Source organism: Bufo gargarizans, chromosome 7 (genome assembly GCF_014858855.1).
Source record: "Bufo gargarizans isolate SCDJY-AF-19 chromosome 7, ASM1485885v1, whole genome shotgun sequence".
NCBI lineage: Eukaryota > Metazoa > Chordata > Amphibia > Anura > Bufonidae > Bufo > Bufo gargarizans.
Genome location: NC_058086.1, coordinates 49,936,861 through 50,225,218, shown reverse-complemented (window position 1 = coordinate 50,225,218; position 288,358 = coordinate 49,936,861). Strand labels below are relative to the sequence as shown.

The following is a 288,358-nucleotide window of genomic DNA, read 5'->3' as shown; positions in this document are numbered from 1 at the left end:
ACATTCTCCGCCAGCTGTGCTCGCAATGCCGAAACCTGGTCCGAATTACTGGCACAGCACTGGCAGTGAATGGCCGGAGGAAATGTCTCCGTTGACTGAGACACCAGCGCCACTTCCTTTGGCTTACAGATGCTAGCCTCAAACGTATGAACGAGTTTGGCTAGCATCTGAAGCCGTTTAGTGGCCTTGTTCAATACCATCCGTTTGTTCACACAAAGCTTGTCATAACTACAAGCCTGTGCCAACAAATCGGACCACAGCATTTCTGCTGACTTGTATGTGGTGGGGAGGATGGGATTGAATGTGCTGTGTCTGCTCAAGTGTTGCAGTGTGGGGAAGTCCATACTCACCGTTTGATAAGCGTCCATCTTCTCCTTGGGGCCGTACCTCTTTGTCCTAGCAGCTGCTTGGAAGAAGTCCATTTTCCCGGATCACTTCTTCCCGACCAGCCTGACTTTGTACGCTGCTCCCACGAAGATGGATCTCCTCCAGTGACATGTCCTCTTCTCCTTTGCAATCACTCGAGCGATGTAGTGACCGTGCAAAGCAAATAGCAAAATATTAATTCACAGATAGAACATAGATTCTCTGCTAAAGATTTTGATCTGCGTTTGGTGCTGTTAGGAAGAGTCGCGTTACCTGTCCGAATTATCAGGTCCTAGACGCTCAGACCGCTGACCACGTCTCACCTAGACGTTCAGACCGCTGACCAAGTCTCTCTTGCCTGACAATTCACAGGACAACCGACCTCTAGCCTCAAAACCAAACACAGATTTCAAAATCTAAGCAGTGGGCCTGGCTCGCCAATGTAAATGGGGAATATTAATCACCAATATTATGCGAATGTCGATAATTAATATTCCTAAATAGGAGGAGCCGTCTAGTGCTGACTCCGCCTATTTATGCCTTTATATAATAAATACACAATACTTTCGCTATGCTTTACACTAATCACTAATGCTAGCTGCATGCGCCTTACTAACTCGCTACCGCTAACAAGTACACGCTACACAAAGGGTACAAATATAACAGTATTTATTAAATACACTAAGCACGCAATACACTAACAATACACAGCACTACACATATACAATACTCAAACTACGCTACAAGTTCCCAATTCCACCCATAAACTAACTATACAATACACACATACAAGTATAACAACCCACCCGCCTAGCTCTATACTGTCCCTACGGGGTTACAAGATGGTTATACAGTTTGTTTGCAGAGCAGCTGCATGCTCAACAGAGCAGCAGAGCAGGGGTTAACCATGGGATGCAGGGGTTAACCAGCGGGGCTAACTGCAAAGGTTAACCAGGGATACAGCAAGGGTCCAGGGACATAGCAGGGCAGAGTAGGAGAAGGTGTTCAGAGTAGGAGAAGGCGGTTCAGGGGTTAATGGATAAGGGATATCAGGGGTTAACCAGGGGATGCAGGGGAATGCAGGGGAATGCAGGGGTTAACCAGGGGAATGCAGGGGTTAATCAGGGATGGGTCAGGATAGTGGTATGAGATCAGGGGTTACAAGGGGATAATAGGGGGGGGGGGGGTTAACCAGGGGAAGAACAGGGTATACAGGGGGAGATACTCAAGGTTTATGCTCGTTCTTCTAGGGTGATCCTCGCCAGCCAGGGGGCCGCTCTGTACAGAGCGCCGAACGCGCTCTCCTCTGGGGGGGGGGGGCGGCAGGGATCTTCTCCTGAGCGCAGGATGCACTCTCCCATCAGTTGGAGGGGGGGTCAGGTCGGGCGTCCAGTTAAGCGCAGGATGCCCTCCTATCAGGTGGGGGTCCGGTCCTCACTTCTGAGCGCAGGACGCGCTCTCCTCATGTGGGGGCCCAGACCCTAACTGCTGGAGTGCCGGGGCCGCCGGCATTTAACCCCATCATCCACGTGGGCCGGCGCAGTGATATGACGTCACTGCGCCGGCCCGCACATCGGGGGACGTGCTGCAGACAGGCGGGAGATCCTTTGATCTCCCGCCTGTAGCTCTCGGCATTCCGGACATCGCAATGGTAATTGCGATGCCGGAATGCACATAATAGAGGGAGCGGAGGTGTCTCCTCTCTCTCTATTATGTTTAATTATCTCCAGCAGGGCTGCAGCAGGGTGTTTGCGGGCATGCATGGATATACATGCATACGTCTCAACCCTTCCTCAACACCGAGTACATGTGTGCAGTATTGTAGGCTAGATGATGGGTTTCTGGGAAGATAGGTGTAGCAAAGCTAAATTGATCTGATGCCAGCAGATGTTTGACATAATAATTTGCATATATTTTACCCAGAAATCTAGAGGAACGTTGTCTACCCTACAATCGTCACGTATATATCAACTGGTCTCCATAATAGAAATAGTACCCACCCAGAGATTCCCTTAAGGCATTGCAACTAGAAAGTTGTTCTCATCTGCTTTTTTTTATGGTTAGGGGTTTTGCCCTGAAGGAACTAGTTGCAGACATGAGGCTGGCTTAGCTTTTTTTTATAGGTTTGCTATATAAGCATGTTTAAGAGGCAAGAAGGCATCTCTGACAAACTCTCTGTGTGAAAGTAATGCAGCGAGTTCTTGGACCCCAGACATTAATGTATCTCATGATGATCAGCAACTAGGCATCTGGGTTCATCACAGGAACTGCAGGAATAGTCATTCTCTAATATTCTGCTAATGATGGGTTAGCAGGGCAGTGGAGAGATGCGTGCTGCGTGCTGCGGTGCAGGAGGCTGTAGTTGAATGCACTAACCCAAAGGCATAAACTGAAGATTCTTGGTCCATTTCAGATTCTTGGCATTTCAGTCCCATTCTATTGCCTCACATAACTTGTGGACAGGAGTGGCGCCGATACAGGATAAGAGAAGCCATGTTTTTCTAATCCTAGAAAAACTCTTTAATGGAACCCCTCAGGTAAAAAAAAAAAAAGAGCTTGAAGGGACAGGGCATGAATGCTCTCTTTGAATTCCTTTGTCATGCTCCACCCCATTGGGCCCTGCATTGAGCATAACATGCAGCGTGTTAGTCTTTCCTGGAGTGTTCCTTTAATGCAGAATTTTACAGGGAAACTCAGTTATTTTTTATTTTACCTTTTATTTTACTTAATGAAAATTATTAGAATGTTATCCTTTTAATCAGGAAAATCTGTAATAAGTGATAATGTCTCCAGAACTTTCTATGTCCTCTCCTCCTTTATATGGGTCTCCTCAGTCTCTTCCTTGTGATATAATCTGTGCTCAGATCTGCCCTAGGACTCATCTGTTGTCACATAATAATGCGATAGCCTGGCACCGAGGTGTGGAGTTGTTTGCTGTTAGCCGCTGGCACTCTGCAGGTCTGCTGCCCGTATGCCCCATCCATCTGCTTCACTCCACCGTTCTGTGGCTGATTTACTGCTGATGTATAAGGGGGCACAACTGCCAACTTTACCGAGCACAAGAGATCTTCTGCTTTTCACCTCTTACAAATTAGCTGCAGAATTAAGATAAAGTGACTGGCGGGGGCATCAGAAGATAAAGTGATGGAGGGGCATCAGGAGATAAAGTGACGGCGGGGGCATCAGGAGATAAAGTGACGGCGGGGGCATCAGACGATAATGTGACAGCGGGAACACCAGAAGATAAAGTGACGGCGTGGGCACCAGAAGATAAAGTGACGGCGGGGGCACCAGAAGATAAAGTGACTGCAGGGGCATCAGAAGATAAAGTGACGGCAGGGGCATCAGAAGATAAAGTGACGGCAGGGGCATCAGAAGATAAAGTGAAGGGCGGGGCATCAGAAGATAAAGTGAAGGGCGGGGCATCAGAAGATAAAGTGAAGGGCGGGGCATCAGAAGATAAAGTGACGGCGGGGGCACAAGAAGATGAAGTGAAGGGCGGGGGCACAAGAAGATGAAGTGAAGGGCGGGGGCACAAGAAGATAAAGTGAAGGGCGGGGCACAAGAAGATAAAGTGACGGCAGGGGCATCAGAAGATAAAGTGACGGCAGGGGCATCAGAAGATAAAGTGACGGCAGGGTCATCAGAAGATAAAGTGACGGCAGGTGCATCAGAAGATAAAGTGAAGGGCGGGGCATCAGAAGATAAAGTGAAAGGCCGGGCATCAGAAGATAAAGTGACGACGGGGGCACAAGAAGATAAAGTGAAGGGCGAGGGCATCAGAAGATAAAGTGACGGCGGGGGCATCAGAAGATAAAGTGATGGTGGGGCATCTGTCACACACACACAGGGAGTGGGGGAAGTGACCACTGAGCTCAACCCGCACCCTTGTCCCTGCCTACTTGCCTCACAAGTCCTAGTGACAAGGGACAACTGGTCAACAAACCCTCAACTAGGATAAGTGCAGGGAAGACGGACAAAGCACACAACAGAGCAATCAAACGAACCGAGTCAATAACCAAGAGAGCAGCAAAGTACCAGAGGAGCAAGCAGAGCATCGTCAGGAGGAAGCCGAAGTCAGAACCAGGAGGGAACGCCAAGACCAAGGGATGAGACGGGCGGGACGTATAACACGAGCAGGAGAACAACAAACCAGGTAAGTATAATCGCAGGAAGGACCTCAATAACAGGCAATCTGTGGCAAGCAGATTGCCTGTTTAAATATGGCGCCAGTGGAGTCATGTGACGTGGCCAGCGCCACATGACTCCTGAGTTCCAATCCAGCCGAGCACCGAGTGAGCAGCTCGGCGCTCAGCCCTATTGCGGTTACCACAGGAACGGGCGATGCCGGACTTGCTGATGACGCGAGCGCGCCCCGGCCGTCCCCGCCTTCTGGAACCCCACACAGAGCGCACCGTGAAAGCATCAGAAGATAAAGTGATGTGTGGTGCTAAGGGTGAAAATGATTCTTCATATAGTAAACCTCTGATCACACCCATGGTAATGGACACCTCCTACACTGTAAAATCAGACCACCGTACAGTGCTCAAATAATACCACCATACAGTCCTTAAAGAGTAACTACACTTAAATAAGAACTCCCACAAATAATTTTATTCTCTGACCTGCTAGAAAGGTACATGAGGTAATCTGTAGTGAATGTAATTTTCATACCAGTGACTGTATTTGTGAGTAATCCCCTCTCTTCTGCTCCTCATCTGTGTCCTGTGACCAGCAATCAGACTCGCCATCCTGACACAGCATCTTATGTGTGGACAGGAAGTCAGCTTCTCTGTGTATTCCTATGGGAGCCGCATTCTCAATCTCATAGGAAGGAATAGAGAAGTAACTGACTTCCTGTTTCAGTTGGAGAGTTGGTCACATGACATCATTTTCTAACGGTCAGAGAATAAACTTCTACTTTACCAAAATATGTCTAATATGACATAGCGACATATCAAAAGTTTTGAATTCTAATGAAAGGGAAGAATAAAGGGGTAGGGGATACATTGTACCAAACTCAGAACCGGGTGAGTTACATTCAGCCTCTGAACGTCAAGGAGTTTGTTCCCACTGATCTTTGATAGCCCCTAGAAGGTCAGAGGAAGCTCCTAATTTAAGACGAGGTGTGTGCCATGTCATAAACTAGCACATCTCCGGCGGTCTGTGCGCCCAGACTTCCACTTTCCTGGAAATGTTAGTGAATTTTTGCCTTGCCCCAACACCTTAAATGTTGAGACCAGCATTAAAAGTTGAAAAACTGGATTTTACAACGCCAAAAGCTTGTGTATGGGGTGTTAGTAAATGACCCCCCCAATCAGGGGCAGATTGGGAACTAAAAGTGGCCCCAATTTTTTAGGTGGGTCCAAATTGACAGAAGGCGGGGTAACACAAGTAAATGGGACCAATACAAGTTGGCAGGGTCCGTAATACCACAGTGCAGCAGCGGTCCATTGTGGTGGCCATCAATAGCTGCCTCGTTCTGTCCTCCTCCTACAGTTGTCTCGAATTAAGATATGAAGCTTAGGAGGTGAGATGTGGGCCACAGCGCCAAGCCAGCCCTACCTGTAGCATGCTGCCTGAGCTCTAATAATGCCCCCTGTAGTGCCCCCAGTAGTGTGTACGTGGCCAGTGGCAGTGAGGAGATGTCTAGTGGCCCTGTAGGGCATCGGCCCACCTGGAAAATTCCCTTTAGGGTCTATGGCCTCTCCGCCCCTGCCCCCAGTGTCTATTATAAAGTTGTAGAGCTCTTCATTATATAGCGATTTTTACTTGAAATTGGACAGGTCCTTTAAGCAACCAGAAGATCGCGGTTGCGTGAGAGCGTCATTGGGGTGCGACTTCTTTCGCTGGAAACCAATTTTTGATCATCTGGGATCGGGAGCCGCGAGAAATCCCATGTTCAGCTTGCTACAATGTAACAGAACTCCTGTGTGGGGGTGGCGCGCCATCGTCACTGGCATCCCTAACCGCACTATACGTGCTGCCTACACGAAGTCTTTAACAGATTTCACCAGGAAGACGGGAGGTTTATCCACAAGCAACGTATATATTTGCATCCAATTAGCATCTCATTGGGGACTTCAGAAGAAATGTTTACATGGGCGGTATCATATTCCTACTGTGCCGCACTGATGCCAAAGCGCAGCAATCAAGACAAACATGGAGGGCCTCCCGGTGTAAATTATATAATATTACACTACTGTCATTGCAGGGCACATGCATAATACAGGCTGCTGCCCCTGTGCCTGCTTAGGGCCTCGCAGGGGATGGGGCGAGGTTTACTTTCCCATTAGCAGTAATTAGCGCAATTCTCCTTCGCCCAAAATATTTACATATAGTGAAATGTGAGCCTCTCCCTGGGCCCGGTGAGGAATATGAGGGTGCTGCTCCTGCCATAGCACAAAGGAAGGAGAGGCAACACAAACTCATAGAAATCTCTTTTCCTTCAAGATTCACCTGCCAGTCTACGAAATAAACCTCTTCTCGATCCAGTCCAACCACTTACATGGAAAGAGCACGGACGTCACATGATGAACATCAGGAGAACGTCCAGAGACATATGGACAATTCATTCTATAGCAGATTTATAAAAAGCATTGATATGTGGAGGATCAGTTTTTGTAATTGTCCCAGAGCTGAAAGCATCCATAAAATACAGGGGTTGTATTAACCCTTTCATGAGATTCCACAGTATATGGAACAAAAAATGTATAGATAAACTTCCAAATTGCATGACTAATCTGTACTGATCCTGAGTTACATCCTGTATTATACTCCAGAGCTGCACTCACTATTCTGCTGGTGCAGTCACTGTGTACATACATTACTTATCCTGTACTGATCCTGAGTTACATCCTGTATTATACTCCAGAGCTGCACTCACTATTCTGCTGGTGCAGTCACTGTGTACATACATTACTTATCCTGTACTGATCCTGAGTTACATCCTGTATTATACTCCAGAGCTGCACTCACTATTCTGCTGGTGCAGTCACTGTGTACATACATTACTTATCCTGTACTGATCCTGAGTTACATCCTGTATTATACTCCAGAGCTGCACTCACTATTCTGCTGGTGCAGTCACTGTGTACATACATTACTTATCCTGTACCGATCCTGAGTTACATCCTGTATTATACTCCAGAGCTGCACTCACTATTCTGCTGGTGCAGTCACTGTGTACATACATTACTTATCCTGTACTGATCCTGACTTACATCCTGCATTATACTCCAGAGCTGCACTCACTATTCTGCTGGTGCAGTCACTGTGTACATACATTACTTATCCTGTACTGATCCTGAGTTATATCCTGTATTATACTCCAGAGCTGCACTCACTATTCTGCTGGTGCAGTCACTGTGTACATACATTACTTATCCTGTACTGATCCTGAGTTACATCCTGTATTATACTCCAGAGCTGCACTCACTATTCTGCTGGTGCAGTCACTGTGTACATACATTACTTATCCTGTACCGATCCTGAGTTACATCCTGTATTATACTCCAGAGCTGCACTCACTATTCTGCTGGTGCAGTCACTGTGTACATACATTACTTATCCTGTACTGATCCTGAGTTACATCCTGTATTATACTCCAGAGCTGCACTCACTATTCTGCTGGTGCAGTCACTGTGTACATACATTACTTATCCTGCACTGATCCTGAGTTACATCCTGTATTATACTCCAGAGCTGCACTCACTATTCTGCTGGTGCAGTCACTGTGTACATACATTACTTATCCTGCACTGATCCTGAGTTACATCCTCTATTTTACTACAGAGCTGCACTCACTATTCTGCTCCACTGAGATGCTGTGGGGTGTTAGACTGTGGGTGGTGGTCCATGTCTGTAGACACGGTATTGCAGGGTGGTAGTAGGGTGGAGGGGGCCAGGTTTGAGGAACAATCCAGGGCCTATATGGGCAGTTGCTCGGCCCACTGACCCTGCAGCTGACGTCTCTCTGTCCGACACCTCAGTATTTTTTCTGAACTGTAAGAAAACGTTACAAATTCTGAAACAATGGATATTTTCTGACTTTCTCCGCCGTGGGGACATCAAGGTCCATCTTGAGGTCATCGGTGTGACTGCACTGGCCCCAGAGTAGGGACATAGATGGAAGTTGGGGGGGGGGGGGGGTTCTCTGTCTCGTTTGGTGTCTCTGCCTGAAGATGAATACGTTGTTCCCTGAGGAAACTTTCCAGCACAGACCGAACACTCAGCAGAAACGGCTCCACGACCTCACTGTGACTTTGGATTATTGTTGGAAGAAAAGGTGGAAAACTTCTATAAAAGGGAAAAAAAAGGAAAGATCCGGAATAAATTAGCCATAAATATCTGTTACCGCTGTCATCTCATTAGCATCTGTTTTATGTAGAGGAATTTCTGGCTGGAGCCAGAAGCTGCGTCTGAACAGTGATTAACGTCATCTGCACTAATAACGTCATGAATTACAGGAGGGACGTGCTGCGGATCACAGGCCTGACACCTACTATGGACACCATGTATCAGCACTGTGTGAGGACATCACCTCCTCTATACAGAGGGGAAGAGGAATGGCTGACAAACTCATGGTCCTGAAAAGTGGGCAAGCCAGGACACACAGAATATACACAGTGACTGCACCAGCAGAATAGTGAATGCAGCTCTGGAGTATAATACAGGATGTAACTCAGGACCAGTACAGGATAAGTAATGTATGTACACAGTGACTGCACCAGCAGAATAGTGAGTGCAGCTCTGGAGTATAATACAGGATGTAACTCGGGACAGGATAAGTAATGTATGTACACAGCGACTGCACCAGCAGAATAGTGAATGCAGCTCTGGAGTATAATACAGGATGTAACTCAGGACCAGTACAGGATAAGTAATGTATGTACACAGTGACTGCACCAGCAGAATAGTGAGTGCAGCTCTGGAGTATAATACAGGATGTAACTCCGGATCAGTACAGGATAAGTAATGTATGTACACAGTGACTGCACCAGCAGAATAGTGAGTGCAGCTCTGGAGTATAATACAGGATGTAACTCAGGATCAGTACAGGATAAGTAATGTATGTACACAGTGACTGCACCAGCAGAATAGTGAGTGCAGCTCTGGAGTATAATACAGGATGTAACTCAGGATCAGTACAGGATAAGTAATGTACTGTATGTACACAATGACTGCACCAGCAGAATAGTGAGTGCAGCTCTGGAGTATAATACAGGATGTAACTAAATGATTTTCCTATTTCATGACGTAAAGTCATAGTTTTATTAAAGACATGGAGGCGAGTATTGCTATCTCCTTCTTTACTTTCCACCAATAGCAGCAAAGAAGAAATTTACATAATCATAACAACAAAGGATCCTCCCCTCTCAGATCCTATATCAATCGGCTCCTCTTCAGAATCCTCCTCTTTCTTTGTATCCGACACCATCCATAACACCGTAACTGAAACTGGAACCGGAACTGGACCCGAGGAACTACCACCATTCAGGTCCACCAAACCGCAAAATCGAGCCACCCTGGCTAACGTCTGTAAACTCAGAACGACGTAGAACCATAGACCCCGTGGCAACTCAGCCAGAAAAACGGCACCGAATTCCGAATCGACCTTCAACCTGAAAAAGAGAAACAGACCACAGGCCCAGGTGAAACATACACGTCAAGACCCGTCACATCCGGAAATCCCAGTACTCAAACATACATGACAGGGATAGAATGACAGATCAACAATATACGATAATAATAACAAGCATTATAATAATAATATAAATAATAAGAGCATAAAAGATCTGATAACAGTAACACTAAAAGGTACAACCATAACAATAACAATATTAACAAAAAACGACCATCATCAGAAAAACAAGGAAAAAATCCACTACAATAAAAAACCGTGAGGAGACCCAAGGGCGGGAACAGGGCGGGCAATACTCGCCTCCGTGTCTTTAATAAAACTATGACTTTACGTCATGAAATAGGAAAATCATTTAGTTTTACAGCAAGACACGGAGGCTCATATTGCAAGTTCAAAGCCGATCTATAATAGAAGAAAACAAATGAGACGGGGGACGAAAATAAAATTCCCTAAACGCGGTAACATGAGACCAATCAGCCAACCGCAAAACGTCCTCCAATCGAAGAACGATGGGCTCTAGTCCTGGACGCATATTCTCTCAGACAAGCCACAGGACACAAAATCAGAGCAGAAGGAAAACTGGGATAGGAGACAGAATTGATGTAAGTCTTGGTGCGACGCGAAATGTTGAAAGTGACGCCTTTCCGGGGTAAAAGAACGTGCGCCAAAGTCGAGGGCCCGAACATCCGAGACCCGTCTGCAAGAAATAAGACAAAACAACGCCAACAATTTAGCGGACAACTGTCTCAAAGAGAGAGAGCCGAATTCTCCGGCCAAGAGGACAAAAAGGAAACACCAGAGAGACGTCCCAGGTAGTCGAAAAACGAGGCCGAGGAGGGCGCACCAACCGAGAACCCCTCAAAAGGCGAGAAACCGAAGGATGTTGACCCGCAGGGACGCCTTTATAACCCTGATGGGTAGAGGAAATAGCCGACCTGAAGAGGTTGATGGGCCGGTACGCCTTACCTGCCTCAAAAAGGGAGGTGAGGAACTGCAAAAGGTGAGCTACAGGTGCAGAAACGGGATCCAAGTCCCGTTCCAAGCCCCAGCTAGCCCAATTTCTCCAGGCTGCCCGATAAGACTTTCTGGTGCCGGGAGCCCATGCGTCGTCCAGTAACTGTCGAGACGCCTCCGAAATGCCATCGACAGCTCCAGGTGTCCTGAGATCCGGCACGCCAACAGCCAAAGGGAAACGCCGAGCAGGAGAAGATCCTGAAGGTTGCGAAGGAGGTCCACGAGAGACGGGAGAAAAACAGGTACCTCCACTAGGATCCCCAGCAACGTAGGATACCAGTCTTGAGACCCCCAGAACGGGACCACCAGTACCAAATCCGCCCGATGGCGACGAACCCGAAGGAGAGTCCGCGGGACCATTGCGAATGGGGAAAAAGCGTAAAGGCGGGAAGACGACCAGTCTTGGAGGAACGCGTCCACCGCCACTGCTTCCGGATCCAGACGCCAACTGTAAAACCGGGTGAGTTGCCGGTTGAGCCGAGAAACAAAGAGAACGATGGTCATCAGGCCCCACATGTCCGAAATTGCCGAGAACACCTCCGGATCCAACTGCCAATCGCTGCCATCCGACAGGTAGCGAGAGTTCCAATCCACGCGGACGTTGCTCAGACCCGGCAGGTATTCCGCCTGCACCATGATGTCCCTGGAGAGGCAAGACGACCAAAACTCCTTGGCTAACCGCGCCAAGGTTGCCGAGTGGGTACCTCCCAACCTGATGACGTAACGGACTGCCGAGACGATGTCCATCCGCAGCCTGATGCATGTATTGGCGATCCCACTGGAGAAACTCCTGACCGCGAAGGAACCGGCCAGGAGCTCCAAGGCGTTGATGTGGAGGAGAGACTCCTCCGCCGACAAAGATCCTCCCGTGGAGACTCCGTTGCAATGAGACCCCCATCCCTGGAGGCTCGCATCCGACTCGAAGGTCAACTCCGGAAGGAAGCCGAAGATCGCCCTGCCATTCCACACAGATTGGCGATCCACCAACGCAACTCCTCCCGGGCTTCCGAGTCCAAGACCACCACGTCCGCAAAGGAGGCACCGATCCGAAGATGCGCAATCTTCAGCCTCTAGAGAGCACGGTAGTGCAACGGCGCTGGAAACACGGCCTGAATTGAAGATGCTAGGAGTCCAATGATGCGGGCCAGGTGACGTAATGAAAGGTGAGGGACAAGACGAGCATGTCTCAACTCCTTGCGGATCGCACGTAACTTCGTCATTGGAAGGCTGAGGGATTCCGAGATCGAATCCACCCTAAAGCCCAGAAACTCCATCCTCTGCAATGGGATGAGGCATGATTTTTCCGCGTTGAGGAGGAAACCGAGGTCCGTCAGTAGGTCCGCCGTCCACTGCAGATGTTCCAGAAGACCCGCCCTGGATTCGTGCATCAGGAGGATGTCGTCCAGGTAAATGATGAGGCGAACACCCCGACTCCTCAACCATGACACGACCGGACGCAGCAGTTCGGTGAAGCACCAAGGAGCTGAAGACAACCCGAACGGGAGACAAGTGAACCTCCAGATCCCTCCTCCCCAAAAGAACCCTGGAACGAGGGTCCACCGGGACTGACAGGTAAGCATCTTTTAGATCCAGCTTTACCATCCAATCTCCTGGTGTCAAAAGATCTCGAAGGAGGTGAATCCCCTCCATTTTGAAATGACGGTAGTGCACCACCGTATACAGGGCTGCGAATCTACTAGTGCGCAATCCGGGCGCGACATTGGTATGGGCGGGGGGGGGGGGGAAGCATGCACGGAACCCCGTGAGCTCTATACAAAAAAACTGACTGTGGTCAGCACCCATGGGTCTGATGTGATGAGGCTCCAAACATGAGAAACAAGTTGGAGTCTGCCCCCTACACAAGGGGCCATAGAATCCCCAATCAGAGGAGAACTTACCGAAGGGTCTGCGAGAGGTCGGGTTGCCTCTGAAGGAGCGAGATCGTCACTGGCCTCCTCTGGACGAGAAGAAAGGAGATGGGTCGCGTTGATCCTGGAAGGGAGGTCGCTGACCAAAGGAACCTCTACCTGCGCCACGGGCCTGAAAGTCTGCATGGCCGGACAGGTAGCCCCTGACACTGCCGGCCCGATTAGAGACCCGTCCCTGAAATACCCTGCGCATGGATTATTGGGCCTTGTCTAGCACGGAGAAGGTGCCAACAAATTGCCCCATATCTTAATAAAGGAATCGCCGAACAGGAGACCCTGGGCGTCCTTACCCGCTTCTGTGAGCGCCAACTTTGACCACTTGGGATCAATTTTAAACAAAATGGCCTTACGCCTTTGATTGCCAAAGTGGTGTTGGCATTCCCGGAGATGCAGATCGCCCTTTGGGTCCAACCCCGCAACTCTTCAGGGCAATAGGGGAGCCCTCAGTCCTAGCTACCTCAGCTAGTTCGAAAATCTCGGCCAGCGGGCCGAAGATATCCAGCACGTTATCCTGGCAGCTGTGCAGGGCTGAGTCCAGGCCCTTTTAAGGGTTCCAACCAGTTTTGGCCAAAAACTGAGACATCTTGGGGTCCACCACAGGGGTGTCACACACCTTATTGGGGACTAGTGGCCTGGGGCACTTGGCCCTAAGTTTGTTCCGTGATTCACGGCTCAGGGGGCGACGCACCCAGTGCTCCAAATAGCTACCCACCTGTTCAGTGGGAAGCCACTCCGCCGATCTAGGGTGATGCAAAGTGTCGGGGTTGAACATAGGTTCACCCGCTGAGTCCAGCAGAATGTCTGACCGACACATGGCGGAGGAGGACGCAACGTCCTTGGCAGAGGAGGCCGCAGGAGCGGAAACTGAGGGGCCCTCAAATGGGGGAGAAATATCCTCCTCTGACACATAATCCACATCCGCAAAAGCCTCCTCGTCCGATGCTCTGTCTGAGTCAGACACATTAGGGGATTGTGCTCTAGCGCACTTCCATGTTCGCGCCCGTTCTGCCTGGCGTGATGAGGCCCTTTCACGTGAACTATGCACGTTACCTTGGGTGGCAGGATGCGCACCAGTCAAGATCTCCTGTGAAACAGGAGGCTCAATACAGGTAGGCTGCGGTGTGTTCTGGGTATCCTGCAGAGCTACTCTTGTAGGCTGCGCAGATAGCGCCTAGGTAATGCTCTGGGACAGTATAGTGGTCATGGAGCCATGGCTGCCATGACAGCATCAGACACAGAGCGCAGAAAATCCTGTGCCTGTGCACCCTCCCCAGGTGCCCTATGATCCTCAGGAGAAGAGGGGGGGCATTAGTGGGAGACTGGGCAGGGTGGGATATGATGAGGTAATCAGACCTGAAATTAACTGCCCGCAAATAAGGGGGACGTAACCAAGCAATGACTAGCCTAGTAACGCACAGCGCAAGGTACACAATACAGGGGGGGCGCAGCTAGAAGAACGAGGGCGGCAGGAGCAGCAAGCAGGGAACACTGAGTATGAACTGCCCACAAGAAATCGCGACCAAGAAAACAAAAATGGCCGCCGAGATCTCGCGGGACAATCGCGTCATCCAAGATGGCCGCCGAGATCTCGCGAGATCTCGCGGCCGGCCGGGGAGCAAGGCCCGAATCGCGGGCAGAGTGAAGCGAGGAAGACGGGGAGGGAGGACCTGCCTCCCGATGTAGAGACAAGCGGTCGGGAAGGGGAAACGCTGCGCAGAAACGGAGTGTGGTAAGGGGATGAAAATGAAACACAGGCCAAAATGGGGACAGTGAAAACTGAAGGGGAACGCTGCGCAGAAACGGAGTGTGGCAAGGGGATGAAAATGAAACACAGGCCAAAATGGGGACAGTGATAACTGAAGGCAAATACAGAACCTAAAGGGGGATAAAAAACAGTGGGGAAAAAACCCACCAGGAAGCGCTGCACATAAGGGTTAGTCACCCTAGATGAAGCAGCGCAGACAAACAATCCTACAAGAAACACAGCAATATAGCAACATGACAAGAGAAAATGCAGATGTACTTAGCTGGTGGAGCAGCAAAGAAAGAGGAGGATTCTGAAGAGGAGCCGATTGATATAGGATCTGAGAGGGGAGGATCCTTTGTTGTTATGATTATGTAAATTTCTTCTTTGCTGCTATTGGTGGAAAGTAAAGAAGGAGATAGCAATATGAGCCTCCGTGTCTTGCTGTAAAACTCGGGATCAGTACAGGATAAGTAATGTATGTACACAGTGACTGCACCAGCAGAATAGTGAGTGCAGCGATAGAATGTAATCCTGTATCAGTAGAGGATACGTAATGTGTATTGACAGTTATTTGTTGTGCGATTCTCTTGTGTAACCAATACGTTTAGAACAGCTGCAGTCACTATGTTGGTGCAGAGTTCGCTCTAATGCTCATACTGCAGAAATCGCTTCACAATCTAGAACTTCTCTTATGAAATAAATTAGCAGATAAACATTTTAATTGTAAATTTATTAGTAGTGATTGCGCTGTAACGAGGAACAATTTATGACCTAACAGCTGTGAGTGCGGAAGCTGCGACTCTGCCTCCCGTCCCACATCGCACTCTCTCAGACATATTTTACAGGTATTTCTGCTGCTGCCTCGGGTCGGCCTTAAAATATTATAGACGATGAATGAAGACGTTGTTTACAATGTATCCGGCGGATTCCTCCTCTGCCTGGATCTCACATTTCATCGCCATTGTTTTGTTTTGCTTTTGTTTATTTCATCTCATCTGTTCTGGGTGAGAATGTTATAGGTCGGTGAGATGTCATATGTGACTCACTAACAACTTGTACTGCTGCGCTTGGCACTTCTTCTCTGCTGCTGGAATATCAAGAAAGTTTCTCTTAAAGGGGTTGTCCCGGTTCAGAGCTGAACCCGGACATACCTCCATTTTCACCCAGGCAGCCCCCCTGACTTGAGCATCTCATGCTCCGATGCTCTCCTTTGCCCTGCGCTAAATAACGCAGGGCAAAGGCAATTTCAAGAGTTCCGGTGATGTACCGGGCTCTCCATGCGGCTGCCAGGAAGCCTTGTGACGTCACCGGCATTGATGGGCAGGCTTTACCACTGCCCTAGCCAGTAAAACAGCTAGGGCAGCGCTAATGCACGCCCATCTGAGCCGGTGATGTCACCGAACACACTGGGCAAGGGAGCGCATCGGAGCATGAGATACTCCGATGCCAACATCAGGGGGGCTGCCTGGGTGAAAATAAGGGTATGTCCGGGTTCAGCTCTGAACCGGGACAACCCATTTAACATTTCTATAAGGATTTGTTTTACAGCAGACACGGCAATGCAAGATTACTGTAACAGCTGTACATAGGGATAGACAAGGACAGTGAGCCCGCTTTCACTAGCTAATTGCAGTACAAGCCCTAGATAGCTAGACCCTAACAGGTTGACGGTCCTTACGCTATATAATGCAGAGACAGACTAATGAATACAGTCAAACACAATACCGAGTAGTATTTAAATGGGGCAGAATCAGTCAGGCTACACAGTATCAGACGAGGCAGTGAGTGGTGGTCAGAAGCACGAACAATCCAAATAAGCACAGGAGCAAGAACCAGGAACACAGCGAGTGAGTCAGAGTCTATAGCTGGCACTGGTGCATGGTCAGGAAGGCGTTTAAATAGAGTTAGTTCTGGATCAGAACCTGATAGATCCATGACTCGCGCTTTATTAGTTAGAAACAATAGCGCATAGGAATAGAGAAGCTGAGCAATCAGCCCGCTGCTAATCTCCCCCAGCACACGCTCGCTACGGGGAGGAACAGAGCATTGCATCCTGTTACTAAGGATGCGGTCAAGTCACCAGAGGGTGTGGTACTAAAACACATCTCTCCAGACGCGGCTGTGCCAAGGTTGAGGATCGTGCTGCTGGAGCCCGGACAGTTACGTTTGTTACAATTACAGGACGGACATTCATATTAACAATAGTCCATGTCATACAGGTCTGGAATATAACACATGATGTGACACATGCATGTACACAGTGACTGCACCAGCAGAATAGTGAGTGCAGCTCTGGAGTATGATACAGGATGTAACTCGGGATCAGTACAGAATAAATAATGTATGTACACAGTGACTCCACCAACAGAACAGTGAGTGCAGCTCTGGAGTATAATACAGGATGTAACTCAGGATCAGTACAGGATAAGTAATGTATGTACACAGTGACTGCACCAGCAGAATAGTGAGTGCAGCTCTGGAGTATAATACAGGATGTAACTCAGGATCAGTACAGGATAAGTAATGTATGTACACAGTGACTCCACCAACAGAACAGTGAGTGCAGCTCTGGAATATAATGCAGGATGTAACTCAGGATCAGTACAGGATAAGTAATGTATGTACACAGTGACTGCACCAGCAGAATAGTGAGTGCAGCTCTGGAGTATAATGCAGGATGTAACTCAGGATCAGTACAGGATAAGTAATGTATGTACACAGTGACTGCACCAGCAGAATAGTGAGTGCTGCTCTGGAGTATAATGCAGGATGTAACTCAGGATCAGTACAGGATAAGTAATGTATGTACACAGTGACTGCACCAGCAGAATAGTGAGTGCAGCTCTGGAGTATAATGCAGGATGTAACTCAGGATCATAATAAATAATGTAATGTATGTACTGTACATAGAGCAGTCTAATGACCTATATACAGTAAACAGCAGTCTAATGACCTGCATACAGTACACAGCAGTCTAATGACCTATATACAGTAAACAGCAGTCTAATGACCTGCATACAGTACACAGCATTCTAATGACCTGCATACAATACTCAGCAGTCTAATAGCCTGCATACAGTACACAGAGCATTCTAATGACCTGCATACAATACTCAGCAGTCTAATAGCCTGCATACAGTACACAGAGCATTCTAATGACCTGCAAACAATAACATTTACAAAGACAGGTGCACTCTGCGGTCTGACTAGACCCTCATCCTGATGTTAAAATTGAGTGTTTAGCCAATATATCCTACTGTGGAGGACATGTCTGAGCCCGAGCCCCGCGCCACGGTTTCTCAAGTAGCTCGGGACCTAACACTATACCTACCTCTGCCGTATGGGCAATACCAGGAGCTGCATGCTGGAGGTAACTAGGAGTTTGCTTTGAGTCACACCTTGCGCTCCTCTAATTTGCCCACTGGCTCCTGGTATTGCCCATACGCCACAGGTAGGTTTAGCACAATGGCGTCACGGATGAGTCCTGGTTTTCACTGTTCAGGGCAGATGGCAGACAGCGTGTGTGGCGTCGTGTGGGTGAGCGGTTAGCTGACGTCAGCGTTGTGGATGGAGTGGCCCATGGTGGCGGTGGGGTTATGGTATCGGCAGGCGTATGTTATGGACAACCAACACAGGTGCATTTTATTGATGGCATTTTGAATGCACAGATATACCGTGACAAGATCCTGAGGCCCATTGTTGTGCCATTCATCCACGACCATCACCTCATGTTGCAGCATGATAATACACGGCCCCATACTGCAAGGATCTGTACACAATTCCTGGAAACTGAAAACATCCTACTTCTTGCATGACCAGCATACTCACTGGACATGTCACGCATTGAGCTTGTCTGGGATGCTGTGGATTGGCGTATACGACAGCGTGTTCCAGTATCTGCCAATATTCTGCAACTTCGCACAGAAGAGGAGTGGACCAACATTCCACAGGCCACAATCAACAACCTGATCAACTCTATGCCATGGAGATGTCTTGCACTGCATGAGGCAAATGGTGGCCACACCAGATACTGACTGGTTTTCTGACCCCCCCCCCCCCCCCCCCCATTTCAGAGTGGACCTTTATTGTGGGCAGTCTAAGGCACACCTGAGCAATATTCATGCTGTCTAATCAGCACCTTGATATGCCACACCTGTGAGGTGGGATGGATTATCTTGACAAAGGGGAAGCGCTCACTAACACAGATTTGGACAGATTTGTGAACAATATTTGAGAGTAATGGGTCTTTTGTGTCTGTAGAAAATGTTTCAGATCTTTGAGTTCAGCTCATGGAAAATGGGAGCAAAACTGAAAGTGTTAAGTTTATATTTTTGTTCAGTGTATATAAAGGACGTATATATATGTATGTGTATATGTGTACGTATATATGTATGTATGTTCCGTGATCACTCAAAAACGGAACCATCGATTTCAGCGATACCTGGTATACACATCCCTTGCTACCTGGAAAGAAATCTTGTGGAGGTCTTAGCTCTCTATAACGTACTGTTACTGAGATATTCCCAAAAAATGACATGCATTAGCCATTACAAGCCTGTAAAGTCTTTCTCTTCATATCCTAGCTGCCATACGCACGGTCACATGTCCCTTATCAGCCAATAGAAGTTTGCAGGCCCTTAGTCTCCACATACACAGTTTTACTCCAAGTTTCCATAACAAACCGGCCATTTTTCTTCACTGCTGTAGGTCAGCTTTAGGCCAGGGCTACAGGACGACATGTGTCGCACAACAATATGTAGCACGACAGATAGGGCACAACTACACTGCTACATGTGTCGCACGACATGTGACATACTGCGACGAGAAAGTCGCAGAAAAATCCATCTTGGATGGATTTTTTGTGACTGTCGTGTCGCAGTGGCAGCATTCACATGTCGCAGTGCGACACCACAGCCTATCACTATAAAAATTGTTCAGACAAAATGTCGCGCGACACATGTCGTCTTGTAGCCCTAGCATTAAAGGGGCAGGTCGCTGTGGAGGTCACTGTTAAAGGGGCGGGGACAGTGGAGGTCACTGTTATAGGGGATACTGTCGACACACAGAAACAATAAATGAAATAGATTTAATATACTCGAGTGAAGCCGAGTCCTTCTGCTAGTATATACAGTTGCAAGAAAAAGTATGTGAACCCTTTGGAATTATATGGATTTCTGCACAAATTGGTCATAAAATGTGATCTGATCTTCATCTAAGTCACAACAATAGACAATCACAGTCTGCTTAAACTAATAACACACAAAGAATTAAATGTTACCATGTTTTTATTGAACACACCATGTAAACATTCACAGTGCAGGTGGAAAAAGTATGTGAACCCTTGGATTTAATAACTGGTTGAACCTCCTTTGGCAGCAATAACTTCAACCAAACGTTTCCTGCAGTTGCAGATCAGACGTGCACAACGGTCAGGAGTAATTCTTGGCCATTCCTCTTTACAGAACTGTTTCAGTTCAGCAATATTCTTGGATGTCTGGTGTGAATCGCTTTCTTGAGGTCCTGTCACAGCATCTCAGCAAAGCAGCCCCAAACCATGATGTCCCCACCACCATACTTCACAGTTGGGATGAGGTTTTGATGTTGTTATGCTGTGCCTCTTTTTCTCCACACATAGTGTTGTGTGTTTCTTTCAAAAAACTCAACTTTGGTTTCATTTGTCCACAGAATATTTTGCCAGTACTGCTGGGGAACATCCAGGTGCTCTTGTGCAAACTGTAAACGTGCAGCAGTGGCTTCCTCTGTGGTATCCTCCCATGAAATCCATTCTTGTTTAGTGTTTTATGTATCGTAGATTCGCTAGTAGGGATGTTAGCATATGCCAGAGACTTTTGTAAGTCTTTAGCTGACACTCTAGGATTCTTCTTCACCTCATTGAGCAGTCTGCGCTGTGCTCTTGCAGTCATCTTTACAGGACGGCCACTCCCAGGGAGAGTAGCAGCAGAGCTGAACTTTCTCCATTTATAGACAATTTGTCTTACCACGGACTGATGAACAGCAAGGCTTTTGGAGATACTTTTATAACCCTTTCCAGCTTTATGCAAGTCAACAATTCTTAATCGTAGGTCTTCTGAGAGCTCTTTTGTGCGAGGCATCATTGACACCAGGCAATGCTTCTTGTGAAAAGCAAACCCAGAACTGGTGTGTGTTTTTTATAGGGCAGGGCAGCTGTAACCAACACCTCCAATCTCATCTCATTGATTGGACTCCAGTTGGCTGACACCTCACTCCAATTAGCTCTTAGAGATGTCATTAGTCCAGGGGTTCACATACTTTTTCCACCTGCACTGTGAATGTTTACATGGTGCGTTCAATAAAAACATGGTAACATTTAATTCTTTGTGTGTCATTAGTTTAAGCAGACTGTGATTGTCTATTGTTGTGACTTAGATGAAGATCAGATCACATTTTATGACCAATTTGTGCAGAAATCCATATTATTCCAAAGGGTTCACATACTTTTTCTTGCTACTGTATGTAATATATGCTGTTAGCTTTTCTGCTCTTTTTACTAGGAGTCTGTAAACCGGCCTATGTATATATACAGCATAATATCAGTATAAATAAATATATATATTTTTCTCTTCCAGTCTATGTTGTGTGTATATATACATCCTAATTATTTGGATTAACCAAGCCTGAGGAAGTCGATGGGCCACCGTTAAAATGAGTAGCTCGTCCTTTTATTTGTTTTATTAATTTTATTAAAAATATTTTAACTAGTAGTCTCGGGTGCAGCGCGCTGTTCTTCACGTTTTTTCCTTGACCTCCCCTTCTTTCTGGCCTCCAGTGGATGTGTCCTGGGGGTAGGCGCAGCAGCGTGGTTCTGCTCTACCTCGAGAGGAACTTCACTTTACACTGGCTTTGTGCCTAGCCTTGCATAACATCCTCTGGTAAAGAGTTAACTATTGCAGGGGTGCTCAACGCATCATTAGTGATATTACACTAGGGGTCGGTTTTCTCTATACAATAAAGAGCAATCTAATGAATTTCATACAATAGTGAGAATTCTAGTAATCTCTATACAATAGAAAGAGAGCATTCTAGTGACCTCCGTACAATAGAGGGAGCATTTTAGTGACCTCTGTACATCTTTACAATACATAGAGCATTCTGGTGACCTCCGTAGAATAGAGAAAGCATTTTAGTGATCTCTATACAATAGAGAAAGCATTCTGATCACCTCTGTACAATAGAGAGAGCATTCTACTGACCTCTATACAATAGAGAGAGCATTTTAGTGACCTCTGTACAATAGAGAGAGCATTCTAGTACCTCTGTACAATACAGAGTGCATTATACTGACCTCTGTACAATAGACAGAGCATTCTACTGACCTCTGTACAATAGACAGAGCATTCTACTGACCTCTGTACAATAGAGAGAGCATTCTAGTGACCTCTGTACAATAGAGAGAGCATTTTAGTGACCTCTGTACAATAGAGAGAGCATTCTAGTGACCTATGTACAATATAGAGAGCATTCTAGTGGCCTCTGTACAATAGAGGGTGCATTCTAGTGACCTTTGTACAATAGAGAGAGCATTCTAGTGACCTCTGTACAATAGAGAGAGCATTCTAGTGACCTCTGTACAATAGAGAGAGCATTCTAGTGACCTCTGTACAATAGAGAGAGCATTCTACTGACCTCTGTACAAAAGAAAGAAGATTCTAGTAACTTCTGTACAATAGGGAGAGCATTCTAGTCACCTCTGTACAATAGAGAGAGCATTCTAGTGACCTCTGTACAAAAGAAAGAAGATTCTAGTAACTTCTGTACAATAGGGAGAGCATTCTAGTCACCTCTGTACAATAGAGAGAGCATTCTAGTGACCTCTGTACAAAAGAAAGAAGATTCTAGTAACTTCTGTACAATAGAGAGAGCATTCTAGTGACCTCTGTACAATAGAGAGAGCATTCTAGTGACCTCTGTACAATAGAGAGCATTCTAGTGACCTCTGTACAATAGAGAGAGCATTCTAGTGACCTCTGTACAATAGAGAGAGCATTCTAGTGGCCTCCGTACAATAGAGAGAGCATTCTAGTGGCCTCTGTACAATAGATAGAGCATTCTAGTGACCTCTGTACAATAGAGAGCATTCTAGTGACCTCTGTACAATAGAGAGAGCATTCTAGTGGCCTCTGTACAATAGGAGGAGCATTCTAGTGACCTCTGTACAATAGAGAGAGCATTCTACTGACCTCTATACAATAGAGAGAGCATTTTAGTGACCTCTGTACAATAGAGAGAGCATTCTAGTACCTCTGTACAATACAGAGTGCTTTCTACTGACCTCTGTACAATAGACAGAGCATTCTACTGACCTCTGTACAATAGAGAGAGTATTCTAGGGACCTCTGTACAATCGAGAGAGCATTTTAGTGACCTCTGTACAATCGAGAGAGCATTTTAGTGACCTCTGTACAATAGAGAGAGCATTCTAGTGACCTATGTACAATATAGAGAGCATTCTAGTGGCCTCTGTACAATAGAGAGTGCATTCTAGTGACCTCTGTGCAATAGAGCATTCTAGTGACCGATGTACAATAGAGAGAGCATTCTACTGACCTCTGTACAATAGAGAGAGCATTCTACTGACCTCTGTACAAAAGAAAGAAGATTCTAGTAACTTCTGTACAATAGAGAGCATTCTAGTGACCTCTGTACAATAGAGAGAGCATGCTAGTGACCTCTGTACAATAGAGAGCATTCTAGTGACCTCTGTACAATAGAGAGAGCATTCTAGTGACCTATGTATAATAGAGAGAGCATTCTAGTGGCCTCTGTACAATAGAGAGAGCATTCTAGTGGCCTCTGTACAATAGAGAGAGCATTCTAGTGGCCTCTGTACAATAGAGAGAGCATTCTAGTGGCCTCTGTACAATAGAGAGAGCATTCTAGTGGCCTCTGTACAATAGGGAGAGCATTCTAGTGACCTCTGTACAATAGAGAGCATTCTAGTGACCTCTGTACAATAGAGAGAGCATTCTACTGACCTCTATACAATAGAGAGAGCATTTTAGTGACCTCTGTACAATAGAGAGAGCATTCTAGTACCTCTGTACAATACAGAGTGCATCCTACTGACCTCTGTACAATAGACAGAGCATTCTACTGACCTCTGTACAATAAACAGAGCATTCTACTGACCTCTATACAAAAGAGAGAGCATTTTAGTGACCTCTGTACAATAGAGAGAGCATTCTAGTGACCTATGTACAATAGAGAGAGCATTCTAGTGGCCTCTGTACAATAGAGTGCATTCTAGTGACCTGTGCAATAGAGAGAGCATTCTAGTGACCGATGTACAATAGAGAGAGCATTCTAGTGACCTCTGTACAATAGAGAGCATTCTAGTGACCTCTGTACAAAAGAAAGAAGATTCTAGTAACTTCTGTACAATAATGAGAGCATTCTAGTGACCTATGTACAATAGAGAGAGCATTCTAGTGACCTCTGTACAATAGGGAGAGCATTCTAGTGACCTCTGTACAATAGAGAGAGCATTCTAGTGACCTATGTACAATAGAGAGCATTCTAGTGGCCTCTGTACAATAGAGAGCATTCTAGTGGCCTCTGTACAATAGAGAGAGCATTCTAGTGACCTATGTACAATAGAGAGCATTCTAGTGACCTCTGTACAATAGAGAGAGCATTCTAGTGACCTCTGTACAATAGAGAGCATTCTAGTGACATCTGTACAATAGAGAGAGCATTCTAGTGACCTATGTACAATAGAGAGCATTCTAGTGGCCTCTGTACAATAGAGAGCATTCTAGTGACCTCTGTACAATAGAGAGAGCATTCTAGTGACCTATGTACAATAGAGAGCATTCTAGTGACCTCTGTACAATAGAGAGAGCATTCTAGTGACCTCTGTACAATAGAGAGCATTCTAGTGACATCTGTACAATAGAGAGAGCATTCTAGTGACCTATGTACAATAGAGAGCATTCTAGTGACCTCTGTACAATAGAGAGAGCATTCTAGTGATTTCCCCGACCTGTATTCCATACAGAATGTTTTCTAGCAGCATTCAGCATTTAAGATTACATTATAGTATATAAACCAGTGAAGGTGGATGATTGATCTCCAGGGGCTGACAGATGCTGGATGCGATGTTCTGCAGCAGTCCTGATGAGTGATGAATATACAGGGTTCATGCCGTATATGACTGCTAAATGTCATTATTAATATTGTACCCATACAGGGCTGTATGTGTGTTCTCTACTATATACATCCCCCACAGCTCCACATAATTGCATGCATGGTATTCACACAGCACCGGGGAGGTGTAATGCACGTTTTTCCTGGAATGTAATTAAGTGAAGATTGATGAAATAGTTGTTTTGTTCTTCTTTCATTATAAATACTTCTGCATTCAAGGCGGACAGCTAAGACTTAGGGCTTGTTCACATGACCGTGCCGTGGTTTGCGGTCCGCAAATTGCGGATCCGCATAACACGGATGCCACCCGTGTGCCTTCCGCAATTTGCGGAACGGAACCGGAGGCCCATTATAGAAATGCTTATTTTTGTCCGCAAAATATTACACGCCTCATCATTTTTGCGGGGCTACGGAACGGAGCAACAGATGTAGACAGCACAAGGAGTGCTGTCCGCATCTTTTGCGGACCCATTGAAATGAATGGTCCTATATATGGACCGTATAAGGAACGCCAAAAAACGTTTGCATGAACGAGCCCTTACTGAAATCCTATCTCCCCCACAATAGAAATGTGCATCTACCTGACCCTGTAATGCAGGGACTGACAGTAGAAACAGCGCCACTCTCGTCCACAGGTTGGGTCTGGTATTGCAGCTGAGCATCACTGAACACTGCATTACCAGTAGAAGCATGTATCCACCCTTGAATATTATTTTTTACTTTCTATTTGGATATATTGATGAATGAGCGGATGTGTATATGTTGCTTTTATTTCTTGTAAGGATCTTAAAGGGAGTCTTTGTCCTAAAATCACCATTATAGAACACTAACATCAGGATCTCCATTACATTCCCCATATTAGAACGCTACCTTTCATATTGCTGTCCGTCGCAGATTTTCTAATTTTATTCAATATGTTAATTAGCTTCTGAAGGTGCCCAGGGGTTTCCTCTTTAATAAGGAATCAAAGCCCGAGTTCAACAAGTGTCTCCACTGCAGATACAGTGGTGCTAGGGCGCTATCAGGTGTGGTGGCTGACGTTGACTCTAGGTGGCGCTTTCAGTGGCAGTAAGCCCAACAAGCCTTCAAACTTACCCCAGCCTGACAAGTTGTCGCTGATCTAACTTTGTGGGAATTTAGGCCTTTCTAGACTTTAAGTACACCATGCTACTAATGGTAGGAACATGTCCCAGGCCCAATTTTCCTCCATGACTCCAGCCGACCACAGGCACTTCCCTGTATTGGCGATAAATGCCTGTTAATTTCCCCAAAATGCTAGTATTGTGGCACTACACCCACCACCATTTACCAATTACTTGACCAGCCACAGATACCTGCTCCTAAAATGGCGGCACTGTTGTAGCTGCCATACCACCAGCACCCCACTCAGTGCACGTCATACAGGGAGGATATAGAATTTGTTGCAACCACTTCATCACGGTCCTGTATAAGCAACTACAGCATCCATAGCAGCCTCCTCCATGGTTTCCCCTCTTTAGTGAATTGCAGCATGCCTCTGCCCCCGGTTCTTGTACCTCAGCTCAGTACTGCACACCATGTGGCCTCAGCTACAGTCTGCTCTGCTCCTGTAAAGCCAATCACTATATATTCTCTGCTCTATGGAGCCATCTAGTGGTAGAAGCTCAATACAACAATTAAATAAATTAAGAATTACATATATACTAGACTACAAACAAGTGCATTGCATGTATACATGTATGTATATGAGAATGTATACAAGAGGTTTACTGTCACATATGTCCACAGCAGAAAGACAATACTTAAAGAGGATGTAGTCCAGCCACATGCAAGTCACAAACAGATCTGTATTTATACCTGGGCCTGATTCCATTCTCATCATTATAATGTATGTACTGCACTTTAATTGCTTTATAATGTCAGCGATTGAAAGGTGTATGTGGGGAGTAGAGAGAGACAGACAGGAGGCCACAGAGGACCACAAGAGCGGTGAGGTCAGTGGTTCTGATATTTCTGGCTGCTGCCATTCTCCAGCTCTGTAACCCCTGTTCTGATGCTCCATCTATTCCCATATCCCTGTCCATGCTCAGCTCTGTCACTCATCCTGCAGTGTATGGGTGCGGGATTACACATGGCATCTGCTCATTCCATTGGAAATTGAACAGTGAAGGTCCCTGCAGTGCAAAGGACCACATTTACAGGAGCCTGTCATCAGTCTGCATAATGCAGGATAGCAATAATCACAAGCATACATAGCGGACAAAAGAAATATAAATAAATAAATATAAATATATATATATATATACCGTATAGCTAGAGTGTGTCTTATAGCACTAGAATAGTAATATGACCATACTAACGATTTATGTATTCTTGTATATTAGATGGTATTATAGTAGTTATATTCTTGTAGGTAGAAGCAGTATTATAGTAGTTATATTCTTGTACATAGAAGCAGTATTATAGTAGGTATATTCTTGTACATAGAAACAGTATTATAGTAGTTATATTCTTGTATATATGAGGCAGTATTATAGCAGTTATATTCTTGTACATAGGAGCAGTATTATAGTAGTTATATTCTTGTACATAGGAGCAGTATTATAGTAGTTATATTCTTGTACATAGGAGGCAGTATTATAGTAGTTATATTCTGGTACATAGGAGCAATATGAAGGAGCCAGTGGCGTACATAGAGAAGTAAGGGCCCCATAGCAAGGATCAAACCAGGCCCCCCACAGAAGACAGAAGGGTTTCTCCCTTAAGCCTTTTCAATGACCCTTGGGCCATTTTTCCACTGCCTCTTGCCCTGGGCCCCATAGCAGTCACATGGTTTGCTGCTATGGTAGTTATGCCCCTGGTAGGAGCAGTATTATAGTAGTTATATTCTTGTACATAGGAGGCAGTATTATAGTAGTTATATTCTTGTACATAGGAGCAGTATTATAGTAGTTATATTCTTGTACATAGGAGCAGTATTATAGTAGTTATATTCTTGTACATAGGAGCAGTATTATAGTAGTTATATTGTATATAGTATAAAACTTACACATAGGAAATAGCATTACAGTTATATTCTGGAATATTTTCGGTGTACTGCTCTGTGGAATATGTTGATGCTGGTTCAGAATATAGTGACCTTTTCCCACTTTCCTCATTACGTGGTTTTTCCCTCATTGTCATGTTTCGTTGGAGATGAGGAGATGAGAGGTTACTCTTGTCTCTAGTAGACAGAATAACAGAGCTGGTTGTGCAATGTTCTTGGCGGGGAGAGAGCTTCTTGTCTGTGCGTCATTACTGTAAATCTTACTTAAGTGCTGTGGAGAGAGCAGCAGAAGCATTAAACAGTCATTGTTTCATTGAGATGCAAATATAAAGGTCTGCTAATGAGACTGAATGGAGATGCGAGAAGTGAGCGGGCGAGAAAGTACAAGATACATTTTTATCAGTTAAACACTTATCCAGTTCAGGGTAAAGTGACAACTCAATACATAGGAGCAAGAAATCAATGTTACAGAAGACATGAGAGCCAATCGTGTGATACTGTACATTGAGCTGCTGTATCCAAGCCTGTTATGTGTCATACTGTCTACTAGGGTGCTGCATCTTTGTCTATCATATATGATGCTCACTGCATACAGATTATACAGCCACCACTAGAGGGAGCTCACTGCATACAGATTATACAGCCACCACTAGAGGGAGCTCACTACATACAGATTATACAGCCACCACTAGAGGGAGCTCACTACATACAGATCATACAGCCACCACTAGAGGGAGCTCACTACATACAGATTATACAGCCACCACTAGAGGGAGCTCACTACATACAGATTATACAGCCACCACTAGAGGGAGCTCACTACATACAGATTATACAGCCATTACTACATACAGATTATACAGCCACCACTAGGGGGCGCTCACTACATTAGAACTAATGCAAGCAGGCAGTTGATTTGTGAGGATCATTTCATTGTTTATTTTTCTGCAGCTTTACCTTGTATTTTTGTATCAGTTTTAGGATAAAATGTAAAAACAAAACAGATATAAATATATACATGATTTCTCCTGCAGGTGGTAGGACTGGATATAAATAGGGCACAAACAGGTGCATCTATGAATAATTTAACATGGCATACACTCAGCTGTGGCAGAGCTAAGCAAAATTGTGGTGTAACATAGGACTGCAAGCGACTACTACATTATCTGTACTTTGAGAGTTATCACAGTAATCTCTGTGGTGTTACATAGGACTGCAGGATAACCGCTGACTAGTTCAGCTCTGCCTGGTCATGTATTTCCAGGTGATGGTGGTCAGTTTGCTGTTTTCTTCTGATTTCTCTGGGACACTTTGATGCGCACAAGTCTCTGGACCGTGAGCTCTGGCAGATGCTCTGGATACGTTGCGGGCGGCAGAGGTTTCTAACTAGGACTGTAGACATTTCTGGTCTCGGTGGCAGCTGCTGTAATGCGACTCGGAGGTGAAGGTGCAGATGTGTAATCGGTTCAGGGGAGGACACTTATTTCTTATGTCTCACAGTTTTTGCTTCTTCTACTTCTTCACACTGAACATTAATTTCGTGACCTGCAAGACAGACTGTGAAGCATGATCTACTCCCCGCAGGAGCAGATGAATGTGAGGATGCCAATTACCTGCCCCAAGTATATTGAAGGAACTCCTGGCCCATAGACAACCGCAGGGGTTCGCACAACACATCAGACATTGTATTATGGAGCTGCTATTTAAGCATTTTCTTATTCTGTAAGGTTCTAACATCTACATATTCCTCTAATGAGACCAGGTTTTAATTTGAAGATTCTCACAAATCTGTATCGGGGCTCCCACCTACCATATAATATTGGTGGGGGTCGGGAGTTGGCCCCCACATGCACTAGGGCCAGGTGTGACTGCTACATCTGCCCTCCTTGTACGTACCCCTAGGTTGTGGCATTCATAGATTGTCACATTTTGGATAATTTAGATGTTTCAGCAAGTGGCGCTGCTTTAAAGGGGTTGTCTAGCCATTAATATTAATGACCTAACATCAATATCTCATCTGCGTGGGTCCGAAACCCCCGGCGATCTACTGTTTGAAGTGGACGTGGCGCTCCGTGCAAGTACCGCTTCCTCCTCATAACACTACAAGTTGTCTCAGTAGTGCAGTGTAATTACATAGTTACATAGTTGTTAAGATTGGAAAAAGACAAAAGTCCATCAAGTCCAAGCTGTAATCCTGCTATTTCGATCCCTGGATCAATGTCCATCTGCCTTTTTAAAAAGGGGTTGGGTCCGTAGAACACGATTTCTATACATTGTCAGAAGCCTCAATGTTATTTTTTAATTAAAAAGTAATCTAAACCCTTTTTGAAGCATCTCCTGTATTTGCTGACCGTCTCCTGCGGCTATTCCAGAGATTCACAGCCCTTACTGTAAAGAATGCTTCTTGCCGCTTATGACTGAATCTTTTTTTTTTTTCTCCAGTCCTAAGGAGTGGCGCCTTGTTTTTTGAGGGGGTTTAACACAGAATAGCTTCCCTTGATATTTTTTGTATGGTCTGCTTATATATTTGTACAGGTTAGGCTACTTTCACACTAGCGTTTTTCTTTTCCGGCACTGAGTTCCGTCACAGGGGCTCTATACCGGAAGAGAACTGATCAGTTTTATCCCCATGCATTCTGAATGGAGAGTAATCCGTTCAGGATGCATCAGGACGTCTTCAGTTCAGTCATTTTGACTGATCAGGCAAAAGAGAAAACGGTAGCATGCTACGGTTTTATCTCCGGGAAAAAAAAACGGAAGACTTGCCTGAATGCCGGATCCGGCATTTTTTTCCATAGGAATGTATTAGCACCGGATCCAGCATTCAGAATACCGGAATTCCAGATCCGTCCTTCCGGTCTGCGCATGCGCAGAAATAAAAAAATAAATACCTGATCCGTTTTGCCTGATGACACCGGAAAAACTGATCCGGTATTGCAATGCATTTTTCTGCCTGATCAGTCAGAAAAATGACATGTGTTTGCATACAGTTTGCCTGATCAGGGTTAGGGTTGCCTGAACTGCCTGCCGGAATCAAACAACGCAAGTGTGAAAGTACGCTAAATCATGTCCCTCCTTGGACGTCTTTTTTTCAAAGCTAAAAAAATTCAGTTCATTTAATCTTTGTTCATAACTAAGGCTCCTTTCACACCTGCGTTCAGGTGTCTGCTCGTGAGCTCCGTTTGAAGGGGCTCACAAGCAGCCCTGAACGCAGCCGTCTGGCCCTAATGCATTCTCGGTGGATCCACTGAGAATGCATCCGTCTGCCAGCGCTCAGCCTCCGCTCCGCTCAGTGAGCGGACACCTGAACGCTGCAAGCAGCGTTCGGGTGTCCGCCTGGCTGTGCGGAGGCGAGCGGATCCGTTCCGACTTATAATGGAAGTCAATGGGGACGGATCCGCTTGAAGATGACACCATATGGCTCAATCTTCAAGCGGATCCGTCCCCCATTGACTTTCAATGTAAAGTCTGAACGGATCCGCTCAGGCTACTTTCACACTTAGAAATTTTTCTAAGTTTTAATGCAGACGGATCCGTTCTGAACGGAGCCACCGCCTGCATTAATATGAGCGGATCCGTTCTGAACGGAGCCGCTCGAACGCTAGTGTGAAAGTAGCCTAAGATCTTCCAGGCCCTTTATGAGTTTGGTTGCTCTCCTCTTTATTTTTCCAGCTCCAGGGCATCCTTTTTATGGACTAGTACCCAGAACTGAACTGCGTATTCCAGATGAGGCCGCACCAACGCTTTGTATAGTGGCAATATTACATCCCTGTCTCGCGAGTCCATGCCTCTCTTAATACAAGACAAAATCCTGTTGGCCTTAGAGGCAGCTGACTGGCGTTGCACGCTGTTATTTAGTCTATGATCCACTAATACACCCAGATCCTTCTCAACAAGTGACTCTTGACTCTGTTACATTAACGCACAGCTATAATCAGTGACTCCAGCTCTGCTGCATGGTCTACTGGAGTCTGAGGTGGTCTGAAATCCACCGTCTTTCTCATACATCTGCTTTATACAGCATTCGTGCTCCATGAGGACACTGCTATGACTAGTAACTACAGCTGAGCTGCATGGTCTGTCTATGTGTGCCTAGGATTCTCTCATGCTGTACACTGCAGCTCTGCTTGTTCAGATTGACTGCTGTGTATAAGCACATGCTCAACATGACGTCAGTACATGGAGGGAGGATTTATTTTACAGAAGGAAACTATGCTCTGTTAGAAAAAGATGATCCGGGAGCCATCAATGAGATGATTGGAGTGATCGAGAAAATGATCAGGGGGTTCTCCTGAGGTAATTAGGGGATGATAAAGAAGATGATCATGAGGTGATAAGAGGTGATCAGGGAGTGATCAATAAAATGATTGAGGGTTCTACTAAGGTTATTTGGGGGTGATCAAGTAAATGGACAGAGAGTGATAAGGGGATGATCAAGAAGATGATCGGAGGGTGATCAGTGAGCAATCAAGAAGATGATCAGGGGGTGATAAATGGGTGATCAAGAAGATGATCGGGGGGGTGATAAATGGGTGATCAAGATGATCTGGGGGTGATAAATAAGTGATCAAGAAGATGAACGGGGGTGATAAGTGGGCGATCAAAAAGATCGGAGGTAATCAAGAGGATGATCAGGGGGTGATAAGTGGGCGATCAAGAAGATGATCATGGGGTGATAAGGGAGTGATCAATAAGATAATTGGAGTAATTGAGAAAATGATTGAGGGTTCTACTAAGGTTATTTGGGGGTGATCAAGAAATGAACAGAGAGTGATAAGAGGATGATAAAGAAGATGATCAAGGTATGATGGGGAGGATCAAGAAGGTGATCAGGGGGTGATCAAGAAGAGTTCAGAGGTTGATCTGGATCAGTGGTTATCAAGAAGATCATCAAGGAATGATCAGTAGATAACTGGGGAGAGGACAATGTGACCTTCACTGTGAGAATAAGACAGTCTGGGGGCTGCCCAAAGCTAAAATGGTTGTGATGCAAAGTTTTGTGGCTCCAGCGCTAAGCGTTCCCACTAGCCATTGTGATGCAGTTTGTTGCTGCAGTTTTTGAAGCCAATGCCAGGAGTGGATGGTAAAGGGAGAGGAAGTATAGAGAATAATAGTTTTTGGAATCCACTACCGGTTTTGGTTACAAAAACTGCATTAAAATGCCACGTGTGAAAGCGACCCTAACATGAGGCGCCGAGGTCAGCGAGGACCTGAGAGGCTGATCCGCAAAACAACTTCAACTCAATTAAGGATATTGATTAATCAATTAGAGAAAGCGATGCTCAACTTCTGAGGAGGAAGAAAATCACAGAGCAGCCGACAGACGACTGCGCGGCCACAGATATGATGATTAATGAAGTCAGTGCCCGATCTAAGGAGAGGGAACGGGGAAGGTTTTATTCGAGTGCTGAGGCAGAAAATTAAAGGGACATTGTGCTGAAATACTACTAAGGGTTGTTGAATTAGAAAAAACATGGCAGCTTTTTTTTTATTATAAAAAATAGCGCCACTCTTGTCCAGAGGTTGTATGTGGTATTGCAGGTCACCCCTATTCACTTTAATAGAACTGAGCTGCAATACCACAGATAACCTGTAATAGGTGTGGCGCTGTTTATTGTAGAAGGCAGCTGGAAGCTTATAACATGCCCCTGCCGGCCACGTGGCAATGCTGTGACTGCTTATGTAACAGTGGGGCGTGTGGGCCCCAGTGCCACTACTAACTGTAGCCGCGCCCGTGACTGGGATACAGTATATGACCACAGACTGACACCCGGTGCACCCCTCCCGTTAGGCGATACTGGTGTACGCGCAGTGCACGGGAGCCACATTGATACATGAGATGGTAATTGGGTCATATAGCCATCCACACTGATGTGGATCCACACGCCCTGTATAAAGTATAAAGAGGAGGGAAAACCAGTGAATGTCCAAGGTGGAGACAGAACGAAACTTTGACTTTCTAAATACGGAATAAAACTCTTGGTGGCTGAAAGGTCACGCCCTGGCCAGCGCATGCCGCGGTTAATGTGTAATGTGCGTTTATGAGTGTTAGCGGCCGGAGATTCACGGCCTCGCACTTCGCCATCCTCAAGTCCATGCATGACATTTTCAGAAGCTAATTAAATCTGCGTCCAGCGCTGAGCCGCGTTAATGGAGACACGCAGCCGGCTAATACTTCGGCTTCAGGAACAGTTTTACACGTCCCTGGGCAGCAGATGTTAGAATCCAAATAATTCAGCACCTCGGAGAGCGCGAGGCTGTACATTAACTGCATCCCGCCAATGCATCAGCGCTCACCGGAACATGGACGCCGCTGTGTGAGGCCGCACGAGGTCTGGATGGCGGACAGATTCCCGCTTAAAGGGCCCGCGAGTCAATATTAGGCCCCATAGAGAAGCAGAATATATCAGTGGCTTTGATACGGATGCCTAAAGCGCCAACCTGTTGTGAAACTACAACTCCCAGCATGCTCTGACAGCCTGCCTATCTAATCTCTAACACTGCATAATAGAGGTCTTCAACATGTGGCTTTCCAGCTGTTGTGAAACTACAACTCCCATCATGCCCTGACAGCTACAGAGCTACAGGTTGGAAGCCCCTGGAACAGATAATACATTCACTCACATTCGTCTCTGTCCCCTGTGAGCTTGCAATCTAAAATGCTAAATGTTCTATTGCTGCCTACCAAGATAAGCGGCACTGGGCGCATCGGCTAGCCGCTCATCACTGCCGCCTCCATTGATATGCATTGTCCCTTTTCTGTGCAGCAAGCAATATGGCCTCCATTACAGCAGGAAACAACAGGGACATCTCGGGTCTCACCTTGATGACTGGGGCTGGACAGAAGATGTCAGTGTAAGGCCTCATGCACACGAACGTATTTTGTTTCCGTGCCCGTTCCGTTTTTGTTTTTTTTGCGGATAGGATGCAGACCCATTCATTTCAATGGGTCCGCAAAAAATGCAGACAGCACATCGTGTGCTGTCCGCATCAGTATGTCCGTTCCATAGCCCTGCAAAAAAAATAGAACATGTTCTCATCTTGTCCGTTTTAGGCATTGTTACAATGGATCCGAAAAAAAAAAATGGATGGCGAACGGATGTCATTCTTTTTTTTTTTGCGGACCGCAAAACACATACGGTCGTGTGCATGTAACCTAAGGCTGTATTCACATGGAGCATTCATATCTATGCCATGATTGTCACAAAAATTGCTGCAAGGCCATTAATGAAAGGACTAATAAAGTCCAGACTGAGGTAAGTGCACTTCAGTGGTTACAGAATACACCGCCCTTCTCTTAAAGGACCGGCTCCACCTTAAATAAAGGCTATTCATTGCATATTGAAACTTTCTGCAGCTTTCTCACATACTTTTCATTATAAGATTTTTAAGATCTCTGCTTGCTGCAAGAGGATGGGAATATTCCTGTTTACATCTGTCCTGACCTAATATTTCTCACATCTGACGGACTGCTACAATGTATCCAGTCTATACATTGTATATACTAGATACATTGTAGCAGTCCGCCAGCTGTGATAATGTATCCAGTCTATACAATCCTCTGAGCTAAGGCCGCTTTCACATTAGCAGCAGCCTTCTCCGGCGGGTGAACAGCCTGCCGGATCCGTGCTGCCGCTAGTGCACGCGTTCCACCGGAGGTCCGCTCCGGCCCCGTTGACTATAATGGTGGTGGGGCGGAGTTCCGGCAGCAGCACGGCAAACATGCCGAGAGGCGGCCGGAATAAAACTACGAGATGCCGCAGATGAGACTCCGCCTTAATAAATTATACGTATCTCACTCCAGTGCACTGGGAATTAAGGCATCTGAGAACTCCAGTCTTGATAATTGCCCCCATTATCTTTTCCCACACTTTTTGTATAAAGTTATGTGCTATTGCACATTCGCTCCCCTCTGGTAAGCCTATAATCGGAGTATTGCTGCTTCTTCCTCTGTCCTCTTCATCAACCACTTCATCCCTCATCTCTTTCTTTACAATCCACCAGACCATGTTCCAGGTCCATCATCTTCATTTCTGTATCCCTGATTCTGTCCTTTCTTCTGTTCATGTTACAACAGATCACAGGAAGATCATTATATGCACCAAGTTTAGTGACAAAAACTTCACTAGAGGTGTTACATTTCTTGACCACCTCTGATATCTCACTTAAAATGTTCCCATCCTCCCCTTTACCATTGGAATCCCCCCTCTAATTCCAGCACTGCATATCTTGAACCAATAGACATAGGGTTGCCCCATATTGACTCCAATCTACCATCCAAATTCAATTATTTTTAAGCCAAACCGTTTTTTTCTCCTATGTTGATTTCTAAAATGTCTCTATCTTACTGACCATCTCTGCTTTCTGTCCTCCCATGTCCCGTGGTTAGGCTATAGCCTCCTATGTACAAGAATATAACTACTATAATACCGCCTCCTATGTACAGGAATATAACTACTATAATACTGCTCCTATGTACAAGACTATAACTACTATAATACTGCGTCCTAGGTACAAGAATATAACTACTATAATACTGCTCCTATGTACAAGAATATAACTACTATAATACTGCCTCCTTTGTACAAGAATATAACTACTATAATACTGCCTATGTAAAAGAATATAACTACTATAATACTGCTCCTATGTACAAGAATATAACTACTATAATACTGCTCCTATGTACAAGAATATAACTACTATAATACTGCTCCTATGTACAAGAATATAACTACTATAATACAGCTCCTATGTACAGGAATATAAATACTATAATACTGCCTCCTATGTACAAGAATATAACTGCTATAATACTGCTCTTATGCAGAAGAATATAACTATTATAATACTGCCTCCTATGTATAAAAATATAACTACTATAATACTGCCTTCTATGTACAAGAATATAACTACTATAATACCGCTCCTATGTACAAGGATATAACTACTATAATACTGCTCCTATGTACAAGAATATAACTACTATAATACTGCCTTCTATGTACAAGAATATATCTACTATAATACTGCTACTATGTACAAGAATATAACTACTATAATACTGCCTCCTATGTACAAGAATATAACTACTATAATACTGCTCCTATGTACAAGAATATAACTACTATAATACTGCCTCCTATGTACAAGAATATAACTACTATAATACTGCTCCTATGTACAAGAATATAACTACTATAATACTGCTCCTATGTACAGGAATATAACTGCTATAATACTGCTCCTATGTACAAGAATATAACTACTATAATACAGCTCCTATGTACAGGAATATAAATACTATAATACTGCCTCCTATGTACAAGAATATAACTACTATAATACTGCTCCTATGTACAAGAATATATCTACTATAATACTGCCTCCTATGTAAAAAATATAACTACTATAATACTGCCTTCTATGTACAAGAATATAACTACTATAATACTGCCTTCTATGTTCAAGAATATAACTACTATAATACTGCTCCTATGTACAAGGATATAACTACTATAATACTGCTCCTATGTACAAGAATATAACTACTATAATACTGCCTCCTATGTACAAGAATATAACTACTATAATACTGCCCCCTATGTACAATAATATAACTACTATAATACTGCTCCTATGTGCAGGAATATAACTACTATAATACTGCTCCTATGTACAGGAATATAACTACTATAACACTGCTCCTATGTACCAGGATATAACTACTATAATACTGCTCCTATGTACAAGAATATAACTACTATAATACTGCCTCCTATGTACAAGACTATAACTACTATAATACTGCTCCTATGTACAAGAATATAACTACTATAATGCTTCCTCCTATGTACAAGAATATAACTACTATAATACTGCTCCTATGTACAGGAATATAACTACTATAATACTGCTCCTATGTACAAGAATATAACTACTATAATACTGCTCCTATGTACAAGAATATAACTACTATAATACTGCTCCTATGTACAAGAATATAACTACTATAATACTGCTCCTATGTACAAGAATATAACTACTATAATACTGCTCCTATGTACAAGAATATAACTACTATAATACTGCTCCTATGTACTGGAATATAACTACTATAATACTGCTCCTATGTACAAGAATATAACTACTATAATACTGCTCCTATGTACAAGAATATAACTACCATAGGGGCGGAGCCTGGCTGCAGACCTGGCCGGACGTGTATAGGAGAGCTCTCCTCCTCACCACTCTGCAAACTGGTTAATTTTGCGGTCTAAATCGCTCAAGAATGGGAAAAGTGGGTAGATACATACCCAAAGAGAAAGCTGAAGCCAACAAACTAGAGAGAGGCGCCTCCGATATGGAGAAATACCTGAATAAGAAATCACCAGCTCCAGCGCCGGCAGGCCCCAAGATGGCGCCGCCGGGAAACTAGCGACTGGGGCAGAGAATCGGAAGATGAGGAAGAGGCCATAACCGAAGCATGCCCCGCTTCACAAAACGCTGCGCCGATTTCAAGAAAGTTTATACAACAGGCGCTGTCGGCGGCCCTCACTCCGGTAATACAGGAGCTACAAGAAATAAAGGCGGACCTGAAGCACATCGGCGGGAGAGTAGAAACGCTGGAAGACAACCAGGCGGCCATCACGACTTACATAAGAGCTGCGAGCGACAACACCATGGCTCTAGCGGCCTCCCTGGACACAGCATACTCCCTTATAGAAGACCAAGAAAATCGGAATAGGAGGAAGAACCTCCGCATCCGTGGTCTGCCTGAAAGCATCGCGCACGAGGGCCATCTTTTCCCTACTCCTGGGAAGCTCCGGCACAGCCGAAATCCAGATTGAGCGCATCCACAGGGCGCTTAGGCCGAAGCCAAAGGAGACAGAGAATCCCAGGGACGTTGTATGCGGCCTACTGAGGTATGTGGATACCGCTGCGCTAATGCAGGCTGCCAGAAACAGGAGAGAAATCCTGTATGAAGGTGCCAAAATCACCATATATCAAGACCTGGCGTCCTCTACCCTGAATAAAAGGAGGGCGCTGCGGCCCCTCACAGAGCATCTGCGCCACCACAAAGTGCCATATAAGTGGTTATTCCCCTTCGGCCTTACATTCGCTGTAGATGGGAAGCGCTGTACCATTCGCCTGCCACAAGATCTCCAGGCTGCCTGGGAGCTGTTACAGACGGATCCGCTAGACGTACCATCCTGGCTGCCATCTGCCGACATCGGATCACAGCTGCCAGAACTACCAGAGGCCCCAGGCTGGCTTAAAACTTCACATAAGAAGAAGAATCAGCACAGATCAAGAGACACTTGAAGTCCTAGAGACTGACCAGTAGCTCTACCTACTCCATAGGAGTGACTTTCCACAAATCCCACGGAGGGATAGGTTCCAGCTGGTTCTTTGCAATACCATGAGTCTGCAAGTATACCTGTCTGCCATGAGTTTTGCAAAAGTTCCCATTCTTGTTAGGTTCCGCAGGGTAGATTTCTTACCTTGCAATGCCGATTATATGCATTTGTACCTAGACCATTATTTGTAGGATGTTATTTTGCACCAGTCCTGCAGGTGGTGCAATGTGGATACCATTGTTCAATGTGGTTTCACCTTGTACCCCCCCCCCACCTACCAGGGCCACATTGGCACAAACCTGGTACATGTGCCTAATTGTGTGGCTGCTCACGCCCGCTTCACTGCAGCTAAGTGACCTGCTGCAGTGTTGCTGGCATGGGAGCCATTATACTGTTATATCTGTCATGTTGACGGAGTCTGTAGTTGTGCTGCTGTTTGTCCATTCCCTAGATACGGTCAATATGTATGGCTGGAGTTCACAGGCTCCAAAGATACCCAGTTCTTGCAGTGATGTCGTCAATTAAATGTACAACATACAATGTCAGGGGCTTTAACACCCCACAAAAGCGCTCTCAGGTCATCCGTCTGCTAAAAAAGAATAACACAGATATCTGCTTCTTTCAGGAGCTACATTTTAAAGAGACACATATTCCTAAAATTCCAAACCCATACTTCCAGCACTGGTATTTTAGCGCTTTTGAAAAAGCAAAGAGAGGGGTGGGTATTGCTATTTCTAAAAAAGTACCATTCACATTGACATCTAAGCTGACGGACCCTGAGGGCCGCTTCGTTTTCGTGAAGGGCCTCATTGGCACGCAAAAGGTTACACTTGCCAGTTTATATAGCCCTAACCGTGGTCAGAAAAGATGGTTGAGGACCACTCTGAGTAAATTGGAGTTGTTCGCGGAAGGGATCAGGATAGTTGGGGGCGACCTCAATGTCACTTTGAACCCCATCATTGATGCCTCTGACGGCTCCTCCCAATTGACCCAGGCTGTACTAGGAAGTATAAACAGATGCATTTCAGATATGAACCTGCTAGATGTCTGGCGACTGGCCCACCCGGATACTAGGGACTTCACTTTTTTCTCGGCACCGCATAAATCGCACAAACGATTAGATTACATATTATTGTCCAGTAACGCCGTGGATATGGTGGACTCGGCAGACATAGGTGTTGTTACCGTCTCTGACCACGCCCCAGTATCTGCTGCCCTCAGATTCTCCAGCCTTCCAGCCTCAGTCAGACAGTGGCGCTTAAACGAGACGTTGTTAGACAGGCGTGCTGACGCTCTAGCCCTAGAGCAAAAACTTAGGGACTTTTTTGTGACCAATGCAACACCGGGTATGCCCCAGACGACACTTTGGGAGACACATAAGGTAGTCATCCGGGGAGAATTAATAGCCTTAGGCAGTAGAGTCAAGAAAGAGAAACAAAAGATCCTACAAGATCTCTTAGCCCAGATAGCAGACAAAGAAGCGGTCCATAAAAGATCTAAAGCAATAGATGCTCAGACCGAACTGAACAGGCTGAGATCACAGCTAAAGGACCACTTAAACATTCAAAATGCTAAAGCCTACCAATACGCCCAATATAAGCATTATTCCCATGGGGACAAGGGATCTAAGTTAACATCTTCCCTCACGAAACAAAGGAGAGACTCCATGTTCATTCCCAACATCAAATCCAGAAATGGAAGTATGCTGCATAAAACAGCTGATATTGCAGAGGAATTCCAGGAATTCTATAAGCAACTCTATGGCTTATCAGACCCAGAACACCCAGACCCTTCACTGCAAGAGGCAACGGACTTGTTTCTGAGAGGCCTTAGTTTACCCCAGATAACCTCCCAGGAAAGTGATACCTTGCTAGAGCCAGTCACTGAATTAGAAGTGAAAACCATACTGTCTTCTATGCCCGCAGGTAAAAGCCCCGGTCCGGATTGATTCCCGGTGGGCTATTATAAGAAATTCCCTGATGTACTGATACCCCATCTGGTGACGTGGTGCAATGCACTCCTGAATGGGGAAACCTTGCATAAGCAGTCTTTGGAGGCCACAGTTACCATACTCCCAAAACCTGGGAAAGATCCCCTTCTCTGCGGTAGCTATAGGCCAATTTCGCTACTTAATGTAGACATAAAAATATGGGCCAAAATCCTAGCGACACGGCTGAGTTGTCTGCTCCCCAAACTCATCCACCCCGACCAATCTGGCTTTGTTCCAGGGAGGGAAGGGAATCACAATTCCTGTAGGTTGATTACTGCGATACAGTGGGCCAAAAAGAAAAACCTCCCCTTAGCGCTTCTTAGTGTAGATGCGGAGAAGGCCTTTGACCGGGTGAGCTGGGACTTTATGAGGAGGACAATGTCGCGGTTTGGAATCCCGACAAGATTTCAGGAGGCTGTCATGTCCCTTTATAAAGGTCCGAGTGCAAAAATTAGGATCAACGGTACTTTGTCTCCGTCCTTCCCTATATGTAACGGGACACGTCAGGGCTGCCCCCTATCCCCAGCCCTGTATATAATGGTCATGGAGACCCTTCTCCAGGCCATTAGGGAGCATGCGGATATTAGGGGGGTGTTAACAGGAAATAGCAGCGCAGAATATATCAATGTGGCTTATGCCGACGATTTACTGATCATGGTCTCCAACCCGGTCGAGGCCTTCCCGCATCTCTTGAAGCTATTGGAAGAATATGGTAGGCTATCAAACTACAAAATGAACTATTCCAAGTCAGAAGCACTAAATGTTAATGCCCCAGCGAGCTCCATAGCCACTTTGAGAGCCACTACGCCCTTCAAATGGCAATCCTTATGTGTCTCCTATCTGGGGGTCAAGATCCCCGCGTCCATGGACGACCTTTTCCGGCTCAATTATACTCCCCTGATAGCAGAGGTCCAAAAGCTGCTCCAATCGCTACGCCTCCCATACTCCTCCTGGATAGGAAGGAAAAATATCCTAAAAGCTTTTGTCCTTCCAAAAATTATGTACGTACTACAGATGTTGCCAATATTCCTGCCTAACTCGTACTTTACAAAGCTCCGTAGGCTTTTTGCGACTTACCTGTGGGGTGGAAAGAAGGCTAGGGCCCCTCACCAGAGGCTGGTACTGGGGCGTGGTCACGGAGGTATAGCACTGCCAGATGTCCAAACTTATTATAGGGCCATACACCTGAAGAGGTGGTTGCAGCTCCACTCCCCTGCCTACAACACATTGGGCACGGAATTGGAACTAGCGCAGCTTACCCAACAGCAGAAAGCAGCTTTATGGGGCCAATCAAATACGTCACTTCATTCCCATGTACTTCTAAAGGGCACCAGCCTGGTCATTAAGCAGCTCAACAAGGCCTACGGGCTCCTACAAAACCCTCCCGGGGCGATGCCAGCAGACCTTATACCATACACTATCCAACCCTCAGGTACCCAGGTCTCTCAGATTTGGCACAGAGTAAGAGGTTTCTCCACGGCCGAATTTATAGAGAAAGCAAGAGGCACCCTGTCGGAGCAACACCCACTCAGCCTGGTCTGGAAGGCAGCCAACTTTCTAGACCTAATATCCGTAAAAGCTGCTGGGAAACAGCTACTTGCACAGAAACCATGTGTAGTGAACTCAACATGGTTTGAAAAGTTAGTAAATCCCCCCTCTCCTCAACGCAAATTGATATCTAACATATATATGGCCTTGACCTCACCCCAACGCCGCATAACCCCACAATATGTTCATACCTGGGCCTCGGATCTTCAGACTACTTTCTCTGAGACGGACATTCTCCGCATGCATGCGCACTCGCATGGCTTCTCGCGTTGTGTGAAGATCCAAGAGCATTCGTATAAGGTCCTCACACAGTGGTACCTTACCCCCAAACAACTATTTCTTAGTGGCTTGAGTGACCATGACAGGTGCTGGAGGTGTGGGGAGGAAAGTGGCACTCTTCTACACATTTTCTGGTCCTGCCCTAAAATTAGAGGTTATTGGGACAATGTCTCCCGGATTATTAATGAAATGCTAAACATTAACCTGACACTAACCCCCCAACTGGTTCTTTTATGGCTCCCCACAAAGGACCTATCGCCGTCAAAGAACAAACTCCCTACTCACCTGATCCAGGCTGCACGTTTACTTATACCCCAAAAGTGGCTGAGTTCAGATCCCCCCACAATCTCCCAGTGGTTAAATAAACTGGACCATATACATCGTATGGAGGAACTGGCGGGATGGGAGCTTAGATCTCACGAGAAGCACAAGAAGTTATGGGCCCCCTGGGTTGCTTATAGGCAGGCGAATGGTACTTCAGCATCTTAGTGGTTGTCGACTGACCACAAACCTATACGAGCCCCGTAGTTGTGTCAGACACATTATTGGGAACAAAAGACGCCATATGTCTTCCTATCTTTGGATTCATCAAAATATATCTCAAAAGCCAGAGACCGTATCTGTCCAGTTCTAAGGACACCTTGTACCCCCTCCCTTCCCCTGCCCCCCCCCCAACCCTCCCCCTCACCCCCCCCCCCCCCCCCCCCTCACCCCCTACCGGTTCGTGTCTACTACGCCTACCTCAGGTTACACTTTGATTGTCAATTGCTGCTATTACTGAACTAGACATGGAATGTACATCCTGCATATGTCTTATGTATATTGTCTATGCCCTTGTCAACTGCAATTAAGACTGTATGTATTGACATTGGAATGATTCCTTATTGGATGTTGCTCCTTTTTCTTGATGCTTTTCAATAAAAAAACAATTGACAAAGAATATAACTACTATAATACTGCCTCCTATGTGAATGAATATAACTACTATAATGCTGCTCCTATGTACAAGAATATAACTACTATAATACTGCCTCCTATGTACAAGAATATAACTGCTATAATACTGCTCCTATGTACAAGAATATAACTACTATAATACTGCCTCCTATGTGAATGAATATAACTACTATAATGCTGCTCCTATGTACAAGAATATAACTACTATAATACTGCCTCCTATGTACAAGAATATAACTACTATAATACTGCCTCCTATGTACAGGAATATAACTACTATAATACTGCCTCCTATGTACAAGAATATAACTACTATAATACTGCCTCCTATGTACAAGAATATAACTACTATAATACTGCTCCTATGTACAAGAATATAACTACTATAATGCTGCTCCTATGTACAAGAATATAACTACTATAATACTGCCTTCTATGTATAATCCCCTCTTCTTGTATAGGGAGCGGTGACTCCTTCACCCTGTAGGGTTTCCCGCTCTCCGGTGTCTCCGTTGATGCTTTGTTCCTGCCATGCAGGACTATTATGTACTCAGTCTCATGATTTGATGTTTGGTATAGACAGTGTCGTTCAGAGGAACAGAAGGTAAGAGAACCGGGGAATGAGGCGATGAGGATGGATGAGGTGAGGAGCGCCGTCAGGCCGGGTGAGATCCATTAGGTTGTGGGTTCCTGCTGAGACCCTGATTAAACCGCAGTTACTTTGTGTAACTCAAGTCATAGAAGATGATTTTAATTGTTGTCTTTAAGCGATTACCAAAACTGTAGCGAGGAGGGGGGAGCGGGATCTGAAGAAGGTTTTAACCCTTTATTCTGTGCAGTGCATTTTATGATGCCTGAGGTTATCATGAGTCATAGGTAGCACAAAGAAAAACCTAGCGGAACGAATAAGGATATAATGAGCAGTAAGTGCACACTTGCCATTACCCTGCTGTACTAATGGGATTAAAAGCTGCCAGCAAGCAGTCCTAGTACATTCTCCTCCTGGTGCATCATATTGTACAGTGGTATAACATTGGATGGTGCAGGACCAGCTCCAGGTGGATTTTTCTAATTCTTTTAAGACAATAACTAAATACACCTCCCTTCATGTCTGGGTGTCAAAAATATGAAAGTCACTTATGTACTGACCTGATCACCGGACCCTCTGTGCTGTACAGTGGACTGCCTCGGCGGGGTGTTAGGTCCTTCCTCCTAGACCACAGGAATCCATTGAAAACTGCACAGCAAATAACAGCCTTATGTTAGTCTCCTTTTAGCTGGAAACTTGTCATTTATGTATTTGTGTACAATACAGTAGACTGGCCCTAGAGATGACACAGGCTCGTCTTAGGCCTCTTTCACACGGGCGCCATGTTTTTGGCCCGGACAAGATGCGGGTGCGTTGTGGAAAAATGCACAATTTTTCCATGCGAGTACAAAACATTGTAATGCATTTTGCACGCGCGTGAGAAAAATCGGCATGTTTGGTACCCAGACCCGAACCCGGACTTCTTCACAGAAGTTTGGGTTTGGTGTTGTGTAGATTTTATTATTTTCCCTTATAACATGGTTATAAGGGAAAATAATAGCATTTTTAATACAGAATGCATAGTACAATAGGGCTGGAGGGGTTAAAAAAATATAATAATAATTTAACTCCCCTTAATCCAGTTGCTCGCGCAGCCCGGCTTCTCTTTTGTCTTCATCTTTGCTGTGCACAGGAATAGGACCTTTGATGACGTCACTACGCTCATCACATGATCTTTTTTTACCATGGTGATGGATCGTGTGACGGACCATGTGATGTGCGTATTGACGTCACCACAGGTCCTTTTCCTGTATACAGCATAGATGAAGACAGAAGAGATGCCGGCTGCGCGAGCAAGTGGATTAAGGTGAGGTAATTTATTATTATTTTTTTAAATACATAAAGGGAATCAACAAGGTAAAAGAGGAGAGAAGATTTACAAGAAGAAAAACTGCTACAAGAGGACATCGTGTTAAATTAGAGGGGCAAAGGTTTAAAAGTAATATCAGGAAGTATCACTTTACTGAGAGAGTAGTGGATGCATGGAATAGCCTTCCTGCGGAAGTGGTAGCTGCAAATACAGTGAAGGAGTTTAAGCATGCATGGGATAGGCATAAGGCTATCCTTCATATAAGATAGGGCCAGGGGCTATCCATAGTATTCAGTATATGGGGCAGACTAGATGGGCCAAATGGTTCTTATCTGCCGACACATTCTATGTTTCTATGTAACCCCTCCAGCGCTATTGTACTATGCAGTCTGTATTCAGAATGCTATTATTTTCCCTTATAACCATGTTATAAGGGAAAATAATAATGATCGGGTCTCCATCCCGATTGTCTCCTAGCAACCGTGCGTGAAAATCGCACCGCATCCGCACTTGCTTGCGATTTTCACGCAGCCCCATTCACTTCTATGGGGCCTGCATTGCATGGAAAACGCACAAAGAGGAGCATGCTGCGATTTTCACGCAACGCACAAGTGATGAGTGAAAATCACTGCTCATGTGCACAGCCCCATAGAAATGAATGGGTCCGGATTCAGTATGGGTGCAATGTGTTCACCTCACGCATTGCATCCACGCGGAATTCTCCCCCTTGTGAAAGGGCCTTAGGGTCCTCCTGCTAGAGAAAACTGAATAGGCAATTATGCATCTTCCAGATATTCTCCTCTTATCTGGGTGACCACCCTATAAAGGTCTCTTGTAAAATGATCTGATCACAGGGACATCTATGTGCTGTACAGTAGACTGCCTCAGCAGGTTCTGCAGAAAGTTCGTCCCTCGTCGCGGCTTTTTATAGTTAGAAACGTTTTGCAGGAAACAAACCCTGTTAACACCTTGGGCCTGCAATCCGACTCGGAACCTTCTCAGAAGTTGAGCTTTACTGAACCAGCCTGACACCTCCAGCTCACTATAATGTGGTGCCATATCTGACAACCGCATATTCAGAGTCGGGACCGGGATGTGTGCTAAAAATAAGTGGCTTCCTAATCCCTGCATATAATAGGAAGCGCAGAGAACGCGCTCGGGAGTCCAGTAACTCTGCCTGTCACATCCCCTGTCACCGGCAGAGAGGTGACATCTGTCATGTCTCATTATTAGAAAACCTTGAGAATTTCTTGCCTGTAGCAGAACAGGATTTTATGTATAAAACCCAAAGTCATTGCACATGGCACGGGGCCTGCAATCAGTGACCCCAGCCAATGACCTAGCTTACCCCGGTAACCATAAAAGTTTACACCTCTGGAAAAGGATGCTTGGCTGAATGCAAAAAATTGGCAAAAATATTCACCCAAGCTAGAGAGCCCCACAGTACCCATCATACTGCCAGTCATAGCATCAGACCCCATACATTAGCTATAGTGCCTCCATAATATAAGCGACATTCCCATATAAAATTGCAAAACCCAGTATAACACCAGCACCGCCATCAGCAGGGATTGCTTAGGGACCCTCCATACAACCACAGTCTAGAACAGTGATGGTGAACCTTTTAGAGACAGAGTGCCCAAACTGCAACCCAAAACCCACTTATTTATCGCATAGTGTCAACATGGCGATTTACCCTGAATACTAATATAGTATATCTTTATCATTTAGCTATAATAGCCTGCCTGTGCCGTTCATAGTGCGCCCTATGCTGATGAAGGGCAAGAAAAGTCTAAGGCTACTTGGTACACCATAGTCTTTTTCTAGGGCGTCGGTGCCCACTGAGAGGGCTTTGGGTGCCACCTCTGGCACCCATGCCATAGGTTCGCCACCACTGGCCTAGAAGGCTCCTATGAGCACCCCCTTGTGGCAGGTCCCTTCTCATTTGCTTGCTTTGGTGCTGACCCTTACTGGTGTCTAAGGCGATGTCCACACACAGCAGCTTTCATCTGAATCTCGGCACCTGCTCCAGAAACAACCTCATTTAGATTTGAAGAACTGATTTCAGTTACAGAAGTATGAAGTACCCTGAAACTTTCTCAACCGTACAGTACTTTTCACCCGTCTTTAGGCTACATGGGCCTGTAATATGAAACTCCAGCAGAGGACATCAGATAACGATGGGCACGGGCAGACTCAGTCTGGTCTGGAAGTAGGCAGGGAGTGCTGCTCCATCGTGTGCACGTGTGTGCAGAGTGGTCACTAGAGCAGCCAGTGGAGAATCGGAGAGAGGTGTTATCCAGCAGCGGTGGCTGTGCTTGCACACTATAGGCAAAGGTGTTGGTCTATGCGCACTTCCAGCCTTTTCCTATAGTGTGTAAGCACGGCCACCGCTGCTGGATTACACGGTGGGAATAACCACGGATATGTGCTGTGTATAATGTGATGGAAAGGAGGCAATATGGAGAATCACAATACATTAGTAAGTGCCTTGTATTAACTTTCTCTACATGATAAATGACAATTGCTGAAGTGAGAGGATCCCTTTAACCCCTTTGTGCTACACTTAATAGGGTTAGGCATAAATGTCTTGGTGTGTGCATTGCGTGTTTCCTATGTGTGATTGGTGTGTGCTAAATCTGATCTATGTATCAGTGGTGTATGTACAGCATGTGACATATGCATCATTCGCAGCAGAGTTCAGCGCTGGCTATTTCCAGTGGTCCCAAAGAGAATAAATGGAGCAGCAGGGCGTATGTGTGGCCGCCCACACCATTAAAAATGGAGAATGGGACCCATTCCTGGGATCAGTGGGGGTCGCAGAATCGGACCCCACTAATCATATAGTTATGCCCTATGGTGTGGAGAGGATAACTTGAAAACCTGGACAACCCTTTTAAATCCTCCACCACCAGTATCTCTTTACATGGCAGCAGTGATGCCTGTAAATACGGAATATCATCACTGCCGCCATGTAAACCATATGTGTCAATACTGGCTAATAGGACGCACTGGGCAGAATTTTTTGGGCATAAGTCCAACCCCCTTGCAGGTCACCCTAACCTGCAGGTCACCCTAACCTTTAACAAAGCCCAAGCAAATGTGCTGGAGGAGCAACGTGAGCAAAGGACACAAACAGAAGGTCATAACTGAAGCAGAGGCATTAGGGTCACCTGAGGCAGGGTAATAGTGAGGATCCTGGAGCAGAGGTAACTGGAGAAGAGGAAATATTAGGGGTGCATTTAGAGTAGGGGCATCTGGATCTGGGGCATTTATGGGGGTGCACCTAAAGCAGAGGCATTAGGTTCGGCTGAGGCAGGGTAATAGTGGGGATCCTGGAGCAGAGGTATTAGGGGGCAACTGGAGAAGAGGCAATATTAGGGGTGCATTTAGAGTGGTGGCATCTGGGGCTGTGGCACTAATTGGGGTGCACCTAAAGAAGAGGCATTGGGGGGACCTAGGGCAGAGTCCCCCCAATGCCACTCTGAACTCTGCAGAGAGCAGCACACATACACAGATCTGAGTCTGCTATAAACAAATCCCCTATTTCCCCCTTACAGTCTCCTGCAGCTCAAGACTGTCACACACCTGAGAAATCAGCCCAGCACCACAGAGGAGTCCTTCTCTCCAGCAACCACAGTTTTCTGACAGCAGGGAGGGCAGGAGGATGGCCAGACATGTTCTCTCCTCCTTCACTGCCAGCAGCCGGTGAGTTTAGAAGATACTGCAGGCCCTCATGTACAATTTACACCAGTAGGAGGCTGCATCGCTGTGCGATACTGCCACCTAGTGGCTACAATAATTATATCTCCTGAGAAACGAGAGAAATAATTACTCCAACATCTTATCTCCGGGTGCAGGAGACTGGGGGCCTACAGAGGAATCCCCCGCCTTCCCGGTGGGCCAGTCTGAGCCTGCTAGCACTGGTATTACTCACCTCTCCCTGGTCTTCTTCTCTGGGTGTCTGTGCTGCACTAAGTCCTGGCAGTGCACATCTTCATGATAGGACATGGTGTGCATAGGAACGGACTACGACCAGATGCTGTGCGACTTCAGGTCACAGTGTAGTGCGTTCCTAGACACAGTGTTGCATGAAGAACTGAGGCACCTGCAGGAGTAGGAGAGGTGAGTATTTTTTTGGTTCAGTCTGAGGTTTGCATTAAGGGAACCGAGGTGGACCCTGTTTAAAAATTTGCTGTGGGGCCCAGTCTGTTCTAGCCACCATTGCCCATCTACCATATGTGATACAGTTACAGGATAAAACCTGAAAAAGTGCTTGGGAGGGGTGAATACTTTTACCATGTGCGGTATATTCACTGCTGTGCTGATTTATCCGGAGACGTGAATAAATAACGAGTGAGTGTAATTGTTTCCTCTGTGACCTCCACCCCGCGCCTCGTCTCTGCGTTTCTCCCGCAGATCTTCACCTTCTCTTTGCTGAAGGATTTTCAGATAATTAAGGTCGTTTTTTGGCATAGCTGTTCTGCGATTGACACTTCATTTCCTTTCCTTCTTCCACAATGAAATCTCCTTTTGCTATTTAAATCCCTCATGAATCTGAGCAGCATCGATGAACGATTCATAAAGACAAGGTCCCCATGGGATGAAAATATGAGCCCCCGCGGCGATGGCGAATCCGTAGACAAGTCAATAACCGCCTGTTTTTGCCACTTTATTACTATTGTTTCGGCTCTTTAATTTTCATCGGATATGAGAATTAGTTTCTTCCAAGGTTGAGCAAGGAGGTTCCTGCATAAGAGCAGTGCACGCCACCCGGGGCCGGTCCTGTCTCTGGCACCCCCTCTTCCCCCCCAATACTTGACCACATACCTCTTACAGCCAGGGACATCTCCTGTCATGTAGACCTTCTCTTTCCTCTTCTCCTCCGTTAGACCGCCATGACAAATTCTTTCAGCCGCATCTCGTCTCTACAGAGTTTGTAACACAGATCCTGGTGTCCCCACAGTGTCATCCTGCTGCCACCCCAATACTGTGAAAAATAGTGACCCCAGTAGACATAATTGGGGTCATTTACACTTCACTGTACTGCTGCATCCTGGCACAGGCGCGTGCAATGACGTCATCATGCATGCCTGCGCTGGGATTTCACTACCGCATAGGCCTCAGGCCGGAAGCCTATGGAGGTGATCGGCAGCGGGGAAGGGAACTATGCGCTCCCGTGCCCTGCCACAGTATGTGGGCACGTCAGCCCTCCAGCAATGAGCGCTTACAACTGAGCGCTCATTGCACCCCCCTGAGAGCCGGCACCCCCCCCCCCCGTGCCCCCCTAGGCATGCCACTGCATAAGAGGCAAAGCAAAGATGGCTGCCACTCATCCTGTGGATCTAATGTGCAGTCCTGAATTCAGTATTTGCAGTGACTAGGTTTGAGGTGGCCTCAACGCTACGCTGAGTCCCCCAGACACCGTTGAGGTGTCACCATGTGTTGCTGCTCTCTGGAAGGGATGGTAAGGTGCACCCCAATGGGAAATAAGTCCAGAGAGTCAGGGTCTGCAGTAAGTGCAGTCTGCTTCTTTACTGGAGGAATTCAGGTGCAAAACAATACAGGCGAGGCATAGGGCTGACTTCTCCAGACTCCTCCCTGGCAGAAGAAGGGTTTGATGTTGAGGAAAGGCCCAAGCTAGCTGCCCCTCTCTCTCTTCAGACGTTTGGTACCCTGGTCAAAAGCTGGTGATCAAGGGCCTTTGGTTCAGCGTCCTCATCTCAGCGTCTTCTTCTGGTCACTCAGTAGACTGGCAGAGTCTCCTCTCCAAGCACTGGTCCCTAACTGCAGAAGACTAGGGGCTCTGATTGTTCTCCTTATATACAGTTTCTAGCTAGACTGGAACCTTCTAGTGGGAGGGGTGGAGTGGAGAAAAGTCAGCACAAACAGATACAAAGTTACCACTCCTGTCTGTCATAGACTTACATTAGAGCTTCAGTGATACTCAATGGCAATGACACAGCAGTTTTTCCAGACAGAAACAAGTTTCCAGACATAACAACAGAACTAAACCAGACAGTCAAAAGGTCAGTCTGTCTGGTTTTGGTGGTAAACAAGTCTGGCTTTTTCCCTCCAAAACATGGTCTTCTTTAAACCCTATGGCAGCGGTGGAAAATTAGTTCTCATTCAAAGTCCCAAAAGTCTCTCAGTATTTATTAACCCTTTTCACAGAGCCTCACAAATACAGTGCAAATGAACAAGAAATATATCAAAACATACATATAAAATGCAGCTATCAAAGCAAGTTAACCTTTCAAGGGAAATAAGGTAAAAAGTTTATAACTTTGCATAGGGGAAATAGGCAAATGTCCAAACTTCAAAGTATCCCTGATCCAGGTCACTACACAGAAATGACCCAGTCCCTGGTGCTGAGGGTCTAGTCCAGGCATCCTCAAACTTCGGCCCTCCAGCTGTTGCAAAACTACAACTCCCAGCATGCCTGAACAGCCTACAGGTATCAGCCTACAGCAGGGCATTGTGGGAGTTGTAGTTTTACAACAGCTGGAGGGCCGCAGTTTGAGGATGCCTGCTCTAGTCATACGGCAGCACAGGCCGTGGTGTCAGTGGTTCCATTGTTTCTTTATATCTAACAGATCCACAATTCTGTGCTGAGGAATTTTCTCATGTATCTTTATAGAGGTCACAGCTCCATGTTACTAATACAGAGCCACAAATCCCCTGCAGAGACATATCGATACACTATATGGTAAAATTCTCTCTGCCTGCACACACCACTAGGGGGAGCTAAGGAGTTTGCTGAAAACAGATTTAAGGGTCTATTCACATGTTTAGTATTTGACATGGATTTCAGTGTTAAATTTGCATAAAATTACAGGGGGGTTGACTTTACCCAATCAGTGCTGCCAGTGTCAAGACTGTGCAGGGACACACCCACAAGGGGTAACACCCACATGGACCTTAATGATTCCTACTAGATGTTTATGAACTAAATGCTAACAGTCTGCAATAAAGGTCCAGCTGGGTGTTACCAGGTGGGGTGTGTGTCCCCGTACAGTTTAACTCTGGTAGCACTGAGTAGGTAGTGTAGACTGTGTAGGGATACAACCTCAGCTGGTAACACTCAGCTGAACCTTTACTGCAGACTGCTAGCAATTTGTTCATAAACATCTGGCAGAAATAACAGAGGAACAGCACAGAGTCATGAGGATACATACTGCCGAATTGTGGCAATGTATTCATAAAGTTCTAGTAGAAATAATAGAGGAAAAACCCAATATAGCGTAATAATAGCTGAGGAATGCAATTATTTACTACCACAGACAGTTCAGGAGAGGCCTCGGGTCCCCTTTAAGTCCCGGCACTCAGTGGTCACCGGCTGGTGACTGAATGGCGTCCCAGTACCTAGGTCTGATGGTTTACTGCCCACTCACTGGCTTGGTCCTTGGTGTCCAGGGACTTAGTCATGTGACCTGCTTGTGGCTGGTATCGCTCCGTTATAGTCTAGTCCCCGCAATAATAAGAGCATGCATCTCTGTCCACAGGATGATGTATCATCACTGACTCAATCCGAGCGTCTTCTCCTGAATTCATCTATTACGTCTTCTCAATTAAACCACAATAGACAATTACCGCGCCGGCGTCTGTCTCAGAAGAGATGGCGAAGAGTTAGCAAAAATGTGCTTAATATTAACCAAATGGTAGATGTTACGTTAATCAGGCACCAGCGTAATGTTCACCGCCATTCTCAATATTCTGCATTTAAGAGTAGCCATGAACGGTGTAATTTCCCACCCAGGATTGCTATTATTAGAGGATCGCGGCCGCCGCCGCCATCTGTGTCCACAATAAACTACCTTGTTTGGTTAAATTAAAAACTGATGGCGCCCAAGACGCTCGTAATGCCCACAGTCACTAATAAACTGAGTCACAGCAACACAATCTATCCCACGTAACACAATCATGGAGGCTCGGACGTGTTCTGCAGCAGGACGGGAAGAATAACAATGAAACACTGACATCATCTCTTCTACTCCAGTCACCTCCAAAGCTGCAAGCAATAGAATACAGCAGCACACCTCATGGAAACTTGTCTCAGATAAAATATACAAAGTATACAAGATATAAAATATACTCAGTATAAAGATACATAATATAAAAGACAATATACAAAACAGATACATTGTATACAAGATGCACAATATAAAATATACTCAGTATAAAAGATACACAATATACAAGACACAGTATACAAGATAGATACACTGTATACAAGATGCACAATATAAAATATACTCAGTATAAAAGATACACAGTATAAAGATACACAATATACAAGATAGATACACAGTATACAAGATACATACACTGTATACAAGATGCACAATATGAAATATACTCAGTATAAAGTTACGCAATATAAAACATACGCAATATAAAAGATACACAGTATAAAGATAGATACACAGGATAAAGATACACAGTATACAAGAGGAAGGTAGCAATAATCCATCTCTGAACTGGTACCTGTCTCCTGCTGTATTCCAAGTGCTGCTTTCCTATTACAGTTCAGACATATCTTTGCTGCCCCCTAGTGGATTAGCATCCAAATAGAGCATCCTCTGCTGCAGTGCAATCTGGGGAATGTAGTGCTTTCACCAGGTACTGATATAGGAAGGATTGCACATCTGCTGAAGTGCAATACATCAGATTTGATTACAGTATAGGTTGGAGGGGAAGATCCTGAAGCATCAGTGCAGGATGAGAAATCCTTGGCTACATTCTTCCCCAAACAGCACTACACCTGCCTAGAGGTTGTGTGTGGTATTGCGTGAAGTGAGTGGGGCTGAGCTGCAATACCACTACCAATCAGTGGACAGTCGTGGCGCTGTTCTGGGAAGAAAGCAGGCCTGTTTTTGTAATCCTACATAATCCCTTTCGCTAAAGGTATAGGAATGCAAAACTGGATGTATTTTACACGGATTATTAATCTCTGTGTCATGTCTGAAAAATGAGCCAAAAAGAATTGCAGAAATCTAGCAGAAACTAACTGGGCAGCATGCACGGCGAAGAGAAAATTATTAGTGAAATTGTAAAATTCTGCAAATTTCAGGGTTTATCGGGTGGGAAAACACAGCAGCAAATACGTGTGCAGCGCCTATTGCATCCAATATTAGAGCTACCACGGCCGCTCACCCAGCTTTTCTAGACCTCTGATGGCGAATCTGAATGTGAGGCATCCCCCGATCCTGTATCATCGCACACTAGGCAGATTTGCCATTTTGGAGTCCAGGAAAGCTGGGTGACGGCCAATATTAGAGCTCCCACCATGCTGTCACCCAGCTTTCCTACACCTCTGCGGGGTTATACAGTTCTTCAGTGGCGTCTCTCTGGAATCTTCCCTGAATACATCTCCATGTCTCCCTGGTTCCAGATTACAGTCATGTGTTACTTCCTCTGCCCCCTCTTCTTACAGACCGTAGAAGAAGAGACAGATGGAGCAGAGTGACTACAGGTGACTGCAGGATCAGACTACACAAGGTTTGTTTGTAGTCTGTTACCATGGAGACGCATATGAGCTGTAGGCACCACTAGAGGGCGCTCGCTCCATTAACATCATTAGCTCCTCCTAATGGTGGGAACTTCTGGAAATAAACTCCCACTAAGCAGATCAATCACGTAGGTGAAAAGGAATGTTCTCAATGGCAGATAGAAGATCGTAACCCCACTGCCAATATCTGATACCCCAGTAATTCGCCTCCTTCATCCCATGGCTTGCTGACTCTAACAGGAGATGCATTATAGGGGCTGCAGTGCATGATGGGAGTAACCCACAGGCGGCTCTACGTTCATCATGTGAGCTCAAAGCGCTGAAGGAACAGGGAGCCGCATGTGGTGCAGGCAGAGGACATCACAGGAACATGTCTGCCCCCCGCCCTCTTTGAGGCTAACCCTTTGGTCTGTAGAAGGTCCGCGCAGGCGCTGGAGAGCCGATGGGGGCGCTGTTCAGACCTGGCACAATGAGTCATGATCTTCTGATTGTATCTTGAATTTCAAACATATGAGTCACAGCAGCTATGGATCCTCCAGGAAATGGAAAGTTATCAAGAAAAACAAGAAATGCATTGATCTCTTCGCGAATGTCGAGTGTGAAGTCTCCGTACACGGCGCAAGATGCAACCGGACAGAACAAAGGCTTAAACATGTGGAATGAAAAGTGCTCCAACCTTCTGATACACTTTGTGTTTCCTTCCTCATCTTTTGCAAGATCTCTACTTGATGTCACTGAGCTACACACTCTGAATTCTAGACTGATACATTTAACTGTTACATTGTAACAAACCTTCAGCACAGGAGAGAGCCAACTGACGTTTTAGGTCAGAATGTGTACATACATATACATATAGTATACATATACTGACAGCAAGCAGGGATCTTGAAAATGGTGAGAAATAGAAAGAAAAACTGGAACATGGTCCATCAGAACTGGATCAGGACCAGGACAGTTCTGGAGCATGCTCAGTTGGCACCGGATCAGAACCAGGTCAGCGAGGAACCAAAGTCCAGGGGTTGGGAGACCAAAAGAAAGTCCTGAAACAGGTTGGGTCAGAACTAGAAGGATGAGACAATGTACAATCCAAGACCAGACAAGGGCCAGGAACATAGAATCAGGAGCCAAGCAGAGGAACTGGAGACCAAGAACAAGGTCTACAGGAAAAGGGGTCCGGCAGAACCGGATCGGGAACTGAAGGGCCTAAAATAGGCCCCATGGAACAAATAATGTCTGCTTTCCTAGCAACTTAACGTCTTCACTGCGAGGAGGCAGAAAAACAGCGCTATGGTGGGGTGCGACGGGTACAGCATGATCCACAATCTTTGTGACTACTAATTGTTTATGGAAATCTCACACAATGCAGAATTTCTGAGGTTATTCACTGCAGAGTCATCGTTATATTATATTGGCCACAGCTCCAAATGTCCAGCTTCACTTCACACAGCAATAGAGCAAAGGGCGAAAGTTCTGACTGCCTGCAGCCAATACTAAGGGGAGCCTCCTGCATACAGATCATACAGCCACCACTAGAGGGCGCTCACTACATACAGATTATACAGCCACCACTAGAGGGAGCTCACTACATACAGAATATACAGCTACCACTAGGGGGAGCTCACTGCATACAGATTATACAGCCACCACTAGAGGGAGCTCACTACATACAGATTATAGAGTCACCACTAGCGGAAGCTCCCTACATACAGATTATACAGCCACCACTAGAGGGAGCTCACTACATACAGATTATACAGCCACCACAAGAGGGAGCTCACTACATACAGATTATACAGCCACCACTAGAGGGTGATCACTACATACAGATTATACAGCCACCACTAGAGGGAGCCCACTACATACAGATTATACAGCCACCACTAGAGGGAGCTCACTGCATACAGATTATAGAGACACCACTAGAGGGAGCTCACTACATACAGATTATACCGACACCACTAGAGGGAGCTCACTACATACAGATTATACAGCCACCACTAGAGGGAGCTCACTACATACAGATTATACAGCCACCACTAGAGGGAGCTCACTACATACAGATTATACAGCCACCACTAGAGGGAGCTCACTACATACAGATTATACAGCCACCACTAGAGGGAGCTCACTACATACAGATTATACAGCCACCACTAGAGGGAGCTCACTACATACAGATTATACAGCCACCACTAGAGGGAGCTCACTACATACAGATTATACAGCCACCACTAGAGGGAGCTCACTACATACAGATTATACAGCCACCACTAGAGGGAGCTCACTACATACAGATTATACAGCCACCACTAGAGGGAGCTCACTACGTACAGATTATACAGCCACCACTAGAGGGAGATTACAATATATACAGATTTATATAACTGCCCTCTGTCTTCAAACGGCTCCTCACCTCCCCCCAGTGGTGACTGCAGGTAGAAAGAATTAAGTAACATATTTTGAGCTGTAATGCCTGTGCTTTGGAGCTGTGCATCATAAAAGCTCAGACCACTGTAAAGATACATTATGAAATAAATGAGTTATAATAATGAAAATATAATTAGTTTTCGGGTTACATTACAATTACATAAAACCAGAAACCCCTTCAGCCGGTGTCTGGAAGAAGCCTAATATAATGGTTGATTTGTAAGATGTTTCAAGCTTCACAGAAGAATGTATCTCACAAGGAAAAATGTCTGTTGATGAACGGATAGAAATGAGATGGCGCAGCGATAGAGGTGCAGTGACTGCAGCAGGAAAATGAATGCAGCCTAAGGGGATGAAAGACAGAGACTGGAAGTGCAGACCACTGTGCAAACAAGAGGCTCGGCTGCTGAGAGATGGACCCCGCTGTGCAAATACAGCAGATCACCATCCGAGCGATGGGTTAAGAGCCGCATTTATACCCTGTTACCGAAGCCCTTCTCATCCATCACCTTCAGATATTTAGTATCTTCTTTTCAGCAATGCATATATAGCTGGAGTTGGAGCAGGGCCCGCTGGGTCACAGGCCTGGACCTGGCTCTCACCCTTTTCATGCCTGATGGCTTCATTCTAGTAGATCGCTCTTATATATATCTTATATTGCGTCTTCCGTATCCTGCCAGAGGCTGCTGGCGGCCCCGGTGCACCATCCATCAGGTGAGGTGCCCTCAATGGGGAGAGGGGGCAGATATAGCACCCACAGGATGGGGATTGATATCTGTTCTTCACCCCTTCTGGATGGGACGGGCACTGAGCCTGGTACAAAGAAGAGCACAGAGTAGGGAATAGGGGGGGGGGGGGGGGTGCAATGCTCGGTTAACTCTCTATAGCAATGAGTGGAGCTGTTGCCTGTTGCACGCCCACCAGCCACTTCTTTAATTTCGCAGGGGGGAGGGGGGCTCCACAGGTTTGGGGACCCCTGTTTTCATGATTGATTGGAGTCCCAGTGGTAGAATCCCCATAGATCTAATACTTATTGAGGCATCATTAGAAATTACTGGGCCCCATAACTTAATATAACCAGAATGTCCCTTTAATATTGTGCTAGTGCTAAACTACTATATAATCTCAGCAGAGGGCAGTATCTGCAAGGTGGCCCCATAGTGTAGGTACCGTGTGGGGGCCAGTCTGTATTGAGCTCTTCTATTGAGCATCAGGGATATCGGTGACATCACAGGAATGGGTGCCCAAGCTAAAATATTGAGAGCAGGGGTGGGTATGGAGGTGTGGCCTAGGTAGGCAGGGGTGGGGTTAGGGAGGGGCCTGGGTGCTTTGAATTCATTACCCTTTTCTAGGACGTATTAACAAGGGGCAGTTGTTTGTGGCAAAACTGCTACATTTCTGTAAATAAAAAATCTGTCGTTAACCCTTACATGTATCTTGCACTGTGCAGCCGCCATGAGAAGATTACAGCGCGGTATTTGTGTAAACCACATGTTAATCTGCAATGAGCAGGACACTGGGTCAGTGGGGTTGCTACGCAGTGGGTCAGTATATATGTGTAGTAGTTCGTGACACCAACTGCAGCTTGCGCAGGTACTATAGCAGGGCCCTTTAAGATGTTATAGCTCATATACCAGGTGAGGAATGCCAGAGGGGGATAATGTCTCTGTGTAGTGTCAACGGTGTCTCCTACCTTGGTACGGCTGGACTCCTGAATCCTGGCTCACTTGCAATAAAATTGAGTGCGGTTAGCAGGAGTTTTGATGAAATAATTGAGATCCAGACGGATAATAAAGTCCAACTTGAGTTTACTGAATGGCAGCTTTGATCCTTGCAAGTTACAGCATAAGTCTTGGGTCCCAGCAGGTTTTGGCAATATGTGGCAGGAATGTATCTATTCTGCTTCTTGAACATACGCCTAGTAGAATCTGGCAGGTATCTGTCTTCTGCTCTGTCTTTAGGTCTGCTTAGTTTGGGCCTGACTAGCTGAGGAGGTATTTAGCTTCTCCTGGTCTTGGGATCTGTACTCACAGGACTGCTTGCAGGGTATGATGTCCTCTTCCTGGAGATCTCTAGTTTTGTGGATGACTGCTTCTCTGGTCGACCAGCTGAGGCTGATAGCTCAGGCTGGGAAGATGGATCCCTGCCTCAGCTGAGGCAGAATCCAGGGTTGGGATCCCTGATTCTGGAGCTCCTACTAACACAACCTACCCCAGCGGGGGTGGCTGGTATACTACCTAGAACTTTCCCTTCTCCCCATGAGGTAGGAAGTGGGAACATTCCACTACTCCTCAGAATGGGGGAAGCTAACCTGGAATGGACTATTCCAGGCTAGAGACACTAACTAAGATCTGCTACATGCTGCTGCCACCTGCTGGTGTACATGGAAAATTACAGCAATGGTATAAAACAGGCATGGCAAATACATATAATAGAAAATGCAAAGCAAGATTACACAGGATGATAATAAATATACACTTAACATTATGAAGCCGGGTGACAGTAGTTTAGTGACATACTTCAGGATGTTACAAATCCAGATAGTGCCTCCTGTGTCACAGAGGAAGTGGTGCAATGCTCTGCAGAAGACTATGTGTGAGAGCTGGACCACAGGAGCCTTAGCTGCAGAACATCTGAAGACGAATTGGATGCAGAAAAAAATGTACCTGGAAACTACAACAAAAAATCTGTCTAGGTGGTTGCATAGCAACAGTCCATCCCTGCGTTGGGTGACAACAGCAAGTCTCCATCCTCCTGTGTGACCTTCAGTTGGCACTGAGATGTCGCCTTCTCCTGCCCCCGGTAGGTGATGATGGCAGAGGTTGTCGGTTTGGACGATAACGCCATTAGGCTCAGAAAATAGGGGGGATCTGTGTCTACATAAGAGAATATTTACACATAGGAAATGTGTCGCACAAATTTCTGTAATGATCCCATTCATTGAAATGGTGCTTGCAGAAATCATGCGCTTGTGCCCAAAGCAGCCCAAGAAATCTGCTGCATGTGAATCTGAGCTCTTAGATTGGAAAGGCGTGACGTTTCAGGCAATGCTGGGAGTTGTAGTGTCACAGCAGGTGAAGAACTCTGCTCCCGCTCTTTGCTTTCTGTCCCTTGCTACATTGTTAATGACTCATGTAACACATGTAAATCGGACCTGGATGTACGAAGAATGTGCGCCTTCCAATTCCTCCTGCCGGATACATTGTGGTTTTCCTGCCACTCCCGGCCTTGACATGTGTCCCCTTCAATATGTTTTATACATTCACATAAACAGACACTTTGCTGCTCACAATCAATCTTCCACAAGACCCCGTACATTTATTGCTGATGCTTTCGCTGAGAAGGCCACTGCCTGACCCTGTCCACGCCTCACTTGTCACAAGTGGGTTGACATAAGGATGAAGATGAAGCCTTGTCACCAAGGTCACAGTGACTTTGCCATATTTATATTGCGCTAGAACGTATTCCCCTATCATGTTATACACTCCAGTACCAGAGCCGCTGCTAGAGGGAAGAAAGTACGATTATTACTGTATACCGAGGATAAGGATCACGTATGGAGGACCCACAGATTGCAAATACAGATGGAAATGCTCCATCTGTGAAGGAATTAAAGCATTCAGAGCTGTGCGGTTCATGAATCCAATGCCAGAGCCATAGTGAAGACTGACCAATGGCAGCTGATAATATGATACCAGGGACCCCACAGTGCCCAAAATACAGAATTCACACTTCAGCTGTAATGTTTTTTTTTTTTTTTTGTCATGAATCACAAGACAACTATTCAGTAAAACCGCATAGAGTGATAAGACGCCATTCGACGACAACTCCTTGAATTCTATTTCCAGATCACTTATTAATAAAATATACATATTTATTGTCACTTACCGATATCTCTTTAGTGCCCCCAGTATGAGAGGAACCAGTCGCTGCTGGCTGCCACTGGGATCAATACCAAGGCACCATGTATTACTGAAGAAAGCTGTGCCTGACTCCAGGTCAAACATTAAGTGTAGAGTCTGTTTAATATTATATAATAATGACTGGAAACAGTGAGATAGAGAGAGCGGTCCTGGAAATGTCAGACAGAAAAAATATGTTTATAAAACATGTTTCGAATGCAACAAACTTTCAGGGTTAAATTGTTTCCATCAAAGCTTTAAATGAATGGAGACGTGTTGAGTGATTTCAGTCACATGATACTATTACTATAATACTGCGCCCTATGTACAAAAATATAACTACTATAATACTGCCTCCTATGTACAAGAATATAACTACTATAATACTGCTCCTATGTACAAGAATATAACTACTATAATACTGCCTCCTGTGTACAAGAATATAACTACTATAATACTGCTCCTATGTACAAGAATATAACTACTATAATACTGCTCCTATATACAAGAATATAACTACTATAATACTGCTCCTATGTACAAGAATATAATTACTATAATACTGCTCCTATGTACAAGAATATAACTACTATAATACTGCCTCCTATGTACAAGAATATAACTACTATAATACTGCCTCCTGTGTACAAGAATATAACTACTATAATACTGCTCCTATGTACAGGAATATAACTACTATAATACTGCCTCCTATGTACAGGAATATAACTACTATAATACTGCTCCTATGTACAAGTATATAACTACTATAATACTGCCTCCTATGTACAAGAATATAACTACTATAATACTGCCTCCTATATACAAGAATGTAACTACTATAATACTGCTCCTACAGTACAGACCAAAAGTTTGGACACACCTTCTCATTCAAAGAGTTTTCTTTATTTTCATGACTATGAAAATTGTAGATTTACACTGAAGGCATCAAAACTATGAATTAACACATGTGGAATTATATACATAACAAAAAAGTGTGAAACAACTGAAAATATGTCATATTCTAGGTTCTTCAAAGTAGCCACCTTTTGCTTTGATTACTGCTTTGCACACTCTTGGCATTCTCTTGATGAGCTTCAAGAGGTAGTCACCTGAAATGGTTTTCACTTCACAGGTGTGCCCTGTCAGGTTTAATAAGTGGGATTTCTTGCCTTATAAATGGGGTTGGGACCATTAGTTGCATTGTGGAGAAGTCAGGTGGATACACAGCTAATAGTCCTACTGAATAGACTGTTAGAATTTGTATTATGGCAAGAAAAAAGCAGCTAAGTAAAGAAAAACAAGTAGCCATTATTACTTTAAGAAATGAAGGTCAGTCAGTCCGAAAAATTGGGAAAACTTTGAAAGTGTCCCCAAGTGCAGTCACAAAAACCATAAAGCGCTACAAAGAAACTGTCTCACATGCGGACCGCCCCAGGAAAGGAAGACCAAGAGTCACCTCTGCTGCAGAGGATAAGTTCATCCGAGTCACCAGCCTCAGAAATCGCAGGTTAACAGCAGCTCAGATTAGAGACCAGGTCAATGCCACACAGAGTTTTAGCAGCAGACACATTTCTAGAACAACTGTTAAGAGGAGACTGTGTGAATCAGGCCTTCATGGTAGAATATCTGCTAGGAAACCACTGCTAAGGACAGGCAACAAGCAGGAGAGACTTGTTTGGGCTAAAGAACACAAGGAATGGACATTAGACCAGTGGAAATCTGTGCTTTGGTCTGATGAGTCCAAATTTGAGATCTTTGGTTCCAACCACCGTGTCTTTGTGCGACGCAGAAAAGGTGAACGGATGGACTCTACATGCCTGGTTCCCACCGTGAAGCATGGAGGAGGAGGTGTGATGGTGTGGGGGTGATTTGCTGGTGACACTGTTGTGGATTTATTAAAAATTGAAGGCATACTGAACCAGCATGGCTACCACAGCATCTTGCAGCGGCATGCTATTCCATCCGGTTTGCGTTTAGTTGGACCATCATTTATTTTTCAACAGGACAATGACCCCAAAAACACCTCCAGGCTGTGTAAGGGCTATTTGACCATGAAGGAGAGTGATGGGGTGCTGCACCAGATGACCTGGCCTCCACAGTATCGGACCTGAACCCAATCGAGATGGTTTGGGGTGAGCTGGACTGCAGAGTGAAGGCAAAAGGGCCAACAAGTGCTAAGCATCTCTGGGAACTCCTTCAAGACTGTTGGAAGACCATTTCAGGTGACTACCTCTTGAAGCTCATCAAGAGAATGCCAAGAGTGTGCAAAGCAGTAATCAAAGCAAAAGGTGGCTACTTTGAAGAACCTAGAATACGACATATTTTCAGTTGTTTCACAATTTTTTATGTATATAATTCCACATGTGTTAATTCATAATTTTGATGCCTTCAGTGTGAATCTACAATTTTCATAGTCATGAAAATAAAGAAAACTCTTTGAATGAGAAGGTGTGTCCAAACTTTTGGTCTGTACTGTATGTACAAGAATATAACTACTATAATACTGCTCCTACCTACAAGAATATAACTACTATAATACTGCTCCTATGTACATGAATATAACTACTATAATACAGCCTCCTCTGGTTTTCTCTGTGTCTTCCATCTATTACTAGGGTCTTTTCTTCTCCTTTTCAGATTAATTCTGATTACGGTCTGGTATTGATCATCGTCTTCTGATCCCTACAACATTACTTTGTAATATTTATCTCATGAAGCATCTCGGGGTCGGCTGTCGCCTCCATTTTGGTGCATCTTCCGGTTTATAGTCTTGTCCCGTTCTATTGACACACATAATACCGCCCCTATTTCATGAATATCTAAATAGGATCGGAGAGGGTCATATTTTGACTGCCTTTATATCCCGGTCTTCAGGTTGACGAGGCGGTAACCTAAGCAATGGGCTGGCAAGGGTTCTTTGCTCCTCAATGATCGTCCTGTAGCTTCTGTAATGTTCAATGCATTTGCTGCTGCCATCATTCCTTCTTGGTCATTTCCCCTGGAGATTCTGGGGCGGACTGGGTACCGAACAGCGGTGATATTAGCAACAGCTGTATTCTCTGCATTGATTACTGTAATTAAATATCCAGACGAGCGCCGTTAGCCGGGGTGTCTGCAAGCAGAGTAAACATTTTGAGAGATTATGTGACTTAATTACGGTTTAACCTAGTAGGCGATCTCTTCATATTGACGCGCCGACTGTTTGGCCCCGCATTAGACTGAAGACTTATTTATTTTTCCAATGACATTGTTCGTGGCGACAACGCCATAAAGGTGGATTTCATTCTGAACATCTGTTTAATGATTATGTGTCAGAACAGAAAGACCAAAGATCTGAGCATGGTGCCAATCATTCCAGATACAGGTAACTTAACCTGTGAGCACTGTAAGGACTTTACATGGTCCGACTGCCGATTTGGCAAAGAACAAAGTTGAAAACAAAAACTGCCCTCCATAGACCACAGGGGATTGTTCTCTATAGTGGCCACTTTAGGTCTTTGAGGCCATCGAACACCAAGATAATGGACCTTGGGTGACCATATATGCTTGCCACTGTGTTAAGAAGCCAGAAATATTTGTGGAGTTGGTGATTTGCCTTCAGGTCACCAAAAGCACGCTCTTTGTCTGAGATGATAATGAGGCTACAAAAGCAGAGAATGGCTAAGAATAATCATGTTTGAAACAAGTAACCATATTTGCAACCATAAGATGCTCGACTTCCTCCTTGTAAAACTTCTGAAGGCTGGGTTAAGAGATCTGAAGACCAACAAGGGCCGTAATCCAATCTGGATAGCTTGGGAAACCTGGTGTCTTCTAGGGCTTTCCAGTCCAATGGACCTTAGGCAACCAGTAATATTAATGGAGTTGCTCTTTTGAGTAGAGCCCACCAAAAGGTTAGAAACTAATTTTATTCTTTAGGCTGTGGTTGGTAAAGGGTAGGAGTGATGATCCTTACTGTGGCTAATGGCCTATGTCTAGTGTCTCTATGGTTCACCCCGCTATTAGGTCCATAATTGTCACTTTCTCCACACCATGCTTCATTTCTTTCACTATTTTTGGCATCATTTTCTTCTTGGTGGGACGTCCTTCTAGACAGGGCAAACCTCACCTTCCTCTGCTGCTCTGAAGTCCATCAAGTGGTTGGAAGACAGCCAGATAAATGTGATTTTAGATGATTCTAAAAACATTGGTAAGCTTTTGGAATGTGATGACATCTTTCTCTTCCATTCAGCATTTAGTGAGGTTGGCCATTGATGTTGGGCCAATAAGGACTGGACATAGAGGGGCTTCTAAATTGCTCAACAGTATTGGAATGAATTTGGCAAAACATTTTTATGGACCTCCCTTTGTACCCACTGGGCATTATGCTGGTAAATCAAGAATGGACCTTGCCCAAACTGTGGCCACAATTTTGGAAGCATAAAGTCCCCTAACTGACCATTATTTCTGCTCCTCCAAACTTTACATTCGATCCATTGAATTTTGGCAAGAAACATTTCTCTCGATGTCTACAAACCGCTGGTTGGTCGGTCAGATAGTAAAGTGTTACCGTCCAACAGAAGGACACTGCTCCATTCGACATCCACAGACCCTTCAATGTTATTTATTTCGGCTGGAGAAACCTGCATCAGACGTGATGAAAATCCACAGCTCTGCTCACATTCAACGGAAAATTTCCCAATAGATTTTCAGCTGCATGGCAGAACAAAAACTTGCGTTGAAATCATAAACCCGCTATTTATTTTATGCAGAAACGAAATGACAATGGGGCAAATCCTCATGCGGATCTGCTGAAAAACCATAGCAGAAGTCCAACTGTAAGTCTTGTAGTAAAATAGTTTGATTTGCAATATGCAGACCTAATAGGTATGGGTGAGTCTTATAGTCCACACAATGCTCCCTGGGAAAAGGATATGCAGATAAGCTCTCTTCCAAGAGAAGAAAAACTGTCTCTGCAGTGCCACCTAGTGGAGGCTGCTACCTTATAGTCAATGTCTGACCCTTTAACAGGCTTTGCAGTCTGACTAAGGATACTAGCCAAACCAAGACCCCTCTCCAAAAGTGACCTATCTGCAGACAAGCCTGTCAGACACTGGCCACAGAGTAGCTACCTCCACTAGGTGGCACTATAGAGACTGTGGGCCCTCTGGGGGACACACTCGTTACTGATGCACTTTTGGGGTAAACACTACCCTTATGGGGCACACTTGTGACTGAGAAAGGTATGGGGGTACAACACATTATGGGACTATGACTTACCTTCTGGAATTTGGGGTCCACAGCACTTACAGGTGACCATGGTACTGACCTCCTATGACAACACTATGCTGAATGCCATTGATGCTTTGTCTTTATGGATTTCAGGGTTGCTTTATGTTGGATTTTATGACCCTATTAAAATTGGGTGTGCCGATAATGGCCAGGCCCAGGGGGTGTGCAAAGCTTTGGTTTCCTATGTTTGCAGTAAGTGGTGCTGGTTCTGATATCTGACGGCAGCTCCCATCTCTTTACATTAAAATCCTTCATTAAATAATTCATTTTTTTCCATCCTGCCACAAAACGCGTTTCTCTGCTCATCTGCTGTAAAATAATTGTCTTTGTGGGTACGAGATGCACGGGTTTTATCTCTGCCGCCGCCATGTAACTATTAAGGCAGGAAAAATCAACACTCATTGTACTGTGACGGTGACCAAGGAAGGAGACGTACGAGGCGCTGAGGAGGCAGTGGGAAGAGGCAGCGCTTGTTTGCACAGTTCTATTGTCTCCTCCGCCGGGTACGACTATTAGAGAGAAATGTTCTGGACGGAAATGTGTTGACACGATCGGCCTCATTACTTCAGACACGGGCACAAGGAAGAGAAGAATCATCTCCCCGATATAAGAGCAAATAATTCTAATGAATATAAGCACTGTACACTGTATGTAGCGCTGCAGATGTCATGTCGCATCTAGGGGTAGAGCTAACAGAGGCACAGAGTACCTCTCGCCTCGGTACGGAGTATACATACAGAGGGGGTGCCATGACAAAAATAAAACTGGGCGTCCTGTAGTTGGGGTTCATGTCATGTCACTTATATAAGGCACTTATAGCCTTCGCTTATAGACACTATTCACATTACATGTAGAAGGGGACGGTAGCGTGACCATATGGCCGTTTCCCCCTATTATTTTGGAGAGAGGAAGCCCTGTGCACAGGTCACCATTTTTAACATATTTGCTTGCTGTCGGTGAGTGACACTCCTGTTTCCATTCAGAGGCAGTAATCCGCCCATAGCTAGTCCTGCTCTCAGCTGAGAAGTGGATACAATTGTATCAGACCAGTCAATGCTTCCCTAAAGGCTGGGTGTGATTTAAATAATAACATATATGTACTCACCCATTTAAGCCACCCCCAGTCCAGAGCTGCCACTGCTCTGGTCCCTGTCTGTCTACTTTGAGCTGGCAGTTCCATGTCATCTAAGGATAGAGCCCTATGGTGCAGAAGGTGGCATGGAGCCAAGCTATGCCCACCTGCTGCAACCAATCTCCACATGAATTCGCCATTGGTTGCTGCAGGGGCCGTGGCTTGGCTGCATGTGGCCAGCCGCACTGTCAGACCTAAAGAAGTGACCACTGTGCCCACATTGTGCCCCCCAGTAATATGCCGACATTGTGCCCCCAGTAATATGCCCACCTTGTGCCCCCCAGTAATATGCCCACCTTGTGCCCCCCAGTAATATGCCCACATTGTGCCCCTCACAGAAGGTAAAATAAATAAACACCACATACTTACCTTCTTCCTAGCAGCAGCAGCAGAGCCGAGGCTGACTGCCAGCCGGCCCAGCCCCCTGCACAGACCAGAGGTGTGGAGAGCCTGCAGGGGGAGGGGTGATGAAGCAGGGAGCCGATGCCGGCGACGGCTCTCTGCTTCATCATTACAGGCAACTGTCTCTGCTTCCTATGGACGCCAGAAAGCGGGACATACCTCCACCATACTGGGACAGCCACTGCAATCTGGGACTGTCCCGCCGGATTCGAGACGGTTGCAGTGATTAGCTGCAGTGGTCATATGCTTAGATACTGCAGGACTGCTGGTCAGAAGTAATATGGTATTTTATCATTTCAAAGCATTTCCAGCCCATAGGGGAAAATCAGGGGCGGACTGGCCATAGACCCTACAGGAGAATTTCCCAGTGGGCCGATCCCCAGGAGGCCGCCCGAGTCTTCCTCATGGCTGCCGTCCAGGTACATAACGACCTGATGCTCTCAGTATTAATTCATGCTCGGATCTTCTGGTACTTACGTACATGGCCAGCAGCTGCAGGTGGTCTCCTGAATTCAACTGTATCCCCGTCCTCAGTAAGGGGATAGGGCATTATTTTATGCTGCACTGTGGCATTTGGTTTTGCTGGGACGGTATTTTATGCTGCACTACGGTGGCCCCATCTACTTCCTCTGTTTAGCCTGCCTACTCATGTTGCCCTGCCTTCCATCCATCCGGACACGCCTACAACATAGGGCCACTTTTTTTTTTCCAGGGCCGCTTTAAGTTCCCAGTCCGCCCCTGGGGAAAAAGGTTATATATGTACATGTTATATACTGGGCAATTCCTTTACACAAAAATGTTCTCATTCACTGGCTGCAAGCAGAGTTCTAGAAAACTGGAAACCGCCTTTAATAAATAAGGTGAAGGTGATAAAAGTTTGTATTCAATTTCCTGCTGCTGAGAGGTGGGTCCAATTGTATCCATCCAGACAATGCTCTGTAAACAGCCTGGACTCCATAATGATACATTGTAACAACGAGGACAGGGGAGACAGGTCTGACATTTTTAGCTCAGACTAGAAGGAATTGTAACAAACCCTCAGCTGTATTAGGTCTGCACTCAACAAGAATGTTCTCCCTCACAGACAGCCAGGTCTTAAAGGCATTGACCAAGGGGGTGAGGTCTCACTGGTGGCACGGGGCGCTTCAGTCAGGGAAAATGGAGCAATTTCAAATTATCAAATGTGGAAAATGTATTCAGAGCGAGTTGTTACATTTCTCATCTGTCACCACTTCATAGAATTCTACTCAGTTTTGCAACACGGCGCCTGCCCCTATTACATTTTGCGCACCTCATGACTCCTCTTAGCCACGCCCCTTTTTTCCTTGATTCCGTTTGGGGTGCACCCCAGTCATTTACAACAATCCAGAGCTTTTTATGACATGATGGATAAGCTTCATTTCCATAAACCAGAAAACCCCCTTAATGGCTCAGGGGGATAACTCTCTCTAGACCTGGGGCCCGGGGCCCCTCATCAACCAGACTGCCAACATAACATCATACTTTCATTCTTCCAGAGAGGGAATGAAGCTCATCCTGCTCTGTGTCCCCGGATGGTAGGAGTTAATGTTCTCCTGGATGGGGCTCTTACTCCAGGAACATGTCAGCTAAGTTAAGACTGAATCGGCAGCGCGCAGCCGGAGGCGGCTCAGTCACTGGCTACGCGGATACAGATCCGGGGAGGGAGAGTTGACTACATTGATGTTAGGGAGGTGCAGAATAGTCATCCATGGACTGTGATCAGAAATGTTTCAGCGGAACCATCCGGGGCAGAATGATGGGGGTTATAGTGTTACCACATTGGCAGATTCTAGTTTTGCATATCGATTCATGGACCACTCACGAGTAGCATATTTTACAGCAGTGACCTCCAACCTGTGATTCCCAGCTGTTGCAAAACTACAACTCCCAGCATGCACTGACAGCCGACATTTTTTATTTTACATTACTGCAGATTCAATCCTTAAAAATGTGGAAGTTTCCAGGTCATTTTTGGTGCAAGTTGTAATTAAAGGGTTAATTTCGGTCTACGGCACTATCATAATTCCCAGGCAGCACGCCCGCTGTCTTGGGGTCATGCTTGACTCTGATCTTTCCTTTGTTCCCCACATCCAATCACTTGCTCGCTCTTGTCATCTGCACCTCAAGAACATCTCCAGAATCTGCCCTTTTCTTACAGTAGAAACGGGCAAAACTCTTGATGTTGCCTTGATTCATTCTCGTCTTGACTACTGCAACTTATTACTAAACTCTTCCCCCTTCAGTCTGTCCTAAATGCCGCAGCCAGGCTCATTTGTCTGTCCACCCACTATACTGATGCGTCTACAATGTGCCATTCACTTCACTGGTTGCCCATCCACCACAGAATACAGGTCTCATCCTCCCACACAAAGTTCTCCACAGTGCTGCACCCCCTACATCTCCTCCCTTATCTCTGGCTACCACCCTACTAGTGCTCTTCACAGTGCTGCACCCACTACATCTCCTCCCTTATCTCTGTCTACCATCCTACCCGTGCTCTCCACACTGCTGCACCCCCTACATCTCCTCCTCATCTCTGTCTACCATCCTACTTGTGCTCTCCACAGTGCTGCACCCCCTACATCTCCTCCTCATCTCTGTCTACCATCCTACCCGTGCTCTCCACAATGCTGTATCTCTTACATCTCCTTCTCATCTCTGTCTACCATCTTACCTGTACTCTCCACAGTGCCGCCCCCCCTACATCTCTTCTTCATCTCTGTCTACCATCCTACCTGTACTTTCCACAGTGCTGCACCCCCTACATCTCCTCCTCATCTCTGTCTACCATCTTACCTGTGCTCTCCACAGTGCTGCACCTCCTACATCTCCTCCTCATCTCTGTCTACCATCCTACCTGTACTCTCCACAGTGCTGCACCCCTACATCTCCTCTTCATCTCTGTCTACCATCCTACCCGTGCTCTCCACAGTGCTGCACCCCCTACATCTCCTCTTCATCTCTGTCTACCATCCTACCTGTACTCTCCACAGTGCTGCACCCCCTACATCTCCTCCTCATCTCTGTCTACCATCCTACTCGTGCTCTCCACAGTGCTGCACCCCCTACATCTCCTCCTCATCTCTGTCTACCATCCTACCCGTGCTCTCCACAGTGCTGTATCTCTTACATCTCCTTCTCATCTCTGTCTACCATCCTACCTGTGCTCTCCACAGTGCTGTATCTCTTACATCTCCTTCTAATCTCTGTCTACCATCGTACCTGTACTCTCCACAGTGCTGCACCCCCTACATCTCCTCATCTGTCTACCATCTTACCTGTACTCTCCACAGTGCTGCACCCCTACATCTCCTCCTCATCTCTGTCTACCATCCTACCCGTGCTCTCCACAGTGCTGTATCTCTTACATCTCCTTCTCATCTCTGTCTACCATCTTACCTGTGCTCTCCACAGTGCTGCAACCCTACATCTCCTCCTCATCTCTGTCTACCATCCCACCTTTGCTCTCCACAGTGCTGTATCTCTTACATCTCACCTCATCTCTGTCTACCATCTTACCTGTGCTCTCCACAATGCTGCCCCCCTACATCTCCTCCTCATCTCTGTCTACCATCCTACCCGTGCTCTCCATAGTGCTGTATCTCTTACATCTTCTTCTCATCTCTGTCTACCATCTTATCTGTGCTCTCCACAGTGCTGTCTACCATCCTACCCGTGCTCTCCACAGTGCTGTATCTCTTACATCTCCTCCTCATCTCTGTCTACCATCTTACCTGTGCTCTCCACAGTGCTGCACCCCTACATCTCCTCCTCATCTCTGTCTACCATCCTACCCGTGCTCTCCACAGTGTTGTATCTCTTACATCTCCTTCTCATCTCTGTCTACCATCTTACCTGTGCTCTCCACAGTGCTGCAACCCTACATCTCCTCCTCATCTCTGTCTACCATCCTACCCGTGCTCTCCACAGTGCTGTATCTCTTACATCTCCTTCTCATCTCTGTCTACCATCTTACCTGTGCTCTCCACAGTGCTGCAACCCTACATCTCCTCCTCATCTCTGTCTACCATCCTACCTTTGCTCTCCACAGTGCTGTATCTCTTACATCTCACCTCATCTCTGTCTACCATCTTACCTGTGCTCTCCACAGTGCTGCACCCCTACATCTCCTCCTCATCTCTGTCTACCATCTTACCTGTACTCTCCACAATGCTGCCCCCCTACATCTCCTCCTCATCTCTGTCTACCATCCTACCCGTGCTCTCCATAGTGCTGTATCTCTTACATCTCCTTCTCATCTCTGTCTACCATCCCACCTGTACTCTCCACAGTGCTGCACCCCCTACATCTCCTCCTCATCTCTGTCTACCATCTTACCTGTGCTCTCCACAGTGCTGCACCCCTACATCTCCTCTTCATCTCTGTCTACCATCCTACCTGTACTCTCCACAGTGCTGCATCCCCTACATCTCCTCCTCATCTCTGTCTACCATCTTACCTGTGCTCTCCACAGTGCTGCACCTCCTACATCTCCTCCTCTTCTCTGTCTACCATCCTACCTGTGCTCTCCACAATGCTGCACCTCCTACATCTCCTCTTCATCTCTGTCTACCATCCTACCTGTACTCTCCACAGTGCTGCACCCCCACATCTCCTCCTCATCTCTGTCTACCATCTTACCCGTGCTCTTCACAGTGCTGCACCCCTACATCTCCTCATGATCTCTGTCTACCACCCTACCCATGCTCTCCACAGTGCTGCACCCCCTACATCTACTCATCATCTCTGTCTACCACCCTACTCGTGCTCTCCACAGTGCTGCACCCACTACATCTCCTCCTCATCTCTGTCTACCAACCTATCTGTGCTCTCCACAGTGCTGCACCCCCTACATCTCCTCCTCATCTCTGTCTACCACCCTACCCCTGCTCTCCACAGTGCTGCACCCCCTACATCTCCTCCTCATCTCTGTCTACCATCCTACCCGTGCTCTCCACAGTGCTGCACCCCCTACATCGCCTCCTCATCTTTGTCTACCATTCTACCTGTACTCTCCACAGTGCTGCACCCCCTACATCTCCTCCTCATCTCTGTCTACCATCCTATCTGTGCTCTCCACAGTGCTGCACCCCCTACATCTCCTCCTCATCTCTGTCTACCACCCTACTAGTGCTCTCCACAGTGCTGCACCCCCTACATCTCCTCCTCATCTCTGTCTACCACCCTACTCGTGCTCTCCACAGTGCTGCACCTCCATACATCTACTCCCTCATTTCCATCTTCAAGACTTCTCTCGAGCTGCACCTACTCTCTGGAACGCTCTTCCCCAGAATATCAGGTTAATTCCCAACTTCCCTACCTTTAAACATGCCTTAAAAACATATTTTTAAGACTGACTCTTTCCCCAGTAACCCCCCCAACACTTCAGCCTGAACTTGATCTTCTGACATCAATCCCAACACTCAAAGCACTAGCACACCGGCCAACACCACTCCTTTTAGCACAAAGACGGCTGCACCACTTCATATAGCAGTCAACTACCTTTTGTGTCACCCCCACTTCCTCATAGATCGTAAGCTCTTGTGATCAGGGCCCTCACTCCTAGTGTTTCAGTTGTATATTAGCCAGTAACTGCAATGCCTTTTGTTTTGTACATGAACCCCCTGATTGTACAGCGCTACGGAATATGGTGGCGCTATAGAAATAAAGATTATTAGTATGCAAACATTGCAACTGCCCCATTGCTCCGGTGCCTAAATGGGGTCTAGGGAGTGCCTGAATTTTGCACTGACCTGCACCTCTCGGTGATCAGCATTTCAGCCCCTTATATTATACTTATTCTTAACCCAATAGATAAGCGGTGTCTTAATGGAGTGACGCTGCCTCCACGGGAAGAGCGATGGAGGGGGCACTGCTGCTTGTTTTCTCTCTTTCTCGACTTCATCACTTGGTGTAATTGTATATGCATTGTGCGATCTCATCAGAGGTGATACTAATGAACTTCTCCGCAGCCACGCACAGAACAAAGACCAATATGGAGACTTCTCCGAGCCAAATGAGCGGCTGAGCCGAGGTGAAGCTGCCAGGAGCATCTAAATACATCTGTACATAGCGGCAGGACTGCTTCTCTGCAGGGGGCACTGACGGAGATCACAGCCTGGGACTACTACTCTCACTAATGTAGAGTAGTAATGTTACTTAAAGCAGTTATCCCATGAATAATGTAAAAAAATGAAGATCCGATATCATAGAGGACAAACTTAGACCCAGGCCTGTACCTCAAATGGATCCAGAGGTCTCCCCATTCACTGCTCCAATTGCTCTGCTAGATTTATTTCAAGCTAGCAACTCAGGGGGCATGTCCTTTCTGCTGCATCTGGTGGCATTTGAAGAATGGAACTGAGCATGTGCCTCCATCTCAGTTAGCTGGACACAGAATTGTGAAAAAGAGCAAACAGCAGGTGGCGCTATAGAAATTGATTTTGGTGAATAACTCAGAGGCAAACATGTCTTCACAGACTCATAAGAGGACTTGGCGGTTGCAGCCTCTTGAAGGGCACATACTCTTAGTTGTTTTCACAGAGAAGGACTCACTTTAAAAAGGTTGTTGAGGAAGATGGTTGGGGAGGAAGTAAGAAAGAAATTCTCGACAAACCCTTTAATCTATGTACAGTCTATATATCAGCCGTGCTTCAGGGCTGTGTTAGGCCAAGGGACCCCTGGAGACCCTGAAGTCTCTCCTCACTTGCTGCCGTCACACTGGCACTGGTGGGGGTTGCCATACTTGAACGGTCTCCCAAGTGTTCCCAGGGGCTGATGCATACACCGGAGTTTTGGCTCCTTTTCATCCGGGCAACACAAACCCCCTTCCCACTGGCTTATCTTAAGGGCTCATGCACACGACTGTATTTTCTTTCTGTGTCCGTTCCATTTTTTTTGCAGCCCGTATGCGGAACCATTCACTTCAATGGGTCGACAAAAAGACGGAAATGACTCCGTGTGCATTCCGTTTCCGTATGTCTGCAAGTCCGTTCCGCAAAAAAATAGACCATTGAAAGGCATTGTTACAATGGATCCCCCAAAAAACTGATGCAACATGGACATCACACAGATGTCATCCGTTTTTTTTTGTGGATCCGTGTTTTGTGGACTGAAAAATACATACGGTCGTATGCATGAGCCCTAAGGTGAACGAGCTCTCACCTGGCACTTTGGTCACATCTGCAGCCACTTCTATGGTGGACTTCTCCACTGCAACTACAGTGACTGCTGCTCCGTGTGCCAGGCATGTTCTCTCTCTGGCATGGTCTACAGCTTTATCTATGGCACATCCCTGTCCTGGTGATGGGACCTTATCTGCAGGGGGCACCTTATCCCCCTGGACAGCAGAACTGTCCACTGCTACAGCAGCATTAACCCTCCAACAAAGGGGCTGAGAGCACATGGCTCACCGTCGCACTGCTGATAATGGCACCCAGCAGACCTGTCAGACCTTGTGTTATGAGTTGAGTGTTAAAATCATGTAAATTACATTATTAAGTCAACTAATATCTGGATGTCCTCTTTCCAGAAGGTAAGTGATTTAGCCTGCAGACAAGGCCTGCAAATGGCGCAATGTGAATGTTTTCTAATTTACATGTTAACAGGTATTAATGAGATGAATGCTTCTCTAAGAAACAGAAATCTAATGCTTCAAAAGCCATACTCCATGTTTTTATGATAACCCATCTCTATATGATTGAGGAAACTCAACCACTTTTCTGGTCCCAAGCTCAGGGCTTTCAACCTTAGGAACCCTAGGACATGAGGCTCTGCTTCTCCAGCCCAAACCATGTTCAGAAAATGGTCGCAGTTCTCACTAACAAAAATATAATACTTTAAAGCCATATCTGTAATGTTATATAATAACCCATATACACTCACCTAAAGAATTATTAGGAACACCTGTTCTATTTCTCATTAATGCGATTATCTAGTCAACCAATCACATGGCAGTGGCTTCGATGCATGTAGGGTTGTGGTCCTGGTCAAGACAATCTCCTGAACTCCAAACTGAATGTCAGAATGGGAAAGAAAGGTGGGCTACAACAGCAGAAGACCCCACCGGGTACCACTCATCTCCACTACAAATAGGTAAAAGAGGCTACAATTTGCACGAGCTCACCAAAATTGGACTGTTAAAGACTGGAAAAATGTTGCCTGGTCTGATGAGTCTCGATTTCTGTTGAGACATTCAAATGGTAGAGTCTGAATTTGGCGTAAACAGAATGAGAACATGTATCCATCATGCCTTGTTACCGCTGTGCAGGCTGGTGGTGGTGGTGTAATGGTGTGCGGGATGTTTTCTGGGCACACTTTAGGCCCCTTAGTGCCAATTGGCCATAGTTTAAATGCCACGGGCTACCTGAGCATTGTTTCTGACCATGTCCATCCCTTCATGACCACCATGTACCCATCCTCTGATGGCTACTTCCAGCAGGATAATGCACCATGTCACAAAGCTCGAATAATTTCAAATTGGTTTCTTGAACATGACAATGAGTTCACTGGACTAAAATGGCCCCACAGTCAACCAGATCAGAGCATCTTTGGGATGTGGTGGAACAGGAGCTTCATGCCCTGGATGTGCATCCCTCAAATCTCCATCAACTGCAAGATGCTATCCTATCAATATGGGCCAACATTTCTAAAGAATGCTATCAGCACCTTGTGGAATCAATGCCACGTAGAATTAAGGCAGATCTGAAGGCAAAAGGGGGTCCAACACCGTATTAGTATGGTGTTCCTAATAATTCTTTAGGTGAGTGTATATATGATTGAGGAAACTAAGTCGCTTCTCTGGTCTCAAGTGCAGGATTTTTGGCCTTGGGAACCCCTGGATGTGAGGCTGCTCATCTCCAGCCCATGCCATGTTCGGAAAATGGCCACAGTCCTCTCTAAGGAACAAAGAAAAATATAACACTTCAAAGCCATATTTGTCATAGTCCATGTTTTATAATAACCCATTTATGTATTGATGATTAGTAAACTAAACCACTTCTCTGGTCTCAAGCACCAGAATTTTCGGCTGTAGGAAACCTCAAAACTGAAAATTGGTTTAAGTTATAAATATATCATATTCATTCTTGGTATGGCAAGATTGGTAAATATAAGCTTGGGGTCTTGATCATATTATCTTGCCAGGAGGTCTCATGATAAGATACAGGTAAGAATGATGTTTTGCAACTGTGTTTCCTTGTTTACAATTAGCCATCGCTCCCTCACATGACCAGGTGTTAAGGGGTTTTATATGGGACCCTTTAAAAAAAAAGTCCTATCAATATACAGACGTGGTCAGGAGATGCAGCCAGGATTGTAGTTCTGTCTGGTTATAAGTGGTTTCTCTCCAATTAGCGCGAGGTCTGTTCTTTTATTTCACCCTTCTGTATGTCCTTACTCTTTCATCATTTGCTGTGAACTTCTGTACCGTTTCAGGTTAAACCTTTCATTTAATAATATTTCTCTGTTGCTATATGTATCCACAACGTCAAAGAGAATACGTATCCCTTAGCTGTCATAAACCTTAGAATGCTGGCGTGCGAGATGTTAACCCTTTTGATGCTTGGGAGCTGTATGTACATGTGCCTAACAGTGCGCCATCTTGTCGACTAAAAAGACAGGAGGTGGCAGCATGTTCTGTGGGCTGGTTTTGGGGTGCTGAAAACCTCTTTTAGTCACATCCAATCACTTGTGCTTTCGGAACGCAATAGTGAAAATATATTTTAAAAAAAATAAAAATTTAAAAACACCCCATCCTTGTTCTACCGCTACAATGTCATTGATGCTTTCTGTTGTACAATTCTACTATTACAAGAACGAGGAGGCATTGCAGGGATCTCCAGGCTTAGTACATATAAAGTATATAGGGGGACAGCGGCGCCCCTCTATATGACTGCAGGGTCCTAGTATGGAGTGACCTCAGGTTTTGGGGTTCTTTAAGGATATGGGAGCTGGACATGTATTGGCCGCCGGTAAGTTGGTGAAGATACTTGGAAAACCAACATATGGATCCTCGTCCAAAGCAGAGCTTAATCTGCAGAACATTTCATGAGAAGACCAAGGTTTTGAATAAAAAATGAAGGAAATGAGAAGGAGGTTGAGCGGCAGCAAGATATACGAGGACACCAATCCCAGACCTGAGCCACCGAGAAGACCCCAGCACAAGGCATTCTGGAGCAACCCCTATTCATACCCCAGACCGAGGGTCCATAACAACACTAAAGCCTAGAGATAGCCTGTGGTGATGAAGAAGTTAATATTACAAACCGGATTCCCAAAAAGTTGGGACACTAAACAAATTGTGAATAAAAACCGAATGCAATGATGTGGAGATGGCAAATGTCAATATTTTATTTGTAATAGAACGTAGATGACAGATCAAACATTTAATCCGAGTAAATGTATCATTTTAAAGGAAAAATACGTTGATTCAAATTTTCACGGTGTCAACAAATCCCCAAAAAGTTGGGACAAGTAGCAATAAGAGGCTGGAAAAAGTAAATTTGAGCTTAACGAAGAGCTGGAAGACCAATTAACACTAATTAGGTCAATTGGCAACATGATTGGGTATAAAAAGAGCTTCTCAGAGCGGCAGTGTCTCTCAGAAGCCAAGATGGGTAGAGGATCACCAATTCCCACAATGCTGCGCAGAAAGATAGTGGAGCAATATCAGAAAGGTGTTACCCAGCGAAAAATTGCAAAGACTTTGCATCTATCATCATCAACTGTGCATAACATCATCCGAAGATTCAGAGAATCTGGAACAATCTCTGTGCGTAAGGGTCAAGGCCGTAAAACCATACTGGATGCCCGTGATCTCCGGGCCCTTAAACGACACTGCACCACAAACAGGAATGCTACTGTAAAGGAAATCACAGAATGGGCTCAGGAATACTTCCAGAAACCATTGTCAGTGACCACAATCCACCGTGCCATCCGCCGCTGCCAGCTGAAACTCTACAGTGCAAAGAAGAAGCCATTTCTAATCAAGATCCACAAGCTCAGGCGTTTTCACTGGGCCAGGGATCATTTAAAATGGAGTGTGGCAAAATGGAAGACTGTTCTGTGGTCAGACGAGTCACGATTCGAAGTTCTTTTTGGAAATCTGGGACGCCATGTCATCCGGACCAAAGAGGACAAGGACAACCCAAATTGTTATCAACGCTCAGTTCAGAAGCCTGCATCTCTGATGGTATGGGGTTGCATGAGTGCGTGTGGCATGGGCAGCTTGCATGTCTGGAAAGGCACCATCAATGCAGAAAAATATATTCAGGTTCTAGAACAACATTTGCTCCCATCCAGACGTCATCTCTTTCAGGGAAGACCCTGCATTTTTCAACAAGATAATGCCAGACCACATTCTGCATCAATCACAACATCATGGCTGCGTAGGAGAAGGATCCGGGTACTGAAATGGCCATTCTGCAGTCCAGATCTTTCACCTATAGAGAACATTTGGTGCATCATAAAGAGGAAGGTGCAACAAAGAAGGCCCAAGACGATTGAACAGTTAGAGGCCTGTATTAGACAAGAATGGGAGAGCATTCCTATTTCTAAACTTGAGAAACTGGTCTCCTCGGTCCCCAGACGTCTGTTGAGTGTTGTAAGAAGAAGGGGAGATGCCACACAGTGGTGAAAATGGCCTTGTCCCAACTTTTTGGGGATTTGTTGACACCATGAAATTCTGATTCAACATATTTTTCCCTTAAAATGGTACATTTTCTCAGTTTAAACTTTTGTTCCGTGATTTATGTTCTATTCTGAATAAAATATTAGAAGTTGGCACCTCCACATCATTGCATTCAGTTTTTATTCACGATTTGTATCGTGTCCCAACTTTTTGGGAATCCGGTTTGTAGTTAACCCTGGTGGGCTAGATTCGTGAAGGGGCTAATTCAAATCAATGTGCGTTAAGCAGCAATTGAGCTTATATTTAGTAACCATTTTATCAGGAACGCCATAAATATTACCATATAGTGTCACAATAACACTGTCAAATACTGCCAGGGTAATAATGCCATATGTACTGTATACTGTAGATGTAATAGCCCATCTACAATGGATGTGCAGCAAGCCCCTGAGGAGGTGGTGCAGAGGATGGGAGTTGTAGTGGTTCTGATGAGATGTGTCATGGTGAACTCTCTCAGGCCATTGCTCCCTGGGGATCGGTGCAGTGGAAATGTAGTTTAAAGAGTGAGGCCAGAAGTTGAACAGTCTCTTCTTACTAAGTGCAGGATATAACTTGTGGTACATTCAATAGAAACAGATTGAAAGTCCAGTCTCTGGCACGAGTTAAGGAGTATGGAGGCGGGTTGGCTGGCTGCAACTTAGCACTTGTGGGCATTAAGTGTCAACTGTCAGACCTAGACTTAAACTTTAGCTGGCCTAGTGGTAGTCTTGGGTGAGGGGTGTCTGAGCTGTAGTCCCTCACCGTACAGCAGTGTCTATTATTCAGGTGTTCAGCTGTTCACTCTGCCGTCTGGTCTCTCAAGAATTAGCTTGAGGCTACATACAGTCGATTATTTCCAGGAGCAGGAGCTCTGCAGTCTGCTTCCTCTCCCATCCGTATCTGCACAGGAAGCAGGACCAGCCCAGTCCTACCAAGAGGAGAGGAGCAGGGTGGTTAGCCTTGTTCCTGACAACCTTTTGCCATCGGTATCTCTTGCTGGTACTTACAGCCAAAAAATATACAATTACATAACTATATACAATAAAACAACTATTTGAAGACCCACAGGTCTGGGATACTGCAGATGCTAACATATTAGTAACAAATTATTTTCTGCCTTCTTGAGTCTTTTTCATATTGGATGAGAGCAGCACCTGAAGCGGGTTGGGTGCGTCAGGATGATCCTCACTTATAAATATACTTACATGAGAACGTGAGATTCGCTGATGCCAGAGAGAGTGCTGAGAGTGGGATCAGTATGCAGAGAGTACCGGAGAGAGTGCTGAGAGTGGGATCAGTATGCAGAGAGTGCCTGAGAGATCACTGAGAATGGGATCAGTATGCAGAGAGTACCGGAGAGAGTGCTGAGAGTGGGATCAGTATGCAGAGAGTGCGGGAGAGAGTGCCGAGAGTGGGATCAGTATGCAGAGAGTACCGGAGAGAGTGCTGAGAGTGGGATCAGTATGCAGAGAGTGCCTGAGAGATCAAGGAGAATGGGATCAGTATGCAGAGAGTATCGGAGAGAACGCCGAGAGTAGGATCAGTATGCATAGAGTGCCAAAGAGAGCGCCGAGAGTGGGATCAGCATGCATAGAGTGCCAGAGAGAGTGCTGAGAGTGGAATCAGTATGCAGAGAGTACGGGAGAGAGTTCCGAGAGTGGGATCAGTATGCAGAGTGCCGGAGAGACCACTAAGAATGCTATCAGTATACAGAGAGTGCCTGAGAGATCACTGAGAATGGAATCAGTATGCAGAGAGTATCGGAGAGAACGCCGAGAGTGGGATCAAAGTATGCATAGAGTGCCAGATAGAGTGCTGAGAGTGGAATCAGTATGCAGAGAGTGCCTGAGAGAACACTGAGAACGGGATCAGCATGCTGAGAGTGGGATCAGTATGCAGAGAGTGCCTGAGAGATCAAGGAGAATGGGATCAGTATGCAGAGAGTATCGGAGAGAACGCCGAGAGTGGGATCAGTATGCATAGAGTGCCAGAGAGAGTGCTGAGAGTGGGATCAGCATGCATAGAGTGCCAGAGAGAGTGCCGAGAGTGGGATCAGTATGCAGAGAGTGCCGGAGAGACCACTAAGAATGCTATCAGTATACAGAGGGTGCCGGAGAGAGCACTGAGAATGGAATCAGTATGCAGAGAGTATCGGAGAGAATGCAGAGAGTGGGATCAGTATGCATAGAGTGCCAGAGAGAGTGCTGAGAATGGGATCAGTATGCATAGAGTGCCAGAGAGAGTGCCGAGAGTGGGATCAGTATGCAGAGAGTGCAGAGAGTGGGATCAGTATGCAGAGAGTGCCTGAGAGAGTGCTGAGAGTGGGATCAGTATGCAGAGAGTGCCTGAGAGAGTGCTGAGAGTGGGATCAGTATGCAGAGAGTGCTGGGCACGGCTGTCAGTCACTGACAAGAGCTGATTTCATACTGAAAATCCTCATCTCATGCAGCGCGTCAGGGAAAACCTTCACTATCAGCAGCCGCCATCCGAGATGACTGACTGCCATAGACGGAGAGATTATTGTCAGGACTTGTCATCGCCCCATGTGTGAGTGATCCGAGCGCCGCGGTGACGTCCCAGAGCGCTTCATTCCTGCACATATTACATAGAGACGAGTGGATGGTTTAGCCAGATTCACCATAGAACACAATGGAAGCATCAACACTGAACCCTGAAACGACATTATCCGCACTCAGAATATGATCACTGTGTTATCTGTGGTGTTACATAGGACTGCAGGTGACATCTACTACATTATCTGTAGTGAGAGTTATCACTGTGTTATCTGTGGTGTTACATAGGACTGCAGGTGACATAGAAACATAGAATGTGTCGGCAGATGAGAACCATTTGGCCCATCTAGTCTGCCCAATATATCTGAATCCTATGAATAGTCCCTGGCCCTATCTTATATGAAGCATGGCCTTATGCCTATCCCATGCATGCTTAAACTCCTTCACTGTATTTGCAGCTACCACTTCTGCAGGAAGGCTATTCCATGCATCCACTACTCTCTCAGTAAAGTAATACTTCCTTATATTACTTTTAAACCTTTGCCCCTCTAATTTAAAACTGTGTCCTCTTGTGGTAGTTTTTCTTCTTGTAAATATGCTCTCCTCCTTTACCGAGTTGATTCCCTTTATGTATTTAGCAGTTTCTATCATCTCCCCTCTGTCTCGTCTTTCTTCCAAGCTATACATATTAAGGTCTTTTAACCTTTCCTGGTAAGTTTTATCCTGCAATCCATGTACTAGTTTAGTAGCTCTTCTCTGAACTCTCTCTAGAGTATCTATATCCTTCTGGAGATATGGCCTCCAGTACTGCGCACAATACTCCAAGTGAGGTCTCACCAGTGTTCTGTACAGCGGCATAAGCACTTCACTCTTTCTACTGCTTATACCTCTCCCTATACATCCAAGCATTCTGCTGGCATTTCGTGCTGCTCTATTACATTGTCTTCCCACCTTTAAGTCTTCTGAAATAATTACTCCTAAATCCCTTTCCTCAGATACTGAGGTCAGGACTGTGTCAAATCTTCTATATTCTGCCCTTGGGTTTTTACGCCCCAGGTGCATTATCTTGCACTTATCCACATTAAATTTCAGTTGCCAGAGTTCTGACCATTCTTCTAGTTTTCCTAAATCCTTTTCCATTTGGCGTTTCGCTCCAGGAACATCAACCCTGTTACATATCTTTGTGTCATCAGCAAAAAGACAAACCTTACCATCGAGGCCTTTTGCAATATCACTTATGAAGATATTAAACAAAATTGGTCCCAGTACAGATCCCTGTGGAACCCCACTGGTAACATGACCTTGTTTTGAATGCTCTCCATTGACTACAACCCTCTGTTGTCTGTCACTCAGCCACTGCCTAATCCACTCAACAATATGGGAGTCCATGCTCAATGACTGCAGTTTATTGATAAGTCTTCTATGTGGGACAGTGTCAAAAGCCTTACTAAAGTCTAGATATGCGATGTTTACTGCACCTCCACCGTCTATTATTTTAGTCACCCAGTCAAAAAAATCTATAAGATTAGTTTGACATGATCTCCCTGAAGTAAACCCATGTTGTTTTTCATCTTGCAATCCATGGGATTTTAGATGTTCCACAATCCTATCCTTTAATAGGGTTTCCATTAATTTGCCTACTATTGATGTCAGACTCACTGGTCTATAGTTGCTCGATTCCTCCCTACTACCTTTCTTGTGAATGGGCACGACATTTGCCAATTTCCAATCTTCCGGGACGACTCCTGTTACTAATGATTGGTTAAATAAATCTGTTAACGGTTTTGCCAGCTCACCACTACTACATTATCTGTACTCAGAGAGTTATCACTGTGTTATCTGTGGTGTTACATAGGACTGCAGGTGACATCTACTACATTATCTGTACTGAGAGTTATCACTGTGTTATCTGTGGTGTTACATAGGACTGCAGGTGACATCTACTACATTATCTGTACTCAGAGAGTTATCACTGTGTTATCTGTGGTGTTACATAGGACTGCAGGTGACATCTACTACATTATCTGTACTGAGAGTTATCACTGTGTTATCTGTGGTGTTACATAGGACTGCAGGTGACATCTACTACATTATCTGTACTGAGAGTTATCACTGTGTTATCTGTGGTGTTACATAGGACTGCAGGTGACATCTACTACATTATCTGTACTCAGAGAGTTATCACTGTGTTATCTGTGGTGTTACATAGGACTGCAGGTAGAATCTAGTACATTATCTGTACTCAGAGAGCTATCGCTGTGTTATCATAGGACTGCAGGTCACATCTGCTACATTATCTGTAGTCAGAGTTATTACTGTCTGTGGTGTTACATAGGACTGCAGGTGCCATCTACTACATAGGACTGCAGGTGACATCTACTACATTATCTGTACTCAGAGTTATCACTGTCTGTGGTGTTACATAGGACTGCATGTGACCTCTACTACATTATCCCTTCCACCTCCAGGCATTTTATTACAAGCCTCGATTTATATATATCTCGGTTATACTATTCCTCAGGAGTGATTTATACCACATCTTTTCATGTACTTTTGTGTCTTTTGTCATATTTATGCATTTAATAAAATTTTGTCTCAGTTTGCTTTTTTAGGATTACTTCATGATGCTGAGCTGGCTTCTTTAGGGTCAGACAATTTTGCCCAACATTTATGTGAGTTTTTCTTGTGTATGTCAACCTGTGCATGCTTACATTATCTGTACTCGGAGAGCTATTACTGTGTTACATAGGACTGCAGGTGACATCTACTACATTATCTGTACTCGGAGAGTTATCACTGTGTTATCTGTGGTGTTACATAGGACTGCAGGTGACATCTACTACATTATCTATACTCAGAGAGTTATCACTGTGTTATCTGTGGTGTTACATAGGACTGCAGGTGACATCTACTACATTATCTGTACTCAGTGGGTTATCACTGTCTGTGGTGTTACATAGGACTGCAGGTAACATACACTACATAATCTATACTTACAGAGCTATTACTCTGTTATCTGTGGTGTTACATAGGACTGCAGGTGACATATATTACATTATCTGTACTCAGAGAGTTATCACTATTATCTGTAGTGTTACACAGGACTGCAGGTAATTTCAGAACAGTCGGTTATTTTAGTAGAATTTCTTTAGAGGAAATGAAATGTAATTTGCTGAGAATTAAGCATTTGTCTAAGAGCAGAGACTTGAGGTCGGCTCTTCAGAGTCATTCTGTCCTGTCGCCCGGGATGCTGTGATGGCCGGTGTCTGAGAAGGTGGGGGGTGATGTGGGCAAAGTGAAGGTGAGACAATGAAACGTGAGGGAAAATATACAACTGACGACAACAATGGGCTCAATATCTAAGGAAAGCAGGAGATACTGTATAAATCCGACAGATACATGTGTATATAAAAAGTGAACCCTTAGGAATTCCATGGATTTCTGAACTGATTGCTAATAAAATGTGACAAACCCCATGTGATTAAACTAGTAACACAAATTGTTGTACCGGTCATTAGTGATGCCCTTGCGGTTCGCCCGGAGGTCGCTTCGTGGTGAACTTTGCACGTTCGCGATTCACCAAACATGCAAACATATGGCTATGTTCGCATGCGCCATATTCTTTTGCATTGCGCCAAACTTTGACCCATGACACATCCATCAGGTGGGACAGGACAGCCAATTGAGACGTTTTAGCACATAGACACACCGCCAACCCTATAACGGAACCCGATCTGGCCGCCATTTTACATTCTGTGTTTTGCCAGTGTAGGGAGAGGTTGCTGTGTGGAGCAGGGACAGGTTGTTAGGGACACCAAACGCTAGCTAATAGGGCCACAAAAGTCCTTTTAAGGACTGGTATAGGTGTGCTATCGATATACTGAGGGGTGTGATATACTGAGGAGTGTGATATACTTATAATATACTTTGTAACATAGAAAGTATATAGTGCATTTGTATTGTGCAGCAGTTGTGTGTGGTTCTGCTGCGATACCGCAGCTATATAGAGGGACAAACACTATTGGAACAACTATTTGAAACAGGTGTGATATACCTGTTGCCACAAAAAAAACTGATTGAGGGGTACAATGTACCTGCTTCCACAAAATACTGATTAAGGGGTGCGATATACCTGTTTTCACCAAATATTGATTAAGGGGTTCTATATACCTACTTCCACAAAATACTGATTAAGGGGTTTGATATACCTGCTTCCACCAAATACTGATAAAGGGGATTGATATAACTGCACCCTGCTCATCCTCTGTGTCTGCACCCCCCTCACTCTTTGCTGTGTGCACTCCCAAAGACGACACCACCACCACCACCATAGCCACTCCACTCGAGTCACAGGAATTATTTCCCCATCCATTCCCAGACCTTACCGATGCGCAGCCATTCTTGGCTTTGGATGAGGAAGAGGAGGCAGCAACGGCCGCAACCCAGCACTCACCTAGGGACGACTGCCTTAAGAAGGCACCTGGCCTCCCATCACCGAGCCCAGTGGGAGCAATGCTGTCAGAACCCACAAAGCCACACTCCCGGCGCTCCCCGTCCTGCCGCTTCTCCTTCTCCTTCCATTTGTCCTCCACTCCACCTTCCACCGTGCCATTGTTGTGTTCATCTGGCAGAAGGCAGGCTTCAGTGGCTTAAATGTTCGAGCGTAAAAAGTTGATGACGCCGGATAACCCTCTTGCCCAGCGGCTGACCGCTGGCTTGTCGGAACTGCTAGCCCGCCAACTACTGCCATATAAACTGGTGGACTCGGAGGCCTTTAGAAAATTTGTGGCCATTGGCACACCGCAATGGAAAGTCCCCGGAAGGAAATATTTCTCCCAGAAGGGCGTCCCAGGGCTATATGGTCATGTTCAGCGGCAATTGAATATATCTCTGGAACACAGTGTCGGTGCCAAGATACATCTGACCACAGAAAACGTGGTCTATTAAACACGGGCAGGGAAGGTACATAACTTTTACTGCCCACTGGGTGAACCTTCTGATGGCTGTCAAGCATGTAACCTGTGGCACTCGTGTGGATTTGGTGTTACCGCCACGGATTGCATGCAGGCCTGCCTCTTCTTCTCCTCCTCCTCCATCCTCCGTCTCCTCCTCGGTGGACTCCTCCTTTTCCACTGCTACCGCCTCTTCTGCTGCACCCCCCAAGCTCCCCAGAACCTATTTGACATGCCAGGTGAGATGTTGCCATGCTGTGCTGCGACTGTTGTGCCTGAAAGCCTAGAGCCACACCGGTCCTGCACTGCTTTCAGCTCTGCGGTCACAGGCCAATCAGTGGCTAGCCCCGCTCAAATTGACAGCTAGTAAAGTGGTGTGCGCTGGAACTCCACCATGTATATGCTTGAAAGGTTGCTCCAGCAGAAACGCGCTGTTAATGACTACCTGTACGAACTCTGCAGCAGGACAGGTTCTGGGGAGCTTGGTTTCTTTCCACCGCACCAGTGGCTGCTCATGCGACGCATGCAGACTTCTGCGGCTATTTGATGAGATTACCAACTGGTCAGTCGCAGCCAGTGCACCATCAGCGACATCGTACCTTACACCTTCTTTCTGTAGCGTGCATTGCGTTCTGTGATTGATCAAGCCGTCGAGGAGCAGGAGCTGGAAGATGAGGAAGTCGCAATACTGAATGAATTCGCAGCGGTTGCAGTTTGCGAATATTTGATCGCGAACGTGAATTGTCCCAACCGATGTTCGTCCATCACTACCGGTCATGTCTTCTATTGAGCACTGTGAATAAACTCCCTCAATGCAGGAAGAAAAAGTAAGTGACCTCCTGTGTTAATTACTTCTATAAGGCGTAATTGGCAAAATGTGTTACAATTAAAGAGATGAGTTTAGAAATGAAGGAAAAAAGGCACACAAAGCCTGGTTACTGACAAATCTGTTTGTCTTAAACACGCTTGGTTAGTATGAACCAAGCAGAACTTTTTTTTGATGCTCCATCAAGACCAATGTGTACAAAGCAACTAATGAACTGGTGATAAATAAGATTCCTAGCATCAACCTTGTGGAGATGCTGCAGTATGATCTGGAGAAAGCTGTGCAGACAAGGCATCCCAGAAATACTAATGAACTGAAAAACATTTTTAGGAAGGAATGGTCCAAAATTCCCCTTGGTGTTAAACCTATTTGCAAAATCATTAAAGGGTACCTGACATCAACTTTATGCTGACCTCACTGAGGGCAGCATAAAATAGTGCGGTGTGTCACTCATGAGCTAACAGTAAGTGGTTGCCAAGAACCAGCATCATAATCATTGCAGCCCAGGCCTTGAAAAGAATCAAATCTGATTTTTCCTCGACCATCTGCTGATGATTGGCAGTTCTCTCCTGGAGAGAAAGAGAGAAAACTAGGTAGAAGACTGTCAGTCATCAGCAGGTGGGGGATCATGAATAACCAGGACTCTTCTCAGGAGGCCGTGACTCCTTTCCAGGCCCAGTCTGCAATGATTGTGATGTTGGTTCTCGGCGACAACTTACTTTTAACTTATAAATGACAGACTGCTGGAATCAACTCGCCTATCTCTACTTTATGCTGCCATTAGTATGGACAGCATAAAGGTTATGACAGGTTCCCTTTAAGTAGTGCGCTCCCTCTAGTGGTGGTTGTATAATCTGTATGTAGTGAGCTCCCTCTAGTGGTGGCTGTATAATCTGTATGCAGTGAGCTCCCTCTAGTGGTGGCTGTATTATCTGTATGTAGTGAGCTCCCTCTAGTGGTGGCTGTATTATCTGTATGTAGTGAGCTCCCTCTAGTGGTGGCTGTATAATCTGTGTGTAGTGAGCTCCCCCTAGTGGTGGCTGTATAATCTGTGTGTAGTGCGCTCCCTCTAGTGGTGGCTGTATAATCTGTATGTAGTGAGCTCCCTCTAGTGGTGGCTGTATAATCTGTGTGTAGTGAGCTCCCCCTAGTGGTGGCTGTATAATCTGTGTGTAGTGAGCTCCCTCTAGTGGTGGCTGTATAATCTGTATGTAGTGAGCTCCCTCTAGCGGTGGCTGTATTTTCTGTATGTAGTGAGCTCCCTCTAGCGGTGGCTGTATGATCTGTATGTAGTGAGTTCCCTCTAGCGGTGGCTGTATAATCTGTATGTAGTGAGCTCCCTCTAGCGGTGGCTGTATAATCTGTATGTAGTGAGCTCCCTCTAGCGGTGGCTGTATAATCTGTATGTAGTGAGCTCCCTCTAGTGGTGGCTGTATAATCTGTATGTAGTGAGCTCCCTCTAGTGGTGGCTGTATAATCTGTATGTAGTGAGCTCCCTCTAGTGGTGGCTGTATAATCTGTATGTAGTGAGCTCCCTCTAGTGGTGGCTGTATAATCTGTATGTAGTGAGCTCCCTCTAGTGGTGGCTGTATAATCTGTATGTAGTGAGCTCCCCCTAGTGGTGGCTGTATAATCTGTATGTAGTGAGCTCCCCCTAGTGGTGGCTGTATAATCTGTATGTAGTGAGCTCCCCCTAGTGGTGGCTGTATAATCTGTATGTAGTGAGCTCCCCCTAGTGGTGGCTGTATAATCTGTATGTAGTGAGCTCCCTCTAGTAGTGGCTCATTGACTATAATGAGGACGGGGTGGAGCCCTGGCACGGTTCGCGGTGAGAGGGAGCCGGACTAAAAAGTCACATGCAGGACTTTTAGTCCGGCGGCCTTTGGCCGTGCATTGCTGTACTGCGCGGGAGCTCCGCCCCATTATAGTCAATGGGGACGGAGCGGCGGCACAGCGAAATAGCGGAAGGACGGATCCGTTCTGCTGCAAGTGTGAAAGTAGCCTTAGCTGTAGGTAAGTAGCAGAAATGTATCATTTCACTCAGATACAGTGTGAAGGGAGGCGGTGGGAGCAGTTCACTGACTACCACCTCTCATGGGCCCTATAGCAGTGTCATCTTCTTTTACTGGTACCTCATAATGGAGTCGGGCAAAGCCAATGCACATCCATTGAGGGAGCGGTAATGGTGGCCACATTGAGGTCACCCAAACGGAGGACGACTAAGGGGCTACCATTTTATTTGAATGTTATTTTTTCTGTGGAAATTTAAAATTCTAAATAATGTGAACAGGTGGCGGTGCGAGGAGTCACAGGCAGTGTGCATGCGGACGGCTTGATTTATGCAGCCATTACTGCTTTGTTTCCGCTGAATATTAATTGCATGTTAATGATTATTTGTGTTTTCTGTCGTTTCCAGACGTTGCTGCTTTATGATAAAATCTTGTAAACTAAGACTCAGAAACACAAATCAAGTGGAAAGATACTGCGGCGTATGGAGATATAGACGCTCCATCTCCTTCTAAGATCTGGTACAGCTGATGATATTGTTACAATGTGTCGGTTTAAGCAGTGCTCTGTGATTTAACGGGGTTTTACCCCTTAGGGTCCATTCACATGTTCGTAGTGTATTGCGGATCCACAATACACCCGGCCGGCACCCCCATAGAACTGCCTATTATTGTCTGCAATTGCGGACAAGAATAGGACATGTTCTATTTTTTTCGGAGCCACGGACTGGAAGATCGGGGGCGCGCTCCGGAAATGCGGATGCAAACAGCACACTGTGTGCTGTCCGCATGTATTCCTGCCCCATAGAGAATAAATAGGTCCGCACCAGTTAAGCAATTTGCGGAACGGATGCGGACCCATTCTACAGACTTGTGAATGGACCCTTAGGATGGGCCATCGGTGTGTGATCGGTTGGGGTCCTTCAATGTTTTTACAGACAGTGGTTGTGTCTGGACAGAGGACCCTTGTTCTGGTCATCAGTAGGGGTCCCAGTGATCTAGCAGTCATCTTTTTTAGTAGATACCCCATTAAGCTTGGCATTGATATAAGATTTTTGTCAGTGGATCCCGTCAATATCAACAGGATCCATGGACGGTCTAATCGGCTCATGTGTAAGAGGTAACACATGGCGGTAGATGCTCCAGCGCTGGGAGTAGATCCCGTCATTTCTGTCACGGGGTAATAACCAATTCTCAGAAGATTTCTTAAAATATGCAAGAAAAGACTGTGAAGGGGCCGCACATAGAGCCCGGTCACCCGGCGAATGACGAGGACGGTGCAGATGATGCATTATACATCAGAACACTAATGCGGGGGGCTCACTGCAAATCTGGAGGTGACGCGATGTGAGCTCCGGGAGAAGGTGGAGATATGCTGCCATCTGATGGAAACAGAAAGTATTATTTATCTTGGGTTCTAACAGTGCGATTGTATACATGGAGTCTGCGGTCTATGAGAGCACCTGTATACATGGAGTCTGCGGTCTCTGAGAGCACCTGTATACAGGGAGTCTGCAGTCTATGAGAGCACCTGTATACATGGAGTCTGCGGTCTCTGAGAGCACCTGTATACAGGGAGTCTGCAGTCTATGAGAGCACCTGTATACATGGAGTCTGCGGTCTATGAGAGCACCTGTATACATGGAGTCTGCGGTCTATGAGAGCACCTGTATACATGGAGTCTGCAGTCTCTGGGAGCACCTGTATACATGGAGTCTGCAGTCTATGAGAGCACCTGTATACATGGAGTCTGCAGTCTATGAGAGCACCTGTATATATGGAGTCTGCAGTCTATGAGAGCACCTGTATACATGGAGTCTGCGGTCTATGAGAGCACCTGTATACATGGAGTCTGCGGTCTATGAGAGCACCTGTATACATGGAGTCTGCGGTCTATGAGAGCACCTGTATACATGGAGTCTGCAGTCTCTGGGAGCACCTGTATACATGGAGTCTGCAGTCTATGAGAGCACCTGTATATATGGAGTCTGCGGTCTATGGGAGCACCTGTATATATGGCATCTGCGGTCTATGAGAGCACCTGTATACACGGAGTCTGCAGTCTATGAGAGCACCTGTATACATGGAGTCTGCAGTCTCTGGGAGCACCTGTATACATGGAGTCTGCAGTCTATGAGAGCACCTGTATACATGGAGTCTGCAGTCTATGAGAGCACCGGTATATATTGGATCTACAAGGTCAATGGCATTAGATGTAGCCTTACCGGTGTGCATTATATCTGAGGTTTGTAGTATTTGCTTCCAGAGGTGGAAACAATCAGATAACATGATGGGGGCACCTAAGAAGAACATCAACATCCTTACCCTAGTGTTCCTCAACTCCAGGCCTAAGGGCCACCTACCAGTCATGATTTGAGGATATCCCACAGAATGAATACCTGCGGTAAGTCCTGATGGATGGACACTAATTATATCACCTGCTCAATACTAAGGAAACCCTGAAAACATGAGCGGCAGGTGGGCCCTGAGGCCGGAGTTGAGGAACCCTGCCTTCCCTAGAAAAAGGATGCAGCTCTCCAAACCTGGGAGCCGTTTCTCAAGTGGTTCCCCTTTAGGGCCCTTTCACATGGGCGAGTATTCCGTGTTCACCTCACGTATTGCACCTGCACTGAATCCTGTACATGAGCGATGTTTTTAGGCATCACTCGTGCGTTGCATGAAAATCGCAGCATGCTTTATATTCTGCGTTTTTCACACAATGCAGGCCCCATAGAAATGAATGGGGCTGAGTGAAAATCGCATTGCATCCGAAAGCAAATTTTCACGCATGGTTGCTAAGGAGACGAGGGATGAGCGACCCGGACCCCTTTTACTTTATTATTTCTCCATGATACATTCTTTAATACAGAAAGTCAAATGTCACTTGAGGGTTTCAAAATTTAAAAAACATTACTCACCTCATCCACTTGATCGCGCAGCCGGGATCCTCTTCTTTGTTCTTCTTGAAGGACCTGCAAAAGGACCTTCGCTGACGTCATCATGCCCACCATGTGGTGAGCGCGGTGACGTCAGCGCAGGTCCTGCTGAATGAAGATAGAAGGACTTTCTATCTTTAGTGAAGAAGTCCGGGTTCGTGTCTGGGTACCACATTCAGTCTTTTCTCATGCGCGCGCGCGCGCGCAAAACGCATTGTACTCGCGTGGAAAAAACTGAGCAACGGAACGCAATCGCAGCCAAAACTGACTAAATGTCTGTGCCTACTCGCGCGGGTTTCCCGTAATGCACTCTGAACGCATCCGGCCCTCAGCCCCGACGCCCGTGTGAAAGAGGCCTTAAGGCAACTCACCTTCACTGAACACAACTGCAGACACCGCGGCTCAAAGCTTATTGGTTGTGGTCACCTTAAGAGGCGCAGAATCATATTGGTTACAGTTACAGACATGGGGGGCACTAACGCTTAATCATTGCAGAATACAAATGCACAAGAGATCAGAGGACGAGGTTGTAGCCCCTTGTCTCAGACTCCTATCCACAAGAACCCCACCCCAGGAGCGTCTTACTTCACGCAGGCCCAACTATTCATACCCCTCCCGCTGATTACCTTGTGGTTGTTGTTCACACTGGCCCTGACTCTCTCTCTATGCCCTCCATAGGCCGGACCTCCGGCACCCAGCTCCTCACTAGTCCCCAAAGAGCTGCCACGTATCTCCGCCATGACTGGACCCAGCCCCGAGCTGCTCCCTCCAGACTGCCGTTATCCCCCTATAGTCTTGGCAGACTGCTCTCAGAGAGGACCATACTCTTGGTTTATACCATTATAGCAGTGCCCTCCTCCATGGCTAGCCTCCCAAGCTCCAGTGGTCACTGTGTCTCACTTTGACAACGACTTCCCTCCAGAGGTTGACCCCAATGTGCTAGGTATCCCTCTGCATGGCTCTCCGCAGGTCCTCGTCAGGTCTCCCACCTTGCTCCATCTCTCGATGCTCAGGCTTTCAGGCTCTTGGTGTAAACTGATGGGACCACCGCCCCATGGCTGGAGCCGAGTAACTTTCCGTAGCTTTGTATGGTGTACGTGAGTCATGTTTATTTTTTTTTCTTCTCCATTTACCTCCAAAGCAAAATTGAAAATCCTGGTTCTGGCCGGCCTGTCTTCTCACCAGGACTACACGCTCTATTTGACGTAATTGAAGCCATGTAAAACCGAATAAATGCTAATATTCCCGCCCTCCTGCCGGCCCCTCGGGATTAGCAGTGACCGGTGTCTGGTAATAGGTCATTTCTCTCGCTCTCATTTGCAGATCTATTGAGCAGGTCGTTTGGATGTACAATATAATTACACGGCACAGCCGTCGCCAGCCATACATCAGGGACGGTGGCATTTGTCTCTCCACAGGTTGCAATTGATCTTGTGCCAAAGTGGCATAATGTGTCTCATCGCCTGCTCACCGGCAGAATGCGAAATGTCACGACGTGGCCGCGCCATTCGCTGCACTGTGCTTACATGAGATCTTCTCCAGCCACATGCCCTGGTTATAATGATCATAGGGCGGAGGAAGCGCTGGGACATGTAGTTCCACAATCACTGAAGACTTTCGTTAGTTCCTTTCTCATTAATAATTCAGCTTTTAACATTTAAATGTTTGATTCATTTGCTTTATTGGTTTTGTGCAGATTTTTTTGTTATTTCCTCTAGTCACATCCAAAGCTGCTTTCAGAATTCATCTGTAGCTTACCTGAACCATGTGACCTAATGGCCGAACTATGTACCGGTCATGTGAGCACCCACAATGCATTACTTTTATTTAATGCAGATTGCATCTGTGTAATATTAAGTGGAATTCCTTACATTTCCATGATCTGTACATAAGGCCAGGTTTAGCCAGAAGCAGAATTGGATCCAAATGGGGGTAGTAGTATAAAAAAAAAAAGGTTTACAATTTTTGTATATGATCCCACGGGATCTGTTTGGATTTAAAGGCTATGTACACCTTCGGGGACAATTTTTTTTATGATTGCATTTTACTCATTGGGGCTAAAAATCATTTTTTCAATTGGTCTTTATTAAAAATATTGAGCCATTCTGTCACAAAGGGTTAACAGTTTTTCTAGCTGTGTGAATGGTACTTTCACCAGTCATCCAATAAACCTTATCTGTAAACTACTAAGAGGACATAAACATTTATTTAAGCCACATTCTTATCAGTAAGATAAGGATTGAACTACACTGAGTATTTATAATGTCAGAAAGCAGAGATAAGGAGCCTGTCCGCTCCCTGCCTGACGGAGCAGAGAGAATATTCAGATCCTGCTAGTAGAGCATTCAGCTCTGTACAGAAAAAAGGGCTCCATATTTTTAATAAAGACCAATTGAAAAATATATATTTTTAGATCATAATGTGTACAATGCAATAATAAAATAATTGCCCCTAAAGGTGTACATAGCCTTTAAGGTCTTATGACCAGACCTAACGGCATCACAGATCTCTATACTACTGTGAGGCTACTTTCACATCTGCTGGATTCATCAGGGGATCTGCAAAAACGCATCCGTTCAATAACACAACCGTCTGCATCTGTTCAGAACTGATCCGGTTGAATTATCTCACAAATGAACAAGACGGATCTGGCACTAAAACCATTGTAAGTCAATGGGCGCCGGATCCGGGGTTTTTTTCGTGTCCAAAAAAACTGATCCGGCATGAAACACAAAGTAAGTCAATGGTGCGAGATCTGTTTTTTATTTTGGACAGTATCCCACACACAAACGCTGCTTGCTTGGAAACGTTACAAAACAGAACGGAATTCATTCTGGCGCACTCCGTTCTGGTTTGTTCAGTTTTGTCCCCATTGACAATGAATGGTAGCGCAGATGTGAAAGTAGCCTTAGTCCCGGTCATTAGTCCCGTGGCCAGGAGTGGTGGCTTAATATTATGGTTTTTTTTTGGCATTGCAAAACAGATGTAGAGTGCAGCACCCTAATAGAGAGAATACTTAATATTCTTTACTGTATTACAGACGCAACAGGAGGATTCCCAAATCATGTTTGTGATCCTCATGTCATAGGTTAGGCTGCCCATGTGTCAGTCTTCACTGTAGTTCTGGCATTTTATTCATGAACCACAGATATCAGGATGAACAGAGTTGCAGAACCCTCTCACACAGGGGATGGCAGCAGTATAGGTAATTATTATAGGCTCCTTGGCGCCTCTTCCTTCGCGTCAGATACTTCACCCTGTAAATATTCTTATCGTGAACTGTTTTCTTAGCAATCACTTGTGCAGAAAACGTCTCCTCTTGGCGTGATGTCTGAGTGCAGAGATAATCTATTCCACGCTAAAAGGGTGGCGTGACCTCCTCACATGGGTAATGACCCCACTACCTGCCGGAGCATCTGCAGTGAAGTGGACGACTTGATCATGTCATATTTATGTACGGCAGAGACAGAAAGAGGCGAGAAATAAATGAATTGGGATAAGGAATGGAAAGTGGAGCCCATCCTCTACCCTCTGTAACCATAGAAACGCTGCAACCTGCCGAGATGCTCGGTCTGATAGATGTCACCGCACACCTTCCTCCGAAAGCCGCAACACATCGGCCTCTCAGACGCTTTATCTCTGTGATTTTAATTTTTTATAATTCAACCCAACCGCTTGTCCTTCTTCATGGAAGCCCCCCTACTCTGCAGCGCAATAGGAGGTCAATCAACCACTTCTATTCTGGTCACGTCTGTCCTGCTCATTTATTTAGCTCCAGTGTAGATTTCACTTTGTTGCAATTAAAAGCGATGGAAGCCATGTTGCACGCTGGAGACCTAGGACACGAGAACATGCAATGCCGAGGCTACAGCAGGCTCCTTTGTCCAGGGAATGACTGACCACACAGAAAGGCAGGACCACTGATGGAGGGGCAAGGAAATGTCATGTAAACTGCAAAATAAAGTAACAAGCGAAGGGCAGGTGTGGCGCTGTTTTTGGAATCCCGTACAACCCCTTTACCCTCATGCTATGAATGGTAGCCTGGATGTCAGGTCTTGGTAAATTGACAGTGTTTCTTGTTCTGCTCGATGATGACTTGATTTTGACGTTGGATAATCCTTCAGAAAATAATAGTGAGACGGGTCTATCAAGAGCGAATGCAGTGCATTTCAAACCCATACTCAGGGCTGTAGCGACAGTGGATGCAGAGGTAGGAGTTGCACCCAGGACCGGATAGCTCGAGGAACCTTCTGCCACAAGATAGCATTATTACACTTGGGTAGATGCATTTTGGGACTTAGTTCACCATAGTTCTTGTCATTGCAAATGCGGCAGTGTTGACTTGGAATGGGTTATAGGGCAAGAGAATGTCCAATGAACGAGTACCAAGGGTCTGGAGAGGGACAGGGGTAGAGATGGCCTTGAGGTTCGCCCGGATCAGCTCAAGGAGGGAGGTCCCCGCTGTTGCTGCCTACTCCGAGATCTCTAATGTCAGTGGTGGTGAAGGTGACGATGATGACGTGTCGATGGACGTCACATGGGTGCCCACAAGAGAGGAAGAGGAGGGGAGTTCAGAGGGAGAGACGGAGCAGCAGATAGGGAGGAGAAGCAGGCAGAGCTCGCAGGGCACAGGAGGCAAAAAGCAGACTGCAAATGTATCTGGAGCGAGCCATTCACCATGGACGGTCAGTTCTGGAGCTCCCAGGACGCCGGCACACGGCTCTGCAGTTTTTTTAACGTGTCAGTTGCTGATAATAGTGTTGCCATCTGCAGCCTGTGCTGTCAACGCATAAGTCGCGGTAAGCCCAACACTCACCTAGGGACGACCGCCTTAAGAAGGCACCTGGCCTCCCATCACTGAGCACAGTGGGAGCAACGCCGTCAGAACCCACAAAGCCACACTCCTGCCGCTCCACGTCCTGCCTCTTCTCCTTCTCCTCTCATTTATCCTCCACCTTCCACTGTGCCGTCGTCATGTTCATCTGGCAGAAGGCAGGCTTCCGTGGCCCAAATGTTCGAGCATAAAAAGTTGATGACGCCGATAACCCTTTTGCCCAACGGCTGACCGCTGGCTTTTCGGAACTGCTAGCCCGCCAACTACTGCCATATAAACTGGTGGACTCGGAGGCCTTTAGAAAATTTGTGGCCATTGGCAAACCGCAATGGAAGGTCCCCAGAAGGAAATATTTTTCCCAGAAGGGCATCCTGGAGCTGTATGGCCACGTTTAGTGGCAAGTTAATATATCTCTGGCACACAGTGTCAGTGCCAACATACATCTGACCACAGACACGTTGTCTAGCAAACACGGCCAGGCAACGTACATAACTTTTACTGCCCACTGGATGAAACTTCTGATGGCCGTCAAGCATGTAACCCGTGGCTCCCATGTGGATTTGGTGTTACTGCCAAGGATTGCAGCAGGCCTGTCTCTTCTTCTGCTTCCTCCATCTCCTCCTCGGCTGACTCCTCCTTTTCCACTGCTACCGCCTCTTCCGCTGCACCCCGCAGAAGCTATTCGACGTGCCAGGTGAGACGTTGCCATGCTGTGCTGCGGCTCTTGTGCCTGGAAGCCAAGAGCCACACCGGTCCTGCACTGCTTTCAGCTCTGAGGTCACAGCCGATCAGTGGCTAACCCCGCTCAATTTGACAGTTGGTAAAGTGGTGTGCGACAATGGTGCCAATCTGCTGAGCGCGCTGAAACAGGGCAAAATAACACAGGTGTCGTGCATGGCACACGTCCTGAACTTAGTTGTGCAGTGATTCGTTTGCCAATACCCCGGTGTCCAGGACGTCTTGCGGCAGGCCAGGAAAATCTCTGGCCATTTTAGAAGATCTTACACGGGCATGGCTCGCCTTGCTGACATTTAGCAGCAACACCACCAGCCCGTCAGATGTCTGATTTGTGACTGCCCGACGCGCTGGAACTCCACCTTGTACAGACGTGGACAAAATTGTTGGTACCCTTTGGTCAATGAAAGAAAAAGTCACAATGGTCACAGAAATAACTTTAATCTGACAAAAGTAATAATAAATTAAAATTCTATAAATGTTAACCAATGAAAGTCAGACATTGTTTTTCAACCATGCTTCAACAGAATTATGTAAAAAAATAAACTCATGAAACAGGCATGGACAAAAATGATGGTACCCCTAGAAAACACAGAACATAATGTGACCAAAGGGACATGTTAATTCAAGGTGTGTCCACTAATTAGCATCACAGGTGTCTACAACCTTGTAATCAGCCATTGGGCCTATATATATGGCTCCAGGTAATCACTGTGTTGTTTGGTGATATGGTGTGTACCACACTCGACATGGACCAGAGGAAGCAAAGGAAAGAGCTGTCTCAAGAGATCAGAAAGAAAATTATAGACAAGCATGTTAAAGGTAAAGGCTATAAGACCATCTCCAAGCAACTAGATGTTCCTGTGAGTACAGTTGCACATATTATTCATAAGTTTAAGATCCATGGGACTGTAGCCAACCTCCCTGGACGTGGCCGCAGGAGGAAAATTGATGACAAATCTAAGAGACGGATAATCCGAATGGTAACAAAAGAGCCTAGAAAGACTTCTAAAGAGATTCAAGGTGAACTTCATGCTCAAGGAACATCAGTGTCAGATCGCACCATCCGTCGTTGTTTGAGCCAAAGTGGACTACATGGGAGACGACCAAGGAGGACACCATTGTTGAAAACGAATCATAAAAAAGCAAGACTGGAATATGCCAAACTACATGTTGACAAGCCACAAAGCTTCTGGGAGAATGTCCTGTGGACAGATGAGACAAAAATCGAAGTTTTTGCCAAGGCACATCAGCTGTATGTTCACAGACGAAAAAATGAAGCATATCAAGAAAAGAACACTGTCCCTACTGTGAAACATGGAGGAGGCTCTGTTATGTTCTGGGGCTGCTTTGCTGCGTCTGGCACAGGGTGTCTTGAATCTGTGCAGGGTACAATGAAATCTCAAGACTATCAAGGAATTCTAGAGAGAAATGTACTAGCCAGTGTCAGAAAGCTTGGTCTCAGTCGCAGGTCATGGGTCTTGCAACAGGACAATGACCCAAAACACACCGCTAAAAACACCCAAGAATGGCTAAGAGGAAAAAATTGGACTATTCTAAAGTGGCCTTCTATGAGCCCTGACCTCAATCCTATTGAGCATCTTTGGAAGGAGCTGAAACATGCAGTCTGGAAAAGGCACCCTTCAAACCGGACACAACTGGAGCAGTTTGCTCATGAGGAGTGGGCCAAAATACCTGCTGAGAGGTGCAGATGTCTCATTGACAGTTACAGGAAGCGTTTGATTGCAGTGATTGCCTCAAAAGGTTGCGCAACAAAATATTAAGTTAGGGGTACCATCATTTTTGTCCATGCCTGTTTCATGAGTTTATTTTTTTACATAATTCTGTTGAAGCATGGTTGAAAAACAATGTCTGACTTTCATTGGTTAACATTTATAGAATTTTAATTTATTATTACTTTTGTCAGATTAAAGTTATTTCTGTGACCATTGTGACTTTTTCTTTCATTGACCAAAGGGTACCAACAATTTTGTCCACGTCTGTATATGCTTGATAGGCTGCTCCAGCAGAAACATGCAGTTAACGACTACCTGTACGAACTCTGCGGCAGGACAGGTTCTAGGGAGCTTGGTTTCTTTTTACTGCGCCAGTGGCTGCTCATGCGCAACGCATGCAGACTTCTGCGGCCATTTGAGGTCACCAAAATGGTCAGTCGCAGCCAGGGCTCCATCAGTGACATCGTACCTTACGCCTTCTTTCTGGAGCGTGCATTGCGTTGTGTCATTGATCAAGCCGTCGAGGAGCAGGAGCTGGAAGATGAGGAAGTCGCAATACTGAATGAATTCCCAGGGGGGCTACTCCATCTGAGACAAGTCAGCAGGAGTCTGAAGAGGAGTCAGAGGAGGATGGTGGCTGGGGGGAGGAGGAGCAAGAAGAGAATGCTTTGAGGGGGACTTTAAACTAAACACAAAATGGCGGACATGTTACTAGCATCACAGAGGGCTGACAGAATGCAGCATTTCCAGGCTTTTCTGCGCGAGAGATGATGCCTTCTGCTGTTGCGGGCACTGGCAGAGGAATTTCTACCCACAGTGAAACAGGTGCGGTTACCAATCCTACCGCACCTGCAAGAAGAGGGCGGTTTGAAGATTTGTTGGTCACCTCGGATATGAGATCATTCTTGCAGCCAACCCATCGACAGCCGCCCTCCGGATGCAGCCTCAGCGAACGCCTAGACCGACAGGAAACGAGGAACCCCTGGACTACTGTGTGTGCAAGCTTGACCTGTGGCCAGAGCTGGCACAATTTGCCATGGAACTCTTGGCTTGCCCCTCGTCGAGTGTCCTGTCCGAAAGGACGTTTAGTGCAGCAGGGGGGATCGTGACCGATAAGCGCACTCGCCTAGCTCACGACAATGTGGACTACCTCACATTTCTAAAAATGAATGAGGCATGGATCTCGGAGGAATTCAACACCTGCAACGACCACGTGTAATTGAATTTCCTCATGCCAGCCCACACATATCCGCCACTACCCAGAACAAAAAATGGTCCTTGTCTTATGTATATACAGCGGCATAAAAGGCCTTTTCTGTCAGGTGAATGCCTTCTAGGCTCCAGCAGGGCACATTTTGAGAGTTTCCCTTTAAGACACATAAAAAAGGCCCCTGATTAAAATACATATTTTTTGTGGGAATTTTTGCCACTGATCCCCCTCTGGTATGTCACTGTCCATGTTGTGGGACTATTTGTGCACTTCTAGTAAGTATTTGGTGGCTGCAAATATGACCTGAAGGTTTTTCAGGTTTGCCTGCCATTAAAGTCAACAGGGGCCCTTCGCGAACGCACTGTTTGCGAACATTTGATCGCGAACGCACGTTTGCAAACCGCCTCGGCCGATGTTAGTCCATCACTAGACAGGGGGTCCCATTTTGATTTTTGTCGTAGGAATCTCCTTCCGCACTCTTCGCCTCTGTATAAACAGAAGACACTTATTAGGAAACACAGATTTACCTTTACCGAGATCAGAGTCCTTTTAAGCTTACTTTTAATCACTGATATTTGCCTTTCCATCCATTCTAATATACAGAGCACAATTTGCAGCTGCAATAGAAGCCTTGAAAGTCATTTACAGAACACAGGTAGCTCCAAGAGCTGCTTCCAGTCAATCTCAAGCTTAGTCGCTTTGATCTACCTGCGCTCATTTCTCACATTCTGCCATTTGTGGCACTCCAAGACCCCAGTTTGATACTGCGGAAAGCAATTCCGACTGTCAACGTCTACTGTGCCGGAGCCGATGTTACCGCCTGCATCCAAGTAGTAAAAAATTACTTATGCCATGTAAGAACATCCATTCACTTGTCATTATTTATTAAACCTGAGCTACTTCTCAAATTCTGTAGTACATTCAGAGCTCTCCACAAATCATCCAAGGAAAAATGTCTTCTAGTCTGACAGCTCAGATTTGTCAACTGTTTGTATTTGACTAAACCCTGTCGCTTTAACTGGGTAGTCCTAAAGATGCCTTCCAGGTCAGTAAGACAAACAGAGCTCTACCGACTGAGACACAGACCAATCCTGAGAGCAAGCCAAACATTCTTCAGGCTTTTGATAGCAGCCCTGCCTGTTGAGTTTTGTTGGAAGCTCATTGAAGACCATGGAGTCAACACACCAATCACTTGCTGTGGTTCAGCAAAAGGAGGTGATAGAGACTGTTGAGACCGTCCACAACCCAATATCTGTTGAGTCTTAGGCTTGCAGATTCTTAAAGGGGTTGGCCACTTTCTGGTTACCGTTGAACAATGTGTTTGCAATATGATTATATGGCACTTACCGGTAATAATATAGCTTTTGTTGAAATTCTGCACCATTTTCTATATTTCATAAGGTATGCCCCCTTCTTTGCCAAGTCTTTTGTTTTGTCCGCATGGAGCTCCTGTCCATAAAATGGCTGCTGATGGAGGGTCATGTGATCAGGAAAATCACCTCAATGTGATGTCTCCTCCTAGAAAAGTACATGTGAAGAACATAGCCAGAGTATCGATGAGATGAAGACAGACACATGCTTTATTTTCCCCTAGCAATTAAGACAACAATGGTGGCTTGCTCTATCTCTCCAGCTATGCTCATCATAGGCTACCATATAACCCAAGCTTTAACCATTGCTTCCTCTTCATCTGCATTGAATCACACAGGTCTCTGGAGAGCATTCATGTGGATTTTGCCCTCTTTTATACATTAATTTTTAGCTCCTTTTTGCATGAAATCCTACCATGCAAACTGGCTATTTTTAGCAAGAATGCTAAAATGCCAAATCAATAAATCTGCTGTTCTCGAGTTATGGATTACCATCTCTGCGGAGAGAACACAGAATGGGGTCTGTTGTGGAGCGCTGTATATGTATAAACAAGTTACACTCCATTTGTCCTCATTAAACATCCTCTTTGATGTATAATAGTCTCTTTTTTTCAAGTATAGCTGTCAGGGAACGGAATTCCGCTTTTCTCCTGAGAGGACCAAGGAAAGACTCTGTTCCATCAGCTTCTTGGGATGGAGCGATGTATAAATAATAGAAGCAGGCAAGACTCAAACAGGATGTCTCTGACTAATGAGGACAGCAGCAAAACTTTTTGCAAAGTTTAGCAACAAAGGAAAGAAACATTTTGGTCTTGCATGTATTTACACTCTATGGCCTGTTGACCGTCCTACAGGTCCAGTCAACAAAATCTCCAATCTTGTGTTTGGGTCTCCAGTCTTCCTAATGGATCAGTGTGGATCATCTTTACTGATCCTGTTCCGCTCGTCCTTTTCTTCTCCCTTCATTTCTTTTCCAATGATCTGCGTCTTGTAATAATACAACCAGAAATATTCTAGTGGAAGATTCACATGACCTGGTCACAGATCCACATTACCTATCCACAAAATTGTGAAAACTCCAAGTACAATTGTCTTCTTCAGTGATCTGGAGTCTTCGTATAATACATCGTTAGTGAGCTTAATCTTCCATCAGGTCACTCCATCTTCAAGTGGAAGGCTCAGATGATCTTGCCAATGATCTGCCAAATTATCTTTCATACCATCTTCGAGATTCTCAAAACTTCCAGGCATAATTGTCTTTTCCAAAAATTGCTTATTATATGTCAAAAAACAGTATTGGTACATATATATATCTTCTGCGCCATATTTTTACCTGGTGCTCTATTTGTCTACGTAGGGGCCGCCATTGATGGAAGGTATGTGTCACCGAGATTCCTGGACTTGGTGAGGTAAGAGCCCTGTAGTTTTAAGTGTCAGTGGCAGCCAGTGCTGACTGACACTGTTTGTTGTTATTATGGCTGTAACACCGATCCGGGCCGGCTCTTACTGGGAGAAGCCAAAGTGCTGGGTGGGTGGCTGCTCCCCACGCTCCAGGCCGGGTCTTTTTTGGCCTATATAAAACCCAGCCAGCAGTCTCAGCTGGCTGTGGTTTATCCTCCATCTGACAGAGAAGCTGGGGAGTCTCTATGTTTTGGGACCTGTGAATTTGTGCCGTGCTAAAGGGCTGAGAGCCGCATGCCGGGAAACAGACCCCTAAAGCCTGCTGTGGACTGCGGGTGGAAAACTGCTAACACGGTGAAGATTTTGTTCTATGGACATTGCATGGTGTGAACAAACACCAAGACTGTGAACGGTCATTTTGGTTTTCTTTATGTGTGAATAAACACCAAACTGTTTAAGTTAAAGACTTTGTGCCTCTATACTGCGTCCGCTAGCCTGTCTACCAGAGCAAATCCCCACAGTAGTTATAATTGCAGGATTTTGTATATGTTTTCCTTAAAAATGAACAGATCCCAGCAGCCAAAAATAGAAAAATGTTTCCAGTTTGTGAGTTTCTTCTGTTAGTACTCGAGACAGACATCAGCTCCTCGAGAACCCCACTGATTTCAGTTATTCTCCTTTGTTTTTACGGGAGGATTAGTTCTGTGTGAGGCATTGTTCTTTCTCCTGACAGCAGTGTGAACAAAGCCTTAATTAGTACGGTCATGTTCACATCTCTGTTTAGACCAATTAAGTAAAAAAGATAAGTAGGTGACTAATCCTCAAAGAGGGGTTCTGGGAATGAAGGCCCAATTCCCTTCGCCCAAGCATTGGATTCAAATTCCAGAGTTTTCAAAATGGCGACCCCTCCTAGCAGCAATCCTGAAGTGTGGTTGAGGGACATTCCTGGTTTATTCCCCCCCCCCCCTTCATTGCAAGTACTGTTGGGACAAATTTGCTATTGCTTCACATCTTAGGGGTGAGGGGTCACTAGGCTGGACACATTGGTATGAGCGGGCAGCAGAATAAGCGGCCAAAAAGGTTCATTTTGATTTTGCTACGGGACCACTAATCCTTGGAGATATCCACACATATAATATTCTCCTTCGATGAATGTTTCAGCCAGAATATTCCAAAACAATCCTTGCCATCTCTGAAGAGTCTTCCTCTACAAAAGGTGAAGTGTTGCTTTCCTTGCTAACTCTCTCTGAGGCGTCTTGATGTCTGTCAAGCTTATCCTAAGTCAATCTTTATGAAGTATTTCCAAATATTACACTCCTCATCCTGCACCCCTTGAGATATTTTCCACACTCCCTCGTTAACCAGAAGGAAAGTCAGGACTTGTTACGGCTCCTGCCAGCTCTTACAAAAATTAGGTGAGTTAGGTGCGAACACAAGAAATTATTAAAAGCTGCTGAAGACAAAGGAGCAGATGTTAGACGTGGCACGGTGGGGAATGGTGTGTGCCCGGTGACTAGATCGGAGAAGACAGTGTCAACTGAGGTCACGTCGTACATGTGACACTTGTTAATATAAAATGTATAACTGAGGAAGCAACGGTCTAAATATTGCATCAGATGGCGCGCAGCGCTCCAGAGTCACAAGGATAAAGTGTTAGAGAGATTGTGAAAGGAATCAACAAGCTTTCGTCTTTCAAACACTTACTTCTTGAAAAGTTGCAATCTGCAAATTATAAATAATTGATGGCACTTGAGACGGCAGAACTTTGTTAGTGATCAGAAGTCGTGGAAGGGTAGTGAGGTCACACCTCCAATATCACCGCAAGGTGGAAACCCGACTACCACCACCCAAAATGTGACAGGGTATAAGCCCAATACATCGCGTCCCCACCGATCCCTTGGTTGAACTTGATGGACTTATGTATTTTTTCAACCGTATTAACTATGTAATATATGACAAGGAGGGCCACCTAGATATGCCCTTAGGGTAGGACAGCGCAGTCATGCCCCGGTTAAAAAAAATGGCCGTGGTCGAATGCCGCACGGCTGAACGGGCACAGTGGATTAATAGAGACGGCACTGTTTGGTTGGACTGTATTGTTATTGGTTGAGCGGCGCCTAAAATAATGCACAGCCATTAAGAGTGCAGACCGACTAAACAGTGCCGTCTGCATTACCTTAGAGCAGGGATGTCAAACTGCGGCCCTCCAGCTGTTGCAAAACTACAACTCCCAGCATGCCCGGACAGCCTACAGGTATCAGCCTACAGCAGGGCATTGTGGGAGTTGTAGTTTTGCAACAGCTGGAGGGCCGCAGTTTGACATCCCTGCCTTAGAGCAAACTGCGGCAATACGGCATGTAATACTCGGCTGCAGCACATTGTATTACAACTGTGACGCAACCGCACATTGTGGTCACACAATTAGGAGCAGCCCTAGGCCAAATCTGTTCAAGTAGCACACAGATCCACATCCGCTTTTGTAATGGTCACTGTGTACATACATTACTTATCCTGTACTGATCCTGAGTTACATCCTGTATTATACTCCAGAGCTGCACTCACTATTCTGCTGGTGCAGTCACTGTGTACATACATTACTTATCCTGTACTGATCCTGAGTTACATCCTGTATTATACTCCAGAGCTGCACTCACTATTCTGCTGGTGCAGTCACTGTGTACATACATTACTTATCCTGTACTGATCCTGGGTTACATCCTGTATTATACTCCAGAGCTGCACTCACTATTCTGCTGGTGCAGTCACTGTGTACATACATTACTTATCCTGTACTGATCCTGAGTTACATCCTGTATTATACCCCAGAGCTGCACTCACTATTCTGCTGGTGCAGTCACTGTGTACATACATTACTTATCCTGTACTGATCCTGAGTTACATCCGGTATTATACTCCAGAGCTGCACTCACTATTCTGCTGGTGGAGTCACTGTACATATACATTACTTATCCTGTACTGACCCTGAGTTACATCCTGTATTATACTCCAGAGCTGCACTCACTATTCTGCTGGTGCAGTCACTGTGTACATACATTACTTATCCTGTACTGATCCTGAGTTACATCCTGTATTATACGCCAGAGCTGCACTCACTATTCTGCTGGTGCAGTCACTGTGTACATACATTACTTATCCTGTACTGATCCTGAGTTACATCCTGCATTATCCTCCAGAGCTGCACTCACTATTCTGCTGGTGGAGTCACTGTGTACATACATTACTTATCCTGTACTGATCCTGAGTTACATCCTGTATTATACTCCAGAGCTGCACTCACTATTCTACTGGTGCAGTCACTGTGTACATACATTGCTTATCCTGTACCGATCCTGAGTTACATCCTGTATTATACTCCAGAGCTGCACTCACTATTCTGCTGGTGCAGTCACTGTGTACATACATTACTTATCCTGTACTGATCCAGAGTTACATCCTGTATTATACACCAGAGCTGCACTCACTATTCTGCTGGTGCAGTCACTGTGTACATACATTACTTAGGCCTCCTGCACATGAACGTGTGCTGCCCGTTGCTGTATTGCAGACCGCATTTGTGGATCCGCAGTACACGGGCGCCGTTCCGTGGGCATTCCGCATTACGGATGTGGACCCATTCACTTCAATGGGTCCGAAAATCCGGAGATGCGGAATGGTGTGGAACGGAACCCTATGGAAGCACTACGGAGTGCTTCCGTGAGGTTTCGTCCTGTACTTCCGTTACGCAAAACGATAGAACATGTCCTATCTTTTTACGGAACGGGCGGATCACGGACATATTAAAGTGAATGGGTCCGCGATCCGCTGCCCCACGGTCAGTATTCGTGCATTGCAGGCCGCAGCACGGCCACGGGGCGCCTGCATTATACTCCAGAGCTGCACTCACTATTCTGCTGGTAGGGTTACTATAGACATATTCTGTAGGGATTAGGCTTTGTTCACACTACTGCAGTCTTGTTTGGCGCATGTAGCGCTTTTCTTGCTGTTTGGGTCCATTTACAGTGGATTTCAAGTTATTAATGTGAACAGAAGCTAATCCGGCGATTCCTTGTAAACGGTCTTTTTGTACAGGTCGCGGTTCGGACGCTGCGGTTTCCCCCTGACTAGCTGACAGACAGCCGCGGTCTGGGCTGGAGGAGCGGAGCGGCTTCTCGCTGAGGACTTTGCCCTCCTGCCTCCGGCCGCGGCCTAGCTCCTCCTGCATATCCCCGACGGCCGCGGCCTAGCTCCTCCTGCATATCCCCGACGGCCGCGGCCTAGCTGCTACTGCATATCCCCGACGGTCGCGGCCTAGCTGCTCCTGCATATATCCGACGGTCGCGGCCTAGCTGCTCCTGCATATCCCCGACGGTCGCGGCCTAGCTGCTCCTGCATATCCCCGACGGTCGCGCCCCTCCTCCTCCTCCCGGGGCTCATGCAGCAGCCGCCGCCGTTGCGCTTCGCCGCCAATGTGTCCTGGTTGTTCCAGGAGATCCCTGACCTCCCCGGGAGGATCCGCGCCGCGGCCCGGGCAGGCTTCCCGGCGGTGGAGGTAGCCTGGCCGTACGCCGCGGACCCCGGGGAGGTGAAGGCCGCGCTGAGGGAGACCCAGCTGGAGCTGGTGCTGATCAACACCCCTCCAGGTAACTGACAAACATGGCGCCCGCTCTGCGTTGCCAGGTTACAGGTCCTTGGCCGCCATTTTGATTTAGTGGCAGTTTGGAATTGGCGCAGCACAAATGTTATATTTCACTCATAAGCGGCTGCTTCCTTCTAAGATGGCGGCTGTATACCAACGCCAGGACCTCTGCCGCCTGCGCCCGTTGTATAGTGCACATTGCGCCACCAGTTTCCAAAGACGGACGAAGCTGAGGGCGACCATTGATAATCGGTTTTATAGTCGCCACGACCATTTTACGAAAGTGTTGTCTGGTCTGGTTTCCATTCACTTATAGCAAGCAGAGGTCTTGAAAAAGGAGAAAAATCATATTGGTTACCGCGGCCCAGTCTGATAAATGCGGCACTGACTGCGGCGCGTCCTCTGTTCACGCCTAAGCCCCGTTCTCTCATCAATGGCTGACACAAATCCAAGATGGCCGCAAAGAGAGAATAAACGTAAACCGCGATCAGGTATTCCCCGGAGGACCGCGCGCTGCTGCCGGGCGGATGATTACATGTGCGCGGGGCTTGTAGAGATAAATCATTATTGTTACTGGATATCGTTCTCCTCCGTGCAGGAGACATGGCGGCCGGCGAGCTTGGGCTCGGAGCTGTACCGGGGAGACAAGATGGATTCCGTGCTGATCTACAGCAAGCCGTTACCTGGACGCGAGATCTGAGCTGCAAGAGGTGAATGGAGGGAATAAAAATATTAGCAGAATAGTGAGTGCAGCTCTGGGGTATAATACAGGATGTAACTCAGGATCAGTACAGGATAAGTAATGTATGTACACAGTGACTGCACCAGCAGAATAGTGAGTGCAGCTCTGGAGTATAATACAGGATGTAACTCTGGATCAGTACAGGATAAGTAATGTATGTACACAGTGACCGCACCAGCAGAATAGTGAGTGCAGCTCTGGAGTATAATACAGGATGTAACTCAGGATCAGTACAGGATAAGTAATGTATGTACACAGTGACTGCACCAGCAGAACAGTGAGTGCAGCTCTGGAGTATAATACAGGATGTAACTCAGGATCAGTACAGGATAAGTAATGTATGTACACAGTGACTGCACCAGCAGAATAGTGAGTGCAGCTCTGGAGTGTAATACAGGATGTAACTCAGGATCAGTACAGGATAAGTAATGTATGTACACAGTGACTGCACCAGCAGAATAGTGAGTGCAGCTCTGGAGTGTAATACAGGATGTAACTCAGGATCAGTACAGGATAAGTAATGTATGTTCACAGTGACTGCACCAGCAGAATAGTGAGTGCAGCTCTGGAGTATAATACAGGATGTAACTCAGGATCAGTACAGGATAAGTAATGTACGTACACAGTGACTGCACCAGCAGAATAGTGATTGCAGCTCTGGAGTGTAATACAGGATGTAACTCAGGATCAGTACAGGATAAGTAATGTATGTTCACAGTGACTGCACCAGCAGAATAGTGAGTGCAGCTCTGGAGTATGATACAGGATGTGACTAACATCAGATGCACAGAGATGTTTTCTCCACTGACCTTCCTCTGGCTTCTTCTCTTACAGGATACACATCATGGCGGGCCGGGTACCAGAGGGCATTGATCGGGCATCTATTGAGAAGGAGATGGAGGAGACGTTCATAGAGAACCTGAGATACGCAGCCGATCTCTTAGATCAGGTGGGTTTAGGGTCAGATCTTGTCCCCAGCCCTGGGGTATGATGGGAGGGGGGGACACTTTAGAGTTACCTACCCCTATAGTGCTCCCACTATTACCCATTGACTTTGGAGTACTTACTTTGGACATGATGAGTCTATGATGCCTCATTTATTTCCATGCCTCCCCGTTTTCCTGCTTGTTCAGTGTCTCCAGGGTTTGCATTCTGGGAAGTGTCCACTTCACATCAGGTTCTGTACAGTCATCCGATATAGGAAGCGCTGACGGCCCCCGTGTCACAGGAGCTCTGCTGTGAGGGGGTCTGCTCATAAGCATGCCGACTGTTTCCAACAACAATCAGAATTGTGAATGTAGCTCTGAAGTATAATGCAGGCTGTGACTGTACCCATATAATGGACGTGTGACGCGTCTCTGCCGTCACATGCCTGGGGAGTAACTTCCACTTCTCGCTCTCAGGATGGGATTGTCGGTCTTATCGAACCTATAAACTGCCGCATTTCGGAGCCCCGGTATTTCCTGAACACCCCGCACCAGGGTAAGTGACCATGGGTGGGTTTTGGGTTTCTGGCTTCATGGCACAGAGGCTGATTGTGTTCTTCTAGGAGCTTCCATCTTACGGAAAGTGGGGAGACCTAATGTGAAGATGCAGATGGTGAGCAGCGCAACGCGTTTCTTACTCAAAGGATTTCATGTTGTTTGGATCGTTACATCCATGGATGGCTGTAATTGCCCGCCTCGTCCTAATAATCGCCCGCCTGCCACATCCTTATAATAAACCGCCCGCCTGCCTGCCCCATCCTTATAATCACCCGCCTGCCTGCCACATCCTTATAATCACCCGCCTACCTGACACATCCTTATAATCACCCGCCTGCCTGCCTCATCTTTATAATCACCCGCCTGCCTGATCCTTATAATCACCCGCCTGCCTGCTCCATCCTTATAATCACCTGCCTGCTCCATCCTTATAATCACCCGCCTGCCTGCCACATCCTAGTAATCACCCGCCTGCCTCATCCTTATAATCACCCGCCTGCCTGCCCCATCCTTATAATCACCCGCCTGCCTACCCCATCCTTATAATCACCCGCCTGCCTGCCACATCCTAGTAATCACCCGCCTGCCTGCCTCATCCTTATAATAAACCGCCTGCCTGCCCATCCTTATAATCACCCGCCTGACTACCTGCCACATCCTTATAATCACCCGCCTGCCTGCCACATCCTTATAATCACCCGACTGCCTGCCACATCCTTATAATCACCCGCCTGCCTGCCACATCCTTATAATCACCCGCCTGCCTGCCCCATCCTTATAATCACCCGCCTGCCTACCACATCCTAGTAAACACCCGCCTGCCTGCCACATCCTTATAATCACCCGCCTACCTGACACATCCTTATAATCACCCGCCTGCCTGATCTTTATAATCACCCGCCTGCCTGATCCTTATAATCACCCGCCTGCCTGCTCCATCCTTATAATCACCCGCCTGCCTGCCACATCCTAGTAATCACCCGCCTGCCTCATCCTTATAATCACCCGCCTGCCTGCCACATCCTTATAATCACCCGCCTACCTGCCACATCCTTATAATCACCCGCCTGCCTGCCTGATCCTTATAATCACCCGCCTGCCTGCTCCATCCTTATAATCACCCGCCTGCCTGCCACATCCTAATAGTCGCCCGCCTGCCTCCCACATCCCGACAATCACCCGCCTGCCTCCCACATCCTATTACTCACCCGCCTGCCTCTCACATCCTAATAGTCACCCGCCTACCTGCCACATCCTTATAATCACCCGCCTGCCTGCCTCATCCTAATACTCACCCGCCTGCCTCTCACATCCTATTACTCACCCGCCTGCCTCTCACATCCTATTACTCACCCGCCTGCCTCCCACATCCTAATAATCACCTGCCTGCCTCTCACATCCTAATAATCACCCGCCTGCCTCTCACATCCTAATAATCACCCGCCTGCCTCATCCTTATAATCACCCGCCTGCCTGCCCCATCCTTATAATCACCCGCCTGCCCCATCCTTATAATCACCCGCCTGCCTGCCCCATCCTTATAATCACCCACCTGCCTGCCACATCCTAGTAATCACCCGCCTGCCTCATCCTTATAATCACCCGCCTGCCTGCCACATACTAATATTCACCCGCCTGCCTCCCACATCCTAATAATCACCCACCTGCCTCCCACATCCTAATACTCACCCGCCTGCCTCCCACATCCTAACAATCAACTGCCTGCCTCCCACATCCTAATAATCACCTGCCTGCCTCTCACATTCTAATAATCACCCGCCTGCCTCTCACATCCTAATAATCGCCCGCCTACCTCTCACATCCTAATAATCACCCGCCTACCTCTCACATCCTAATAGTCGCCCGCCTGCCTCCCACATCCCAACAATCACCCGCCTGCCTCCCACATCCTAATAATTACCCGCCTGCCTCCCACATCCTAATAGTCGCCCGCCTGCCTCCCACATCCTAATAATTACCTGCCTGCCTCCCACATCCTAATAGTCGCCGCCTGCCTCCCACACCCTAATAATCACCCGCCTGCCTCCCACATCCTAATACTCGCCCACCTGCCTCCCACATCCTAATAATCACCCGCCTGCCTCCCACATCCTAATAATCACCCGCCTGCCTCCCACATCCTAATAATCACCCTCCTGCCACATCCTAATAATCACCAGCCTGCCTCTCACATCCTAATAATCACCCGCCTGCCTCCCACATCCTAATAATCACCCGCCTGCCTCCCACATCCTAATAATCACCCGCCTGCCTCCCACATCCTAATAATCACCCGCCTGCCTCCCACATCCTAATACTCACCCGCCTGCCTCCCACATCCTAATACTCACCCGCCTGCCTCCCACATCCTAATAATCACCCGCCTGCCTCCCACATCCTAATAATCACCTGCCTGCCTCTCACATCCTAATAATCACCCGCCTGCCTCTCACATCCTAATAATCACCCGCCTGCCTCATCCTTATAATCACCCGCCTGCCTCCCACATCCTAATACTCACCCGCCTGCCTCCCACATCCTAATACTCACCCGCCTGCCTCCCACATCCTAATAATCACCTGCCTGCCTCTCACATCCTAATAATCACCCGCCTGCCTCTCACATCCTAATAATCACCCGCCTGCCTCATCCTTATAATCACCCGCCTGCCTCCCACATCCTAATAATCACCCGCATGCCTCCCACATCCTAATAATCACCCGCATGCCTCCCACATCCTAATAATCACCCGCCTGCCTCCCACATCCTAATAATCACCCGCCTGCCTCTCACATCTTATTAATCACCCGCCTGCCTCCCTTATCCTAATAATCACCCTCCTGTCTCCCACATCCTAATAATCACCCATCTGTTACCTCGTAATAACAGTGTATTTCTTTTATATTGCAGGATCTTTACCATTGGCAGATAATGGACGGCAATCTTACGGAGAACATTAAGATGTATTTTCCGCTGATTGGTGAGAAATGCGTTGTTCCTGTTCCTTATAGATGCTCGATAGGGAAGGGGCTGTGACCACCCTGGATAGCTGTACCCTCTATGGTTATCCCACTTAGCGCTGTTTGCTCTATGGTTATGCCGCTTATCGCTGTATAGCGGCATTGGGAAGAATCTGTCACTGCTGACTGTTTGGCACAGGGGGCGCTCTCATTCTGCTCCTGATAACATCTCTGAGTCTCACATCCTATGTGGAGTGTTAGGATTTCCATCTTCCCTTGCGCGTGTCACAGTGCTGTGACTGTATGCTCCGGCGTGCATGTGCGTGTCACAGTGCTGTGACTGTATGCTCCGGCGTGCATGTGCGCGTCACAGTGCTGTGACTGTATGCTCCGGCGTGCATGTGCGCGTCACAGTGCTGTGACTGTATGCTCCGGCGTGCATGTGCGTGTCACAGTGCTGTGACTGTATGCTCCGGCGTGCATGTGCGCGTCACAGTGCTGTGACTGTATGCTCCGGCGTGCATGTGCGCATCACAGTGCTGTGACTGTATGCTCCGGCGTGCATGTGCGCGTCACAGTGCTGTGACTGTATGTTCCGGCCGGATAACGCCATGTTGTAGTCAGGATCATACACCAGAAAATGCAGATTTACCTGATAGAATTAGATCTCCCTCCGGCATAATGAAGCGCCGCTTATCTCTGTGCAGGTCACGTCCAGGTGGCCCAGGTGCCTCACCGCAATGAGCCGGACAGTCCCGGAGAGCTGCACTTCCCGTATCTCTACGACCTCCTGCAGGGACTCGGCTACGAGGGCTACATCGGATGTGAATACAAACCTCAAGGTAAGTGCAACATGCTAAGAGGGTCCGATGTAGACTGTCACGCTACTGGGGTCCAGAGGGAGAGACTAGATGCTGGGAGGTACTTCCTATGCTTGGATCATGGACAAAGCTGCAGTGTAAAGCATGGGAGTTCTAAGAGGAGACTGCAAGAAAGAGGGGTGTTCCACTGTGGAATAATGCATAGAACAGAACTCACCTTTATTGGGTGAGGGATAATAGGATACTGCAGGACACGGCTGCACAGGAAAGCCACGACCGATCCCCGCGCAGTCGGCGGAGGTTTATAACGCAGCCTCTTGTCATTTCTCCAGGAGATACAACGGCCGGACTTGGGTGGATGGAGACGATCAGGACACAGCGGAGTAAAGATGGGAAGGTCGGGTGACACCGATACCATAACGCCTCCGGTACAGAGAGTCACCCAGCTTTCCCAGGGTCCTGTGCGGTCCATATACCTAGCAGGTCACATGTCACAGATTTGCCAATCAGAATCCTGGGAAAGCTGGGTGATGAGGTCGCTCTCGAGTAGAAATCCGTAAACCTTGTACATAACATGGCATCGTTTATTCATCACATTTACATATCATTTACATAAAATCTTACACTTCTCTAATTATCTCCACAATCGGCTTCAAGGTTAAAAATAAAGGAATCTGTCGGATTGTTGGCGCAGTCGCTTTCCGGTCGCGGTGGCGAGCAGCAGAGGTTTATAGCAGCAGGTTCCCCTCCCCCGGGGTCCATGTCATGGCGGTGCTGTCAGAGTAGGCCGCTCCACAGGTTGAAGCAGGCGGTATTAATCACAGACTCCAGGTGGTGGTACGTGGAGACGAGCTGCGGTAACGGACCCTCACTGGTCTGCGGCTGCTCTGGAAACGGTTCTCGGAAGACGACCTTCAGACTCTGGGAAACGGTAGAAAGATGCGACAAATAAGACCATAAACCGATACCTGCAGATATGGCCACACCCCCTGCGCCAAGAGTGGAACGGGCAGTGCCAACTGTACAAATATCAGAATCTCCCAGGGAGTATGAACATTATAGCTGCTCGCTGCTGATTTTTATAAAGAAGTCGCTTTGTAAACTTTTTCTGAACTGCCTGCAGTGTAAAGAATGGTGGTTTATAGTTGCCACGCCCCTGAAAAACTCTACTGTAACTGGGTTTCTTCTGTTTATACTTTTTGTAACAAAAAACAAACCTGTGCAGGAATCTGGAATACTCCAGTGAGCATGGACTGACTGTCGTTATGACAACGGGACTGAAACCACCATTATTTACACTGCAGGATGAGTCCAGAGAACGGCACAGAATAGAAACAAAGTATATATTATAAGGTTGTTTATAAAATGTGTTAAAGGGCTTCTGTCACCCCATTAAAGTCATTTTTTTCTTTTTTTGGGCTAGTTACATTCCTTATAGTGCGATATATGAGAATATAATTGTGTTACTTACTTTCATGCGGCCGTTTCTTATAAAAACGAAGTTTTATAATATGTAAATCAGGTCTCTACCAGCAAGTAGGGCGTCTACTTGCTGGTAGCCGCCGCAAAAAAACGCCCCCTCGTCGTGTTGATTGGCAGGGCCAGCCGCGATCTCCTCCTCCGGCCGGCCCGGTCAGCATTTAAAAAATCGCGCGCCTCTGTTCATTCGGCGCAGGCGCTCTGAGATGAGGAGGCTCGTCTCCTCAGAACTCCCTCAGTGCGCCTGCGCCGATGACGTCTTATCTTTCGATGATGTCATCGGCGCAGGTGCACTGAGGGAGTTCTGAGGAGACGAGCCTCCTCATCTCAGAGCGCCTGCGCCGAATGAACAGAGGCGCGCGATTTTTAAAATGCTGACCGGGCCGGACGGAGGAGGAGATCGCGGCTGGCCCTGCCAATCAACACGACGAGGGGGCGGTTTTCTGCGGCGGCTACCAGCAAGTAGACGCCCTACTTGCTGGTAGAGACCTGATTTACATATTATAAAACTTCGTTTTTATAAGAAACGGCTGAATGAAAGTAACACCATTATATTCTCATATATCGCACTATAAGGAATGTAACTAGCCCAAAAAATAATAATGACTTTAGTGGGGTGACAGAAGCCCTTTAAAGTCCCTGGAAAGGAATTAGTAATTTGGCCGCCACCATAGCTCTAAGAGAGACAGTCATTCAGCTTTCCAAAGCCTTTGTGTGGCAATCCGCCAGGAGCAGTGGGATATGGCTGCAGAATTACTGGGAAAGCTGGGCCTTTACCTCACACAGGTTTCACATGGAGGCCGTCTGGGCCGGGGGATATATACCTGGGCAGATCTGCCATTCAGGAGTCTGGGAAAGCTGAGTGATAAGCAATATGGCCGCCACTGCTGCTTCTATAGGGTTCTCCAAGGCTTCTGGGGCAGCAGTGCAGGGGGATATAACTAGGCAGATCTGCCATTCAGGAGTCTGGGAAAGCTGGATGACTACATTCCCTTTACAGCTGATACAACTCCCATCCTCCGGCAGGACTGCCGCCTGCCCCGTTATTAGTGGTAATGACCGCATTTAAGCAGCGGCTCTTTGGCCCCTGGTGATGATTTCAGTGACGACTTCTGGCGGCGGCGCTTTTACTGCAGGATTAACATGTAATCCTCAAAGCTTCCCGTGAAACGCGACAGACGTGAAATCTCCACCTTTGAAGATAAATTTATTCGCTTCAGAAGCCGCGGCGGCAATGGCGGCCGGTCCGCTCACTTTGATTTCCTGTAATATTCTGTGTTTACAGGCCATTAATATAGAAAAATGAAATAACAGCAGTTTAGACGGGCGCGGGGGGCGGAGCTAAGCCCAGCGATTACATGGGACAATCCGATCCGGCAGATTTACAAATATAATTGCATCCAGTCTGGACAATCCTCTGTGAGATCAAGACGTCAGCAGCACAAATCCTCTCCTGTCCTACTGGTTTGTTACATTGTATCAGTGCAGGTAAAATGTGTCACTCCCCCGAGGCTGAAAACCTGTCCTGATCTAATATTTCTCACAGCGGAGGTTTTGTTACAGTTGCATCCAGTCCAGACAATCCTCTGTGAGCTACAAGTATCAGCAGCAGAAATCTCTGTCCTGTCCAGGCTGTTTACAGAGGATTGTCAATACTGGATACAATTGTTACAAAACCTCAGCTCTGAAAAAAATATTAGATGAGTATAGGTTTTCAGCCTCTAGTTTTAAATATGGATGTTTCCATTTACTGACACAAGCGGAGATCTTGAAAACTTGCAGCCATCTTTACTTCAATGATTTAAGCGGTAGAGGCTGGAAAGTGGGAGATGCAGCTGAGAGAATGGGAGTGCTTGTCGAAGGCAAACCGCCTGGCGTTGTATGGAACGCCCCCTGCAACATGGCGGCCACCATCACAGCTCTTACAGGAGCTGGAGTCATTGCCTAGTGATCTGTTTACATATTTCAAGATCTCTGCTTGCTGTCAAATAATAGGGAACATTCCCGTTCCCATGCAGCAGCCGAAAATCCCTCTTAAGCTCCTCCCAGCTGAGGGTTCGTTACAGTAGCATTTAGTCCAGCTTGACACAAATGATCTCACTCACCGTTTTACCAGAATGAGAGTCTAGAAAAACCAGCACAAAGCAATCTGTGAACTTCTGGTTGAGGACGACCTGCAAGAGAAAAACGAATTGTAAGCGTCACCGTCCCCAGACTGAGAACTCGCATCGGAGAGCAGGAAATGCTCCCCGGAGACGCCGACCCCGCGACCGGCGGCAGTGCTCCCCGGAGACGCCGACCCCGCGACCGGCAGCAGTGCTCCCCGGAGACGCTGACCCCACGACCGGCAGCAATGACCCCACGATAGACTATCTTATAAGACTCCGGCGCCTTCCCAAATAGACAGATCTCAGGTACCTGCTTCCACCACCAGGGGGCGATCTGTAGGAGGCTCCTGTTCAGGTCAGTGGGTGCCATATACAGATCGCCCCCTAGTGGAGGGAACACATAGCAGGGATCTGTGTGGGTGCTACTACTTGTGCCCGTCCGCTGCTCACCAGGTACTGGGTGCCACTGTCCGTGCTGAAGAAGTGTCGGCAGCTCTGTGGGAAGCGGCTCAGGAGGACCTTGACGAGACTCTGGTACCACTGAACATTCATGGAGAGGAGGAATTCCTGCGGAGTCAGAACAGGAGTCAGCCATGCACCATGCAACACTTACAGCTCTGCTGTGTCATGGAGGAGACATAGGAAACGTACCATACAACAGTGCATCAGCTAGGTAGCAGAACAGTAGGGTGCAACATTTAAAATGCAGCTATTCAGATCTGTGAATGCCGCTTTGGATGTGACTGGAGTATGTTCACACAGATTTGTTGCAGATTTTTCTGCAACTTTTCCACACAGGAAATTGGTAAAAATCCATGAACCTGATGCAGAGTGGGATGGTCAGATGCAGCAACTTCTGCAACAGTCATGCTGTGTGTGAACATACTCTGCCATGATGTAAAAGCAGAACTGTGAATGCAGCTCCGGAAGTAACAGAACTATGCATACACTGTATGTGAATGGAGTATAAGATGAAATACAGCTCAGGATGTGACTGGAGTATAATATGACTATAGCTCTGGGTGTGATTGGAGTATAAGACATGAGGTGACAGAACTGTGTATACACCTTTGCATGTGACGAGAGTATAAGATATGAGCTCTGGATGTGACTAGAGTATAAGATCTGAATGTAACTAGACTAAGACATAATCTCAGAAGAATGGTGTATGCAGCTCTACTTGTGACTGGAGTATAAGATATAAGTTCTGAATATAACTGGATTATAAAACATTATGTAAAAGAAGAACGGCGGATGCAGTTCCGTATCTGACCAGAGTATATGTGAATACAGCACTGGAGTATAAGATATAAGCTCTGAATATAACTGGATTATAAAACATGATGTAAAAGAAGAACGGCGGATGCAGCTCCGTATCTGACCAGAGTATATGTGAATACAGCTCTACTTGTGACTGGAGTATAAGATATAATCTCTGAATATAACTGGATTATAAAACATGATGTAAAAGAAGATGCAGCTCCATATCTGACCAGAGTATATGTGAATACAGCTCTGGCTGTGACTGGAGTGAAAGCATTTTCTCCCTCATTTCCTCCACATCTCACCAGCTGGGGGTCGATCTCTGCCACGCTCCTCCCGTGCACAGCGTCCAGCAGTTCCTTCAGTTCACTAGAGCTGAGCTTGCCGAGCCGCAGCTTGTCGGAGGAGAGCGGCTCCATGAGGTACAGGCGCTTCCATAAGTTGTCCCTGCGGCAGTGGCACTTGGCGAGCTGCACCATCTCTACCAGCTGCCTCTTGGCGGCGCTCACCTCCGTGCCCAGCAGCGGGAATAGATGAGAATTATAGAGACTTCCGGAGCTGGTCCTGCTCCGATCTCCCTCCTGGACGTCCTCCTGGCTCTCGATTTCCAGCCTTTGGCACTTAGCGAGCTCAGGGGCCCCGTCCAGGTCCTGCGCGTCTCTCTGGAGCCTTGGAGGTTTTTTGAAGCGTCTCATGTCGGCGGTGAGACGGGGGAACAACTCGCGCTGACTCGTCATGATGATGTAAAATCGGAGTCTGAAAAATGGAGGAAAAGGGGTTAATGAGGATTACAACGTCCAACAATTCACTAGGACGAGATCGGAAGTTACAGGCCCACAGCCTGAGGCTGCACTACTGCGGTCAGGTCAGTGTTGTCCATGTGTGGACCCCAGTCACCATCCACATCAATATCTACATCCTCCTTGACAATACGTGACTACAGCATACGTGGACTTTAATGCGGATGGCGATTTGGATCCATACACAGTCCGTGGAAGTGGCTGGTACCTCAGGACGTGCCTCTCCTGTTCTGTTTGCTCCTCAAATGGCGCAGCGCTGTGGCAGACCAGTAACGACACGTCAAAGTCATCGTGGTGTTGGGTGCCTTCCGAGTCCTTGTACAAACCGGAGCTGCCGGGCAGAAGAAGGTGCAGATTTACATTACTGTTCATGAGAGCCAAGTACGTAATACGGAGGTGCCCACACACAGGAACCGGCATGACCTAATACCGTTGCAGGGGACGAGGGCCACGCGCCAAGGACTAGAACTGAGGTCATGTGACCTTCGACCGCTCCTTTCCTGCAGTCCTAGAGGCGGCATTTCTTTCCTTAGAGACTGTTCTAGGACAGAGGCAGAGTGATAGAGGAGCGACGTCCTGCAGCGAATTATACCCACAATCTCCACTAAAAATGTAATAAAATGATCAAAAATGTAAAAAAAAAAAAAAAAAAAAGTCAAACAGTCGTATGTTCCCTAAAATAGCACCGATGAAAAATACAACTTGTCAGGTCAAAAACAAGCGCTCGGTCGGCTCTGTTGGTAGAAAAAAAAGTTACGACTCTCACGGCACAAAGACAAAAAAATCTATGAATGTGTCCTCGCTGTCACGGTACGGACCAGCGGGATAAAGCCAGTGTCACTTCTGCCGCACGGTGAACACCATAAAAACCAATGGCAGAATTGCTGTTTTTCTTTCCATTGTTCCCCCCAAACATATTATGTCCCCAAAATTCTGCCATTATAAAGTACAACTTGTGCCGCCAGACAAAAAAATAGCCCCATGTCAACGGAGAAAACGTTCTGGCTTTCAAAATTCGGAGGAATATTTTGCTGAATTAGGCGCTCGGTTCCGGTCTGCCGTTACATCACGTGACCCGTCCCCGCTCTGACTACCTGAATCTTCTGTCCATACAGCAGACGCGGTGGGATTCGGGTAGTCAGAGTATAGGGGAAGGGATGGCATGTCACGTGATGTAACGGCGGACTGGAGCGGAGCGCTTAATTCAGAACTCCAGCATGATAATCCCATCAAGCCAGATTAACAGCAGTCCTGACATGCCGGATTAACAGACGGGGACACCATGGTTCAAACATGGCAGATTATCGGACCTACCTGTTCCAGATGGACACCAGGCCGTACTCGTTCTGCTCACCGCCGCTGCCGCCGGTCTTCTTGCCGTTGCTGCCGAGGACAGAAGGACGCACCATCCTCAGAGGCTTCATGTGGTAGGTGCTGGCGTGGTCGGCGATGTAGTTGTACAGCTGGTGGGCGGCGATGATCTCAGTGGGCACGGACAGCACCCCCTGGTACACATGGTTGCGGCCGTACTTGGGGATGTCGGGGTGCTGAGAGATGAAGAGCTGCAGGAAGCTGGCCAGATCGTAGCCCTGCCGCAGGGACATGTTGGATCCCAGCAGATACTGGTGGACGACCCGCAGGTGGAAGTCATAGCTGAAGGAGTGGACGTGCATCAGGTCCCGCACCTTGTCACACTCCTCCGTGAAGAGCATGGACAGCTGCGGAGAGAGGGGACATTACACCAGGGTCACATGACCCTGTACCCGCCAAAAGGTGACCCAATATTCATGACCCTGCATTCTACAGAATAATCTACATATACAATGTGCAGTGACTTTATATACCTCTTACTCTACTCCCATCCAAAGCTGCATTCAAACTATGCTAGCTTCCTAAGAGCCCCCACTGTCCTGCTGTAATGGCATTCCACAACTGATGAGCACGGGATGCAGCTCTGGATGTAACTGGAGCACAACGTAACTGAAGATGAATACAATATACATAAAATCCTCTAACCCTGTATCTAATGAGCAGAGAACTCGGGATATTGCCCTCGACGTCTGATATTCTAGAACAGGGAGGCTCAACCTGCAGCCCTCTAAGCTGTTGCAAAACTACAACTCCCAGCATGCCCTAATAGCTGTTGGGCACCCCTGTTCTAGAACACCTGATAAACCGGCACGTAGCGGGTATCGCCAACTCTGGATTAAGGGAACTTTTCAGAAAAGTTTTGATGTAGATTAGATCTGTAAAATGAAACCCCAAACGTCCAGTACTGGGGAGACGAGGTCTCGCGGGCTTTTAATCTGTCCAATCTTTTCTTTCCTCTAGAGATAAGGGGCGCCAGAGAGTTTGGCAGCCTCTTATCTGCCTCTTTTTTTTAATTGCAGTAATGATTGAGGAATGTTTTTCCTTATTGTGACACTGCTGAGGTATGAGGTAGCAGATGCCTCACGGCTCCCAGTGACTCAGAGGCTGCTTTCTTATGAATATTGGTTCACCGTGTAATTACACCACGCGACGCCTGAGCCTCCGATTTGTGAGGCCATGTTGCCCCATCACCGCTCCAGCACAGCGCCCCCTTGTGGTGGATGGACACAAGCCACCCTCGCATTCCTGTCCCCACTCCTTCCCTCAACCAAGCGGCCAAGATGGCAAATCCATTTCTTGCCATCTGTGCAAATAACCAAATCCTTCCCGACACCAGCACCGAAACCATGACCATAGCCCAGCACCAAGGAGGCCAAACCCGTCCTGACGAGGCGCTCCCCGCAGAGGAGGCGCTGCAGAGAAGTGCAGTGATACACAAAGGGTTAAGGTGACAGGCGGAGGAGTGAAAGCATGACAGGCGGCAGGCACCGCGTAGCATCCAGACCTGAAGAAGCAACCAGGGGGCTGAAATGGGGGACGTACCGCGGACTCGGAGGCGCTCTCGGCGGTACTCCTGCAATGGGTTCGGATGGAGAGCGTGCCCTGATAAAGAGAGGACGGAGACATGTACACAGGACAAACACGCTGCGGCTGCACCAGGAGCGTTCTGCTGAAAACAACCTTCAAGGAATCGTCCACCTTCTCAATCAATGTAAAACGTCAACTTCTGCAACTTTCTGACACAATGTTTTCAAAAACTGCAGCAGCTGTCAGTGAATGGAAACAGTCAGTGGCTGAAAAACCTGTACAGAACTAATACTTGCCCCAGCTGAGGGTTTGTTACATCTGTATCCAGTGTAGACAGTCTACAGTCTTCTGGGACGTAAACACAGGAGCAGCACAAACCTCATTCATGTCCTGATAGATTGTTACAGTGTATCAGTGCAGGTAACACGTTCCGCTCTGTAGGGAACATTCTAGGTTTGATAGAATAGTAGCAAACCAGCAGCTGTGAGAATTCACTGACCTAAAGCAGAGATCTTGAAGAATATTAACCATACATAACAGTTTGGGCTGTTCAGCTCATAGAGGACTGTTCAGACTGGAAACAACTGGAGTAAAACATCATTAGTGAGAAGTGGGACATCTGTATGGGTTTTCAGCCTCTGGATATAAAGAAAATGTTTCCACTCACTGACAGCAAGCCAAAAATTGGACACAAAGTTGCAAAACTGTTCACAATGATGAAGCTTTATGTGAATGAAACAGGAAAACGTCTCAGATCATTGGGTAACAAAATCAATATAATTAAATTGTGCAAATGTATGAGGAGCCCCGACCAGAAAATAACATCTTCCTGCGTAGTCAACATCCACATCAATGTCCTCGTGTATCAGCAGGGTAAAGAGCTCAGGACCAGAAGTGTTATCATAAGGACGTAGGAGTAAAACATAACCTCCGGAGACATTACATCATGTCTAAATGATATACACCAGCAGAATAGTGAGTGCAGCTCTGGAGTATAATACAGGATGTAACTCAGGATCAGTACAGGATAAGTAATGTATGTACACAGTGACTGCACCAGCAGAATAGTGAGTGCAGCTCTGGAGTATAACACAGGATGTAACTCAGGATCAGTACAGGATAAGTAATGTATGTACACAGTGACTGCACCAGCAGAATAATGAGTGCAGCTCTGGAGTATAATACAGGATGTAACTCAGGATCAGTGCAGGATAAGTAATGTATGTACACAGAGACAGCACCAGCAGAATAGTGAGTGCAGCTCTGGAGTATAATACAGGATGTAACTCAGGATCAGTGCAGGATAAGTAATGTATGTACACAGAGACAGCACCAGCAGAATAGTGAGTGCAGCTCTGGAGTATAATACAGGATGTAACTCAGGATGAGTACAGGATAAGTAATGTATGTACACAGTGACTGCACCAGCAGAATAGTGATTGCTGCTCTGGAGTATACACAGGGGATCGGTTGGGGTTGTGGAGTACATGTAACCTGTAATATTGTGATCTGGTATAGGGTATAATCTTGTTCATCGGCTTCTTATTCTTTATTATTTCTCTGTTGAAGTGTTGGTTACATTAATTATGAGTTAATAACCCCCTGGTGCACATCTCCTTCCATACAGCGATAATCAACGGCGCCAATTAACCGTGATCACAACACCTGTGTAGATGGAGGAGAAGTGCTCGGAGATCACCGGTGATGGCGGCACATCTACAGACAGATACATCTGCAGCACTTTACCTCTTTACTGGTAAGATAAATCCTCTGATGAAGAAGAGCGTTCAGCCACCTGCATCCTCAGCCTCCACCATCCCCCACCCCTCACTAGATATCAGCGGGGACATCACTGAGAATGTGCAGTATATGAAGAAGAAGAGAAGTTTGCGGCACTCACCGAAGTAGTAATTATGTTGCAGCTTTATTCATAACTTCATTTGAAGACGGTGCACGTATCGGATCCTGGGGCGGACACACTCCGGCCAGAAGATGCGCGATCCCATGCACGAAACGGCCATAGCCGCTACTATTCACTACAGTGTGTTCGCCCCAGGATCCGATACGTGCACCGTCTTCAAATGAAGTTATGAATAAAGCTGCAACATAATTACTACTTCGGTGAGTGCCGCAAACTTCTTCTCTTCTTCATATACTGCACATCGTTTTGGCCTTCACCACTAAGTGAAGTACATCATACCACAGCACCGGCTCCTCGTAATCTAGGGCTGTGAATCACTGAGGGCAGTGCCGCCGTATTCGCTTTCTTACCTGCATTGTACATCACAGGGAATGCCGCCTATCCATTCACTAGAGATCAGCGGTGACATCACTGAGAATGCCGCCTATCCATCACTAGAGATCAGCGGTGACATCACTGAGAATGCCGCCTATCCATTCACTACAGATCAGCGGTGACATCACTGAAAATGCCGCCTATCCATTCACTAGAGATCAGCGGTGACATCACTGAGAATGCCGCCTATCCATTCACTAGAGATCAGCGGTGACATCACTGAGAATGCAGCCTATCCATTCACTAGAGATCAGCGGTGACATCACTGAGAATGCAGCCTATCCATTCACTAGAGATCAGCGGTGACATCACTGAGAATGCAGCCTATCCATTCACTAGAGATCAGCAGTGACATCACTGAGAATGCAGCCTATCCATTCACTAGAGATCAGCGGTGACATCACTGAGAATGCAGCCTATCCATTCACTAGAGATCGGTGGTGACATCACTGAGATGCAGCCTATCCATTCACTAGAGATCAGCGGTGACATCACTGAGAATGCAGCCTATCCATTCACTAGAGATCAGCAGTGACATCACTGAGAATGCCGCCTATATATTCACTAGAGATCAGCGGTGACATCACTGAGAATGCAGCCTATCCATACACTAGAGATCAGCGGTGACATCACTGAGAATGCCGCCTATATATTCACTAGAGATCAGCGGTGACATCACTGAGAATGCAGCCTATCCATTCACTAGAGATCAGCGATGACATCACTGAGAATGCCGCCTATCCATTCACTAGAGATCAGCGGTGACATCACTGAGAATGCCGCCTATCCATCACTAGAGATCAGCGGTGACATCACTGAGAATGCAGCCTATCCATTCACTAGAGATCGGCGGTGACATCACTGAGAATGCAGCCTATCCATTCACTAGAGATCAGCGGTGACATCACTGAGAATGCAGCCTATCCATTCACTAGAGATCGGTGGAGACATCACTGAGAATGCAGCCTATCCATTCACTAGAGATCAGCAGTGACATCACTGAGAATGCCGCCTATCCATCACTAGAAATCAGCGGTGACATCACTGAGAATGCAGCCTATCCATTCACTAGAGATCAGCGGTGACATCACTGAGAATGCCGCCTATATATTCACTAGAGATCAGCGGTGACATCACTGAGAATGCCGCCTATATATTCACTAGAGATCAGCGGTGACATCACTGAGAATGCCGCCTATCCATTCACTAGAGATCAGTGGTGACATCACTGAGAATGCAGCCTATCCATTCACTAGAGATCAGCGGTGACATCACTGAGAATGCCGCCTATCCATTCACTAGAGATCAGCGGTGACATCCCTGAGAATGCAGCCTATCCATCACTAGAGATCAGCGGTGACATCAATGAGAATGCTGCCTATATATTCACTAGAGATCAGCGGTGACATCACTGAGAATGCAGCCTATCCATACACTAGAGATCAGCGGTGACATCACTGAGAATGCCGCCTATATATTCACTAGAGATCAGCGGTGACATCACTGAGAACTAGAGATCAGCGGTGACATCACTGAATCCATCACTAGAGATCAGCGGTGACATCACTGAGAATGCAGCCTATCCATTCACTAGAGATCAGCGGTGACATCACTGAGAATGCCGCCTATCCATCACTAGAGATCAGCGGTGACATCACTGAGAATGCAGCCTATCCATTCACTAGAGATCAGCGGTGACATCACTGAGAATGCAGCCTATCCATTCACTAGAGATCAGCGGTGACATCACTGAGAATGCCGCCTATCCATCACTAGAGATCAGCGGTGACATCACTGAGAATGCAGCCTATCCATTCACTAGAGATCGGTGGTGACATCACTGAGAATGCAGCCTATCCATTCACTAGAGATCAGCGGTGACATCACTGAGAATGCAGCCTATCCATTCACTAGAGATCAGCGGTGACATCACTGAGAATGCCGCCTATATATTCACTAGAGATCAGCGGTGACATCACTGAGAATGCCGCCTATATATTCACTAGAGATCAGCGGTGACATCACTGTGAATGCAGCCTATCCATACACTAGAGATCAGCGGTGACATCACTGAGAATGCAGCCTATATATTCACTAGAGATCAGCGGTGACAACACTGAGAATGCAGCCTATCCATTCACTAGAGATCAGCAGTGACATCACTGAGAATGCCGCCTATCCATGCACTAGAGATCAGCGGTGACATCACCGAGAATGACGCCTATCCATTCACTAGAGATCAGCGGTGACTTCACTGAGAATGACGCCTATCCATTCACTAGAGATCAGCGGTGACATCACCGAGAATGCCGCCTATCCATTCACTAGAGATCAGCGGTGACTTCACTGAGAATGCAGCCTATCCATTCACTAGAGATCAGCAGTGACATCACTGAGAATGCCGCCTATCCATTCACTAGAGATCAGCGGTGACATCACTGAGAATGCCGCCTGCCTAGTAGCCATAACTGGTGTGACACAACAGACATCCGTCCTTTACCTGGGAGTTGACGGACTGGCCCATCGGTATTCGGGAACACTCCAGCGCGTACTGCTTCACACAGAAGTAACATCCCTGCGGGACAGAAACACCATCAGAACGGTGACCCCAGCACTACTACCCCTAGCATTCCCAGTTACTTCTCAGTTGACAACCTGAAAGGAGAGCTCCATCAGCACGATCCCTCCAGGCAGCGCCCTCTGCAGGTGGTAGGTGGTCACTGTACAGCTTGTACTCTGCTGCATACAGATAGAATGACGTCAGTATCGTTCCAATTACTCCTATTATCTAACCATCTACCGACTAGGGAAGCTGCTGGGAGTTGTAGTAACAGTTGGCATTCTTTGTGGTTTATATATTTAACCAACCTTCTTCAAAAACATAATTTATGCAGTTGATGCTTTCTTTAAGAAGAGGGGGTTTTAAGCGAGGCTTGGCACTATAACCCCCATTATGACCAGTGCACCGACCCTCACAGCAGGGTAACAAGACTCTTCCTCTGCAGTTCAGGACTTACCTTAGGACTACCCTCATTTTTGGGTTTGGAAGCTCTGTTCTCTGGAGCCAGGGAGGCCACAGCTCTAATCCGTGCCGTGCTGCAAATACACAGGCAGAACACAATGTCAGCTCATTTCTATGATCAGCCGCTCACCACCAAGTGAAAAGATTCAGGAACTCCGCCCTCAAAAGAGGTGACGAGGCCGGACACCCCTTTTGTGTTAGGCAGGTCCCCCAGAGTCCGGCTGGGATTCCTCAAGATTACCAGAGCAAGACTCATGCAAACAAGCAGAGAATGCTGGGAGATTTTAGCTCTGAAGCCAGCAGAATTATGAATGAAGCTCTGGAGTATAATACAGATATTTCCTGAATCCGACCCCGTTCCTTCACAGTAAGGGTACAGCCACACATTGCTGTGGAATCTGGACCATTTCTGCTGACGATTTTTTTCCGCAGCACGAGATTTGCTGTAATACGCTACAGTGGAAAGTATATCCAGTATATCCAAGATGTGTGAACGAATCCTAAAGGAGTTCTCATTGGTCACATGACGGGCACTTACCTGCGAGCGGGGGAGGCAGGGCGCAGCTGCACAAGTATAAAGCCGGTGCTCTGCAGGTACTGAATGTATTGCTGCATGAAGGCTGTGCACAGCTCCTGCAGCCAGGGCTCTTCTTTAGCTTTGCTGGGAGGCATGTCCGCTGAATCACAGCTGTGGCTGCGATCCCTGACGGACGTGCCGGAGTCATTGGACCGATGTCTCTTCTAAAAAAAAAAAAAAAAAAAATCTTATCTACAATGTCTGCAGCCTGATAGGGGAGAATGAGAGTTGTAGTACTTCACAGGTGGCAGGAACCACAACTCACCTTCCCTTCACTCCTGTCTTGGTCACTCTGGACTTGTGCTTGAAAAGACGGATCAAACAGTAGAGGGGTGGCGCAGTAATGGACCAGGCGGGCCGACTGCTTCAGGGTGTCCAGGTCTGCAGCCTGTGGGGGAATAGAAAGAGTTAAGGGGATGAGGACGGACAGGAACCTACAGATCATGTCAGGTAACGGACACGGGGCAGTCAGCTCTTACCCTCCAGGTGACCATAGCTGTCAGATAATGCATGCTCAGTCAGCAGCTGTCCTTTCAGACCGACCCCCCGTACACAGGCAGGCTGCATGTATGTACAGGGGAGAGTGGGGTCCGCTGCTGCTGGTAGCTCTGCTTTAGAGGGAACCCGTCATCATCTTTATGCTGACCTCACTGAGGGCCGTATAAAATAGTGATAGAAATGCTGATGTCACTCATGAGCTAAAAGTAAGTGGTCGCCGAGAACCGGCATCATATTCATTGCAGCACAGGCCTTGTAGAGAGTCACATCTACCTGAGAAGAGTCCTGGTCATTATCTCCTGCTCTCCCGTCCATCTGCTGATGATTGGCAGTTCTCTCCTAGAGAGAGAGAGAAAACTAGGTAGGAGCCGGTCAGTCATCAGCAGGTGGGCAGGAGAGCAGGAACCCATGAATAACCAGGACTCTTCTCAGGAGGCCGGGACTCTTCTCCAGGCCCAGTCTGCAATGATTGTGATGTTGGTTCACGGCAACCACTTACTTTTAACTTTTAAATGACAGACCGCTGAAATCAACTCACCTGTCTCTATGCTGCCGTTAGTATGGGTAGCATAACGCTGATGACGGGTTCCCTTTAACAGAAAAGTATCCCCTATCCACTGGACAGAGGATAACCGTTAGATGAGTGGGGGTTTGACTACTGGAACCCCCACCAATCAAAAGAGGGCTCCGGGTACCCTGTCTGAAGGAAGCAGCTGCTGACCGTGTGCCCTGCCACGCCACTGACAGCGATCGCACAGCGCTGAGCTCGGTTATCTCCAGCAGTCCTATGGAATATCCCTTTAAGAACAAAAGGATCAGGCAAATTAAAAATCCAACAGCTCGATTCTTATTGCCCCGACATCTGTAGTCTGGGAAGAGTCAGGACCATCATACACAAGATGGTCACAGTCCTACTGAAATCGGTGGCTTTAGTTGCCACTAATCTAATGGCTGACAACATAGAACAACAGATGGATGCAGACAGGGAGATACCACAGTAACACTCCTGAGGGGGTTTCCAGGACTTAGATATTGGTGGGGATCCGACTCCCGACACTCCTGTCAATCATTTGAAGGGGCCTGAGTGAGAGCTGTGGCCTCTTCCTGGGATGTCACGTCCATGGGTCATATGGCCTTCCCGCAGCCCAGTCCCATCCACAGGAAAGAGACTGCACTGCAATACCAAGCACATCCACTATACAATGTATGGCGCTGTGGTGGTGTGAGCACCGTGGCTCCTTCAAACAGCTGATTGATGCCCACCTGAGGATAGGTCATCAATAATTAATTCCTGAAAAACCCCTTAAAAATAATATTTCAGCAGTGACACACCACTGCCAGTTACTGTACCCAGATGTGTAAAGTGCCCAGGTAGTGCCATACACTGCCCAGATGATAACACTTTCACACGGCTCCTATAGGATGCTGCTCTCCTGCAAACCGGCAGTAAAATGCATAGAGAGAAGTCCTCTCCGTTACCTGAACGCTCAGGAGTCCTCTCCGTTACGTGCACGCTCAGGAGTCCTCTCCGTTACGTGCACGCTCAGGAGTCCTCTCCGTTACGTGCACCCTCAGGAGTCCTCTCCGTTACGTGGACGCTCAGGAGTCCTCTCCGTTATGTGGACGCTCAGGAGTCCTCTCCGTTATGTGGACGCTCAGGAGTCCTCTCCGTTACGTGCACGCTCAGGAGTCCTCTCCGTTATGTGGACGCTCAGGAGTCCTCTCCGTCACGTGCACGCTCAGGAGTCCTCTCCGTTATGTGGACGCTCAGGAGTCCTCTGTAAGCATTTTACGGCTGGTTTGTGGGAGCACAGATGGAAGTGAGTATGAAGATACAGATTACGTAGTAGGATCCACCGACTGTTACAATGACCACCCTATTATGCATTTATTTTTCTACACTGTCAGTAGGCTCCTGGCCCTTTAAGTCCAGGACGCAGGGGATGGTACCCGCCACTCACGCTGATCGGCATGTTAGACTGTGCCGATCTCTGCTGCCAAGTCACAAACAGGTTTTCGATCTTCAGTTGTTTCTCCACCTCTACAAAATAAAAATAAGAAAGAGATCAGAAAAGGGCAAGAATGGCGGGAAGACCCGGCCCCACGACACATTAAAGGGGGTCTCTGGTGCTATGTAAATGATGCTTAAAGGGCTTCTGTCACCCCACTAAACTGTTTTTTTTTTTTTTGGTTTACTTATAATCCCTATAGTGCGATTTCTGCAACATAATCTAATTAATCATTTTGGTTCAGTAGATTGTGTTAAAAACGTGCTTTTAAAATATGCAAATTACCTTGCTACCAGCAAGTAGGGCGGCTACTTGCTGGTAGCAGCCGCATCCTCCGATCCTAAAGACGCCCCCTCCCCAGGGAACGGGATCGTTCTCTGCTGGCCCTGTTTGCATTCAAAATCTCGCGCCTGCGCCATACCTGTCTTAAATCGGCGCAGGTGCACTAAGGCGGACGCTCGCTCGGCCGCTCCATCCTCAATGCGCCTGCGCCGGGTGTAGATGTGACGTCATCGGCGCAGGCGCATTGAGGATGGAGCGGCCGAGCGAGCGGCCACCTCGCAGTGCGCCTGCGCTGACTGAATACCGTTACGGCGCAGGCGCGAGATCTTGATAGCAGGCAGGGCTGTCAATCAACATGAGGAGGGGGCGTCTTTAGGATCGGAGGATGCGGCTGCTACCAGCAAGTAGCCGCCCTACTTTCTGGTAGCAAGGTAATTTGCATATTTTAAAAGCACGTTTTTAACACAATCTACTGAACCAAAATGATTAATTAGATTATGTAGGCAGAAATCGCAGTGTAGGGATTATAAGTAAACCAAAAAAAAACACTGTTTAGTGGGGTGACAGAAGCCCTTTAATCACTGAATCATCAAGAACTCTGCAACTCTCTAACAGACTTTGTGTTTAACTCCTTCACCATTTATAAGATCTCACTTTGCAGTCAGTGAATGGAAGCACACTCTCGTACATTTGTAGTCTGAATACAGGATTCGGTACAATTGTATCCACTGCAGACAATGCTCTATGAGAAAACAGTCTGTGCTCCAGGCTGAAACAATGGGGCACAAAACCCCCTACACCACAATGTAAAAACCATGGCTAATTTTGCCACAAGCTCCATTTGCGCCAAACTTTGCGACACATTCGTCACTTGAAAAAAAAAAAGTGTGTTGTGGGGAGTGATCGTTACGGGGCCCGGAACATCTACTATTGTTTATTTCAAATTGCTACGTACAGTAAACCTGAAACCTAGCCGCCACAGATTTGAGTTCTGCAGCAAGAACGGCCCAAGATGTACCGCAATTATTACGGCCGGCAAATAACCGAACCGAGTGGCACCGAATGCACCCCATTGACTATAATGAGGTCCGTTCAGGAGTCCACTGGCTTTTATGCAATCTGCGATACAGGTGTGAACTTAGCCTAAGAGGCGTGCACTAATAAGTGAGGTGAATGTGATGCCAGCGCAAGAGATTAAGACTGGCACATAAAACACTATCTCTATATATATAAAGGACGTATATATGTATGTGTGTATATATGTTTATGTGTATGTATATATGTGCGCATGTATGTATGTATGTGTATATATGTGTGTATGCATGTTCTGCGATCACTCAAAAACGCAGCCTATCATTATAAAAATTGTTCAGAAAAATGTTGCGTGACACATGTCGTCGTGAAGCCCTAGCATTAAAGGGGCGGACACTGTGGAGGTCACTGTTAAAGGGGCGGACACAGTGGAGGTCACTGTTAAAGGGGCGGGGACAGTGGAGGTCACTCTTAAAGGGGCGGAAACTGTGAAGGTCACTGTTAAGGAGGCAGGGGCAACTGTTGTGGAGGTCACTGTTAAGGGGGCGGGGTACTGTGAGGTCACTGTTAAGGGGGCGGGGTACTGTGAGGTCACTGTTAAGGGGGCGGGGTACTGTGAGGTCACTGTTAAGGGGGCGGGGTACTGTGAGGTCACTGTTAAGGGGGCGGGGTACTGTGAGGTCACTGTTAAGGGGGCGGGGTACTGTGAAGTCACTGTTAAGGGGGCGGGGTACTGTGAGGTCACTGTTAAGGCAGCAGGATACTGTGTGGTCACTGTTAAGGGGACGGGCTACTATCAAGGGAGTGGGGTGCTGTGAAACTCACTGTTAAAGGGGCGGGCTGCTGTGAAGGTCAAAGTTAAGGGGATGGGCTGCAGTGGAGGTCCCATTTTAAAGTGGCGGGGCACTGTGGGGGGGGTCAGTTTTAAGGGGTGGGGGACTGTGGAGTTCACTGTTAAAGGGGCGGTGTGCTGTAGAGGTCACCGTTATGGGGGATACTGTCGATATCTTTTAACGACTCACAAACAATAAATGAAATAGATGAAATATAGCCGTGCAAAGCCGGGTCCTTCTGCTAGTACTTAATAAATCCCCTGCACTGATACACTGTAACAAAGTATCCGGACTGGAAAGAGGTTTGTGCTACTGTATTTATTTTACAGAGGATGGTGCAGGCTGGATATCATTGTCACAAACCCTCAGCAATGAGAAGTATTAGGAGAGTTTTAAGTCTCTAGATGTACACAGGAATAGTTAAAATTCACTGACAGCAAGCAGAGATCTTGAAATTCTCATAAAGTAAAACCCAATGTTTATTAGGCAGTCTGAGAAGATTGGACAATGCGGACAGTCCCTCTGCACCTGCCATATCCTCAGCTTCCCCTTCTCACCTCGTCTTTCAGTACTTTTAATTTCCAGAAACTGCGCCCCGTGGCGGGAGATGGTGTCGACCTCCGGGGAGAGTTGAATGGGTTTCACGGGTATGACGTCCCTGAGAACCTCATCGAAAGGCATAATGTCTGGGGGATAGTGCAGGGATGGGAGGCTGCGGCCCGCGGTTCCCATCCGCGTCTGCTCCTTGTACGGCGGAGGTGTGGGGCTTTTGATGAGGGCGTCAACCTCCAGGGTGGAATTTAGGAAGGGGTTGGGGTCCTGAGAAGAGGACACAACATATAAGTAATGATAATCTGTGCGAAGAAGCATCATTGGGGGGTGCACATGGTCCACAGGAGTTACCTGCTTGCCCTCCTCGTGCAAGGGGGTGTCCGCAAAACAGTAGTGATGGAAGAGCCCCAACTTCTGGCTCAGAAGACAATGTACCACGTGAGCCCGGGCGTTCTGCCACTGGATGAGGCGCACCAGGGAGCGGCTTAGCGATGCGCCCAGGTCTGGAGACCAGTTGTACGTGTACAGGGTCAGCTGCCCAAGAAGAAAAATGGAGATGTCAATCCAGCTGCGAGGAGGAGGAGTCCGGAAACCCTGAGACGGATATACCTGCCGACCCTGCAGTGTTACCTTCTTGTCTTGGATGTCAATGATCAGGAACCTTTGTCGAGGAACCAATCCACGTGGCGAGGAAGTCAGGTCCAGGGGTCTCTCGGCGGATTCCTGTTCCATGGCCTCAAAACGCTGGAACCCTTTCTGAGCTGCGGGTACAGAAATAATCTATATTAAAAGAATATTCCTAGACACAGAACCTCGGAGTCAGCGGGGAAACCTGCATGATCCTTTCTATAGAATTCTCTAAATATTCCATTCACTGACATGTAACATGTTGGCTGCAGCACCCAAAATACACAAAAGCTTCAGCCGCAGAGCGCCCATAGATTCAGCGACTACTCAGAGACAGACTGTGGTGCACCTGGTCTATGGGATTAGGCCGACATAGTAACATAAACTGTTATCAGCTTTGCTGTGTTGACTGGGATAATTCAGCAGAGTCATCTCATTACCATTAGAGGAGGCAGCAGGGTCGGTCGTCTTAATATTATTATACAGAGAAGTGAGTGGAGGCTCCCAGTGTCAGAGATCATCATTTCCACACCCCTATATACTATACCATTAAGGGCTGTAGTATATAGCACATAGGACTAGCAGGCGATCCGCCCAATGAGTCTTTCTGCACCAGGATTTCCCAAGTACGTGTTTCATGTGCCGGAAGAAAAATTGTAAAAACCAATCTAGTTGTCTGGAAACAGACATTTTTGAGAATTACTTATGTGCACTCATCTGTGTGTCAAACCACAACCATCACCCGGTGCTGGCAAGGACGGGAGAGAGACTTACACATTTTCAACTTGAAGCCCTCATCATCATTTCTATCCTCATCCCAATCCTCATCATCCTCACTCGTATAAGCTGGGAGTAAAGAGAAAGTCATCACCTGCATCCTACAGCATCTATATCATATCATCTGATCACCAGGACACATATAGGAGTAATCTCCATAAACAGCAGAATAGTGAGTGCAGCTCTGGAGTATAATACAGGATGTAACTCAGGATCAGTACAGGATAAGTAATGTATGTACACAGCGACTGCACCAGCAGAATAGTGAGTGCAGCTCTGGAGTATAATACAGGATGTAACTCAGGATCAGTGCAGGATAAGTAATGTATGTACACAGTGACTGCACCAGCAGAATAGTGAGTGCAGCTCTGGAGTATAATACAGGATGTAACTCAGGATCAGTGCAGGATAAGTAATGTATGTACACAGTGACTGCACCAGCAGAATAGTGAGTGCAGCTCTGGAGTATAATACAGGATGTAACTCAGGATCAGTACAGGATAAGTAATGTATGTACACAGTGACTGCACCAGCAGAATAGTGAGTGCAGCTCTGGAGTATAATACAGGATGTAATTCAGGATCAGTACAGGATAAGTAATGTATGTACACAGTGACTCCACCAGCAGAACAGTGAGTACAGCTCTGGAATATAATGCAGGATGTAACTCAGGATCAGTACAGGATAAGTAATGTATGTACACAGTGACTGCACCAGCAGAATAGTGAGTGCAGCTCTGGAGTATAATACAGCATGTAACTCAGGATCAGTACAGGATAAGTAATGTAATGTACACAGTGACTCCACCAGCAGAATAGTGAGTGCAGCTCTGCAGTATAATACAGGATGTAACTCAGGATCAGTACAGGATAAGTAATGTATTTACACAGCGACTCCAAGAGCAGAATAGTGAGCGCAGCTCTGGAGTATAATACAGTAATGTATATACAGTGAGTTTGTATGTAGACTAATTCTATATATAGACTGTAATATGTTAATGGTGGACATATCATTTTAGGCTCTATAACATCAAGTCAATCCTAATATTAACGTTCAGTTGACAATATTCATATCATCATTGGAAGTCTCAAAGAGAACCTCCGGGGTTATGGTTAGGGGGGGGGGGGGGGGCAGGAATCTCACCTTGCTCGGTGTTATATCTCCACTGGCGAAAATTACGCCCCAGAAGGATGAGCTCACGAGCGACTGCGGGTCGAGATGTGCTAGGCTGGGTGATAAAGAAAGGCACAAACGCTGCTCCTTCCGGGCGACTGGAAAAAAGTGATGATAATAAAGCTGATAGAATAATAATAATTCTCCCCCCCCCAAAAAAAAAATCCTGGATTCACAACTTACTCGATTTTCTCAAACACTCGGACGCTGGTGTCGCTGGCCAGAGATGTGATAATGTTGAAAAGTTCAGTCAGAACGGATAAAAGAAGGAACCGAGAACCAGTCTGAGCGGAGGAGAGCTGGATGGACGGACACCCTGCAGGAGGACGGGTCAGAGGTCACCGCCACCCAAATCACAGAACACAGGAAACAAGGTGCAGTGCAAACGGCGCAGGAGAAACACGGCACGTGCGGAAACCTCTTTATATATAAATGACATTAATTAACACCACCACACAATGCAGAGATCCCAGAGGCAGGATATTACTGCAAATCTGCAAGTATTAAGGCTACTTTCACACTAGCGTTCGATCGGATCCGTTCTGAACGGATCCGATCATAATAATGCAGACGGAGGCTCCGTTCAGAACGGATCCGTCTGCATTATTTTAGCATATAACAGCTAAGTGTGAAAATAGCCTCGTACGGATCCGTCCAGACTTTCAATGTAAAGTCAATGGGGGACGGATCCGCCTGAAGATTGAGCCATATTGTGGCATCTTCAAACGGATCCGTCCCCATTGACTTACATTGTAAGTCTGGACGGATCCGCACGCCTCCGCACGGCCAGGCGGACACCCGAACGCTGCAAGCAGCGTTCAGCTGTCCGCCTGTCCGTGCGGAGGCGAGCGGAGCGGAGGCTGAACGCCGCCAGACTGATGCAGTCTGAGCGGATCCGCTCCATTCAGACTGCATCAGGGCTGGACGGCTGCGTTCGGGTCCGCTCGTGAGCCCCTTCAAACGGAGCTCACGAGCGGACCGACGAACGCTAGTGTGAAAGTAGCCTTATCCTGCTGCATTCTGGATTCTGCCGTGGATTGGACTCACATTTCACTCTTTGCACTGCAAATTCCCAGTCAAAGCTGGCAGCGATGATCTGCTTCATCAGCAGTGTTTGGCACCCTCACCCCTCCAGATACGGGGGTCTCGCTGTTGCGGCCTCCACGGCAGGCTGCGATCTCATTTATGGGGTGCAGCAGAATATGCATGACATGTAACTGAACAATATAGTGACATCCAGACGCCCTATTATGTGACTGGACACCAGGTAGTACCGCACTGTGCTCCCAACGGGACAGACAGCGATCAGTGGATCCCCGGGGGGGTGGGGGCGTCCAAACAGAACAACCCCTGTAAAGGAGTCACGTAAAGTTCTGAAAATGAACATATTTTACGTTGAAATTATTTACTATTTTTGCTTGCTGTCAATGAACGGTAGCATTCTTATTTACTTTTAACCCCATCCAGATCATACCCAACTTAGGCCTCATGCACACGACCGTTGTGTGCATCCGTGGCCGTTGTGCCGTTTTCAGTTTTTTTTCACGGACCCATTGACTTTCAATGGGTCCGTGGAAAAATCGGAAAATGCACCGTTTGGCAGCCGCATCCGTGATCCGTTTTTCCTGGCCGTGAAAAAAATAGGACCTGTCCTATTTTTTTCACGGCCAACGGTTCACGGACCCATTCAAGTCAATGGGTCCGTGAAAAATCACGGATGCACACAAGATTGTCATCCGTGTCCGTGATCCGTGTCCGTGATCCGTGTCCGTTTTTTCCTATCATTTCAATGGCAAACTTGACTTACATTTTTTTTTCATTTTTCATGTCCGTGGATCCTCCAAAAAACAAGGAAGACCCACGGACGAAAAAACGGTCACGGATCACGGACCTACGGACCCCATTTTTGCGGACCTTAAAAAAAAACGGTCGTGTGCATGAGGCCTAACACAGGAGCAGGGTTTGTTAAGAGAGAGCACTGATACACTGCAACGACCCATGCAGAAGACAAGATCCGGATGGGTTGTAAACAATGCATCTATTCGCTGACAGCAACCAGAGATTTAGATAAGTGTGTTACAAAAGAGAGCACCACTGCGCTGTAAACATGCAGAGGACATGGTCTGGAGGGGTTGTCAGCATATGGATTTAAACAAAAGTGCATCCATTCACTGACAGCAACCAGCTATTTTGAGGAATTGAAACACGGTATATAAGAAAGGTACTTTAAATTACACAATAGTTAAGCTTTATTTACATAGGACTGCCCATTTATTGGTGTGTGGTGTGGGGGACTGTGTGGTGGACCCATTATCATGCAGGATCTGAGCGCAGACACCATGTTATCAGGGCACATACCCAGCTGACTCATGAAGATCATCCACTGCAGGCAGGTGTGGCTGTACAGCGGGTGCAGGGTGCCCACATCGCCCTCATCCAGCTGTGCCTGGCGCTTCCTGTAGGGGCAGAGACAAGGAGCATTGTGACTCTGGACAGACATGGCTCCTGGAGTTAGCGGACTAGAGACCCCACCTCTGAGCGTGCTCCAGGCTGATCCCGGGCCGGTCTGGATAACTGGGAACCTTTAGGCTCTCCGTCTTGTGCCGTCGCCTGGTTCGCGGCTCTTCTGTCCGTTCACAGACTATGTCGTCAGTGGTTTTCGGGGGGCCCAGCTCCGTACTGTCAGGTTTACTCTGGAATTAGGGTAAGAAAGGGCAAATCACATTTTATGCATCAATACAATGAGAGGGTATGAAGACTTCTGCAAACTTATTAGTGCTTTAATGTTTCTAAACTAAAAATAATTAATCAACTGTCTGTAGCTGCAGGATCAGACTGCGCAGGGTCTGTCTGTAGTCTGTCACCATGGTGACACATAGGTTAGCTGAAGAGCTGTACTCGCAAAACAAAAATCATTGCAAAGTTGCTTCCTTTTTCAGTTAACACGTTTAGGGTCCATTCACACGTCCGCAAAATGGGTCCGCATCCGTTTCCGAAATTTTGCGGAACAGGTTCGGACCCATTCATTTTCAATGGGGCCGGAATGTGCTGTCTGCACTTCCGTTGTGCAAAAAAATAGAACATGTCCTATTCTTGTTCGCAATTGCGGACAAGAAAAGGCATTTTCTATGAGAATGCCGGCGATGTGCGGTCCGCAAAATGCGGAAAGCACATTGCCGGTGTCCGTGTTTTGCAGATCCGCAAAACACATACGGACATATGAACGGACCCTAAGGAGCTTGGACGAGAATGCTCCTCCTAACTGGCCGCTACTTCAGGCACTAGGACGAGCATTCTCATCCTAGGCAGGGGCGTAGCTATATGGGGTGCAGAGGTAGCAGTCGCACGAAGGCGATGTGCTTCCCTGCCCCTGGCCACAAAGCACTGAGAGTTTCTACTCTAGTTGTGCATCAGGGGGGCTTCAAATGGGACATTGCAACTTAAAATTATCCCAGTGAAATCTGCTTTTCAAAAACCATATGGCACTCCTTTCCTTCTGCACCTTGCCGTGTGCCCGTACAGCGGTTTACGACCACATATGGGGTGTTTCTGTAAACTACAGAATCAGGGCAATAAATATTGAGTTTTGTTTGGCTGTTAACCCTTGCTTTATTAGTGGAATTTCTTTTTAATTAAAATGGAAAATCTGCCAAAAAAGTGAAATTCTGAAATTTTATCTCCATTTTCCATTAATTCTTGTGGAACACCTAAAGGGTTAACAAAGTTTGTAAAATCAGTTTTGAATACCTTGAGGGAAGTCGTTTCTAAAAGAGTCATTTTTGGGTGGTTTCTATTATGTAAGCCTCACAAAGTGACTTCAGATCTGAACTGGTCCTTAAAAAGTGTGATTTGAAAATTTTCGGAAAAATTTCAAGATTTGCTTCTAAACTTTTAAGCCTTCTAACGTCCCCAAAAAATAAAATGGCATTCACAAAATGATCCAAACATAAAGTAGACATACAGGGGGAATGTAAACTAATAACTATTTTGGGAGTTATTACTATCTATTATTAAAGTTGAGAAATTTAAATTTGGAAATTTGTGAATATTTGTAAAATTTTTGGTAAATTAAATTTGGTATTTTTTTATAAATGAAAATGAAATTTTTTAACTCAATTTTACCACTGTCATGAAATACAATATGTGACGGGAAAACCAGTCTCAGAATGGCCTAGATAAGTAAAAGAGATTTAAAGTTATTACCACATAAAGTGACACTGGTCAGATTTGCTAAAAATGACCTGGTCCTTAAGGGGTTAAGTAGATGCACTGCTGTGATAAAAAATAAAAATAAAATGGTTGCAAAAGTTTTTATGCCGTTTAGTGAAACTTCAAGCATACTTGTGTGAATGACAAATCGCCACTTCCTTACCAGTATATCCCAGAAGCTCCTGCGGCCACCTTTGCTCGGAGGGGTACTCGGGTCTGTGCTGGGGGGCGAAACTGACGGAGGAATGCTTAAAGGGGAAGGCTTGCTCGATGTCTGAGCCAAACCCTTTATATCTGGAAGAGACTGAGAGGGGCCCTTCCCTGGAAGAGAACAAGACAGATTTTATTACAAGACCCGGAGGCTCATATTGCTATTCTCCTTCTTTACTCTGACCAATAGCAGCAAAGAACAAATAAAAATATTGAAACATGTCATCAGCCCCTCCCCATAGTCTCTCTATAACAGGCCACACCGCCTGCCAATCCCCCTCTTTCTTTGCTGCTGACCGCAGAGATAAGTAGTGTGATTTGTTGCTTCTATCATCTTGTCTTTCAGATATATATTGATTGTCGTTTTGGGCTTTGCAGTTGTTTCTCTGTATTTGTTTCCCCCCCCCTTTGGGGCTATCTTAGAGTATATAGCTATATATATATATATATATGTATGTTTTTTCTGTAGCCAGTTTTTTCCTCTTAGGTTGTTTTCACCCTAGCCTGCGGCTATCAGGGGGTTAATTCGGCGCCTCCCCTCTCTCCTAGTTATCGAGCGCTCTGTCATTTCTTTTAGGCTTGTCACCCTTGCTGTGCCCTCTTCTGCTGCACCTCCCTCCCCCCCTTGTGATCGGACGGGCTCTTTTCCCGCCGCCGCTTACCTCCGTGCGGCTGCGGCGGCTCTCCCTTTCATCCTTGCAGGCGCGCCCGAGATCTCGCGAGATCTCGGGCGCTTCCGCTTCCGGTTGGCGTCTTCTCACGATCGGAGCTGCCGGCGCCTCGGTCCGTCCCTCTTCTCGTCCTTTCTTGTTGCTTTAGGTTTTTTCTTCCCTCTGTCTGGCCTGGGGCAAATCCCCTTGCCGGCACATTACCACTCACTCCGCAGCGCCAGGCTATTAACCCTTCGGGGGAGGATCCTGGCCTGCTCAGGTTATTTATCCCAGTTATAATTTAGGCATCAGTTTGTTTTGGCAGCCCTATTACCAACCGGTCAACATGCCTAACCATGTGCATAGTGGCCAGGGCCCTGCAGCAGAGGATGTCCCTCTGGTTGAATTAACCCCTTCAGGGGAGGTTGCTCATACTCTGGCCCCTGGTGACCAGCCCATTGATTTTCAGGCATCACTGTCTAACGCCATAGCCGCGGCCATGGGGTCTATGACGTCGGTCATTTCACAGACAATTGCCCAGGCCCTTGCGGCCCATCCCGCTACCTCCCAAACCCCGCAGCCCGTCATGGTGTCCTCACCCACCGGGCCAGGGCCATCTGCCTCCAGAAAACGAAATAACGGTGATGATGTTTCCACCAATGTTGGCGCGCTTGGTCCGCGCAAGAGAGCCCGTACGCGTCGGGCAGAACGCACGCGCAACTGGAAAAGTGCTAGAGCACTGCAGGAAATGGATTCCGATTCTGAGATCGGATCTGAGGAGGAGGCTTTAGATGACGCCTTTGAGGAGGCAGAGGAGGACCCATCAGGGGTCATGGAAGATAACCCCTTACCCGGGTGCAGCTCCAGAGTTTCGGCAGCAGATGTGTCCTTGACGGACCCATCAGGGGAACCGCTCTTTGACCCGGATTCCCTACACCACCCTCGGTCTGCGGAGTGGTTGCCGTTGGAGCACGTCTCCAAATATTTGGAGGCCCGCGTGCGTTGCCCCCTCTCCAAAGAGGCGCGCAACAAGCTTAGGGCAGAATGCCCCAGACCCATAATCCCGAACAGGGTTTGCGAGACTCCAGCGGTAGACCCCAAAATGACCCAATTCCTCGCCAAATCTGGGTGGAATCCGAGAAAGGGTCTGGAGTCAGCCCTGCGTGCGTGTCAGGACAAGCTCCTGGACATATTTGGCCCCCTGGCAAAGATTTTCGACTTGGCCGAGGTTGCCAAGGTCGAGGGTAAGCAGGTAGACCCTCTAGAGCTGCGCGAGTGGGTACAGCGTGCGATTTGCGTAGCAGGAAACGTTAACACGTCCCTGGCTATTGAACGGCGCAAGGCCATACTTTTTAAGGTTGAGCCTAAACTCTCCAACTTGGCGCTTACTGAAGCCGGTAAGGAGGCTCAGGGCCTGCTGTTTGGCGAGTCCTTTATTAAAGACTTAGGACGGTTCGTCGGTGCTTTTACAGCACTCGATAAGGCCCAAAGTTCGATGAAGCGGGTGTTTCACGGTAGGGTCTCTACCAGGGCCGGCAGTTTCAGGGGCCGTCTGTCCGGCCGTGCCCATTTTCAGTCCCGTGCTACGGGCAGAGGCTCCTTCTCCCAGAGACCTGTGTTCCAGGAGCAGAGGCGGGAGTCATCATCCTTTTTCCCTTCCCGGGGAGGATCCTGGAGGCCTAGAGGATACAGAGGAAACCCTGGTTCCAGACGACCTTATGGTAAGACCGATGCCTCATTTCAATTCTTTGACTGTTTGTGTAGGGGGCAGACTCCGGCTCTTTTCTCGAGCTTGGTCGCGCATCACCTCGGACCAATGGGTTCTCTCCACGGTCAGGGGTTTCCACATAGAGCTGACATCTTCTCATCTGTCCATTCCGCCCCCACACCCGGCAGTGCTGTCGGTAGAGAGCCGCATACTTGTGGACTCAGAGCTATCAGATCTCTTCCGCAAAGGGGCCATAGAGCCGGCTCCGGCATCCACTGGTGCGGTAATCAGCAACATTTTCTTGGTGGCGAAAAAAGGGGGCCAGCTACGGCCCGTCATCAATTTACGCGCTCTCAACGCGTTCGTCAGGTACCGCCATTTCAAGATGGAGGGCATCCATCTCCTTCGGGACCTACTTCAAGTGGGCGATTGGATGGTCAAGTTGGACCTGAAGGACGCTTATCTTACCGTCCCTGTCGAGGACGCGTCCAGGGACCTTCTATGTTTCCTTTGGAAGGACAGGGTTTGGCGGTTTACGTGCCTCCCTTTCAGCCTTTCTTCAGCTCCGTGGTGCTTCACCAAGCTGATGCGCCCTGCTATGGCCTGGCTACGCAGTCGGGGAGTTCGCCTCATCGTCTATCTGGACGACATCCTGATCATGGCACAGGATCATGCGGTGTTGCTGACTCACCTTCGCTGGACTATGGATCTCCTGTTGGAGCTGGGTTTCCTTCTCAATCAGGAGAAGTCCTGTCTCACCCCGGCTCGCGAGATGGAGTTCCTGGGGTTTCTGGTGGATTCCTCGGCAGGGACTCTCAGCCTACCGCCGTCCAAGGTTCGGTCCATTCGGAAGGAATTGTGCAGAGCCAAGTCGTCCTCCCAGATCCCGTTGCGTCAACTGGCCAGGATCATAGGGCTTCTAGCGTCATCTATCCAGGCGGTCTTCCCAGCCCCACTACATTACCGGGCCCTCCAGCGTCTGAAGTTTTTCCACCTCCGGAAAGGGGCTTCCTATGCGGATTGGATTTCCCTGGACGAGGAAACCAAGGAGGAGTTGTCCTGGTGGATCCACAATTTACAAGCTTGGAACGGCAAAGCCATTTTCGGTTATCGTCCGGACTTCATGGTGGATTCGGATGCCAGCCTGTCGGGCTGGGGAGCTCACTGCGAGGGGATCTCAACCGGAGGCGGCTGGTCAGCGGACGAAGCGGGATTCCATATCAATGCGCTGGAACTGTTGGCAGGTTCGTTCGCAATCAGGAGTTTCACGAGGGACACGGCCAAGGCCTGCATTCAACTTCGCATGGACAACGTGTCGGCAGTGCGTTACATCAATGGCATGGGTGGTACACGTTCCACCATCCTATCTCGGTTGGCGAAGGATTTCTGGGACTACTGTCTGGACAAGGAGTTGATTGTCTTGGCGGAATATCTTCCGGGCGTCCAGAACATTCGGGCGGATTGGAGCTCTCGATATCTCTCCGACTCCAGCGACTGGCAGTTAGATCCAGCGGTGTTCCGGTCCTTAACGTCTCTTTGGGGGCATTGCTGTATCGACCTGTTTGCCTCCCGCCTGAACACGCAGCTGCCACGTTTCTACAGTTGGCACCCGGACCCAGAGGCCGAAGCTGTGGACGCGTTCCTACAGGATTGGTCGCGGGGTCTGCTTTACGCATTCCCCCCCTTCCAGCTGATTCCCAGGACCCTGATTCAAGTACGCCGTCATTCAGCGGATCTGGTTCTGCTGGTTCCGTTTTGGACTTCCCAGTCGTGGTTTCCTCACCTTCTGGAGATGATGATAGAGACCCCGTACCTGCTCCCGACATCTCAGACTCTCCTCCGAGGTCCGAATCACCAGCTACATCCTCTTCTCCTGGACGGATCTCTGCGCCTGTTGGCGTGTCGAATTTCAGGGGACCCTGGGAGGTCCCGGGAGTTTCGGGAACAGCTAGAGTCCTTTTGGAGAACGCTTGGGCCCCAGGGACCAGAAGATCTTACAGATCTGCCTGGGGATCTTGGGATCGCTGGTGCGTGGCTAGGAACTTGGATCCCGTTTCGGCACCTGTGACGGAGATCTTGCACTTCCTATCTTCTCTTTTCGACCAGGGCAAGGCCTATCGCACGATCAACCTTTTCAGGTCGGCCATTTCTGCGTCCCACCAGGGGTTTGACGGTACTCCTGCGGGGCAACATCCTTTGGTATGCCGTCTATTGCGTGGCTCTCGGATGTCTCGGCCTCCTAGACCTAGATTTTCGGCTACTTGGGACGTGTCTTGTGTCCTTTCCTTTCTATCTTCTTGGCCTCAGAATTCAGACCTCTCCTTAAGGCAACTGTCGGCGAAGCTCGTCACTCTTTTCTGTCTAATTTCCTGCAAGCGGGTGTCCGACGTCCGGGCTTTGGATTATGATGCCCGCTCGTATACTCCGGAGGGGGTCTCCTTTGACATCTCTAGGAGGACCAAGACTCACATACGCTCTGTCGCTTATCCGGCTTTCCCGGCCTCGCCTTCTCTCTGTCCGGTGGAATGCCTCAGGGAGTATGAAGCTCGCACTTCCCTTCATCGATCACGGGAGTTTTCTCATCTTTTCCTCTCTACCATTCGTCCTTTTGCCCCGGTGACCGCTCCCACGCTGGCTAGGTGGATGAAGTGGGTCATGGAATTGGCGGGCGTGGACACTTCCATTTTTTCGGCACATTCCGCTAGGGGGGCATCCGCTACCTCTTTGGCGGTGTCTGGCGCCAGGTTGGAGGACATTTTGAAATTAGCGGACTGGTCCAGAGTGTCCACATTCAGAGAATTTTACTTCCATCCAGGTCCTCACGTTTTCTCATCAATCATTGAGAATTTGTCTTAACTTTGAACTCGCAATATGAGCCTCCAGGTCTTGTAATAAAATCAGGTGATTTTCCTATTTCATGACGTAAAGTCATGATTTTATTAAAGACACGGAGGCGAGTATTGCCCACCCTACGTTTTCCCTCCCTATGTGAGTTTTAAAATTGGAATGATTTTGATTGTATGTGATTTGCATATTGATTTAACTCTATGAGTTTTTCCTGAGTAGGTTTGTCGCAACCATTTGTTTGTGAATACAATGCACCAATTTGCTTCTATCATGGTTCTGTTTTCGCCTTTTTTCAGGTTGAGATCGGTCAGTTCCGTGGTGTCCTTTGTTCTACGTCCTGGTTCGGAGGGTCGGCAGTTCGGTTCCAGCCGGTGATGTGACGTGGACGGCTTCAGGGAGTTTCTTCAAGGTTGTTCCTGGTGTTCCTGTTCGCTTCCGGATGGATGGCGTTTTTGTTCCCAGGCTGTTCCGGTTCCTGGTTGGCGGTTCGGTTGGACTGTTCGGTTCGGATTTACAAAGAAAGAGGAGGATTGGCAGGCGGTGTGGCCTGTTATAGAGAGACTATGGGGAGGGGCTGATGACATGTTTCAATATTTTTATTTGTTCTTTGCTGCTATTGGTCAGAGTAAAGAAGGAGAATAGCAATACTCGCCTCCGTGTCTTTAATAAAATCATGACTTTACGTCATGAAATAGGAAAATCACCTGATTATACACAATGGACTGTCAGCAGGTTGGACCGAGCTTAACTGCTTAAAACACCAGGTAGGGGCTGTGGAGATCAGGAAAACTGCTTTTGTAGAGGTTTTATTAGCAGGAGTGGTGTGAATATGAGCTTTTACTCTGCCAGATTCTGCTCCTCAAAGTGCCCAGTGGGTGGGGCTTCATAGTGAAGTGCCCGCTGTATGAAGCTGCTTTTCAACCCCTCCCTTCTGTAGTCGTCTCCTGGTTGGATGCTACATGTGTCACTCAGAGCAGAGGGGAGGGGCTGTGAAGTGAATCTCCGCCTCCAGGGCACTTGCAGAAGAACATGGAAGAATAAAACTTCATATTCACACTACACTACAGCCCCTATCTAGTACTGTCAGCAGTTTAGTACAGTCCAACCTACTGACAGACTCCCTTTAAGGATGCTGTCACATTTTGCGTCTCTGTATTCAGAACGCCATCATTATTTTATTTTTTCATCAGTACAGCATACAAGGGCTTGCTTTTTTGTAGGCCGTTTGAAGTTTTGGTATTATTTTTGGAAACATGACATTGCAACCTCTAGGGGGAGCCAACGAGCCACTGAACAAGGATTTATGAGTGCTGTGACAGCTGTACAGATCTGTATGCACTGAGCTCAGGAGGGGATTTGGAGCTCTGTAGCAGGAAAAAGGACCTCCAGTCCCTATGAAGATAATATATCCTACTGTGAATTTCAGACAATTATTTATGACAATATTATATTGATTTTCAGGGTTGGGCCATTACCATTGGCTGTTGCTCCCAGATCTCCTGGGATTCCAGGATCCACACAGAGCGGCATCTGCAGGATGTGAAACTCGATGATGACGTCACACAGAGCATGCCGCAACGAATTGGAGAGGCGCTCAGACAGCTGGGAAGAGCTGATGTTTCCCTTCTCCCAGACGTCAAATCGCACCAAAGTGAGAGGCGCTGAAAGGAATCAGACACAATGGCATCATAATACAGCAGAGAGCGACCGGTGCACCAGGTGGACAGCAGCGCCTCCTACCTGAACCGGCAGCGCTGGGATCTGGTTTGTATCGATTGACTTTTGTCAAAGACTCAAAGGTGCTGACACTGAGCAGATGAGATGTGGTAGAGGGGCCGTCCAGGGGAGGTCCTGCGCGCTCCCCATATGCCTGCGTCACCAGAGCACCGTGCTGATCCACAAACGACAGCGCAATGCAGGCGATACCTAAACGACAAAGAGACGTTAACAGAAAACTGCGCTGGAAAGAACCCGTGTCCAGAACTGCAGGGACCTGTAATACACGGTATAATGTACAGACAATCAGAAGGGCGGTGGGAGCCGGACTGATATATGCGGTAGTAATATATAACAGAGGACAGTGCCGGGATACCATAGCAGCACCAACGGGTTTTACCTTTCCCTCCGGTGCCCTGTCCGCCGGGCTTATTATACAGGAAGAGGTCCAGCTCCGGGAGAGAGCCGTGGTAATAATGCTGCAGAAACAAGGAGTCAGAAATCAGTATGTGTCCCCCGTGCAGAGGCGAGGGGGTCAGACAGAGGAAACATCCGGAATAACCCAGGATCTATCTAATATACTGTATTTTTCACTCCATATGACACACTTTCCCCCCCCAAAAAGTGGGGGGAAATGCCACTGTGTCTTATAGAGCAACAGAGTATTTATCTCTGGGTTTTGGGGACCCCTCACCTGGAAATGATGCTCCCCGTTACTATCGGTGTATTTTGGAGTGTGGAGGAAAATGAGCAGGTTCTGGCGCAGGTAGTAGGCCATGGCGTGCAGACAGGGCAGCGAGGCCTGGGGGATGGTGAACTGCAGGACGTCTGTCGGTGGGTTTCCTCTCGGTTGGATAAACTAGTAAAAAAAAAAAAAGAAAAAAGATGAATTACGAGCGGAGGCACCGCCACACACCGGACACGTGGTCCTGACCCGGCAAGGCCTCACCTCCACATCCGCCGGCGTCAGCTTACAATTCCTCTGCAGCATGACGGTGATGATATCCAGCGTGGCCTCATCCAGGCGCTTCCGGAGAACCTTGACCAAGTCATCTGTGATCTCAGAACCTGAGAACATGGGAAACGCAGGGCATCAGATCCACATCGCATCAGGCTGAGGAGAAGCCTCCCCCAATCTGCCGCGACAGATTTCCATCACTGGAAGCAATCCGTTCATTCATGTAAATTCCGGTCCTGAACTGGACGGACAGACGTCTTTTTTTCAGCCCATGTCACTTTATAATATAAACTCTGTGTCTAGTTTACAACAGTTTCCATTTTCAGCCTGCAGTGTAAAGAATTGGGGTTCTCATTCTAGTGAATATGAGTATGTCCAGGGTCAGTTATATATTTTAACACACTTCCTCTTCTAGTCCATACTTTAAACACTTATATATATATATAAAATGGAAACCTCCATTCTTTACACTGCAACTTGAGTTCGGAGAAATGATGCAAAATAGAAACAAGGTTCAAAGTGCTGTCTTCTCCGGTCTCACCTGCCTCCCCGACGCCATGGACGAGCAGAAGAATGTGCTTGTCCATCTGACCCACAGGCCTCGTAGAGGCTGCACTCCGAGAGGAAGGTAAGTCCAGCGATAAGCGGCTGCCCTGGAAAATCAGACAAGTGTGAGGATCAATCGGCGAGTGGATCTGACTTCCATGCTCAGCTTCAGATGTCCTCATCTCACCGTCATATCCTCCGTGAAAATCGGTTCTTGACTACGGGACAGCGCCAAAGAGCGCAACATCATAGACTGGGATAAGTCCAGGTCCCATAGGCGGCTATTGCCAGATGTCTCCGAGAGCCTGAGGAAGGAGGAGACAAGTGCAGGGGGATCAGAAGTACAACCTTCTCATAGACGTCTTGCTTCAATTTCTCACTATTTTTGTTGCATGTTGTCAGTGAATGAGAACATTCTTGTTTCCATTCAGAGGCAGTAATCCTGTCCATAGCTAGTCCTGCTCTCCGCTGAGAAGGGGATACAATTGTGTCCGGTCCAGACAATGCTCTGTGACATCAGCAGCACAAATCTCTCTGCTACTTTGCAACAATGTATCAGTCTGGAGTCCAGGTTGTTGCACTCACAGAGCACTGTCTGGACCGGATACAATTGTCTCCACTTCTCAGCGGGAAACAACAGTTCTCTTTCACTGACAGCAAGCAGACATTTTGAAAATGGTGAAGAATTCTAACTCTGTATAACAAAGGCGTACAGCTTTTCATAAAGCCTGACCAATCGGAGCTCACTATATAAGGATGCGCTGAGTCATACGCACCTGAGGTAGAAGACGGATTTGGTGGCACGTTCCTGATACACAAACATGTTCTTACGGTTTACGACAGAGAAGGCGTTGAGCACAGAGCGCAGGGACTGGATGGCTGCGGAGACACGAGGTATAAGACTCTCCCCCATCATACTGGCCAGGCCATGAGACCGGGTGGGCGCTCACCTCTGGACACCCCCATGTTGGGTCCCATCTTGAGGCGGGGGTGGATGTGAATGACTGTGCTCCACACCATGTCACAGGCGAAGTGTCCCGGAATGAACTGCATGGTGGCGGCAAGGTAATCGCGGGGCTGGTAACTCTCCTCCCCGGGGAAATCTGCAATGAGAACTGCGTGAAACACGAAGGACACAAACCCCCAAATAACCAGAAGAGCTGCGGGACCACCCATACTGGAATCTGTACTCTCCCAGGACATCTCACCAACCTCCCCCCCCCCCCAAAAAAAAACACCCCAGTAAATACCAGTTAACAACCATTTGGCTTCCATTTCTGTGTTTACTATGGTACCCAGTTTAGTGACAATCACCCCGATCTCATGAATGGAGTAGAAGTTGGGGGTCCGGAGGGGCTATTGGGTGTCATCTTTATAACAGCGTTCACACAGTTCACAATGTATTGACGTGTGCAGTGATCACCTTCATTAGTAAGCATCTTCGGCCGGTAGGAGGCGTAGGGACTCTCGCTCTTCCAGATGTCCTCCTCGCTCTCTGCCACCAGCAGGGTGTTGCAAAGGTGTGTGTCGTGCAGGTCCTGCAGCAGGAGACGCTGTGGGGGGAACATACAGTATTTAAAGGGGTAGTCCATGGGTAGACATTTACGGTATAAGTGTTTGCTTTGTGGGGGGTCTGACCACCGGTCTAATCAATTGAATTCCTCCTCCCCAATTGCTGCCCTGAAGTCAGCCCAAGACAAGACGGCCGGCATCTGCTGCGCGTGGCGCCTCTACAGGAGCCTATGGGGAGTGAAAGCTGTGGATCCATCAACAGGCCTCTACAGAGATCTGTAGGAACACCGTCCATTGTCCCCCAACATGACCAAACTCTAGGGCACCAACAGGAGACATGGGACCCCGATTCCCCACTAGTCAGGACCCCAGGGATCACACAATTATGCAATATCCTACAGATGTGCCATGAATGTCAATGTCTTTCCCTAGAATGCCCCTTTAAGGATATAAATGTGATATAACCAGGAATACAAACATACAAAATACCTTAGAGGGGTCTCATAAAGACAACCTCTGCCCATGAATTCTATTAGGGCACATGGACATCTCTGCGTGCTGTCAATGAATGGAAATTAGCCAAAGATTTTCTCATTCATATTTTATTAGTTTTTTTTTTTTTTTTGAAAAAGACATACATACATTGTTAAACATAGAAGGAAGACAAATGGCTGCAGAATCAGCCGTATACACGGTCACATTGACAACAGTAGCTTAGTCAATATACATAACGCAGTAAAATACAAACAGACCAAAACTAGACTAAACAGACAAAAAGAAACATAAAAGAAAAAAAAAGAAAAAAAAACAACATAGAGACATACAGTGCAATTACTAGGCAGTTTTAACGCAGGTATGATTTTATATAGGTATACCTTTATATATCACAGGGGATCAACCCCATATTAAATATACCTAAATATATCAATCAGGGAGTGATACAGCAAGCGGAGAGACTCTCCATACACCCCATTCCCTCTCAAACCTCACGGCCGCTTCTCCAACTCCCGTCAGCGCACGCTCATATATATAAGTAGAATTTAGCCTACGGATGATCTCTGATAGGCACGGAACATCTCTCGATTTCCAATTTTTAACTATGGCCAGTTTAGTTGAAAGGAAAAGATGACCCAGTACGACCCTCCCCTCACATGGTATCCGAACCAAATCAATCCATAAAAGGGCCAATGCGGGAGATGGCGGGAGCTGGAAGCCCAGTAGATCCGAGGCCAGACAAAATATAGCCTTCCAAATATCTCGCAACCTCGGGCAGGACCATAAGATGTGGCACAGTGTACCCCTTTCGCCGCACCCCCGCCAGCATAGGTATGAAAGGTCGGGAAATATATGGCTCAGGCGATCCGGTGTATAGTACCACCTTAGCGTGGTCTTCATCAAGGATTCAAAATGTAGAGCACATCTAATATTTTTATTTATACAAGTGAAGGCCATAGACCACTGCTCAACCGTGAACTCCACCCCCAAATCTCTTTCCCAGGAAACCAATGGTGTCGTTTTAACAAATGATCCCTTATCTCCCATCATCATATACAAAGGCCTCAGTCGTGTACCTTGTGGAGAGGCTACTGACCACAAACTAAACACTTCCCGATTGCACACCAGATTAAACGGACAGTTAACTTTAAAAAAATGTCTTATACATAAATATTTATAAAAATCTGTGTGTGGAATCAGGAACCGCCTATGAAAATATTCAAAAGGACAAAGGGTGTCCGCTATAAATAATTTGGAGAGAAGGTCCAATCCGCCCAGCGCCCAAGACGACACAGAAATATTCGGAATAAGAAAATTAAGTACAGTTACTGGGGCGCTGGGCGGAAAGGGTCCAGACTCCAAAGTACATAACTTATGAAATCGGAGCCAATTAGCCAAAGATTTTAAATAAATCCCGACCCAATACTTCTTACAGCTGATGGTTTGACACATCAGAGAGCTTGTTACAATGTATCAGCGTGGAGATTGCTGGATACAACACAAACTCTCAGGTGTGTATCGTATTCGGGGCGTATATCTTTATGCTCCCCACATGCTCTATTCGGCATACCTCTCAAATGTCCTGCTTTTGGCATCACTGCCCTGTTAAGGAACTTTTGAGATGTTTTTTGGCTGATGTGATGAGATGTGACATTATCATAATAATACATAAAATGCTCCGTCGGGTGACCACCATTCACCTTAGCTTTAGGTGTGAATTGTGAATGCAGCTCTGGTTATGACTAGAGTATCAAACACAACGTAATACAAAAAATCTGGACAAAGTAAGAAAAGGGCATTCAAAGAGATTCAAGGTTTCTAGTATAAATTATGAAGCAACTCTGTGAATGCTAAAATTGCAAACTGTTTGCTAAATGGCTTGAAAATGTTCCTTTAAATATACAAACATGGAGGGGAGGTCAGGCGGGTGAGCCTGGAGCTAAACCTCTATTTTAGTAACACATGCACCCCCACAGACAAAACTGCATCTGGTTCTACCATGATTTGCCGCCGTTTCGCCATAAACTTTTTGGCCACCGCTCGCCTGACTAGTGCTGGGCAGAAACTGCTGGGTGCCCAGCCAGCCTTAGCATCTTACCTGGTTGACCACTCGGCAGATCTCGCCCACCTTCCTCACCAGCAGCTGGTGCAGCCGCTGACTCTCCCCCAGCTCCTCCGCTTCTTGAGCAGACACCGCGCTGTCAGAGGAAAAAATGAAAGTAAAACCCGGATAAACGCAAGTATAAGGAAGACGACCAGACGGCCCGGACATGCTGGGGTACCTGGCGTGGGTGCAGACCTCCACCCGGTCCTGGTGGATCTTCACAATCAGCCAAAACTTTGGCATGACCGGGCAGCGCGAGTCCTGCTCGCTAATGAGAGCGTCTTCGCACTCCGAGTCACTGCTGCCGGCGTCGTATCCTGCCAGACAAATCGGAGATGAAAGAGCTCATCTAAACCAATAAACTGTAATCATTTTCAATATCTCCCCTTGCGGTCAGTGAATGGAACCATTCAGGTTTACATTCTGAGGCTGAAAACTCAGTTCTGATCTAGTCCTGCTCACACAGCTGCTGGATTTGTTTCAGACTCAACCTGTAACACGGCAGAGCTCACCTAAATGATCGGAATCCATACTGCCATGACTGGAAACCAGACTCTGGACACGACTGGGACGCTGCCGAGACCCTCCTAGAATGACAAGAAACAGAAGCATTAAAGCGCACCGCACCTAAGGATATTTTTATGTTCCTGTCGTCTCAATCTGCACAGCATTTCACTTGATAAAGCAGCAGTTTGTGCTTCAGAGCTGCTCTTCTTACTGGAACTAACTGCCTGTACTGACAAGGAGGGGCCCCAAGTTGACAGCCCACATGTGAACCGTGAGGGTCAGGAATCTGCCATACTATCTCCTTGTGGTGTCTTTATTCACGTAGTAGCATGGACAGGAAGGAAACATATCGGGGTGTGCAATCTGTAAATAATATGTATAAATTGGAGAGACGGCTCTACGAGGGTCGAGATCCCCCCAAATCTGACCTGGTGTATACAAATATGCATTACATACCTGAGGTCTGCTGGCAGGATGTCTTAAAGGGATAGTCCAGTCTTATGTGAATCTAACATACTTTATGCTTACAAGAATACTGCTTGCTGTCAGTGAATGGGAATATTTGTATTTAGATCAAGAGGCTGAACAGCGATATGAACAGTCTACTTCTCACAGCTGAGGGTTTCTTTCAGTTGCATCCAGTCTATGCAATCCTCAGCTTAGACTCCAGACTGATACATTGTATCAACAAAAATGTAACAATTTATCAGGGAATGGATTTCGGCTTCTGCTCCTTTATGTCGCCGGATTGCCTGGACTTCTGTAACAAACCTTCAGCTGTGTGAACAGGCCTAGGACAGGGTAGTTTTCAGCCTCAGAAGCAAGAATGTTCCTATTCACTAACAGCAAGCAGAGATCTGGAAAATGGTGATGAACAGAAAACATAGTACATTAGGGACTTGCAGACGTTTTTCTGGAAGAATATATTTTTGCGCCAATCCTAGGACAGATCCACGGTCATGCGGTAACCTACCTGCACTATTAACAGTGCTGGACTGCACGGACTCGGGGAGACTGACCACAGACGAGGTTTTAGCGGGTAAATGGAATCTGTCAACCTCATTTGCACTTTTACCCCCCTGGTCGAGGGCAGACATTCCTGACATGATGGAGGACACCTCACTGTCGGACACTTCCAGCGCTGCGTGAGCCCAGTCACCGGGATCCTCTTCTGCCTGCAACAAGAAAATAACCCCAAAAACATAAATACATTGTCCAAAATGGCTCCCTGGTTTGGACGTACACGTGCTCATGTACAAGAGCTGCACAGTCCTCACAGGGGGTCCAAAACGTACACATTTAGTCATTCAAAAATGTTACTTTGCATTACCGGCCTTGTTCTATTCTGCACCATTTTTCAGTTGCAGGCTGCAGTGTAAAGAATGGTATACTTTTGGAATGGAATACTTTTCACTGTAGTCTATCTATACAAGATATACAGTGATCCCTCAAGATACAAGGGCCTCCGGACACAATATTTTCAACATACAATGTTCTTCTCTGGGCCATTGTAAGTTGAAAGTAGACCCAACATACAATTCCTCAGACTCAGGTCCAACCAATTGGCCATTTCACTGGTAAAACGCCTGCACTGGGTGTCCAGTAGCTCCTCCGCGGCTCTGTAAATGTTCGGTACTGCCCCCTGTCTGTGCCAGGATGAGCTATTTTTTATTTTAAAAATCTGTCTGCTAATCTTTTTTATAGTAAGCCACGACCCCTGAGCGCCGCTCTGCCGTGCAGTCAGTCCGTCCATGCCTGGAGCGTAACTGCACGAGCGCTGCTTTTCCTAATCTGCCTAAGAGCAGCGCATGCACAGTCTGCCCCTGCCGCGCTCCCTGTCCCGTCTCTGACAGGAGTCCGCTGCCTGTTCTGTCAGAGTGCGGAGCCTAGTAAGAGCGCGTCTGATCTCCTGGCCGTATTTCACAAACATCAGAGCAATGGGAGCACACAGCATCTCTGTACACGCGGAGGGCACCAGCACTGAAAGGGTGTCCAGCAGTAAAATAATCGCCGCAGACAATACCTCCCCCCCCCCCCCCCCCCTCACAGGGAGCGCCTCAGCGCGGACAGAGATGCCGCTCGCTCCCATTCAGAGAGCAGGCAAGAGGAGCTCCCTGTAGGGGGAGGGGGATGCAGCCCTAATCAGAGCCCCAATAGTAGTAAAATGGAATATATATGTGTGTATACGTATATATAAAGGTGCTCTCTCCCTAAGGAGAGTTAGATCCCCCCTTGCTCAGACACAGGCCTCCTACCCAGTTAAGCCAGTGCTCTCTGCTCTGCACTGATAAGGGGCAATCACCCCAAAACAGCTGTCTGCAGATGAGGTGCTGGCTTATTTAATATCCAAGTCATGTCTCAAGGCTTATTTTAAGAGCTGAACACTGACTTATAGGATAGCTGCCTTATATCTGGTGGCATTAGAGGCAGAGCTTGTTAACAGCTCATTTGCATTTCTTTCCTTCTATACGTATATATATAAATGTATGTAATTACATGTATATATGTGTGTGTGTGTGTGTATATATATATATATATATAAAAACACATATATTAGGAATCGCCATGTCCGTAACAACCTGCTGTATAAAAATATAACATGACCGCCCTCCTCAGGTAAACCGCAAGGAAAAAAAAAAAAAAATAAATGCCAAAAAAGCTAATTTTTTTTGTCACCTTACATCCTAAAAAGTGTAATACCAAGCGATCCAAAAAATTATATGTACCCAAAAACATCAATTCTTCCCGCAAAAAATGAGCCCGTGCACAAGATGATTGGCAGAAAAAAATGAAAAAGCATAGCTTTCATAAAATGTTGTTTTGGTTGGCCAGGGATGTCTTTTTTTTTTTTATGCGTATGGTGGCCAGCCCCTTTAAGAACTTGCTTTATGTCTTGGTTATCTGCATATTGTTTTTTTACTTTCTCTTATTCTGGCATTTTTGGGCTTTGGAACCAATTACTAGTTTTCCATAGAGTAATGGAAAGTTACAATGTTTTCCAAATACAATGGTCGTCACGGAACCAACGTGAGGGACCGCTGTACTAGTAAAAAAAAGAAGCTGCAGGCACAATTACAGCACAGAGATCCTTGACCATAGTCATGGAAACAAGAATGAAAGCCTCCATTCTTTACACTACAGGCTGTATTCAGAAAACGGCTAGTGCCTTCGCAAACAGCCGATTGGCGGGTGTCCCAGGTGTAGGACCCCCAACGATCAGATACTGATGACCTATCCAGAGGAAATCTGAGGCCGCATGTAGATTGTATGTATTTTGTGTTCAAAGTGCTATTCCCAGTACCAATGTCTGTAGTAAACAGACCATTGGGCTCCTTCAGGCACAGGGGCCCGGGTGAGACTGCAGCCTCTGCACCAGCTAATGTTAGGCCCCTGTCTGTAAAGTGTTCAAACTGCAAAATCAACACTGGTGACGCTCTTGCTCAGGACTGTACCTTGTCCATAGGACGGCCATTCTTTGGTGTCACTTTGGGATCAGTGCCGTCCTCCAGGCCCCCCGGGGCTGTGCTGATATCGGGCTCCTGCCAGGGGGCCCCTGCCTGTATCTGGAGATGTTGTGAAGGGTCATTTTGCACCCTGTGGGCGTGAAGCCTGCTCAAGGAGATGTAATAATAATCCTCTTCTTCCTCATTCAGCTGGTAGCCGGGCAGCGAGAGGCGGCAGAATTCCTACAGAAACGCAAGGGACACGTAAGTAGACATGTTCTGCCTGTCAAGAACGTAGACGACGGCACTGCCACCCAGGCAAATCCGATTTATTGTCACCCAGCTTTCCCACAAACAGACAGGGGATTTTGTGATGTGTGTCCCTTTAATATCAAGCACATCCACAGGGAAAAGGCAGTGTGTGGCCGACCTGACCCTCAGGCTGTTCCGCATGTCGCTGACCCTCGGGCTGTTCCGCATGTCGCTGACCCTCGGGCTGTCCCGCATGTCACTGATCCTCGGGCTGTCCCGCATGTCACTGACCCTCGGTCTGCTCCGCACGTCACTGACCCTCGGGCTGTTCCCCATGTCACTGACCCTCGGGCCGTTCCGCATGTCACTGACCCTCGGGCCGTCCCGCATGTCACTGACCCTCGGGCCGTCCCGCATGTCACTGACCCTCGGGCCGTCCCGCATGTCACTGACCCTCGGGCCGTTTCGCATGTCACTGACCCTCGGGCCGCTCCGCATGTCACTGACCCTCGGGCCGTTCCGCATGTCACTGACCCTCGGGCCGTTCCGCATGTCACTGACCCTCGGGCCGTTCCGCATGTCACTGACCCTCGGGCCGTTCCGCATGTCACTGACCCTCGGGCCGTTCCGCATGTCACTGACCCTCGGGCCGTTCCCCATGTCACTGACCCTCGGGCCGTTCCCCATGTCACTGACCCTCGGGCCGTTCCGCATGTCACTGACCCTCGGGCCGCTCCGCATGTCACTGACCCTCGGGCCGTTCCGCATGTCACTGACCCTCGGGCCGTTCCGCATGTCACTGACCCTCGGGCCGTTCCGCATGTCACTGACCCTCGGGCCGTTCCGCATGTCACTGACCCTCGGGCCGTTCCCCATGTCACTGACCCTCGGGCTGTTCCGCATGTCACTGACCCTCGTGCTGCTCAGCATGTCACTGACCCTCGGGCTGTTCCGCATGTCACTGACCCTCGGGCTGTCCCGCATGTCACTGCTCCTCGGGCTGTTCCGCATGTCACTGACCCTCGGGCTGTCCCGCATGTCACTGACCCTCGGGCTGTCCCGCATTTCACTGACCCTCGGGCTGTCCCGCATGTCACTGACCCTCGGGCTGTCCCGCATGTCACTGACCCTCGGGCTGTCCCGCATGTCACTGACCCTCGGGCTGTCCCGCATGTCACTGACCCTCGGGCTGTCCCGCATGTCACTGACCCTCGGGCTGTTCCGCATGTCACTGACCCTCGGGCTGTTCCCCATGTCACTGCTACTCGGGCTGTTCAGCATGTCACTGACCCTCGGGCTGTACCGCATGTCACTGACCCTCGGGCCGTCCCGCATGTCACTGACCCTCGGGCCGTTCCGCATGTCACTGACCCTCGGGCCGTTCCGCATGTCACTGACCCTCGTGCTGCTCAGCATGTCACTGACCCTCGGGCCGTTCCGCATGTCACTGACCCTCGGGCCGTTCCGCATGTCACTGACCCTCGGGCTGTTCCCCATGTCACTGACCCTCGGGCTGTTCCCCATGTCACTGACCCTCGGGCTGTTCCGCATGTCACTGACCCTCGTGCTGCTCAGCATGTCACTGACCCTCGGGCTGTTCCGCATGTCACTGACCCTCGGGCTGTCCCGCATTTCACTGCCCCTCGGGCTGTTCCGCATGGCACTGACCCTCGGGCTGTCCCGCATGTCACTGACCCTCGGGCTGTCCCGCATTTCACTGACCCTCGGGCTGTCCCGCATGTCACTGACCCTCGGGCTGTCCCGCATGTCACTGACCCTCGGGCTGTCCCGCATGTCACTGACCCTCGGGCTGTCCCGCATGTCACTGACCCTCGGGCTGTCCCGCATGTCACTGACCCTCGGGCTGTTCCCCATGTCACTGACCCTCGGGCTGTTCCCCATGTCACTGCTCCTCGGGCTGTTCTGCATGTCACTGACCCTCGGGCTGTACCGCATGTCACTGACCCTCGGGCCGTCCCGCATGTCACTGACCCTCGGGCCGTTCCGCATGTCACTGACCCTCGGGCCGCTCCGCATGTCACTGACCCTCGGGCCGTTCCGCATGTCACTGACCCTCGGGCCGTTCCGCATGTCACTGACCCTCGGGCCGTTCCGCATGTCACTGACCCTCGGGCCGTTCCGCATGTCACTGACCCTCGGGCTGTTCCGCATGTCACTGACCCTCGGGCTGTTCCGCATGTCACTGACCCTCGGGCTGCTCCGCATGTCACTGACCCTCGGGCTGCTCCGCATGTCACTTTACGGTTCTGCGCCCGGTCTGCTATGACTCTGTGTATATACAGAGGAGGGGGCGATGGTGCATAAGGTGGGATATAAAGAGGGAAATGAGGATAAAACCATTTACAACAATGACAGAGACCGGGGACGATGCGCTTCATTTATAAAAGGGAATCCATCATTTCACAGCCCTAAAAACCTCTGGCGGAATCATTAAAGGCTCAGTTCTGCGGGAACGCTCGCACGTCGGCTGACATTAGCACACAAGAAGCCATAAAAGGATAATTGTTTCTAAATATACCGCTCCGAGACGGGAAATGCAAGCTCAGTCATTCCACACACAGCCCATCCCCCTCACGGCTTGGAATCTGGGCCAAAAACACCAGAGATCTGGATATATATATATTTAGGGTAGTTTTTTAGATCCTAAGCTGAAGAAATGAAAGTCTGTGAACTTCATGGGACCCATTAGGAAATCTCACTGACCCACAGCAGTGAAGCACATAACATAATGACATTACGGGCTTGTCTGCACTGTGCAAAATATAATTTATGCAAATAACCCCCCCAATATTTTCTGCATGCCACCAGGGCACAGCTGCCTCTTGGGTCCCACATTTTGTCCAGGTACACAATAAGATCTGCTTGCACCTAGGACAACGCTGCATTACCTTGCTCTACCACAAGAGGGAACAAACCTGCATGCAGTGAGCTCCCCCTAGTGGTAACTGCAGCCACAGTTTTATCAGGTGACTCTATGCTATACATACACAGCACAGAAATGTACTGATGTTTAGAAAATAATGTTGTACCTCTTTGAATTTCTGCAGAGAGTGCTCTGGCCCGAACACAAACTGCAGCTGCACCAGTTCCCTGAGACAATGCGGCCGTCCGTCCGATTCGCAGACATGAGAGAGCACCTTCCGCAGGATGGAGCGGCTGATGACACGCGAGTGGCGCAAGGCGGACACCAGCTCATCCTCTAGAAGCCAGCGGATCTTAAAAAAATCATAGAAGGGGTCAGGAGCAGACAGAGGGGTGATGCCTGGTGGCGAGGAAAGAGATCGGGGCAGGACCTACCTCACTCATTGTAAACTCAATGGCCTGCCTGTGCTCTGCCGGGAGCCTGGAGAGTGCGGAGAACCTGATGGTAAAGAGGACAGGGAGATAAACAGGGAATGCACACAGTTCTGCAGTGGCCTGGGGGCTTCCAAAAATGTGCACCATAGGCAGCAATGGAGCCTTGTTATCGACACCATCTGGGTCGTGTGGGACATATCAGTGCAGGAGGGACCACGCTGGATATCCTGTCTATACCGTCACATAGGACAGCAGTGCCTGGCGGAGACATTGTACCCCAACCTAGACAGTGCTTGCAATGCCAAGGCTTCCACCCTATCTATGCAAAATACCATTGATATTTGTGGGCATTTCTATGCACGTTAACCCATTCAATACCAGGCCTATTTTGCCATTACTTGTTTTTAGTTTTGGGATGAGGCCTTGTTTTTGGCAGGAGGGATCGTGCTCTCTTTAGGCCTGTCCAGGCGGCAGTAATTCCCATCTGTGTGCTACCCGCACCACCCTGGTATGGCACACTGCAAATGGTGCAATTCATACAGCCTTCTATGCAACAATACAGGAGCATTCCTTGACGCTGACATTTTAGAGGCTCCTAGAGGCTCATTTGCATATATTAAAACATCCTTTTTCTCAGCAGTGCAGGCACATATGTACACGGGACAACACAGATGCCTTCAGCTGCAACAGGTCAGCCAGTTTCATAGGTACAAATCTGCTGACAGATGCCCTTCAATGACTTCTCTGATAATCCAGGACCTTCTGACCACAAATAACATGAAGAAATTTTCCTGCATTACGGTAAAGCTGGAGGAAGCGTTAGTGGCAGAGGGCAGGCGCCAATATATCACCTCTGGTCCACATTGGACGGGAATCTCTCTAGTGTCGGTGGTATCTCCTCATCGGATCGGTATGAGGATGGCTGTGCGGGGGAACGAGGGAAGGAGACGCTGCTCTCGGAGGTGTACCTGGGGTAGAGGAGAGGATATGGAGCAAACTAAAAATCATAGCACAATGGAAGGGAGTGCAATGAAGGAGAGAGCAAGCGGTGCGAGCGGGATAGAGCAGGCAGAGCGAGCAAGCGGGACAGAGCAGGCAGAGCGAGCAAGCAGTACAGAGCAGGCAGAGCGAGCAAGCGGGACAGAGCAGGCAGAGCGAGCAAGCGGGACAGAGCAGGCAGAGCGAGCGAGCGGGACAGAGCAGGCAGAGAGAGCGGGACAGAGCAGGCAGAGAGAGCGGGACAGAGCAGGCAGAGAGAGCGGGACAGAGCAGGCAGAGAGAGCGGGACAGAGCAGGCAGAGCGAGCGGGACAGAGCAGGCAGAGGGAGCGGGACAGAGCAGGCAGAGCGAGCGGGACAGAGCAGGCAGAGCGAGCAGGACAGAGCATGGGTAACGGGGAATCATGGTTCAATTCCGGAGAGGGAGCCTGAGAAACAGCTACGGCTACCACATCCAAGCAAGGCAGCATGTGCGCAAATTACCTATTAGGTATAATTAGATGAGGGCCTGCAGGTGAGCTGACCCTGTAAAAGATTGTAGGTGCGGGCCTGCTTGTGAGCTGACCCTGTAAAAGATTATATGCGAGGGCCTGCAGGTGAGCTGAACCTGTAAAACATTATATGCGAGGGCATGCAGGTGAGCTGACCCTGTAAAAGTTTGTAGGTGAGCTGACCCTGTAAAACATTATATGCGAGGGTATGCAGGTGAGATGACCCTCTAAAATTTTTTATTTGAGGGCCTGCTGGTGAGCTGACCCTGTAAAACATTATATGCGAGGGCCTTCAGGTGAGCTGACCCTGTAAAACATTATATGTGAGGGCATGCAGGTGAGCTGTCCCTCTAAAAAATTTAATTCGAGGGCGTTCAGGTGAGCTGACCCTGTAAAAGATTTGAGGTGGGGGCCTGCTGGTGAGCTGATCCTGTAAAAGATTTGAGGTGCGGACCTGCTGGTGAGCTGATCCTCTAAAAAATTGAATTTGATGGCCTGCTGGTGAGCTGACCCTGTAAAAGACTTGAGGTGGGGGCCTGCTGGTGAGCTAACCCAGTAAAATATTGTAGGTGAAGGCCTGCTGGTGAGCTGACCCTCTAAAAGATTATATGCGAATAGCATATATGCGGGGGCATTATATGTGACGAATAAGCATGTTGATATGATGGAAGAGGAGGATGAGGAGGAGAAAAGGGAGATTGAACCATGTACCTTTGTTTGAGGTGGCAGGGGTGCAGGGAATACAGTGTATTTAGTACATTATAAACAACACATGTAAAGTGCCTTTATGTTCGGCCACTTTCCTCTGGTGGAGTAGAGAAGTCAGGGGCAATCCAGGCCTTGTTCATTTTTATAAGAGTCAACCAGTCAGCATTTTCAGTTGACAGGCGGATGCGCTTATCAGTTATTATGCCCTCAGCAGCACTAAATACCCTCTCAGACAAAACGCTGGCGGCAGGGCAGGCCAGCACCTCCAAGGCGTAGAGCGCCAGTTCGTGCCACGTGTCCAGCTTGGACACCCAGTAGTTGTAAGGCACTGAGGGATCATTGAGGACGCTGACACGGTCTGCTACGTACTCCATCATCTTCCAAAACATTTCCCTCCTTGTGACACTAGGCCGCGCATCAGGGTGAGGGTGCTGGCGGGGTGTCATGAAACTGTCCCAGGCCTTGGAGAGTGTTGCCCTGCCTCTGTTGGAACTGCTGTGTGTTCCCCTCGTCTCCCCTCCTCGGTTGCCTAAGGAACTACGGACTCTGCCGCCAGCATTGTCAGCTGGAAATTTTTGGAGCAATTTTTCCACAAGGACCTTCTGGTATTGAACCATTTTGCTCGTCCTCTTCACCACAGGAATGAGAGAGGAGAAGTTCTCTTTGTAGCGGGGGTCGAGAAGGGTGAACAACCAGTAATCAGTGTTATCTAAAATGCGTTTAACGCGCGGTTCGCGGGAAAGGCAGCATAACAAAGTCAGCCATGTGTGCCAGGGTCCCAACAGACAAGACTTCACTGTCGTCATCAGGAGGATGACTCTCAATCTCCTCATCCTCTTCCTTCTCTTCTGCCCACCCACGCTGAACAGATGGAATTAAACTTCCATGGGTACTACCCTCTGTAGCGGAGGCAACCGTCTCCTGCTCCTCCTCCTCATCATCATCCAATTCGCGCTGAGAAGACGAACTGAGGGTGGTCTGGCTATCACCCTGTGTAATGTCTTCCCCCATTTCCACCTCTTCCACATGCAAAGCATCGTCCTTAATTGTGAGCAGCGAGCGTTTCAGTAGACACAGAAGTGGGATGGTGATGCTGATCGCCGCTCATCATCTGTGTCGATTCCTCAAAGTCGCTTGTGAAGAGCGGAAGCTGACTGGAAAGGCGACGACCATGTTGCATCTGGTATTCCACTACTGCCCTCTGCTGCTCACAAAGTCTGGCCAACATGTGGAACATGGAGTTCCAGCGCGTGCTCACATCACCGGTGAGCTGGCAATTTTAAGCTCTGCTGCAACGTTGACAGACCGGCTGAAGCTGTCAGTGACTTGCGGAAATGTGCACACATGCGGCGCACCTTCACCAGTAGCTCAGGCAAATTGGGGTAGGTTTTGAGAAACCGCTGAACCACAAGGTTGAACACGTGGGCTAGGCATGGGATGTGTGTCAGCTTGCCGAGCTCCAAAGCGACCAAGTTACGGCCATTATCAGACACAACCATGCATGGTTGTAGGTTGAGTGGCGAGAGCCACAGCTCAGTCTGGTCTCTTATCCCCTGCCACAGCTCTGTGGCGGTCTGCTGTTTGTCTCCTAAGCAGATCAGCTTCAGCGCGGCCTGTTGCCGCTTCCCCACTGCAGTGCTACACTGCTTCCAGCTACTGACTGATCACTGACTGCTGCTGCACATGGATAATTCGGAGGTGGAAGTGGAGGAGGAGGAGAAGAAGGGGGGTTGGAGCCACTAATGTAGGTTCTGGCAAAAACCCTGATGGAAGTAGGGCCCGCAATCCTTGGCGTCGGTAGCACCTGTGCCATCCCAGGGTACGACTCACTCCCGACCTCCACAACGTTCACCCAGTGTGCCGTCAGGGAAATGTAGCGTCCCTGGCCACAAGCACTTGTCCATGTGTCAGTGGTTAAGTGAACCTTCGCAGTAAATGCGTTGGTCAGGGCACGGGTGATGTTAAGGACACATGCTGGTGTAAGGCGGGCACGGCACAACGGGAAAAATAGTGGCGGCTGGAGACTGCATAACGAGGGATGGCCGCCGAATGCCTCAGTGTCCACAAGCCTAAATGGCAACATTTCCAGGGCCAGTAATTTGGAAGTTGCGCATTTAGTGCTATAGCCTGTGGGTGGCTGGGTATTTGCGGTTGCGTTCAAATGCCTGGGGTAAGGACATTTGTACGCTGCGCTGGGACACAGAAGTAGATGTGGTCGCTGATGATGCTTGCGAAGGTCCAGGTGCAGGGAGGGAGGCAGCGGCCTATTACACGGTATTTTGCGCAGGATGCGCTAAAAATATATATTGCTGCTGTCACACACAATAGTCCTTACAAGGAATTTTGGGTTTATGAAACGTTTTTGTAGAAAAATTAATTCAATTACACTCCCTACACTCTCTGTCCCTTCCTATGCTCAGCTCTCCCTGACTTAGAATGAGCTGAACTGCGCATTATGGGGTGCTATATAGCACCCGATGACGCGTTCCGGCCAGCCAATCACTGTAATGCCAGTAGCCAACATGACTAAGGCATTACAGTGAGGGCAGTACTTACCTGCACGTTTATTAGCTGCTTAGCAGCCGCAAAACGTGCGGGAAGGGGACTCGAGCATTATTCGGCCCAGTACCATCATGTGCTGAGCATAGCGATGCTCGAGCCAAACTGGTATTCGGCCTAGCATGCTCGCTCAACACTACTGTGATCCTCTTTGGGACTAGAGAATATCTAACATATAAAATGCAGTATGAGAGCCAGCCTAGTGACATACATGAACAGAGATCGTGCACTCGCTGATAGGACCTGATAGGGAATCAGAGGTTCTGCAAAGATGCCGTCACCAGGACATCATGTCCTGTACAGTAACCTGACACAGGCCGGGGTCCCTAAGAAGAGCTGGGAGTGAGTAGACAGAGGTATGGTCTGGGGTCTTTATTTAGGGGTCTGAATTAATTTAGGTCTCTGGTCTTGGGTCTGAAAGTATTTAGATCTCTGGTCTTCGGTCAGAATGTATTTAGGATTCTGGCCTGGGGTCTTTATTTAGGGGTCTGCACTGGGGTTTAAGTTAATATAGGGATATGGGGTCTAAATTAATTTAGGTCTCTGGTCTGGGGTCTGAAATGATTTTGCACTTTGGGCCTGATTTGCTTTCTGCACAGTGATTTAGAAGTACTTGTGCTTTACTTGTTTTTAGAATTTTTCCTCTTGACAAAAAGCGATTGGTTGAGTTTCCCTGAGAAAGTTTTTTGTTAGATGTGGTTACTTTGCTTGCTTCCTACCGGGTATGCTGGGAGTCTTCGTTCACCCCCTCAATTTCCAGAGGAAGAGTGAGGACATAAATATCGAGCATAACACTCAGATCAGCCAGCGAGATGCTCTGCAGGTTTTCACTGTTCTCAAGGCAGCCGATCACCTCACCTGAAAGAGAAAGAGAAGTCTCTGGGTTCCCTCCTGCAGATGGAGCACAGATTGCCCCTGTGACAACAGGATGCGTCAGATACTCATCACCTAAATTGCTTCTTAGGGCTCATGCACACGGTCGTTGCCCATCCGTTCCTGCAAACAGCAGGTCCGCAATATGCGAGCACCGGCTGCGTGCACCCCGCATCACGGATGCTGACCCATTCCCTAGAATTGGTCCGCAATCCGGAAGGCCGGTGCGGAACGGAGGCACGGAACCACCAGGGGGAGCTTCCATGGGGTTTCTGTCCGTGTCTTCGCACCGCAAAAAGAGTAGTGCATGCACTACTTTTTTGTGTGCGGACTGCCAGATGCGGATTGCGGACCCCATTCAAGTGAATGGATCCGCATCCGCATGCGGCAGCCCAACGGTCGGTGCCCGTGCATTGCGGGCAGCAATTTGCGTGTGCATGAGGCCTTAACGAGACAGCAAAACTACAGTTTGTCTTCTATTTCCAAAGCAGTTTCAAGCTATTGCTCACCGTTATCAGCCATTCATGCTGGGAAATAGAAAACTCTCTTCCCCATGATGGATGGCCGATATCAGCCACTCTCCTTTTAATGCAGGCGCCAGCCTTTAGGGTTACTGGCCCTTTAAATGCGACTCCAGTTACTTATTAAGTGGTGGATGGAAATGTAGTGTTTTATTACATAAACATTTATTTCTACACTCTTAGTATACTTGACACAACAATTCCTTACTATTTTCAGGTTCTCTGCTTGCTGCCAGTGAATGGGAGCATTCTTATTTACAAACTAAGGCTGAAAGCCATCCCGAGGCAAAGTTTCTCACGGCTGAGGGTTTGTTACAACTGTATCCGGCCTAGACAATTCTTCATTTTGGGGCTGGATTTAAAAGGCAGAATTAATTTAGGGGTCTGAGTTAATTTAAGAGTCTGGTCTCAGCTCTGCTTCTTACAGCTGAGGGTTTCTCACAACTGGATCCAGCCTAGACAATCCTCTGTCAACTAAACAGATAAGCAGAAATCTCTCTGTACTAAAAGCTTGTTACAATGTATCAGTGCAGGTAATATGTATCAGTCTGGGGTCCGGATAGTTCAGATTGGATACAACTATAAGTAAACTTCAGCTGTGCGACATATTAGATTGTTACAGGTTTCAATCTTTGGATGCAATCAAGGTTCCAAATTCACTGACAGCAAGCAAACATCTTGTGAGGAATCAGACTGACTAAACTTTACAGAAAGCTGAAATCGCCTCTCATGCCTGCAGCGCCACCCTCAGTCTTCTGGATGTGGCTGCCATGAGGGCCTCCCTGACTTACCGAGGCAGGTGGGCAGCGTGAGGACGGGCATGGAGCCGTGCTGGTTCTTGTGCGTGACCGAGCAGATAAGGTTCACAAACAGAGGCGGCATCTCCAGCTCGGGCACCTCCTGACCGTTCAGCGAGTCTCCTCCCAGGACACTGAAGGAATCGTCATCCTGATTTACCGTCTCGGACTCGGACATGGATCCTGCATTATCCGAGTGCTCCCGATACTCCACCTCCAGGTCGGGGTCGCTCTCGGTAGCAATGCCCCCAGTCGATGTGTTACCTGTGGACGCATTGTAAAATTACAATGGGATGGGCAATTGCATGGCCTACACGTTCCCATCTCACACAGTGATCTCTTATTGCTGGAAAACGCCATCACTGTATTACTTCCGCCGATCCTGAGAATATAGGGGCCGCAGATCTGCCTTACCCACTGCATCCCCTTCATTGTTTTTCTCCACAGCGCCCCCCAATCACCTGGCTGCGCAGGAAACTTCATTCAAGTGAACAGGGCCAGCTGCAGTTCTCTGGGTGACCACAGGGGAGGATGGGGCGCCACTGTGCAGTGAAAACTTTTAAGGGGATGCAGTGTTATACTAGCGGACACCCGGCTGCAGCACCTGGGATTGGAGATAGCGGCCATTTAACCCTTGGATGCCGCAGTCAATAGCTACTGATGATGGCATCTGAGCAGTTACACAGAGGAAGGGTGATGAGTGACTGTCATGGCAGCTGGAGGACCTGTGAAGGCACTCAGGCCTGCCATCTTAGTACTCCCATTACCCCCTGACTTCACAGGTATTATACACCGGAAACTGAGGTATTGCACAAGCTAAAGAAGTTTAAAAAGGGTTAATAAAGTTTATCAAAATATGAAGAAATAAGAAAAAGATTAAAAAATAATGAAATGACAAAAAACATTTCCCATTTATCATATGGAAAATGTAAACAAAAAAACATCACTGGCCTCTGTGTCCGAAAACATCTGAAATATTAAATATCATGTTATTCACCTCCCTGAGAAAAATACGCACAATGCTGGAATTGCTACTTTTTGGCTACTTAAAAAAAAATTTAATAAAAAATGATCATAAAGTGTTATATATCCCAAAAACAATGGCCGAACTGCGTTTTTTCTTCAATTCCAAGCAATACTTAATCCTTTTTAACAGTTGCACAATGTTATATGCAGCATTAAATGGCGCCATTAAAAAGATGACTTGTCCTAAAAAACACAAGCCCTTGATGGTAAGGCAGACGGAAAATCCAAAAAGGTATGGCTCTTAGAAATTGAGGATTTAAAAGCAAAAATGTTGTGACCAAAATTGGCTTATTTTTTAAAGTGGTTATCTGATATCATAAACAGCCCCCCCATGTGCCGGGCCCCTCAGACGGAATGTACTTACCCCGCTCCCTGCGGCGCTCCTGGTCCCCGCACCGCTGCTTCTCCCTGTACACGGATGAAAACAATCGGGGGGGAGCAGCCAATGGCAGGTGGGGACGAGCCCCCCTAGCAAAGCGGTTGACGCTACAGAGGCTCGTTCCCGCCTGCCATTGGCTGCTCCCCTCCGACACCGGATGTTTTTTATCCGTGTACAGTGAGAAGCAGCGGCGGCGGTGCGGGAACCAGGGTAAGTACATTCCCTCTGAGGGGCCCGACACATGGGGGGGCTGTTTATGATATTGGATAACGCCTTTAAGGATTTAAAGGGCCCTCACCCTCCTCTGTGGCCTGTTCGGCCTCGGACGCTTCCATATCCTCGCTGGGCTTCCGGTCTCCAGTGTCCTGGGTCGTGTCCTCCTAAGGAGAGAAGTCATCAGCACAAAACCCGGAGAAGAACCAAAAACATTTCCTAGACTTCAGCGGCTGCAGATGAAACAAGTCTATGGACTGCACTAGAGAATTGCTAGAGACTCCATCTTCACAGGCACCTTACTGAATAAGTGGGGAATTGCCTAATATTCATTCAGGGGACTGCTGCAGTACAGTGGTCTAGGTGCAGTCAAAAACATCAGTAATTAACGGACTATCACTTTAAGGTACTGCTTGTCAAGCGATTCCCCCAATACGTTCCGTAGCGGGCGCTGACTGGCACCTGCAGAACAGCGACGTCAGCCGCCATGCAGGTGATTACAGAAGTAATACCAGGGCTTTGTAGTGGGGAACTGCTGGGTATGTACAGGACACTTACCTCTTTTCTCTGGGAGGACGGACAATAGAAGAAGTAATGCGGGTTTGATGGGACCGTCTTGAAGTGAAGACTTCCGATGGCGAGAAATTTATCCTACAAATAGACAGGTATAAGGAGGGTCAGTGGGGTCCGCATGGCTACAGCCGTAGCTTACTGGAAGCAGGTCGCCTTCCCACGGAGGAAATAGGGGTCAGAAGGGTAAGATTCAGCAACTTGTACAGAGATAAGCGGAAACAGTGCCAGGAGCAGCCACTTATCATCTAACTGACACAGCATATTGGTTCAGGCTAAAGGGGCACACTGATGAAAGACCATTAGTCTACAGTCATGTGTACGGCCAGATGGACGGAGACGGCACCTGAATGATTCTGTGCAGGTCTGGAGACACCTCACAGGGCAGGCCTGTCTCCAGGTGAGAAAGATGAAATTCAGAACACAGTCGGCCGCTCGGTTCTGGGGTCGGCACCTCAATAACTTCTTGTTCCCCATATTCTTCTGCTTCCACACTGGGGGAAAAAGATATTATAGTACTCAACGTAAAATACTTTCTTCATTAACCTCTAAATGTGAGCTCCATCTAGTGGTGGCTGTATAATCTGTATGTAGTGAGCTCCCTCTAGTGGTGGCTGTATAATCTGTATGCAGTGAGCTCCCTCTAGTGGTGACTGTATAATCTGTATGTAGTGAGCTCCCCTTAGTGGTGGCTGTATAATCTGTATGTAGTGAGCTCCCTCTAGTGGTGGCTGTATAATCTGTATGCAGTGAGCTCCCTCTAGTGGTGACTGTATAATCTGTATGTGTGAGCTCCCTCTACCAGAGGCTGTATAATCTGTATGTAGTGAGCTCCCTCTAGTGGTGGCTGTATAATCTGTATGCAGTGAGCTCCCTCTAGTGGTGGCTGTATAATCTGTATGTAGTGAGCTCCCTCTAGTGTTGGCTGTATAATCTGTATGTAGTGTTTCCCCCTAGTGGTGGCTGTATAATCTGTATGTAGTGAGCTCCCTCTAGTGGTGGCTGTATAATCTGTATGTAGTGAGCTCCCTCTAGTGGTGGCTGTATAATCTGTATGTAGTGAGCTCCCTCTAATGGTGGCTGTATAATCTGTATGTAGTGAGCTCCCCCTAGTGGTGGCTGTATAATCTGTATGTAGTGAGCTCCCTCTAGTGGTGGCTGTATAATCTGTATGTAGTGAGCTCCCTCTAGTGGTGACTGTATAATCTGTATGTAGTGAGCTCCCTCTAGTGGTGGCTGTATAATCTGTATGTAGTGAGCTCCCTCTAGTGGTGGCTGTATAATCTGTATGTAGTGAGCTCCCTCTAGTGGTGGCTGTATAATCTGTATGTAGTGAGCTCCCTCTAGTGGTGGCTGTATAATCTGTATGCAGTGAGCTCCCTCTAGTGGTGGCTGTATAATCTGTATGTAGTGAGCTCCCTCTAGTGGTGGCTGTATAATCTGTATGTAGGGAGCTCCCTCTAGTAGTGGCTGTATAATCTGTATGTAGTGAGCTCCCTCTAGTGGTGACTGTATAATCTGTATGTAGTGAGCTCCCTCTAGTGGTGACTGTATAATCTGTACGTAGGGAGCTCCCTTTAGTGGTGGCTGTATAATCTGTATGTAGGGAGCTCCCTCTAGTGGTGACTGTATAATCTGTATGTAGTGAGTTCCCTCTAGTAGTGGCTGTATAATCTGTATGTAGTAAGCTCCATCTAGTGGTGGCTGTATAATCTGTATGCAGTGAGCTCCCTCTAGTGGTGGCTGTATGGTCTGTATGTGTGAGCTCCCTCTACCAGAGGCTGTATAATCTGTATCTAGTGAGCTCCCTCTAGTGGTGGCTGTATAATCTGTATGTAGTGAGCTCCCTCTAGTGGTGGCTGTATAATCTGTATGTAGTGAGCTCCCTCTAGTGGTGGCTGTATAATCTGTATGTAGTGAGCTCCCTCTGGTGGTGGCTGTATAATCTGTATGTAGTGAGCTCCCTCTGGTGGTGGCTGTATAATCTGTATGTAGTGAGCTCCCTCTAGTGGTGTCTATATAATCTGTATGTAGTGAGCTCCCTCTAGTGGTGGCTGTATAATCTGTATGTAGTGAGCTCCCTCTAGTGGTGTCTATATAATCTGTATGTAGTGGTGGCTATATTATCTGTATGTACTGAGCTCCCTCTAGTGGTGGCTATATTATCTGTATGTAGTGAGCTCCCTCTAGTGGTGGCTATATGATCTGTATGTAGTGAGCTCCCTCTAGTGGTGGCTAGATATATAAACTAATGTCTGGTACAGACCCCATTGGGGACAGCGGGTCATGATTATGTCTGTAAAGCGCTGTGAAATATGTTGCCGCTATATAAGTAAAATGAATAAAAATAAATACAGGACCACTGCATAATGGGTAAGTCATGATGGGTGACGCCTCAGTGAACTTGTTACCTGGATTCGGAGTGCAGCACCCCACTGTCGCGCACACTCAGCTCATCTTCCTGCTCCAGGCTGCCTATACGGAAGCTGGCCTTCCGAAGTCGCCCATTCCGAGCGGGAACAGGGTCTGTCTGGGTCTCTCGGAAGCCGCGCAGGTGTCCGCACAGGGTCGAGAGGAAGTTGGTGATATCGATCTCTTGCAGCTGCTCCTCACAATAATCCACCGCTGTCAGGAGGTCCTGGTGGGGCACGCAGAGGGACTGCTGCAGGGCCTTGAACAAGCCTAAGAGGGAGAGAGGATGATGGGTGCCACTATGTAATCACTGACTCCGTGCCCACATGGCGGCAGCCCTGCCCCAGCTCTGACCTTTCACGTAGCACTGGTGGTAGTGCTCCTGCAGCAGATTGCAGTACGTCACCAGTTCCTTCTGCCGGTGGTGGATAAAGGGATTTGTCGATGGCCGCTCCTGGGAGTGAGACCTGAAGACCGGGCCACAGGAGAGGGTGCAAAAAAATCTAACTTAGAATGGATAATAATGCAGATCGGGCGTCTTAAAGGGACAGTGGCACAGGTTAAGGGGGTACTCCCATCTTGAACATATATTAACCTCTGGGACCCACACCAGTTTCCAGAATGGAGGTCCTCTGACCCACTGGTGAGGTGGCCACTGCCGGCAGCATCCCAGTGGACAATGGAGTGGTGGCCACACATGTACCAGCTCTCTTTACATGACTCCTGTACAGGGTGAGCCATTCTGGGGTGAGGGTGGGTCCTTGAGGTGAGGGCCACAATTCCTCAGACATCTCTGGCATAGGATATAATGATCTAAGGGTGAGAATACCCCTTTAATATGCAGCAGTTATCAAGCAGAGAAGTGGTGTATGATTAGCATGTACAGCGCAGAGCCAACCACAAACATCTGTAATGCGTCTCACGCGGGAGGGGGGCGGCTATGGTGCACGGGAGGCTGCGGCGCCCATATTGGCGTCAGTCTGATAGGAAGCCAGTTTACCATTTGGTATTGGTACTAGGTACACCCACGAAAACACAGGGAGAACATACACACTCCATGCGGAGTCACTGTCCGCGACAAGTTGTTAGGCCAAAAATCGCCATGTAGCGCCGCAACAACGCAACTTGCGACAGCGCATGAGGTCGCAACAGGAAACCCAGCAACACAACCCCACTCGCTTACACTGGATGCGATGCTGTAGCGCTACACTGTGACCTATGGCTGTGCGGTGTCTGTCGCAGCTGAAGTCGCGGTGTCGCACCAGCCTTATGGGCCCTTTACACGATTGAAACGATCACCTCTGACCAGCGTTACTAGTAATGCTCGTTAGCAATGATCTTGCAGTGTAAATGCGCCGCTGATCACCCGATTATGTGAACGATCTTCTGCCAGCAAACAACGAGACAGTATGGGGAAGAGCGACGGCATTAGCGATCACCCCCCCCATACTCTGGAGGAGATCGCTGCATGTAAAACGTGTCTCCTTCACTAGCGATCAGCAGGAAGGAATCTGCTAGATCTTGGTGTAAGGGACCAAAGTACAACTTGCTGGTGCACTGAGGCATCACAACTAAAAAGAGTGACATATGACAGTCACCTGTGGCTTACATCGATCCCCCCCTGAAGTCACTCGTGATGTCGCACCTATCGTGTCATGGACGCATGATGCCATGTGTAGTGCCTCCGCCACACTCACAGTAGTAACGTGCAGCCTACGTCACAATTTCCTGTCCTGACGCTCTGTCACATTGTATTTCAATGATGGTCAGCCGGCACTCCGTATGGAAGCGTGGTGCACGAGTCCAGGACCAAAGTCCTAGTACAAGCAAAAGAAGAGACCGGCACGCACTTTTTCTTCTGATAATTCAATCGCTCTTTATTCGCCACATCTAGAGTATTTAGTGACGCGCGTTTCGGCTCTGATGCGAGCCTTTCTCAAACAAATGGCATACAAAAAATCAAGCAGTATACATGATTTAAATAGACCGCCTAGGCGGAAATGACATCAGGTAGTCATGGTGATCAAACAAACGAGGTGAAACAAAAAATCTAATAATCAGAAACACGTGAGAAGCAGCCCAACTGCAGCAGCATCAATCAAAGCAGTAGTAATTGACGATCATACGAAATTCTCCGAGTGATCATAATAGCTTGCAGTTCAGATGATGCGGTTGGGGGTTCCTCACGTTTTCTGTAAAAATACAAGCAAATACAAAATTAAGATTAAAATGTATATAAGAAACAGAGCATGGAAATTTACAGGAAGCTATTGAGATCATACTCCCGGTTTAACCCCATGGGTTCCAGTGTCTGAAGTGTGTGAATCCAATAAGATTCGCGTTTTTTCAACATTTTCAACCGATTCCCACCTCTTCGAGGTTGTTGTATCTGCTCAATTATTTGAAAGCGCAATTGCGCAATATTATGCTTGCAGCGATCAAAGTGGTAGGGGACCGGTAGAAGCAAGTTGTTTTTTCTTATGGTGGACTTATGCTTGGAGAAGCGATCTTTCATTCGCATGGATCTTTCACCTATATATAACAGTCCGCAAGGGCATTTAAGTAAATATATAATAAAACTGCTGTTACATGTGAACAGACCCCGAACTGGAAATCGCTTGCCTGTGTGGGGATGTGTGAAATATTCCCCTTTAATTACACTTGAACAGTGTATGCACCCCAGGCAAGGAAATGTGCCCTTTCTAGGAGTGGATAGAGTCTGCTGGCGCTTCTCAGTTTGCGCACTGCCCACATCTGCCCTCACCACCATGTCGCGGATGTTTTTATTACGTTTATAGCATAATAAAGGGGGACTTTTAAACTCCTCAATAGAGGGGTATGCTCGGGACAAAATATTCCAATGTTTAGAGAAAATAGAACGACACTTATTAACCCATGGGTGAAATTTAGTAACAAATGGTACACGCAACCCCCTGGACTCCTGTTTAGGGGTCAAGAAGGTAACCTTACCCCTCTCACTACCCAGCAGTGCCGTGGGATACCCTCTATTCTCAAAGGGGGATGATAGCTAGAGAAATGAAAAAGGGAATTTCTATCCGTATTTAAGCTATCATCCCCCTACAGTAAAAAAAGCGTTACCCCATTCCCAGTTCCAGAGGGTACGTAGGATTGTCTCCAATGCTGAGGTGAAAGAAAAACGTCTCGATGAAATGTCTATGAGATTTGAGAATAGAGGGTATCCCACGGCACTGCTGGGTAGTGAGAGGAGTAAGGTTACCTCCTTGACCCCTAAACAGGAGTCCAGGGGGTTGCGTGTACCATTTGTTACTAAATTTCACCCATGGGTTAATAAGTGTCGTTCTATTTTCTCTAAACATTGGAATATTTTGTCCCGAGCATACCCCTCTATTGAGGAGTTTAAAAGTCCCCCTTTATTATGCTATAAACGTAATAAAAACATCCGCGACATGGTGGTGAGGGCAGATGTGGGCAGTGCGCAAACTGAGAAGCGCCAGCAGACTCTATCCACTCCTAGAAAGGGCACATTTCCTTGCCTGGGGTGCATACACTGTTCAAGTGTAATTAAAGGGGAATATTTCACACATCCCCACACAGGCAAGCGATTTCCAGTTCGGGGTCTGTTCACATGTAACAGCAGTTTTATTATATATTTACTTAAATGCCCTTGCGGACTGTTATATATAGGTGAAACATCCATGCGAATGAAAGATCGCTTCTCCAAGCATAAGTCCACCATTAGAAAAAACAACTTGCTTCTACCGGTCCCCTACCACTTTGATCGCTGCAAGCATAATATTGCGCAATTGCGCTTTCAAATAATTGAGCAGATACAACAACCTCGAAGAGGTGGGAATCGGTTGAAAATGTTGAAAAAACGCGAATCTTATTGGATTCACACACTTCAGACACTGGAACCCATGGGGTTAAACCGGGAGTATGATCTCAATAGCTTCCTGTAAATTTCCATGCTCTGTTTCTTATATACATTTTAATCTTAATTTTGTATTTGCTTGTATTTTTACAGAAAACGTGAGGAACCCCCAACCGCATCATCTGAACTGCAAGCTATTATGATCACTCGGAGAATTTCGTATGATCGTCAATTACTACTGCTTTGATTGATGCTGCTGCAGTTGGGCTGCTTCTCACGTGTTTCTGATTATTAGATTTTTTGTTTCACCTCGTTTGTTTGTTTGATCACCATGACTACCTGATGTCATTTCCGCCTAGGCGGTCTATTTAAATCATGTATACTGCTTGATTTTTTGTATGCCATTTGTTTGAGAAAGGCTCGCATCAGAGCCGAAACGCGCGTCACTAAATACTCTAGATGTGGCGAATAAAGAGCGATTGAATTATCAGAAGAAAAAGTGAGTGCCGGTCTCTTCTTTTGCTCTGTCACATTGTATCAGTGCTTGTAGAATGTATCAGCTGACATATGATCTACACTGCCTACCCCTGTAACAAACCTTCAGCTGTGAGAAATAACAGGCAAGGACAGGCTTTCAGCCGGGTACACGTTGTGCCATTTTAGCAGAGGTGGAGAAGAAGCCACGAGCATCCCACAGCAATGTGAGCACAACATACATCATACATGGAACACGCTCAGCACATGCAGCGCAAGCACTGGTGAGGCCCACCATGTACCCCCACCCTCGGACTCCGCACCCAGCACCCCAGACCAAAGCATTGCGGGGACTGATACTACCTGCTGTTAAATTCTTGAGAGATTTCCCGCGACACAGACTCCTGTACAAACTCGCTGAAGAAGAGAGCAGGAGGTTAGCAGCCGCCACACGACAGAACTACTAGGGGTCTCTTGTCTGCACGCCCCCCGCTCTGGAGGACTCACTGCAGCAATATACTAAATGGTATACAAACAAGATACAAACTGGTATTGCAATCCATCCACTGATTGAATGGAGCCGAGCCGCAATACCACACACAACCTGCGCAGAGATGTGGCACTGTTGTTGGAACACAGCAGCAATGTTTTGTAATCCTAAACAACCTTTTGGCTCGACAGCTGCTAATAGGACAGGACTACAGAAAAAACACATTCTCTGAATACATTTCTCCTTCCTGAAGTCTCCGCACTGAGATCAAAAGATAAAACTGCTGAAAAATGCAATAAAAACATAGTATAAAAACTATAGCAAGCCCTGACAATCGCATGTATTCTTCTGGGTGCCCTAGTACACCGCAATGTAACATCGGACACTGCGGTCCATACGGTACACAGGGCAACATGGAAGGCGACCACAGCAGAGACTACACCACCTATAGACACAACATGTGTTACATGCAGAATCACAGCCGCTCCGTGCACATGAATTACTATAGACTGCAAGGGTCATCACCTGAAGAACACGTCGCAGGACGTCCTCGGCTGCCGGGAGCTGACTAACTGCTCCCGCAGCGCCTCTAGTGGACAGTTGTACACATAGACAGGGCAGCGGAGCCGGCGGCCGGAGAGCATGTCCTGCAGGGAGGACTGGCGGCTGAAGGAGATGTGCAGATCCCTCCTGTGTTCTGTCTCTTGTCCGTTGTCTGAAGGACAAAGTAAAAATCTGCTTGTCACATCATATGAGGGCATTTACATGAGAACTGACCCTTAAAGGGGCCTCTAGTTTATGTAAATCAATGTAAAAGCTTAATCGTTATATAAGTGAAGAATATTACGGCCAGGCTGATAACAGGGAACACAAGAGGTCATTCACCGACAGAGAAAATGAAGACTGTGGATATTTCATAGAGAGATAGATGAATAGTATGCAAATAACACAACAAATCTCACAAAACTTAAAACTATAATCCAGACTTCTTATTTTTAACATAATCTGACACCTAGAAAGAATCCTGTACTGATCCTGAGTTACATCCTGTATTATACTCCAGAGCTGCACTCACTATTCTGCTGGTGCAGTCACTGTGTACATACATTACTTATCCTGTACTGATCCTGAGTTACATCCTGTATTATACTCCAGAGCTGCACTCACTATTCTGCTGGTGCAGTCACTGTGTACATACATTACTTATCCTGTACTGATCCTGAGTTACATCCTGTATTATACTCCAGAGCTGCACTCACTATTCTGCTGGTGCAGTCACTGTGTACATACATTACTTATCCTGTACTGATCCTGAGTTACATCCTGTATTATACTCCAGAGCTGCACTCACTATTCTGCTGGTGCAGTCACTGTGTACATACATTACTTATCCTGTACTGATTCTGAGTTACATCCTGTATTATACTCCAGAGCTGCACTCACTATTCTGCTGGTGCAGTCACGGTGTAAATACATTACTTATCCTGTACTGATCCTGAGTTATATCCTGTATTATACTCCAGAGCTGCACTCACTATTCTGCTGGTGCAGTTACTGTATACATTACATTACTTATCCTGTACTGATCCCGAGTTACATCCTGTATTATACTCCAGAGCTGCACTCACTATTCTGCTGGTGGAGCCACTGTGTACATACATTACTTATCATGTACTGATCCTGAGTTACATCCTGTATTATACTCCAGAGCTGCACTCACTATTCTGCTGGTGGAGTCACTGTGTACATTACATTACTTATCCTGTACTGATCCTGAGTTACATCCTGTATTATACTCCAGAGCTGCACTCACTATTCTGCTGGTGCAGTCACTGTGTATATACATTACTTATCCTGTACTGATCCTGAGTTACATCCTGTATTATACTCCAGAGCTGCACTCACTATTCTGCTGGTGGAGTCACTGCGTACATACATTACTTATCCTGTACTGATTCTGAGTTACATCCTGTATTATACTCCAGAGCTGCACTCACTATTCTGCTTAGCTCAGCTCCTATAATGCAGGGGGTGCAGTTAGGTTTTCCTATATCAGTTGACCGTACATATGTCACTTCACTGAATGTAGATTAGAAAGTCACTGAACACGCAGGGAATGCTGAAAGATTTCAGAACTGCAGTCTGCAGAGCTATGAGTGCAGCTCTGGAGTAGAATTCAGGATCTGTACAGCATTAATACAATATATTTATAATATTGGGCGACTGTCATACCCTTCAGTCTATACCCAGTATTAGACACCCAATATCTGCAGGTCATGTCATCTATATATATATGTGTGTACCCCTCTTACCCCCGGCAGGAGTGATGCTCAGTGTGGGGATACTAGCATTGGACAGATTTTCTGTGTGACCATTCCCCTCTGCGGACCCCGAGGTGTCTGTGGGGGTCATCAGCTTCTGGACATCTGTGGTGGAAATGCCGATCAGTAATGAAAACCTCAGACAGCAGCAAATGTGACGGCATGTGACGACCCTGCGCTGTGTACCTGTGAAGGCTGCGGGCAGGAAGGTGAGGAGCACGTGCTGAGCATTGACCAGCCGGGCGTAACAGCGCCATCGAGGCAGCTCCTCAGACTGTGACACCGCTCGGCCGTCCTCCGTCTCCTCGGTGGGACATGGACTCTGAGGAGAGAATAGATCTGAAGCAGCGATACAATGTCTCCTTAAATAAATGTCCAAGATTAGAAAAGCTTGGCTGCTTTTGTCCAAAAATAGTACGTTCCCCCCAATTCACTTCAATGGAACTGAGCTGCAATACCAGACACAACCTGCAGACCAGCGTGGCACTGCTCCGGGAAGACAGCAGCCACGCTTTTCTAACCCAGGACAACCCCTTTAAAGCCCCTGCCCACGTTTTACAACATTTAAACCACCTAAAACCTCACACAGATTTCCAAATCTTTTCAATATCAAATGCATTATACTCCGCTCACATCCAGAGCTGCATGCAGCATTCTGCTACTTATCTGCACTCTGCAAAAGCCATCATTTCATCTAACAACATAACTCTGAAGGTGGCCACCGGATGACCATCGCCTGTGTATGGGGGTAGCAGCAGATGGCAGTGGAGAGAAGGCACTGGAGATAATCCACTGATAGGACGGGGTGTCTGGCCGTGGCCTACTTACCTCTCTCTACAGAGAACACATGCAGGCCTGGCCAAGCTGAGCATGCATGTGTATGTTGGAAGGAACAGCTGGTGGTCAGGTGTGCACATGTATTGGGAGGGCTAGGTGACAGCTCAGCAGAGTATGCATGAGGATAGCTGAAGTGTATGGCTAGGTTATCTCCCTCACTGTCAGACTGACAGGAAACAAGATTCCTGACTGCAGCTCTGGCTGTGACTGGAGTCAAGAAATAAACCATGGCCCACATTTTATGTCAATTTATTAATGTAAAGCTCTCGATATTTTCCTTCATCAGGACGACATCTGCTTATGCAAATAGCTACATGTAAATACAAGGCAATGCAACAATGTAACGATATCCCACAAGGAGGGGATTTACATGGCTGAAAATACATATATTTGCATAGTAAAATAATACTATGGGGGGGGGGGGGGGGCCGAGGCAGTGACTGCAATCACTCTGAAAAATCGAGTCTGTAAAAACAGCATGCCGACAATGACATGATGTATGGGAATCACTACATAAGCAATTCCCCCACATACTCTGGAAGGTAACAAAGAAAGCTAAATCTGGATTACGTCCCACTCCCAGTCGGTGTAGACCGAGGGAAACATTAGGGAATCGCAGTTTAGGCAGTTTCCCAGTCCATTAGTGTAGGTCTTCGATTCCACAGCAGGTTCTTTACAGGTACAAAACTTTAACTGGTATTCTAGCAATGGGACGTTAACCCCTAGCCACTGGGTGGGGGAAAACTGCTAGGTCCATGGGGGTCTGACCGCTGGGACCCCTGGCATGCACGCTGTCGCTCTATTCACTGACAGAGAAGGTGAAGCACAGCGCTTGCTCATCCCCAGCAGCTACACAGAGATGGATGAAGTGCTAGCTCACATGCTCGACCGCTGCTCTATTCAAACAGCGCGTTCAGGACCCTAGCGCTCATACATCTCGACCGTCTCCCACCGATCTACCAATTATCCCTTATCCAGTAGCAAGAGGAGATGAGAATACCCCTTTTATTGGAATGATGACATCATCACACCTACAACTTGTTGATTAATTTTTGTTCCTTGGGGGTGTGGCCACTCTTAAGCAGTATAGCCTCTACATCCAATAGGAAGCAAAAGGGGAGTGGCAATGGGCAGGCCTTCACAATGACTGACAGGTATAAGAGGGGAGGGGCGGGCTCAGATAACACGCTGATGTCATCACATGGACTTGTGGCTGAGAAGACTGGGAGTGCAGACTGCAGGACTGTTATAATGAGCCGGAGACCGTCAGTAAGCTGGAATACCTGTAATGTGCTGGCTGCTGAATTCATAGGCTCCTGGTGACTAGTATTTGATGAATGAGAAGAATCGGCAGCCTCCGGGGGGATTGTGCTTCTCGAAGATTCCTCTGTAAGAAAAGGTTTGTCAAACACATTCCGTTACTTAAAGCCCCCTCCAAGCAGATATCCAGGCCCCTCCCCTCGCAGAGGCTCCTCCCCTCTGTCTACATGCAGTATTTACCAGTCTTCCCTTTCTCACTGGTGCGTTATTTGTATTTTATAATCATTCTGTCTGTGCACTGCTTGATTGGAGTCTGCCTCATCAGAGGCCCTGGCTGCTGCTCAGTCACACCATGCTTTACACTGCAGCTCTGCTTGTATAGAAGGACTGCTTTTTAGCTCTGCTCCATAAGGGCACAGCTATTATCAGTGACTGCTGCCTAGCTGCACGATCTACTGAAGTCATAATACTACAAAGTCCATGTTGTTCTGTTCATACCCTACGCTTTACACTGCAGCTTAGTTTTCTCAGACTACCTGCTGTGCATAAGAACAAGCTCAATAAGTCAAAGCATGGAGAAAAATCATTATAAAATGCATGTTTCAAGAGATAAACCATCAATAAGAAAAAGAGACTGAGGTATTAGGAGATTCTGACGACAACTTGTCCTCTTCTGGTATCAGGTTGTCAGGGAGATCTTGAGCGGACGCAACAAAACCAAATACAATATTCACTTCCTAAAAGGGTTAAATTGTAAGCTGCACACCTGGTGTCCATGACAAAATCGTTCCTGACAGATATCAAAAGGGGACATGTTGTCATGAGAATGCCTCAGTAGTGCAGCCTCAGGCCTGTAATGACTTGTCATTAGTCCACTATGTGCACTTATACGAGGGGCCGAGGGCCGCTCACTTGGGAACAATGGCCCTGAACATACCTCTTGGGTAAGTAAAGGGAGCAGGGTGTCCGTCACGGTCACGTTGCAGGACCTGCTCCATAAACGTCAGGTGGTCTTGATCATCAAGTGGGATCTCCTGGTCACTGAGGTCACCCTGAAGGCAGCTGTGAAATAAACTGAGCAGCATATCATTCGGCAGAGAGGCCTCCATTGACGAGCCTTCCGATTCAGCTGTGGAGAAGAAGCAAAAATCCTACGTTTCATTTACTAGTTAGACCTTAAGGCTCCATTCACACGTCCGCAACGTGTTTTGCGGATCCATGGAGCCGCAGATCCGCAAAATACGGAAAGCGGCAATGTGCGTTCCGCATTTTGCGGACCGCACATTGCCGGCACTAATAGAATCTGCCTGTTCTTGTCCGCTGCCCCATAGGAATGAATGGGTCCGCAATTCCGTTCCGCATAATGCGCAACAAAATTGCGGACGTGTGAATGGAGCCTTAAGGGGATGTCTTCCTTAGAAGAGCATTTTATAGCTAAAAATTCATTAAGAATACTGTTGAATAATTTTTTCAAAATATCGTGATAAGACATGCAGCTCCATTTTTCCGATACATAGCTCCAAATCTCCAGCATAGGCATAGAGTTACATGATAAAATTCTGTCTGCCTTGGGACACCACTAGAGGGAGCTTAGAAACTTACTATATATACATATAAACAGCCACCACTAGGGGGAGCTCAGGACATTACTACATACAGAAATATACAGCCATCACTAGAGGGAGCTCAGAAGATTACTATATACAGATATATACAGCCACCACTAGGGGGAGCTCAGGAGATTACTGCATACAGATATATACAGCCACCACTAGGGGGAGCTCAGGACATTACTACATACAGAAATATACAGCCATCACTAGAGGGAGCTCAGAAGATTACTATATACAGATATATACAGCCACCACTAGGGGAGCTCAGGAGATTACTACATACAGATATATACAGCCACCACTAGAGGGAGCTCAGGAGATTACTACATACAGATATATACATCCACCACTAGAGGAAGCTCAGGAGATTACTACATACAGATATATACAGCCAGCACTAGAGGGAGATCAGGAGATTACTGCATACAGTTATATACAGCCACCACTAGAGGGTGCTCAGGACATTACTACATACAGAAATATACAGCCATCACTAGAGGGAGCTCAGAAGATTACTATATACAGATATATACAGCCACCACTACGGGGAGCTCAGGAAATTCTAGAGGGAGCTCAGGAGATTACTACATACAGATATATACAGCCACCACTAGAGGGAGCTCAGGAGATTACTGCATACAGATATATACAGCCACCACTAGAGGGAGGTCAGGAGATTACTGCATACAGATATATACAGCTGCTACTAGGAGTAACTCAGGAGATTACTACATACAGCTATATACAGACACCACTAAAGGGAGCTTATTGCATACAGATATTGTGGGGTTTCGCTCTGGTAGATAGGGTAAGCGGGTGCAGTACAGAGGCAAAATACAAGTTCTTAACTCAAAACGTCAGTGTTTATTCACACTTGAGGCAATTGCACAAAACAGCAGTAACTTTGCAGTCTTGGTGTTAATTCACACACAATGGAAAGTTCATATAACACAAGTCACCTTGCTGGCAGTAGTCCACAGCAGGCTTTAGGGGGCCTGTTTCCCCAGCGTGCGGCTTTCAGCCCTCCAGCACAGAACAAAGCCTCAGATCCCAAGAACAGAGACCTCTCTGCTTAACCCAGCTGCCTATTTAGGGACAGCCAGGTGCTGAGAAAACCCGGACCAGAACTTCAACTCCGGACCAGTATTTGACCTCACCTGGCTGGAAACCAGCCCAGCCGCACATGCTGGGAGGAAAATACCTGCCTTGCCAGACACAACCCCTCACTGTGTCACAATATATAAAGTGAACACAATCATATCAATGTACACAATGAGCTCCCTCTAGTGGCGGCTGCAGAAAGTGAGAACTGTAAATGCTAATCAAACAAATTAGTGCCCCCTTCCCCCCAGCAGGAACAGGAAGGACAATTTATGACAGCGATTATCGGACAAGCAATGACAATGCCAATGAGTTATCAAAACTAGAGCAAAGCACCAATCAGCTTTCAGATTCCATGTTTCAGAGGCTCCTGATTGGCTGCTGGAAACTGCTGCCCTTTGACTTTGCCCTTGTTATTATAACCCTCCTCAATCTCTGAAGCTTCATATTACTGACATTTTGGGCAAAAGAGCAGCAGCACCAGGGACTGCAGTGCATCTTCAGGAGCCGAGCAAGCAGATGTAGTGAATGTACGTAGTAAAGGCCCATAGTTTGGATTATCTGATAATCCGGCACCTTCCAGATTATCAGAATTTTGCTGCATCTTTCTTACCTCTGCTCAGCGATAAGAAGAACATTTCAATCTGTTGGCATCTGGGCAGCAGTTTTATCAGATCGAAGTGAAACGGGACCTCTCTAATGCACGTTCCGCCGCTCTCCGGGGGGTCTGCAAACAAGGGGACGCACCAGCGTTAATGCAGAGCAGATGCCCAGCTGCGGGCAGAACAATGATTCAGCTTTCCTACAGCCAGGCAGGTGGACAACTGCAAAGCTGCAGGCTGTACGGCAACGGTTTCAGGTCTGTGGCCTTTCCGGGCATGCTGGGAGTTGTAGTCTGGCAACAGTTGGAGACGACTACTTTACAGTGTCAGACGTTCAGACGTATTCTCACCTGTCTGGTCGGTTTTCTGCAGGATGGGGGAGCCGCCATCTTTGTTCTGGCAGAGCTGCACAACGTACTCGAATGTCAGCATGATGTTTATACAGCTCTGGTCTCTGGGAAACAGCTGCAAGGAAGGGAAGACCGTCACTGACCGGAGAGGAAACACCGGCACCGAAGGCCATCACCGGAACCATCGCCTGCTGCCGCTGCATTCATCTCTACGGGGCTACTCGGCCCATCTTCAGCACCATAGAGATGAAGAAGCAGCGGAGCACATACTGGACCAACGCACTATTTATACCGAGTGGAGGGGTGCAGAGGGCTCCCCAGCTGTCAGACCCCCACCCATCAGACACTTAGCCCCTATCCTGTGAAAATCTTTTGACTTCAGACCCCATGCGCACTGCTGTGTCCGATTGTCTGACAGTTTTTGTGCGCATTCTGGTCTGAGATTTGCGGATCGGCTGCACGGAGCTGTGAAAAACACACAAAGGGGTAGGCATGGTGCAGGGGTTAAAAAAAACTAAAAAACTCACGGGTCACTGGAGCCCAGGTTCTAGCATTAGATCCCCCGCAGGACCTGCCATCCACGTACAGGTCACCACTGACAGCCAAATAATGGCCTCAGAGGCGGCAACTGGCACATGCCAGGCCCACACACATCACGGGCATTGACAGGCCAGCAGCGGCGGCGTGCGTGTGGACAACAGGACCGGAAGCGGAGGAGTCGGGAGCATTTTTTGCAACTTTGTAATAAATTTTGTGTTTCAATTGACCATTTTCTCTGCTTTCTGTCAGTGAATGCAAAGTATTAGGTCCAATCAGAGTGGCAGACTTCAGATATAATCAAGAATGATCCCGTTTACTGACAGGAAGCAGAGATAGTAGACTTATCTCACCTCTATGGTCGGCTGTACGTGTCACAGCTAGATCCACAGCCGACCACCAGAACATATACGTCGTATTACACACAACAGAAGGCAATCGCTTCCCAATATGTGCTCTCTCAGCCCACAGTATAAATGGCGCCTCACCGCGTGGCCAGACACTCACCGCCTGAGGGATCTCAGAATACATAAGCCCCTGAAGGTGTTTCCAGCTCTCCGAGGTCCCCAGGACAGAACCGCTCTGAGGTTCCACCCAGCATTCAGACACCAGATGCAGCTCCGTGTCCTGCTCTATGGCCTCCACCTCCGTGTCATTGTCTTCATCCGTAGAGAAGCTGTGCACATACAAACGGGCAGACATTTTTCATTTCCTTGCTGCTGTCCCTAATTCTAGACATCCCCTTTAAGAGATTATTATGGCTCAGTCTGCACGGGGAGCGATAACGCACCTGTCCTTGGTGGACGTCACATGCGGTGGGAAGAGGATGTACTGGATGATACAGCTGTGCTTCTCGATGCTGTCCTCCCCTATAGCGTCGTTCTGAAAGACAGCGACGGACAAAGACACCTTCACACCTTGCGCTTTCGCTGAGGTTGGAAGGGTGGATGTCACAGGGGAGACAGAGGTGCCAAGAGGAAAGACAGGGGAACCTGGAGAGGGGCAAGGGAGAAAGCCGTCGGCCTCTCATGAGCATGGCCAGCCGATCCCTGGAGACACACTTTAACTAAAACGGACTATATAACGTTTCCTTGGGATCTGGCGACTGTCCATGGGAGCACCCGAGAGCGATACAACGGGGGAATCACAGAGGTCCAGGAAATGAGCAGCAGCAGAGGCGTCCAGAAGCCACTTGTCTCACCCCCCTATTATTATAACAGGGATTCGCCTGTGCCGAGGGCAGAGAAGGGAAGACGCTCACCTGAATGGGGACCTCCAGCACCATGTTAATGATGCCTTCTCCACTGGACGCAAAATGGAAGCCTTCAGAGAGTCGGATCCTGTGGCGGAAGGAAAAGAGAATGAGGGTAAGAGCCAAACCTGACCACAAAGAAGCTGTTTCCGTAATACATCTGTCCAGGTTGAACCTAGGGCTAGTATATCTGTCTGCATACATGGGAGATATCCTGGTATGGCCCCCTCTGCTGTAGGGGCGACATCATTACCAGAATTGGCTTTGCTGGTCTCTCTTTCAGCTTTTCTGAAATTCTGTAGGAATCTGAAATGGTTTATCCAACCAGTGGTCGAGGATGGCTACGAATATGGCCCAGGATGGCTACGAATGTGGTCCAGGGTGGCTACGAATATGGCCCAGGATGGCTACGAATGTGGACCACGATGGCTATGAACGTGGCCCAGGAAGGCTATAAATGTGGCCAAGGGTGGCTATAAACGTGGCCCAGGGTGGCTATAAACGTGGCCCAGGGTGGCTATAAACGTGGCCCAGGGTGGCTATAAACGTGGCCCAGGGTGGCCATAAACGTGGCCCGGGGTGGCTATAAACGTGGCCCAGGGTGGCTATAAACGTGGCCCAGGGTGGCTATGAAAGTGTCCCAGCACAAAATCTTAAACTTACTTAGAGCATTTTTTATGATTACGTGTTCCCTCCCAGTGCGGCTCCTCCATGTGCCGGGTTCCTAGCCTAGCTCCAGTTTCTCCTCCTGCAGTGACGCCCGGCTCATCTACATTCCAGCAGCACAATGCTGCACACCATCACGTTGGTGACCCTGTGGCAGTCATCTCAGGTATGTTCTAATCTAGTATGCTTCCTTTCTACCCCCGTCTGTACTTTATTTCAGGTCCTCACCTTCGTCCTAACGCTCAGTCTTACTCTCCTTCCTCCTTCTATCCTGTTTTTTTGCCTCCATCCACGGACATCCACCTACTCCCCCCAGACCCTACTGGCTATGGTTATGGCTCCTTGCTCTAAGGGTACTTTCACACTGGCGTTTTTGTTTTTCCGGTATTGAGTTCAGTCACAGGATCTCAATACCGAAATAAAAAACTGATCAGTTTTATCCTAATGCATTCTGAATGGAGAGCGATCAGTTCAGTTCCTCTTACGTTTTTTGGATGCACAGACCTTTAAAAATGCAAAATAAATTAATACCGGATCTGTTTTTCCAGATGACACCGGAGAGACGGATCCGGTATTTCAATGCATTTGTCAGACGGATCCGCTTCCGGTTTCGTCTGACAAATGCCATCAGTTTGTGTCCGGATTGCCGGATCCGGAAGGCAGTTTCAGCGACGGAACTGCCTGCCGGAATCCTCTGCCTCAAGTGAGAAAGTCGCCTAAGGCATATTAACTGCTGCAGGGTTCTTCCGGACTTGGATATTAACCTCCCTCTGATCCCATTAGTCAGGCTTACTACTCTCTTTTTTGGCAGCACCTACATGTGTGAGCAACTATTTTCAAGAATGAAACACCTACATAAATAGGACGGAAATTAGGTGCAAAAGTTTGAGAACTTCTGAATTAGTCCTAAAACTGAAAATAGGTGCAACTGCCTCCAAAACAGGTGCAAATTCATTTGGTGGCGACACTTTAGTAAATGTGCCCCATTAGGAGTAAAAATTAGGACCAAACTCTGATGAGCACCTCGAGAACTCCCTGAGAACTGCACCTCCTTCCATCAAAGTTTGTCTAATTTGGCACTAGATTTATGTTGCCCTCTTTTTTTTTTTTTATAATAAAAAACTTTGGTTAGTGTTTGTGTATTTAATGTGTAGTGGCCCGAAACAAGTCTTCTTCTTCTAATGAGGCCCCGAGATGCCACTGGGTTGGACATCCTGACGGAGGAGAGACCAGGCAACTAGGAGAGAAACTACACCTTGAATGAACGGGTCTGGAGGAACAATGGGAACTGGATCTTAGTTTCTGACTGTAAGGTCAATATTAGGCTATGACCTGACAACGTACTCAGTGAGAGTGGACAGGATCTGTGCCAGGGCAGTGGTGGGTACAGCAGATGCCAGGCCTGACTGCACGGACCAGATCCACCTCTGATGATAGAAGTAGCGGGATAAGGAGGCCAAATTGGACGAGGCCGAGCGATTGGTAATAAGAGGCCCGGGAACAGACGTGTGCTGTGCCAGGCTCTCCAAGTTCAGGATAAATGGAGTCCGGTAATCCAGGGGAAGCTTGTCGTACCTGCAAGAAAAAATGGATGGCGATAAGGTCGGGGGAGCTAAAAACTGTAAAGATCTCTGCTTGCTGACAATGCATGCATTATTTATTTATTTTTTGCTTACAGACTTGTTTGGACTGAATAGTCCTCACAGCTGAGGATCTGCTACAATTAAACCCAGTCTAATAAATGCTTTAGGCAGCCTGGACCCCAGAAGGATACATTTTACCTGCACTGATACACTGTAACAAACTATCATCTATGCTGACATATTTAGCTCACCGAGGATTGACTGGATGCACCTGAAATAAACCCCCAGCTCTGAGAAGTAAAGATGTCAAATTTTTACTCTCTGAACCCAAACAAGAATGTTTCAGCTCACTAAAAGCAAGCAGAGATATTGAAAACGGTGAGGAATATAGCATAATGTTGTATAACTTATTATATTATTTCCACTTATGTGCATTTTTATGCAGAAAATAACTATGTTTAAAAATTAAGATATTCATTCATCGCCATTATTCAGATCTCTGCTTGAACATTCTTGTTTCTATCCAGAGGCTGAAAAGTTGTGCTGATCATATCCAGGGTGGGACAGGTAAGTATCCCTGACTGGACCATTTGGAATCCATATTGGATCAGACTTCCAGGTAAATGTGACATTTATAACACGAGAACATGTGTCTCTTCTACAGATTACTGGGAAATCTAGGAGAACCCAGACTTTATCTTCAGTGTGACAACACGTGGGAACCTAGGCTGCAGCGAGTACCTGTCTGCCCCACACATGACGGCACTCACTTGATGAGCAGCTTCTCCAGGGGTTTGTGCAGCAGGACCAGGCAGCAGCGGTCAGAGAAGGCAGGGGGCGCCACCTGGGGTGGAGGGGATTTGGAGGGGGAGCTGATCCCAAACATCTTCCTCTTGACCCGGGGTGTGGACTCTTTGCTCTGCACTCTGTGGGGGAAACGCAGCTGAAGGATCCGGTCTCTCAGCTCCTCCATGATCTGTGAGGATTTATTTCAGGTCACTTATTTGGAGGGATAGCTTTAATATTCTATAGTAACAGCAAAGCATGAAAACACGGGGCATTAAAGGGGTATTCCTATCATATAATCATCCCCTCCGACCTCCTCCAGTCTGGATGCAGCAGCCAGAGGTGGTCGGACGTACGGAAACAGCTGAGCGCTCTGTGCTGCACTGTTTCTATAACGTCCATTCACATGCATTCATTCCATTGTATACTCCAGAGCTGCAGGCACAATTCTGCTTGCAAGCTTGCGGACAGACATCCTCCATAACAGCTTAGCTTAGCATCAATATTACAGCGGGACAGTTAGTTTTTCTTAAATGACTATACGGAGCCCAGGGTCAAGATGACACTTCCCAGCAGATCACCCAAAACAATGTCTGTGCAGACACTGAACAAGCAGGGAATGCTGGGAGAATCAGGGTGTGTTCACACGTGGCAAATCTGCTGCAACTGCTCAGTACATGATTGAGACTTGCAGAAATCCAATTACTTGCAGCCAAAATCAGCTGAATGCAAGCGATTTTCAATCACAAAAAGGTATTGAACAAATCTGCCAGGTGTGAATAACTCTTAAAACTGTGTCACCATGGTAACAGAGATTGCATGCTTGGAGTCTCATAGTTTCTTCCCTTTCTTTGCTAAAATTATAGGACACATACAAAGGAATGCGACAGAAGGATCAGACTACACAGAGATTTCTTGCCGTCTGTTACCATGGAGATCTGCACCTAGTGGACTCTTCTGGCATAGCCTACTGATAATGGTCACAGATGGGACAACCCCTTTAAGTGCGGGGCTGGGGAGAAGAGTCCACTGGGCAGCCCCCCTCCAGCTCAGCTTCAGTTACAGATTCCTTGGTATTTGTGTATAGAGGGGAGCCGGCACCTCTAACACTTTCGGAAGTCACCTTGATTCTGCAATTTGCAGGCGTTCCCAGGGGAAATCCCAGCCGGAGGACCATGCAGGGGGCCTTCCATATAATCCGCACCACACAGAAAGTGGAGGGGGTCTGAGTCAGATCGCTGCGAAAAGTGAGAGGAGGAACAGATTAAAAGATTAGAGCGTAATCATTGTATCATATTTTAGGTTAAAATTTCTCATCATTTTCACTCTATCTGCTTCATGTCACCGTATAGAAACATGTACACGCCTCACACTTCTGGGGGTGACAGTTGTATCCAGCGGAAGCATCTTTATATGAGAGAAATGAACCAGAACAAATCCCTCTCCTCCTCCTCTTTGTTACAATGTGTCAGTTTAGCTCACAGAGAGTTGTTTACACTGGATAGAATTGTAACAAATGCTCAGCTGTGAGAAGTGTTATGTCCTTATGGGAATTCAGTCACAGGACATAACTATATGTCTCAGCAAGCAGAGGTCTTGAAAACGGTGAGCAACTGAAACACAAAGTCTAATAGAACGCTGTATGCCTTTTTATCATACGAGTCTCCAGGACTTGCGTTACCTGAGCATCAGCTTCACGTAGGAATAGCTCTCCACCAGCACAAAGCTGCTCCAGTCTCGGAGGAGGGAGGTGAGCGCGGTGTGAGAGATACGGCACAGCACCGTGCTATAGCGCCCATTGTTCCCAGGAGTGTGGAGATGCTTGGGGACCGGCCTGGAAAAGAAGAGACCTCGTTACAGTACCTACTGTATACACACCCTGTACATTACACATACATATACACTCACCTAAAGAATTATTAGGAACACCATACTAATACGGTGTTGGACCCCCTTTTGCCTTCAGAACTGCCTTAATTCTACGTGGCATTGATACAACAAGGTGCTGATTCATTCTTTAGAAATGTTGGCCCATATTGATAGGATAGCATCTTGCAGTTGATGGAGATTTGAGGGATGCACATCCAGGGCACGAAGCTCCCATTCCACCACATCCCAAAGATGCTCTATTGGGTTGAGATCTGGTGACTGTGGGGCCATTTAATCCAGTGAACTCATTGTCATGTTCAAGAAACCAATTTGAAATGATTGGAGCTTTGTGACATGGTGCATTATCCTGCTGGAAGTAGCCATCAGAGGATGGGTACATGGTGGTCATGAAGGGATGGACATGGTCAGAAACAATGCTCAGGTAGCCCGTGGCATTTAAACGATGGCCAATTTGCACTAAGGGGCCTAAAGTGTGCCCAGAAAACATCCCCCACACCATTACACCACCACCACCAGCCTGCACAGTGGTAACAAGGCATGATGGATACATGTTCTCATTCTGTTTACGCCAAATTCGGACTCTACTATTTGATTGTCTCAACAGAAATCGAGACTCATCAGACCAGGCAACATTTTTCCCGTCTTCAACAGTCCAATTTTGGTGAGCTCGTGCAAATTGTAGTCCTCTTTTTCCTATTTGTAGTGGAGATGAGTGGTACCCGGTGGGGTCTTCTGCTGTTGTAGCCCACCTTTCTTTCCCATTCTGACATTCAGTTTGGAGTTCAGGAGATTGTCTTGACCAGGACCACAACCCTACATGCATCGGAGCAACTGCCATGTGACTGGTTGACTAGATAATCGCATTAATGAGAAATAGGTAGGTGTTCCTAATAATTCTTTAGGTGAGTGTATATATATATATATATATATATATACACATACACACCCTGCACATTACACATACATACATATATAAATACACCGTGCACATTACACACGTATATATACAGTGCCTTGCAAAAGTATTCACCCCCTTGATTTTTCATGTTTTGGTGCCTCACAACCTGGAATTAACATGGATTGTTTGAGGATTTGTATCATGTACAGAACATGCCGACATGTGAAGCAAACAACAAATAGGACAAGATAACAGAAAAAGTCAATGTGCAGAACTATTCACCCCCCTAAAGTCAGTACTTTGTAGAGCCCCTTTTGCGGCAATCACAGCTCCAAGTCACTTTGGATAAGTCTCTATGAGCTTGCCACATCTTACCACTGGGATTGTTGCCCGTTCCTCCTTGAGAACTGCTCCGGCTCCTTCAGGTCGGATGTTTGCGCTTGTGAACAGCAATCTCTAAGTCTGACCACAGATTTTCTATTGGATTGAGAACTGGGATGTGACTCGGCCATTACATCACATTTACATGTTTCCCCTTAAACCAGTCAAGTGTTGCTGTAGCCGTGTGTTTGGGGTCATTGTCCTGCTGGAAGGTGAGCCTCCGTCCTAGACTCAGAACACGCACAGAGTGCGGCAGGTTTTGCTCAAGAATATCCCTGCATTTAGCACCATCCATCTTTCCCTCAGCTCTGACCAGTTTCCCAGTCCCCCCAGTATGATGCTGCCACCACCAGGTCTCAATGTGGGGATGGTGTTCTTTGGGTGATGTGATGTGTTAGGTTTGCGCCAGACATAGCGTTTTCTTTGATGGCCGAAAAGTTCAATTTTCGTCTCATCAGACCAGAGCACCTTCCTCCATACATTTTTGAAGTCTCCCACAGGCCTTTTTGTTTTTAGCTGACAGTAATGGCTTTCTTCTGGCCACTCTGCCATAAAGCTCAACTCTATGGAGCGTACGGCTTATTGCTCCAGTCTCTGCTGTGGAACTCTGCAGCTCCTCCTTGGTTACCTTAGGTCTCTGTGCTGCCTCTCTGATTAATGCCCTCCTTGCCCGGTCCGTGAGTTTTGGTGGGCGGCCATCTCTTGGCAGGTTTGCTGTTGTGCCATGTTCTTTCCATCTGGTTATGATAGATTTGATGGTGCTCCTGGGGATCATCAAAGATTTAAGTATTTTTTTATAACCTAACCCTGACTTGTCCTTCTCCACAACATTTTCCCTTACTTGTTTGGAGAGTTCCTCGGTCTTCATGGCAGTGTTTGGTTAGTAATGCCTCTTGCTTAGGTGTTGCAGCCTCTCATGGCAGTGTTTGGTTAGTAATGCCTCTTGCTTAGGTGTTGCAGCCTCTGGGGCCTTTCAAAAAATGTGTGCATATGTAATGACAGATCATGTGACACTTAGATTGCACACAGGTGACATCATGTCACTAATTATGTGACTTCAGAAGGTAACTGGTTGCACCAGAGCTTTTTATGGGCTTCCTAACAAAGGGGGTGAATACATACGCACAGGACAATTTTCTGTTTTCTATTTCTAAACAATAGTTTTATTTATATATTTTTCTCATTTCACTTCACAAACGTAGACTATTGTGTTCTGATCCATCACATAAAATTCAGATTAACAAAACATTGAACTTAAGGCTGTAATGTAACAAAATACGAAGAAAGTCAAGGGGGTGAATACTTTTGCAAGGCACTGTACCCCCTGCACATTACACACGTATGTATACACCCTGCACATTACACATGTCACACTTACATGTCATGCTCCAGCAGTAAGACGATGCGGTGCACATGTAGCCAGCGTTGCCAGACATTGGCGTCCATTGAGAGGACGGGTTTCCAGTAAGATACAAACTGTGAATGGCTGGAGTCGGGGTCGCTGTGCTGCAGGGACAACACCTGTACAGGAAACGTAAGAACAGAGTCTGCAGGTCGTCAGATCCAGTGCAAAATACCCTGCACCTTCACATAGACTTACTGGGGTCGTGGAGCCTGGCGGGATGTAGAAGAGGGGAACCCCATTTTTAGTGCTCTCTGGGATTTTGAAATGCTCCGGCACACTGTCAAATGACTTCAAGTGAACCAACATCTGATCAGTCTGACTGATGCTGCAAAAGAAGCCAGCAGAATAGTGAGTGCAGCTCTGGAGTATAATACAGGATATGACTGAGGATCAGTACAGGATAAGGGTACTTTCACACTAGCTTTTTCTTTTCCGGTATTGAGTTCCATCACAGGGGTTCAATACCGGAAAAAACGGATCAGTTTTATCCTAATGCATTCTGAATGGAGAGCAATCTGTTCAGGATGCATCAGTTCAGTCCCTCTTAAGTTTTTTGGCCGGAAAAAATACCGCAGCATGCTGCAGTTTTTTTCTCCAGCCAAAAATCCTTAACACTTGCTGGAATTGCAATGCATTTGTGAGACAGATCCGCATCCGGATCCGTCTCACAAATGCATCCGTTTGCATGCCGGAATCCTCTGCCGCAAGTGTGAAAGTACTCTAAGTAATGTATGTACACAGTGACTCCACCAGCAGAATCGTGAGTGCAGCTCTGGAGTAATTATAGGAGCTGATATGAAGGGTATACCTGGCACCTCAGTAATCCTATTGCAGAAAGAAGTTCAGGGGGTGCACCACTCCCCCCCCCCCCCCCCATCTCTATTAGTCAAATCAGTTTACGTCTTCCTGCCAGAGGTGACATCTTTACTTTACCTCTGCAGGGTGTTCCAGAAGCGACGTATTACGCTGGTCCTATACATGCTAGTGATGGGCTTTTTCAATGTGCAGCTGATGTCGTGCAGGATGTCATAGCTTCCTTCCATTACCACTTCCACCCTGGTGCTCCGCTTAGTGTGGTCCAGGGGCCAAGGGGCTGCTGCAAGGTACTCAACACGCATGTTATGTTTCCACAGCAGAACCAGCTTCACCTCCAGCAACCCTTAGAATGGGAAAACGCAATCAGAAAATATGTCTAATACACAGGATCTGTGGCAACACACAAAACCACGGTGAGCCGCACACTCAAGACGTCTCCTCCAAACACAAAGATTCACCCGTAACTAGAAGCCCCTCGTCAACTATAGGGGTATCCAATGGTGGGAAACAGTCAACATGGCCACCACTGAAGAGGATCTGTCCACTCTCCTGACATGTCGGATTTATCAATTATCTGAACTGCCTATAAAATTATTTTGTAACATATTTTTTTACAACATTTACGAAATGCTGTGCCTGTGGGGGGTGACTAAGGGAGGATGCATCCATGGTCATGTTCACAGAGACTAGACACCCCCTCCTTTAGATTTGGGGGGACCCAGCCACCAGAGCCCCACAGATCACACTTTTAGTCATATATAGGCGGCATATAATAGTAACACAGGTTTACATAAGACATACGCGTCCATGAGCTGACTGCGGTGGCTGCACAACTCACCTTTTGTAATGCGGATCTCCCTAATGCTGTAGCCTTCCCTGAGCCGCACGGACACCACGCTAATAATGTCGGCGTGCACCTCTTTTTCGGCATGTTTCCTCCTGCGCGTGGCGAGGGCAGGGTTACTGCTGGCGGACACCAGGTGCTCGTTGAAGAGCTTGTGCTGAGAGCCTGAGAACAAGAAATGTGCATCAGCACCAACTGCAGAATCCAAAAGACTAAAACAGGACGAGCGTCTCTCACCACAGTAATACTCCGGATTCAGCGCCTCCCCCGTGCGCAGGAAGGAATATAGCAAGAACGCCTTGTGATAAACGTTCATGTCCGTCTGTCCGGATTCTACTTCGGGACAAGAAGAGAGGTAGGACCCCAAGGTGGCCATGGCTATGAACTTCATCAGCTCCACGTTAGGGATGTAGCCGAAGCTGCAGTCGTAGGAGTATACACCGCCGACCTGTAATAAGGGAGCACCTGCGTTAATTAAAGGGGTTGTCAACCCTGGGGACCCCCCAGTGAGGCTGGATCACATTTAACGGATCCGTACAGCTGGGTTCCAGTTCCTTCACTTCTCTATTACAGCTGCAGATCTTGGGTCTCAACATTTAGTGCAACGTTGGGTTACGTGGCCGCTGCAGCCAATGAGAGGCCGCATTCGAGATGTGTACCCTACGGGTCACGTGACCCAATGACATGACACATGGGGTAAATGTCACAGCTGCAGCCAGTCATTGGATGCAGGAGCCACGGAGACCCACGATCTACAGAAGCGGCAGAGTAGCCAAAACCCAGTGGCGGGGATCAGGTAAGTAGGATTCCCTCTGGAGGTCAGGCAACTCTGGGGGGTACAACAGAGAAGGGTCCACCAATGATGACCCCTGTGTGAGCAAGAGCCAAAAACTGCTGCAAACAGGAGCTCTGGCTTCGGAGGGCGTCCTGCACTGGGGCATTACACAGTCAGCGGGCAGCACGCAATGCTTCTCCTGCAGGATCGGGACCAGTCAGTGGCCACTTACATTGGTGACTGGTAGGTCACTGTGCACCTTTTACCTGGACGAAGGAGCAGGCAATGGTCCCACTGCGCAGCTGATTCAGTAACGTCTCGCACACGGCGACATCTGGGACGCTGGTGACTCCGTCCGTGATCACGATTATTCCTACGGATGTAGTGGAGACTCATTTGCACCGGTCACATTGGTATCTATCAGTTCAGGGCGGTTTGAGAGGCGCACTTACCTGCACTGGAATTGGCTGGCAGCAGCTGTAAGGCGAGGATCCCCTGCCGTATCATACTGACCAATCCGATGTCAGCCGTGACCATGGACACGCCCATCTTTCTGCCCGGCTGCTGGTTTCCGTAAAGAGGTAGGCAATCCTAATGAAAGAACCGAAGCTCAGCTACGGTGACATGGCGCCATCTCCGCACGGGGCGGTCACGCGGTGGAATTTCCACCTGGATTACAATATCAGACAAATCTCATCCACGCAGAAACATGTGGAGCAGATTTCACTCCGCGGGATCCAAAAAAGCGTTAAAAAGCCGGAGAATCCCTTTAAGACCTAATACTTCAGTCAACGCTGAGGGTTTGGTACAATTGCACCCAGTGTAGACAATCTTCAAAGAGGTAAAACAAAGTCAACAGCACAAATCTTTCTACTGCCCTGATAGTTTGCTACAATGTATCAGCATCATAAAATGTATCAGGCTGGAGTCTAGATGGGAAACAATTGTAACAAAACCTCAGCTGTGGGGAAAATTGGCTTTGATCTACAATGTGTGGATAGGCCAAAGTCTCCTGGATTGGTATCGATTTCAGCTGGTGCAATCCTTTATTATTCCATGTACGGAGATAAGCAGCGCCCATACACACTGAATGCCACTTCTCTTCCCCCATGAAAAGAACATTAGGCTCAGCAGTAAAGGGGGTCCTGACCGTTGTCCGGCAGCTGGTCATCGTGTATATCGCCCACCTGAGTGAAGGGACGGTACTGCTGCTGCAGCATCTCTGCGATCTTATTCTCGAAGGCTCCTAGCTGCAGGTAGACGTGCTGGAGAAACGCCGGCAGCTTCTGCTCGTCCAGGCGGCAGCCCTGAACCAGCACCTGAGGTGGCGAGAGGGACAGAGCGTTACAGGAGGAGCAGAAGGCGGTGGTGCAGACACGCCGCGCCGGACGCCACTTACCTGGTGACTCTGCAGTCCGATGATGGAGGAATAGGCCTGAATGGTGACGAAGATCTCCGGCCGGAACACCAGGCCGGAGCCTGGGATACGGAACGGCTGGAGGAGCCCGAGGAGACAGCGGGACAGAGAGTGAAAGATCTCATCGAAAAGTATCTCCTCCGTGGAGTCGTCCTAGAGGCAGATAATCAAAGTCAACAGCGGCCTGATAATCCGGCACCCAATCCCATTAATGTCAAGAAGTCATCATATCTGATCACCCGCACCCATCAGGTCCCATTAATGTCAATAATCCAGTATCCATCATGCCCTATTATTATCAATAATTCATCATATCTGATAATCCGGCGCCCATCAGGCTCTATTATTAATAATTCATCATATCTGATCACCCGCACCCATCAGGTCCCATTAATGTCAATAATTTATATCTAATAATCCAGCACCCATCATGTCCTATTATTATCAATAATTCATCATATCTGATCACCCGCACCCATCAGGTCCCATTAATGTCAATAATCCAGTATCCATCATGCCCTATTATTATCAATAATTCATCATATCTGATAATCCGGCGCCCATCAGGCTCTATTATTAATAATTCATCATATCTGATCACCCGCACCCATCAGGTCCCATTAATGTCAATAATTTATATCTAATAATCCAGCACCCATCATGTCCTATTATTATCAATAATTCATCATATCTGATAATCCGGCACCCATCAGTTTCCATTAATATTAATAATTCATCATATCTGATAATCTGGCACCCATTAGGTGCTAATAACATCAATAATTCATCCTATCTGATCACCCGCACCCATCAGGTCCCATTAATGTCAATAATTCATATCTGATAATCCGGCGCCCATCATTTCCTATTATTATAAATAATTCATCATCTGATAATCCGGCGCCCATCAGTTTCCATTAATAGCAATAATTCATCATATCTGATAATCCAGCGCCTATTAGGTGCTAATAACATCAATAATTCATCATATTCAATAATCTGGCAACCATCAGTTTACATTAATATCAATAATTAATCAGATCTGATAATACGGCACCCACCACAATCACCGTAGAAGGACTGAGGTCGAGCTCTATCACGAAGCGGTACTGCCGCGCCAGGAAGGTGACCCAGGTGGATGGCACTAAGTGGAGCGGGCTGGGGAGGGCAGGATCGTCGGGCTGCCAGCCGTGAGGTAAGACGCTCACCACCTCTATTTCACTGCCATGTAAACCCTAAAATACAAAGACCAATGCACAAGATCTCTGCTTGCTGTCAGTGCAGTTAGAAATCATCAGTGGGGCCCAGCGCAGAAGAAACCCTCAGCTACCACAAATCTTTCTATTCACTAAAAGCAAGCAGAGATCTTCAAAATGGCGAGGAACAGAAAATGTATTAAAAACCTGCAGAACTTTTCATAAGGTATATTTGCATTTTCCAAGAAATAACAATGCTAGAGCAACTAGTATGTCAAATGAGTTGTTCCTCTGTTATTCCTCCTGAAAAGGAATAAACTGACCACGGACATTCCTCTGTCCATAGCACAAACTGTCAGCGGCAGTCAGACGCGGTCAGTGTGCAGAGGAATAACAGAGGTATTTAGTTCTCAAAACTCTAGGAATGCTGTGTGACAACAAGCCTCGCAACAAGCCATGCAGGTTGTCAGAGGAGGAAGACTACGACCTAAGGCGCACATTAACCCCGCACTTACCAACTCCGATTCAGGGACTGGAGAAATGGACTGGTGAAGGTTGCTGAGGAACCACGCCAGGCGGACGTTGCGAGAGATGCGGTAATCCTTCTTCATCAACAAAAAGACCTGTCCGGCCTCCTCCACCTGCAGGTCACATGACAACGTAAAGAGGCGGGGCTACACAAAACCGGGATCTCTGATTATAAAACCCCTTAATGTTAGAGGAGAACCCAAGAAAAACAGCTGACCACAGCGTCTATGGATGCTGGGACCCTCAGTGATCAGCAGTGACCCGCAGGACAACCTGGCCGCATATGCTCAGCAACCCTGCAGCACCTCCGCAGGTGAAAGGCGGCATTACACAAATGTGAAGTCCATGGACTGGTCCTCCGGGGTGAGAGAAGCTCTGACGGAACCTTCTACAGGTCTACTAAAGGAGGGACACACTTTATATACCTCACCCCAATATAAATCCCCCTCACGTACCGTAAGATATCTACAAATAGGATTTCCTTCCATAGGAGGCAGTATTATAGTAGTTATATTCCTGTACATAGGAGGCAGTATTATAGTAGTTATATTCTTGTACATAGGAGCAGTATTATAGTAGTTATATTCTTGTACATAGGAGGCAGTATTATAGTAGTTATATTCTTGTACATAGGAGCAGTATTATAGCAGTTATATTCTTGTACATAGGAGGCAGTATTATAGTAGTTATATTCTTGTACATAGGAGGCAGTATTATAGTAGTTATATTCTTGTACATAGGAGGCAGTATTATAGTAGTTATATTCTTGTACATAGGAGCAGTATTATAGTAGTTATAATCTTATACATAGGGCAGTATTATAGTGGTTATATTCTTGTACATAGGAGCAGTAGTATAGTAGTTATATTCTTGTACATAGGAGGCAGTATTATAGTAGTTATATTCTTGTACATAGGAGCAGTATTATAGTAGTTATATTCTTGTACATAGGGGCAGTATTATAGTAGTTATATTCTTGTACATAGGAGCAGTATTATAGTAGTTATATTCTTGTACATAGGAGGCAGTATTATAGCAGTTATATTCTTGTACATAGGAGGCAGTATTATAGCAGTTATATTCTTGTACATAGGAGCAGTATTATAGTAGTTATATTCTTGTACATAGGAGGCAGTATTATAGCAGTTATATTCTTGTACATAGGAGGCAGTATTATAGCAGTTATATTCTTGTACATAGGAGCAGTATTATAGTAGTTATATTCTTGTACATAGGAGCAGTATTATAGTAGTTATATTCTTGTACATAGGAGGCAGTATTATAGCAGTTATATTCTTGTACATAGGAGGCAGTATTATAGCAGTTATATTCTTGTACATAGGAGGCAGTATTATAGCAGTTATATTCTTGTACATAGGAGGCAGTATTATAGCAGTTATATTCTTGTACATAGGAGCAGTATTATAGTAGTTATATTCTTGTACATAGGAGCAGTATTATAGTAGTTATATTCTTGTACATAGGAGCAGTATTATAGTAGTTATATTCTTGTACATAGAAGCAGTATTATAGTAGTTATATTCTTATACATAGGGGACAGTATAATAGCAAAATCAAGCAGGACAATAGACTACAAATATGACATTCACAGTCTTTTCGTCCACTCTACTATACAGGCATTCATTTTAGTTCTATGCCACTTTGTGGCGTATTAAGGTCGCATATTTTGTAGCAGAGGTGTTTGATGACAGAATGTGTGCCTTTACCCTGCTCACACCACTTTTTCAAAGTGGAGGAAAAAGTGGACGTGGCGTGGGCGTGGAAGAGGGCAGGCCGGCCGGACCGTCTCATTCATCCTTTTCCACGCCAGTTTATGGGAGCTGGCGTAGTTTAAAGTAAGTTGCATGGCCGGCAGCAAGAGCCGAACTTATGTAGAGGCCTGCGTATAAATCACCGGTGTTAATAAATATCTATATGTATATTTCTGTTTAACTAAATCCTATATGCAAGAGCATTAAAAGTAAGGGGAAAAAACACTAAGGCTTCGTTCACATCACCGATCAGCCTTTCCGAGACGGGGGCAGGAAAACGGAAAGGACGGATTCGGCACATAACTGAGCCGAACGGAGCCCACGGGCCCCATAGACTATAATGGGATCCATTAGGTTTCTGCTCAGAAGAAGATTTTGGAGCGGAGACAAAAGTAGTGCGCGCAGGACTTTTGTCTCTGCTTCAAAAATCTTCTTCTGAGCGGAAACCTAACGGACCCCATTATAGTCTATGGGGCCCGTGGGCTCCGTTCGGCTCAGTTATGTGCCGAATCCGTCCTTTCCGTTTTCCTGCCCCGTTTAATGGAAGGGCTGAACGGTGATGTGAACGAAGCCTTATGTAGATGTAAAGCAGAAATAACAACAAACATCTAATGTATTTTTTTATTGAAAATGCACATTTTATGTGATACACAGAAAGCTCGTGAGCCTTCCTGGTGGAGAGGACGAGATGAATCGATGACCATTTCCCAGACAAAGTAACCTTCAATTACAAGATACTATTTTGAGTTGTACAAAATAAATGTCTGAAACAATGTTTCCATAATAGAAAACATTTATTAATTAATGAGAATGTTTCAAGTAAAAACTGACGTATATGAGCTTCTGAAGACATTGATCTCTTCACTTAATGGAAATGAAGTACTTAGGCTACTTTTACACTTGCGGCAGAGGATTCCGGCAGGCAGTTCCATCGCCGGATCTGCCTGCCGGATCCGTAAAAAACGTATGCAAACTGATGGCATTTGTCAGACGGATCAGGATCCTGATCCGTATGACAAATGCATTGAAATGCTGGATCCGTCTCTCCAGTGTCATCCGGAAAAACTGGAATTTTTTTTTTCAAATTTTTTGTGGTCTGAGCATGCGCAGACCACAATGCCGGATCCGTTTTGCCGGAACACTCGGGGCCGGATCTGGCATTAATGCATGCAAGTGTTCTGTTTTTTCGGGACAGAGGTAAAACTGTAGCATGCTGCGGTATTATCTCCGTCCTGAAAAGGCAAAAAAACTGAACCGAATATATCCTGATAAGTCCTGAACGGATTGCTCTCCATTCAGAATGCATGGGGATAAAACTGATCAGTTCTTTTTCGGTATTGAGCCCCTAGGATGGAACTCTATGCCGGAAAAGAATAACACTAGTGTGAAAGTACCCTTAAAGGTGAAGTCCAGCAGAAAACAGTCTTCTCATGTCATAGATAATTGTCTGAAGATCTGAAATCTGGAGGCCATGAGCACAATCTAGCACCTACATTATACTCCAGAGCTGCACTCACTATTCTGCTGGTGGGGTCACTATGTACATACATTACTTATTCTGTACTGATCCTGAGTTACATCCTGTATTATACTGCAGAGCTGCACTCACTATTCTGCTGGTGCAGTCACTGTGTACATACATTACTTATCCTGTACTGATCCTGAGTTACATCCTGTATTATACTCCAGAGCTGCACTCACTATTCTGCTGGTGCAGTCACTGTGTACATACATTACTTATCCTGTACTGATCCTGAGTTACATCCTGTATTATACTCCAGAGCTGCACTCACTATTCTGCTGGTGCAGTCACTGTGTACATACATTACTTATTCTGTACTGATCCTGAGTTACATCCTGTATTATACTCCAGAGCTGCACTCACTATTCTGCTGGTGCAGTCACTGTGTACATACATTACTTATTCTGTACTGATCCTGAGTTACATCCTGTATTATACTCCAGAGCTGCACTCACTATTCTGCTGGTGCAGTCACTGTGTACATACATTACTTATCCTGTACTGATCCTGAGTTTTACATCAAGACACGGAGGCGAGTATTGCTTTCTCCTTCTTTACTGAACCACCAATAGCAGCAAAGAGAAAAAATTAACATACAGGGAACCATAGCAACCAATGTCCCTCCCCTATGGCCCCTATAATAGGCCGCTCCTCCTATGGCTCTCCCTCTTTCTTTGCTGCTGCCAAGCTAAGTACACCTTGTCTCTTACTTTTTGTCTTTATTTTAGGTGTTCTCTGTAAATTTGCGCTGGCTACCGCAGGGTGACTAACCCTGTTCGCTTGCAGCGCTCACTTTGCATTTGCCTCCCTCCCTTTTGGGGCAGGTGAGGGATTTGTCATCTCTGCGCTTATTTCTGCGCGTTTGCGTTCTCTTATGCGGCGCCGTTAGGGCTTCCCCACTCCCCTTCTGTGCTGGCCTCTGTGCTTTGCGCTGGCCTTCCCTCCCCTCCACCCTTACTTGTTTAATCGTTCCCCGGCGTCCGCGCCGACTGGGGTTGAGGGGCGGGCCTCCGCCACTGTCAGGGGCGCCATTCCCGGCGCGTCTGCGATCCGGTAGGCCGCGAGATCTCGGCGGCCATTTTGGTACGCCCTCTGTGTTTGGGAGGCCGCGAGATCTCGGCGGCCATCTTAGTTTGGGCGGCCGCTTTCGCGGGCTTCTGGGGGCGGGATTACGGCACTTCCTGTCTTCCGGCCGTTCACTCGCCTCCAGTTTCCTGCACGGTCGGCGGCTCCTGCTTTGGCCTCTCAGGTGACCTCGGCCTTAGTTGTTCAGGGGGTGTTTTCTGGTCATAGCTGGGTTCCCTTCTGGCATCAGTGTCACCATGTCCACTCCTACTGCCAGTCGGCCCCCCTCCCCCCCTGAAGGGTTTAACTCCGCCGAGGCAGATGCACAGGCGCTTGCTCTGCAGCGCTCGGTGTCAGACGCGATTATGGCAGCCATGGGCTCCATGTCGTCTGTTCTGTCACAGACTATTGCCCAGGCTCTGTCCGCACACCCCACTAGTGCTCCCTTGCAGCTACCCCCTGCCGCACCGCAGCCTACCTCCATTGATCCCCCTGTTTCACTGGTGCGCATCTTGCCACCCCAGAGACCGTGCTTAGCTCACGGAAAAGGGCCTTTTCCCGCCAGGCAGAACGGGCGCGGACATGGAAATGCGCTAGAGCGCAATCACCGGATCTGTCTGACTCGGATGGAGCTTCAGACGAGGAGGCGTTGGCGGATTTTGATTATGGGGTTGAGGAGGATCTCACCCCCCCCCCCCCGTTCCGGGCCCCTCGACTTTCGCTGCTGCGGCCTCCTCTGCCAAGGATTTGGCAGCGACTTCCACTGCTACCCGTGCTGAGGGTGTGCTGGATGAGGCGGGTGAACCTATGTTCGACCCGGAGTCGTTACACCACCCTCGTTCGGCAGAATGGCTCCCCTCTCCTCATGTAGGGGCGTATTTGGAGCACTGGGTGCGCCACTCGCTCAGCCGCGAATCGCGCAATAAGCTTAGGGCAGAGTGTCCCCGGCCAGTGGTCCCCAATAAGGTTTGCGACACCCCGTTGGTGGACCCCAAGATGTTGCAGTTCTTGGCCAAAACGGGCTGGAACGCTAAGAAGGGCCTGGATTCAGCATTACGCAGCTGCCAGGACAAGCTGTTGGATGTCTTTGGTCCTTTGACCAGGATTTTGGAGATGGCCGAAGCGGCCAGAATTGAGGGTTCCCCAATTGACCCGTGGAATTGAGGGGCTGGGCCCAGAGGGCCATATGCCTTGCCGGCAATGCCAATACTGCCGTAGCGATTGAGAGGCGCAAGGCTATATTGTTTAAGATCGACCCCAAATTGGCCAATTTGGCGCTCACTGAGGCAGGGAAGGATGCCCAGGGCCTCCTCTTCGGCGAGTCCTTCATCAAGGACATGAGCCGATTTGTGGGCACGTTTACCGCGCTGGACAAGGCCCAGGCTTCTATGCGCAGGGTCTTCCAGGGGCGGGTCTCTCATAGGGCCGGCAGTGGTAGGGGCCGCCTGTCCGGCCGTGCAAATTTTCAGGCCCGTGGAGCGAACAGAGGCTCCAGTGGACATCGTCCTCAGTTCCAGGACCAGCGAAACGCATCCCCATTCTTCTCCACAAGAGGAAATCAGTGGCGTTCACGTTCCTTCCGGGGCAACCCGAATCATCGTAGACCCTTGGGTAAGTGCTCCCCAGATTGGGGATTCTACGGTACCTTGTGTAGGGGGCAGGCTCCGGCTTTTTTCCCACGCTTGGAGCCTCATTACCGCGGATCCATGGGTGCTGGCCACGGTCAGGGGATTTCACATAGAGCTCACGGGGTCCCCCTATCTGATTCCTTCCCCTCCGCTCTTTCCCCTATCGCGCACGGACCGTGCGTTGGTAGACGCAGAATTACACGCCCTCAGGCTAAAGTTGGCGATAGAGCTGGCTCCCCCGGCATCGGCGGGGGTGATCAGCAATATCTTCCTGGTGCGGAAGAAGGATGGGCAGATGAGACCAGTCATCAACCTTCGCTCGTTGAATGCGGTAGTACGTTACCGTCATTTCAAGATGGAAGGGATCCATCTCCTTCGGGATTTACTGATCCCGGGGGACTGGATGGTGAAACTGGACTTGAAGGATGCCTACCTGACGGTTCCGGTATCCTCTCGTTCCAGGGACCTGCTTCAGTTCAGGTGGCAAGGAGAGGTCTGGAGGTTCACCTGTCTGCCGTTCGGGCTGTCTTCAGCTCCCTGGTGTTTCACCAAGTTGCTGCGTCCGGTCGTGTCGTGGTTGAGGACTCGGGGTGTGCGCCTCATAGTCTATCTGGACGACATCCTGTTGATGCACGAGTCCAGAGCGGGATTGCTGGAACATCTACGCTGGACGGCGGATCTGCTTTCGGGTCTCGGGTTCCTCCTCAACCGGGAGAAATCCTGCCTTACTCCGGCCCAGAGGATGGAGTTCCTAGGATTCACGGTGGATTCACTCTCGGAGTCCCTCAGCCTGCCGGCGGCGAAGTTGCGGGGGATCCGCAAGGAGTTGAGACACGCTCTCCGCGCTCCCCACATCTCGTTGCGTCACCTGGCCCGCATTATCGGCCTGTTGGCCTCATCCATTCAGACGGTGTTCCCAGCCCCGCTGCATTACCGGGCGCTCCAGCGACTGAAGATCGCCCATCTTCGGTCCGGTGCCTCCTTTGCGGACGCGGTGGTTCTGGACTCGGAAGCCCGGGAGGAGTTGAGTTGGTGGATTGCCAACCTGGAAGCGTGGAACGGGAGAGCGATCTTTGGATCCCTGCCGGAGTTGACGATCTAGTCGGACGCGAGCCTCCAGGGCTGGGGGGCCCATTGCAACGGGGTCTCCACTGGGGGTCCCTGGTCGGCAGAGGAATCCCTCCTGCACATCAATGCGTTGGAGCTCCTGGCGGGATCCTTCGCTGTGAAGAGTTTCTCCAACGGGATCGCCAACGCGTGTATCAGACTGCTGATGGACAACGTGTCGGCGGTCCGGTATGTCAACCGCCTGGGAGGTACTCGCTCGGCCACTTTGGCACGTTTGGCCAAGGATTTTTGGTCGTTCTGCCTGTCCAGGGACTTCATGGTGCAGGCAGAGTATTTGCCAGGGTTGAGCAACGTTCAGGCGTATTGGAACTCTCGCTACCTGTCGGACGGCAGCGATTGGCAGTTGGATGCGCTGGTGTTCGTGGCGATCTCGGCTTTATGGGGTCCGGTGTCCATCGACCTCTTCGCCTCTCGGCTCAACAGGCAGCTAGCCCGGTTCTTCAGCTGGCGTCCGGACCCGGAAGCGATTGCGGTGGATGCATTCCTCCAGGACTGGTCGGTGTCTCGTCTGTACGCGTTTCCTCCGTTCTCCATGATCCCGAGGACTCTCCTGCAGGTTCTCCGCCATCGGGCGGACCTGATTCTGGTGGTCCCGTTCTGGGGATCCCAGGTGTGGTTCCCTTCGTTATTGAAGATTCTGGTGGAGGTTCCTGTTCTTCTCCCGAGCCGGTTGGATCTCCTGCGCAACCCTCAGGGTCTACACCATCCCCTTCTCCTCGACGGATCCCTGCGGCTGCTGGCGTGCCGGATCTCCGGACACCTGGATCTTTCGAGGGAATTTCGGCTGCAACTCGACGACTATTGGACAACGCGTGGGCTCCCGGCACCCGAAAGTCTTACCGGGCAGCCTGGAGAACTTGGGCTAATTGGTGCGTGGAACGGGACTTGGATCCCGTTTCGGCACCTGTAGCTGACCTGCTGCTTTTCCTCACCTCTCTCTTTGAGGCGGGGAAGGCGTATCGGACCATTAACCTTTTCAGGTCCGCTATTTCTTCTACCCACGAGGGCTACGCGGGTGTTGCGGCTGGTCAACATCCTTCTGTGTCTCGCCTCCTTCGGGGGGCTCGGTTGTCTCGTCCCCCTCGGCCTCGTTTTTCCACTACTTGGGATGTCTCCCTGGTTTTGGGCTTCTTGGCCCGAGAATTCTGCTCTATCCACTAGGCAATTGTCCGCTAAATTGTTGGCATTGTTTTGCCTCATTTCGTGTAAAAGAGTATCGGATGTGAGGGCCCTTGATTACGACGCGCGCTCGTTTACCCCGGAGGGGGTTACCTTTAACATCTCGAGTCGCACTAAGACTAGCATCCGGTTCGTGTCCTACCCTAGTTTTCCTACGTCTCCGATCTTATGCCCCGTGGCGTGCCTTAGGGAGTACGAGTCTAGGACTCTGGCACACAGGTCTCCTTCCAGGCCACAGCTGTTTGTGTCTATTCGGCATCCGTTTGGGCCGGTGGCTAGTCCTACATTGGCACGTTGGCTCAAGTGGGTTATGTCATTGGCGGGTGTTGACACTTCTGTCTTCACGGCCCATTCTGCACGGGGGGCCTCTGCCACCGCGCTGGCGGTTTCGGGGGCCCGATTGGAGGACGTGATGCGCCTGGCCGACTGGTCTAATGTTACCACGTTCAGGGAGTTCTATTTCCGTCCTCCAGCTAATTTGTTTGCTTCGATTATTGACAGGCTTTGAACTTGCAATATGAGCCTCCGTGACTTGATGTAAAACTTAATGATTTTCCTATTTCATAACGTAAAGTCATAGTTTTATTAAAGACACGGAGGCGAGTATTGCCCCCCCTGGATTCCCCCCCTTGGGTTTTTGGTGGGTTTTTCTTCAGGCCTCGCTTATGTTATTCCTTTGCGGTGTTTATTGTCCTGTTATTTATTTAATGCCATTGTATTTATTGTCCTGTTGGTTGTTTCATTGCCTTTGTTGTATTTGTTTCATGCACTTTATTACCGTTGGTCATTCAACCCCTATCGGGTCTGTTTGAGCAGTTGGTGTCCGATGCTCCTGTCCTGACATGCCGGTTTCACCTGGGCCCATGGTCTGTTCTCTCTTTCAGGTTGAAGCTTCTTCAAGGATGGTATGCCGTGTTCCAGTTTAAAGTTCTTCGGTGGTTGACCAGGTTGGCGACTGCTGGTTCCTGCTTTGTACAGAGTGGAGTTCTTCGTTCCGGTTGGAGTTCTGAGTTCGTTGGATTGTTCGGGATGTTGGCACCAGGATCCCAAAGAAAGAGGAAGAGCCATAGGAGGAGCGGCCTATTATAGGGGCCAGAGGGGAGGGACATTGTTTGCTATGGTTTCCTGTATGTTAATTTTTTCTCTTTGCTTCTATTGGTGGTTCAGTAAAGAAGGAGAAAGCAATACTCGCCTCCGTGTCTTTAATAAAACTATGACTTTACGTCATGAAATAGGAAAATCATTAAGTTACATCCTGTATTATACTCCAGGGCTGCACTCACTATTCTTCTGGTGCAGTCACTGTGTACGTACATTACTTATCCTGTACTGATCCTGAGTTACATCATGTATTATACTCCAGAGCTGCACTCACTATTCTGCTGGTGCAGTCACTGTGTACATATATTACTTATCCTGAGTTACATCCTGTATTATACTCCAGAGCTGCACTCACTGTTCTGCTGGTGCAGTCACTGTGTACATACATTACTTATCCTGAGTTACATCCTGTATTATACTCCAGAGCTGCACTACTGATCCTGAGTTACATCTTGTATTATACTCCAGAGATGCACTCACTATTCTGCTGGTGCGGTCACTGTGTACATACATTACTTATCCTGTACTGATCCTGAGTTACATCCTGTATTATACTCCAGAGCTGCACTCACTGTTCTGCTGGTATAGTCACTGTGTACATACATTACTTATCCTGTACTGATCCTGTGTTACATCCTGTATTATACTCCAGAGCTGCACTCGCCATTCTGCTTGTGCATTCCCTATGTACACACATTATCAGTGCAGGTTAAGTTATTCTACGCACACATGACTTGGTTTTTAGATGGTGTCTGCGGGTTCTCTACGTGTGCTCCACGTTCAGTTAGTTCCTCAGTGCAGTGGCCCCTGGTCTCCTAGGATCTGCCCATCCATCCCACAGACATAAGGCCTTTCCGCTATGCCAGTACTTTGGACTCTGATAAACATGCACGTGAGTGACTAAACATTAACCAGCGGCTATAGGCGGTTCCTGGAGAATTGACTGAAACATCAGAAATAAATTAGGGCTTTTTGTTTATTTTTTGCTACTTTGTTGCAACTGAAGAAAAACTATGAAAATTGCAAAAAAAAACTATGTGACTGTGAATGCAGCGTCAGCCACTGAGCACAGTACTGCCGCCACAATCCTCATCTGCGGCTTTATTTACATGCATTCTTAGGGCTTATTCTGACGTCACTGATTCACGGATGTGAGCTGTGCGTGTTCTTAGCACACGTACCTATTGATTTTAATGTGTGTTTTCACACATCCGTGATTTATCACAGTCAGGGGGTCCGAGATTACACTACGGAAGCATGCCCCTGGGTTTACAGATCCATGACACCCATTATAGTATATGGGTCAGTGAAAAAACACGGGCACAACACGGATAGTATCCATGTTTCACGGATCATTGCTAACCAAAAATAGGTGAATTTCTGTTAGTAAACGACCCCCAAAGTGTAGGTGAGCTTTGTCTGATCTCATACACTTTGCTGGTACTGTGTTACAATGTGGTTTTTACGCACGAGAATCAACGTGGAAAATCTGCTCGCAGTCCGCAACGTGTGCAGGTGGCCTGAGGCCGTCTCCTGCTGATTAAGTACAACTGGGTCGAATGAGAGGCGTGTTCTCATGGGGCAGTACTGCACGGTGGCGCTTGTTGCTGTGCATGTGGGTTGTGGGGGGCCCAGGGCCACAGTGGCTTGGCCCTACTGCAAGGGTGCTACTGGCTCTCATCGCCTGCTGGTGCTGTGTTGAAGTAGGGGTGGTCGCTATGCCGTGCTGCCCCAAAGTATAGTAGGGGCTCAAAATTGACACCATAGATATGGAGGGGGTCAGTATGGTGGGTATATATAGATATGGGGGTCAGTATCGTGTGGGTATATATAGAAATGGTGGGCCAGTATGGTGGGTATATATAGATATGGGGGAGTCATAGATATGGGGGTCAGGTGTATAAATAACTATGGGGGGGGGTCCGTATCATGTGGGGATATATAGGTATGGGGGGGTCAGGTAGGTAGGAGTATATATAACTATAGGGGGGTCAGTATCGTGTGGGTATATATAGATATGGGGGTCAGTATCGTGTGGGTATATATAGATATGGGGGGGTCAGGTAGGTAGGTGTATATATAACTATAGGGGGGTCAGTATCATGTGGGCATATATAGATATAGGGGGTCAGGTAGGTGGGTATATAGATATGGGGGGCCAGTATGGTGAGTATATATAGATATAGGGGGTCAGGTGTATATATAACTATAGGGGGGTCAGTATCATGTGGGTATATATAGATATGGGGGGGTCAGGTAGGTAGCTGTATATATAACTATAGGGGGGTCAGTATCATGTGGGTATATATAGATATGGGGGGGTCAGGTAGGTAGCTGTATATATAACTATAGGGGGGTCAGTATCATGTGGGTATCTATAGATATGGGGGGGTCAGGTAGGTGGGTATATATAGATATGGGGGTCAGGTAGGTAGGTGTATATATAACTATAGGGGGGTCAGTATCATGTGGGTATATATAGCTATGGGGGGGTCAGGTAGGTAGGTGTATATATAACTATAGGGGGGTCAGTATCATGTGGGTATATATAGATATGGGGGGTCAGGTAGGTAGCTGTATATATAACTATAGGGGGGGTCAGTATCATGTGGGTATGTATAGATATGGGGGGGTCAGGTAGGTGGGTATATATAGATATGGGGGGTCAGGTAGGTAGGTGTATATATAACTATAGGGGGGGTCAGTATTATGTGGGTATATATAGATATGGGGGGGATCAGGTAGGTAGGTGTATATATAACTAGGGGTGCACCAAAATGAAAATTCTGGTCCGAAACCGAAAATTCAGGATGCCCTTGACCGAAAACCGAAACCGAAACTGCCTTTTTGCCCAAATACTTTTAAAATACTTTTTTTTAAATGATATTTATAACAGTGCCATCCACAGACCCCCCCACCTCATAACAGTGCCATCCACAGACCCCCACCCACCCCATAACAGTGCCATCCACAGACCCCCCACCCCATAACAGTGCCATCCACAGACCCCCTCACCTCATAACAGTGCCATCCACAGACCCCCACCCACCCCATAACAGTGCCATCCACAGACCCCCTCACCTCATAACAGTGCCATCCACAGACCCCCATAACAGTGCCATCCACAGACCCCCCACCCCATAACAGTGCCATCCACAGACCCCCCACCTCATAACAGTGCCATCCACAGACCCCCACCCACCCCATAACAGTGCCATCCACAGACCCCCACCCACCCACCCCATAACAGTGCCATCCACAGACCCCCACCCACCCCATAACAGTGCCATCCACAGACCCCCACCCACCCCATAACAGTGCCATCCACAGACCCCCACCCACCCCATAACAGTGCCATCCACAGACCCCCCCCCCCCCCATTGCCGCTCCAGTACAGACTAGTTATAAAATGTGTACAATTAATAAGCATTCTATTCATGAGGCCCCCTCTGCAGTAGAACATTCAATATAGCCACATCCTACTCACAGGGCTGTTATCTTAATGCTGGCCGGCCGGGCAGACGAGCGGCAGCGTCACGACTGACGTCACATGCCTGCGCCGCCTCCTTCATTCAGAAAGTAGGCCGGGCACATGACGTCAGTCGTGACGCTGCCGCTCGTCTGCCCGGCCAGCAGCATTAAGATAACAGCCCTGTGAGTAGGATGTGGCTGTATTGAATGTTCTACTGCAGAGGGGGCCTCATGAATAGAATCCTTATTAATTGTACACATTTTATAACTACTGGAGCTGGGGGCCGGAGCACAGTGAACGCACCGGCCCCCAGCTCCTCCTCCCAGTCCCTCCCCGCTATTTTCTGCCGATATGTACCAATATCGGCCGAAATGGATTAGGCCCATTTTCGGCCGCCGGAATTTCGGTGCACCCCTATATATAACTATAAGGGGGTCAGTATTATGATGTGGGTATCTATAGATATGGGGGTCAGTATGGTGGGTATATATAGATAGGGGGTCGGGTCAGGTAGGTAGGTTAGGGTGTTTCATTTTGTAATGGAAAAAAACATTTTTTTAACTTTTTGCAGACTTTGCTGACGCCCCGAGTCTCAGTGATGTAAAATATATATATGCCAAATCTCAAGAAGACTGGATAATATTTAGAGGTCGCACACTTTGATCAGTTTTGTAAAAGTAGGCAAAAAATAAGATTTTTCAATGTTAATTACTTTTATTGGGAAAACTAGAAATCACAAACTTAAAGGGTTTCTGTCATCAGACAATCGTTATGTACCGGCTGATGTTAGCGATGTGCTAATGTCAGCAGAACATAACTGTATGACTGATATCTCCCTGCCCGCCGCCATTCGCGCTAAATAATGACTTTTATAATATGCAAATGAGCCTCTAGGAGCTAGTGGGGCGCCGCTGCAGCACCAAGAGGCCTCCGTCCTCTCACTGTTCGGCACGCCCTTGTAAATGTAATTGACATCCTCGGTGCCCTGCAAATCACGCGCCTGCGCCGTCCTTCACTCACTGCGCCTGCACCTAATACTAAAATGGACGGCGCAGGCGCGTGAGCCAATCCTACCTTTGTTTCTGCCAGATACCAAAGGTGTCTCTTAGCAACTGTGAGAGCACTTTTTTTCCCGTCTGCATCTGGGTAAGTGCTCAGAAGCTGTAGCATATCCAAATCATTCCGTGGAGCCATCGACTTACAATTGCCTCGTGCAAAAGGCGAACATATATGACAAAATGTGCAACCAGTTTCATTCCTTTCAATTCTCGTCAAGATAAATATTTAACTGTTTAGGTGAAGAGGACAATTGTAAGTGTGTGTATTGCCTTTGCCATCCACCTTGCTTGATGCAGAGCCCCTGGGATCCTGAAACTGAAGTCGTTTTTAGACCGACCTCCTCGGTACAGAAGTGAGAGTAATAATAAAAGTGATCAATGTGTGCAACCCCGAAATATTACCCAATCCTTTACATCACTGAGACTCGGGCGTCAGCAAAGTCATATGAAAACCACATCTTTGGAAAAATGAAACACCCTAAAGTATATATACAACTATGGGGGGGATCTGTATCATGTGGGTATATATGATATGGGGGGTCAGGTAGGTGAGGGGGTGTATATATATATATATATAGGGGTCAGGTAGGTAGGTGGGTGTGTGTGTATATATATATATATATATATATATACACATGGGTCAGGTAGGTGTATATATAATGATGGGGGGGGTCAATATCATGTGGGTTTATACCGAGGGACCTCTGTATAGATATAGGGGGTCAGGTAGGTGGGTATATATAGACTTGGTGTGGTCAGGTAGGTGGGTACACACATATGTATATATACATTCGGGTGTCACTTGTTTTGGGGGTACCTCGGTGTCTGCTTTCTCCGCCATGTCCCCGGGACTCCCCCCGCCCCCTCCTGCTGTCTCCGGTCTGGGGGGGTTAGGCTCCTGGTTAGTGATATTCTCTAGTCCCGCCCATTACACCCGGAAATCATCATTTGAACCGGGAGGTGGTTTCCGCTGCACCGGAAGTGCTTTGTCTCCATGGTGACTGAGGTCTGAGGGAGCGGAGGAAATGCAGGTTTGTGCGGAAAACTGCAAGTATCCTGAATATGTGTGTACTGCCCCCCCCCCCCCAGGACATGTGTACACCCCGTTATATACTGCCCCCCAGGACGTGTACACCCCGTTATATACTGCCCCCAGAAAATTTGTGCACCCTGTTATATACCCCCCCCCCCGAAAATTTGTGCACCCTGTTATATACCCGCCCCCCACCCCCGAAAATTTGTGCACCCCGTTATATATTGAGTCAATATATGCGGCACATGTGTCGACCAGAACATTTCCCCGTGTGGCTGCACCATTACTGTGCTTCACCTCTATTCTGCCCCGGGGCATGTGATCAGCGGAGGTCCGACGCCCGCGGCTCAGCTGTTCTGCAGATCCCCATTGTGTAGTGGACGGTTGCATTCACTTCAGTGGGCGCACAGCTGAGGTGACCAGCGTCCCCCAGAACTCGAGCTGTGATGAAGCTATGAATCCCATGCATGCTTGGCTGTTCTCACAACTTCCATAGAATTGACTGGAATATGCTGGGAGTTGTAGTCTCGCAATAGCTGGAGTGCCAAAGGTTGCTGATGCCCGCCCTATACAATGGAGAATGCAGAACAGCTGTGCCAGGTGTCTGACCCCTGCCAATCAGAAAGTGATGGACTATCCTGAGGATTAGTAGACAACCCCCTTTAAGGGCTCATTCATACAACCATAGGTCGTCCGTGCCCGTGTTGCGTATTGACTTGAATAGGTCCACAATCTGCAGGATGTGTTGCGGAGTAAAGGCACGGATAGGAAGCCCATGGAAGCACCACGAATCCCTGCCATTCAAGTCAATGGGTCCGTGCCACAATACGGGATTCGCACAGTCACACGGCCGGTACCTGTGCATTGCGGACCTATATTTGCAGTTTGTGTGAATGGGTCCTCAGGCTTCTATCACTTGACTTATTACTCATCTTATTTTTCAGCAGCGGGAGGAAAAACAGCTGGAATCCAGTTTGGAAACGCTTATCACTCAGGTGTCTGATCTGAAGAACACCCTGGGTAGATTCATCGCTAAACTGGAAAACGAGTATGAGCGACTGACCTGGTGAGCAGGAAGAGGGTGTCCCCCCCAGGCCTGGCTGTATGGCGGGAGTCTTAGGCCGCAGTCAGACACAGCAGATAGATGCTCTGATAACCTGTGAGCTATTACATAACATTTGTAGGGATTTCAGAACTCTATTCACGCGTAGCAGAAAGATTCATACTGATTTGAGAACGTCCATAACAAAATGTATGACATAATCTGTGTGTATTTCATGCAGATTTTGCTAGATTTCTGCCATGTCTGTACATGGCCCTATATTCATGTGCATATAAGGGCTCGTTCACACGACCGTTGGTGTCCCGTGCCCGTCCGCAATGCACGGGCACTTTCCGTGGGGCAGGCACATGGGGATCGCAGACCCATTCACTTGAATGGGTCCGCGATCCCTCTGTTCCGCAAAAAGATAGAGCATGCTCTATCTTTTTGCGGTGCGGAGGCCCGGAACCCCGGAAAGCACTCCATAGTGCTCCGTTCTGCATCGTTCCGGATTTGCAGACCCATTGAAATGAATGGGTCCAGCATCCGTGATGCGTAATAACAAGGGAACGGTGGCCATGCTATTGAGGATCCGCGAATGCGGTCCAAAATGCGGGAACGGGACACCAACGGTCGTGTGAACGAGCCCTAAGAGAGAGGTGAGAGGAGCTAATTATCATGAGTGGATTTTTCATATTGATGTCTATTATTGACTGATCAGTATGATACAACTGGCTGAAGGGTTAATGGTAACATCCTTGGTGGTTGAGGACGGTGAATGGACAGCATACCCTGCCGGTCAGGGAATTGAGGGGTTAGTGGTAATATACCTGGTGTTCTAGGACTGTGACTGTGCAACATCCCTGGTGGGCAGGGCAGTGGAGGAGTTAGTGGTAGCATCCCTGGTGGTCTACGACAGTGAATGGACAACTTACCAGGAGGGCAAGGCAGTGACTTGGTTGGTGATGGCATCCTTGGTTGTGAAGAACAGTGAATGGACAGCCTCCTTGCTGGTCAGGATAGAGAAGGGATTAATGATAGTATCTATGGTGGTCTAGGACAGTGACTGGACAATATCCCTGGTGGGCAGGGAAGTGAAGGGGTTAATGGTAACATCCCTGGTGGTCTAGGACAGTGAGCGGACAACATCTCTGGTGGTTTAAGGCAGTAATGAAATTAATGGTAGCATCCCTGGTGGTCTAGGGCAGTGTTTCCCAACCAGTGTGCCTCCAGCTGTTGCAAAACTACAACTCCCAGCATGCCCGCACAACCAAAGGCTGTCCGGGCATGCTGGGAGTTGTAGTTTTGCAACAGCTGGAGGCACACTGGTTGGGAAACACTGGTCTAGGGTACTGTAGTGAAGGAAAGATACTGACTGGGATGATGTAGTGTCTGTGTAAATTAAGAGAAAGCGATTGAGAGCAGGATGTCTGTAGCCCCCCTCGCGGTCTCCCTCTATGCACAGAGCACCTCCATAACTCTGTATCCCACCCAAATATCACATGTCATCGCAGCTCATATATAGAGAGATAAAGCCGGTGTCTGCATTTGCCATGACGTTCTGTGCCTCACATAACGCGGCAGGTCCCGTAGGATGTGGCGAGTCCACAAGCACCACGCGGAGGAGAGACATGGAGGATGGATCATGTCCTCGTGTAAATGGAGTGACCACAGATAGATGTGAGTACAGGAAAGTAATGAAGGCAGAGGCCGGATGCAGCTGATTAACTTTTAATGGGACTTGTTGATTTGTAGATGTTACCCCTCCCCCGGCTCCGCTCTCCAGACTTGTGCTTGCAATTAACCTTTATAAATAATGCAGTGATGCACAGAAGGGAAGCTCTGAATCCGGCGGAGGCGCCATGATGTTCAGGTCGGGCGCTTCTTACAGAGGGTTTTGGTGGAATTCTGCAGATGTCGTCACTTAAATTGGGTTTCTATGTAAAAGTCCATTTGGAAAAGGTTCTTAAAGGGGCTCTCCAGTTGCATACGTATAATTCTGTATAAGTCACTACCTTCAGGTGATGCATGTTGGATATTGGGGGCTGTTGACATGGAGGTTTTGTTTTGTCAGCTGAGCTTTATTCAGGTTACGCTCCAATCGGTCAAATGCCGTGAATGTGACTGCACCAAGAAAGCACATATTCTGTCTCCCATACTTTACACTGCTGTTTTATTTATTTATTTTATGCACTTATATAGCGCTACTATATTTCACAGCGCTTCACAGACATTAGCATCCAACTAGCCCCAATGGGGCTCACAATCTATCAGTCTTTGGAGTGTGGGGGGAATGCGGAGAAAACCCATTTTGCTCTATAATAATGATCGACTACAGCTAAGCTGCATTGACTGTTGGAAATTTACCATCCGTCTGATCAGGGACTCAGGCTGCAGTGCTGTCTTGCCTCCCATGCTTTATACTGCTTCTCTGCTCTGTTAGGACACAGCAGTGATTGGTGGCTCCTGTATAGTGGCCTTTTCTATTGTGATTCTAGGATAGTCAGTCTCATCAGAGTTTCTGCCACTCCCCTGTGCTTTACCCTGCAGCTGTTCACATGTATTTTTTGCAAGTTATTTATTATTTATTGCAGGTTTTTGAGAAGTGGATCCAGCAGGAGGGAGAAATAGGCCTCATTCACACCAGCGTATTTACAGTCCGTATATGGCCCGGATTTTACGTACCGGAATACGCCGCTAATGTTAATGAATAGAGCTGTTCACATGGGCGTATAATTTTGGTCAGTATTTGAAATCTGCATATTGTGAGTGTTTCCAAATACTCACATTACAGTCTATGGGACGGCATCAGAAATGCGGGGAGAAAAGAACACGCATGTAAATCCTGATGGTTTATCCTAAGGAATCTGCGCAAAATCCAGAGCCAGAATACTGGCGGATTTCAGTACGCTCGTGTGAAAGCGGCCATCTGCCTTGTGAACTGTAATACAGCCACACGCAACATTTTACTTGAAAGTCTGTATATTTATTTATTTATTTATTTTATGCACCTATATAGCGTTACTATATTCCGCATCACTTTACAGACATTAGCGTCCAACTGTCAATGGGGCTCACAATCTAAGGTCCCTATCAGAATGTCTTTGGAGTGTGGGAGAAAACCGGAGAACCCGGAGGAAACCCACGCAAACACGGGGAGAACATGCAGATGGTGCCCTTGGTCAGACTCAAACCTAGTACTCCAGCGCTGCAAGGCACCAGTGCTAACCACTGAGCCACCGTGCTGCCCTTATGCTGGAAAGCGGCCGGATCCCTTAGGGCTGTTTCACACGAGCGGATGCCGTGCGTGACATCCGCTGCGTGAATGACAGCCAAGACCCGCTGCGGACAGCAGAAGCACGGAGCACTAACATGATTGATAACGCTCCGTGCCTCTCTGTGATCTCTTTACTACAAAATCAGGGTGACAACTTTATCTCACTGTGATTTTGTAGTAAAGAGATCACAGAGAGGCACAGAGCGTTATCAATCATGTTAGTGCTCCGTGCTTCTTCTGTCCGCAGCAGGTCTTGGCTGTCATTCACGCAGCGGATGTCACGCACGGCATCCGCTCGTGTGAAACAGCCCTTACAGTGAATGGGGATCCGGCAGTGCGTGGTGGTATCTGGCTATGGTGATCTCCGGCAGTCTGTTCCTCCACCGGAACAGCGCAGATGTGAGCCCAGCCAGAGAAGGCCTTCCTTCCCTTATATTTTCCTTTTGAGCCCACTATGGCTTTGGTTCCAAAAAAACATCATCAATAATGTTGTTTTCCAGAAGATGTGTGGTTTACTTCAGGCATTTTCTTTTTCCCATGGAAATACTGAAAGAAAAAAATAATAATCCGTACGCACCAGAGCATGCTGCATACAAAAAAAAATCATGTAGACTATGTGAGCTCCCACGGTCTGGTCACCAGAGAGACCTTTTCTTATAGTGAGCAAGCACGGCCACCACTGCTGGATTACAGGGTGGTCGTAACCAGTGTATAATGTGATGGAAAAATGAATCAAACCAGCAATGGAATCAATATGGACAATCACAATACATTAGTAAGGGCCTTGTATTAACTTTTGATAAATGCCACTTGCTGAAGTGACAAAACCCTTTAAGAAAAAGGCAAAAAAAAGCTCTTCAAACGTGAGGGGGGAAAAAAGTCACTAAAAATACTCAGTGCTTTTTATAATACCCCAATGTCGGTGGTGTTTTTCTTAAACCGCTATATGTGAACTCTCCCTTAGGCCTCATGCACATGACCGTATTTTCAGTCCGCATCCGAGCCACAGTTTTTGCAGATTGAATTCACGCCCATCTATTTCTATGGGGATGCAAAGAATGCAGACGGCACAAGAATGTCGTCCATGTTCTGTCCACGGCTGTGCCGCAGATAATAGAACATTGTCCTGTCCGTGTTCTGTCCACGGCTGTGCTGCAGATAATAGAACATTGTTCTGTCCACGGCTGTGCCGCAGATAATAGAACATTGCCCTATCTGTGTTCTGTCCACGGCTGTGCCGCAGATAATAGAACATTGACCTGTCCGTGTTCTGTCCACGGCTGTGCCGCAGATAATAGAACATTGTCCTGTCCGTGTTCTGTCCACGGCTGTGCCGCAGATAATAGAACATTGTCCTGTCCGTGTTCTGTCCACGGCTGTGCCGCAGATAATAGAACATTGTCCTGTCCGTGTTCTGTCCACGGCTGTGCCGCAGATAATAGAACATTGTCCTGTCCGTGTTCTGTCCACGGCTGTGCCGCAGATAATAGAACATTGTCCTGTCCGTGTTCTGTCCACGGCTGTGCCGCAGATAATAGAACATTGTACTGTCCGTGTCTGTTTTGCGGACAAGAATTTCTACAATGAGGTCTGTGAACAGTGCAGAATGCAGACGGGCCGCATGCGTATTTTGAGGATCGTGAAACCGATATGGTCGTGTGCAGGAGGCCGTAGGGTACATGCACACGGCAGTGTAGTTTAGGTGGATTTTTGTGCGGATTCTCTGTGTCTCGGCACCAACGTCCGTTTGCCCAATATCTGTGAAAATCCCCACAAACTATTGACATGTTTCGGATTTCAAAATCCGCACTGCAGGTCAGTTTCGGCACCGTGTAAACTTTGTGCCTGAAAATCTGTGCCTAATACTCCGATTTCATGCCCATTTTACAAGGGCCTCTTCAGTAGCGTCTTTTTATATATATATATATATATATATATATATATATATATATATATATATATACGTTATTCCATGCTTTTCTACTACCACAGACGGTATGCTACATGTCGGGGAAAAAAAATAATCTGAAGCACGACACGCTGTTTGTAGTGGATTTTATATTTCACCACTTTTTTTTTTTTTTTTTTTTTTTTAAATCCAAGAAAAATGAAGCCCAAACTTCTGTCTGGTAAACCACCCACAAATAGGCCATCTGTGTCGTCTGCCGCTTTCCATTCTGACACCCATTTACACTCTTCGGTCCCTTAGTGACCCTACCACGGCCATCTCTCCTTCTCCCCCATATTGGGAGACCTCCCGTGATGCCCGGCTCACAGATCTCTCTTCTTAGGCCCTCTGTGCTGGACAATTTTGCACTGCTCTCAGGCCAGCTCAACACCCTCAATAAAGTCCTTAAAAATGAGAAGACCCCACTGCTGAAGAACCAGGTGATCATCCCCCTGGTCCTGTCACCGGACCGAGATGAAGAGATTATGGTAAGTGCCGTAGCCTCCGATCTTCTACACGACGCCTCGTCTGTCTAGAGGCCTACTCCTTAACAAGGTTCAATGTGTGCAGCGTCTCACCGAGGGCAGGGTCCCGGTATTCAGCCATGAAGTGGTACCTGATCACCTGAGGACCAAACCCGACCCCGACGTGGAGGATCAGGAAAAGCAGCTGAGTGCAGAAGCATCTCGCATTACCCCGGAAGTGGCCCAGGTAATGGCCAGCCTTCTTCTCCGCTGCCCTCCATCACCTCCCCGCTCTTCTGGCCTTATGTACTAATCGAGCTGCTTCTTTCCAGAAACAAGTCCAGACTATGAATAAACTGTGCAACAACCTGCTGGATAAACTCATCAAGGAGGAGAGGGAGTCTGATGTTGCAAGTGAGTGTCCGAGAGTCTGACAATCCCCCTGAATGCTGTAAGATAAAAAAAGATGCTGCACTTACCTCTCTCCTGGCACCGCGGGTCAGTCCTCCTGGTCAGGACTACAGCGGTGGCATGCAGGTATACAGCGCCGGAGGATTAGATAAGTACAGTATAATTTTTTTATTTCACCATTCAGTGGCTTGTCCATAATTTTTAATTATGTCAGACCGTCTCTTTAAATTTTACAGTATAATAAATATCATTTTCAGGGTTAAAATGTTTAAAATTTGCAGGATAGTGTGAAAAGTTTCCTCTAGAACAGTGTTCCCCCAACTCCAGTCCTCAGGGCCCATCTACTTGTCATGATTTGAGGATATCCCACCGAATCCATACCTGGGGTATCTCTTGATGCGTGATACTAATTAAGTCGTCTGCTCGATACTAATCCTGAAATCATGACTGACGGGGGGGTATGAGAAACTGATATAAAGTATAATACAGGATCAGTACAGGATAAGTAATGTATGTACATAGTGAGTGCAGCTCTGCAGTATAATACAGGATGTAACTCAGGATCAGTACAGGATAAGTAATGTATGTACACAGTGACTGCACCAGCAGAATAGTGAGTGCAGCTCTGGAGTATAATACAGGATGTAACTCAGGATCAGTACAGGATAAGTAATGTATGTACACAGTGACTGCACCAGCAGAATAGTGAGTGCAGCTCTGGAGTATAATACAGGATGTAACTCAGGATCAGTACAGGATAAGTAATGTATGTACACAGTGACTGCACCAGCAGAATAGTGAGTGCAGCTCTGGAATATAATGCAGGATGTAACTCAGGATCAGAACAGGATAAGTAATGTATGTACACAGTGACTCCACTAGCGGAATAGCGAGTGCAGCTCTGGAGTATAATACAGGATGTAATGACTGATAGGGCCCCTGGTGGTCACAAGAACAGGGGCCCAGTGCTTCCCTGTTTAAATGGAGTGGTGTTCATGCATGCACTCCCATAATGTTGAATAGAGCAGTAGTGCATGTATGACTGGCACCTCTTTCAAATGGGGGAGTACAGAGACCTCTTTCTCTTGATCAGCCGGTCCAACCCTTGCCAATCATCCCCTTGTCCACTGCCCTGTGGATAGGAGATGCATGTTTATCATGGGACGACCCCTTTAATAACACCCTCTGATGTATCTCATGTTTCTTGTTGGGATGAGTCTTTTCCTGGGAGCTTTGCTCATTTATTCTTGGTTTGGTATTCGCATCTGAGTTGTAATGTTAATAACCTGCTCCCTTTTTTCTTCACATTTTAGACCTACGGCAAAATAAACCAACATATAATCCAGCTGACACAAACGCTCTGGTGGTAGCTGTAGCATTTGGAAAAGGCTTGTCGAATCGTCGTCCACCGGGACCTGGGGGCCCCATGGGCCCAGGACAGCCTGCTCCAGGTGGGATGTTACCAGGGGCTGCGGGCATGCAGCAAGTTTCCATGAACATGCAATCCAACCAGCAGCAGCACATGCCTGGGGGGGTTTCAATGGCACAGGCTGGCCAGCCAGGTAAGAATGGTCCAGCAGGCTCAAAGCCATACCTCCTTGTGTGTGCCAGAGCTGACCGTGTGTTCAATGTCTCCACTCAGGTAAGATGCCCAGCAGTATCAAAACCAACATCAAATCCGCCTCCATGCTCCCATATCAGCGATGAACGACTGCTGCTTCCAGGATCCGGCTATTCCATCTCCATCCACCACCAGTGCAGTAGATGCCACCAGTGACACTTCAAAGACTTTTACAAAAGGTTTAGATGCCAATAAACGACTGAAAACCAGAAGAAAGTAAAATACTTTTCTCTACAAAAGTCTAAATATTTGGGAGGCGTCTACAAGCGGTTTCAAATCTACACTTCCTAGCATGAGCTGATGGCCACCTACTGTCAGGGCATGCTGGGAGTTGTAGTTTGGCCACAGGTTGGAGACCATTGTGTAATACCCAGTGCTGTTTTTCGAGCCCACGTAGCACTTTACAAATAATTTTCCGATTAAGAGGGTCATTTTCCACAGCGCACTGTGGCTCCCTGCACATTGCAGCTGGGCCGGGTATCAGTGCAGTGTCAGGAAGATTTCCCTGCGGCACAGCGTCGTATGTATTTAAGTGCATGGTATAGTTTTTTTCCAGTGGCCTTCTGTCTAGGAAAGCAGAATCTGCTGCTATTTTCTGCACAGGTATACCAGCCGGGTGGGTGCTTTTGGCATCCGTCTGGTGAGTGGTGCCCTATGGATATGTCTAATATCCAGCTTTTCCTGAAATACATGCTAAACGTAGGTCTCTAGCACGTGCCTGTGAGATATAGTTCTGTCTTGCTGGCCGCTCACACACCTGTAGCGTCCTCTGACTCTGATGGGGGCAGATAAGATACACCCCCACCTTAGCAGGGTTTTATATTGATGACTACTGTTAAAGGGGTTGTCCGGGTTCAGAGCTGAACCCGTACATACCCTTATTTTCACCCCGGCAGCCCCCCTGAGCCTAGCATCGGAGCATCTCATGCTCCGATGCGCTCCAGTGCCCTGCACTAGATCGCGCAGGGCACAGGCTCTTTTGTTTTTAATAACACACTGCGGGGCGGTAACTTCCGCCCAGCAGTGTGTTCGGTGACGTCACCGGCTCTGAGGGGCGGGCTTTAGCTCTGCCCTAGCCGTTTTACTGGCTAGGGCAGAGCTAAATCCCGCCCATCAGTGCCGGTGACGTCACCGGGGTTCCTGTCAGCCCCATGGAGAGCCCGGTACGTCACCGGAACTCTGAAAAATGCCTTTGCCCTGCGCGATTTAGCGCAGGGCAAAGGAGAGCATCGGAGCATGAACTGCTCCGATGCTCATGTCAGGGGGGCTGCTGGGGTGAAAATGGAGGGCTGTCCAGGTTCAGCTCTGAACCTGGACAACCCCTTTAAGCGAAGCAAAGTGAAACTAATTGACTTTGATCAAAATTTCAGGAAAAATTTGATTTGCCACAAAGCGAATTTCCTCACGCTTCGTTGTAACGAATCAATTTTTACCTGGCGGTAAAATAATAAATCCATGTGACTTTGCAGTGTGCAGGATTTTGCTCTGCTGCTTCAGTCAAGATGGCCGCAACAGAAAATGGAGGAGGTGAGTATTTATATATTTTTATTCCTGATTAACCCCTGCAAAGCCTCAATGTTACTGTCAGATGCCACGATCAGCGATGAATGCAGCATCTGAGGGGCTCAATGGCGATGTTCCCCGTCAGTGCACCGCTACATACAATGGAATACGATTCGCAAGGAAGCAATTTGTAACAAATCAAATTTCTTTGAGAAATTCAGCGAAGCGGCCAAATCACATTTTTGATAACTTCGCTCATCTCTATTGCAGTCCTATCCTTAGGATAGGTCCTCAATATCTGATCTGCGCAGGTCCGACAGCCGGCACCCCTGCCGATCAGCTGTTTGAAGAGGAGGCGGCGCTCAATGCAAACGCTGCTTCCTGTTCATTATACTATGCGTTGTCTCCCTTGCAGTGTAGTGTAATTACAATCACTTTCTTCAGTCAGACAACACGCAGCTGATCGGCGAGGTTGCCGGACGCCGGACCCTCACAGATCAGATATTGATGGCATACCTATAGTATAGGTTATCAGTTACCCCTGGACAACCCCCTTTAAAGGGAACCTGTCATCAACTTTATGCTGACCTCACTGAGGTATAATAGTGATAGCAATGCAGATCTCAGCGATGTGTCACTCATGAGCTAAAAGTAAGCGGTTGCTGAGAACCAGCATCATAATCATTGCAGCTGAGGCCTTGAAAAGGGTCACATCTACCGGAGAAGAGTCCTGGTCATTATTATCTCCTGCTCTGTCACCCATCTGCTGATTGGCATTAGACAGTCAGTCATCAGCAGGGGGGGGGGGGGGGGGAGCAGGAGATCATGAATAACCAGGACTCTTCTCAGGTAGCCGGGACTCTTTTTCCAGGCCCAGTCTGCAATGATTGTGATGTTGGTTCTCGGCAACCACTTACTTTTAACTTATGAATGACAGACGTTAGTATGGGCAGCATAACGTTGATGACGGGTTCCCTTTAATCCCTGGTCACACTTTTTTTTTTTTCTGGTAGAATAGCGTAACCTGCTGCATTCTTCTGTCCTGTAAATACAAAAAAATCCATGGACCTGAACAATGGATCAGAGATGACTATCATAACATTTTTTTTTTTTTTTTTGGGAAGTTGATATCCTACAAGGATCAGATTTCCTGGAGGCCTGAACATCAGATCTGCTTATTGCAATCTGCTTATTACATCCTTTTTAAAGGATTTTTCTGGGAATACGATGGTAAAGGGAACTTGTCACCAGAACATTCCCTGTTACACCAGGCACAAGGCCGGGCAGCTCAGCAGAATATAATGATTCCTTTCCCTTGGTCACGGAATGTGCGGGATGATCGCATGCTCAGGATCTCCTCAACCACAGACTGATGACATGGTAGCTCCACCCACTCGGGCGTCTTTGTCACAAATCGCGTTCTGTCCGAGGGGCCAGGGTTAGTAGGACGGCGATCCATGTGATTGACAGATGGGATGTCGTCTGAAACAGCAAGAATGAATTAAGCATTTACGTAGGCAGGACGGCCATTGGTAAGCAGGATGCAATCACTACCCTGTGATGTCAGCAGAAGGAGGCAGAGCTGGGACTACCTCAATTATATATCTTTTTTTTTTATTTTATAATTTTTGGTAGAAGAGTAATATATTGAAGATATATCCTGATACAGATGCAAAAAGTGGTTCCACAGGTAATCCAAGGCTTACACAATAAGGGTGCAGAAGAATATAAATATTCATCTCCAGAGACCTGTGATCCTGGAGTCTCGCCCAGGATACAACCCAATCTGGTTCTTTCCATGGGTGGGTAAGAGTAACCAGTATCTGGGCTCAGTCAGTGCACGTCTTAAAGGAGCGAGACAACTTTTATCTTTAAATGGTGCCATTGTAGGGAGCGTCTAATGTATTGTCATTTTTAGCATTCGTTTTGATGAGGGAATGGCTTGAAAATACATTTTTGGGTTTATTATTTACGACGTTCACTATGATGTGATAACTTTATTTTCCGAGTCTTTATCGTTACTCCAATAACAAATAATACATTGATGGGTTTATTTTTTTGTTCACTTTTGCACAATTGAGACTGTTTGTTTGTTTTGGAAAATAACTAGCATTTCCTGCCGTAAAACTTATTTCTTTTACTACATAGTTCTGGGTAGGGTTTCATTTTATTATGACACTAAAGGCCTCTTTTAGCTTAAAATGGTGATGAGTGAAGCCTTCTGTGTAGAGACGGGCATCCCTCCCTGATCTCTGCTCGTGCATTTACTATAGCAATTACTGACGCTTCCCATTATCAGAAAGAGTCATCTAAAGCAGGCATGCTCAACCTGCGGCCCTCCAGCTGTTGCAAAACTACAACTCCCAGCATGCCCAAACAGCCTACAGCAGGGCATTGTGGGAGTTGTAGTTTTACAAAAGCTGGAGGGCCGCAGGTTGAGCATGCCTGATCTAAAGCATCAGGGATTGTATCTGTAGAACCTTCCTCTGCTGCAGATGAGAGAAACCTCTGTAAGGTTTCGTCATCTCGCACAGTAAAAAAAAAGCAGAAGACTCCATACTAGTCATCAAACGGTGGCTGCCTCTATGGGGCGAGCTGTTCTGATGCTATACAGCAGGGATGGCCAACCTGCAGCTCTCCAGCTATTGTAAAACTACAATTCCTACAATGCCTTTCTGTAGGCAGGCTGGGCATGCTGGTAGTTTTGCACCAACTGGATAGCCGAAGGTTGGCCATCCCTGCTCTATACAGTTGAGTCCCATTATTCTGACCACTTCCTACTTTCAAGGTCAGCAGTGTGCAGCTCATGAAGGAAGTCACGTGTGCTGAGCTGGCTGGGTGGGTATATAAAGTGCGGTGGTGAGCTGGCTAGGTGGGTATGTAAGGTGTGGTGGGCATATAAGGGGTGGTGAGCTGGCTGGGTGGGTATAAAAGGGGTGGTGAGCTGGCTGGGTGGGTATAAAAGGTGTGGTGAGCTGGCTGGGTGGGTATAAAAGGTGTGGTGAGCTGGCTGGGTATAAAAGTTGTGGTGAGCTGGCTGGGTGGGCCGGCTCGGTGGGTATGTAAAGTGTGGTGAGCTGGCTCTGAGTATATAAGGGGTGTTATAGACTATCTGCACACATATCCCTCATTGCTGTCATGGGTAAAATGGATGATTTATCAGAGTTGCCACAAGGGATGATTATTGGCTTTTGGGCCCCGGGTGGCCGTATTTCTGACACTGCGCAGTGTGAACTGTTCTCGTGCTGCTGTGGAGAAAGTGTATCATAAGTGTACAAATGGTGCCACTGTGAATAAGTGACGTGGAAACTGCGGAGCGCCACGTACAATTGATGTGAGTGCTATGAAGATGAGTGAGAGCAGATGGACACCCTACAGGGGAGCAGCTCACCACCAAAATAAACAGTGGGGTGAACCCTACTGCGTATGGGGCTCCGGAGCAGACGAACGGTCACTGCACCTCTGATAACCAAGCTGCATCGGCAGAAGAGGCTTCAATTTTTGTGACTGTATCTGAATTGGAACTCCACTGATTGGTAAAGAGTCCTATCTTAGGCCATATTTTACGGATTGTGGACCCATTAAAGTCAATAGGTCCGTATCCGCAGCATGGCGTGCACAAGGCCAGCGCTCATGTTGTGGACCCACAATACAGGCATGGAGCCCTTACTTGCGTTTGAATGAGCCCTAAAGCAAAGCTAGAACCAGCCCTGTACCTCACACGATCCATTCTCCCCATTCCTTGCTCCAATTAATCTAATCCAATGCAAGCGAGACAATAGTCAGCGGAGCGGCTGCAGACCGGGAGCCAGAGTAACATCACCGTGTACATACTGCTCATTGGCTTCTCTGCTTTGTCACGTTTCTGTTGTCACTGATACTTGTAGCATTGTGTACAGTGACGACAGACTGCACATAATAATAATTTAGGTAATGACACCTGCAGCCCTAGCTGAGCCACCGAGGGTGTTGCTCTAGTCAGACAAGATAATCAAGTATTTGCAGTCAGTCACTTTCATAAGCGCGGCTAATGCTGCAGCAGGTATACTCTGTAATAGTCTTTCTGTTTGCCCTGGAGTATTCCAAGAGGCAGAATCACAAACAGGTCATTTCAGGCATATTTTTTAGTGCTTATACAAATGAACATATGCCCCGAGCCCCTGCTAGAGACCGCAAATAATGGTCCGCAATGCACGGGCACCGTGTTTGGGGCTGTGGACCCATTCACTTCAGTGGGTCCACAATCTGTGAGAGATGGTGCACATTGCAAACAATAAGAGCAGTGCAGAGGCGTGGACCAAAATCCCACGGAAGCTCTTCATCGTGCTCCCTTGGGTATCCGATCGGTGCCTCTGCTCTGTATCTTGCGGACCCATTCAAGTCAAGAGATACTGAGTGCACATGGCTGGTGCCCATATACTGCGGGTCCTCTTTTGCGGGCCACAATACAGGGAAGGGCCACACACATTCATCTGCATGAGGCCTTAGCTGTGTTTTTTCTGTTCCTGCATTTTTGGTAGTAAAAAGAGCTGATGAAAGGTGAAACGCACGACGCGCCATTTGCAAAAATGCCTGGAAAGACCCTGCAAAAAATGCATCTTAGAATTCACGCAGCTTTTCAATAAGGCAGATTTTCGGCAGATCATTGTCTCCGTTTTATGATATAAAATAATGGAATGCAAGCAAAGGCAGATTTCTGTAGAAAAGTTGATCTGCCATGTTGTGTTGTGTTTTTTCGGTTATTTTCAAGGGCTGTCGTTGGAAACGCCTTAATTTCAAGTGACAGATGTTAATCCTGCAGCAGAAGACCAGGCCACAGATCGTGCAGAGATCAATCGGCGATTTGTCATTCTAAGGCCTCATGCACACAATTGTGTCTGTATTGTGGTCTGCAAACCATGGATCCGCAAAATACGGACACCTTCCATGTGCAATCAACATTTTTCTTACTGCTATTACTACAAATGAGTATTATCTGTAATACGGACAAAAATAGCACTGCGGTTTCTGTATATACGGACATGGAGGTAAGGCTGTCAATCACGGATAGGCCCGCCTCCTGGACTAAAGTGCCCAGAATGAGCACAGATAGAAATAGATGAAATACAGGTTTTCCCACAAAACTATATATTAATCTCAGCTTCCCCCGCTCTATAACATGCTGCCAGCAGCTTACATTGCATTTTGTTGATGACAGGTTCCCTTTAAAGGGAAATCTGGCAGAACCGAAATATTTCAGCAGGAGCAGCACCCTATCTAATGTGTATAAGGGTGTCCTGACTCTCCAAGGGCGAATGTCAGGGGAAGGAAAGTTCAGACATATTGGATTTTAATAGGCCTGACCCTTTGTTCCACAGGAGATAAACTACTGACAGAGGGGTCTGGAGGAGCATATATATCTGGAGGGGGGAGCGGATTCACATAGGGCGGCAATGATACTGCAGAAACGTCATCGGGAAATTCCTTTATTTTTGGCTAGAAACCATTCATAGTCATAGTAAAAATGTTCCTGTTCACAACGGCAGTTGTAGGAAAACCAGGTGTAAGCGAACTCCAGACAGCAATAATATCTGTAAACACTGAGACGCAACAAATATGGCCGCTGTTACAACTTCCAGAGAGTTTGTCACCCAGCTTTCTGACAGGAACATATAGAAATGGGGGAAGCGACAAATTTAGGAGTGCATAACCAGGAGGATGTGCTGTGCAGGACCACCTTAGTGTACTGAGAGCCTCGTGCTTGCTCCAACCTCCTGAAGAACCTTACTTCCTTCCATTACAACTCAGCCAGCAATCTTCCGTACATTATGCTAAACCTTCAGCTGTGGAATGTCTTTTCTTATTTTTACTTTCCTATTCAGCTGTTATGTATACTCTGTGGCAGATTTATTAGATCCCCTTATCTAGTACTCTGTACTGTAATACTGCCTCTGAGATACGACTATAACTACTATAATACTACCCCCTATGTACAAGAATATTACTACTATAATACTGCTCCTATGTACAAGAATATTACTACTATAATACTGCTCCTATGTACAAGACTATAACTGCTATAATACTGCTCCTATGTATAAGAATATATATACTATAATACTGCTCCTATGTAATATAACTACTATAATACTGCTCCTATGTACAAGAATATAACTACTATAATACTCCTCCTATGTACAAGAATATAACTACTATAATACTGCTCCTATGTGCAAGAATATAACTACTATAATACTGCTCCTATGTACAAGAATATAACTACTATAATACTGCTCCTATGTACTAGAATATAACTACTATAATACTGCCTCCTATGTACAAGAATATAACTACTATAATACTGCTCCTATGTACAAGAATATAACTACTATAATACTGCTCCTATGTACAAGAATATAACTACTATAATACTGCTCCTATCTACAAGAATATAACTACTATAATACTGCTCCTATGTACAAGAATATAACTACTATAATACTGCTCCTATGTACAAGACTATAACAACTATAATACTGCTCCTATGTACAATAATATAACTACTATAATACTGCTCCTATGTACAAGAATATAACTACTATAATACTGCTCCTATGTACAAGAATATAACTACTATAATACTGCCTCCTATGTACAAGATTATAACTACTATAATACTGCCTCCTATGTACGAGAATATAACTACTATAATACTGCTACTATTTACAAGAATATAACTACTATAATACTGCCTCCTATGTACAATAATATAACTACTATAATACTAGGCCATGCTGACATTATGACATTAATAGGTAGTCTGCATAGCTGGATTTGTATTTGATTTATTTATGGCACTAATTAGTGAATGTTACTTCTGGGCTGCACCTTTAAATTACTTGGTAACAATGCAATTAATTAAACCCTTAGTGACCACCCGTACATGTTTGTATTGCAGTCACTAAGGGGCCTTAGGCTGGGCCGCCGCCTTTTTTTTTACTGCAGCCCAGTCTCAGCACTCCACGGTTCCCCGGCTCTAACAGCCTGGATAACACTTTTTTTTTCCATTGAAAATACGCTTTTTAATTAAAATAAATTGAAAATAAAAATCATCCCCATATGTTTGGTATTGCCGCATCCGTAACGACCCGGACTACATAAATATCACATAATTTATCCCCTACTGTGAACACTGTAAAAAAAAAAAAAAAAAAAAACACTTAATTGCTAATATATTCTTAGTTGGCACTGAAAAAACTTAATAAGCGATCAAAAAGCGCCATTTACTCCAAATTGATACCAATTAAAAATACAAGTCGTTTCCCAAAAATCAAGCCCTCAAACAACTCCATATTAAGAAAAATAAAAAGGTTATGGGTCTTGGGAAGTGTTAATGCAAAAACATTTTTTTCTTTAAAATAAAAAAAAGGGTGTTTTATTGCAAAAAAGTAGTAAAATGTAAAAAAAAAATCACTGTAATCGTACTGACTGAGAGAATAAAGATATTATATTATTTATACCGAAAAATTATCGTTGTAAAATTTGTAACGTAAAAACGCAGTGCCAGTTTTGATGTTTTTCCCATCTCCCTCCCAGAAAGAGTTAATAAAAGTTAATCAGAAAGTTATGTGTACCCCCAAAAATGGCGCCATTAAAAACTACAACTTGTCCCACAAAAAACAAGCCCTCGTAGAGCTATATAGACTGAGAAATTACAAAGTAATAGCTCGTGGAACGCGGTGTTGAAAAAGGGAAGAAAAACGCTTGGTCAGTAAGGGGTTAAAATGAAATTAAAAGTGACTCCTTTTTTTAGATTTTAGTGAATTTTTACATTTAGTCTTCTCCATAAAGAACAAAGGATGTTATTCCTATGAGCGGTTCTGTTGGAGGGCCCCTCTGCCCCCCGGGCCGGCGCCTCGCTCGCTCCGATCAATAGACAGGAGTCATGTGCTTGTTTGAACTGTTCGCTCTCCGCCTCAGAGACCTGATGTGGCCACAGACTGTCTCAGTGATATTCCGGAATAGCTCAGTCAGTCCTGATTACATCTCGGCGCACTGATAACCTACAAGTCATGGCACGGGTCATCAGCTAACCTGCGGATTGCCCAACACCGCCCCATCCCCGGTTTAGTGCGAGCGGAAGAAAAATGTATTTATGAGCAGAATCTTATCTGAAATCGGCAGTAAAACTGGGAGAGAAGATATCTGCTGGGTGACTGCGAGAAACATGAGCGGAGGGGGGGGTCAATCGATTAACTGGAATTAACGACGTGACTGGAACAGGTGGGGGTGGTGACATCATCAATGAGGGAGTCACAAAGAGGGTCTCCACTGGGCTTCAAGTACTGGTCACCATGTGCGTGGTGGTGTCTCTTCACCCCATCTTCTCTTTAGATCTTGAGTAGTGTTGGCGTACAAGGTTCGGGTTATCTAAGAATTCCACTACCATGAACCAGAACTTATGGTCCCTGGTAGCAGAATCCATAATGGAATTCTTAGATAACCTGAACCTTGTACGCTGAACTAAAAAAAAAAAAAAGTTCGCTCATCCGTAATCTTGAGGTCTTTCTGATTCCTGTATGGTGGTCTCTGTACGTTCTTTGAGGGTCATTCACATCCTCCTTTCCCCATTTTAAGGACCATTGTTTTCTCCGACAACCTGGGGCTTCTCACCATAAGGGTCCATTCACACGTCCGTTGTTTCTTTCCTGATCTGTTCCGTTTTTTGCTGAACAGATCTGGACCAGATCTGTACCCATTCATTTTCAATGGGTCCTTAAAAAAAATCTGACATTGTGCTGTCTGATTTTTTTTTTTCAGGACCCATTGAAAATGAATGGGTCCAGATCTGGTCCAGATCTGTTCCGCAAAAAACGGAACAGATCAGGAAAGAAACAACGGACGTGTGAATGGACCCTTATATAAAGCCCCGCTCTAGTCATTTGTGCTGCAAACTGCTTCTGTATGGACTTGAAGGAGACAACACCCCAAGGTCTCCAAAAGGCTACATGCACACGACCGTATGTGTTTTGTGGATCCGCAAAAAAAATAAAAATAAATGATGCCATCCGTTTTTGTTTTTTTGCGGATCCATTGTAACAATGCCTAAAACGGACAAGAATGGGACATATTCTATTTTTCTGATGCGGACAGCACACAGTTTGCTGTCTGCATTTTTTGCGGACCCATTGAAATGAATGATTCTGCATCCTATCCGCAAAAGAAAACGGAACGGACACGAAAAACAAACAACGTTTGTGTGCATGTAGCCTAAGGCTGGCAATACCAATTAGAGCCGAGCCCCTTCATTAGACCCTTTTCTTCCCGTCATCTCTGGGCTGGGATGCATTACTTCAGTATCCGCATTGTGCCAGTGTGGCGGCACACGCATTAATATTACACATTTTATCATTTCTTTTAGTGACACCGGCTTTTTTTTTTTTTTTTTTTTTTTTTTTTTTTTTTACACTTTTGATGTCTCCTAAGGTGCAAAAAGTGTCCAAAATGCTCAATTAATTGGATGCGTAGCTGTTGGCGCTTTTTGATTAGTGCCTTCAGTCTTAGACTGCTCTGCATTCTTTGTACTTCATTTTTTAAGCCGATAATATTATGAACATTGTTCTTAGAATTTGCACAAAGCGACAGAAGTTCATCTGCCGAGTGGCAGGAAAATAAACATCCGCCTCTCCAGCAGCGCTCACAGGAAGTTTCTGAAATGTTAGTGTCAGACTGGACTATAGAGATATAAGACAGAGCGTGGCGGTATAGATGATGTAAGGCAGGGATGCCCAACTCTCCAGCTGTTGCAAAACTACAACTCCCAGCAAGCTTGGACAGCCTAAAATCTTCCAGAGTTTATTCGGTCACATTAAAAATGCATTAGAAGCGATGCCCGCTTTTCACGCATTTCGGACAGTCCTTCGCTATCCGTAATTGTGGCGTATAGAATCAAGTAATCACAAAAGACATATAACCACGGCCTGTGGTGTAAAAACCAGACACCTTACAGATTAACCCCTTCAAGGCCACATATCATCTTGTAATTACTGTATCAAAGAAATCCCGCTTGTCCTGCGTCCAGGGGCATGAACGTGAATGAGCACCTTTGTGTCCCGCTAAATTCCCTACTGTGCACCAATCAGGTTTAGTGATTATGCACACAAATGTTTTTTCTTTCCATGTCCGATCCGGTTTTTTTTAGCGGATTTTTAATTTCAATGGGTTTGCAAAAAAACTGAAGTTGCTCCGTGTGCATTTTGTTTCCGTATGTCCATTCCGCAAAAAAAAGAACATGTCCTATTATTGTCCGCATTACCGACAAGCATAGGATGTTCCATTAGGGGCCAGCTGTTCCGTTCTGCAAAATACGAAATGCACACGGATGTCTTTTTTTACGGATCCGGTCATCATCCTGTGACGTATATTTTGGTAAATCTCTCGTTCACACTGCAGCGCGGCCAAGTATAGGACACGTACGTGGAGGACAGATGCGAAAAGCACAAGGATGATTCCGCATCCCTTTGTACATTTGCAAAAGATAGAACATGTTCTATTCTTGGCCGCAAAATGAGGATCATGAATTCATTGAGGTCAGAGGGTCCGCAAAAAAAAAAAAACTGATGCAACAGGGACGTCATCTGATCGCAAAACACATACAGTCATGTGTATGAAGCCTAAAAGTGACCTTCATAAATGATTATATTAAAGGATGTTGATGCAAACTGGAAAGCCCCTTTAAGGGTTGGTTAGAGGACCAGGAGCATCCACCATGTTTGTTCTCTTCAGTCCAGAGGTGGATAATGCAAGTCCCCCAGGACAACTGTGAGCGGGGTGGCTCCTGAGGATAGGTCATCAATATCGCAAAAGTGGACAATCCCTTTAAGGGGGGAGCATTTATGGGTACATCATACTGTGCGGGGGGCACTTAAGGAATCATCCTACTCTGAGGGGCACTAAAAGAACATTCTTACTGTGTGGGGAGGCACAAAGGGGGCACTATTACTGTGTGGGGGGGCACTATTACTGTGTGGAGGGGCACTATTATTGTGTGGGGGGGGGGGGGGCACTATTACTGTGTGGTTAGCAGGAATGGGACTGGGTGGGTTTAGAGGTGTGACTTCCCCCTACAGCAGACCCAGGTATGAGGACCTTTACAAAAAGTACTTGAGTGCCCCGGCTCTAGACGCAGCATAGTCCAGGTGACTTCAATTGTATAACATCCTGTCTGCGCCAGCAAGCATGCCAAATCCACAGCTGTGCCAGCTGTATGGTATGATGGTATTTGGCAGGGCACGTCACTGGGAGGTATTGAGGCTGACGCTGCAGACAGACCGGTCACTGTTCTTTAGGAATATGACATCCGTATAATGGGGCAGTGTTACATTTCATGTCCTCAGAACAATGGGTCGGACTGTAAAGTCCTTAGATGTCCCCTCCCTGCACTGGCATGCCGATGCATTCCTCGCCGGTCCATACACTGGCCCACACAGCAGACATTCCCTCCCACCCACCTCACACGGGCACATACCTCCCCTACACACCTTAACCCTTATCTTGGCTGGCTGCCTGCCCCCATCCCTAGGATACCAGGAATGCACTGCTCTAGACCTTTCACACACTTGGAGGCAGCGGCCCACTCTTGGTGACAGGAGAGAGGTATTTGTCATGTGGGGTTCGTCACTCGGCGACTGGAGAGTTTGTCCCTGCACTGAGGACAATGATAAAAACGTCCTTTCTCCTCTGTCAGGGAAACCAGCCGACAACCACTGCAGAAAAACATAGGATTCCTGGAGGGTACCTGGGGCCATTTGCACATTGGCCCTCTGCCTTCAGGGGCCCATAACTATGGTTAGGTAACCCATACAGAAGCAATGAGCACTAAGCATGCGTGCCCATAAGTTGTGCCAGACAATGACGCCCTATCTGCACTGCACCCGCATAGCACCTTGACCCATGGAAGGATGCAGTTCTGCGCTCACAGCATGCGCCATTCTTGGCCTTTTTCCATTTGAGATTTAATGTCCATAAAAAAGGGTCTGGGGAAAAAATGGACGTCTGAGTTTAGTCAACAGAAATCAGAACAGCAGTCTGAATCCGGCCTTAGGGTAGGACCTAACATCTGCATTTACAGGAGGATCCAAGGCCGACATTGTGGTTTCTCGCGTGGATATACCACAGGTCCGCACGTGGAGTAATCATTAGATGCAGAATGTATTTGCTGAGCATAGGGATAGGATTCTCACCTAAATCCTCATCAAATCCTGCCTATATGAACATACCCTTAGGCCTCTTGCACACGAACCGTGTGCGCCCCGTGGCCGTTCTGCGGGCCGCAATGCACAAACACCGACCGAGGGGCAGCGGATCGCGGAGCCATTCACTTTAATGGGTCCACGAACCGCTCGTTCCACAAAAACATCGGACATGTTCTATCTTTTTGCAGAACGGAAGTATGGGACGAAACCCCATACCCCGTAGTGCAGGGCTGGCCAACCTGCAGCTCTCCAGCTGTTGTAAAACTACAATTCCCACCATGCCCTGCTGTAGGCTGTCTGCTTCCGTAGGGTTCCGTTCCATGCTTCCATTCCACATCTCCATATTTGCGGACCCATTCAAGTGAATGGGTCCGCACCCGTGATGCAGAATGCACACTGAGTGGCGCCCGTGTATTGTGGATCTGCAAATGCGTTCCGCAATACATCCACGGAGCGCACACGTTCATGTGTAAGAGGCCTTAGTTAGAAGACAAGCTGAAGATGTAATCATAACCAGAATCACTAGGTGCTTTATAAACCCCACCCCTGGTTCTGAATGCGAGGCCCTTCAGCGTCCATATATAAGAAGGGACCTTATATAGAGGCCCCTCCCTCAGTTTATGGATATTCTTCTCACTTTTGGGTTGTGCTCATTCCCTCTTGTAATATAAATCATCTTTCCATATAATTCCTGCCGAGCTTGTTCTTATACACAGCAGCAATATAAACAAGCAGAGCTGCAGTGTAAAGCATGGGGGAGGGGCAGAGCAGCAGCCTGAGTCTCAGATAATACATGAGACTCCAGTAGTCAATGCAGCTAATCTGGAGTCACAGGTCGGCCTCAGGAATATAACTATTAGGGATCTTCGTGGAAGATGGCTGCTAGTTGGTAGGTGGCTGAATATTTAGGATTTCTGGGTTGAGGTCTGTACCGTGCCGTCTGCGTGGAGCCCAGGATAATGGAATATCATCAAGCAGGGATAGCGCTATTATAGTATACCCTAAGCCAGTGATTTACAGAATGTACTCCCCCCCCCGCCCCCAATAAAGCTGTTTTTAAAGTTACAAGTTGTTGGAGCATGCTGGGAGTTGTGGTTGCACAGAACTGCCCTGAAGGAAGCAGATCCTGACAGTTGAGGCTACTTTCACACTAGCGTTCGATTGGATCCGCTCTGAACGGATCCGATCATATTAATGCAGACGGTGGCTCCGTTCAGAACGGATCCGTCTGCATTATATTGGCAAAAAAAAGCTAAGTGTGAAATTTGCCTCAGACGGATCCGTTGAAAGTCAATGGGGGACGGATCCGTTTGAAGATTGAGCCATATTGTGGCATCTTCAAACGGATCCGTCCCCATTGACTTACATTGTAAGTCTGGACGGATCCGCACGGCCAGGCGGACACCCGAACGCTGCAAGCAGCGTTCAGGTGTCCGCCTGCTGAGCGAAGCGGAGGCTGAACGCCGCCAGACTGATGCAGTCTGAGCGGATCCGCATCCATTCAGACTGCATCAGGGCTGGACGGAAGCGTTCGGGTCCGCTCGTGAGCCCCTTCAAACGGAGCTCACAAGCGGACAGCCGAACGCTAGTGTGAAAGGAGCCTGAGATGGATTGAGACATGAGCCTGACAGCAACTCTCTGAGGACCAATTACACATGTGCAGCGCAATCATTAATGTAATGTGTGAATGGGGATTGGGAAATCCCCCCCGGTGACTGGATCCGCCTGTTACCGAGAGACAAAGATCCTTCATCATTTCTATCAGCATCCACCAGGCCTCTGATCACCTCCAGACCCCTCTGTGTCTCCCCCCCAGTCCAGCAGCTCTTATCCCTAAAACCAAACCATCAGACATGTTGGAATCCAGCTATCCAGTCCTCATCCCCCCCGACATCCGCCGTCAGGAGGCCGTCATATTCATACAAATTAGATGTTCCCCTCTCTCTACGTCAGTCCCTTTAATGGAGTAACATTACAACTATTAGGCCTCTTGCACTCAAACGTTTTTTTTTCCGTTTACGTTCCGTTTTTTGTGTTCCGTATACAGAACCATTGATTTCAATGGATCCGCAAAAAAAAAAAGGAAGGTACTCCAAATGCCTTCCGTTTCCGTATTTCTGTTTTTCCGTTCCGTTCAAAGATTGAACATGTCCTATTATTGTCCTATTATTACTGTTACGTTCCACAAAAAAAATGGAATGCACACGGATGTCATCTGTATTTTTTGCGGATCCGTTTTTTGCAGACCGCAAAATGCTGAATAAAGACATACCGAGGCCTAACAGTGCTGCTGGGCACCAGCCACTGATGGGTTAATAGACAACCCACGTAGTTAGAACACTAATGACAGATCCTCCAGTTATTGCTCCAGAGAGCTGCTTATTAATGCGTCTCTCCGGCCTCTGGAGAGCGACAATTTCTAAAAAGAGCATCGCGTTTACTGTTTTCACACTTCAGCGTTTCCCCCGGAGCGCGTTCCTCGCTGCTGCTTTTCCCGCTAAGGAGCATCCAGGGACGATAGTCGAGCGATACAGTTCTAGTACAGAGGCCTCCTGGATACAATGTATCATTTCAGAGGCTCATTGGATATTCATAGTCACAAAATATGTATCAATTCTTGTCCTAAGCCCTGCACACATCCAGCAGACCGGACCGGCTGCGCGGCTTCCACGCGTCTTTATGTCTCGACCGCTGCACAACATTTAAAAAGTATGCCACAAAAAACAATCCTATAGATGTCAGAAACTGAGACCTGACTGATACAGGGGCTCAAACCGGATCTTGTTTGGTGCAGACACTTTTGTCTAACTTTATATCGGCTTTTGGCTTAAAGGGGTATTCCCATCACAGGGAGGATGTGCCCCCATTGTCTGATAGAGGTGGGACCCACACCTACAAGGAGAACGGAGCGGAGAGAGTTGAGGAGGGCGCACTGCGCATGCACAGCCGCCCTCCATTCATTTCTATGGAGTCGCCGAAAATAGCCGAGCGCTGGCTCGGCTATTTCCGTCGGCCCAATAGAAATTGATGGGAGCGGTGGCCGCACATGCGCAGTGTGCTCCCATTCACTTCAATGGGAGAGGCGGGGAGCTGCATCTGGTGGTGGACGGACCCCCGGGAAACCCGGCGTCCTCTAGCCACAACTCTCCCCGCTCCGTTCTCCTTGTAGGTGCGGGTCCCAGAGGTGGGACCCGCACCTATCAGACAATGGGGGCATATCGCTATGTCTAAGATGGGATAACCTCTTACTTTGTGAATTCTATGCTGGAATTGCGGTGCCAGAATCTACGAGCGCTCACATTAGTGAATGTGGACCGGTGTAAAACAGCTTGGGCTAGTCAGTGCATGGAGTGGTACCTTGTACCAAAACGTCCCCACCTCGTGGTGTATTGCTTTATGTCTTATATATGTTGGGGGTCATTTGCAAAGATTGTGACGCTGGTTTTTGGTGTAAATAAAAAAAGTCGTTGAGGGAGTGGCGGGGCTGGCCCGGAGCCAGGACATCAGCCCCAGCAAATTTACTGAGAACAGGAGTGACACTTTATAACTACAGATACATTGTATATACTGTTACATATAGTAGTCGGAGGCTAGAGTGACACTTTATAACTACAGATACATTGTATATATTGTTACTTATGGTAGTCGGAGGCTGGAGTGACACTTTATAACTACAGATACATTGTATATACTGTTACATATAGTAGTCGGAGGCTAGAGTGACACTTTATAACTACAGATACATTATATATATTGTTACTTATGGTAGTCGGAGGCTGGAGTGACACTTTATAACTACAGATACATTGTATATACTGTTACATATAGTAGTCGGAGGCTAGAGTGACACTTTATAACTACAGATACATTGTATATACTGTTACATATAGTAGTCGGAGGCTGGAGTGACACTTTATAACTACAGATACATTGTATATACTGTTACATATAGTAGTCGGAGGCTGGAGCTACACTTTATAACTACAGGTACATTGTATATACTGTTACATATAGTAGTCGGAGGCTGGGGTGACACTTTATAACTACAGGTACATTGTATATATTGTTACATATAGTAGTCGGAGGCTGGAGTGACACTTTATAACTACAAATACATTGTATATATTGTTACATATAGTAGTCGGAGGCTGGAGTGACACTTTATAATTACAGATACATTGTATATATTGTTACATATAGTAGTCGGAGGCTGGAGTGACACTTTATAACTACAGGTACATTGTATATATTGTTACTTATAGTAGTCGGAGGCTGGAGTGACACTTTATAACTACAGGTACATTGTATATACTGTTACATATAGTAGTCGGAGGCTGGAGTGACACTTTATAACTACAGATACATTGTATATATTGTTACTTATGGTAGTCGGAGGCTGGAGTGACACTTTATAACTACAGGTACATTGTATATATTGTTACATATAGTAGTCGGAGGCTGGAGTGACACTTTATAACTACAGGTACATTGTATATACTGTTACATATAGTGGTCGGAGGCTGGAGTGACACTTTATAACTACAGATACATTGTATATATTGTTACTTATGGTAGTCTGCGGCTGGAGTGACACTTTATAACTACAGGTACATTGTATTTATTGTCACTTATGGTAGTCGGAGGCTGGAGTGACACTTTATAACTACAGGTACATTGTATATATTGTTACTTATAGTAGTCGGAGGCTGGAGTGACACTTTATAACTACAGGTACATTGTATATATTGTTACTTATGGTAGTCGGAGGCTGGAGTGACACTTTATAACTACAGGTACATTGTATATATTGTCACTTATAGTAGTCGGAGGCTGGAGTGACACTTTATAACTACAGGTACATTGTATATATTGTTACTTATGGTAGTCGGAGGCTGGAGTGACACTTTATAACTACAGGTACATTGTATATATTATTACGTATGGTAGTCGGAGGCTGGAGTGACACTTTATAACTACAGGTACATTGTATATATTGTTACATATAGTAGTCGGAGGCTGGAGTGACACTTTATAACTACAGGTACATTGTATATATTGTTACTTATAGTAGTCGGAGGCTGGAGTGACACTTTATAACTACAGGTACATTGTATATATTGTTACTTATGGTAGTCGGAGGCTGGAGTGACACTTTATAACTACAGGTACATTGTATATATTGTTACTTATAGTAGTCGGAGGCTGGAGTGACACTTTATAACTACAGGTACATTGTATATATTGTTACTTATGGTAGTCGGAGGCTGGAGTGACACTTTATAACTACAGGTACATTGTATATATTGTTACTTATGGTAGTCGGAGGCTGGAGTGACACTTTATAACTACAGGTACATTGTATATATTATTACGTATGGTAGTCGGAGGCTGGAGTGACACTTTATAACTACAGGTACATTGTATATATTGTTACATATAGTAGTCGGAGGCTGGAGTGACACTTTATAACTACAGGTACATTGTATATATTGTTACTTATAGTAGTCGGAGGCTGGAGTGACACTTTATAACTACAGGTACATTGTATATATTGTTACTTATGGTAGTCGGAGGCTGGAGTGACACTTTATAACTACAGGTACATTGTATATATTGTTACTTATAGTAGTCGGAGGCTGGAGTGACACTTTATAACTACAGGTACATTGTATATATTGTTACTTATGGTAGTCGGAGGCTGGAGTGACACTTTATAACTACAGGTACATTGTATATATTGTCACTTATGGTAGTCGGAGGCTGGAGTGACACTTTATAACTACAGGTACATTGTATATATTGTTACTTATGGTAGTCGGAGGCTGGAGTGACACTTTATAACTACAGGTACATTGTATATATTGTCACTTATGGTAGTCGGAGGCTGGAGTGACACTTTATAACTACAGGTACATTGTATATATTGTCACTTATGGTAGTCGGAGGCTGGAGTGACACTTTATAACTACAGGTACATTGTATATATTGTCACTTATGGTAGTCGGAGGCTGGAGTGACACTTTATAACTACAGATACATTGTATATATTGTCACTTATGGTAGTCGGAGGCTGGAGTGACACTTCATAACTACAGATACAATGTATATATTGTTACATATAGTGGTCGGAGGCTGGGGTGACACTTTATAACTACAGGTACATTGGCTTTATTGTTCCTTCTGGACTTTGTAGTCCCCTCCAGCTGCAGGAGGGTGTGGTGGGACGGCTGCCTGCAGGAAGGGTGTGCTGTCGGCTCGGCCTGTTGTGCAGGCCCTGCCTCACCGCTGTTCCAGTTCAGAGCCCTCCCTAATTACCAGCAGGCAGGATCTCTGTTTGCAGAGTGCAGTTGAGTCACACGGGGTGTGGTTACCCAGATCTCCCTCTCTTTCTCCTTCCTTCCTCCTTTCCCTCTTTCACGCTCTCTCTGTCAGGCTTGGGAGTGTCAGGGATCCCCTTCACAACGTCAGGTAAGCAACTTCTTTCAGATCGCCAAAGTTGGCACCTGTGGGCACTGGTAAAGTGCGGCCACCTGTCCGGCTGGGAGCCTGGTTGCCATCGGTCCCATGAGGTGTGTCAATGGGTAACAGGCCCATGACTGATGCCGGGCAGGAGGGGGTTAAGTGTGTGTATGTCCCAGTCGCTGAGTGTGCCAGGCACAGGGTGGAGGGACGGTCTCTCTGCCACCCCCTGCACTCTTGTCTAAAGTCTGTCACATCTGGAGTGTTTTGTGTGAGCCTATAGAGCGAGGAGGGTGAGGCGGGCAAAAAAGGGGAAGGATGGGTGTGATAGTCCATGGTGAAATCAGGTGCTTGAGGTAGCAGGCGGTGGAGCTCCGAAACTTCACAGAAAGACTGGAGGAGTATTTCTGGACAGATGTAGCAGAGTTTACTTTGTCATTCAAGCATCCTGACCACCCTCTGAGTTCACGTCACTCAGCAGGTTTTCTGGCAGTCCTATGTAAGGCGGCAGATAACGCAAGGTGAGTATGAGTCTTGTGAGATCACCGGGCAGGAGGCATCTTGTTTGAGGGACTTTCTTGTGCCCTCAGCAGTTGGTAATTATGTTGGGGCCCTGAGTAGGGGAGGCTGCGCCCAGGACTTGTGGGCGAGGTGGAATGTCAAGCGATCTGCAGAGACCACCCCACATGTGAGGGGCCCAACCTGCAAAGTCCTAGAACCAGGGACTATGAACTCCAGGGGGGGGGGAGGGGAGGCGCTGGAGCCGTGCCTGAGCGGACTTAAGTCCTTTGTTAAATAGTGACTCTTAAGAGGACACTGCATCTTTGGGTAAGTAGGTGAGAGGTGAAGGTAGGTGATGGCCTCTGCATATGACTGTGGGTGTGATCAGGAGGGGACGGTGGGCTGTTCCATCATATTACGGTGGCTGGTGCGGCTTGTCACCCTGTGACGGTGTGTCTCATGTGACTGTGGGGTGGTATCTGATGTGCCGTCTCATGCTGCGTGATGTCAGCAGGGAACACGCCTGTCTCTCATTTGTCACTAAAGGACTTGTAATGTTTTGGGTCTCGTAAGGTCAGGAGCTAAGAAACTCTTCCCCTCCGTTTCCTTCCTCCGCATCGGTCGCCGACATCACAGTTGTCGAGTGACATAGCGGAAGCGGAGGCAGAGTCGCAATGATTTCTGTCTGCGTTTCCCTAGCTGATAATCAAGAGCAACAGAGTTCGGATGAGGCTTTAGGGCTCATGCACACTACTGTATGTATTTTGCGGTCCGCAAACAATACGGATGACGGCCCCTGATAGAACAGTACTATCCTTGTCCGTAATGTGGACAATAATAGGACGTGTTCTATTTTTTGTCGGAACGTAAATACGGACATATGGAAACGGAATGCACACAGAGTAACTTCAGTTTTTTTTGCGGACCTATTGAAATGAATGGCTCCGTGTACGGTCCGCAAAAAAAAAAACGTAACGGACACGGGAAGAATATACGTTTGTGTGCATGAGCCCTTAGGCCTCTTGTACATGAACGTAAGGGCTCCATGCCCATGCTGCGGGCCGCATACGACAGTTCCGCCATACACGGGTCAGCAGCAGTGTGCATTCTGCATCACGGATGCGGACACATACACTTGAATGGGTCTAGAGATGCGGCACGGAACGGAAGCACTACGGAGTGCTTCTGTGGTGTTCCATTCCGCGCTTCCGTTCCGCAAAAAGATAGAACTTGTTCTATCTTTTTGCAGAACGGACAGATTGCGGACCCCATTCAAGTGAATGGGTCTGTGATCCACATGCAGCTGCCCCGCGGTCGGTGCCCGTGCATTGCGGACCGTAATTTGCAGCGCGGATCCCTTACGTTCGCAGTGCAAGAGGCCTTCGGCTGGGTGCTCCTTTAAATTGTAAAGCTAATTGGGGTTGTGCCCTCTCGGACTGTCTCTAGGGTGTAAACCGAAAGTCTTGGCACCCGGGTGTGCAATGTAGGCGTTTCGTCACCTTTCCCTTCTATAACAATAAAAAAAAAAAATCTGGGTGTGAACGTGTGGCGGTGTCACATCTTGGCTGAGTGATTACACGGACCCAGCCCTCTACACAACAACAATGGGGCCAACACCTGGGGTTAGAAGCCCCGCTTAACCCTATAGGAGCCAAGCTGGAGATGGCACCCATTGTGAGGCCAATGTAAGTTTTGTCCATCAGATGTTTTAGGGCAGAATGTGTCGGCTGCTGGGTACAGGCTGCCCAAAACGGGTGCCTGACTTTAGCAGGGAAAATGTGACTTTTCCTCGGTCCTGACTGGACCCTGCGTGAAGTTCTGATAATAAAGGAGTGTTATGGGCGCTGGTTTATCGGATATCATCCGGCGGACCAGCGCTACATTATCAGGAAAGTCTAAATTATTGAATGCAAAACTGGAGGAATGATGTAGGTCTGCCAAGGGATGCCATGGAACCCGCAGGGCCAGTCATATTGCCAGGCTGCCGTGGTCCCCACTGCTCACTAGCTACTGTCTGACAAGCAGAAACATGTCGGCAGCGGTGACCTACCTCAGCCAGGGACTGGGTAAAGAGCAGCCGTGACCTACCTCAGCCAGGGACTGGGTAAAGAGCAGCCGTGACCTACCTCAGCCAGGGACTGGGTAAAGAGCAGCCGTGACCTACCTCAGCCAGGGACTGGGTAAAGAGCAGCCGTGACCTACCTCAGCCAGGGACTGGGTAAAGAGCAGCCGTGACCTACCTCAGCCAGGGACTGGGTAAAGAGCAGCCGTGACCTACCTCAGCCAGGGACTGGGTAAAGAGCAGCCGTGACCTACCTCAGCCAGGGACTGGGTAAAGAGCAGCCGTGACCTACCTCAGCCAGGGACTGGGTAAAGAGCAGCCGTGACCTACCTCAGCCAGGGACTGGGAAAGAGCAGCCGTGACCTACCTCAGCCAGGGACTGGGTAAAGAGCAGCCGTGACCTACCTCAGCCAGGGACTGGGTAAAGAGCAGCCGTGACCTACCTCAGCCAGGGACTGGGTAAAGAGCAGCCGTGACCTACCTCAGCCAGGGACTGGGTAAAGAGCAGCCGTGACCTACCTCAGCCAGGGACTGGGTAAAGAGCAGCCGTGACCTACCTCAGCCAGGGACTGGGTAAAGAGCAGCCGTGACCTACCTCAGCCAGGGACTGGGTAAAGAGCAGCCGTGACCTACCTCAGCCAGGGACTGGGTAAAGAGCAGCCGTGACCTACCTCAGCCAGGGACTGGGTAAAGAGCAGCCGTGACCTACCTCAGCCAGGGACTGGGTAAAGAGCAGCCGTGACCTACCGCAGTCGGGGACTGGCTCTGCTATTTCCGTCTGCCCCATAGAAATGAATGGGAGCGGGGGCTGCACATGCGCGGTGCGCTCCCATTCACTTCTGCGGCAGCGGGGAGCACTGCTTGATGGTGGACGGACCCCAGGAAATCTGGGGTCCTCCAGCCACAGCTCTCCCCGCTCTGTTCTCGTTGTAGGTGCGGGTCCCAGGGGTGGGACCCACACCTATCAGACAATGGGGGCATATCCTAGCGATATGCCCCCATTGTTTGTGGTGGAAATACCCCTTTAATACCAGGTACTTACTAATGTATTGTGATTCTCCATATTGCTGCCTTTGCTGGCTAGCTTCATTTTTCCATCACAATATACACTGCTTGTTTTCATGGTTATGACCACCCTGCAATCCATCAGTGGTGGTCTTGCTTGAACACTATAGGAAAAACCCTTGGCCTCCCTGGTGGCCGGGATCATGGGAGCGCACATAGGTGTTCTATATTTTGCAAGCACGATGACCTCTGCTGGATTGCAGGGTGGTCGTAACCATGGAAACGAGCCATGTGTAATGGGAAAAGGAATCCAGCCACCAATGGAGGCAATATGGAGAATCGCAATACATTAGTAAGTGCCTTGTATTAACTTTCTCTACATGATAAATGCCACTTGCTGAAGTGAGAGAACTTTCTGCCTACATCCCTGATGGATGACACAGCGACCCTACAACCGCTGACACCAGCGTGCAGATTGAGCAAGTAATACTGAGCCCTCCATATGTATCTGAGCTGAGTTTGTTTGCAGCAGTTCACTTGAGGCTGTACTACACCTTTTTCGGCAGATGATCGCTAAGCGTGTTCGTGACGATGTCCGTTCTGTCCATGAAAAAACACTGACGGAGAATGGATTCCATCAGCGTTGTGTCCGTAATTTTTTACGGATCCATAGACTATATTGGGCATGATGGATCCGACTGATGGTGAGAAATCAGATGTATGAATACGTTAAAATCATTGGGTGTGTGTACTGTCCGTGAATCACTGATGTCTGGACTAAGGCTTAAGGGTCCATTCACCCGTCCGGATCCGTTCCGCAACGTCGCAGAATGAATCCGGACCCATTCATTCTCGATGAGGCTGGAAGAGATGCGGACTGCACACAGTGTCCTGTCCGCCTCCGCATTTCCGTAGTGCAGCTCCCCCAAAAAATAGAACATGTCCTATTCTTGTCTGCAATTGCGGACAAGAATAGGCAGTTCTATGGGGGTGCCGGCCGGGTGTATTGCGGATCCGCATTACACTACGGACGTGTAAATGGACCCTAATACAGCGGCAGCAAAGTGGAATATATGGCGACAAGTGGCACACTCACACCGCATAATGAATGCAGGAATTTGACATCCGCAGCATGGCGCTCCTTTCTGTCCATTCTAATGCACAGAGTGAAACCTGTGGCAAATCCGAATGGATTTTTTGCGCCACGTGGCTGCGCCCTTCAGAGTGGACAGTAATGAGCTGATGGCACTGAACGGCGCCCCCGGCAGGGCTGTAACCCCGGAGTCTGCGCCGCTCATTTATGACTTCACTGCGTCATTATCTGTAAGATAAAAATGTGAAAAGAACTTGTCGATAAAACCAATCTGCAGATAACGTCCGAGGCATGACACATTCTCCTGCGCAGCTACCGATTACTGCCTCAGAGATAAGTGCAGCCGCCATCACTGCGGGTTCACGGCTTCAGCGGCGGCACGCTGACATTATGTCTCTGCATTTTTTTTCTGGTGTGAATAAAGTCCTATAGAGAAGCCTATGAAAAATACGCCACAGAACCACTGAAAGGGTTAATCAGACTGCAGGTTGTTATAGATGGGTATAATGTGCCAGCTCTCCCAGGAATAACTAGCAGAGGAACCTCTCCTGCTGGGGCGGAGCTCCTTGCCTGTGGGCGGAGCCTAGTCCAACTGACACTTTGTAGCAGTCAGTATCCAACGACTATAGACACCACCTGGCTGCAGTGAGGTAGCGGCTGCTCGGGGGAGGGTCTGGGGCGGGTGGGGGGGCATATTATATTAGCTGGCATTGATGTACTCATTATTATAAGTGTGTTGTTCTTCTGTTCCGGGGGGGGGGGGGGGAATAGGGCATCATTGCTTGATTGGTGGGGCTCCAGAATCATGAAGAAGGGGAGCAGCAGCTGTGCCCGGTACTACAGCTTAGTCTGAGTCAGGGATGCCCAACCTGCGCCCGTCCAGCTGTTGCAAAATGACAACTCGCAGCATGCCTGGACAGCCTACAGCAGGGCATGATGGGAGTTGTAGTTTTGCAACAGCTGGAGGGGCGCAGGTTGGGCATCACTGGTCACAAGTCATGGGCGACTGTACCTGCCCCGTCGCTTGTAGCTAGCCACGCCAAACACTGGTCTTGGCAGCTGAAAGCTGCAAATAAAATATAAATATATGCAAATGAGCCTCTAGGAGCAACAAGGGCGTTGCCATTACACCGAGAGGCTCTGTTTTCTCTGCAGCTGCCGCGCCCTTTGCACTTTAATTGACCGGACAAGGCAGTGTAAACATTATAAAGCCTGGCCCCGTCAATTAAAGTAGGCGAGGGCGTGTAACTGTAACGCCCCCGTGGCTCCTAGAGGCTCATTTGCATATATTAAAACATCATTCTCAGCAACGCGGGCACATCTGAACAGGGCCCAACACAGACGCCTTCAGCTACAAAGCGCACGTGTAACGGGTCAGCCGGTGCCATAGGGACTAATCAGATGTCCTTTAAAGGGGCTCTCTGACAACACAGGGCAGAAGTGATCATTGATTACCTGGCAGATCCCGCTTCAGGTCCTCCCAACACGTGATCCCTACAGCCAGTCACTGGCCACAGGGGCGCACCCCGTTTACACGAGTAGCCGCACGTGGATTAGCCTAATTGAATGGGGGCAGCAGATTCCTTGGCAGTGCAAAGTGCAAACCGCGCCACGGACAAAGTCTAAGGGTCGGCTCCAGGCTTCTGCCACATGTTCCAGTCCAGTGGTGCAAGGCATATTTTTCTGCTATGTGAACACTGGGGATGTGGATTACAAGGGCACCGTGTGACATCACGTGTTCCTGCGGCTTCACGTCCCCGTGGCTCTGCTGTAGCAGAAATAAAATGTCGCAGCCCCCGTAGGTAATATCAGCGGCGGTCACAAGTGATTTGCAACAATCAAAGCGCAAAATAAGAGGGCGTCGGGTGATACCTGCAAAAGGATTGTGATTCCAGACTGGTTGCCTTTTTTTCCTCCAGATATCAGCCTTTTCCGTGGCCACCGTTTTCGTGGCGCTTCTCCCTTACGGACTCCGGCGTCACCGCCTCGGTTTCCTTTACTTTCATTTATGTTCTTGTGTCTTTCTGGGATCGTTGCTCTGCCATCATCCCTCGTAATCACTGCTTGTAGTGAGAGCCATGTGGACATGTAATGGCCTGTTGTCCCGTCACTACTTTTCCATCATCTCAGGAGTTGTCCAGGATTGCACAAACATGGCCGATTTCTTCCAGACCCACTCGCAGGTCATGTGTGGTATTACCGCTCGGCCCCGTTGACCACCACCTGTGAAGGGTGTGGAGCTGGTCCTGGAGGGAAGCGGCCATGTTTCCTAATCCTGACGGCCCCTTTAGGCCTGAGAAATCCTATGAAGCAGAGAGGTAAGGGTCCATTCACACGTCCGTTGTTTGTTTCCTGATCTGTTCCGTTTTTTGCTGAACAGATCTGGACCAGATCTGGACCCATTCATTTTCAATGGGTCCTGAAAAAAAACGGACAGCACAATGTCAGATTTTTTTTCAGGACCCATTGAAAATAAATGGGTCCAGATCTGGTCCAGATCTGTTCAGCAAAAAACGGAACAGATCAGGAAAGAAACAACGGACGTGTGAATAGACCCTAAATGTCCTGTACCAGACCCCTGACATTGCACTGTGCGGTATCGACCTACAGATGTAGCAAAGCTGACTTTGTTATATGTATGCAAAATATTATAATATATTGATACGTCATCTCCAGATAAGAAGAGACAAATGACAAACTCCGCTCTGCTAGACTGACCAGCTCCAGCGTCCAGATCTGTACAATCCTCTGTCCTTTATCATAATGCCACCTAAATACCACTGACGGAACTTCTGCTTCTCAATCGTTTCAGGTCAAGACAGTTGTGAATAATAGTGGTTGACAAGTGCATCTGCACATACATGATGAAAGTGAATCGCTCGTGTGCATAGTAGGATCGCTCTGATCACGGCTCATATGTAGCTCGGCTATTCCCACACTCCACTTGAGACTCCTGGGCCCCAAAGGAAAGCTTCTAACTGGGCCCCCCCCCTCAGGCACCAGGGCCCAGGTGTGACTGCCACCTCTACCTACACCCCTGTCCCTGAGCATTGGGGCCCCCATGTTACCAGAAGCTCTGCCCCCTTATAACCACATGACCAACTAGTCCCTTCGAACATAATGGGAGTTATAGTTTTGTAACCACTGAAATGCGTTAGCTGTTAGCGTGAGATTTGGTGACAACGCTGATGGCTGATCTGTGACAAAGGGGGGCACCGACAGCATTTTCAGGTGGAGGTGACATGCTGGTCTCATTCTTGTGACATACACCCAGCTGCAAGTGACAGCTCTGTGGCTGAGCAGGGTGGAGAGGACAGACATCCAGACATCCCCTCCAGTCCCGGGCACGCCCCGCGCGGCCGCCATGTACAGACAGGCCTTGGGATCAAGTCTGGTGTCAAATGGGAAAATGTAAAGAGTATAATTACAGTGAAGGTAGAGCGAGCGGACGCATTTCACGCTGACATAATAGAGCGAGCGGACGCATTTCACACTGACATGACCAGACCAGGGAGGGTTACTGGACGTATGGATCCCTTCTGGGGTAGTTTTAAGTGTCAACTGTAATGTCATTTTTAGGTGACAGTGATGACTGGGGGGTTGTTTCCCCGTCGTGCTGGCATAGTACAAAATACGACGGGCTGTGCGTCCAATCTTCGGAGCTATGGACGGATTATAGTTATTGGAAAATACGGTCTGCCACATTCTAATATATTTTCGAGATCTCTTCTTACTGTCCATGAATGAACATTTTTTACTTTGCAGCATAATACAAGGAGTTGCACGGACAAAAGGCTACTTTCACACTAGTGTTTTTCTTTTCCAGTATTAAGTTCCGTCCTAGGGGCTCAATACCGGAAAATAACTGATCAGTTTTATCCCCATACATTCTGAATGGAGAGCGATCCGTTCAGGATGCATCAGGAGGTCTTCAGTTCAGTCTTTTTGACTGATCAGGACAGAGAAAAACCGCAGCATGCTACAGTTTTATCTACGGCAAAAAAAAACAAAGACTTGCCTGAATGCCGGATCCCCAATGCATTTTTCCCTATAGGAATGTATTAGTGCCGGATCCAGCATTCAAAATATCGGAATGCCGGATCCGTCCTTCCGGCCTGTGCAGAGCGGTAAAAATGTGAAAAAAGATACAAGACGGATCCGTCCTTGCAATGCATTTGTGATCCATCTCACAAATGCTTTCAGTCAGTGGCAGATCGGCGGATCCGGCGGGCACACTGCCGCAAGTGTGAAAGTAGCCTAATGCTTCACACAGCTGAGAGTTTGTTACAATTGTATCCAGTGTACCCACTCTGGGCTGTAGACTGATCACCTGCACTGACAGTGTAACAAATAATCAGGGCAGGAGAGAGTATTGTGCTGATGATGTATATTTTACTTGCATACAAGTGTAGCAAACCCTCAGCTGTAAGAAGTATTACGTCTAGATAGATTCTCATCCTGTGGATGAAAGCTGTAATGTCTGTACATAATGCTTCTCTCAGCTGAGGGTTTGTTACAGTTGTATCCATTCTACACCATCCTCTGAGCTACACAGCAGTACATATCTCTCTGCTGTGTTTATGATTTGTTACAATGTATCAGTGCAGGTAAAATGCATCAGCCTTGAGTGGAGGCGGTTTACAGATAATTATCTACACTGGATACAATTGTAACAAAATCTCAGCTATGAGAAGCCTTTCTTCTATATGGATTCTCACAACATCTGCGCACACCCAACACTTCTCTCAGCTGAGGGTTTGTTACAATTACATCCATTCTTCTGGATACATTTTCCCGGCATTGATACATTGTAACAAACTATCAAGAAAGGAGAGGTTTGCTCTGATGCGTTTTCCTGGATATTGGGTCAGCCTCTGAGCATAAATTAGAAGGGGTCCATTTGCCGACAGCAAGCTGAGGATTTTGAAATGGTAAAAAATAATACAGAATGTGAGAATTTTACAGGGCTTTTCATGGTCCCTTGATCTCGGCCGTATCCGGTTTCCTGCCTCTGTGTCCGTGTGGCGCCCCTCCCTCGCCCGCCTTGTCTCTGATCATTTGGGATGATTCTCGCCTCCCTCTGCATCTATGTGACGGCCGCTTTTCACAGATGAGGGGCGATCAGATCAACTCGCCTTAGCCGTACACCACGAGACAAGTGTGGAAATGAGGGCGCCCTGTATGGGGCAGATTAAAGGGGTGCGCCTGAGGGGGACGGTCATTAGCATTCATGACAATGTACAGATAAATGATTTCTAGATATTAATTTGAAGCCGACCACAGAACAGCGAAAATGCAAATCTACAAATTCTTGGCGACTGTTTGCGATATCATCTGATCTTCAATATATATATTCGATTTGCGCCCCCCCCCCCCCTCATCTCTAAGCTCTTAGCACATTCACTGACATCAGGCAGAGGTCTTACAAGCCTACTCTCCGGCTTTGCTCCTGCATGACGTTTGTCTTGGATGGGCTGCCACTAGTTTTTGGGGGGCTCTTGATGGGCATTAGTTTGGGGGGCGGCACGTCCTTGTGTGGTTTTCCGTCACTGAGCCGTATTTGCTGTGTCTTTGCAGGTTGTGAACAGCTGTGAAGATGGAGGTCCTCTCAGGATGGTGGCAGCGCTATGAAGAATTAATGAAGGGAGCAGGTAGGTGCTCTGAGCTTCTGCACAGCCGTCCATTAGTAATATCCTCTTTGTCTGGGTGATGCTCAGTATGGCCACGGTCTCGGCTCCTGTCCCTCCCTGCTGCATGTAGCTTTAAATTCAGGGGGGTATGACTGCGCAGAGCCCGGCGCGATGTGTGCAGAGGAGATGCAAATCCCACCAAGTGATGTGGATCCTTATACAAATGACAAGCTGCTGGCACCATATGACGCCGACACCTGCCCGCTCGGGTGCTGCTCCCCACACACAGTCAGTGAAACGCGTGGGTTTATGTAATGATCCTCCCTGAATCTCTAATTATGCTTCTTCTCCCCAGACGTCAGTCCTGAGCGCTGTAATTACCTCTCACCCCAACAGTCTTGATGTATAGCGCTCGCTTTTCTCTGCAGTTTAACCCCTCATGCACAATCTGTAATCGTCTTGTCTTCCCTCAGATGCCAGGATAGGGCATTACCCCCTCATGCACTCCCCGTTCCTGCCCGCGGCCATCCTGCTGGGCTACGTCTACTTTGTTCTGTCCCTGGGACCAAGGCTAATGGCCAATCGGAAGCCCTTTGACCTCAAGCCGTTGATGGTGGTCTATAATTTCAGCCTGGTTGCCCTGTCTGCTTATATCGTATACGAGGTGAGTTGGGCCTTGTGGGTTAGGAGGGGAAGAGGGTCACCCGCCGGGGTGTGTTCCAATTTCCTCACTATTCTCAAGATCTCTGCTTGCTGTCATTTTTCTTTCAGGATCTCTGCCTTCTTCATCCAGTGAATGGAAACCTTCATGTTTGCTATACTTGAGTCCGTGGACTCCAGTCTAATGCAGTTTGCCTGCACTGATACATTGTAACAAGCTATCAGGACAGCAATGAGGTTTGTCTAGATGGGATACAACTGCAACAAACCCTCAGCTGTGAGAAGTGTTGTGTGTACAGATAGTCCGGTTTTCATCCACAGGGTGAGAATCCATATTGAAGTAATGCATCTCACAGGTGAGGGTTTGTTGCAACTGCATCCAGTCTAGACTATCCTCTTTGAGCTAAAACATCATGAACATAAATCTCCATCCTGTGGTGATACTTTGCTACAATGTATCAGTGCAGGTAAAATGTATCAGTCACCTCTTTTGCCATTTTTGGGAGTGTAGAGTATCGGGCCCAGAGCTTAAGGGCTCATGCACACGAACGTATTTTCTTTCCATGTCCGTTCCGGGGTTTTTGTGGACCGTATGCAGAACAATTCACTTCAATGGGTCCGCAAAAAAAAAACAGAAGTTACTCCGTGTGCATTCTGTTTCCATATGTCCGTATTTCCATTCTGCAACTGCAAAAAAATAGAACATGTCCTATTATTGTCCGCATTACGGACAAGGATAGGACTGTTTTATTAGGGGCCAGCTGTTCCGTTCTGCAAAATACTGAATGCACACGGATGTCATATGTATTTTTTGCGGATCAGTTTTTTTGCGAACTGCAAAATACATACGGTCATGTGCATGAGCCCTTAACGGAAAGTTCTGCAACATACACTCAGCTGTGAGAAGTATTAGGCTTTGTTCACATCACCGTTCAGCATTTCCGTTCTCCTGCCCCGTTTAGGACCCTAAGCACCCCATAGACTATAATGGGGTCCGCTAGGTTTCCGCTCAGAAGATGATTTTTGAAGCGGAGGCAAAAGTCCTGTGCGCACAACTTTCGTCTCCGCTCCAAAATCCTCTTCTGAGCGGAAACCTAGTGGACCCCATTATAGTCTATGGGGTCCTTAGGCTCCGTTCGGCTCAGTTATGTGCCGAACACGTCCTTTCCGTTCTCCTGCTCCTTAAACTGGGCAGGAGAACGGAAAGGCTGAACGCTGATGTGAACGAAGCCTTCGGTGTGTACTGACCAGAAGTAATGCTTCTTGCAGCTGAGGTTGTGTTACAATTGTATCCAGTCTAGACAATCCTCTGTAAACTGCCTGGACTCCGGACTGATACATTGTACCGGGACAGGAGAGAGGTTTGTGCTGCTGATGTTAGTTCACATAGGATTCTGTAGACTGGATACAACTGTGACAAACCATCAGCTGTGAGGATTAGGTATGTACAGGCTGTAACGGAACGCCTAGCACCCCGACCGGGTACCTCCGTCGATAGATGCTCCTAGTGCTTTCCGAGGACTCCAAGCACTCCACTTGACACCGTACGCCCTGCAGACCCCACGAACCGCCGCAGCTTGGTTGGGGTCTCACCGTCCTCCACCCACGCTGGACCTACGACAAGGCTCCAGGCTCCAGTGGGTGAACCTCTCCTACAACCAGAGAGCAGGAACAGCTCTTACAAGAGCTAGTAGTTATGCAGGGGGAGTATAGCAAATCTTCAGCGTATAGCAATCCCCCAGTTTTGATCAGTTATCCAAACACCAGTCTCAACATGATGAAGGATAAAACAGGAACACTTTATTGAGGGCTACCCGCCCGTATTTATGCAGGTCCCCATCTGGTGGACACGCCCCCAGGGGACCAGAATGGAGACTGCGACACACCGAACAGATACAACACATCCCCACAATGCATCATGGTTTCCTCCTCTCTGCCCCAGAGACAACCGAGGGATAATCCAATTATCTCTCAGGACAAAGGGGAGATCGCCAATACACATGTGGAGACAACAGGACAGAAATCACCATTTAAACACACAATGGGACAATGGGACAATAGAAACACACCCACACAAAATCCTCCCCTCTGCCGATGATGATTATTTGAACACAAGGGCGAATATAATTATCAAAGGCAGAGAAATACAGTTTTATAAAACATATCACAGGAACCCCAAAACATGCAATAACCCCATAACCAATATATCCTCGGAACCGGGGGATCTGGGTGAACCACATATCCAAAATTCACCCACATCCGTTCAGTAGTTTGGAAGATACAGTTACACTGAAAATATACAAGTTATACCGAAAATAGTCACTAATAAATGTGTCCCCTGTTTGGTAGTTTCAAACTACTGAATGATGTCTCTGTGCACCAAATACAGGCAAGATAGCACCGTGTGGAAAAGTCAGAACAGTGTCTGTGAGTTACAATGGCCGCTATCTATTGTTCTCACCATGTGCTTCATCCAAGCAAGTAAGGCAGAGGATGCAATCCAGGGACAGAGGGCTCCGTCCCAAGTGCCTTAAGACCCAATAACTTAAGGGACCATAATCCCAGGGCAGGAGGCTGGTAAACAGCCCCCTCCAAAACACCGTGGCGAGGTTGGTTTCGCCACACACCTCCCCTCCCAGGGAAGACTAACCAGATACCTGACCTCACGGTCAGTACCTGAGTTAGTCTGGCAGTCCAACCACAACCCCATACTGGACCTGTTGAATTTTGGGGCCTGGCTCTGTTCTGTATGTCCCCAGCTGTCGAGTGGGCATCTGCGACTCCTTGCTGCCTTGTGGTTCTCCAGCTTGGAGCTGTAGGTACTTGGTGGGCAGAGGCCAACTGTGCTCTGCCCAGATGCCAGCTCTTCCGCGGGGGTAGCCTGTGGAAAGTCCGGCTCTGAAGAAGAGGGTAGGGGAGGGCAGAGGCCGACTGCGCTCTGCCCAGATGCCAGCTCTTCCGCTGGGGTAGCCGGTGGGGAGTCCAGCTCTGGAGAAGAGGATAGGGGAGGGCAGAGGCCGACTGCGCTCTGCCCTGATGCCAGCTCTTCCGCTGGGAAGAAATCAGTGGGTAGCGCAGGCTCATCCCCTGCCCCCAGAACTCTGTTGGGAAGTAGCTGGGAAGGGGAGGGCTCGCTTACCTCCTCCTCCTGGTATCCCTGCGGAGATGGATGGGGATCTGGACCGACTGTCCAGCATCCCTGTAAGACTGGCACTGAGCCCGCGGTCTCATCTGCGCCCATGTAGAGTCGCTTGTGTTCCCCTTTTCCCGGTATCTCCGGCTGCTGGTGGAAGGTGAGGCCGGTTGCCTCTCCTCCCCAGGACTCTGGTTGCTGTAAGGCAGAGGGACCCCGCATCTCCTCCCCCTGGAACTCAGGTTGCCGCTGGGGAGAGAGACCGGTTGTCTCCTCTCCCTGTGTTATGCACTGCCACTGGAGATCTGGGCAGGCGGCCCAGCATCCTTGTAGGGCCGGTAGAGAGACCTCGGTCCCATCTCCACCTGTCATCTGTGGGTCCTCCCAGGACCAGTCTGTGAGGTCCCTCAACAGTTGCGAGTAAGGACCACCTGCGTCCACACCTGGCAACTCCAGCTGCTGCTGAGGGTCTGGGCCAGCTGCCCAGCATCCCCGTGGAGAGCCCTCGGTCCCGTCTCCACCTGCCTGTTGTGGTTCTTCACAGGACCAGTCTATGAGGACCCCTACCTCTGTAGCTGGTACTGAAGCAGGGGATACTTCAGTTGGGTATTCCCAGCTGTAGGGTTGCAGGTCTGGGACTGCCACCCAGCTCTCTGGCAGTATATATTGGGACCAAATTGAGCTGAAGAAGTATTGGTAGTCCTGCTCCAGCTCCCACTCCTTTGTCACTAGAGATGCCAGGTCTTGTCTCATCTCTCTCGCTGTAGCCCAATCATGCATAGCCTCTCTGTAGTCATAGATATCCCAGAACCGGGACCCTCCAGCATCTCCGAACTCCGGTTCTGCGAAGGCCTCAAACAGGCCAGGGCCATCATAATCCTCACCCTCGGGTCTGTCGTGCTCAGCCATCCAGGGAGAGTGCCGAATCACATACCACCAGAGTGCCTGGTAGGCGTCATCTAGCCAAAGCTCCTTCCATACCAGGCTCTCCAGTTCTGTCACCCACTCATTCAGGGGCTCCTCTCCCCGAAAGGGGCATTCGCAGGGCCACTCGCATCCGCAACTGCTGCTCCTCACTGGGTAGACACTCGCCCCGCCGACGCTGTACATCTTCCAGGGCCTTGTGCCAGACGCCTTTCCGGACTGCATCCCTCCAGTCCGGGTCATCATCCTCCTCGTAGTGGAACGCTGTTCGAAGACTAGCCGATTCCATCCTGCTGTAGCCAGGGGCGCTGTACGGGTACTAGCGTTGCCCTCAATATACTCCACGAACGGTGTCTCCGAGCTGCTTCTCCTCACACTAGGACGACCGGGAGAACTTTTAAAGCCAGCCCATTTGAGGCTGGCTCATTAGCATAGACGGCGGGAATTATTCCGGGGGGCATAGCGGACAAACGGGGGCACAGAATGAAAAAAGAATTAACGTTCAAGAAATCATGGGGGCATGTAAGTAACGCTATAGTCTTAGTTTCAATTTTTTTTTTTAGGTGAAAGGTCCTCTTTAAACACACAATGGGACAATAGAAACACACCCACACAAAATCCTCCCCTCTGCCGATGATGATTATTTGAACACAAGGGCGAATATAATTATCAAAGGCAGAGAAATACAGTTTTATAAAACATATCACAGGAACCCCAAAACATGCAATAACCCCATAACCAATATATCCTCGGAACCGGGGGATCTGGGTGAACCACATATCCAAAATTCACCCACATCTGTTCAGTAGTTTGGAAGATACAGTTACACTGAAAATATACAAGTTATACCGAAAATAGTCACTAATAAATGTGTCCCCTGTTTGGTAGTTTCAAACTACTGAATGATGTCTCTGTGCACCAAATACAGGCAAGATAGCCCCGTGTGGAAAAGTCAGAACAGTGTCTGTGAGCTAAAATGGCCGCTATCTATTGTTCTCACCATGTGCTTCATCCAAGCAAGTAAGGCAGAGGATGCAATCCAGGGACAGAGGGCTCCGTCCCAAGTGCCTTAAGACCCAATAACTTAAGGGACCGTAATCCCAGGGTAGGAGGCTGGCAAACAGCCCCCTCCAAAACACTGTGGCGAGGTTGGTTTCGCCACACAGGCGTTCCTGTTTTTTCATAATGCCTCTTGCAACTGGGGGTTTGTTACAGGTGTATCCAGCCTGGTCCAGTCCTCTGAACCAGTAGCGTCAGCAGCATGAATCTCTCTCCTGTGCTGATAGTTTGTCACAATGTATCAGTGCAGTCCAGGCTGTTCAGAGGGTGGTCTGGACTGAATACACTTGTAACAAACCCTGAGCTGTGAAGAGTATTGCATCAGGACAGGTTTTCACCCTCATGGATATAAGCAGTCTTCCATTCACTGACGGCAAGCAGTGGAACTGAACTGTAGAATATAAAAGTTTTTTTAGGATTTTCCATTACGCCCTGGTCACGGGTCTCTCGCTCCTCATGATGTCACAGGATGTGACAGGGAGCAGACCTTGTGGTTATCAGTCTGCGATAACGTTTACAGCGCCCATAAAGCGATTGCGGCGCCGAAGTTTAAACGATCCTTGTGCATTTATCTCTCTTTGTCGCAGTTCCTCATGTCGGGCTGGTTGACCGGATACACCTGGCGCTGCGACCCCGTGGACGTCTCCGATTCACCGATGGCTCTGCGGGTGAGTGAGGGGATTGTGCGTAGCCTGGCACGGCGGCAATTATTGATCATCCGCAGGTGAGAACGCCAGGAAATCCATAGTCCCTTAGTGACCCTAACAACGCCCTCCCCCTCCGCCGGAGATGGTGCCACCTGCCGCCACCTGCTGAACTTTGCTCTACAAACACAGGGAGATGTTTGATGATCTCCAGCCGTGGTAACCCGTAACAGGACCCTCCCGTCCACCCCCGCCCCGCCCCAGGGGGGCAGGGAATCACTCTTTGCTGGTCCGTCAGCCATTAGGTGGCGCTCAATCGACCCCAGTGTTTTTATAAAGGATCCGCATCAAATTATTTTATGGAGCCCATAGACTTGGGGTCAAACGAACGAATGGCGGCCGATACCAACAGATGTCACGTAACTTCTGGGGGAAAGTTGCCCTTGTGCGACGAAAGGCCAAATACATTTTTTTTTGGGGGGATGTGGTCTTTAATCGGCTTCAGAGGACCTTTCATGGGTTTGTAGTAAGTGAGATAAGTATCTGTACCTGCGGGGTACCCCCTGCTATGCTGCAACCCTGCCATTTTTTTTTTACCCAAATAGCGCTCCTGCGCCCCGTTATGGCCCCCTGCAAATTTCGCGCTCAGTATGCTAATACTGAGCACTGGAGCAATGGGGAGGAGACGCAGTCTTTCTCTGTGGGGGTCTCCTTCTCCCCTGTGAGCTGTCCAGGAGTTTTTTTTTTTCTCCCTGGCTGTGACGCTCTGCGATTGGACAGCTCACAGGGGAGAAGGAGACCCCCACAGAGGACTGCGTCTCCTCCCCATTGCTCCAGTGCTCAGTATTGGCATACTGAGAGCGAAATTTGCAGGGGGCCATAACGGGGCGCAGGAGCGCTATTTGGGTTAAAAAAAAAAAGGGCAGGGTGGCAGCATAGCGGGGGGTACGCCGCAGGTACAGATACTTATCTCACTTACTACAAACCCATGAAAGGTCCTCCTTAAGAACCATTTGACAGATCAGTTTTCCGCTTAGGGCTCTGATGGATATGAGCACCCTCATAGATGGGGGGGGGGGGGGGGAATCAAATCCTGTCAGGCCTCCTGGGGGGCAACTCTGCGTTAAGGAGGACCTCTCACCTCTCTTTGACACGTCTGTTTTAGTAACAACTTGCATTCCCCATGCGATAATAATTCTGGAGCATCTATTCATATGGCTCTATGTTGTACCATTCCTCAATTATTCCTGCTAGAAGTTGTGCATGAATTACTATCAGTATGTAATGATGGTCCAACTGGGTGTTACCAGTTGTAGGTGTCTCGTTGCACAGTCTGACATTGGCCCGCGGTGTAGCTAGGTGTTCCTGCACCCGGGTCAAGGATTCAAGAAGTGCTCCCCCCCCCCTACATGCCACTCAAATTTACATAAGGAGGGGCAATTAAGCAGCACGCAATTATTTTTTTTATTTTTATTTTTTTATTACACTAAGCCACTTTTTTTAACTCCACCCAGTGCATACCTATACTCGCCCAGTCCCACCTAATAAACTCTATCATAGAGTACACGGCGGTACCCATACTCATCCAGGGTGTCGCTGGCGGCGGCGTGATGTCTGCTGGATCCGGAACAAGGTTGCTGTGGTCATAGAGAGAAAATAATAATCGCATAAGGAAGGGATGGTGACTGTCCCCAGTAGGGGGCGCTGTGCTGGTCCTGTAAGACCGAGCCATCCCAATGTATGACAGGGTAATCTGGGGCATTAGTGCAACCACACAGTAATAATGCCCACATTGTGACCCTCACTGTAGTTATGCCCACTTTTGTTCCCGTCACAGTAGGTATGACCACAGTTTGTACCCCCTCACTGTATCTATGGTCTCCTTGTGGCCCCCAGTGCCCTCTCCATGAAAGAAAATAAAAACCCACAAATACTTACCTTCTTCCCTGATGGTCGGCACATCCAGCCGCTGGACACGCTCCCACACGCACACCGTGCTGGCTGTGCAGGAGGCCGATTCCGGGGCTTCCAGCGCTCTTCCCACGGCAAGCAGCGCAAAAAGAGACGCGGAGACCAGCAGAACAGTGAAGCAGGGAGCGGAAATGAACTGCTGGTCGCCCGTCTGCCACTCCCTTGCTATGCCCCTGCATTGGCTGCACAGGTTGGATAATGTCAGACTGTGCAGGGACACACCCTCAACTGGTAACACCCAGGTGGACCTTCATTGCAAACTTCTAGCAATTCATTCATAACGTAAATTCTTATTACATGGAGGATGCAAGTAGTAATTACTCGCATCAGGAGGGGTGACAGGTCCTCCTTAAATTAAAGCCGAGTCATCTGGGACTGACTGGTTGCTAGGGACTTGCTGTCTGACAACCCCATGGACATGTTTTGGTTGTTACAATGTATCACTAGGTGTCAGACATGGCTGCGGTGAGATTAATGGGGTTCTTTGTGTTTCCTTCTCCTTAGATGGTGCAGGTAGCCTGGCTCTTCCTCTTCTCCAAGTTTATAGAGCTGCTTGATACGGTGAGTACCGCCATATTACCTAGAGAAAGACACGTCATGGCGTGAAGGGGTTTGTGCAGAGATTTCAAGTTATCTCCTATGCACAAGATCAGAAATAAGTCTGACTGGTGGGGGGTACCTGCCCCCCCCCCCCCCCTCCCCTCTCTCTCTATGGATGGAGCGATGGTCGTGGACGTGTGCTACTGCTACGTTCATCCCACGTTCCACAATCTCCAGCAGGGCCATAGAGATGAAGGAAGCCACAGCGGGCATGCTCGACCACTACAGGAGGTCACGGACCACCACTGATCAGATGGTTATCTTCTATTGTGTGGATAGGACACAAGTCCAAAACTTGTCACCTCCGCCCCTTTAATTAAAGGAGGATAAGAAATGAGAGGCCAGCTGTTTAGGTTATTCCTGGGCATGATGGGGGTGGTAGTTGCAGCACAGAGCAGCAGGTTAAAAATATTATTGGGATATAAATGATGGGAGTAGTTGTTGCACCACAGCTGGAGGTCACAGGTTGTAGGTCCCTGACCTATGATATTCATGATGGGAGTTGTAGATCACTGAGCTAAGTATATTCATGATTAGAGTTGTTGTTCCAGCACAGCTGGAGTGTAACATGTTATAGATGCTAGGGTTATTAATGATGGGAGTCGATCTTCCACCACAAGTTGTAGATCTCTTTGTTAGGTATATTAATGATGGGAGGAGTTGTTCTACCACAGGTTGTAGATCACTGGGCTAGGAATATTAATGATGGGAGTTGTTCTTCCACCACAGTTGTGGATCCCCAACCTAGCAATGGGAGTGGTTGTTACACCATGGCTGGAGTCCCACATATTGGTGTTATAGATGATGGGAGTGGTTAGAGTCCCACAAGTTATAGATGCTCTGGTTTGGGATATTAATGCATTTGCGATCCGCCAGTCTCCAGGACAGCAGCTCCTTGGCTCCACGTTTCTCAGTTTGTACCTCTTGTCTTCTCGTGCCGCAGGTCTTTTTTGTCCTGAGGAAGAAGAACGGTCAGATCACCTTCCTGCACATCTTCCATCACTCTGTTCTGCCCTGGAGCTGGTGGTGGGGGGTGAAGTTCGGTCCAGGTGAGGACTCCAGACATCCATCTTGATCTTGTGAGTCCATCTCTTCTGTTCTTCTTCTGACTGATCTCTTCTCGACACAGGGGGTATGGGTTCCTTCCACGCCATGATCAACTCCATGGTCCATGTCATCATGTACTTCTACTACGGTCTGTCTGCTGCTGGCCCACGATTCCAGAAGTTTCTATGGTGGAAGAAACACATGACGGCCATTCAGCTGGTAAGAGCACTGACCGCTATTACCTGAGCTCATCATCGTACGTCATCGGCGCGTTCTCACCCGCTTCTGTTTTGTCTCTCAGATCCAGTTTGTCCTGGTCTCTATCCACATTACTCAGTATTACTTCATGGATTCCTGCGACTACCAATTCCCCATTTTCGTCCACCTCATCTGGATCTACGGCACCGTTTTCTTCATTCTGTTCTCTAATTTCTGGTACCAGGCCTACACCAAAGGACGACGCCTGCCCAAGGCCACCATCTCCTCCAACGGAGCCGTGCACCAGAACGGCAAGGCCAAGAACGGCAAAGCCAAGAAAAACTAAACCCAGACCAACGCCTGAGATCCCTGAAACCTGTCCCAGGTGGAAATGTGGGAAGATGTTGTCGTTTTTTTTTTAATTATTATTTTTCTTAAAACCGAGAAAACCAGCTGTACAATGGCCAGTACAAGCTGCCAAACTGGTTTCCGACTTCAACTGGGGGCTTACACCAGCCAAAAAAAATAAAAAAATTCAAGTGCCTAAAAACTGTATGAAGCAAGTGTGTCTGACGTTCGCCCCGTCTGAGCTCCCTGTTCTCCAGCATCGGAAAAAAACAAAAGGGGCCGGCTCGTTCCAAAAATTCCCTCCTCGTCACTCTGCACTCTGTACTGTAGTCCTGCAACGATCTCCAAGAATCCGGATTCCTTTGCATCACATTCCAATATCTTTTGTCACCTGGAATGCGGGCCGGGGAGCAGCTCCTCGTAACTCCAGGCGCCCGGCCTCGCCCTTTATTTTTAATGTTTTTTTGCACTGGGTTTTCTTCTTTGTAGACCTCTGTGCCCAGCTTGCTAGAGGTGCAGGAATCCTGAAATACTTGAATATCGGGACCTTTGTTCTTCTTTTTGTTTTGTTTTGTTTTTACTGTCTAGGTCATTCTTGTTTGAAGGAGGTGACAGTATTTGTGTAATTTTTTATTTTTTTTTTAATGTATTTTAGGCTAAATTTATATACGTTTGCCTGATTTGAAAGAGAGGGAGGAGGAGGGTTGTCTGCTCTTTCACTCTCCTAGTCCCGTTCACTACACCTCATGCCTTCCTTCACCCCGTGCCCCGTCCATACTGATTGCTATATCCATAGTAACACTGTAATGCCGCTGTCCGCCACCTTGGGTGCAGCTTGTACCTCGCCGGAGCCTTGCGGCAGCAGAGGCTGGTTCGCCAGGATCACTCTGCACACGCAGAAAAAATTCTGCAAAATTAGGGGAGGATTAGCGCCCTATTAAACGAGATGCTGGCAGCCCAGACAGGAGGAGCTGGACCGGGCCCGGATCTCCTCGTAACTTATCCACAAGTCTGCCAGAATATTTATCAGTTTTGTGTAATACTATTAATAAAAGAGATTTATTGCACACTGTTTAATTCCAAAGCTGAAGCTGTTGTAGATGACACTCTACCTGTGGTGGAGGCTCCGGGGCGGTTATGTACTATGCAGAGAAGAACGCACTTTGTGCCCCCCCCCCCCAGGTGGAAAGCGTTAGCGCGCCGTCTAGTCACAGAGAGGTGCATGCCAAGCAGTCAATGCAAAGGCGTGATCTAGATGGACTTGGATCATATGGGTTCCCTATGGCCGAAGGCAAGTTTTATGGCTACAGAGCTCATCGTGCCCTAAAAGAGCTGCTGGGAGTTGTAGTTGCAGACCTAGGTCCTAAATAGGTCAAACCGATTAAACAGCTTCCCCTGTGTGGCTACAGATACGCCTTAAAGGGGTAGGTCACCTTGCTGAGTGGAAACTACTGTGGGGACGGTAACCCGGGGACTTCCTGTTGGCTGTGATGTGACCACAGCCGCTTGCACTGATTGTAACTCGCCATCAGGGGAATCGGTCCATCCATTTACCCTCCCGACTTCGAGGGGTAACGATAATAAAGCTCGTTCTTCTTCCTGAGACGTGTGAATGGCAATTTTGTCTCGTTATGTTTTACATACATTTTCAGAAAGCAAAGAAATTACATTGTTGCAAATTGAATTCACTTTTTTTCAGTCTTTGTTTTGCTGAATGAAGCTGGAGAGGAAATGGTTAAGGACAAGGATTATATTCACTGAACGTCCATGACCCCCAATAGCTTCACCAGAGGAATAAAGATCAAGGGAATAAAGGTATAGGACGTATCTAAGGACAACTGTACCTCATGTGGGTGGGCGAGAAACCCTTACTCAAAATGGCTGCCCACCAATGATTATATAGTTGAGTCACTCTGTACATGGATGACAGAAATCTCTCTGCATCCCCTGCTAGTTCAGGGTCTGCAGGTTTTGCTCTGGTAATTTGCATCCTGGGATGTTGCATGTTTGCACCATGATCTGTACAGTCATCTGATGTAGAAGTTAACTCCGGAAAAGTAATGTAATGTATATACGCATTGACTCCACCAGCAGAATAGTGAGTGCAGCTCTGGAGTATAATACAGGATGTAACTCAGGATCAGTACAGGATAAGTAATGTATATACGCATTGACTCCACCAGCAGAATAGTGAGTGCAGCTCTGGAGTATAATACAGGATGTAACTCAGGATCAGTACAGGATAAGTAATGTAATGTATGTACACAGTGACTGCACCAGCAGAATAGTGAGTGCAGCTCTGGAGTATAATACAGGATGGAACTTGGGATCAGTACAGGATAAGTAATGTATGTACACAGTGACTGCACCAGCAGAATAGTGAGTGCAGCTCTGGAGTATAATACAGGATGGAACTTGGGATCAGTACAGGATAAGTCATGTATGTACACAGTGACTGCACCAGCAGAATAGTGAGTGCAGCTCTGAGTATAATACAGGATTGGAACTCAGGATCAGTACAGGATAAGTCATGTATGTACACAGTGACTGCACCAGCAGAATAGTGAGTGCAGCTCTGGAGTATAATACAGGATGGAACTTGGGATCAGTACAGCCGAGTTCAGTTTCAAGTTTTAAAGTGGTTTTCAACTTTAAAAATAAACTACCGAAGTTATTCAACAAAGTCACATGCGACTTTGTGAATAACTAACTTCTGCTCATCGGAGCCCATACATTCTAATACTGTACTGAGACGGATCTCCGTGCAGTATTTTTCCGAAGTTTGGAACAAGCAACTTTGGATGATGCATCTGCAGCTCGCTTCACCGAACACTAATGACAACCTCCACGTTGCTCACTTTACTTCCTGACCAGCAGCACAATGCTGTATTTCTGCCCCCTGTGTACCAGTAGGGCGCTTTATTTTTATTTTTAAATGAATCAAATTGCTAATTAATGAGACCCCTGAGCCTATGTAAGGCTACCTAGCCCCTCTTAACACGTGTGTTTTTTCTGTCCTGTGTGGACTTGGACAGATGCTTTGCTTGTGGATCAGGTTTTCGCATGTAGGTTGCACTGGTTGTTGAATTTACGGTTCTCAGAAGAGACTTCTTTGTGGCCCTCTGTGAGTAACACCACACGAGGGCCCTCCCTATGGGGATGCTTCTTGTTAGTTCCCCATTATTGTGCAGCTTAGGTCCGGATGCGTTGTGAATGGATTCAGTGAAAAATGCGCGATTTCGCAGGCAAAGTCATTCAGTTTTGCCTGCGATCGCATTCAGTTTTTATCGCGGATTGCACGCCCGTGATAAAAAACTGAATGTATACAAACAACATCTCTTAGTAACTATCTGTGAAAAATGCATCGAATCTGCACTTGCTTGCGGATGCGATGAGATTTTCACGCAGCTCCATTCACTTCTATGGGGCCTGCGTTGCGTGAAAAATCACAGAATATAGAACACGCTGGGATTTTCACACAACGCACAAGTGATGCATGAAAACCAACGCACATGTACACAGCCCCATAGAAATGAATGGGTCCGGATTCCGTGCGGACGCAATATGTTTGCATCACGCATTGCACCCACGTGGAATACTAGGTCGTGTGAAAGGGGCCTAAGTATGTTACTTCTTTATAATAAACACGTGGTAGGAATTGGCTAGGTATCCTTATGTATACGTTCAGGGCTCTCTAACCCCTTAATGTATAATGCCGTACATGTATGTCATTATGTGCCCGCAATTGTATGGAGCAGGCTGCTGCAGTGAGCTCACTCCATAAATGGTGGGTGCAAACACCCAGCCGCAATGACGGGGGAACGGCGATCGCGGCAAGCCCCATCATTTAACCTCTCTGATGCCATGATCATCACCAATTGCAGCATCTGTGAGGTAAGGCAGAGGGATCTGGGTCCCTCTGCCTTCCGATCGGCGCACCTACAGTGAAATCACGGGGCTCCAATTAGTTACTATGGCAGCCTGGACACTTCTGAAGCCTTCAAGAGCTGCCATGGTGAGCTCCCTGCTGCACTGTGCATGAAGTATAGCTCAGCAGGGAGCGTGTCAGATCAGGGCGCTAAAAGTTATTAAATAAAAACAAAAAAAAGTTTGAATCACTCCCATTTTCCATTTGTACGTATATATTTTTTTTTTTATTGTTTAAATATTTTTATATCACTGTGGCCGAAAATGTCTGAACTATTAAAATATAAAATTTCCTTTGCAGTGAACATCGTAACATAAGAGGAACGCGATTGGCCATTTTTTTGTCATCTCCCCCCCCCCCCCCTAAAAAATTTAATAACAGTGATCAAAAAGTCGTACATACCATAAATACTATAAAAATTATGCTAATAAAAACTACAGTTCATTCTGCAAAAAACAAGCCCTCATACAGCTCTGTAGACCGAAATATAAAAGTTTTACCTGTTAGAATAAGGCGGTGCAAAGAAAATTTTGATTATTTTTTTTTCAAGTGTTTTTTTTTTTTTTCTTTTAAGTAATAAAAAAAAAAAAAACTATACAAGTTTGGCATCGCCGAAAACATGTTGAGCAGCAGAATAAGGATGTCACTTTTAGCACACAGTGAACGCTGTGATGTCAAAACCCCCAAAACCTTGCCGGAATTTTTATTTTTCAATTTGACCCCACAAAGAATTATATTTCCCATTTTTTTTCAATACAAGACGTGATCAATTTAACTGTGGCATTAAAAAATAAACCCTCATATGGTTATGTAAACGGAAAAATTAAAAAAGGTTCTGGCTATTGGAAACTGGGGAGGACAAATAAAAAATGAAAATAGGGCTAATTATAGTAATTTGATTAAATTAAAAATTCCATCTGTGCTACCAGTACACAGGCGCAGAAGTACCAAATTTTCATGCTGCTGTTGGGACTAAGGGAAAACAGATTAAGGTTAGAAATCAACAAATGTACGGCTTAATAAAGCACACAAATGTTTTTAGTTTTTTTTTTGTCAGTGTCCGTTTTTTGCGGCCCGTATGTGGAACCATTCATTTCAACGGGGCCGCAAAGAAATGGAAATGACTGTGCGCATTTTGTATCCATATGTCTGCAAGTCTGTTCCGCAAAAAAATAGAACATGTCCTATTCTGTGGACAAGGACAGGCATTGTTACAATGGAGCCACATAAAAAAAAAAAAATAATGATGTAACACAAACGTAATCTTTTTTTTTTTTTTGTGGATCCGTGTTTTGGGGGCAGCAAAATACATACGGTTGTGAGTATGAGGCCTTGCTAAATGTCATGTACATTTTGCATATTTTTTTACATACAGCAATTCACTTGCGGTGGGGCTTTTAAAATCCAATGCATATCATTCGCTTGTGCGGATCCGCACCTTGGGGGAGATTCATCAAAACTGGTGCAAAGGAGCGCCGTCTTTGTTGCCCATAGCAGCCAATCAGATTTCACTTATTTTCTCCAAAAGAGCTCCTTAAAATGAAAGGTGGAATCCGATTGGTTGCTATGGGCAACTAAACCAGTTTACCTTTTCACCTCCTTCCTTATGTATACTGGTTTTCACCCATAGACTAGGACTTAATTGTTAAAATAAACAGAAAATCTGCAAATACTGCACATTTTATACATACAAATACACACCGTCTGCAGAAAAGCCAGACATAATCTATGCGTGGATTGACCCTTAGGGCTCATGCACACGACAGTATTTTGCGTTCAGTATACTGGCCGTTTTTTTGTTTGTTCAGTATGCGGTACATATACTGAACCATTCATTTCAATGGTTCAGCAAAAAAAAAAACTGAAGTGTCTCCGTGTGCATTCTGTTTCAGTATTTCCGTACCGTGAAAAGATAGAACATGTCCCATTCTTGTCCGCAAGTCACGGTTCTTGGCTCCATTCAAGTCAATGGGTCCGCAAAAAAACGGAACACATACGGAAATGCATCCGTATGTCTTCCGTATCCGTTCCGTTTTTTGCTGAACCATCTATTTAAAAAAAATTTATGCCCAGCCTAATTTTTTCTATGTTATTACCCCACGACAGCACCTTAGGGAGAGATTACAGAGATAACTCAAGGGTGGAAAACGGCTTCCAAAACCTTTGTGCCAAAAAGTAGATCAGAAACAGAACTGAGTAGAAGCCTGTAGTGCTTATAGAAAGTAGAGGGAGAAGACCAGGTAGCCACACGACATATCTGTTCTATGGATACACTGGCTCTCTCAGCCCAGGAAGTGGACACCGCTCTCGTGGAATGGGCTCCCAAAAAGACAGGCGGAGAAACACCGGATACTGAATATGCCAAAGAAATGACTTCTCTAATCCAGCGGGCAATAGATGCCTTTGAGGCCGTATTACCTCTTTTAGCCCCACCAAAGAGCACAAATGGGGCAGAAGATTTTCTCCGGTCTTTAGTGACCTCTAAATAGTGTAGGATACATCTTCTGACGTCAAGAGAATGTAGCTCCTCTTCTCTGTCATTCTTTGTATCTGAAAAGAACGCTGGAAGAACTATCTCCTGAGACCTGTTTGCTCTAGATGGAACGTTCGGCAAAAAACCTGGATCTGGCCTCAATACTACTCTATCCTCTCTGACATGAAAGGAGGGTTAATGGAGATAGCCTGGACCTCACTAACTCTCCTGGCTGATGTTGACCACCAACAAAACTAGCTTTAGCGTAAGCAGTTTAACTGAACAGGACTCCAAAGGCTCAAAAGGGTGTTTTAGTTAAGGTGTTCAATACTAAATTCAGATCCCAAGGAGGGAATCTGGGGCCCTTCACTGGTACCATCCTGCCAACCGCTTTAAAGAATCTTATTATCCATGGGTTCATAGCTAATTCAAACCCCCCAACACCGAAAGTGCAGACACTTGCACCTTCAGTGTGCTTTCTGCCAACCCCAAGGATAATCCTCCCTGGAGGAATTCCAACACCTGCGTCACTGAGAATTCCAAGGGCCAAAAAAAGACAAGACTTTTCTTCACTCTCTGGCATAAATGACATTAGTTACTTCCTTGAAAATCCAGTCTGTCTCTTTTAGTAAGGAACTTGACCTGGTTCCCCCTTGGTGATTGAGGTACGAGGCTACTGTTCGATTGTCGGACATTATCCTGACATGCTTGTTCTGGACCTCTGGTAAAACTGCCCTTAGTGCGAGCAGGACCGCTCGCAATTCTTTCCGGTTGGAAGAGAAACCTCTCTGACCCTGGGACCACTCTCCCTGAAAAATCTGGTCTTTGATGTGAGCCCCCCAACCCCAGGGACTGGTGTCCGTAGACCCTATCACTGAATCCGGATAGGACTAGGGCATTCCCTGAGCTAGATTCCTTGCATCCTTCCACCAACTCAGGGATAACAACGTTTGATCTGACAGGAACATCCCTGGAGTCAGTCTTGAACTTATCTGTCTCATTGAGGTCAAAATCTCCATGTGTAGCTGGCGAGAGTGCCTCTGAGCCCACTGTACTGCTGGTATACAAGACGTTAGGACATCGCTTTTCTTATAGTTAGGGTTTCTCCTGACTGTACCCTGTGTACTCCCTGCTGAATCCGGACTATCTTCTCCTCTGTAAGGAAAGTCCTCTCCTCTATGGAATCCAGCACTAGACCTAAGAACACTTGTCTCGTAGACAGTTGCATTCTGGATTTTTAAATATTCAAAAACCATCCCAGCTTCTTCAGTATACTCACTACATGTTCTACCCCTCTGACACACGCTTCCCAAGACTGGGCTACTACCAGGAAATCGTCCAGGTAAGGTAGGAACGTGATATCCTCCTTCCGGATGAAGGAGGCCATCTCCGCCACCACCTTGGTAAAAATTTGCGAAAGGCAATGCCTGAAACTGAAGGTGAAAGATCCCGGACTCTGTCCTCATCGCTACTCTGAGAAATCTCTGGTGGTCTGGATGTATCGGAATATGGTGATAAGCATCCTTTAGATCCAGAACCGCCATATGACAGCCCGGAGACAAAAGATGAATCACAGATCTAATAGTCTCCATCTTGAACCTCCTGACCTTCAGAAATTTGTTCAGATGCTTTAGATTTATAATTGTTCGATACGAAACATCCGGCTTCTTTACCAGGAACAGAGTTGAATAGAAACCCTTCTCTTCCTCTGACCCCGGAACTGGAAGCAACACATTTTTGCTTGTTAATTTTTTTATTTCTTCCATTAATACATGAGAGGAGTTTGAAATAATCATCCTTTCCAGTGGATATCTTTTGAACTCTATCCTTAGTCCATCCCGCAGGAGTCCTACCAGCTATGTTCCTGACAATTTTTTCCCAAGCAGGTAGGAAGAACTTTGATCTTCCCCCTACTGGGATCATGGCGTCATTGTTTGGATTGTTTATCCAGACGCGCGGAGGCTGATCCGAACAAAAAACCTTAATTCCCAAGTCTAGCCCTTGCTCCCTGTTCTCTAACTCCCGTTTGCTTCTTACTTTGGAACCTGGACGATGTCCGAAAGGGCCGCTTATAATTTTCAAATTGAACAAAGGTTTCTTGAGGAAATTTTTTCTTCTTATCTGCAGCTTTTTCAAGTAACGTGTTTAGCTCTGACCCGAAGAGAAACTGACCCTCACAGGGAATGCTGCATAACCTTAACTTTGAGGGCATATCCCCACCTCTCCAATTCTTCAGCCATAGGGCATGGCGCGCAGAATTAGAAAGGGAGGCTGCTCTGGCCTCCAGTCTCACTGCATCCATGGAGGCATTAGCAATGAAATCCGCAGCCTTCTGGAAGGTAGGAATAGAGGCCAACTACTTGTTCCCTAGGACACTTGTCTCTGATCTGTCCCTCCAGTCTATCTAACCACATCGACATGGATCTGGTGGCAATACTGGGCCTGAAAGAAGCAGCTAAAGCCTCCCAAGTACTTTTAAGGGATGAGTCTATCCTTTTGTCTAAGGGATCTTTAAGGAAACCCATGTCCTCAAAGGGTAAAGAAGACTTTTTGGAAATTTTTGAAATTGCCACGTCCAGTCTTGGGGCCTTATGCCAGAAAGTTGATGCCGCTTCCTCAAACGGGTATTTTCTTAAAGGTTTTAGATATAAAGGGCTTCTTATCAGGTTTTTTCCATTCTTTTTCGATTACCGTTGCAATAGCTTTATGTAACGGAAAACGTCAGCGTTTTTTCTCTTGCAGACTTTCAAATACTGAGTCCGCCACTGATCTATCTTCCTTGACATCCTCCAATTCTAGGGTGGATCTTATTACTTTCAATTACTTGAAGGATCCGTATCCTCTGTAGGGAACAGAAACTTCCCTTCCTTTCCTTCTTCCACTGAAGAGGAGGAATCGTCAGAGTCCCCATCTCTACAGGGAGTCTCGCTATCATCAGATGACTCCTGCTCTACAGTTTTTTTCTGCTTTTTACAAGCTTTTAGGGACCCTTTGACTTTGGATCTTATAAGCGATTTAAAATCCTTTAACTCCTTAAGGACACAGCCTTTATTTAACCTTAAGGACCAGGCAATTTTTTGCAAATCTGACCAGTGTCACTTTAAGGCCTCTTTCACACGGGCGTCTAATTTTTGGCCCGGATAAGAGGCGGGTGCGTTGCGGGAAAATGCGCGATTTTTCTGCGCAAGTGCAAAACATTGTAATGCGTTTTGCAGTTGCGTGAGAAAAATCGCGCATGTTTGGTACCCAAACCCGAACTTCTTCACAGAAGTTCGGGCTTGGGATCAGTGTTCTGTAGATTGTATTATTTTCCCTTATAACATGATTCTGAATACAGAATGCATAGTAAAAGAGCGCTAGAGGGGTTAAAAAATAAAAACTAATATTTAACTCACCTTAGTCCACTTGATCGCGAAGCCCGGCATCTCCTTGTGTCTCCTTTGTTGAATAGGACCTGTGGTGACCATTAAATACAGGTAAAGGACCTTTGATGACTGTCACTCCGGTGACGTACCATGTGATGACCAGAGTGACGTCATCAAAGGTCCTTTACCTGTATCTAATGCTCACCCCAGGTCCTGTTCAGCAGAGGAGACACAAGGAGATGCCGGGTTTCGCGATCAAGTGGACTAAGGGGAGTTAAATTATTTATTTATTTTATTTAACCCCTCCAGCGCTCTTTTACTATGCATTCTGTATTCAAAATGCTATTATTTTCCCTTATAACCATGTTATAAGGGAAAATAATAATGATCGGGTCTCCATCCCGATCGTCTCCTAGCAACCGTGTGTGAAAATCGCACCGCATCTGCACCTGCTTGCGGATGCTATGCGATTTTCACGCTTCCCATTCACTTCTATGCGGCCTGCGTGAACATCGGACAATATAGAGCATGCTGCGATTTTCACTCAACGCACAAGTGATGCGTGAAAATCACTGCTAATGTGCACAGCCCCATAGAAATGAATGGGTCCGGATTCAGTGCGGGTGCAATGTGTTCAACTCACGCATCGCATCCGCACGGAATACTCGCCCGTGTGAAAGGGGCCTAAGTGGTGATAACTTTAAGCTGCTTTTACTTAATCCAGGCCATTCTGAGAATGTTTTTTCGTCACATATTGCACTTCATGACACTGGCAAAATAAAGTTAAAAAAATGCATTTTTATTTATAAAAAATACCAAATTTACAAAATATTTTGAAAAAATTGCAAATTTCCAAGTTTCAATTTCTCTATTTCTATAATACATAGTAATACCTCCAAAAATAGTTATTACTTTACATTCCCCATTTGTCTACTTCATGTTTGGATCATTTTGGGAATGACATTTTAGTTTTTGGGGACGTTACAAGGCTTAGAAGTTTAGAAGCAAATCTTGAAATTTTCAAAAACCCAATTTTAAGGGACCGGTTCAGGTCTGAAGTCACTTTGTGAGGCTTACATAATAGAAACCACCCAAAAATGACCCCATTCTAGAAACTACACCTCTCAAGGTATTCAAAACTGATTTTAAAAACATCGTTAACCCTTTAGGTGTTCTACAAGTGTTAATGGCAAATGGAGATAAAATTTCAGAATTTCATTTTTTGGGCAAATTTTCCATTTTAATCCATTTTTTACAGTAACAAAGCAAGGGTTAACAGCCAAACAAAATGCTATATTTATTGCCCCGATTCTGTAGTTTGCATAAACACCCCATATGTGGCTGTAAACTACTGTACGGGCACACAGTAGGACGTAGAGGGAAAGGTGCGCCGTATGGTTTTTGGAAGGCAGACACCATGTCCCATTTGAAGCCCCCTGATGCACCCCTAGAGTAGAAACTCCATAAAAGTGACCCCATCTAAGAAACTACACCCCTTAAGGGATTCAAAACTGATTTTTAAAATTAACCCTTTAGGTGTTGCACAATAGTTATTGGCAAATGGAGATTGAAATTTTGCCCAAGAATTTAAATTCTCAAATTTGATTTTAATCCATTTTTTCCAGTAAGAAATCAAGGATTAACAGCCAAATAAAATGCTATATTTATTGTCCCGATTCTGTAGTTTGCAGAAACACCCTATATGTGGCCGTAAACTACTGTATGGGCACACAGTAGGGCGTAAAGGGAAAGGTGCGCCGTATGGTTTTTAGAAGTCAGATTTAGCTGGACTGGTTTATTTACACCATGTCCAATTTGAAGCCCCACTGATGCACCCCTAGAGTAGAAACTCCATAAAAGTGACCCCATTTTGGAAACTACGGGATAAGGTGGCAGTTTTGGTGGGACTATTTTTAGGATACATATGATTTTTGGTTTATCTATATTACATTTTTGTGAGGCAAGGTTACCAGAAATAGAAATTCTGAAATTCCATCTCCATTTGCCAAAAACTCTTGTGGAACACCTAAAGGGTTAACGACGTTTTTAAAATCAGTTTTGAATAACTTGAGGGGTGTAGTTTCTTAGATTGGGTTGCTTTTATGGAGTTTCTATTCTAGGGGTGCATCAGGGGGGCTTAAAATGGGACATGGTGCCAAAAACAAAAAGGCCATCAAAATCTGCCTTCCAGAAACCATCTGGCATTCCTTTCCTTCTGCGCCCTGCCATGTGCCCGTACAGCAGTTTATGACCACGTATGGGGTGTTTCTGTAAACTGCAGTATGAGGGTAATAAATATTAAGTTTTGTTTGGCTGTTAACCCTTGCTTTGTTACTGGGAAAAAAAGGATTAAAATGGAAAATTTGCCAAACAATTGCAATTTAGTTTTTAGACCGTGTTCATCTGAGCGATTGGGGGGGTATTTTTATAGAGCAAATTCTTACGGATGCGGCACTACCTAATATGTCTTTTTTTTTTTTTTTTTCTGTTTTACACTATTATCTTTTTATAAGCAAAAAAAAACATTTTAGTATCTCCACAGTCTGTCATTTTATTTATTTATTTTTTAGCCGATTACCTTAGGTAGGGGCTTATTTTTTGCGGGATGAGGGGACTGTTTTATTGGCGTTTTGGGGGGCATATGACTTTTTGATCGCTTGCTATTACAATTTTTGTGATGTAAGGTGACAAAAAAAAAATCTTTTTGCACCGTTTTTATTTTATTTTTTTGACCGTGTTCATCTGAGGGGTTGGGGGGGTATTTTTTACGGACACGGCGATACCTAATATGTCTTTTTTTTTTTTTTAGTGTCTTAAGTCTGAGAACCAGTTTTTTATCCGATTGTGGCTAAATTGGCTTATAAATTTAGTACTCCATGGAAGTGTGATACTCCCTGAAGCAACCAATAATGCAGAGGCCCGGATGATCGGGGCACGTGTCACATTGAGTAGTGGTGTCCTTCCGTATCCCCTTCCTGTGACACACTCTGCACCTTTTTTGGGTTCGTCCCTTCTTTCCAGTATGGGGGACCACACCTGGAAAGTGTTGGCCAGGGACGATCCGGGCGCCTCCAGTTCCCGAGGTACTCCGGCCTGCTCTTTCCCGGTCCGAAAAGATCAGGGCCTTGAAGACTGCCTTATAGAACTGGAGGAATGTCCCTGTGCTGCCAGCGCTCCGGGATAGTACAAAAGAGTTGTACATTGCAACCTGTACCAAGTAGACCGCAACTTTTTTATACCATGCCCAGGTTTTGCGCATGGCGTTGTATGGCTTGAGGACTTAATCAGAGAGATCATCTCCCCCCATATACTGAGTGTAGTCGACGTTACAATCGGGCTTGAGGACCGTTGCCGCGGTACCTCGCACAGGGACAGGGGTGATGCCATTACCGTGAATATATCTGACCAGCAACAGGTTTCCACTGGTAAGGGCACGGGTCACCCTGGGGATAGGTACCTGGAGGGGGTGGGCAGAGAGGCCGCGCTGATTTTTCCGCACAGTCCCACCAGCGGATGTGGATCTGGCGGCGAGGGACTGGAACAAGGGAATGCTAGTATAAAAGTTATCCACGTACAAGTGGTAACCCTTATCTAGCAGTGGGTGCATAAGGTCCCACACAAGTTTCCCGGTAACACCCAAAGTAGGGGGACATTCTGGGGGTTGAATACGGGAATCTCGCCCCTCGTACGCCCCATACCTCGCCCGCTTAGAGGGAACATACTGGCGGAAAAGGAGTCTCCCCTTGAAAGCAATGAGAGACTCATCAACCACGACCTCCCTTCCAGGTACATAGGCCTGTACATATTTGGCCCCAAAGTGATCGGTGACCGGTTGTTCGCAAACTCACCCTAAACCTAACAGACAAAAAATAAAAATAAAAATACTTTACTCAGGAAGTGGAGTCATTTCTCACAACAGGACGGTGCGTCTAATTTATGATGAGGCGCGTCCTCCGCCAGGACAAAGAGGAAACAAAGACTGGGATAAAAAGCCAGACTTTATAAATTCCCCCCCCCCCATTGGATCTTTATTCTGAATACTGGTGCGATAGTGCCTCTAGTGGTCACATCATGAACCAGGTAGACTGCACAAGTTGTGTAATCAGACAGCATAGGGCACATAGCACACGGGCGACCAGCCGTATCACACTGTAGAACATGGTACATGAGGCCCCTTTCACAGGAGCGAGTTTTCCACACGGGTGCAATCCGTCATGTGAATGCATAGCGCCCGCACTGAATCCTGACCCATTCATTTCAATGGGTCTGTGTACATGAGCGTTGTTTTTCACGCATCAGTTCTGCGTTGCGTGAAAAATGCAGCATGTTCTATAGTCTGCGTTTTTCACGCAGCCCTGGCCCCATAGAAGGGAATGGGGCTTCAGTGAAAAACGCATTGCATCCGGAAGCAAGTGCGGGCGCGATGTGTTTTTCACTGATGGTTGCTAAGAGATGTTGTTTGTAAACCTTCAGTTTTTTTATCACACGCGTGAAAAACACATCAAAACGCATTGCATCCGTGTGGAAAAAAACAACGCAATTGCAGACAAAACTGAATGAACTTGCAAAATAGTGTGAGTTTCACTGAACGCACCTGGACCTGATCCGTGAAAAAGGCCTAAGTGATCTAGAGATTTGGGGTGCGACCACACAGCGGTCATAGAACGCATGGTCAGCAACTGCAAGTGAGTGCCATGTTTTACGTGCGGTCATCACAGCCTGGAAACTGCTTTTGGTGTGGAAAAGTGTCCACGAAAGACGTGGATCAGACGCAGACTCATTTGTTTCAATGGGGAACATAGATGTGGACCGCACACTGTACGCCACCCTCACATCAGAACAGATCTGTTCCTATTATCTGTAACATAGCCAAGACAGATCCGTCCTGAACACCATTGAAAGTCAATGGAGGACGGATCCGTTTTCTATTGTGGCAGTGAAACCAGATCCGTCCACATTGACTTACATTGACTGTCAGAACGGATCCGTTTGGCTCAGATTTGTCAGACGACACCAGAACGCTGCAGGCGGCCTCCGGAGCGGAACGGAGGCAAACTGACACTTTGAGCAGATCTTTTTTCCATTCAGAATGCATTAGGCCAAAACTGATCCGTTTTTGGACCGCTTGGGAAAGCCCTGAACAGATCTCACAAACGGAAAGCCAACACACCAGTGTGAAAGTAGCCTAACCCCCACAGGAGCTATTGTTTCGGGTGCTAATACCCCTAGCGTGGATCTCCATCCCAGTCATCTGCTTGGAGCTTACTGGCACAAGCACCGTCAATCAGATCATCGCAACAGCTGCAGAAGCGTTCGTACAGCAGTCACAGTCCAAATTTCATGCAGTTTTGGATGCCAAAAATCAGCTAATTAAAAAAATAAAGCCATATCTGTCCTGTACCCTTCTCTCCCAATTTTGACTTCCAAAACTGCCTGCAGCATGGTCACACCCTTACTTAACCACCTCCGGACCGCCTAACGCACATGTGCGTTCCGGAGGTGGCAGGCTGGCGCACAGTCACGCATATATGCGTCATCTCGCGAGACGCGAGATTTCCTGTGAACGCGCGCACACAGGAACGGAAGGTAAGCGAGTGGATCTCCAGCATGCCAGCGGCGATCGTTCGCTGGCAGGCTGGAGATCCGAATTTTTTAACCCCTAACAGGTATATTAGACGCTGTTTTCATAACAGCGTCTAATATACCTCCTACCTGGTCCTCTGGTGGTCCCTTTTGTTAGGATCGACCACCAGAGGACTCAGGTAGGTCAGTACAGTCGCACCAAACACCACACCACACCACACTACACTACACCCCCCCCCCCGTCACTTATTAACCCCTTATAAACCCCTGATCACCCATGATCACCCCATATAAACTCCCTGATCACCCCCCTGTCATTGATCACCGCCCTGTCATTGATCACCCCCCTGTCAGGCTCCGTTCAGACGTCCGTATGATTTTTACGGATCCACGGATACATGGATCGGATCCGCAAAAAGCATACGGACGTCTGAATGGAGCCTTACAGGGGGGTGATCAATGACAGGCGGGTGATCACCCATATACACTCCCTGATCACCCCGTCATTGATCACCCCCCTGTAAGGCTCCATTCAGACGTCCGCATGATTTTTACGGATCCATGGATACATGGATCGGATCCGCAAAACACATGCGGACGTCTGAATGGAGCCTTACAGGGGGTGATCAATGACAGGCGGGTGATCACCCATATACACTCCCTGATCACCCCCCTGTCATTGATAACCCCCCTGTAAGGCTCCATTCAGACGTCCGCATGCGTTTTGTGGATCCGATCCATGTATCCATGGATCCGTAAAAAATCATGCGGATGTCTGAATGGAGCCTTACAGGGGGGGTGATCAGTGACGGGGGGGTGATCAGTGACAGGGGGGTGATCACCCTGATTACCCTGATCACCCCGTCATTGATAACCCCCCTGTAAGGCTCCATTCAGACGTCCGCATGCGTTTTGTGGATCCGATCCATGTATCCATGGATCCGTAAAAAATCATGCGGATGTCTGAATGGAGCCTTACAGGGGGGGTGATCAGTGACAGGGGGGTGATCACCCTGATCACCCCCTGGTAAGGCTCCATTCAGACGTCCGCATGCGTTTTGTGGATCCGATCCATGTATCCATGGATCCGTAAAAAATCATGCGGATGTCTGAATGGAGCCTTACAGGGGGGGGTGATCAGTGACAGGGGGGTGATCACCCTGATCACCCCTGTAAGGCTCCATTCAGACGTCCGCATGCGTTTTGTGGATTGGATCCATGGATCCGTAAAAAATCATGCGGATGTCTGAATGGAGCCTTACAGGGGGGGTGATCAGTGACAGGGGGGGGGGTGATCACCCTGATCACCCCCTGTCATTGATAACCCCCCTGTAAGGCTCCATTCAGACGTCCGCATGCGTTTTGTGGATCCGATCCATGTATCCATGGATCCGTAAAAAATCATGCGGATGTCTGAATGGAGCCTTACAGGGGGGGTGATCAGTGACAGGGGGGTGATCACCCTGATCACCCCTGTAAGGCTCCATTCAGACGTCCGCATGCGTTTTGTGGATCCGATCCATGTATCCATGGATCCGTAAAAAATCATGCGGATGTCTGAATGGAGCCTTACAGGGGGGGTGATCAGTGACAGGGGGGGGGGTGATCACCCTGATCACCCCCTGTCATTGATAACCCCCCTGTAAGGCTCCATTCAGACGTCCGCATGCGTTTTGTGGATCCGATCCATGTATCCATGGATCCGTAAAAAATCATGCGGATGTCTGAATGGAGCCTTACAGGGGGGGTGATCAGTGACAGGGGGGTGATCACCCTGATCACCCCTGTAAGGCTCCATTCAGACGTCCGCATGCGTTTTGTGGATCCGATCCATGTATCCATGGATCCGTAAAAAATCATGCGGATGTCTGAATGGAGCCTTACAGGGGGGGTGATCAGTGACAGGGGGGTGATCAGGGAGTCTATATGGGTGATCACCCCTGTCATTGATAACCCCCCCTGTAAAGCTCCATTCAGACGTCCGCATGCGTTTTGTGGATCCGATCCATGTATCCGTAAAAAATCATACGGATGTCTGAATGGAGCCTTACAGGGGGGGGTGATCAGTGACAGGGGGGTGATCACCCTGATTACCCTGATCACCCCCTGTCATTGATAACCCCCCTGTAAGGCTCCATTCAGACGTCCGCATGCGTTTTGTGGATCCGATACATGTATCCATGGATCCGTAAAAAATCATGCGGATGTCTGAATGGAGCCTTACAGGGGGGGGGGTGATCAGTGACAGGGGGGTGATCACCCTGATTACCCTGATCTGATCACCCCCTGTCATTGATAACCCCCCTGTAAGGCTCCATTCAGACGTCCGCATGTGTTTTGTGGATCCGATCAATGGATCCGTAAAAAATCATGCGGATGTCTGAATGGAGCCTTACAGGGGGGGGGTGATCAATGACAGGGAGGTGATCAGGGAGTCTATATGGGTGATCACCCCCCCCCCCCCCTGGTAAGGCTCCATTCAGACATTTTTTTTGGCACAAGTTAGCGGAAATTTTTTGTTTGTTTTTGTTTTTTCTTACTAAGTCTCATATTCCACTAACTTGTGTCAAAAAATAAAATCTCACATGGACGCACCATACCCCTCACGGAATCCAAATGCGTAAACATTTTTAGACATTTATATTCCAGACTTCTTCTCACGCTTTAGGGCCCCTAAAAAGCCAGGGCAGTATAAATACCCCACATGTGACCCCATTTCGGAAAGAAGACACCCCAAGGTATTCCGTGAGGGGCATATTGAGTCCATGAAAGATTGAAATTTTTGTCCTAAGTTAGCGGAAAGTGAGACTTTGTGAGAAAAAAAACAAAACAAAAAAAAAAAAATTCTAGGAACTCATCATGCCCCTCATTGAATACCTTGGGGTGTCTTCTTTCCAAAGTGGGGTCACATGTGGGGTATTTATACTTCCCTGGCTTTTTAGGGGCCCGAAAGTGTGAGAAGAAGTCTGGGATCCAAATGTCTAAAAATGCCCTCCTAAAAGGAATTTGGGCCCCTTTGCCCACCTTGGCAGCAAAAAAGTGTGACACATCTGGTATCGCCGTACTCAGGAGAAGTTGGGGAATGTGTTTTGGGGTGTCATTTTACATATACCCATGCTGGGTGAGAAAAATATCTTGGTCAAATGCCAACTTTGTATAAAAAAATGGGAAAAGTTGTCTTTTGCCAAGATATTTCTCTCACCCAGCATGGGTATATGTAAAATGACACCCCAAAACACATTCCCCAACTTCTCCTGAGTACGGTGATACCAGATGTGTCACACTTTTTTGCTGCCAAGGTGGGCAAAGGGGCACATATTCCAAAGTGCACCTTTCGGATTTCACCGGTCATTTTTTACACATTTTGATTGCAAAGTTCTTCTCACACATTTGGGCCCCTAAATTGCCAGGGCAGTATAACTACGCCACAAGTGACCCCATTTTGGAAAGAAGACACCCCAAGGTATTCCGTGAGGGGCATGGCAAGTTTTTAGAATTTTTTATTTTTTTGTCTCAAGTTAGTGGAATATGAGACTTTGTAAGAAAAAATAAAAAAAATAAAATCATCATTTTCTGCTAACTTGTGACAAAAAATAAAAAGTTCTATGAACTCACTATGCCCATCAGCGAATACCTTAGGGTGTCTACTTTCCGAAATGGGGTCATTTGTGGGGGTTTTCTACTGTTTGGGCATTGTAGAACCTCAGGAATAATGACAGGTGCTCAGAAAGTCAGAGCTGTTTCAAAAAGCGGAAATTCACATTTTTGTACCATAGTTTGTAAATGCTATAACTTTTACCCAAACCATTATTTTTTTTATCAAAGACATGTAGAACAATAAATTTGGCGAAAAATGTATATATGGATGTCGTTTTTTTGCAAAATTTTACAGCTGAAAGTGAAATGTCATTTTTTTGCAAAAAAAACCGTTAGGCTGGGGGCGGTTAGACAGTGCAAGGAAGGCGGGTTGGGCACTGTAAGAGGGGCGGTACTGGGCTCTCTAAGAAGAACAAAACGCCCCTCTGGGCACCTTCAGGACACATTTACATATCAATAAAAGTCGTTTTTTTGCAGTAACTGCTGGACGGATTGCAAGATAAGAGCACAGCCTAATCCAGGTAAGCTGTGCTTCATGGCTGCTTTAAAATCATTTTTTGGCTTAGGGGAGGTGACAGAATCCCTTTAAAGGGAGTATGTCACCGCCATATCCAGTGCTTGCATGGCTCTGTAGCAAAACCTATACAGGATTGTAACGGTACCTTTGTTCTTTTCTTTAGACTTGCACCAGCAGGAAAAACTAAGTTTAACTCATATGCAAATGAGCACTCGCAAGTGCCCAGGGAGGCGTTCAGTGTGTAGGTGCCCAGGCTGCTCTGCCTTCTTTTCACTTTACTCCTCAATACAGCAAAGGCAGAGACTGGGCAGGAGGAAAGTAAAACGAAGGCAGAGCAGCCTGGGCACCTACACACTGACCGCCACCCCTGGGCACTTTCATATGAATTCAATGTTTTTCCTGCTTGTGCCAGTCTAAAGACAAAGGTACCATTACAATCCCGTATAGGGATGCTACAGAGCCATGTAAGCACTGGATATGGCGGTGACAGACTCCCTTTAAAGGCTGTCATCAACTTAATGCTGACCTCCCTGCAGGCAGTATAAGTTAGTGACAGAAATGCTGATGTCAGCAGTGTCACTCATGAGCTAAAAGTGGTTGCCGAGAACCAGCATCATAATCATTGCAGCCCAGGGATTGTAGAGAGTCACATCTACCTGATTGGCAGTTCTCTCCTAGAGCAAAAACCAGGTAGAGGACTGTCAGTCATCAGCAGGAGACCATGAATAACCAGGACTCTTCTCAGGAGGCCAGGACTCTTCTCCAGCCCCGGGCTGCAATGATTGTGATGTTGGTTCTCGGCAACCACTTTTACAAAACAGACCGCTGCAATCAACTCACCGGTCTGTACTTTATGCTGCCGTTTTTATGGGCAGCATAAAGTTACTGACATGTTCCCTTTAAAAGCTCCCCCAACCTTATTATTAGTCCACAACCCACAGAAGCAGCTGCCCCAATAAGCATGCACACCATCATGTTACACACCTTTATTACAAGGGTTACAGACATGGGGGGCTCCATACACAGCTGTGCCAGACAGACCCTCAGTGAACGGTGCAGGAACATTAGTGACTTACAGGGAACAGGGTGACTATTTCGGTGGAAGTGCAGAGAAGTGATGCAGGCTACACGCTGAATGGCAATACAAATCCTTTCAGGTCTGACACAGCAGACGGCACTATGGAGACGCGGGGCAGATACAGGCGGTCGGCCAACACTTTGTACATTATAAAACCAGTGGACAAGGCAGAGCAGTTTAAATAGTCCAGTCACTACAGCGCCTGTCCCAGGTAAAAAACAACCCAAAAAAAAACTAAACTGCCCTAAATGCATTTACAGGTATAAAATACAAAAAGTTTATTCCAAAATACAAATATATACACAAAGGGTTAAAAGCCAGGCAGCACCGTTCAGCGGATGCTCTGGTGAATGATGCTCTTGCTGCTTCTTGCCTTCTCCTTTTCTTTCTTGGTGACTGGATCCACCTCAAAGCATTTCCACAGTCGGAGGGTCTCGTCTGCAGCAGCGGAGGCCACGGTGCTGCTGTCCGGACTCATGGCCAGGCTGAGGACTCTGGCGCTGTGACCTGGGGGAGGAAGCAGCGATGCTTGACTGGCGCTCAGGTAAAGCTAGGAGCAGATTCGGCATGGAAGCAGCGCTTACCTTTAAGTTCTGTTATCCGGGTCATCGTGGGATATTTCCAGATGACAAGCTGGTTCTGGGCAAAGCCGTGGCCCGAGATTAACTCCTTGTAGTGCGTGGACCACAGGATGGAGCAGACCTGAACAAAAGCAATGCTTATTGAGATATCAGCGCAAGTAATGCTACAGGGCGGGTGCTGCGCTATTACAAGCAGTCACTTACCTGGGAGTGTGTGTCCACAGCGTTCAAGCAGGTTCCTGAGCACACATTCCAGATTCTGATGTGTCTGTCACTTGTTCCACCACCAGTTGCCAGGACATTAGACTGCCACGGGCACCAGGCCACTGCCTATAAAAGGAAACAGTCAGTCTGGCCTCTGCTACCTTACCCCATCTATGGATGTATACACACTGGTATAGTGACTGCCACCAGCTTCTTGCTGTCCTAAGGCCATCACAAACTAGTAACCGATCCTCTCATGAAACACTCCTTACCTTGACAGCACCTTGGTGTTGTGTGAAGGTTTGCACAGGTGTGAACTCTCCCGAATCCCCTTGGACAGAGGGCCAGATATTTACCAGGTTATCATTTGCTCCACTGGCTAGATAGCGGCCATCGAGTGACCATTTTAAGCCACAGACCTCTTGGGTGTGGCCTGTCAGAGTGGCCACATGATGCTGAGCCACCCTGACATCATGGTGGTGGATCTGTCCTGTCCTGGAACCACTGAAACAGCCAAGAAAGAAGCATTGAACGGATGGTTGTCACAGCCCCGTCCCTTTATGTGGTAAACAGGTCTTCTACAACTGAGCTCCATAAGGCAGACACCATGGGAAAGGAACAAGGCCTTTACAATGGCCATTCCCTCCGTCAGAGGGCCAACTGACTAGCCTCACCTGGA

General features: G+C 47.2%; 6 protein-coding genes across 15 annotated transcripts in view; 4 read left to right on the top strand and 2 right to left on the bottom strand.

Annotated features, from left to right (window-relative positions):
* The first annotated feature begins 108,939 nt into the window (after positions 1-108,939).
* HYI (hydroxypyruvate isomerase (putative)) lies at positions 108,940-116,121 on the top strand. Its single transcript, XM_044301661.1, has 8 exons — positions 108,940-109,436; positions 110,031-110,142; positions 111,009-111,123; positions 111,578-111,656; positions 111,724-111,773; positions 114,569-114,638; positions 115,326-115,460; positions 115,772-116,121. Exons 1-8 carry the CDS (start codon positions 109,229-109,231, stop codon positions 115,843-115,845), a joined length of 843 nt encoding a protein of 280 aa, XP_044157596.1. The 5' UTR covers positions 108,940-109,228; the 3' UTR covers positions 115,846-116,121.
* An 87-nt stretch (positions 116,122-116,208) lies between these two features.
* Positions 116,209-216,422, bottom strand: SZT2 (SZT2 subunit of KICSTOR complex). Of its 6 annotated transcripts, XM_044301646.1 has the most exons (73): positions 216,305-216,422; positions 201,550-201,675; positions 200,900-201,073; positions 199,821-199,991; positions 199,609-199,740; positions 198,874-199,012; positions 198,688-198,794; positions 197,884-198,094; positions 197,641-197,811; positions 196,920-197,145; positions 196,182-196,311; positions 195,960-196,102; positions 193,094-193,246; positions 192,536-192,650; positions 191,397-191,602; positions 190,388-190,618; positions 188,387-188,465; positions 187,916-188,007; positions 187,633-187,801; positions 186,589-186,703; positions 186,250-186,363; positions 183,860-184,051; positions 182,946-183,049; positions 181,012-181,147; positions 180,817-180,930; positions 179,030-179,219; positions 178,378-178,431; positions 174,042-174,154; positions 173,687-173,957; positions 171,622-171,769; positions 171,264-171,356; positions 170,791-170,872; positions 169,082-169,351; positions 167,616-167,754; positions 162,992-163,108; positions 162,141-162,204; positions 161,873-162,058; positions 158,580-158,813; positions 156,101-156,302; positions 155,133-155,207; positions 154,799-154,937; positions 154,615-154,714; positions 151,933-152,062; positions 151,460-151,612; positions 151,286-151,388; positions 150,697-150,814; positions 150,505-150,616; positions 149,955-150,073; positions 149,700-149,864; positions 149,406-149,484; positions 149,030-149,215; positions 148,765-148,950; positions 142,038-142,195; positions 140,198-140,358; positions 140,024-140,121; positions 137,849-137,981; positions 137,636-137,763; positions 135,719-135,849; positions 135,440-135,622; positions 135,094-135,355; positions 132,342-132,421; positions 130,148-130,270; positions 129,844-130,046; positions 129,301-129,379; positions 128,939-129,022; positions 128,784-128,858; positions 124,003-124,062; positions 122,404-122,807; positions 121,298-121,420; positions 120,595-121,045; positions 119,477-119,593; positions 119,024-119,092; positions 116,209-116,360 (listed from the first exon to the last, which is right to left on the bottom strand). In XM_044301646.1, exons 1-73 carry the CDS (start codon positions 216,326-216,328, stop codon positions 116,217-116,219), a joined length of 10,668 nt encoding a protein of 3,555 aa, XP_044157581.1. In that variant the 5' UTR covers positions 216,329-216,422; the 3' UTR covers positions 116,209-116,216. The 6 variants fall into 6 exon arrangements, with proteins under 6 accessions (XP_044157581.1, XP_044157578.1, XP_044157583.1 ...); XM_044301643.1 differs by having other exon boundaries at positions 154,615-154,937; XM_044301648.1 differs by lacking the exon at positions 124,003-124,062.
* On the top strand, positions 125,342-147,919 carry LOC122943702. 2 transcript variants are annotated; one of them, XR_006390890.1, is made up of 2 exons: positions 125,342-125,743; positions 147,586-147,919. XR_006390890.1 is itself a non-coding variant. In XM_044301655.1 (2 exons), the coding sequence occupies exons 1-2, from the start codon at positions 143,081-143,083 to the stop codon at positions 147,588-147,590; spliced, it is 1,380 nt and encodes a 459-aa protein (XP_044157590.1). In that variant the 5' UTR covers positions 142,388-143,080; the 3' UTR covers positions 147,591-147,919. The 2 variants fall into 2 exon arrangements, 1 of the variants encoding a protein (XP_044157590.1); XM_044301655.1 differs by lacking the exon at positions 125,342-125,743 and adding an exon at positions 142,388-144,455.
* Positions 216,423-216,439: 17 nt separating the features above from the next.
* On the top strand, positions 216,440-225,492 carry MED8 (mediator complex subunit 8). 2 transcript variants are annotated; one of them, XM_044301662.1, is made up of 7 exons: positions 216,440-216,518; positions 217,465-217,586; positions 223,131-223,275; positions 223,358-223,498; positions 223,584-223,665; positions 224,976-225,224; positions 225,305-225,492. In XM_044301662.1, exons 1-7 carry the CDS (start codon positions 216,513-216,515, stop codon positions 225,367-225,369), a joined length of 810 nt encoding a protein of 269 aa, XP_044157597.1. In that variant the 5' UTR covers positions 216,440-216,512; the 3' UTR covers positions 225,370-225,492. The 2 variants fall into 2 exon arrangements, with proteins under 2 accessions (XP_044157597.1, XP_044157598.1); XM_044301663.1 differs by lacking the exon at positions 216,440-216,518 and having other exon boundaries at positions 217,462-217,586; positions 223,049-223,275.
* On the top strand, positions 217,492-267,956 carry ELOVL1 (ELOVL fatty acid elongase 1). Of its 3 annotated transcripts, none has more exons than XM_044301658.1 (8): positions 217,492-217,586; positions 255,717-255,790; positions 256,243-256,433; positions 262,133-262,213; positions 264,665-264,721; positions 265,704-265,809; positions 265,890-266,026; positions 266,109-267,956. In XM_044301658.1, the coding sequence occupies exons 2-8, from the start codon at positions 255,736-255,738 to the stop codon at positions 266,349-266,351; spliced, it is 870 nt and encodes a 289-aa protein (XP_044157593.1). In that variant the 5' UTR covers positions 217,492-217,586; positions 255,717-255,735; the 3' UTR covers positions 266,352-267,956. The 3 variants fall into 3 exon arrangements, with proteins under 3 accessions (XP_044157593.1, XP_044157591.1, XP_044157592.1); XM_044301656.1 differs by lacking the exon at positions 217,492-217,586 and adding an exon at positions 245,350-245,487; XM_044301657.1 differs by lacking the exon at positions 217,492-217,586 and adding an exon at positions 245,830-245,999.
* An 18,831-nt stretch (positions 267,957-286,787) lies between these two features.
* The window catches only part of CDC20 (cell division cycle 20), a 5,729-nt gene continuing 4,158 nt past the window's right edge, over positions 286,788-288,358 (bottom strand). The window contains exons 7-11 of the mRNA XM_044301654.1: positions 288,354-288,358; positions 287,952-288,183; positions 287,680-287,805; positions 287,479-287,596; positions 286,788-287,401 (exon numbers count right to left, since the gene is read on the bottom strand). The exon at positions 288,354-288,358 is cut by the window's right edge and continues 90 nt beyond it. Coding sequence (XP_044157589.1) covers positions 287,226-287,401; positions 287,479-287,596; positions 287,680-287,805; positions 287,952-288,183; positions 288,354-288,358 — 657 coding nt within the window. The 3' untranslated portion in view covers positions 286,788-287,225. The remainder of the gene's footprint in view (positions 287,402-287,478; positions 287,597-287,679; positions 287,806-287,951; positions 288,184-288,353) is intronic.

Excerpts from the sequence above, each read along its gene's own strand:
- ELOVL1 (XM_044301658.1), top strand. The coding sequence starts at position 255,736 with ATGGAGGTCCTCTCAGGATGGTGGCAGCGCTATGAAGAATTAATGAAG. Across the intron at positions 265,810-265,889 it reads GGGGGTGAAGTTCGGTCCAG|GGGGTATGGGTTCCTTCCAC; the intron begins GTGAGGACTCCA and ends TTCTCGACACAG. Across the intron at positions 266,027-266,108 it reads ACATGACGGCCATTCAGCTG|ATCCAGTTTGTCCTGGTCTC; the intron begins GTAAGAGCACTG and ends TTTGTCTCTCAG.
- SZT2 (XM_044301643.1), bottom strand. The coding sequence starts at position 216,328 with ATGGCGGAGAAAGCAGACACCGAG. Across the intron at positions 183,050-183,859 it reads TCCCTTTACTTACCCAAGAG|AGGAATCTTCGAGAAGCACA; the intron begins GTATGTTCAGGG and ends CTTTTCTTACAG. Across the intron at positions 155,208-156,100 it reads CAGCACTGTTAATAGTGCAG|GAGGGTCTCGGCAGCGTCCC; the intron begins GTAGGTTACCGC and ends TTGTCATTCTAG.
- LOC122943702 (XM_044301655.1), top strand. The coding sequence starts at position 143,081 with ATGCCTAACCATGTGCATAGTGGCCAGGGCCCTGCAGCAGAGGATGTC.
- MED8 (XM_044301662.1), top strand. Across the intron at positions 217,587-223,130 it reads GAGTATGAGCGACTGACCTG|GCCCTCTGTGCTGGACAATT; the intron begins GTGAGCAGGAAG and ends CTCTCTTCTTAG. Across the intron at positions 223,499-223,583 it reads TTACCCCGGAAGTGGCCCAG|AAACAAGTCCAGACTATGAA; the intron begins GTAATGGCCAGC and ends GCTTCTTTCCAG.
- HYI (XM_044301661.1), top strand. The coding sequence starts at position 109,229 with ATGCAGCAGCCGCCGCCGTTGCGCTTCGCCGCCAATGTGTCCTGGTTG. Across the intron at positions 111,124-111,577 it reads CAGCCGATCTCTTAGATCAG|GATGGGATTGTCGGTCTTAT; the intron begins GTGGGTTTAGGG and ends TCTCGCTCTCAG. Across the intron at positions 111,657-111,723 it reads CCTGAACACCCCGCACCAGG|GAGCTTCCATCTTACGGAAA; the intron begins GTAAGTGACCAT and ends GTGTTCTTCTAG.